The 288,358-nt window shown below is 41.4% G+C and overlaps 1 protein-coding gene across 2 annotated transcripts; it reads right to left on the reverse strand.

Moving 5' to 3' along the window:
* Positions 1–39,273: 39,273 nt before the first annotated feature.
* On the reverse strand, positions 39,274–163,762 carry MB21D2 (Mab-21 domain containing 2). 2 transcript variants are annotated; one of them, XM_063621976.1, is made up of 2 exons: positions 163,272–163,762; positions 39,274–42,103 (listed from the first exon to the last, which is right to left on the reverse strand). In XM_063621976.1, exons 1-2 carry the CDS (start codon positions 163,480–163,482, stop codon positions 40,839–40,841), a joined length of 1,476 nt encoding a protein of 491 aa, XP_063478046.1. In that variant the 5' UTR covers positions 163,483–163,762; the 3' UTR covers positions 39,274–40,838. The 2 variants fall into 2 exon arrangements, with proteins under 2 accessions (XP_063478046.1, XP_063478047.1); XM_063621977.1 differs by lacking the exon at positions 163,272–163,762 and adding an exon at positions 43,383–43,664.
* Positions 163,763–288,358: the final 124,596 nt, after the last annotated feature.

The following is a 288,358-nucleotide window of genomic DNA, read 5'->3' on the forward strand; positions in this document are numbered from 1 at the left end:
TTTAGTTTGCAACACACTTTCACATCCATTATCACATTAACTCCTCCCAACCCTGTGAAGGTATCATTACCTACTGGTTAAAAAAAAAATGGACTCAGAAAAGTGGCATGACTTGTTTAAGTCACACAGCTAGTAAGAAATAGAACAGTATCTCAAATTTTACTTTTCCCACACCAAAAAACAACAACAACAACAAAACCCAGGTAGCATTTTTTTCTACTACATGGCATCTACCTTTGAGTGGATGCATTTTTAAAGAAGGAGAATTCAGCCAAGATCATTTAGTTTTTGATTAGACAAGTCTCTATAACTTCGCAAAAAGTATCTTACTTCTAAATGAATTCTTATTAAACTTGCTTCAGGATGAGTATGATGTTACTCTAAAATCAGAGTTTGTGTTAGAAAGGACCTCAAATCTCATCCATTCTTTGTTTGTTCAGATATTTATTAAATTTGTACTTCATGAGGCCCACACTCCTGGAGAAGAGACAGGACACAGACATGTGTCTGTCATCAAGAATCCATTAGATAATGACACAGAACAGGTAACAAATGACTATAATATGAGGCAGAAATTGTTAAGTATCATCCACAAGTCAAACAGGTGACTGGCAGGTGAGGAAGAAACACTAGCTTCCAGTAGAGGAGTTCAAAGAATGCTTCATGGCGTTTGTGCTGGCCTAAAAAAAAAGGGAGAATTGGAATAGGGAAGATAAATAAGGGAAGAGAGAGTTACGGAAGCAAAAGCAGCATGAGGTTGCCTCATGAGTGATAGAGGAACTGGGTTCTTAGAGTCTAGAGAGGAGTGGTGTTGGGAAGGTCACAGCCAGAAGGCAGACAGCCTTGAATGCCAGGTTCATTTACAGACAGGGAAACTGGGGCCCAGGGAGGGAAGTGACTCCCTCTTTTGTCTTTCTTTCTTATACATTTTAAAAATTGCATCTGCCAGTATCTTCTCAGCTAATAAGGAAAACTAGTGTCTTGACTAACAGAAGCTAAAACATGATCTGACTATTTTCTGTCCAAGTACAATACTGTCAATGTAAAAAAAAAATGCTATTCACTTAGGTCCACACTAGGATCACAAGTGTGTTTTCTCGGGGAAGGCCATTAAGCAAGCCATCTCTGAAACTAGTGAAGTAGTGAGCCAGAGTAGAAATAACACGGAGGGGTAGGGGGGTGGGTAGTTAGGAAGTCAGGAGACACGGTCTGTCCCTTTTGTAATTGGACAATAGTTTGCTGTGTAATGTCGGTCGGGTAGTGTCCCTTTTCTCTTAACTTTTTTGGAAGAGAATAATACATCTCAGTATTATTCTTGCCCGGCATTTACTATATAATACTTCCAGGGTTATACTTGCTTAGCATATATTAACAGATTTGTTGTGACTTAATGGATGTGAAGTTGTTTATAAACTATAAATTGCTAAACAAACTAGAGGGTCCTAGTATAATCATTATCATCTTGTTATTCATAAATTCAGCATTAATCACAAAACAGACCTCACAGATCATTATTTCCAAGCCTCCTGATATCTAGATGAGGAAACAGGTCTAGAGAAGGGAAAATGACATGCTCAAGGTCACACTAGAAATTAATATTGAGGTTAAAACTAGAGCCATGACTCTTAACACCCAGCCCTGAAGTCACTCTACCAGAACCAGACGCTGTACTATCATGTAACCTTGCGAACAAGGGTGACTATAAGTCTTTTTAAAATGATATTTTATGTCTTGATTAGAATATGGTAAAGTAAGCACTTTGCACTATTCCCACTTAAATGAAAAAAAAAAAAAAAAGGAGTCATGCAGGTCAAATGATTTGGCTAATTTCTAACAAGGAAACATGCATAAGAAGGAAACATGCAGAAAGTCAGCTTCTCCCTAGAGGTCAGTCTGCTCAATGAGACAGCATTGCCAAATTCCTAAAAACGACTGCATATTATTTTCCAAATCCCCATGTCTCTCCTCCTCAGAACCCTACGTAACACAAATCCAAAGATTCTGACTTAAACATTTTATTTGAAGAATTCCGTGACTCCACTTGCAGTCGCTGAAGCCAGGCAGAAGTAGGATGGGCAATTCCACGCGGCTCAGTTGCCTTCTCACCTGCTCTATTCTGATGGCCTCGATATTGGCTCATTTCCTAGGGACTCTGACAGAACAATCACTTCTGCTTAGCCTTGCATTTTCCCCGCTACCATATCATATGTAATAACGCCTTGAAATAGAATATTTACTTTAGTACAAACTCAAACTTTCTTGTCTAAAACCTTTTGAGGCCATATGTGTTTCAAGAATTTTTACTTATTTGTATCTTAGAAAGATAGTTCACTGTCTGTCTTACTATATTAAAAACACCCCAGCAGGATCTGGGGCAGGAACCTATCATTGAAAGCTTTCGTGTTTCCTCAGAAAACATATGAATATTCTTAATAAGTGGGAGAAGCAAAGAGTATAAACAACTTCATATGAGGACAGGACAAGTTTTGTGACCAAGAGCGTTTGCTATACATTTACAGGAAAAACTATCAAATTTCAGAGCATTTTGGGCTTCAGAATTACAGGTAAGAGATTGTGCATCCATACAACTACTCAATTGGTATAACTGCTCAACCTAATCAACTACCATTGGTGACTCCATTTGTCCCTCTAAGAGAGTCATCAATGTTAGTTGACTTGTATTGAGTTGATTTTTCCTACGGCCCTTTATGTCTTCATAATGAAACACCACAGAAAATAAAAGAGACGAATGGTGTCATTAATTACAAAAAATTAGCCAGTCATCGCAGTGCATGCCTGTGGTCCCAGCTACTCAGGAGGCTGAGGTGGGAGGATCACTTGTGCCTGGGACGTGGAGGTTGCAGTGAGCCAAGATCATGCCACTGCGCTTCAACTTGGGTGACAGAGTGAGACCCCATTGCAAAAAAAAAAAAAAAGTGTCACTCGTTCTCACTCATAAGTGGGAGTTGAACAATGAGAACACATGGACACAGGGAGGGGAACATCACACGCCAGGACTTGCTGGAGGTGGGAGGCAGGGGGCGGGAGAACATTAGGACAAATATCTAATGCATGCAGGGCTTAAAACCTAGATGACAGGTTGACAGGTTCAGCAAACCACCATGGCACATGTATACCTATGTAACAAACCTGCACATTCTGCACATGTATCCCAGAACTTAGAGTGAAATTTTAAAAAAAAGTCATTATTGATAAGTATTTTTGCATCCTCTTCCTTTCAAAAGCAGTGTCTTTGTTGCTGGCAGTGAGAGCAAGTACCCGCCTCCATTTAAATCATGAATGTGACCAAGGACAGAGGATGCAGGCTAGTCTGAAGATGGTCATCGCTATGGACTGAATTGTGTATCCCACCCAAAGTCATATGTGAAGGCCCGAACCACTGATTTCACTGTGTTTGGACATAGGCCTATAAGGTGGCAATTTAGGTTTAGATAATGAGGTCACAAAGGTGGGTTCCTGATCTGATGATATTAGTGTCCTTATAAGAAGGAATACCAGAGTGCACTTGTGTGCATGCGTGCATGAGCTCTCCCTCCCCGTCTCCCTCCCACACACCATGTAAAGTCACATTTTACCATCTGCAAGTCAGGAAGAAAGCCTTCAGCAGGCACCAGCAAGCACATTGCTCCTGGACTTTGCATCCTCCAGAACTGCGGGAAATAAATTTCTGTTGTTTAAACCACCCACTCTGTGGTATTCTGTTATAGCAGCCTCAACTGACTAATACAATTGTTGTAAGAATTCTGTTTCTCAGACTGGCTATATTTGCATGCCCTATACACAGTCAAAAGTCTTACTTATGGTTACATTTATTGAACACTAAGCTTGATGTTGGGAGGCCTAAATTCTAAACTCGACTCTCTGCCACCAACTAAAAGTGTGAATCGGGACACGTCACTTCCTTTCTCTGAAACTCAGTTTCTCAATTGTAAAGAGAGTTATACCCTGGATAATCTCTAAGTTTCCCTCCTGCAATGACTTTCTAAGCTGCTGGGAATTTAATCACACCCGGTTTCCATTTCCCAGTAATGCTTTTTGGCAAGGCTAGGAAACAACTCAAGAATCATTTATGCCATCCCTTCTCACTCTACCGCCAAGACAATTTGTGTTGCTCTCACACTTACCTCTGGGGTGTTAGTGAAATCAATGGAGCTCTTTGTGTTTCTCAGATGGAAAAGCTTCTCATGAGTGTCCTTGTAACTTGATTGTGGTTAGAGCTGCTTCATGCATTGCTGATGGCCTGCACTTCTGTAAATGCAAATTACAGCAGGGTCAGTTTTGGGATAGGAAATAATTCGTCCCAAGATACCCATCTGGCAATATCCCATGAGGTCAGGAGGCAAAGATTAGGTAAATATCATCCACTACATCTATAAACTACCTTCGCAGCAGTGGCCAGGTCAAGAAAAGAGACACAGGCATGACAGTGGCTTCTTCCATCAAAAGAGCTTTTGTTCTGCTTTTGCTTTTCCCCTTGCTTCTGGCCAGGGATGCCTAACACGGTAATTGTTTCTGAGTCAAGTTGAGGAGTGACTCCATTCCCTCTGCCCACCCACAATGTATTACCAATTTCCTACATATCGTCTCCAGTTCTGATCTTCAGTTCTTCCTTGTTCTTCCACCCCCGCCCCCAATCCCCAAGTCTGACTACATTGCTTTCTCTCTTCTCCTCCTCCTAACACATCAAAGGGATAACAGCTCCACAAGAGGAAATGTTTAATTTTACCATCTAATCAGTACCCAAATTGAAATACAGCTGATGTATCATAATTGACATGGCCTGCACCATCTTGAAGTCACATTGCCATGTTCTCAAAATATTTACAGAAGTATTTCTGCCAGAGGTTTCCAATTCTTGCTGTGCATCAGACTCATTTGAAAAGCTTATTAAAAACACAGATGTCTAGGCTAAATTGCAGCCATCCTATACCAGAACCTGCAGGTGAAGAAGCCCTAGAATATACATTTCAACAAGCTCTATAATACTCCTTAGGCAATTAGCCTAATATTAGTCATTTGGGAAATATAATGTTGTTTCTTGCTCATAGAAGCAGAAATCTTATGTCTTTAATCTTGATTTTTTATTAATTATAAATCTTTGTTACATAGAATAAAAATATAATTCTACTACTTTAAAAACCAAAAAGCGTAAGAACATTAGAGTGGGTCATGAAACTCTAAGAAAGACTGCAGTTGGGCTCAAGGATAATGAAAAAGTCACTTTCCAGATGTTTTCTATTTCACATCTTGAGGGGCTTCTGAATATTGATTTGGCTTTCCCATCTCACTTCAGACAGGCTTTCTCCTCTCCTCAGTAGCAGAATGTAACTGCCGCAATTTCCCAAGTGTTACATATTTCAGTCCATATATACAGACAACTTTCTTTTCTAAGGCCAAATTCTCAGAGAAAGATTCAAATTGACTTCGAAGGTATCAAGTGTCCACTTTACCCAAAGTAAACACACACACACACACACACACACAAACACACACACACATTCATATTCTCTCTCTCTCTTCCATGAACCATGGTGCAGATTCTATTAAAGGATTTCTGAATCTCCCATATTTGCATCAAGTGGTTCCTTTGGCTGCTTATGATAGCTGGGGTGAGACTGATGTGGAAGCTCTCTCAGTCACCCTATCGTGTGAGTTTGGTGGGTAGCAGCAGCTCTCAGACAATTGTGGGAAGTTCCTACAAAGGGGCAGTTCTAGAAGAAAGTGCTACGTGAGCAAAAGAAAAAAAAACAGGTGTGCACTACAATATATTTGTCTTAGTGCCCATCATAGTGCTTTGCTCCTAATAAATGCTCAATAAACATTAATTAAATAGAGAACTGGGCCAGAACTAGTCAGAAGTCCTGATTTTAAAGGACAGTACCAACAGTGATTAGCCATGTAAACATCAAAACTCTCAAGAGTTTCTTTATCTAAAGAATGGAGTTAACAGTCATATGAAAAGGTACTCGACTTCATTGGTCATCAGAGAAATGCAAATAAAAACTATAATGAGGTATCATCTCACCCGAGTAAATTAACATGGGTTATATTCAAAAGAGAGGCAGTAACAAATGCTGGAGAAGATGTGGAAGAAAGGGTACCCTTGTACACTGTTTGTGGGAATGTAAATTAGTACAACCACTATGGAGAACAGTTTGGAGGTTCCTGCAAAAACTAAAAATAGAGCTACCATATAATCCAGCAATCCCACTACTGGGTATATACCCAAGAAAGGAAATCTGTATATCGAAGAGATAGCTGCACTCCCATATTTGCTGCAGCACTGTTTACAACAGCCAAGATTTTGAAGCAACCTAAATATCCATCAATAGATGAATAAAGAAAGAAAATATGGTACATATACACAATGGAGTACTATTCTGTCACAAAAAAAGATGAGCTCTTATAATCTGCAACAACTTGGATGGAACTGGAGATAGTTTTGTTACGTGAAATAAGCCAGGCACAGAAAGACAAGCGTCACATGTTCTCACTTATTTGTGGGATCTAAAAGATCAAAATAATTGGATTCATGAACATAGAGGGTAGAAGGATGGTTACCAGAAAATGGGAAGAAGGAGTGTGGTGGGGGGAGGGGAGGATGGTTAATAGGCACAAAAAAAAAGTTAGAAGAAAGAATAGGACCTATTATTTGATAGCAAAACAGGGTGACTATAATCGATAGTAACTTAATTAGTATACATTTTAAAAGAACTAAAAGAGTATAATTGGGCTGTTTATAACACAAAGGATAAATGTTTGGGGGATGGATACCCAATTCTCCATGATGCGATTATTATGTATTGCATGCCTGTATCAAAACATCTCACGTACCCAGTAAAATTCTGTACCCACAAAAATTATGTACTATGTACCCACAAAAATTTAAAATAAAAAAAATTTAAAAAGAATGGAGTTAGTAATATGGTTATTTGGTAGATGGAAAAAATTCAAAATTATACATATACCCACATACATACACACACTTTTATTTATACATAAAAGTATTGTAAACCACAAACAACTCTATAAATATTAAATACCACTCATTTTTTTTTTTTTTTGTTTTCGGAGACAAGGTCTGGTTCTGTTGCTCAGGCTCACTGCAATCTCTGTTTTCCAGGATCAAGCCATCTTCCCACCTCAGCCTCCCAAGTAGCTGGGACCATAAGCATGTGCCACCACACCCGGCTAATTTTTTGTATTTTTGGTAGAGACAAGGCTTCACCATGTTGCCCAGGCTGGTCTCAAACTACTGAGCTCAAGTGATCCACCCGCCTCAGCTTCCCAAAATGCTGGGATTACAGGTGTGAGTCACCATGTCCTGCCTTAAATACCACTTTGAATCATGTAAAAAATGTTTGGATTGAAATTTTCCAATTCATCATTAAAGTTTCATGTCTGTGATTTGATAAGATTATTGATTTATGGGAATGCCAACAGAAATCTGGAGTCTGCCTTGCTCGAAGGTGCTTTATCAGAGTTGTCTCCAGTATAAGTGCCATACTTCATTACGACCTACTAATAGGAGCAGTTACTGAACACTTACTACATGCAAAGCACCACGGTAAGCCCTTTACACACATTATCTCATTTAATACAAACAATAATTATTTGAATTAGGTATAAATAGTATCTTCATGTTACAAAAAAAAAAAGAGAAAGTTGAAGCTTAGAAAGGTTGGGTAACTTGCCAAGGATACACAGATAATAAGCAGTGGCACCTAGATTCAAGCCAAAATCTTTCCATAAAACAACAGTGTTGGAATTTGTCTATCTTAGCATGTCATGGAAATTTCTACATTACCCAGAAACAAGTTATTGTTAATATTCTCCCTGTAACTAGCTTTAAGATATAATAAATTTGATAGTATCATTACAGCTAAGCCTTTTAAAATGTAACACATTTTATCCTCCAGGCCAAAGTTGTAAGTGTTCTTCAGGGAATTATGTCCTGAATCTGATTCTGATGTATTCTTAATTGAAAAACATTCTGCTTAGACTAAAAGTAAAAAAGTAAATAGGAGGGGACAAGATGGCTGAATAGGAACAGCTCCATCTGCAGCTCCCAGCGAGACCGACGCAAAAGGCGGGTGATTTCTGCATTTCCACCTGAGGTTCCCAGTTTATCTCATTGGAACTGGTTAAGCCATGAGTCCAACCCAAGGAGGGTGAGCAGAAGCCGAGTGGGGTGTCCCTTCACCCAGGAAGTACAAGAAGCCGGAAACCTCCTTCTCCCAGCCAAGAGAAGCCATGAGGGACTGTGCTACCCTGCCAGGTTACTATGCTTTTCCAGTGGGTTTTGCCATCTGCAGATCAGGAGATTCCCTCGTGTGCCTACACCACCAGGGCCCTGGGTTTCAATCACAAAACTGGGCGGCTGTTTGGGCAGACACCAAGCTAGCTGCAGGAGTATTTTTTCATACCCCAGTGGCGCATGGAATTGCAGCAAGACAGAATGGTTCACTCCCCTGGAAAGGGGGCTGAAACCAGAAAGCCAAGTGATTGGGCTCAGCGGGTCCCGCTCCCACGGAGCCCAGCAAGCTAAGAACCACTGGCTTGAAATTCTTGCTGCCAGCACAGCAGTCTGAAGTCAACCTGGGACAATAGAGCTTGGTCGGGGGAGGGGCGTCCACCATTACTGAGGCTTTAGTAGGCGGTTATCACCTGACAGTGCTAAGCAGGCTGGGAGGTATGGGCTGGGCACGGAAAAGTAGCTGTGGCCAGACTGCTTCTCAAGATTCCTCCTCACTGGGCAGGGCATCTCTGAAGGAAAGGTAACAGCCCCCGGCAGGGCCTTACGGACAAAACCCCCATCTCCCCGGGACAGAGCACCTGGAGGAAGGGGTGGCTGTGGGCGCAGCTTCAGTGGATTTTATCTTTCCTGCCTGCTGGCTCTGAAGAGAGCAGCGGATCCTGACACTAGGAATTCTCCCAGCACAGCTCACCAGCTCTGCTAAGGGACAGAGTGCCTCCTCAAGTGGGTCCCTGACCCCTGTGCCTCCTGACAGGGAGAAACCTCCCAACAGGGGTCAACAGACACCTCATACAGGACAGCTCCGGCTGGCTGCAGGCCAGTGCCCCTCTGGGATGAAGCTTTCAGAGGAAGGAGCAGGCAGCAACCTTTGCTGTTCTGCAGCCTCCACCAGTGATACCCAGGCAAAGAGGGTCTGCAGTGGACCTCCAGTAAACTGCAACAGACCTGAAGAAGAGGAGGCCTGACTGTTAGAAGAAAAACTAACAAACAGAAAGCAACAACATCAATATAATGGACGCCCCCCTGCCCCCCAACAAAACCCCATCCAAAGGTCAACAGCCTCAAAGATCAAAGGTAGATAAATCCACGAAGATAAGGAAAAACCAGTGCAAAAATGTTGAAAATTCCAAAAACCAGAATGCCTCTTCTCCAAATGATTGCAACTCCTCTCCAGCAAGGGCACAAAACTGAACACAGAATGAGATTGATAAATTGACAGAAGTAGGCTTCAGAAGATGGATTAAAAACAAACTCCTCTGAGCTAAGGGAGCATGTTCTAACCCAATGCAAGGAAGCTAAGAACCTTAATAAAAGGTTACAAGAACTGCTAACTAGAATAACCAGTTTAGAGAGGAACATAAATGACCTGATGAAGCTGAAAAACACAGCACAAGAACTTCGTGAAGCATACACAAGTATCAAGAGCCAAACCGATCAAGCAGAAGAAAGGATATCGATATTGAAGATCAACTTACTGAAATAAGGCATGAAGACAAGATCAGAGAAAAAAAAAGAATGAAAAGGAAAGAACAAAGCCTCCAAGAAATATGGGTCTATGTGAAAAGACCAAACCTATGATAGATTGGTATACCTGAAAGTGATGGGGAGAATGGAATCAAGTTAGAAAACACACTTGAGGATATTATCCAGGAGAACTTCCCCAACCTAGCAAGGCAGGCCAACATTCAAATTCAGGAAATACAGAGACCACCACAAAGATACTCCTTGAGAAGAGCAACCCCAAGACACATAATTATCAGATTCACCAAGGTTGAAATGAAGGAAAAAATGTTAAGGGCAGCCAGAGAGAAAGGTCAGGTTACCCACAAAGGGAAGCCCATCAGACTAACAGCTGATCTCTCAGCAGAAACCCTACAAGTCAGAAGAGAGCGGGGGCCAATATTCAACATTTTTAAAGAAAAGAATTTTCAACCCAGAATTTCATATCCAGCCAAACTAAGTTTCATAAGCAAAGGAGAAATAAAATCCTTTCCAGTCTAGCAAATGCTGAGGGATTTTTTTCACCACCAGGCCTGCCTTGCAAGAGCTCCTGAAGGAAGCACTAAATATAGAAAGGAAAAACTGGTGCCAACCACTGCAAAAACACACCAAAATATAAAGACCAACGACACTATGAAGAAACTGCATCAACTAATGTGTGCAAAATAACCAGCTAGCATCATGATGACAGAATCACATTCACACACAAAAATATTAACCTTAAATGTAAATGGGATAAATGCCTCAATTAAAAAACACAAACTGGCAAAGTGGATAAAGAGTCAAGACCCATCAGTGTGCTGTATTCAGGAGATCCATCTCATAAGCAAGGACACATATAGGCTCAAAATAAAGGGATGGAGGAATATTTACCAAGAAAATGGAAAGCAAAAAAAGCAGGAGTTGCAATCCTAGTCTCTGATAAAACAGACTTTAAACCAACAAAGATCAAAAAAGACAAAGAAGGGCATTACATAATGGTAAAGGGATCAATGCAACAAGAAAAGCTAACCTAAATACATATGCACCCAATACAGGAGCACCCAGATTCATGAAACAAGTTCTTAGAGACCTACAAAGATACTTAGAATCCCACACAATAATAATGGGAGAATTTAATACCCTACTGTCAATATTAGACAGTTCAATGAGACAGAAAATTAACATGGGTGTCCAGACGTGAACTCAGCTCTGGACCAAGCAGACCTAATCGACATCTACAGAACTCTCCACCCCAAATCAACAGAATATACATTCTTCTTAGCACCACTTAGCATGTATTCTAAAATCGACCACCTAATTGGAAGTAAAGCACTTCTCGACAAATGCAAAAGAAAAATCATAACAGTCTCTCACACCACAGTGCAATCAAATTAGAACTCAGGATTAAGAAACTCACTCAAAACTGCACAACTACATGGAAATTGAACAGCCTGCTCCTGAATGGCTACTGGGTAAATAAGGAAATTAAGGCAGAAACAAATAAGTTATTTGAAACCAATGGGAACAAAGAGACAACGTACCAGAATCTCTGGTACAGAGCTAAAGCAATGTTAAGAGCGAAATTTATAGCACTAACTGTCCACAATAGAAAGTGGGAAAGATCTAAAATTGACATCCTAACATCACAATTAAAAGAACTAGAGAAGCAAGAGCAAACAAATTCAAAAGCTAGCAGACGACAAGAAGTAATGAAGATCAGAGCAGAACTGAAGGAGATAGAGACACATAAAACCCTTCAAAAAATCAATGAATCCAGGAGCTGGTTTTTTGAAAAGATTCACTAAATAGAAGGACCACTAGCTAGACTAATAAAGAAGAAAAAAAAGAATCAAATAGACACACTAAAAATGATAAAGGGGATATCACCACTGATCCCACAGAAATACAAACTACCATCAGAGAATACTATAAACACCTCCATGCAAATAAACTAGAAAATTTAGGAGAAATGGATAAATTCCTGGACACATGCAATTTTGCAAGACTAAACCAGGAAGAAGTCGAATCCCTGAATAGACAAATAGCAAGTTCTGAAATTGAGGCAATAATTAATAGCCTACCAAGCAAAAAAAGCCCAAGACCAGGTGGATTCACAGCCGAATTCTATCAGAGGCACAAAGAGGAGCTGATACCATTCCTTCTGAAACTACTCCAAACAATAGAAAAAGAAGGATTCCTCCCTAACTCATTCCATGAGGCCAGCATCATCCTGATACCAAAACCTGGCAGAGACACAATAAAAAAGAAAATTTCAGGCCAATATCCCTCATGATCATCAGTGCAAAAATCCTCAATAAAATACTGGCAAACCAAATCCAGCAGCACATGAAAAAGCTTATCCACCATGATCAAGAAAGCTTCATCCCTGGGATGCAAGGCTGGTTCAACATATGCAAATCAATAAACATAATCCATCACATAAACAGAACCAATGACAAAAAACACATGATTATCTCAAAAGATGCAGAAAAGGCCTTTAATATAATTCAACATCCCTTCATGCTAAAAACTCTCGGGCCAGCAAGGTAGCTCACATCTGTAATCCCAACACTTTGGGAGGCCAGGCAGGCAGATCACGAGGTCAGGAGACTGAGACCATCCTGGCCAACATGGTGAAACTCCGTCTCTACTAAAAAATACAAAAATTAGCTGGATGTGGTCGCATGCGCTTGTAGTCTTAGCTACTCAGGAGGCTGAGGCAGGAGAATCACTTGAACCTGGGAGGCAGAGGTTGCAGTGAGCCATGATCGCACCACTGCACTCCAGCCTGGTAACAGAACAAGACTCTGTGAAAAAAAACAAAAAACAAACAAACAAAAAAAAACAAAAAAATCTCAATAAACTAGGCATTGATGGAACATATCTCAAAATAATAAGAGCTATTTGTGACAAACCCATAGCCAATATCATACTGAATGGGCAAAAGTTGGAAGCATTCCCTTTAAAAACTGGCACAAGACAAGGATGCCCTCTCTCACCTCTCCTATGCAACATAGTATTGGAAGTTCTGGCCAGGGCAATCAGGCAAGAGAAAGAAATAAAGGTATTCAGATAGAAAGACAGGAAGTCAAATTGTCTCTGTTTGCAGATGACATGATTGTATATTTAGAAAACCCCATCGTTTCAGCCCAAAAACTTCTTAAGCTGATAAGCAACTTCAGCAAAGTCTCAGGATACAAGATCAATGTGCAAAAATCAAAAGCATTCCTAAACATCAATAATAGACAAACAGAGCCAAATCATGAGTGAACTCCCATTCACAATTGCTACAAAGGGAATAAAATACCTAGGAATAAAACTTACAAGGGATATGAAGGACCTCTTCAAGGAGAACTACAGACCACTGCTCAAGGAAATAAGAGAGGACACAAACAAATGGGAAAAAATTCCATGCTCACGGATAGGAAGAATCAATATCGTGAAAATGGCCATACTGCCCAAAGTATAGATTCGATGCTATTCCCATCGAGCTACCAGTGACTTTCTTCACAGAATTAGAAAAAACCTACTTTAAATTTCATATGAAACCAAAAAAGAGCCCACATAGCCAAGACAATCCTAAGGAAAAAGAACAAAGCTGGAGGCATCACGCTATCTGACTTCAAACTATACTACAAGGGTACAGTAATCAAAATGGCATGCGACTGGTACCAAAACAGATATATAGACCAAGGGAACAGAACAGAGACTTCAGCAATAACACCACACATCTACAACCACCTGATCTTCAACAAACCTGACAAAAACATGCAAAGGGGAAAGGATTCTCCATTTAATAAATGGTGTTGGGAAAACTGGCTAGCCATATTCAGAAAACAGAAACTGGACCCCTTCCTAACACCTTATACAAAAATTAACTCAAGATGGATTAAAAACTTAAGTGTAAAACCCAAAACCATAAAAACCCCAGAAGAAAACCTAGGCAATACCATGTAGGACACAGGCATGGGCAAAGACTTCATGACTAAAACACCAATAGCAATTGAAACAAAAGTCAAAATTGACAAATGGGATCTAATCGAACTAAAGAGCTTCAGCAAAGCAAAAGAAACTATCATCAGAGTGAACAGGCAACCTACAGAGTGGGAGAAAATTTCTGCAAGCACAAGCTACTCATCTGACAAAGGTCTAATATCCAGAATCTACAAAGAATTTAAATTTACAAGAAAAAAACAAACAACCCCATCAAAAAGTGGGTGAAGGATATGAACAGACACTTCTCAAAAGAAGACATTTATGCAGCCAACAAACATATGAAGAAAAGCTCATCATCACTGGTCATTAGAGAAATGCAAATCAAAACCACAATGAGATACCATCTTACGCAAGTTAGAAGGCGATTATTAAAACGTCAGGAAACAACAGATGCTGGTGAGGATGTGGAGAAATAGGAACGCTTTTGCACTGTTGGTGGGAGTGTAAATTAGTTCAACCATTGTGGAAGACAGTCTGGTGATTCCTCAAGGATCTAGAACCAGAAATATCATTTGACCCAGCAATCCAATTACTGGGTATATACCCAAAGTATTATAAATCATTCTACTATAAAGACACATGCACACGTATGTTTATTGAAGCACTATTTATAATGGCAAAGACTTGGAACCAACCCTGATGCCCATCGATGATAGACTGGATAAAGAAAATGCAGTACATATGCACCATAGGATACTATGCACCCATAAAAAAGAATGAGTTCATATCCTTTGCAGGGACATGGATGAAGCTGGAAGCCATCATTCTCAGCAAACTAACACAGGAACAGAAAACCAAACACCACATGTCCTCACTTATAAGTAGGAGTTGAACAATGAGAACACATGGACACAGGGAGGGGAATGTCACACACCGGGGCCTGTCGGGGGGTTGGGGGCAAGGGGAGGGAGAGCATTAGGGCAAATACCTAATACATTCAGGCTTAAAACCTAGATGATGGGTTGACAGGTGCAGCAAACCACCATGGCACATGTATACCTATGTAACAAACCTGCACGTTCTGCACATGTATCCCAGAACTTAAAGTAAAATTTTTTTAAAAGTTAAATAGTAAAATTTGTTTGTAAGCCAGATGTAAATGGCAAGATGGCACCTAAAAAGACTTTAATAATTCAATTTGTCAATTGCCAAGAAATAAATCAATTATATTTTCGTCTTAATTTGTGTCACTGCTGGGTTTTTTGTCCTTCAGGCCTAGCTTTTTCTCCTCTCAGTTTTTTCTTTCTCTTTGTTAAGAATTTCAATATAGATATATAAACATTGTATAATAATTTTATGCAGCAAAAAATTATTGAATCATAGAATATTCGAGCCAGAATGAATTTTATTTACCATCTGGTATGACTCAATCAGGTTATAGGGACAAATTGTGATCCACAGAGTAAAGATCACACAGCAAGTTAATGTTCTTCCATCCACAAAGAATTCCACAGAGAACACTGATCTCCAAGTCAAGAAAACATAGTAATATTGTTAATTACTATAAACCAATCTTCATTCTTGCCTAAGTTCATCCATCTGGAAAAGACATGAGAATGAATTGGATGATTTCAAAGATAACTTTTACCTCTAATATAACTTTTCTTAATTTTTTCACCCCTAAAGAGATATGCAACTATTTAACACACAGACTCACATTCATATCTTTATGTCTTCTTATGTTTGAATGTTCATATCTGCCATTCTGAGTTAACTGAACGGTCAAAATTACACATTTATTGACACATAGGGAATTATTGGTAGACTAGCTTTCATAACCCTCAACTGCAGACTGAAGCACATTCTGTAGAGACCATGGATATTATGTGGTATCACTTTCTGGTAACATAGAATTTCAGTCTAGCTCCATTAGACACTGTTAGTAACCAGACACAACATAATAAAAGAAAGCTGTGTTAGTTAGATTTTGTTTTATATAAATACAAAAATTCCAGCTAGCTTAAGCAAAATGGGAATACATTGGGATAATACGGAAATATTTTATAAAATATTTGAATAGCAAAGCCATAGCAAGCTTCCGGAACAGCTGGAATCGGGGACTTGAGAGTCTTCAGGATTCCTGCCCCCCTGGCCCCCACCTCTCTTCTCTGCTTCTCTCTAGGAATGGCTTCATTCTACTCTTACTATAACAGTCCTCTCTACACTTCGGGAGACATAGCTGCCAACACCAGTGATGTTTTACATGCTAACCTTACAGCCTACCAAGAGATTCCAGCACAGTTCTTAGCTCGAAGATCAGAAATCTCAGAGAGAAGTGACTCTAACCTAGCTTGAGTTAAGTGTGTCCATTCCTGAACCAAACAACTGGGGTCAATGGTTATGATCATGTGTCACTAATGTAATAATTCTCTTGATAAGTCAATTGATGAGGAAAGGAGCCCTCAGCAGACCATCTGTAGGTTTTCACTACATCAGTAAATTCTGGGTTCTGTGCATATAACACTGGTATTTGCAATCAAGGGGAAAGTTATTTTCCAGAGTGTTAGAATCATTGAAAGATTATAGTGAGCTTGGGATAACGCTGAAGTGGTCAAATTGACAGCCTGGTTGGAAGTTCGACTCCAAACACGTTTCTACTCATATTTCTTATGCCCATATGCTATGGAGACTATCATCAATTTAGCCTTTTCTACGATATATTCAGTGTATTGTAATCCCTGCATTGGAGCAATACATTTTTAATTTGTAATGATTGACAGTGGTGGAAAAATTCCTAACTACATATTTCATATACTCCTTCACAGTTTACCTAAGCTTTCTCTTACTTTTTTCAACTCATTTCCCCTACCCAACTGGAGGTAAACTAGCAACCCATGACAACAGGAGGGTATGTGCTTGTTACTGTTACCTAAACAGCCACACTCTCCAATAATACCTAACCCTTTTCCTGAGTTGTGTGGGTTAGAGTAGCCACCAACTAACAGTTGGAATAGCGTGCAGAGGAGATGAGAAGACTAACACTGGCACCAAGAATCACAACAATATTTTTTCCCTGGAGGTAGAGTCTTGAGACAGGTGGTTGATGTCATGAGTATTTATCAGTTGTTTTGAATTAACATAAACAAAACATGAAATTGGTTTTACATTCCTGGAAATACAATAAACTTATTAAAGATATTTTATGTGACTTTTTATCATAAAAAGAGAGAGCATTATGTTGCTGAATTTTCAATAATATGTTGAGATAACTTAGATTTCTTAATACAGTTGTAAAAAATTAATATTTGATCTTGTGTTTTAATTAGTTAGAGACATTTCTTTTACTTGTAAAATGACTGTTTACTGAGAAGAGCATTTTATATGTGTTCTCATTTTAAGAGAAACTATAGTGTTGATACTGGTTGAGTTAATTAAAGCAAAATTGGTGAGGTCATAGCAGGTTAATTATCACAGTTTCTAAGCATGTACAACCTCCCATAGTGAACAGTTTATAACTTTAGATAGTCTTCTATAAAAAACATTTTTCTCAAGTGCATGTAATTATAATAAATATAATTTCAAGGATATAAGCCAACAACTCTTGGAACTGCGATTAAAATAAAAATTTTAACATGATAGGAAAGTATATCTCCCCTTTTGGTTAACTAATTGAGATATAAACTCCATTTCCTTAATAATTAGATGCAAGTAAGTACAGATTTACTTACATTTTGTGGTAAATGAAGATATGCAAATATTTATTAACCTTTTCCTTTGTCAATTTAAAAATAAGCTGGTAATTACTCTACCTGCTATTCTCAAAAGCACTTGTGTCAACAGCTTATCAGGCTCTCAAGGTTCCTGCTTTAAAAAACAAAACAAAACATAACAAAACAATACAAAATACCTTATAGCCTCAGACTTCAATTTTCATTTTAATCAGGGCTAAATCAAAGATAGTTTAAGGTTTATAATAATTTATTTCTACAGAACTATACAATGACAGAAATTTTAGAGAAAATCTAGCCCACATCCCTTAATTTTATAGACAAGAAAAGCAATGCTGAAAAAAATCCACCAAAAATAACTGAGCAAATTAGCACGAGAGTTAGACTTGAAAACTCAGGACTTTCCTGATTTCCAGACCTCTGACTACTGATTTGCCCCAACTTCTTTTAAAGTCACGTTTCCAACTAGGCAAAAGAGAGCTGAGGGGAATAGGCACCTATTATTTTCATCAGAATATGTGGAACTCATTGGTTGCTAGATTTTTTAAAAGAACATATAAGTGCTGTTCTCAAAGAGAATGTAACCTAACAGTGGAATCCAGGTAAATACATATGAAAGATAAAATGCAGTAAAGTAAGAGCAGGAAACAGTGGTGCACTTATCTAAAATAAATATAATCCTAAGAATTACATTTATGTAAGCATCACCAATTTGTAACCCTTCTCAACAATGAAAGACTGTTTTTTCTTTTTCTTTTTTCTTTTTTTTGAGATGGAGTTTCACTCTTGTTGCCCAGGCTGGAGTGCAATGGCGCGATCTCGGCTCACTGCAACCTCTGCCTCCCGGGTTCAAGCGATTCTCCTGCCTCAGCCTCCCGAGTAGCTGGGATTACAGGCGCCGGCCACCATGCCCAGGTAATTTTTTGTATTTCTAGTAGAGATGGGGGTTTCACCATGTTGGCCAGGCTGGTCTTGAACTCTGACCTCAGGTGATCTACCTGCCTTGGCCTCCCAAAGTGCTGGGATCACAGGCGTGAGCCACCGCGCCCGGCTGAAAGAGTGTTTTAATAAATACAACACACAGAAAAGGACAGATATATCTGATGCAATATAGAAGGAAACGGATGTGAGATGTCAGTGGTTCTGAGGACAAGCTAGAGAAAACAGTCTGGCTCACCATCATTTGGGAAATATTGTTGTGGTCCTATAGTGAGGGACTGTGTTGAAGAAACAATGTGACAGTGTGACATGTTTAGCATGTCTTTGATATGTAATTTGAACTGCATTTATAAAAATCACTTAAAATTGTTTTATTTTAAGTGTAGCAGGAGGTAAAATTTTTGATGTTCTTACTTTTCAGGGCTTGGTCTCTTTTTTTCTATGGTAAGTAACAATACTAATATTTTCTGATATTTTCAACCCTTGTTGCTTTCATGTGTCATAATTAGCACCATGGTTTGTACAGATCTTAAATTGCCTGACTTTTACATGCATGGGGCTTAGGAGAGTGGTATATATTCCCATCAAGAGTTATATCAGGCCTGAGTGATGTCTGGATATCAGCAAAGACATTGTTATTAAAACTAGGAAGAAAAGCAAAAAGGAAAAATAAGAGGAAAATTCCATATATGTAGATGCATCTAGGCAATAAAGATTTTCATCTTCAGTTAACATCAAGTTCTTTGTAATGAATGGCGGATTATAACTCTTGACTGTTCGTCTGCATAATTTATCCCACTTTAATATCAAACTTTAATATTTCTAATATGTCTTAGCAATAATTGTTACCACAATTGACAATTAAACTACTGTCCTGGAAGCCAGTGCAAAAAGGAAATTCAATGGGTTGCTGCATTCACAGTGGGTGATAAAACAAATTCATGTCAGATCACACTAAGTCCATTAAGACAGTAAGATATTCAAAATGGTTCCTATCACATGCAATTTGGATATTTAAATAAACAATATCTATAACACTAAAAATGCAGCAGACTTATAATCTTTTACATAAGCCAAATGTTAAAGAATTAAATCATATGACCTGAAGGCAGCTCTATAGGAAGCCAAAAAAAAAAAAAGTGAAGGCAAGTGTCCTAACTTGTCTCAAAGACTTAGAATATGTTCTTTTTTTAGGCTGGGGTGCAGTGGTGAATGTGCACATCATGGTACTTTACAGTAAGCAATAATATTTGCATGACAGAAAACAGAAGGCTATTTTGGACACTCCGTAAGTCCTTTGGTGAAAAAAGTTTGCTTTTTAATGTATGATTATAAGTAAAATAAAACATTAGGGAAAATATTAAATATTAGAAGTGATAAAATTTATAAATAAAATATTTTCAAAAATTTGTGGCTGGGCATGGTGGCTCATGTCTGTAATCCTAGCACTTTTGGGAGGCACAGCTGGGAGGATCACTTGAGGCCAGGGGTTTGACACTAGCCTGGGCAACATCGTGAGATCTCATTTCTACAAAATAAAAAAATTACAAAAAAATTGATAAGAGAGTTAAAGTTTTGTCGATGATCACAAAATTTTTAATTCAGATTTTATGATTCACATAAAATTCCTGACAAGACTTTCTAACGATGAGCTCTCCAAATTCCTGATAGTCATCATTGATTAGAAACCATTCCCAAGAATAGGTGATAAAGCCACTGTTTTTTTATAACCATCTAAATATTTAAAACACAGATGCCCCTCGACTTATAATGGGGCTACATCCTGATAAATGCATCATAGGCCAAAAAATAACAAAAATGCACTTAGTACCCCTATACAGCTATCATGAAGTTGAAGAATCATGTTGAAACATTGTAAGTCAGGGACTATTTGTAGTTCAAATTACATGTAAACAATCTAACAACTTTATCCTAACTTTCATTAACAAATGAAACAGTACATTTTCCTATGATTTGTAAGTGGGTTTCAATGCAAAACACTTTTTTATATTAAGTATTTCAAAACGGTGATAATACCTTAACTTGTATTATCTGAACATATTCTGCAAATGTTACTTGCATTGTTATAGCAGTCACACTGGAGGCAGCTCAGACTCCCGTAAAAGGGTAAATCAGTCACAAAAAAGTATCAGATATTAGGGCTGATGGGTTTGAGAACTCTACCACAAGAGCCCCACAGTCAGCCTCCTACAAACCCTAACTGGCTGCACTTTGGATATTCTGCCATGCCTTTTGATCAACTGGAACATGAATGTCTTCACCATTGTGTACCTCTTGTCTAAAATGGGCAGCTGCACTCAGCAACTGGCAGCTGAGGTGGAAATCCAGGTGGAGAAGCATCTCCTTGAACAAGACCTCAGAGTTGCCAAAGCAGAGAATGTGAGTTTTCATTCTTCAAATTTGTGGGTACCATGGAGCATACCCTCAGATTCTTCTCTAATCATGCTGCTTTCTAAGGAGTCTCAGATGAGACTATTTATGACCTGAGGCAAGTGGCTTAGGAGCCTTATTTGTGGCAGAGCGTGCTTGCCACTCCAAGCACAGAATTGTTCAGTTTCTCAAAGTACAAGCATTAGACTGTACAATAGCACATTGGTTGGAAAACTTTGCTTTAGAGAATACAGTGACTTGTCAGCACATCTCTATAACTTTCTTTCACAAATATCAGTGGTCTCAAATTTGTTTAGGCAAGAGCCAGAGCAGCAAACTCAGGGATAATAATCCTCATAAATGCCTTTGGTTTCATATAGTCCAGTCAATTGATTAATGGGTTCATCTAATCATTATTGACTGTCTATTCTGTGCCAGACACTAATGTTAGTCTAAAAATGTTTCAAGTTGAATTGGGAAGAGCTTCTGGGGTCCTTTCCTTAGGCACTGGCAGTCTAGGGTCTTAACTTGAGAATAAAACAGTGTTATTACTCCTGCCCCACATCACATCAAATATTAGACAAGCTAATCAGTGATAAACTGCACTAATTTTTTCATAGGATGTGTGCTACCGCTCCCCTAATTGATTTGTAAGGTTTATGCTTGTCTGGATATTTTTTTATTCATTGATGCTGAGTGAAGGGGAAGGATAAAGGTGCCAAGATGTCTAAAAATTCTGGATCCTTTAGAATTTAACTCCAGAGAGTCTGGAGATGCCTAGAGCTCACGAAGAGGACCCAAGGGGAATGATGAGCAAAGGTTAAATGATACATTGACATATTTTATCTTTCCAGTAAATTCCTTTCTCCCTATCCCATGTCCTTACCTTGCAATGTTGTAGCAGAGAAAGGGCTCATATTTCATATCTCCCTTGGGGACTTCTGGTTTTAACCAGATGATAAAACTTCTCAATTTTCTGCAAAACAAATTATTCTTCATTCTCTTAAGGAAGAACCCAAAAGAGCCATGGAAATAAGGAGTATTGATGAAGAGGGCTCATGGACTTTGTCCTCCGAGTATATTAATAGAGATGTGTGCTTAGAGGGGAGACACACAGATGGCAAAGTTGACTGCCTTGTCTTCCCCACTTCCTCACAAGGACATTACATTACAGCTCAGCTGAACAGCTCACCATTGCCAAGCCGTGCAGCATATATCCTAATGTCTCCCTGTTCTTTCTCTGGCAACTCATTCTCTAAGACCTGCCATGAATATCATCCACATATGAAGTCCTCCCCATTGTTACCTCCACCATCTGTCACCTCCCCACTCCCACAGTCACTGTTTTGGAATTCCAACAGCACCTTTTGCTTATCTTCATTGCACTTAGTTCATGGTACTTGTTTACATGTCTCAATACTACACTGGGCAGAGACCTCATTACATCCCTCAAGGATCTGTCCCAAATTAAGGACTGAGGAAACATTTGATAAGAAAGTAAATATTACCTTCTCTCTGTATTTAACTTCCAGCTCACATCTGCCTCCAGAACATAGCTGTATACATTTTTATCTTTTCTTGATCCTGACACTTCCACTCTTGTCTTCTGGTCTTCCTCTCAGTCTGGAGCTTCCTTCAATTCCAGGACTTCTCTGACTCCTCAGTAACTGCCAAGTAGACAGCAACTGCTGCTCTGCTGCCCCCAAGAGGACCATGGCCAACACAGACATTGTGCGGTTGGTGATATCATAAACCTCACTGGAGAAGCATTCAGGCAGTAATACATGGACCTAGGAGAACAGAATGATGTTTGTCTCCGGGAACAGTTGTAGGCAATGGATATAATAGTAGGTTAAGCCTCAGGGTTGAAACCGTCTCTGCTCATGGAGTTAATGTCTAAGCCTCTCAGACTCTGTAGAAGGTATTGAAATACATTAATGTCCATTTGGGCTTCCTTACTATCTGGACATTTCCCTTCTGGTTAGTCTTCAACATTTTCAAATAATTTTTCCAAATGCTTGATCAAGAGGCATAAACGAGAAAACACTAGATTAGTCTTTCAGTCTTCCTAAGACATTTATTTCTTTTTCTTTTCCTGTTAGCCTAGAAAAGCACAATGAATTTATATAGAAGATTTTTAATTGTTTATCCTTTCTAAAAATGTTCTCCACCGGACAATGCCTATAAAGTGCTCTCAAAGTCTCTAACTAAAGACACTACTGTACATATCCATCAACAGCAAATAGTTAAATCGTGGTATGTTTATGTAATGGAGTATCAGACAGCATTGGAAGTTAACAAACTACAGCTTCCTGAAACGCCATAGTGAATCTCACAAACATAAAATTGAGTGAGAGAAACCAAACATGAAATACTGATTCCATTTATGCAAAATGTTAAAACACAGTCAAACTAAACTATATCATCTAAAAATGCAGAGGGCTGTGGAAAAAAACATAAAGAAAAGAAAAAGAAGAGATTATCATAAAATTTGACATAGTTGCATTTATTAGGGGAAAAGAAGGTTGGAATTGGGAAGAAGCACAGGTGGGTTCTGAGGGTGCTGGAAAGGTTCTGTTTCTTGACCTCGGTGGTGGTTAAATGGGTGTTCACATTTACAAAAATCTGTTAAAATGAAGCGGCATATTTATATTTGTATATATTTTACTTAATGGCATATTTCACAATAAAGACTGTCTGAAACCACTATATAGGAAGTGTATTTTCATTATCTACCCAAAACTATATGCTTATTCTTGGGAGTATTATCTCACTCACTTAAAGACTATAATCTCGAAGGTCTAAAATAATTCTATAGTTCCCCTTTCATTATGAAATACAAAATAGAAGAGAAAATTATATCTCAGTAATTTTCCTTACTATTCTCATTTCACAGTCTATACTTTCTCTCTCTTATTCAACATAAATTACAGTTGGTTCTGAATAACAAATTGGTATAAAACTGAGCAAAGGTGGAAAGTTAGCAAGATAAGATGAGATGTCTTCATAAAGGAGCAACTTCTATAATTTCTGTCAGTCCCCAAATACTGAGTTGGAAGGCTGTCACATAGCTCTTTCAAGCTCATCTTTATAAAGTAACACTAGGAACTATTGTCGGGCATAGAAGAAGAAAAGAATTATCTAGTTATAAGATAATTGAAAAGGAAATTTAGACACCAAGCAACCAGATCAGCACTATCTGTAGTAGCAGCTATGTAAACTAAAAGCTACCTTCTTCATAGCTCTTAAAAGAGGTTCAAAGTAACACTGCCTTTAGCTTAGTCCAGAGGAAAGACCTAGCATTTAAAGTGAGGAGGCTGGAATCCATGCCATTTTATTTAAGCCTCAGCCTTGTCAGCCAATTGTAAAATGGAAAATATAATCTTTGTCCTAATTATGGGATAGTTAGGACAAAGATTATGATAAGCAAGTGAAAAATTAATTGTTATTTGTGACTTCATCTTATACATAACAAAAGAGTAAGCATATGTGAGGGATTTGTTGAGTATTATAAGCTCTAGAAAGATAATTCACATGTGTAAGGTGGGTGGTGGGTAACCAACATGCAGTTTCTTTAAACTATTCTAACACTAACCCAGTGAATCACTGGCATTAATAGTATTGCATAATATCCCTTGGGAAGGCTGGGTTGGGATAGAGATACGATTGAAAAATGCTGCTTTAGAAGTTATGACGGGGACTCAAATAGAAAGCTAATCAATAATTCATCTGAAGATTATAGCACTCATCCTACCAGAATTAGTTTAAGTAGTGATAATATCAAACGAAAGATTTGTTGAAAGAACTTAAACTCAGGTTATTTTGCCAGTTTAACCATTATTTAACATTGAAATATTTGCCAGTTTAATCCATTAAAATAAATTCCTGAGAAGCTGAGAAGCAAAGAATATGTCTTACCTCAGTGTCCCCAGTACTGCGCAGTGTTGACACATGACGTTTATTAAACAACTGAATTAAGTAGATGGTTTTGTCTCTCTCATGACCTAAACAAACTATTAAAAACTCTTTTCAAAAATGCAAATGCAAGCCTCCCACAACATGGCATCAGTCCTAGTTGGTTTTAATAGAAATTCCTTTAAATAATCAAGACACAGATAATTGTTAACATTTAAATCTTTAAAATTAATATTTGATGGCCATCTTTTCAGTGAAGTTCACAAAGCCAGCCTTACCTTGATACTAATTTTTCTTCTTTGAGACCGGGCCTCGCTTTGTCACCCAGGCGAGGGTGCAGTGGCACAATCACAGATTGCTGCAGCCTCGACCTCCTGGGCTCAAGTGATCCTGCCACCTCAGCCTCCCCAGTAGGTGGGACTACAGGTGCACACCACCATGCCCAGCTAATTTTTGTATTTTTTTGTAGAGTCGGGGTTTCACCATGAAGCCCAGGCTGATCTCAGACGTCTGGGCTCAAGAGAGCTACACCCCTCAGCCTCCCAAAATGCTGGGATTACAGGCATGAGCCACCATTCCCAGCCTATACTAAATTTTTTCTATAGCTGTTTAACTATTGAGAAAATATATAATGGAATAAGAGTGGAAACCACATTTGCAGTAATGGGAATCATGAAGAAAACTAGAACATCTACTGATATACTGACACGAAATGAATTCATGTTTCTGAAAGGGACCTCAATGGTATAAAAATATCAAGTAATCAATTTAACAAAATAACTGAAAAATATCTGGAATAGCTAAAATAAATTTAGGAAAAATATAAAAGAGATGAGATAAACTTATTATTTCATACAATAAAACATATATTCAAGACACAATAATTAAACTACTATGGATTTGAAGCAGAAACAGAATGACAGATGATTACAGATGCTACAGAAAGTCTATATTAGAATTCAGTACATTCTGTAGCATTGCATACCAGTGGAGAGAGGACAGATATAAACAAATAGTTGGGAGAAAAACTGGCTAACCATTTATAAAAATAAGTAAATTAGACATCTAAGTTAAACCTTACACAAACTCCAGTAGGATTAAGGAATTAAATACTTTTAAGATGTACGAAATGAAACAAAAACATATGAATATTTATAAAATCAAAGGCATTTCTAAGAGTAGTTTTAAAATCAGTAATCACAAATGAAAACAATTTGGTAATTTTTATATTAAAAAAACTCAATACATTTCTACATGAAAAGACAAGATGTGAGAAAAGATGGAGAAGTAAAATGATCTTTGCTCACTTCTTTTAGTGATTAATTGAAAACAACAATTGAAGTGAAAATAAAACTTATTTCTTCAAGACAAAACTAGGAAACACCCCTGCCCCTAAGTCATATATATCTGAAGAAGAGCTGTCGAGGGTGGTGAAAATTGGACCAGGGGAAGGTGGGTGGGGAGGGACCACACCCACTACAGATCTCCAGTAGCAGCAGCTGGCTTCAGTTGCCTCCAAAATACTAGGCACACTAAGAAGGGCAAAAGCAATGACCTTGTGTTTGGAGATGAGGAAGCAGCACCTGGGAGCTTCAATGAGCTGCTTTTAACAGCAGAGAGAAGCCAAAGAATTGAGGACAAATGAGGAAAGGAGCAAGAGAAAGCAAGCTTCTGAGATGCCACATCTGCTACCAAGTGGAAGGATGGAGAAAATCTGTGACGGCCAGAAAGCTCTGCGGTTGCTAATTTTTCGTAGCCAACATGAATAGGACTTAACCCCTTACAATCACAAACCCTCCTTCGTGTGGGACTTCATTCTGAGGCAGAGAGAATTCCTGGCCCTTCCACACTCTCCTGTTGCTAATAATTAGCCCAGGAAGAATTCACTTCATTGAAAAACCAGGCGCACTTGCTGTGGGTCGGCACAGAATGATGTAGTTTTTAATTGTACCAAAACTTTCTGAAAAGAAAACACATCCATCAGTACAGGGGGGAAAAGACATGAACAACATCTTCAACAATATTCTCCTGAAAACCAGCTGTCATCAAGCCATCAGCAGAACCTGTATGAAATAACTGTTGAATAGTGGAAGTTCACTACTGTACCCTAAAAGCTATTGAAACTAAAAACTATCAATGAATGCTTGTCCACAAGAAGAGAAAACACCATTCTAATTGAAAACCAGTATGGGTTGTTCTGGAAAATATTCGTTAAACAAAGACCCTCGCAGAGTGAGAATTGTACATATGAATAGATTAAAAAGTGCTGCGGTAAGTCGGGGCCTTTGAAAATTATATAATCACCAAGTATTCTCTTCCAGAAGGATAAAGTCCCATTTTGAGGGAAAAAGAATACTGGAAACGAAGATCAAATTGAGCAGAGCAGAGGGCCACTGATGGTAAAGGAGAGACAGAAGGCTCCATAGTTAGGGGAGGAAAGTCTTTGAGGAGGCGGATTCAAGGAAGGAAGTACTCTCAGCAAAACAAAGTCTAAAGCAGAGAGCACTAACCAAGGCCCAAACGGGTTGAGGCTGGAGCACACAAAGCTGGAGGCAGGAAATGTTACTGGGTCTAACTTGGCCACATAGAGAGTTTTTCTCTGTTTTAAGTTTTTCATGGTGATAACAGAGAAGAGTTACTGAGCTCTGAAGCTGGGAAAGAAACCCTACTTCCTTTCTTCCACCCAATAAGAAACTCCTTTTTATAGCCCAGAAAAATTCACCTTATTTAAACATGAGAAACAAAAAGTGAATTCAACTGAACCCTTTAAACACAAGTTACAAGAAAAATATTAAAATAAGCCCTATCATATCTGACTGTAACACAGAAAAATGTGGTCATGAAGCAGATGAAAATGAACTCTAACACATGAAGAAAATGATTGAACCTTTGAAGAAATAGCACAGATCAGAGATAGAAAATCTCAGAAGTGAAAAGTTAGAAATTATATTTCGAGGAAGAAATGAAACAAGAACTCAGAGATCTCTGCAAATAATTAAGAAAGAAAAAATGTCCCTCTCCTCAAACAATTCGGTCCAAAAATTATTAGACAAGGCCAAGTGTAGTAGGCATTTATGTGAACGATGCATGTTTGTTGGGGGATTGGGGGAGTGGGCATTTACCCCAGAGAAGGCCGACCACCAGGTAAGGAGAGAGTCAAGGGGGAGGGCAGCAGCCCAGGGGCCATGTCAGAGATCATGTAGGATGACAGGGGATCCACACTGCGGGTTGGGTGGCAAAGAGGTGGCAGAAGGAATAGGAGATTAGTTATACACAGAGAGATTGATCAAATACATAAATATATCAAGGCCAGTTTTCTCAGAAAATAAACATACACCATGAAAAATAAAATGAAAATGAAGGAAACTAAAATGAACCCTTCAAAGGTAGATTACAGTTGGGATATTGGGGTGACCTCATTATTTTCAAATTATAAATGGATATAGAAATAAATACTGGTGTGTATGTGTGTGTGTGTGTGCGCGCACACACTGTAGTTGTCTCCACTGAGAGGACCTGAGAGAAGTAACACACTAATGGCAATTAGCATACCTAGCACTGGTTTTTAGTTTCTATATACCATTCGCTACCAAAAATAAAATAAAAATAAATGAATGATTGGAGGAATGAATGATTGCAGACCTGGGCCAAGGCAGGGAAAATACCAAAGAAGATAAGCCTAGAACATCTTGTTGTGCATGGAAATAAGGAAGTGCTCAAAGAGCGATGGGGATCAATTCAAGAGGACATAGAAGCCATCTTTAGGAAATTCCCACTGGACAAATCTGGGACAATTTGATCATCAAAATAAACTATAATAATAATGGATTATAAACTTTTAAATTAAAAAATGCATGTCTACCCTAATTTAAATAAGCAGATTAAGTAATAATATGATGAAGAGCAGGATATTTACAGTTTGAAAGTACCTCCTTACAAAACACTTTGCAAAAAAAAATAAAAGATAAGCTTCACAATGGAGAAACAGGCAGACAACTTCTTAACTGAGTAGAAAAAAAAAATCTAAATAATGTACCAGCAGATGGAATGCATTAAAAACTCAGCATCTAGTTGATGTTTTTACTGCCAATGATGTAAAACTAATCCTAAACATGGAGGAAAAACCAACAAGTCTAAATTGAGAGACATTCTAAAAAATAACTAGCTGGTAATCTTCAGAAGGGTCAAGGTCCTAAAGATAAGGCAAGGCTGAGAAAAGGTGCTAGATAGCAGACTGAAAAAATGTGACAACTAAATGCAATGTGAGAATCTGAACTGGATCTTTTTGCTATAAAAGACAGCATTAGAAAAACTGACCAAATTTGAATGGAGTCTGAGGATTAGATAATAGCAACATACCCACGTCAATTCTCTAATTTCGACAGTTGTACTGTGGTTATGCAGGAAATTTTCCTGTTAATGGGAAATAAGTATTTGATGGTGATGGGACATTGTATCTACAATATACTTGATATGTACTTGATATGGGCTGGCTCTGCGTCCCCATCCAAATCTCATCTTGAATTATAATCTGAATTGTGATCCCCACATGTTGGGAGAGGGACTTCATGGGAGGTGATGAGATCATAGAACATGGGGGCGGTTCTTGCTCTCCCGCCATGCTGTTCTTGTGATGATGAGTGAGTCTCAAGAGATCTGATGATTTTATAAGCATCAGACATTTCCCCTGATGGCACTTGTCTCTCCTGCCGCCCTGTGAAGAAGGACGTGTTTGCTTCCCCATCTGCCATGATTGTAAGTTCTCTGAGGCCTCCCCAACCATGCAGAACTGTGAGTCAATTAAACCTCTTTCCTTTATAATAATTATCCATCTTGGGTGGTTTTTTATAACAGCATGAGAACAGACTAATACAATACTCTTAAAATACTCAGAAAAATAAAAGCCTTTGCATTGTACTTGCAAATGTACTATGAGTTTGACATTTCTTTTTCTAAAAAAGAAAAGAGTAAATTAGAAGCAAGATAAAAAATAAAGAAATCTCAATAAGAAAATGATTTTAAATGGTAGTAAATAAAAATTAAAACACAAAATAGGAAAAAGAACGATTTTAAGACAATGACAGAAATAAAAGACAGGCAAAGGAAATAGGATATGAGTATTAATAGATTTCCAGAAGGAAAAAGTCAAACAATGCTGTAAAACAAATATTTAAAACTATAACTCAAGAAATATTTCTCAAGTTTAAAAAAAGTCTTATATAAACTGAAATGAAACTCCAGGTAACTAGTAAATACTTCCCAGAATGGTCAACCTGTAAACATATTTTAATATGAAATTTTAAGGCTAAGAAAGAGGGATCTTAACAGAAGACAAAATGAAGCCAGAAGCAAAATCAACAGTCACTTTAAAAACAAGACAAATAATTTTAAGTGTTTTCCCTTGGCTCTTGATGAGTTCACAGGTATTATTAATATTGCTCAGTTATGTTTATTTGAGGAATCATTGCAGAGTTTGATGTGACTAAAGAATTGGCCTCTAGTAGTGTATGTGGAACAATTACGGGTGAGAACATTTTCAAAGAAACTGAGAAAAACACTGATTCTGTAGAATCTGAAGTGGAATCTGCAAAACTGTGTGACAATTAATAATGATAAAAATATGGGTGGAGCAGAAGAAAATTTTAGTTGGATAAATTTACCAAAATTTATGAAGATGTACTGCTTAATCCTACTGTTATTCATTGTACTATTCAACAAGTACTTTGAGCACCATATTTGATTATGTGTTATGAACTAGTCACATCAACAGTCAACTTCATATGCTCTTGTATACTTAACTATTGGCAGTTCTGAATCTTTTTATTGAGAACTAGAAGTGGAATATTCTTAATTGCCCAACCACACAGAAGGTCAATAACATAACAATGGCAAACATTTTTTGTGTGTATGACATTTTGGGACACTGGCTGAGATTGAAATTTATCAGAATGAAAAGAATTTCCCTTAGTGACTACTAATAAACCTTGACTGGCTTTGGAAATTAGTGGTTGCTAACGACTTGATAATGTTTCTTAATGAATTCAACCAAAAATAACAAGGTAGAACAGTGTTCATATGTGAAACTTATTTAGCAGTGAAGTCATTTCAATGACAACTAACATTTGAATCTCAAATACTGTCAAGCTGCTTTATATATTTCCCAGGCTGACAAAAGTTAAAATTGGAAGTGAAGTTCCATCTCCACTCCAATCTGCTGTAGCTATGTTTCCTGAGTTCAAACTACAGTTCAAGAACCATTTTTAGACCTCAATGAATGAAATAGTATGATTACTTCTATTTCTTGTCCTTCTTTCCCATGCGTAGTCTTTCCATGTCTTATTCTCTATTTTTTTCCTTCATTCTATAACACTTTTCCAATTGTCTCCATGGTTTTAAGCTACTATCCTTCAAAGCCTTTCCTAAATATTCCAGCCCAAGATTTCACCCTACACTCAATGTGTATGACAACCATTATCTGGTCATTCATTTAACCCTTGCAGTATATTCATTTTGCTACTCATTATACTTCTACCTACACAATCATTCTCTTCCTGGATACACTGTCAGTTCCTTAAGAAAAAAGCTACATCTTGAAGCGTGTAACCAAAATCATTGGAAATGCTGGTGGATTAGCTGGTTGAGCAAGCACTTCAATAGTTACAAACATAAAAGTGATGAATGAAGAACTATGGAAAGCCTCATCGGCACTTCATCTCTTAAAAATGTAATACAACCAACATTAGATGGGCATTGTTACTTTTAGCTAGTCATAATTGTCTGTATCCCCAAGGATACAACAGGTAAGATAAAATTTATCTATACCCCTAAAAAATAATAGGTAAGGTATAATTATTTACTACAGTGGTTCTTAACCAGAGGCAGTTTTGCTCCCCAGGGAACATTTGGCAATGTCTGGAGATATTTTTGTTTGTCAAAACTGGAGGTGCAGGATTCTACTGGAATGTAGTGAGCGAGCAAGAGATGCTGCAAAGGAATCCTATAATACTCAGGGGAGCCTCCCATAACAAGGAACAATCTGGCCCCAAAATGTCAACAGTACCAAGCTTCAGAAACCCTAATTTACTGTGCCAACGTGGGCTGATACATGTGAAAATAGATTTCAATATTTGTTTTCGACTTTTAAGTTATGGAATTTTTATATAACTGCCAGTTTTTATATCTGAGCATCTAGGGTAGATCTTCTCCCCCATGTTCATCCGCACTTCACTAGACTAAAAACTCCAGGAAGCTGGAAAGTGGCTTTTTTTTTTTTTTTTTTTAGTTTTTCAAGGTTTGTTGAGCCTCAGTGCTCAATAAATATTGTTGAGTGAATAATTAAGAATTGAAGTGTTTTCCACTCATCCTTCACTCCCCAACACATTAGCATTTGCTTTCTAGAACTACTGACCCTTAGAAAGCTAGAAAGGCCTTTAGGGATAATCTCGTCTCACACTTTTTAATACTTAAAACAGTGACACTTTTTTTTTTTTTTTTTCAAATAACTTCCTAGAGGAAATTCTAGTTCATAAGGCAAATAATCCTAGAGCTGCCCCATTGAGTGAAAGATGAGGGATCTGGAGCCCAACCACCAGCACATCGTGGTATCCCCTAAGGTGGGCATTCAAAATCTAACACACTCACATAGCCCTTGGGAAAACTGAAGTAGAGAGAAAAAGAATCCGGAATAAAGTCACATGGCTAGTAGTGGTACATAGGTCACCAACTGAAGCTGCTCTAATCATACCCTGAAACACAGCTGCAGAACAGTTCTTATTTTTTTTAAAACTAACATAATACCACACTATGCTTTTATATAGATGTGTGTGTACGTGTATTTAGAACCCCTATTTTCTAGAGCTGATTTCTCCCTTCATGTTCACCCCCATTTCGCTAGAATAAAACTCCACAAGTGCCTACCCACCACAGGAGATTCAAGATTTGAGCAAAGTCTGTGTAGATCAACAAGCTATAGAGATATTTCTTTATAAATAATTCTTTCTAGTGAGGTAGGTTCTTCTATGAGGTCAAATTAGACAGAAGAAATTTAGAAAAGCCCTTCAACATCCACTTGGCCTTCCATGTAGGTAAATTATTCTTAATGGAGGTAGGGGGAGGGTTATTGCATCACGATGTTTTAGAATTAGGAGTATGTGTAGCTTGAAAAAGCATAGTCTCTAAATTTATCTTAAAATCCCCTAATACCTATAATTTTTACAGTACAAACCTCAGAAAGCTTGTCAAAATATTTTTGGCAGTCTAGTGGTAATACTTAGAAGATATTGATTCTCTAACAAGTAATAGGAAAGTGAAAAAGGAGTGTCCAAAAGAATTAAGGATAGGTTGAAGCATGAGGTTTTTGTATTGATCAAAAGATTGCAGGATACCTAAAAACAGAAATTTGAAAACAGAAATTAATGTAGGAACTTGGGTGGGATCTCTTCACCCACTTGATATTCGATATAATTGTTACTAACAATATAAGGAGACTGGGTCTGGGCATAGAACTATGTGAAACAAACAGGCAGGTGATGCCAAAATTCAGAAACCTTCTAGGCCAGGACCTTCACTGCTAAGGAAGCCATTCTTAGACTGTTACTTTGTTATTTACTCTTCTTATATTTTGTTAGTTTCTTCTCCACACCATTAGCATAGAAAAACACAAGATGACTGCAAGGTCAATATGACAGCAAGGAATGATTCGGCTGGCTGGAGTTGTGCCGTGATCTTGTCAGAGTCACAGGATTCTGATGGGAGACACTGTCCCCAAAGGTTTCTACCACACGAACACATGGTAGGTAGCGATCAAATTTAAGCAGGTTATATACCCAACCTAGACTTACCGTCTTGTCACGCAAACCCCCAAATAGCTTACTTTTAGGATTCTCATATAAAAAAGCTGAACAACACTGATGTGTGAATTAGTGAAGGTCAATGCTTGAGCTATATTTAAGGACCTGAGAGCCAAAAATAGTTTGTTTTCCAGTAAAATCCTTTTGTAAGCAACAGCTTTATAAAATGTCACAATCACAGCTGTGCAGAGGGTACAGAGAGATCTGTGCCTATGACCACGAGACTCGCCTTGGAGAGGTCTCAGAACAATACCACCCTGTTGTAAAGAATGAGACAAGCAGAAGCAACGTCCTCTCATTTATTCCAACCTATCTGAGCACTCCCTGCCACTTCTGTCCATCTCAGTTAATCTACAGCCCCAGCCAGGATCTGCAAATCCCATTTAACCATCATAGGTTATCATTGCTTAATATTTGTGTGTAGTTGTTGTCTTGGTGTTTGTTCTTTTACAGCTCACAGCTCTTCATGAAGGCTCTAAAGACAGGCCACACATCTCATCCTCAATTTACAAATGATGAGAGCAAACAAGTCCCAGAGAAGAGAAAGGTTTGCCTAAAGTGTCATAGCTAATGTCAGAACCGTCTGCATTCAGGTGGTCCAGCCCCTTGTCTACACACTCACTATTGGTCCACAGGTTGCCTCAGCCCCCCCTTTCCCCTTTCCTACCCACTACAGAACATGCTTCCTTCAACAGGTTCCTTTTCAGAGGACAGTCATTTGGTAAATTTCCACAATCATTATAGAAAGTACCTGCCCATCACCACAAAAGATCAGATGAGTTTGACTTTATTTTTAATCATTATCTTGTGAGATGGGACGCTTCTTTAGATGTATTAATTCTCACAAATGAGGAAGAGTTTGGCTCATGATAGCAGATATTTACTTTGGTCCTCCAAGCATAGGCTGTGTTGAGGCTGGAAGGGACAAGGAACAGAAACAAGCTTCTGTTTATCTCAGGGTAGCTTCAACTATCACAACCAAGGAATGCCGTCTCGCCTCTTGGGCCAATCACCTAGGGCATCATTCAAACCACACCTCACAGTCTTCAGTTTGATGATAGTCTATAAAGACTACTGTGAGATTCCAATTTCTATTAAAAAAGTATTAATGTAAGTGGTAAATTATAGATTTATAAAATGTAAGCAGTAAGATTTTGTAGTGGGTTTAGTCTACCAAAGTCTACAAATGCTCGGAATTTTTAAAAGATATCATATTCAAAAAATATTCAAAAACTCCCTCTAAATTACAAAAATGCCGTTTTAAAAATACAAGTGGTCTATTTACATGCATTTGATTTTTACATCAAGACCAGCTGAAAGAGCCATTAAAGTTGTTGTACCTTTCATTTGTAGCTAATTCGTAAATAGCTCTCTCCCTACATCTTTAAAAAGAGTAGTATTTTGCTAATAGTAACAGTTCTTCTGCCTACTCCTCTGAGCTCAGAAATTAAAATGATAGAGACATTTGGTCCATTTCCTTGCCCTAAACAGAAAATTTTCCATAAATGGTCATTTATCTTCTCTTAGCATTCTCGAAATGATCCATCTATTCTGCTGATGAAAAGCTCTGGAAATACTCAGGGTTCTGGTATCAGAACACAGTTCAAGGTTTACCTGTTATCTGAATGCAGGCCCCCCTATGCAGGCACATAATAGAATTTATCCTAAACAATAAAAACAGATTCTAATACCAGAGGCAGGATGACACAGAAGAAAGTTCTCAATTTTTGAAACAAACAAATGGGTTCAAACACTGACTCTGCCCTACCACTTAATTATCTATGTAATTTTGAACAAGTTACCTAATTCCTGAGTCTTGAAGTTTAGACTTACTGCGTTTAGAGTTGTTGTGATACTTAAATAGGCTCATGAACATAAAGCATCTAACAAGAACTGTACATGCAGGTGTTCAATAAATGTTTCCTGCGCTCCACTGTAGGTGTTGGTGCAACTTAGTAAGATTTTTAAAAATAATATTCTGTCAGAATGAATACTCCAAGCGTGTAGATAGATTTATAGATCTAAACTTGAGATTAATTTGGAAACTGAAGCAATTTTAGTGAAAGCTAGAACAGCTACCCCAATCCACATTTTACAGATACGGATATAAAATCAAAGAAACAAAATTTCAACTATATCCAAAGTTAGCCCCTTTTATCTTCTGTGATTAATTGGCAAGGCAGAAAATGGCAAGTGAAAAGTATATCAACGCACCCTCACCAAGGTCACATTAGGAGTCCATTCATCTTGGCAAGAGAGGGAGAGTGGTCCAGAGTGCAAACATTCTCATCTTAGCTGCCATACCAAATTAAGTCTACATATGTCTTTATACATGTTTGAACAAGTGTATTTACATGATGGTTAATATTAGACTTTTCTGAAATTTCTTGCTTATTCTTAACCACACAACCCAGTCATATGGTCTCTCTGATGATCGCTGAATGTCGAGATCCAACCGCGGAGAAAAACTGTCGATTCAAACTCAGAAAAATAGAGTCACATTAAATCAATATAAAATTTCAGCGTGATACAGGAAATGGTTTATAAAACATGCTGCTTTTGAACTTATTGCTAATAGAATAGCACTGGAAATGGGCATAGAGAAATACAATTATTGTAAATTATTACAGCTTCAGTCCCAAAAAATAAAAATATGTTTTTCCAGGTAATTAACATAAGGTAGAATTTTAGATATGCACGTAATTCTCCATTGGTGAATATGTATTCTAAAGTGTTTAGATTATACATTCTTTGTTTAACTGTTGAAGAAATTATAGCATAAGAGTTTTTTTTTTTTTTTTTTGAGATGGAGTCTCACTCTTGTTGCCCAGGCTGGAGTGCAGTGGCGTGATATCGGCTCACTACAACCTCCGCCTCCTGGGTTCAAGCAATTCTCCTGCCTCAGCCTCCTGAATAGATGGGATTACAGGCGCCCGCCACCATGCCTGGCTAATTTCTGTACTTTTTAGTAGAGACGGGGTTTCGCCATGTTGTTCAGGCTGGTCTCGAACTCCTGACCTCAGGTGATCCACCCGCCTTGGCCTCCCAAAGTGCTGGGATTATAGGCGTGAGCCACTGTGTCTGGCCAAGAGCTGATTTTTTTAAATTAACTGTTTTCCTCAAAGAGGGGCATTGATTACATCCCTGTTAATAATCTAAAAAATGCATTTGTATTTACCTGATGTTAATAAAGAAACAGCAACAGAGACTGATCCCTATTCTTCCTTTAATATAAGTAGTAGCTAGTGCTCCATTTAATGACAGAAAGGCTTATCCTCTAGGCAAGACTGTGGGAGAGTGAAAGAAGTCTTTCCCAGATTCCTACCTGAAACAGTCATACAAGCAGCCCCTTCAGTGACTCAGGGAAAGAGGTTCTGGAGAGAGCTTGCCGGGATGGAACTTGAGGCCCCTTCTCTAAAGACCACTGCTGAACTTTGAAGCCACAGGAGGCCCCCAGGCCCTGGGAGACCAACACCGCTGCTCAACACGCCTCCTCTTCCTTCCCAGCATTACCAGCAAAGGCTGAACTCCAACTCAGAAAATTCCTCTTGGTGAGGCAGTGATCTGATTCCAAACCACCAACGATTAGTTATGACCAGGGGGCTTAATTCTTCAAGGAAGTGCATTATAAAAGTCACCCCAAAGAAACCTACAGTTGGTGATATAAAAACGTGTATGTGCTCACACTCATGTATGTGCGTGTGTGCCTGTGGTACATAAGTCACTAGGGGCTCTTACCCTCCTTTCCACTTTTCCCACCTCTCCACCCAGAAGTAGGATTAGCCACATATGCCTGCCTCTTATTTTCTCTGAAATAATTCTATATAGTACTTTCAGAAATATTTTTGAAATGTCTGCTCCTGGCTCTATCTACTTCTAAACCAACCTTTACTGGCATCTCTGGATCTTCCATTTCAGAAGAGAAAGCCAAGGGACAGAGAATAACCTACTCTCAAAATAGATGAAACCAGGCCTCATTGGAGAATTGAAGGCCTGTTGAGTAATAGCTTATAAATCCCCCCCAATCAAAAAGTCAGCCAGGAATAAGGTTAAAATTATGACTCCAGCCTTAAGGCATTGTATTCTGTGCTTGAAACAGAAGTGATTTTAACCAATCTTCTGAACTTCAGAAGGACAGACTGGTTAGTAACTCAATGATTTGTTTAAATTTCAGATAAGAAAAGGTATTAGACTACATCCCATTTCTACCCCTCTCAACATCTGAGCCAAAAGTCTGAGGTTACAGTACCAATAGGAAATTCCAGGAATTTTTAAAATTACTAGAACCCAGAGGCCTCTGGACCTTTTTCGAGAAGTTTAACCAAGAATTTGTAGAGTGATCTTCACTGGGACTAGAAGTGGCAAAAACTAAACAAAACAAAACAAAACAAAACACAAAACAAAAACAAGGCCAAGAGGATCTTTCAAACTAGTTTCCTTTTATGCCCGTAATGGAATTTTGTCTGCAAACATGGCACTTAAAATATTGTAAATATTGCTAAGTGTATTTGAGACACCAGTTCAGAGAATAGTTATGGTAGTTTATAGTTTAAAGGAACAGCTGTTGTAATATGCTTGCTACTTTGATGGTTTATAACTATTTTAATCTACAAAGTGTAATGTAATGGTCAAAGTATGATACATTTTTAACAGTCTTTAGCAGAAGCATAGTTATTATACAGGCTATTTTTTAAATCAAATCAGATAGCATAAACCAGCTCTTAGATAAAATACATGGTAACTCCGATATCTGTCCCGAGAAAGAAAAGAGGCACACAACAACTGCAATAGTTTAAATATACTGAAGTAGTTTGGTATACCAGTTTAAATATTTTGATGAGTCAAATTAAACTGGCTAAAATAACCTAAGTGTTGACTCATTTAGCTAGAAAGTCTAGTGGAGGAGAGATCTCGGACTTGGAGGGTGTGGTGGATCATGTTTGAATTCCCAGCTCCCATAACACCATCCAACGTCAGCTTCATCCTGAAGCCAGCTCTAGTCAAGATTGTGTGATACAAGATGAGAAAACCAAACGCCGCATGTTCTCACTCTCAAGTGGGAGTTGAACAATGAGAACACAAGGACACACGGAGGGGAACATCACACACCAGGGCCTGTCAGGGAATAGGGGCCTGGGGGAGGGATAGCATTAGTGATGGGTTGATGGGTGCAGCAAACCACCCAGGGCACATATATACCTATGTAACAAAACTGCATGTTCTGCACATGTAACCCAGAACTTAAAGTATATTAAAAATAAATAAATACATAAATAAATATAGATTGTGTGATAGTTGTTAGTAGCCAAAGAATCCAAATGCTTTCTCCTCCATATCCAGGGAGAGTGTATGTTTCTGTCCCGGCATTCCAATTTGGAATGCTGAGCGTGTCCCTGACTGAAGCAGCTTACATTCTGTGTCCCTTGTTAACGGTGTGGCCAGGGAGATGGTTTGTGCAGATCGGCTTTTCCAGTTATGACGCGTTTTCAGTGCTAGGGATGACATCATTTCCTGATAAGGACAAGGATGATGTGGAGGACAGACACTAGTAGTAAAACTGGGGAAAGAGGAAGACTGAATGTTGGATGTTCACTATATGGACAACTGGTCTGAAAGACACTAGCAAGCCCATGGGTGTATTTATTGAAAATCGCTGTTAGGATAATACTAATAAGAAAATATACTAATATATAAATATACGAATATAATACTAATAAGAAAATAATTCCCAGATTACAAACTAACAACAACAAAATTTCAAGGCCAGTATGTTTCTTTTTTTATTATTATTTTTGTGTTTGACTTAGATGGTTGAATGTTTTCATTTTCATTCATAAGCATTACATTAATTTCCATGCAAAAACCCAAGACTGCATATGTCTGATTTCAATTGGCCAAAATCCAACCCATGAGTTTGGACATTCAAGACCAAAATGAACACGTTACTTGACCTTTCCATGAGTAGACATCATGGGTGTCCTTCGAAAGATCAGCAGGCCTCCTGACCTCTTAAACACCAGCTTGCCATGAGTCCACACCAAAACAGGGAGCCAATAAGTTCCAGCACCTAAATGAGGCAAGTAACTTCACTCATGAAGACAGGATACCTCCCTACCAAGGCTGCCACCCACAGATATTTCCTGGATCCTGCTCTATGGCAATACCTGCTTTTGAACAGACGTGGCATCTTCTATTTGGGGATTATAAGTTCTTCCTGCCAGTTTTCCTCAAAACTCTCAGGAAGAGTAGAGACTTTACAAAAAAGCTTACCTCTATGACCCCAAAAGAAATAAATACAAAGACATCTACTTTATCCAGTGTATATTTTCCCCAGCTTTAGATGGAGTCAACATGTATAAAGCTTTGACAACTTCTCTCAGTAAGACAGGAACCAGGAATATCAAAGAGGGCAAAACAGGACACTACAACTGAAGGAGAACTAAGCGAATGCAAAGAATCATTCCACTGATCGAGAGAAATGGGCAAAATGAAAAAATGATAGAATTTCAAGAGTGGTTGTTAATTTATATTGAAACACACTTTGCAATTCTGACAATGGCAAAGATTAGTGCAAATAATAATTATAATGGTATGTTCTTTAATAGGATTTAAATAAGGCTTCAAATAATTACATACGCTAAAACTAACATTTGGAAACCTTAATTCTGTTTGGAAAACTGTCAAACGCACCCTTCAAACCACCCAGTGTTCTCTGATTTGAGGACAATTACACTCAATGAAGTTGCTCCAGAACACAATTTGTAGTATCGTCACTTTCAAAGTTTACATTGTTTGCTGGAAACGGGGGAAACTCCTCCGGTCACTGGTCAAAATCAATAAATCCAGGTAGTTCCCAGGTTCATATGATTCTCAAACATCAGTAGTGGTGAAAGCTCACAAGAAAAAAGACAAAAACAAAATAATAAAAATCATACGATAGAACTGTTAAGTGTCAGAAAGAGATTTGTTTCCCCATACCCATGAACAAATTTGCACCAAGTATGAACAGAAAAAAGCAAGAGGACTCATGGGCATTTTCATCTATGGCTCAAGATCTCCTTAAAAAGAAAAAAAAAACTCCAACAAACTAAGGAGCATGACAATAATGACAAAAAGTAAACAACGAAATCAGAGGCAGAATATGAAATAGTAATATACTGTTTCAGAGCCTGCACCATCCTGCAGAACCAGGAAACTTAAAATTTGTTCTTAACAAATCCAATCTAGGCTGGATATGTAAAAAACAGAAAGATAGCATCACAAACCACACGACACATTATCAGAGTTTAAGAATCAGGAAAAAATAAAGTCAGCTAACACTCAGAAAAATTTGTCATCAATTCTGAAATGGGGCCTTGTGACATCGTCAGGATTGATAAAGACAGAGATTGACTTTCCCGGGTTCTCAGTCACTAGCTGCTGCAGTTTTTTTGCCAAACGGTCATCGGGCTGGTTGGGGTCCCCTCCGTCGGACTGTGGGGAGGGGATGCTGGTGGTGCTACCTCGCCTCTGGAGCTCCAGTGTCAGCCGGTTGGCTGCCTTGACGTGCTCGATGGCGGTGCGCAAGTGCTCTGTCGGGTCTGAGCGCACAGAGGACAGCTTCCGGGCGTGAAGCATGACTGTCTCCTCAGACAGGTGTTCCAGCATGTTGCACTGAGGGATGAAATAATTGGGGCACATCTTGTTGACCAGACAGTGTTGCAGGTCATCGATGAGGCCCAGCAAAAAGTGGGCGGCAAAGTCTTCTTGAGCCAAGTAGTTGGCAGGAAGTCTGTCGCAGGCCCAGAGCATCATGCTCCGCAGATGATAGGGGCTAATAGCCTTGGGCCGGGACAGCAGTTTAATGATGATGGCTTTGCAGGCCTGATAGGCCTGCATGAGGCTGCTGGAGATGCACTTCTTCAACTGCACCTCGCTCCTGGCAAAGGACAGCCGCCATTCATTGTCCTTTTTACCCTTGTAGGAGCAAGCAGGCACCAAGTAAAACCCACTGATGACCTCTTCCTCAGTAATCTTCCCATCCCAAAAGTGGTTCTCCATGAGCCAGCTCTGGGCCACTGCAGGCCAACCTTTGAAAGATACCACAGGGACAATATCGTACAACATGCGACTACTCCCTACACCCAGAATGATGGAGATGATGGTCCCATTTTTTTCCACCTTTTCCACCTTTGGCATCCCTCGCTGGGGTTTCTTCTGTATCTCTGATAGGACAATGCTGATAGAATCATAGAACCAGTCAGCCACTTTGGTAGGTGAGAAGAAGTAGTTGGTGGCACCGTTGATGTGATCTACAATGGTGCAGCAGTCTTTCCATTTACTGATTGTCCCCTCGTCAAAGAGCCGAAGGCTCAGCCAAGAGTGGCACAAGGCTGAGTGGCGCATGTCGAGTGTCACAGGCTGATTACGGTCATGCAGCTTGAGGGCTGGCACCAAGAGGGTAAAGTCCATATCATAGTCAGTCCCCCGGGCATAGACATTAAGCTCATCTAAGTCCAGGTCCACCACACCTTCCCGGACACCTCCAGAGAGCAACAGGTACTCATTAGCCACTGGAAGCTTTTGGTCCAGCTTTTGCACCATTCCTAGAAATAAAGAAGAAAAAAATAACACCATCATAGGAAGCACAGACATAAGAGTGTGATGCATGAACACAATGCTCCGACGTTCCAAGAACCAGAATTCATTATCAGTACTCAATCAGATCTCAGGCTGCTGCACAGACCTGGCCAACAGTACTTTCTCACTAGTGCTAGAATCTACCCTTTTCCAAATGGAAGAATTATGGTAGATTTTTCTCTCTCAGTGAAAAGCAGTATCACTTTCAGTAATAAACCAGGGCCCCTCTTTCCCGAGTCATCACCTTAATGGAATTGCCATCCACTCAGTGATGCAGACTGAAAACCTCGGTAAATTTCAACTCTTTGCTGCCCTTCTACTGCCAAATCTTTTCCATGGAACCTCTGCCGGGGTTTCTCACTTCCTTCCCTGTTCTCCACACCTCTCCTGTCATCATAGGAGGTTCGGCCTTTTTTATCTATTGCCAAAGCGGTTTTCTTTCCCCAGGCTCTTTGCATTTACACTCTTCGTTGTGCCAGCGGTTCTCAGTGTGGGCTGGAGACACTTTCTCTCTTTATAATAATACTAACACATTGTTTGACTTTTTTTTTTTTTTTTCAAGAGACAGGGTCTTGCTATGTTGGCCAGGCTGGTCTAAAATTCCTGGCCTCAAGCAATTCTCCTACCTTGGCTTCCCCAAGTGCTGGGATTACAGGCATGAGCCACCATGCCCAGTCTTGTTTGACTTTTTTACTGTGTTGCCATTGTACTAATGGCACAAAAACAAGGGAGGATAAAATTGCCAGTGCCTTAGCAGCAGCCAAGACACTGATGCCAAACTGTAATAGCAGTCAGTACGTTCTTTACCATTGACATGCATTAGCAATTTAAAAAAAAAAAACCCAGTTTTACTTAAGAAAATCCTTGATGGAGAAGACAAATAAGTTATTTTATGGAATCTCAACCTCTGAGCCATTAGAAAGACTATCTTCCTAATAGTCTGTGTGATGAAATGGAAATAACCATAAAATCTGTCTTCCTCATGCCGAAATAGGAAATCTGTTTTCAGGAAAAGCACTAGCGTAACTGAGTTGTGAGCTGAACTGGCTTCTTTGTTCATGGAACACCATTTTTACTTTAAAGAACGACAGAAAACTATGGGCTATTTAGATTTGGGTATTTGGCAGACATTTTCTTCTAAAATGAACAAAATGAGCCTGGCTTCAAGGAAACTACTGACAATATTTATTGCCAATGATAAAACTGAAACTTCTAAGAGAAAATTAAATTTAGAAAACTCCGCACCATGGGCGTGACATCTTCCCGAACTGTGTATGTTTCTGATTCAATTGGTGGTGATATTAACGAACGTGATTTCTGATGAGATTGTCAGTCCTTTTGAGAACCATGTCTCATGCATTAAGCAGGCATAGAAGACTCCGTGCATGCATTAGGAACATAATTGAAGCTATGACCAAATGATAAGGGGAAAAATGCATGAAATTAATAGGTAGATAGCATTAATAGATGGAATTACCATAAACACTTAAAGGCTAGACTGAAATGACTGTTCCATAAACAACATATACATTTTCCCTCCTTCATTATATACTTGCTTATGCTTGATTATCTGACAAACTACCAGCGTCATCCTGTGATTTATTTAACAGTGTCTCCCCAAAGATCATAAAGACCTACCACAAACTATTAGAATATTCCATTATTCATTATAATTCATAGTTTGCTCTTCATAGGACAACCCCAAATCAAATAAACCATATGCATGTGTTTTGTTAGTATTATTGTTATACTCTGAATGTCTGTGCCCCACTCACATGTTGAAATCCCAACTTTCGATGTGATAGTATTAGGAGCTGGGGCCTCTGGTAGGTCATCAGGCGTGAGAGTGGAGCCCTCATGAGTGGGACTGGCACCCTTATAAAACAAACCTCAGAGCGCTGCCTCACCCCTTCTGCCATGTGAGGACACAGCGAGAAGACAGCCATCTATGAACCAGGAAGCCGTCCCTCACCAGACAATGAATCTGCAGGCACCTTGATCTTGGCTTTCTTGACCTCCAGAATGGTGAGAAATAAATCCCTGCTGTTTATAAGCTACTCAGTCTAGGTACTTTGACATAACAGCCTGAATGAACTAAGACAATTATACTTTAAAATGTAACGCTCATTTATTAAAATGTGCTCTTTTTCACTCTTTAAAATCCTATTTTCCAAACCACATTAACCGTGAAAATGTCTTTTATTTAGTACCATTTCCTTACATACAGAAATATGGCAAGTTATCATTTTCTTTTTAAAACCATAAGTTAGCCAACAGTATAGTGTCAACAATTCATCAGAAAGAACATCCAGCAAACCTGACTTCTTGGCTGTTTCTCACACTATCTGCACTGTGATATGGCATCCAGGTCCTTCTTCAATAAAGGACTTATCCCAGCTGCTTAAATGCTATCCCTTAAGGATTGTCTCAGCTGCAAAAGGCCATCTTAGCCAGGGTCAGGTCCTGCAGCTGGGATGGGGGTTGCAGGTGCACATCCAATAACTGATCGGTGTGGGAGTGTCCCAGCTTAGGATACTCTGAAGGGCCACTCAAACTCTGAGTTCCCAGTGGGCTTGGCTGTGGCAAATGATGCGCCTGCAGGGAAGCTCAGTTTCTCCTACTTGAACCTGCTTCCTTCCCCACTTCGACAGGTGTAGATCCCAAGGGTGCAGCTTCATAAACATCCTAACTCCATTTCAGAGGCTGCTTCCTGAGAAACCCAACATACTACACTAAATACTATCCAAGCAAAACAGAAGATACTACCTACTACCCAAACAAAAACCGTCTTCAGCATGGAAGATATGTTTTTCCTTTTTTAAAGTGTTTTTTTTTTAAAGCCAAACTTAATCCGGATTGAAAGCTCTTATAAATGCCAAGACAAAGATCCATTTCTCAAATGTCATTATGTTTTAATATTAATCTCATCCTTGCCATGTAAAGAAATACTACCACCCCACCTTTTGGTTGTTGCCTTAAAGGATAAAATTGATTTCTCAGATTCCAGATTAGGTTGTGAAAATCATTTTCGTTATTTTATGAACTCACATGTCGGAACAGTCAGTTTCAGTGAGATATATTTGGTAATGAAATCGTTTATGCTTCATTATTTCAAACATCCTTTCATTCTAGCATTCAGAATACCATAAATATATGTGAGAAATACTGTGAAATGCTGTGTTGTGGTTAGTAAATAAGATCTGAATCTATTAAAGTGATATTGTTATTTGAGTACCACATTAGTTACACCTCTTAGGTGTAACTAATTCAAAATCCTATATATCCTTTTGTTCTGGACAGAAAAAAACTGGCTTTGAGCCCACCAGCTAAGACTTGTCTATATAATCAGGGTAACTTGTGCATTAATAACCTAGAGATAATTTGTCTACAAAAGTGCCACTGAATTTTGCCTTGGATTGTCACTATCTTGTTTGGAGAGTCTTGGGTAAGCTAAAACTCCCTTCTGCCCTCTGCTGGATTTAAGAAGTTTTAACCTGTTTTCACTTGTCAATATATACACTAGAAAATTCCTGCCAATGATAAAAGGTTCTCTTTCCTCCCAACTGATGCTCATGCATCTTGTTAAAATGTTGACCCTTTATTCAAAGGAGTCAACATCAAGTATTTGGCTAAATTTGAATATTCAGGAGATGGGGTAATTTTGAACACTTCTTATTCCTTTTAAAGTGAAGAAAGCCCTTTGGCAGCAGAAAGAATGTTGCAGACACACATTTACTAAGCCCCTATAAGAAACAAAGTCCCTAAGGCCACACTGTTCCAGAAGCTAATCCCTTCTTACATCCACATTTCCATTTAGCCTCCCTGAGCCCATTAGTCTGCAATTTTACAAACGATATGGTAACACAACTCGAACCTTCCCCAGCGTTATACAAGCCCAAATGTCTTCCTTGAAAACTTTCCTGGGCTAAGTTTAAGTGAAAATGAGCTGACATCAGCTATCATGGCAGATGGGTTGCCATGCAACCAAAGCACAGGGCTGGAAGGGAAAAAGACAGAGGAGGGAAAATTTTCAACTGTACGCTTTGGCTGTAGGCATCAGTTCCAACAAGTGCCATCTCTGCAATGATCTGAGGTTTTCTGTGTAATTACTGGAGGATAAGATCTAGTGACTCTGGCTGTTTAGCTGTTGGATTATCCAAAGCTACGAGTGGGAACAGAAGGAAGATGCACATACACCACTGAGCTTGTTAGCAGCAAAACAAAAAAGGAAGGATAGAGGATAGCTATTCCCTTGGGTGGGTCTCTTCTTTTCACGGAGGCACTGGCATATGCTTGCTCTTAAGTAAAACTGCCACTCAACCTCCTTTCCTGTAATTCTCCATTTCTTGGTTTTGATATATTTCAGAGTTTTTACTTAAGAATATCTTAATGGTACCCTTTTATATAGATACTCAGGTCCTAAGTTTAAGGAATGTGTTTCATGTCATGCTTTCAGTTATTTGCTGATTATCTTTAGAATATCAAGTGAAAAATGGAACTCTGTCCCTGACTTCTTTATGTTCTAGTGAATAAAATTATATCATATTCCACTAAATTGAAACTGCAAACCTTCATCATGCAAACATATAATGCCAGATTGCTAATACTAGAGCACAAAAACTAAGTATCATTTCTTGTTGTCTTTACGACCCCACCCCAGTAAGTCTGTGAAAACTCAAATAGAGAGTTCAAGAAATACTAAGTAGATAAGTCAAAATAATACTTGTATAGATTTCTTTAAAACAGATACACACACACACACTTACATATGTTGAAGGGAGAAAGGTTTATAAAAGAAGTAAAATTTTTGTCTTATAAGTTACAAAATTAGATAACTTTTATCTTTTTACATACCTTTGACTATATGCCTGAATATCTCAGTAATATTCATTGTTTCATATAAAAGAGTTTCCTTTTTTGGCTCCAACTCAAGTAGCACATACCAGCAACAAACAGTGCCTTATTCCGGCAGTGGGTTTTAATGGCAAGAAGGGTACACGGTGGGATGATGCTGACAAAGTCCATCTTTCATTCTGATGCCTCCCCTAGGGTAAGTCTCCTTGGTTGACAATAAACAATATAAAACCTTCCTATAAAAATATTATGGTTTATGTTTCCAGGGCGGAAATATTTTTGTCAAGCTTACTTGACATTCTGAGAAACGTCTGAGACGTGGGCATGGCCACCTTTTTCTAAGAAAGTCACTAATCCATGAAATTCTTAATGACCCCAGTTGGAAAAGATTTTAGGCCTTTCCTCGTTCACGCCCAGAAATCATCTATCTGAAGGAAAAACCGGTTCCAAGAGGAGAAATCACTCATTTGGGGTCATACGGCCTTAGCGACAGATTACCAGCATTGTTGCATTCCAACATTTGCACAAAGACCAGAATGGCACATACGTCCTGATCTCCCCATGACAATGCACAATGGCTTAAGAGGGAAGTAGCAGAGGTCTCAGGGCAATGTGCCAGTTTTGCATTTTTATTGGTCAAATCTTTAGTGGGACCTGGGACAACTGGCAGAACATGTCTGACCATCCACATTTATCATAAAGAAGAATGGGCCTGGTCTGCCTTGATAGAGCCATTAGTATTCCCAAATAGACTGGAAGACCCTGGAAATACAGAAGACAAAAACGGAGCTTTCCAGTTTTTCAATAATATTCTGAGTTATTAGTACTCACAATTATGATAATATGTTTTATATGTCAAAGAGTCTGCTTTATTTTGCATAATTTGAGACAACTGCATACAATTTTATTTTTTTAGAAAACTGATTAATTCACGTATGGTAATGGCAATGCCCTATTGACCAGAATATATATATATCGTAATAGGGCTGATTTAAAAGAGGTCTCTCCAAAGGAGTCTTTCTTAATATTTCCCCATTTTGATACTGATACGTATGCAAGAACACTGGACTCAAGATAGACTTGGGCTTGGAGCCTGGGCTTGTCATTTACTATGTAAGTGAGGCTGACCAATTATTTAACCTCTCTGAGCTTCCAATTCCTTATCTATTAAAAAACAAACAAATTGATGAAAAGTAAACGCATATAAAAACCCACCCTTACAGGACTGCTATGAAGTGTCTAAGCACATCGTAGATATTTAGCTCATTTTCCCCATATGTTCGCCCCTTTTCCTACCACACATAAAACTGGAAGAGCAAATAACACAGATTCCACGGAGTTATTTTAAAGATTTAATTAAACAAGATCATCTATTTAAAGCCTCTAGCACATGCAAGGCACACAAAACATGTTAGATGAAGGGAAATGAATGAAGTATCCTCTCCCCTGGCTGTACCAAGACTGCTGCTAGTCAAGGCTGCTTCCTCTGAGTGGATGCCATCGTGTGGCACGACACACAGGGTGGCAGGCAGAGGGCAGGCTGGATTCTGGCTCTCTCTTGTCCTCTCACTCAGGTACCCCATGGAATGAACAACCTGTACATCCTACTGGAGGGTCTTAACCTGAACTAAGTTAGCACTTTCCACACCTACTGTCATCGTGGGCTGTGTTCATGGTGTATCTTTCCTCCTCAACAAGACAACAATACACAATCGTCCCTTGGTCCCAGGAGCTCCTACATATGCTGAAATGTGTCCCTACTCAAGTCCCATCGCTGACCTTGTGGAATCCACTTATACAACAAGTTGGTCCTCTGTATAAGTGGGTTTCATATCCTGCAAATAGTGTATTTTCAATCTGCATTTGATTGAAAAATAGCCACCTATAAGTGGACCTGTGCAGCTCAAACCTGTGTTGTTCAAGGGTCAACCATGAAGCATCTGGCACAGTAACTCACGAAAAGGCAGCACAAATGAAAGATCCTATCTTAAGCGACATCTATAACCTCCTTGTGGTCAAGATTTTTTTGCTGCGTTGCTAGTATAGACTTTAGATTAGAAGGTACCTGCCTTTTGTGTATACCACTTCTTTCAATCAACTTGAATACCTCATTAACCACAACCTAAGATTATGGAATTTGCTGCACAATATAACATGAAAGCCTGTCAGCATATGTGTATAAAAGTGTTTTCTAATAATCTATGCCTCTCTGATCTTCCATTATTTTCCTTCTTAAAAATTAAAACTGAAGGTCTTAAAAATTGGTGGGCTTTATCAAAGTCTACTAAGCTATTTTAAACAGAATGAACATGAGTTAGACCTGGATTCGAGTCCAATTCATTCATGACCAACATCAACTACTGTGGGCCTTGGTTTCCTTAAACAAAATTGTAGAATAACAACTGGTACAAGTTTGTTGGGTGGCCACGGGAATAAAATCAGAAAATGCACAACAAATTTCTTAGTGTGTAGTTTTGTGCTTAGTTGGTAATCAGTAAACAGGGTTTGTTGGCACATGCATACACATATCGATATATTATCAATATATTTTTTCCCATCGAATAAGTCCTGACCTTTTTTTCTTTTCAGTACTTAGGATAGTTTAAGAACTCATGGTTTTTGCCATTCAGAACTTACTGGTAAGACTCAAAAGAGTCTTATTAGCCCTATCTAGCAGCTTCCCAAAGTCACAGTAGGGTACAAAAGTTACAGACTGACAATTTATAACAAGAGTGTTCACTTCAGAAGGCTCATTCTTGAAAGGCCAAAAAAAAAAAAAAAAAAAAAAAATTAAGTGAAAAGCAAGAGTAATGGTGTCAAACAGCTACATAAGGATACAGAAATGTATCAGGGATGACCACATTAATGCTCTCGTGATCTTCACAAAAACCCATAAGCTTGTGATGGAGATGCTCTGAATGAAGTCAACTGTACCCCATCACTGACCCTTTGCCCAGGACCCAGCTGGGTCCGGTTTCCATTCCTTTCTCATGCTGAGATGTGTATGTAAACTACTTAATTACTCCGAAACTGGAAAGCTGTGTTTAATTGGGGAGGAGAAGGGAGCAGTCTACATTTTAGAAGAAAAATAATGAATTAGGCCAAGTCTAAGAAATTGCAACAAGGATAAAGACAGGATTCAAAACTCAGATTTTACTTCTTCACACAGTAAGTATGAGCGTCTCCTATGAGCCAGTGCTGTGCTAGACACCGAAGAGACAAAGGTGAAGAGAAACAGACACCGCCCTCATCGCATAATACTGATGATTCAGTGAGAAAGCCAAATGCTAATTCTATCCATCAGGACAGGTGAAGTTATGCTGAGTAACAAAGCCAGTATCTCAGTGACTCAAAACAACCAAGTTTTATTTTTCATTCACTAGATGACCATCAAGGGTGAGTGGGGTGGGAGGGATTGGGGGCACATTTCTTTCCTTAATCGAGGACCCAGATGGGTAGAGCCAGTCATGTCTAGAAAGAACTTCACAGTCACTCTGCTGGAGGAAAAGAAGGCTCTGGGGGTTCTCTTTTTGGCAGTTAAATGCTCTGGCATGGAAATGACATGCATCATTTTCATACACAAACCACTGGTCAAAACTAGTCCCATGGTCCCATCCACACCCATGAAAGAAAGCACGATTCTATCACATGCTGGGAGAACTGGGAATCTGTGATATGCTGCATGAACAGCTCCCACACTAATCAGATACCATTAGAAATTGAGATAATAGCACTGAAGGAAATGAATAAGGTCCTAGCCAAAATGCAGAAGAGGAAGAGGAGGAGTGAAAATTATTTAGCCTGAAAAATGGAAAATTCAAAAAGGCTATGAGAGCCATCTTCAAATATCTGATAAGCTGTGCTGGTAAAGAAGAAATGGAATTTACCTGTGTGGTTTCACTAAGTAGAACATATAGAGAGAAGTTTTCAGTGTAATGTTGTAAACTCATCCACCCGGCAGAATGTTCTAGCAATGCTGCCTGTGGAGGCAGTCCCTTTCCTATCCCAAGAGAGGATCAATCAGAATCTTCAGCAGGGATGGAGTCTCAGTATAGATGTCTTCCGAGGTGGCTGCCCATCCCAAGAGCCTACTAATTAAGATAGGCAACTATAACGTAGACTTCTATAGCCACCTATGACCATCCAGTGTGGGCCCAGTCACAGTGGCTGTAAGAAGACCATAATCTGAGCATTACGCCCAAAGACTGGATGCTGCCCTTCCTTCTCATCTGGCCTACTCTATGTCATGTGTAACCTGCAGCCCTGCTGCTGTCACATCCTCCAGCCAACTTCACCAATTTTACAAAGAGATAACTAGCACCACCAATGACACACATAACAGAAAAAGAAGAGCTGAATTGATAGTACACGTTTGAAGTACATACATCTCACGACAAGGACCCTCTGAGAAGGGCACAAACATTCATGCCACTACCATGCACTACAGCACAGGCCGAATGCTTTACCTGTGTCATCTCGTTCAATCTTCTTGGCCCTTTCAGGCGGGCAATAGTGTCCCCCCTCCCTTTTTTTTTTTTTGAGACGGAATCTCACTCTGTCCCCAGGCTGGAGTGCAGTGGCGAAATCTCAGCTCACTGCAACCTCCATCTCCCTGGTTCAAGTGGTTCTCCTGTCCCAGCCTCCCGAGTAGCTGGGACTACAGGTGCACACCACCACGTCTGGCTAATTTTTATATTTTTAGTAGAGACGGGGCTTCACCATATTGGCCAGGATGGTCTCGATCTTTTGACCTCATGATCTGCCAACCTAGGCCTCCCAAAGTGCTGGGATTAGAGGCGTGAGCCACCATGCACAGCCTAGTGTCCCCATTTTGCAGATAAGGAAATTAAGAAAAACAGCAGCCAAATAAATATTTTACGGCCATGACAGCTGACCTGGGATCCAAATTCAAGTTGATCCTGTGCTGCTTTCCTGCATTAAATGGGCTTTCCTAGGAGAGAATAAACAATGTTATACCTTGGGCCTTTAGAACTGCCACATAAACAGTATAGGAAACAGTAAGTAGAAATTTATTTCTCCACCCAAAAATGGAAGAAATTCTGTTTTGGAGTAAACAGATTTCTAGAGCAGATTAAAAACTGACTTTAGTCATCTCTGGGGAATAAAGTATATGAGCAAATGGGTCAAGGATCATAGGAAAGAGATGATTATAAATGACATTATAAAAAGATACTTAGTGCTGAGACACACAGCTATGTGCGTGCACACATGTGCATGTGCGGATGTGTTGCACACTTAGCTCCTGGACAACTTTCAAAGAACATTCCACAAGTGTTTTAATCACAACAGCATCCTTGAAATTCTTTCAGGTTCCCAGAAGAAACTCTGAAAATATTCCCACATATTCAGATACGTAGTCTAATTTGTTATTTTAACCCAACATCAGAGCCTTAATTTGAAGGTCATACACCCTAAGTTTCTACTGCTAGGTTGAGGAGGCAGGTGGAGGTAGCCAGGAACATGACTGCCAAAAACATACTAACCACAAGTCCAGAAACTTTTACTGAACTCTGAAGCAAGAAAGTCTTTTCCCTTTACAGACACAGCAGTATCTATTACAGTCACATTTTGTCTCTGTACAAAACTCTTATCAGGCACACTGGGACATGGAGAAAGAAAGAATTCTGTGTCTTCTCTAAAAACAAAAACTGGTATCCATCAAACTGTGATAGGAGATAATGCTCCTGTGACCAGCACCCTAAAAAATGTGTCGCTATCCATGTAAAAGAGACCCTGAATCGGTGATCTACATTACACATTCGAATTTGCTAAATTAACTTAAAAATGATCCCAATTTATATGAAGAAGCCTCCTCTGAAGGACTTACAAACTATCACTGGCTAGTCAAAGAAGACCCTGTCTTACTTTAGACAAGTTTACTAACTTGTTTTACTGTTTACTTTAGAAATTTTCAAACATATACAATAGTATATATAATAGTATAATAAATTCCCATGTATCCATCACCTAACTTCAACAATTATGTTTGCCATTCTTATTTCACTTATCCCATTTTTTTTGGCATAATATATTAAGGTAAATCCCAGAAAACCTATCGTTTTACCCATAAACAACACTTTCTCACTCAGACAAAGACACTTGTCTAAAGACTTTTTAAGTATAACCACCATTCTCCTATCTAAACAAAATAATAGTTCCTTATTATTACAGACCTCACTTGAATTTACATTTTTCCTAATATGTGAGTATGCTTGTGTGTGTGTGTGCGTGCACACGTGCATGTGACTTTGTTGATATCCTGCCCTGTGTCCCCAGCCCATCCCTGGGTTCACTTGCAGCTGTGACAGGCAGTCCCCAGATGTTCCCAGCCCCTCTCCTCAAGTGCCAGTGACTCTCCCCCTTTGCCTAAGGGCATTCTCTCTCTAGCCACTGCCAGGAAGTGCAGGGGAGTTAATGCAAGAGAACTGACACCGTTGGGGCAACTGTCAACCACCGGGGCAGAATCAGTAGATAAATGTCCTAGCTTCCCCAGACTCTGTGGGTGATTCTACATTGGGTTCTACACAACCTCTCAGATGAACCCATTCAATAGCTTATTAATAGGCAGAATCTTTATTGGCTTTTCTCCCTTCTGTCTCAGTTGCTCTATTCCCTCACTCCTGTTTCTTTGTGTCACCTCCCAAGTCAACTACCACAGCAGAGTAATTCTTGTTTCTGGAACTGTAGTGGGTGGAGGGTGTAAGGCAGGGACAGACAGTCTCATGTCTGTTAATAATTCTTGATGAAATTACATTTCATATGGACAACTGGCCATGAGCCTGGAAGCGTAAGCTAATGGCAAGGGATTACTTGCTCTTTCCCACAATCAGTTACAGATCCATTATATGTCTTATAAAACTAGATCTGAGAACAATTCTCGAAAAGAGTTCATTAGCCTTCGCAGATCAGCAGGCTTGCTTTTCTGTGCATTTCCAGCTAGCATCTTCCCTATTATTTCTTGCTTTGCTGTTATCTCAATTCTCCTCACTTCCCAAGGTTCATTTTAAGACCTCTGGAAAGCTTTGGAGAGGTGAAAATCCATACATTCTTCAGATATAGGCATTTCTTCCTTAAATTCCATAGAGAACAATGGGGATTAAGGTTGGGGAGGGTGGATTAAAACAAAGAACTCAGTCCAGCAACCAACCTTCAGAGTGGAGCTTTGTTCAAACAGACTCACCTTACTTATATATAAAAGCCTCAAGCTAAATTTAAAGACCAAAACAAAGTTTCTCTTTCAGGCTCTGTTGAGGATTATTCTGTCTCTATTCCTCTAAATTGTACAGAAATAATTCTAAATGATATGTTTAGTTTCTTCATTCAATCACCTTTGTCCGCACTTTCTTTTGTGTGTGTACGTGTTTTGTTTTTTTTGCTTTTTTATTTTTTTGGAGATGGAGTCTCACTCTGTTGCCCAGGCTGGAGTGCAGTGGCACGATCTTGGCTCACTGCAATCTCTGCCTCCCAGGTTCAGGCAATTCTCCTGCCTCAGCCTCCCGAGTAGCTGGGACTACAGATGTGCGCCACCACGCCCAGCTAATTTTTGTTATTTTTAGTAGAGACAGGGTTTCACCATGTTGGTCAGGCTGGTCTCAAACTCCTGACCTCATATGAGCCGCCCACTTTGGCCCCCCAAGCTGCTGGGATTACAGGCGTGAGCCATCATGCCCGGCCTGTACTTTTTTTAGTGTAGTGTTTACACTAATTATCAATTACGTGTTTACCTGTCAGTGTCCCTCTGATGACTTGTGTATCTCCCACCCTAACACAAGAGAAGTTCAGCAGAGTAAACTGAATCATAAATAGATGGTGTAGCCTAATGACAGAGTTTACTGAAATAAACTCTATCTTTATAGTGGATGAAACTGTCAAGTGACAGACTGACAACACTGTCATTGTGAGACATGATGGAAGACTCCAGATCCTCTATTATCTGCAAGCAAGGGAATCATATCACATGCTCAGAAGAGATGAAGGAGAAGCTAGGGGCTTGTTAATGAACTATACGGTAACTACACACACACGTCTCCTCTTGTTCTTTGAGGATAATTTAGCTCTAGGACATTCTCCAAAGCACCAATTTTTAGTCAAGAACCTCATCAGGGAAGCAGGAGAAAAGTTACTATATAACTATAGTGTGATCTAAGATCAAAGTCTAATACCTGATTTCTAAAAAGATCAAAACCACGTACTTTTTCCCTTGATGCATAAGTGGAGAACCTATAAATAAATGGATTCCTTACTAAGCCATTCCCAAAAACTGCCAGGAGATGGCATCCACACTCTACTCATTTACTAAGAGTTTCTAGCTGGGCTTGGACGTCTTACAATCCTAGAATAAAATCTTTGGGGAAACAAGCTCATCAACGGGCTAAAATGTGATAAAACTACATTAAAAGCATCAGTCCCAGGCCTATTTACTTTGAGGTTCCACCCAGTGACTTATAACTTTTCTGTTTAGTTTCCCTGAGAAAATCCCCCTGATAATTTAGGAGCTGAAGGGATCATCTAGGTTGAGCCAAGACGGAAACATGCTTTGTCTTGGCAAGCAGCATGGCTGACAACGGGTTCCCAAGGCATATTCAAGAGCTCTTTGCAAGGCAGAGTTGTCCGCTTGCACTTATTGCAGCTCATTTTTTTTTTTAAATGAATAAAGCTTCAGGTTCCAGGAATAAAAGAAAAAGAAGTCAGAGGAAACAGTCTTTGATGTTATGAGGCCGAGACACTACTCTTCCTTCAAGACTATTTCATTCTGACTACAAGTCAATAAATACACTGAAGACTTTAGGAGCTCAGATGATTAATGAAAAGAGAATTTTTTAACCTGTCTTCAATCAAGTCAAAATAAACAATATATATATATTGTATGATGCTTTGCAGTTTCCAGAGAATGGCCACAATCATTTTCCCATTTGTTCCCTGTAATTACTTGATGAAGAGCTGTGGAGGCTGAGGCTCCTAGCCCTAAGTAACTAGTCAAGATGAGTATACCAAGTATCCACCTAGTTCTCCGGCCTAAACCAGACTAAAACTAATCTGACCACACACAATTATTTTGAAGGAAAGATAGAGGGATCACTTTTTTTCCCATCAAGTTGTCAGTTTGTTGCAAGGTGGGAGAAAGGGCTCAAAATGTAAGGTGTGCTCTGTCGGGAGGAATCTATGATGTGTTATAGCCAGACTGCCTGGGTTACTGATAAGATTCCCTTCTTTCCTGACCTATGCCAGGAAAATAAACACACATCCTTGCTGAAAAATAACTTGTCTTTAAGTGTCAATAACCAAGTGCTTAAAAGCTATTAATCAATTTTCCACATGGCTTATTAACAATGACCTCCTGCTTCTATTGCTTTTGCCTTAATTTAAATAAGTAAATGTTATTTCAAATACTAATTTCCTCGATCTAGTTTTCAAATAACAAATCAGTAACATCCTAAAAACATGCTATTTGGAAAAATAATGAGTACATTAGTAAGTCTCAGAAGTATTTCCATCGTAAAAGCTGGAATGTTCCATACATCCAGAAGTTCAGATTAGTACAGCTACACCCATCCCTGAAATTTAAGAAAGGACTAAGGGATCAAATGAGTTTTTCCAAGGACAACAGACACGAAAAAAAAAAAAAATACGGACAGGCTAACAGACTAATAAAGAGCTGAATCTACTGAGACAGAATTGCCTACCTGATAATTGCTTTCAGTATCTGGGTAAAAACGTACTTTATTGTTTGAGCTTGAAAATGTTCAGATCAAAAGAAATGAGACTTAAAATGACCAGCCAAAGCCCTCTGCAGAAGTAGAAATTTGCAGTTTAAAAGCACGGGTAGATCATTTAAAAGAGGGCAAAGCTGCAGTGTTTTTCAATCCATGCCTGCTCAATAAAAAAAAGTCTTGGCCGGGCGCGGTGGCTCATGCCTGTAATCCCAGCACTTTGGGAGGCCAAGGCGGGTGGATTACGAGGTCAGGAGATCGAGACCATCCTGGCTAACATGGTGAAACCCTGTCTCTACTAAAAAAAAAAAAATAAAAAATTACCCAGGCGTGGTGCGGGCACCTTTAGTTCCAGCTACTCGGGAGGCTGAGGCAGGAGAATGGTGTGAACCCAGGAGGTGGAGCTTGCAGTGAGCTGAGATTGTGCCGCTGCACTCCAGCCAGCCTGGGCGACAGAGCGAGACTCCATCTCAAAAAAAAAAAAAAAAAAAAAAAAAAAAATTCTGAGACAAAGTCAAAGATCAGTCTCAAAATGCTGACATGGGAAAGTCATATTTTGAGAGATGGCTTCTTTCATCTACTTTCCCCCAACCATCTAAAAATGGAGCAAGTCAGTGGATGAACAGTGTGGCATTCAAACATTCTAGCCAGAAATTATTAACCAAATGATGGCTACTAAGGGAGATATAAGAGTTTGTTTAATTGCATAGTATTAAAGGATGTTGTTTGAATAAGTTACAAATTCACTAAGTCTTGGTCTCCAGAGAATGAAGTTTAAGTTATATATGTGTTCCCCACACAAAGAATGAATAAATTGGAGGTAACTGGAGCCAGAACTGACTTTCAAGGTTATTTATTCCAACTGCCATGGTACGTATGAGGTTGCTAAGGCCCAAAAAGCAGAGGTGACATAGCACTGAACCTGGCACAGGTGCCAGAAATAGAACCCAAAGTCCTTGACTCTCAATCTAGAACTCTCTACTTCATATGAGGGTCTCAAACCGAGAGGTTTGTTAAAAATGCAGGTTCCCATGTCTCACCCCACAAGGATGGAAGCACAATCTCCAAGGAGACATGTGTTTAAAACTAGCAATGTTGAAATGCTTTTAAAGATCGAGTCTGCCTCTCTGTTTCAAAGCAGAAAGTTTAACTGCGTGAAATCAGGAAAGGCAAAGCTGTCAAGTTAGAGGAAGGATTTTACTGTCTCAGTAATTCTCTAAGATCTTGAAGAGCTGAGATTGGCTACTCTTCAAATCAGGAAAGAAAACTTTAGCGGGCTTTTGGAAACATGATAGTAATTGAGATTCAGGAGGGATGTGACAGGTCTCATTCTGTACAACTGGGGAATTCATTCATCTCTAACCACCCAGGTATGCATTTGGTTTGAAAGAAAATGATGTATTTGTGCTAGATTTCTGCTATTTTTTCAGGGCCTCTACCCATCAGATAGGGACTGATTTTTGTCCTCTATTCAATCTCAAGCATAAAGTGATTGCATCACCAGCCGAATCCTTAAGGACAACTGGCGCTCATACCACACTTTGCTTGCGAGCACATATATGGGTCAGTGAGTATCAAGTGTGGAGCTGACTCGGCAGCCAAGCAATAAACCTGCAGTGATGGGCACAATTACAGCTCAGTTCTCAAAACCAAAGATCACACAGTTTGAATAGAGGTGTACAATTTCCAAAGCTATCAACTGTCCCAGAGTTGAATTTAGAGACGATAGATCAAATGTAGACAGCTGTGTTTATATCGTGTCCCTTCCAAAAATCCAGTTTGGGTTTTATAGTGAAGTGGCAAAAAGACGAGAGGACATTTTTTTTTTTTTTAAAGATGGTTCCGACTTGAGAAAGGTTATTAAAGGACTCAGGTGTGCTACGATTGTGAGATGCAAAAATCCCATTTTTAAGATAGTGACAAAAATGACATTTTGTACACAGACCCAAGTCTTGTTACGAGAGTAACTTTCAGATGAAAAATTCCATAATTCCAGTCTAAAAACAGGTGGTTTGAGGAGAAACTCTCCAGTAAAATCATACGAAGTATTCAGTCTTTCCACTAGAGGTCATGCCTTCCTAGTTTTTCTTTAGTTGTTGGACTGGCTCCAACCCAAAAAGTAAGGCCTGAGGTTGAACATAAATTTTTAAAATTAATACCTGATTTTACTGGTATGCTTTCAAAGTGAGTCAGAACACAGTGCTTCTTGCTGGTGAATTTCAAATGCCCACATGCTGTTTGCAGCAATTCTACTGTCATGATGGGATGTCACATCGTTGTTAAGATTCACAGCTTTGAGGTGAACAAGGAAGACAGAAAAGAAGGATGCCAGAAGAGATGATGTGAATGACGTGATAGAAAGATTATTAATTTAGGATACAGGCAAGCTTGAATGTGGACCTTAGCTTCATGATTTATTAGCTGTGTGACATCTGGATAAGTTACTTGACTTTCTGAAACTTCAGTTTCCCCATTAAAAAAAAAATGGGGGTAATATCATCTTTCTCATAAGATTCTTGTGACACTTAATTGAAACAGTTACATAAAGCTCCAAGTAGAGTCTCTGGAACTTTGCAATACTGAGAAAATGTAATTGTATTTTTAAAATCACATTCTGTTCACACTTCTGTAGGTTAACGAATAACACTCGTCTTTATTCTGTTATTTGGGCATGTGACTTTTAAAAATAAATATTACAATACTTTTTCTATCTATTCTATCACCTCCCTCCCTGTTTTTCTTTTAATTTTTGTTTTTATTTAGTAATGTAGTCATGTGGTTCAACATTCAACAGCATAGACATGACTTTGGAGGGGAGGATCTGTGTTTGAGTCACCCCTTTATTACCAAGAGCTCCGCATGCAGTGCTTTGTAATGCAAGTTAACTGTGTGTCAAGTAATGTGGGTTGAGTGGGTGAAACCTCTTGACAACTCTGTCAGCTTTGTAAGGGACAGAAAACACTTTGAATGAAGTTACCGCAAAGCACCTGGTAGATAGGAGAGAGGGAAGGAGGGAAGGAAGAAGGGAAAGAAGTGAGAGAGAAAGGAGGGGAAAGAAACAGATACACTGATTTTTACAGTTAGTTTTAGCTTAATAGAATCTTTTACAGGACTCAATGATGACAGCTAGCATCACTGCAAACAGTAAATCTGTCATCATTAAACAGGTACCACCAGAGCCCTGCACCATCATTCAGTTGACAAATACTTCAGATTCTGTCCCTAAAATGTTTGTGGTGTAGTGTCCTCCCTGCACACGCCCATGCCACTGTGTGTCACTGTAACAGTCCAGCCAGGGTCCTCACATCTCTCAGAGGGACAACTGCAATACCTCCGAACTACACTCTGCTCCCACCACCGCATCCAGCACAGGCTGCCAGAAGGAGCTTCCTGAAAGACAGGCTCTAATCACATCACTCACCTGCTCAAAATCCTTCCACGGTGCCCCCATCTCCATAGCCAAGGCCTCCCCCGCTCTCAGGCCAATCTCCATTTTCGTCCCTGTCTTAACTGCTCCCTTATGCTCTGAATTGGCCCCAGCCCCCAAATGGATCCCCCACAATATGCTAGTCCCCCAAATATGTCCCAGTGCTTTCCAGTCCCCAAGCCTCTACTTGTTCTCTTCTGTGTGCCCTCCCTCCTTGCCTGCTGAAATCCTGCCAATTCTACCCACCTAAAAGCTTTTGCCTCCTAACCCTCCACAATCATACAAATCATTTCCTGTCCCCCTTCATACAGCATTTGTACTACAGCTATTTGAGCTCATTCTCACGTCTCACACGAGACCGTGAGTTTTTTGAAGACAGGAATGGAGCCTTATTCACCTGCATTCCCCTGTGTTCTGTGTCTGGGGTTGAGGCCATTGATATCTAGAAACGGTCTGACCTACTGCAGAATATGTCACTGTAACATGAACTGCTTGTACAGGACTGGCAGATAGGAAAATGACGTCAGCACAATTAAAAGTTGTATTGCTTTCACATGCAATTTTCCTAGAATGCTAACATTTTGTACAATCAAGAACTAACAGCTAAAAAAAAATGTACTCAAACACAGAACACGACAAGTCACAGAGTTCTCAGCTCAGATGGACATGTCGTTCTTGGTTCAAAAAGCATGTGGCTTTTCTTCTTGTATTGTTGCCTGTGATCTTACTTCACTGTATCCTTGTCTCCAAAATTCAACAACTTTTCCTAACAATCCATCAAGCCATCTTCAACCATTTTTAAAGGGAAAGTCCTTTTTAGAGTGGTATTTCTTTATCTTTTTGTGCTTCTTTTGCTTTTGTTAATGTCCTGGTTACAAAATCAAATAGGTTTTGGGTGATATGCTCACAATCCTGCTTTTCCTATAAGTCATGCTTGTTTTTTTTAATGCAATTATGCAGAATACAAGGATTTTAAGGAATAGATATCCTATATTGTTATGTAAGTGCCTAGACCAGTGCTCAACTTAACTGGAGATAGAAGGCCAACTGCTGGTCTTAATAAATGAATGACTACAAGGTCCCTCAATACAGTTCCCTTGAATGTCAATTGTTTGAGCCAGTTCTCAACTAACTGAATATCCGAGAGGCAGGAATGGAGCTTTTTTTGCTAGAATCTGAACTGCCAGTGGAAATGCTCTTGGGCAAGACAGGCTGACTTGACCTCGCACTGGAATATAAGTGACTCATAGTTTTCCTGGAGAGCTGAGCATGTCTGAAGAATGCTAGGTCCCAGGGCTCCTGAAGAGGGAGAGGCCATCTGGGGGAAAAGGGAAGGGAGAAGAAGAAAAGAGAGATAGGAATCAACGTTCACAGAGTATCTGCTAAGGCCCAGTTATATTATATATTAAGATTTACATGCAAAAATCTTTGAGACTTAATCCTCAATTGACAAGAAAAGAAAGTCAGGCTCAGTGATGAAGGGGTTTGCCCACGCTGACTAACACACGGTTGCCTGAATCCAAAACACCGGCTTTTCACGGCAATGGTGGTTTCCAAACCTAGCACAAGGGCTGGGCCTCCGGAGGAGCCCTGTAATAAGTGGAGGCGGGAGGTGGAAGATGAAGGAAAGAATCTGAGAGTCAAGTGAGCAGAACCTGGGCCTCCCACCCCCGCTTCAACCACTTGGATCGGTTTTACATATTGGGCTTCCTCTTATGCTTCTATTTGAAGGAAGAGTCCTCTAGTTTTAAAAGGGAGATGGGGAAAGGGTTAGAAAATCACTGCATCATATCAAGCTGCCTATTTCCCAGTTCTGCCTGAGGCTGGCCCCTCAGCAGACAGCAGAAAAGCGAATCAGTGCTTACAAAAGATCTTCTACGCAGACCACTGTTGGAGGGGTCCCCAAGTCCCTTCTCTAACCATTCCAAAGCTATCTAAAAAGACTTTACTTTTCGCCAACTGTACTCACTTGTTCAACTATTTTTACCCATTTCCAGGTGTTCCAGCTTGGGAGGCACCTGACATCCATCTGTGGAAGTGCAGCCAGCTTGGAGAGCAGGCCCCGCAGCTCCTGCTCTGGGGACAAGTTCTGCATCCCCAGCTCTGAACCTGAAGCAGGACACCCAGGGCCTAGTCCTGGTGCTCCCTACAAGGGGGTAGGGGTATCAGCTCCTCTCCCTAGGTTTCTGTTTCCTTGGCTATCAAGTAAGCTGGGTGGAATACATGGTTTTTAATGTCCTTTCTGACTTTCAGGACTCTATACATAAATAAGCGTGTTTGTGTTTCTGTGGGGAGAGAAAGGGGAGGGAGATGCGGTACTAAGAGTGAGTTTGCATAACAGCAAGTCAGAGCTAAGACGTATAAAAGTACACACCCCCCAGAAACACACAGAGGCGTATGCAGAAGCTTCCGACAGATTTCTCTAAAATTTATGAGTATCATGAAACAGATTGTAAAAAAGAAAACGATGACATTATGAACGCTGATTTAACTTAAGCACAACAGAGCAAAGTAGACCTTTAACTCCCCCGAGATAATAACTTCGGATAATACAAGAGGTAATTTCAGATCTTTCTAAAGGCCTTTCAAAGTCCAGGGATGAGGTTCTGTGTTGCAGGGAAAGGACTCGTACAGAAGTTTTTTGTTAAAATGATTAGAAAGAAAATAACAGGCACCGGATTTACAGCCAGTCTCCGGGCAATGCACGATTTGTCACCTTTTTCTTCTGTTATTGATTCTCGCCTATAGACAGACGAGGAATGACTGCTGATGAAAGTGTCTGTGTAGCGGCCACTAAGACTGTGTCAAATATTCCTCCGGCGTCCCGCCCCGGGCTCTCTCTGCAAAGGCCCAACTTCTGACTACCTAACTCGCAGCTCCACCCTGTTTTCCATCCCCACAAATCTTATTTTCTGACACAGGGGCTCGCTCTGTCACCCAGGCTGAAATGCAACAGTGTGATCACGGCTTGCTGCAGCCTCAAACTCTTGGGCTCAAGCAATCCTCTCACCTCAACCTTTTGAGTAATGAGGACTACAGGCAGTGCCACCACACCCAGCTTTTTTTAATTATTATTATTTTAGAGATGAGGTCTTGCTATGTTGCTCAGGCTAGTCCCAAACTCCTGGCCTCAAGCCATCCTTCACACCTGTCCCTCACAAATCCATTTTAAACAAACAAATAGAACATTATGTACCCTTCAAATAACAATGAACACATCATTTATTTGACTAATGCTGCTGCCTTCCAGATATTGCTAATGTCACTATCTACCAGCACCTGGGCTCTTCATAACATCACTCATTTACTGGGCACCTACTTTGGGCCAAAAGGTTTCTTATGAATTGTTATTAATCTTTATAATGCCCTCTTATGATGAAGACCTTGAGGTTAAATAAATGCTCAAAGTTACATAGTCAGTGGATCTGATAGCTGAACCAAGCTGTCTGACTCCAAAGGTAGAGCTGACTCACAAACATCTCATCCAGGTCAGTAGTGTGAACTGTCCACACCTGCTCCCACCTCATTCCTCAACCTCATCTCACAACTTTGCTATCGCCCTGGGAGACAGCAAAGCACCTGCAGCTTTCAAATACTACTGGATCCAGAAATGAAGGAAGCTGGGAAATCCAGGCACAAGCAAGGAGCACCAAACCCAGAGGCAAGTTCTCAGTCCAGAATTTTCTGCCCCTTCCCTCTCTTCTTGCCTAATTCTACCAATTAGGTTCACTGTCATGATTAAAAAAGAAACTGGAAATTGCTTTCTGGAAGTTAAGGCACTAATTAACATTTACTCTTTGGTTTAAATGTCTGGAATTGGAGAACATCATTTTTTTTTTTTTTTTTTTTTTTTGAGACGGAGTCTCGCTCTGTCGCCCAGGCTGGAGTGCAGTGGCGCAATCTCGGCTCACTGCAAGCTCCGCCTCCCGGGTTCCCGCCATTCTCCTGCCTCAGCCTCCCGAGTAGCTGGGACTACAGGTGCCCGCCACCACGCCCGGCTAATTTTTTGTATTTTTAGTAGAGACGGGGTTTCACCGTGGTCTGGATCTCCTGACCTCGTGATCCGCCCGCCTCGGCCTCCCAAAGTGCTGGGATTACAAGCGTGAGCCACCGCGCCCGGCGAGAACATCATTCTTAACACAGCAGAGAACACCTGCCCTGCCACAGTGGGAGTTGGATTCAGAGTTGACTGAGTGATTTGGAGGTTTACAAAGTGCCATGATGGGCCGTCAGGGTCCTGAGGACAGAAGTAGGAGACAGGGAGGCAGCAAGAGGCAGCACCCAGGAAACGCTTTGTCAATTTCAAAACTGTGCTCAATTTTTTTCTCTTCCTCTTCCTTTCTCTTCCCTCCTATACAGCCTCCTACTCCCCAAACCCAAGATAATAGGATGAGTACTGCATTCCGGTTGCAAACTGAGTTAAAATGGCACCTGTGAACCTAGGCATTATTTGAAATGTCTTTACATGGAAATACGTGATCTGATTCTAAACAAACAAGTGTATACCTATCGCATTTCTAAATGTGAGGGAGATATTATTCACAGCAAGTCCCTGAGAAGCTAATTAAATGTGCCACAAACAAGCATAACAGTCCAAAAGAAAAAAAGTGGGGTTTTCATTCCTAATAGGAGATGTTTCTAAACTGAGCTGAAGAGAGCTTGTGATAGATACATTGGAGAGTCACTTACACTGTTTCACTTCAGTTATTGGTTTCTCCCCAAAATAAGATTCAACAGAAAAGGTGACAGGAGTTCACCTCAGATATCTCAACAGGCATGGAGGTAGAGACTTCATTAACAGTATACGAACTCACCAAGTAACTTTATTCCTCCCATCCCTTTTGGATATCCACATAGAAGTTCTCCTAATAGATGCAAGAACAAATGCAAATGACTGGCATTGTAAGGAATAAGGTCCACCGCGGGGAAGTGCTACTGGGGACCATGAGGAAGCATGAAGGCCAAAACTTGGAGTCTGACCTATTCCCGATGAGCCAGTGATTCTTCCCCACGGCCATGGTCAGGTCACTGTATCCTTGTGGCTTTTGCTTTTCTGCGTGCAAGACAGAAACATTCCACTGATCACATTCATTCACCTTATAACTGCACAGGCCCTTAGAACATCTAATCTAACTGCTTCCTTGTATGGATGAGAACACTGACTGTCAAAGAGGTACTGCTAGTAGTTAGAGGCCACGCGGCTAGTCAGTGTCAGAATTAAGATTAGGGCAAGGTCTCCTGATTCTTAAATGGGCATTCTGATACCCTGGTATCAGTCAAGTATTACCACACAGAGGTGATGGGATGACCTGGAAATGTGTAAACCTATATCCTTACGGGACAGTCTGGCCATCACCCTAATGGCAACATTCAGTTGACATTCAATCTCCATAGTTTCTACTAAACAGACATGATAAAATATAATAAAATATGCCATATCCGATACATTTATAAGCCAGTATAATATTCATTTAAAGTTAAATCTACCTTTTAAATACATATCTGAATTATTTTCACACCAAAGATCCTATGTTCTAATTTACAGGTGGCGTTCACCAAACACATTTAAAATAAAATCAAAATTACCTGCAAAGAAATTGTTTAGGTTTAATTTTAATTAATGTCATATAAAAATGAATCCAATTTGTTTTAAAAACATTGAGTAAATGTCTGACAATCTCTATAATGACTTGCAGCTAGAGAATTCCTAACTGCGTCTACTCGCTGCTTCACAAAACACATTTCTCTGGCCAGGCACGGTGGCTCATGCCTGTAATCTCAGCACTTTGGGAGGCCGAGGTGGGTGGATCATCTGAGGTTGGGAGTTCAAGACCAGCCTGACCAACATGGAGAAACCCCATTTCTACTAAAAATACAAAAGATTAGCCGGGCTTGGTGGCGCATGCCTGTAATCCCAGCTACTAGGGAGGCTGAGGCAAGAGAATCGCTTGAACCAGGGAGGCAGAGGTTGCAGTGAGCCAAGATCACGCCATTGCACTCCAGTCTGGGAAACAAGAGTGGAACTCCATTTCAAAAAAAAAAAAAACCCTTCTCCAAAATAAGTGTACTCTCCTGGCTGAGAGCTTAACAGACAGGAAAAAGAATACTTATGGCTAGCCTGGACTGTAGGACATATATTCATGTGTGTAAAAGGTTAATTTGGAACTCCGGTACTCATGTTAACCTGTTTTATTCAAATAAACTTGTTTTTAATAAAACTGACAGATTAAAAGAGTAAAAACAAATTTCAAACTGTGGAAATAATAATTGTTTCCTATGCCAAAACACAGCAGAAATACTTCTATCTGAGGACATCCAGATGGTCTAACCTTTGAGGAAAAGACAGTGAAAATCACTGCATTTCAGGAATTTGTTTTTGAGAGACCTCAGTGAGTACAAGAGGCAATGTCTAGTTTTGTAATATATCCAGCTTCACCAAGAGAACACTGAACAGTAGGAATAGGGTCAGATCACTGAGGGATGTAAATTCCGAAGGAAGAATTTAAGACTTCACCCCTTAAAACCATGTTATCCATCTTCCCACTTGGACCGAAAGCTTTTTCTGAGGACAAGAACAATGTCACACCCCAGTGTCTAAGGCCCTCATAGTAAAAGTTCAATGTGTTGGATCAAAGAAAAAATAAATTGCTCAAGTAGGTTGGAAGATGTAATAAGACCTCAAATAATGTGGCAAAACATTCATGTATTTAAAAAATTTTTTTAATGATGGCAAGTTTAAAGTTGGAGTTTATAGAAAGTAAGGGGAGATGATGGATTATGGGAGAAAGCTTCTAGAAGAAGTAATATCTTGAGTTGACCCTTCGAAGAAGAAAGGGATTCAGAGAGATGGGGAGATGGCTTAGCCATTACATGGTCTGATTTCTGATAATAAACAAATAAATAAATAAACTTCCTGGACATCAATTGCCTTGTGTGAAATGATTAGTATAAGAAACCTTTAAAGTATTTTCAACTCTAAAAATTTGGTTAAAATAGCTGATGTTTATAAAGAGGCGCTTGAGTTCAGCTACGCAGCCCACAGCCTGTATTTAAGCAGGCAATTATAAAATATATGCATTTAAGGTTTTCATTTAAAATTATTAGCCTTTTTATAACATCGCCTCTTTGAGTGTTAACTCTTTGCCATTCATTCTTCAAAAATCACTCCAATTTATTTCCACTTTATGTTCCTACATCAAGCAAATCCTTTTTATGAAATTGTTGTTCCTCTTCTATGCCACATACAGAAAAGGTGCGCTGAAGTCCTGAGAGGTACACAAAACAACGTCTATCCAAACGCTTCTTCCTCTCAATCTTTACCTTCTTATATAAAAGATCTGCCTAAAACATTACCTACCCCGAGTAGCTGTCCTTGATTATGTCTAGCTTAGCGGTCCTCCTACATGCTCATGTTCTGCCATGTACTCTACCCTAGAATAGCCCCAATATATTCTACTTTCCTGTCTCCCATTTAGAAAGCCAGCTCTTGAGAATCGAGGTCTGCTGATATTCAGGCCACTTACCTACTTTATTTTTTGGAGACAGGGTCTCACTGTCGCCCAGGCTGGGGTGCAGTGGTGCTATCATGGCTCGCTGCAGCCTGCATGCTACTTTACTTCTAGTTCCTAACACAGTAATTGGCACATGGTAAGTTTGTTGAATGAATGAGTAAATTAGTGGCTTGGAAAACAGAGGCCTGGATAAATGTGTGCGTAGGGGAATGCAGTTCATTTCAGGCAAATTCTCATGCCAGAGCAAGTCAAACAATGGAGTATGGAAGAGGCCTCAGAGATCATCTAGTCCAATTCCCTCATTTTCCAGAAGCCAAGGAATGTTGGCACAGTGCCCACGAAATAAAAAGAAAACAAATCAGAAAACATAAAAGAATATTAGGAAAAGCAAACACTGTCTCCTATTAAATGAAGCTTCCAGCCCACACAATCTGCAAGTGGAATTTAGATAATTAAAATTTTCACAACACTAATTGCATTTGGCCCTTATTAGTGACTTCAAATGTGTCCACCTATTACCTAATGGTGTCAAGTCTACATCTTCCAGGCTCAATTACTTAGTATGTAGATGAGGCAAGATTCTCCCTTCTCTCCCTTCTGTGTTTCTCCAGCCTTTCAATGCTCATTAGCACCTCCAACAGAAGGCAGAGGAAATGAAACTCCAATTTATCAATGTCAACTGTTGAACCAGCAAATTGCCTCAGTCCCGCCCCCACATGGAAGTGTTTGGACAATTCTGAATAAACAAGATGTTGGCAGCTGTGTTCCAATGGTTCAGTAATTGCATTGTTTCCTACTGTGCTTTATGGGTTGTGAAATGAATTTATTAAATAAGCTACACAAGGGGAATGTGGTGTGGTCTAGCAGAAACAGCTCCAGGCTGGTGCTGGAAAACTGTCTATAGTTTCCCATTTTGACCACCAGTCTTGACTCCAATTTTTCTGGTCCTCAGGCTCCTAAACTGTTCACGAGGATAGTAATTCTGCCCTAGGAAGTAGAGAAATCTCTAGTACTTAAAACACTATGTGCTTTTTTCTCCCCATACAGAGGTTTCACATTTATCATATTCTCCATATACTAGAACCTCCATATACTAGACAAAATGGTACACAGGGCTTGTAGGAATGTAAGTTTAACTGACCACTTAATACTGGATGACTATAGTCAGGAAAAGAAAATTGAGTCAAGGCATGTGTAGCAAATGGTGGAGGGATTTAAACATACAGAACGGGAATCAATTCTATTGTCTTCAATATGTTTGCCAGTTGGTATTTTGCCAGTTGTCTTGGGCTATTAAAACTAGTTGGTGTCTTGTAAATTTAGCCTGGCTGTGTGACAGAATGAGAAATTATTTTCAAGTGAAGATGGAAAATCTACTTGTATATCATTGTGATTATAAAAGGGAAAAACAAATTAAGTTTTAATAAAAGTCAACCCTAAACCTAGTTGACGCCACGTCAGTTAGTGTTAAACTGGCCTCTTAATCTCAGAAGGCAGACGAGTTTGAGATTACAGAGAATGCCCTCAGAGAGAGTCTCCCTGCATCTCTGGTATTAGCTGGACCCTAAATAGCACAAGGTCTCCGGGTGGCTGGAGCATTTTTTCTAGACACAGAGGAGGCTGAGTGCAGATGAGACTGGGGAGGAGGACACCTTCCTTTCAGCTGAAGTTTGGCACTCACTCAGCATCCCAATTTTGGCTTCAATTGTTTTCCCATTCCTTTTTTTTTTTTTTTTGAGACAGAGTCTCGCTCTGTCACCCAGACTGGAGTGCAGTGGTGAAATCTCAGCTCACTGCAAGCTCCGCCTCCCAGGTTCATGCCATTCTCCTGCCTCAGCCTCCCAAGCAGCTGAGACTACAGTAGGTGCCCACCAACACGCCCGGCTAATTTTTTGTATTTCTTTAGTAGAGACGGGGTTTCACCATGTTAGCCAGGATGGTCTCGATCTCCTGACCTCGTGATCCACCCGCCTCAGCCTCCCAAAGTGCTGGGATTACAGGCGTGAGCCACCGTGCCCGGCCCCCTCTCTTTCTTAAAGAGCAAAAAGTATAAAAGAAAGCTTCCTTTCAAATTAAGAAGCAAAATTTCACACTTTCCAAGCTCCCCAACCTATTAACTTATAAATAGAACTTGATTCAGATCCACAGTCATTTATTGAAATTGACTCATGACCACTGGTCTGCCCAGCTGGTATAATCACTGGCAGATTGTGTTCCCCGGGCTGGCTCACCTCCACGACAGGAACAATGATTGTTAGGGTTTAAGATGATGTGTGTGGAACACAGAGCCCAGTGTTGACATTTAGAGAAGTCTATTGAAGCTGGAGAGGTACTCTATGTCCCAGCTTCTTATTTAAACCTCACAGAAGCCTGTGATGTAGGAATTACGGTCACTATCTCCCAGATAGAGAAGTTAAGTGGCTACTCAGGGGCATGAAGGTGGAAAGTAGAGTCAGAAACTAAAACCAGGTCTGGCTCATTCCAAATCTTACCTGCTTTCTGCAACAAGATGTTGGTGTTTATCTCTAGAATATTCTGTTCTTTTTACACTGACTTAGTGTCCTTCAAGGCACTCTTCTGAATAAACTGAAAGTTTTGTTTCCCCTTCCCCACCATGAAAGTTGAATGACCTATGTGCATAGAAGTTCACCGGTAGCTTTTTGTTTGATATGGGTTGGCTGTGTCCCCACCCAAATCTCATCTTGAATTTTCGCGCCCATCATTCCCACCTGTTGTGAGAGGGCTCAGGTGGGAGATCATTGAATCATGGGATTGGTTTCCCCCATAATGTTCTCGTGGTAGTGAATAAGTCTCATGAGATCTGATGGCTTTATTTGGGAAGACCCCTTTCGCTTGGCTCTCGTCTGCCGCCATATAAGACATATCTTTTGCCTTCTGCCATGTTTGTGAGGCCTCCCCAGCCATGTGGAACTGTGAGTCCACTAAACCTCTTTTTCTTTATAAATTACCCAGTTTTGGGTATGTCTTTATCAGCAGCGTGAAAATGGACTAATACAACGTTCTTTGGATTCTGACTGAATGCAAATTTGCTTTATTTTCTAATTAGGAGCCCTCCAGCCAAATTATAGGTCAACAGCCCAAACGGCAGCACAGTGAAGTGTGAGTTTTAAAAAGCCACACACAGTGACACATGGAGAAGTGAAGATCAGCACTTGAGTCCTACCTGGAGTGTGCTCTGGAATGGGACAGGAGGCCAAGGATCCAGCGCACCTGTTCAGCAGGAGTGGGGCCCAAGATGCCTGTGTCCCTGACTCACAAGATCTAGCAAGTCACTTCCTCATCTGAGGCCTGTTTTCTCATTTGGAAAATGGTAGATTTGGACAGGTTGATGTATTCTTTTAAGTCATACTTATTAAGGTATACTTTATATACGATAAAACTCACCCTCCGCTTTTTTTTTTTCTTTTTTTTTTTTGAGATGGAGTCTCGCTCTGTCACCCAGGCTGGAATGCAGTGGTGCGATCTCAGCTCACTGCAAGCTGCGCCTCCTGGGTTCATGCCATTCTCCTGCCTCAGCCTCCCGAGTAGCTGGGACTACAGGCGCCCACCACCACGCCCAGCTAATTTTTTATTTTTTGTATTTTTAGTAGAGACGGGGTTTCACCGTGTTAGCCAGGATGGTCTCGATCTCCTGACCTCATGATCCACCCGCCTCGGCCTTCCAAAGTTCTGGGATTACAGGTGTGAGCCAAGGCGCCCGGCCAAAACTCACCCCCTTTTAAAGATGCAGTTGGTTAAGTCTGGCAAAGGTATAAAGTTGTATAACCTCCACAATTAATACAGAATATTTCCATCACCCCAAAAAGTTTTCTCACATCCCTTTGCAGTTAATCCCCTTCCCAGCCCCCAGGCAATCTCTGTTCTGATTTATGCCTGTAGTTTTACTGTTTCCTGAATGACATATGAATGACACAGTCTGTAGCCTTTTATGACTAGCTTCTTTCACTTAGCATAATGCTTTTAAAGTTCATCCATTTTGTTGATTCATCAATAGCTTGCTTCTTTTTGTACAGATGTGACACAATTTATTTATCCATTCACCAGTTTCTGGGTTTTTGCTAATATGAATAAAACTTTTGTAAACATTTGTGTACAGGCCTTTGTGTAGAAATAAATTCCATTTCTCTCAGATGAATACTTGGAAGTGCGATCGCCGTTCCACTTTTTAAGTGTGGGTGTGTGACTTTCTTGTAAAGTGTCACATTATTTTAAAAAATGCTTGTACCATTTTGCATTCCCACCAGCCACGTATGGACTGGATGACATTTAATGGGCAACCTCAGATAATGACTGTTGTTCCTTTGACAAATCAATGCCTCATGTGTGCATTCTTCTAGAGCATTCTTCTGTGTATGTTTATGTTTGTATGTATGTATGGTGTATCTATAAATGTTGAGACAGGATCTCGCTCTGTTTCCCAGGCTGGAGTGCAGTGGCACAATCACAGCTCACTGCAGCTTCAACCTCCCAGGCTCAAGTGATACTCCCACCTCAGCCTCCTGTGTAGCTGGGACCACAGGCATGCACCACTATGCCCAGCTAATTCATTTGTTTATTGTAGAGACAGGGGTCTTGCTATGTTGCTCAGGCTAGTCTTGAACTCTTGGGTTCAAGGGGCCTTCCTGCTTTGGCCTCCCAAGTAGGTAGGACTACAGGTGCATGCCACGACACCCAGATAATTTTTTGTATTTTTTATTTTTGTAGAGACGGGGTCTTGCTATGTTGCCCAGGCTGGTCTCAAACTCCTGGCCTCAAGCCATCCTCCCACCTCGGCCTCCCAGAGAGCAAGGATTACAGTTGTGAGCCACCATACCAGGCTACATTCTTCATTTTATTCAAAAAATATATTATGAACATAGAGTTTTCCTGACAGTATGTTAATGCTTCAAAGATGTGTGTGTGTGTGTCTGCGTGTGTGTGTGTGTGTGTGTGCGTGTGTGTGTGTGTGAAAGGGAGAGAGGAGAAAAAAGATGAAGATCCACTGATGGACATCTGAGCTCTGAATAATGCATTGACACGTTTCATTTTAAGCACTGTTTAGGTTCCATTCCCCACCCCCACCCCCTGCAAGCTAATTACCTCACCTTTTGAGCACCCAGCTGTTGCTGTCTGAAACCTGACCTTCACCATGAACAGACTCACAGCTGCAGTAATCTGCCTACCTACTAATGCCTGGCTCCTATCTGCTTCATACACCCCCTTCTGTTAACCAACTTCATGAGGCAGGCTCCTCTGTTTCTCTGGTTACTTCTCCCCAAACCAGTTATCTCTCTGCAGAAGAAACGGAAGAGGAAAGTACATCTTGAGAAGGAGAAACGAGTTTTGGTTGCAGTGCAACCCTAGAGATAGTGCTATTGGAAGCCTGCCTGTCTGTTCATTTTGCCACTCAAATGGCCCAGGAGCAAAGGCATCATCTGCTTGCTAGCATGAAGAATCTCAGCCTGCATTTGGGAGCTAATGAATCAGAATCTGTGTTTTAACAGAAGACCCAGTGGATCTGTAGGCATGTTAAAGTTCTACAAGTGCTAGAAAGGAACATAAATCACAGGGAATTTCCATTTATTCAATTTAAGAACTGACCTATGGGTATGAGATGGCCAAGCTAATAAGGACAAAACTATGTCAAAAAGGCTGTGTGGTCTGAAGGAAACAGCCCACACCCAGTGATCCTCATCTCCTGATACCCATACCCTTGTGTAGTTCCCTCAAACACTGAATGAGGTTTGGTCTGTGTGGCAAATCAAATAGGTAAATGTGGTAGTATGAGACGTCTGAAGCTAGGTCATAAAGACACTGCAACCTTTTCTTGCCTTGGTTCCTTGGATCACATGCTTGGGTGGAAGACAGTCACTATGTTGCAGCACTTCAAAGGAACCTTGTGGAGAGGCCCACATGGGGATGAGCCGAGGCCTCCCAACAGCAGCACCAACTGCCCAGCCACGTGAGTCCGGTGGAAACTCCAGCCCCAGTCAAATTTGAGATGATTTCAGCCCTGCAACCTCATGAGAGACCACAAACCAGAACTACTCAACTACACCACTCCTAGATGCCTGACTCCAAGAAACCGTGTGAGATCATAAATGCTTAATGTTGTTTTAAGCCACTAAGTTTTGGAATAATTGATTACTCAGCAGCAGAAAACTAGTACAAGAACAGAAAGATGGATCTGAGACTGGGTTTTCTCAACTAGTGGCAATTTTCCATAGTCACATCACCTTCTTAGTATCTCAGATGACTCATCTGTAAAAGGAGCCATGGCAGTTCATCAAATCTTCAACGTTTTTGGATATAAGATGCACCGTTACTTTACAAATCACTAGAATAGCGAAAAATATTCAAATTCAGACAATCAATTCTAAGATGCATACTATTATTAGGGATGTACAAGTGTGAGAAAGGGGAGCATCTTAAAAAAATCAATGAAATACAATTATTATACTTGTTCTGCCCACCACACAGGGATGGTGTAAGGATCAATGGAATAACAGATGAAAAGACACCTGGAAGGAACTTGATGGGCAGCATCCTGAAGCACCACAGCTTGAGAAGGGGAAATGACATTACGGTTATCCAAACTAGCTAATTAAACTGGCTCTGCTGAGCTTTGCCAACTCACTTTTAATGCTATTGCCTCAGGCTCCTATCACAATTTATACTCAAAATGACTGCTACAAAGCCCAGCTGAGAGGAAAAAACAGTCAAGGAAAACCATCTACAGCACTGTTCCTTAAACATGTCTGAGCATAAGAAATCACTTGGTGCCTTTGTTAAATATACACCCAGGCCCCTTGCCTAGAGACTTTGATTCAGTAAATCTGCAGCTGGCATTGGAATCTGTATTTTAACAAGGGCCCCAGGCAGTTCTTATGAACATACAAGTTTTAAAACACTGATCTAAACAAGATAAGATTGACACACTTACTGCTATTTTTTCTTGGATCAAACTGTAATAGAAAATCACAAACCTAGATTGCCTTAGTTATGTCCCCTCCCCATATAAAAATGCTTTCAACTAAGTGAAAGATTTTACTGAAGGCCAATGCAAAAAATTTGTCTTACCAAGTAAAGTTTATCATCAGCTGGAAAACTTACTTAAGTGATGGCAAATTATACTATTCAATGTTTATAGTATTTAAAAATCTGCATAATAAGGATATGAAAGAGTATGTCTGGCCAGGTGCGGTGGCTCATGCCTGTAATCCCAGCACTTTGAGAGGCTGAGGCGGGCGGAGCATGAGGTCAAGAGATTGAGACCAGCCTGTCCAACACGGTGAAACCCTGTTTCTACTAAAAATACAAAAATTAGCTGGACGTGGTGGCATGTGCCTGTAGTCCCAGCTACTCGGGAGGCTGGGGCAGGAGAATCACTTGGACCCAGGAGGCGGAGGTTGCAGTGAGCCAAGAAATCGAGCCACTGCACTCAAGCCTGGGCAACAGAATGAAACTCGGGAAAAGAAAAAGAGGGGGGAAAAAAAAAGAAGAGTACGTCTACTGACAGACCTGTCTCTTTTAAATCAATCAATAAAAGTTGCTAGGCAACCATATTTTCCTTTTTTGCATAGACTGCCAAGAATCTTTAATCTAAAATTTATGCCCTCAAACAATAGCTATCTACCTATATCAAATAAAACATTTCCTGCTACATAAACCTTCCTGTGAGACGTTAGCTTTGCCCTGTATTTTAATGGACACATTACAGTAAAATCTTTTTCCTTTAGACCTTTTTTTTTTTTTTTTTGGAAGAAAGCAGAAAACAAATTTTAAAATCAATAATGTTATTTTTGTTGTTGTTTGTTCCTAATCACATTCAGACTAAACAACTGTAACACAATTTCTAGCAATTCTTCCTCCAGTTGCTCAGGTTGTCTCCCCTCATGGCAATCCCTTGGCCTGCTTTTCAAACACAAAACAAATGCTAAACCCTATCTTGGCAAGGAAAGTCAATGACTCATTCAAGCCAAAGAGTTAAGAGACTAAACAAAAAATAATTTTAGCGCAGCTCCTCAAAAGGCTCTTCTTTTTTCTCTCGGATGTACAACATAATTTTCTGACAATCTGACGCAACTATGGCAGCACATTCAAGCCATTAAAAATCTTTTTTCTGCAAAAACAAAACAAAAACAAAAAACTTCCACTTCATTTTTAAACATCTCATTTGTGTGCCTTCAGTTTTGCAACAGAAATTCATCCTTGACCTAAACTTCTAAATATTCCCCAAACAATAATTAAGTCACTAGAACCCTGCTGTGAAAAGGGCATTTTCTGACAGATGGGCAACGAAGTCAGAGCACAAAAATAGATTCTATGCTTTTCCAGCCTTACAGAGCAAGGAGACATGGGGCAAGGGTTTCCATAATCAACCTTCAGAACAACCCTAGAGCTCTGGGTGCACATAGTGTCTCAAAAGGACATGACTAAGTTGTCAATACTTTAGAGCGTGGGATAGTGTTACCCGCTGTTGTTTCAATGAAGTTTTTCAATCTCTATGATTCTTCTCATACCAGCCTGGCTGCCCAGGCTAACTTCACCCTCTTCTCCTTCTAGGGAAAGGTCTTTTCCTCTGTTGAGTCCTGCAGACTTCCCTCTCTTTCCATCAAGGCTAATCCCATCTTCACCTGTATTCCCATGACACTCACAACATGGCATCACAAATGGTTGTCTCATATGTCTGTCTCTGCTACTGAACCAAGCAGCTTGAGGTCAACGATCTCAGTTCATTCATCTTTGAATTGCAGGACCAATCACACTGCAGGTACATGGTAAATGGCAGGTACTCAGCCAATTTGTGTGTATGAATGAATCGAGTTCAGCAACACTGAGGACCCTCAGATTCTCTGACTCAAATCCAGTCATGAGGCCGGGCACGGTGGCTCACGCCTGTAGTCCCAGCTACTCGGGAGGCTGATGCAGGACAATCACTTGAACCCAGGAGGTGGAAGCTGCAGTGAGCCGAGATCACGCCATTGCACTCCAGCCCAGACGACAAAGCGAGACTCCATCTCAAAAACAAAAACAAAAACAAAAAACAAAAAAACAAAACAAAAAACAAAAAACACAAATCCAGTTATGATGCAAATAAGGACATGAGGACTGAGGAAGTAATTTTCCCCAGTTATATCCAAAAAGAAAGAAAGAAAGAAAAAAGACAAAAATCCAGATTTTCTCATCCCCATTCCATTGCTTTTCTATCATGCCTCCTCTTTGCACATGCTGTTTCTCCTGTGGGGCCACTACTTTTTGTGTCTACTGCCACTACTTTTCTGACCTTCCCAAGGTTTCTTAGCCCCTCTCAAGTCCTTCACATCTCAGCCAAGGAACAAAAACAAGGAAGCCAAACACGACAAGGAAGTGCCAGCTGTTCTACCGTGAGAGTAAGACAAACTGGGAACACCAATGCAATGCTGGCAGAATTTCTTTCTGGGATAGACTGAAATGTTCCTTGGATTGTGCAGACAATTACTTTCTACCACAGGTACAGATGTTTGGGAGGATTGTTCTTTTTTTTTTTTTTGAGACAGAGTCTTGCTCTGACGCCAGGCTGGAATGCAGTGGCACGATCTCAGCTCACTGCAACCTCTGCCTCCCTGGTTCAAGCGATTCTCCTGCCTCAGCCTCCCGAGTAGCTGGGACTACAGATGCCCGCCACCACGCCTGGCTAATTTTTGTATTTTTAGTAGAGACAAGGTTTCACCATGTTAGCCAGGATGGTCTCAATCTCTTGACCTCGTGATCAGCTCACATCAGCCTCCCAAAGTGCTGGGATGACAGGCTTGGGCCACCGCGCCTGGCTGATTGTTCACATTTTATTTGGCCAGGGATCTTTAGAAAGTGTCTTTAAAAAAAAAAAAAAAAAAGGCTGGGTGCGGTGGCTCACACCTGTAATCCCAGCACTTTGGGAGGCTGAGGTGGGCAGATCATGAGGTCAGGAGATCGAGACCATCCTGGCTAGCATGGTGAAACACCATCTCTACAAAAAAATACAAAAAAAATTAGCCAGGTATGGTGGCGGGCACCTGTAGTCCCGGCTACTCAGGAGGTTGAGGCAAGAGAATGGCGTGAACCTGGGAGGCGGAGCTTGCAGTGAGCCGAAATCGCGCCACTGCACTCCAGCCTGGGCGACAGAGCAAGACTCTGTCTCAAAAAAAAAAAAAAAAGTCTTAAAAACATACAAGCACATTTGCAAATTTTATTCCACTTAATCCAGAAAACTGCTAGGCCCTGATTCCCAAGTCACTTATAGATTCCAGAAAAAAATGATGACAATTTGATCTAATTTCTTAAAACATTTTAAACATCTGTTGGTCTAAAACTATTTATTAAGACATCAAGAATCATTTTCAGTCTTAACTCTGGAATTAAACTAAAAAAATTAGATGAATCACTTCTACTATTGTCTCTGTTCTACCTCTGTTTAAATATAACAAAACTCTGCCAACTTACAGATTTACTAGCCTTGATCCTAGAACTCATGGTGAAAAACCCGACCTCCTTTGGAAGATCAAGGAGAAGAAAGGATTGGGGGGAAAAAAAAAAAAAGGCCTTCCGTCAGACAAAAAGCTTTTGATTACAGGATGCCACTATTTTCAGAATGTTCTTAGCACATTCCCAGTGAAGCACCATTATATCCTCCCTCTCCGGAGTTGAAAAAAAAGTCCCACCACTTCTAAGCTGGGTGTCTCTGAGGTGTTGGAGTGAGGCAATAGTGAGGTCAGACAGTATGGTTATATGCTCTGGTTTGTTTCTGAGTGGATGGAACTGGGTTAGAAATCAAGAGATCTAATTATAGACATAGCTCTATTCCTCCCTGGACCTCAGCTTCCTTTAATATTAAATAGAGGGCATTCCTTGAAGGTAGCATTCTGTGACTCCCTAACACAGAGATAATCTCAGAGCATGTTTCTGAAAAAGCAGAAAATGGACCAAATGTCTTTAGGGAGTTCACTCTATTTTACTTCTGCTGCGGAAACCCAAGGGTGCCTGGCACCCACCCCAAGCCATTGCGTCACCCAGACCTCTAACACACAAAAGCAGCCTGGGTGCTTGTTATGGGCTAAGTTGTGGACTCACAAATTCTTATGTTGAAGCCCTAACTCCCAGTAACCTCAGAATATTACTGTATTTGGAAATACAGCCTTTAAAGAAGTGATGAAATTAATATGAGGCTGTTAGAGTGAGTCCTAATTCAATCTGACTGGTAGTCTTATAAGAAGAGATATGCGGATGCACAAGGGTGCACAGACACAGAAGAAGGCCATGTGAGGACACAGCAAGTAGGCGGCCATCTGCAAGCCACGGAGAGGGGCCGCAGGAGAAACCACACCTATTGACACCTTGAACTTAGACTTCCAGCCTCCAGAACTGTGAGAAAACAAATGTCTGCTGTTTAAGCTACCCTGTCTGTGGTATTTTGTTATGGCAGACTTAGCAAGCTAATACAACACTGAACAGATATAACTGTTTACATGGATCAATCATCCTGCCTAGGTTTCTCCCTTCTCTAAAGAAAAGACTTTCATCTTAATGCTAGTAACTAATTTTCCCAAGGTCACACAGTGTCAGAAGAGGTACTCCAACAGGGCTCATGGGAAGAAACATGTACCTCAGACATCTGTACTTTTTTCTTTTTAAAAAATGCAGATGATACAACAAAACACCACAACACTTGGCATAGACATCCAAACGGCATACATCAAAGACCATACCCAGGGTACGGCCATAATGCTTGAAGAACCCATTTTAAATTAGGATTATGACATTGAAGAACTAAAAAATACATGTTTAAAATATGCCCTGTTTGAGTCCAGAACTATGTCAGCATCTGTTGACCAGAGTAAGTATTAGCAGTCCTTCTTTCACCCTAGAAAGCCCACAAGTTTCCTCCTGGGAGAGCTCTCCCTTGCTACTTACTCTCCTTAAGTGGTTTTCTTTCCCAAAGGGGCCTTCTGAAGTTTGTAAACATGGAGAGACATTCCCACATAAACTTGCCTATTGTTAAGAGTAACACCACATATCAGTCTCAGCTGTAGCACTGGAACATGTCTCCTTCTCGGCTCCTGGTCACACTCAAGGCCTGAACAGGTCATTCTCCATCCCTGTCCGACCTGGGCTTCCCACCAAGCACAAGACACAGCTCAAGGGGAGAACAAGCTGCATATCTGTAACAGTTCATCATTCCGAGACATGCCCCTCGGCACGTAGGCATTAAGATGAGCTCCTGGGAGAGAGCTGAATGGAGGAATCCTGTAGCAAACCTTGATTGTCAGACCTGAATCAAGGAAAGGGCTCTCGCTCACTGGTTTCCAAATGACATTCCCTGGATGAGTCTGGGCTGCCTGCATCTGAATCATCTCAAAAGGTTTTGCAAAAAATAGATTCCAAAATGCCATCCTAGGACATTCCATGTCATGAGTCTGTGGCTTTAGATTCTGTATTTTTAAATGATCCCCAGGTGACTGTCTAATTTGAGAAACACACAAAACTGCCACACATATTTTAGTTGAAAGAAAACAAAACAACTGAGAAGTAGCCACTGCCAACAAATCACAGTTCATATCAAGTCAGTATCAGAAACTCAGAAACCCGGAGGTACCGCCCATCTATTTCTACATTAGTTTTCCATTATTACATGACAGAACACCCCCAAACTTAGGGATTTATAACAATAAACACTTCTTATCTTTTAGTTTCTGTAAGCTGAGAATCCAGGAGCAGCAGAGCTGCGTATCTCCTGCACAGGCTCTCTCATGAAGCTGCGGCAACATAGCTCATGGCTGCAGCTGCAGCCATTTGAAGGCTTGACTGGGGCTGAAAATCTGTTTCCAAGTCATTGACCAGAGGCCTCGGTTCTTCACTGGCTGCTGGCAGAAGGCCTTGGTTCTTTAACACATGGGCATCTATATAAGACATCTTAAGCAGGCTCATGATAGCAGCTAATTTCCCCTACAGGAAGTGATCCAAGACAGAGCAAGGAGGAAACCACAGTGCCTTTAATGACTAGTCTATAAAGTTGCACACTATCACTTCCACTTTTGTCCAGCATTAGACGCAAGTCACTAGGCCCAACCCACCTTCAAGAGAAAAATGGGCTCTTTGAAGTGAGTATCAAATAATCTGTGGATTTTTTTTTTTTTGAGATGGAGTCTCGCTCTGTCACCCAGGCTGGAGTGCAGTGGCACGATCTCGGCTCACTGCAAGCTCCACCTCCCGGGTTCACGCCATTCTCCTGCCTCAGCCTCCCGAGTAGCTGGGACTACAGGCGCCCGCCACCACGCCTGGCTACTTTTTTGTATTTTTAATAGAGATGGGGTTTCACCGTGCTAGTCAGGATGGTCTTCATCTCCTGACCTCGTGATCTGCCCGCCTCGGCCTCCCAAAGTGCTGGGATTACAGGTGTGAGCCACCATGCCCGGCCTTGTGGACATATTTTAAACCAGCATACTTTCTAATGTTTGTGTCATGCCAAGAATGAAGTAGAAATTAGAGATAAAAAAATACATACGTGATTTTTACTCTGCCCTCATGGAATCTTGGAGCAGGGATAGAAGAGAGAACCAAAGTATCCACTGTATTATCTTCCTTTTTTGAAGTCAAACTAGTGAATGCCCACTTAGGTCAGGAGCAGAGGCACATAGTGTACTGAGTTAGAAGTCAAAAAAGCCTGGGTTTGAGACCCTAGTTTCCCACTTTTAGCTATATACATCACTTAGCCACTAAGCTACAACCTTTTTCTTTCACAAAATAAAAATTACTTATGACTTCATGATGGTGAGGGGGTGGATTGGGAGGCAAGGATTTTGTGAGGGCTAAAGAAGATAAAGTGCATGACTGTGTTGGAAAAAATAGCTGAGTGCTACAAATATTAACAATTACAATTACTAGCATGCTTATTATAAGCACAAATATATACAATCAGAAGGTGAAGAGGTCAATACAAACAGGTCACCTTAATTCCTTGTGCATGTACCCACTCTGGATTTACATACCTTCCTTCTAGGAGCAAAACAGCCTTCTGTTTCTCTCTGGGGCACTCATCTTCCCGCTCCAAACTATGTTTTCTTTCTGTTAAACCTGTCCTACCTGTGGTTTCCTGGCAATTAGAACCAGATGGGCCCTGTAAAATGTACTTAAACAGGTGCCCAAAGCTACTTCATCAAGCAACTCATCTTGAAGACTTATAGTTAATTGCTCCCTAAATGTTTAAATGTCCATTTATATTGAAGGTGACAGTAAGAAGGAATAGCACATAAATATACAAGTTTCTAGAAATATTTTGTATTTGCAGATATGTCTACATATACATAGATGTGTCTGTGTGTGTGTATATCTATTATTTACCTAAGTCTAGATCTAGATATATGTAAAAACAAACTAGCAAGACAGAATTCTACTGTCATCAGAATGGGAGCTTTCCCAGAGCTCCAGAGGAAGGAATTTGACTGAGTATAGCTGCTAAAGAAAATGTCAATCTATATGTCAACCTATACAGAAAACAACCTTCTAACCACCTAGGAGCATAAAAGTATTTGAGAAAGCTCATTCTCAATTCTTTTTCAAATCCCTTTCTCATCTTTTCCCAGTATGTTCAGACTCTTTAAAGAGATTCAAAAGATTCCGTTTTAGGGAAACTCACTGTGGAGAAGCATGTAACATTAAACCACCCCACGGCCACTGCAGGCAAAAAATAAAAAGCATCTCTATGCACAGATAAGAAAGAGGTTGGAAAATAATATTCAAAATTCCTCCAACCATTGGTGGGTAGAAGACATACTTCAATAAAAATGTTTCAAAAAGAGATATCTTTAGCCAATAAGCCAAAAATCTAAAGATCATTACAAGAATAAGTCTAATGTCCCCTGCAGATATAAAAGACGATCATGAGAGGGAACACAAAAATTCGAGGCGTTCAAGTTTCCGAAAGCCACCTGCAGTGTTCCCCTTTCTGCAGAAAAGGGCGAATAACTGAAATTAGAAACATACACATTATACATTTTCAAAGTCAACCAAAGGGACCAGTATTTTGTTCAAAATGAAAAAGAAATTCAAAGCTCCTTTATTGAATTCAACCACCATAACTTTGTGCTTGGGAGTACGGCAAAGACTTTTTTCTTTTTTCTTTTCTTTCTTTTTTTTTTTCTTTTCCTAGAACCTCCCTCTGAAGCTAAGTCTCAGAATCCAGAGTGCGTTATTGGGAGAGTTTCCAATTTAGTTTCCAGCGCAATCCCTCTAAGCCTAGAAAACCCAGAGACTGTTCACAAGAGCATCACTTGTTAGAAACAGATGAGTGAGGCGCTGTGGTAGAAAGTTTGTGGTGGGAGGTGACCAGCTGAATCTCCCTGGATGACTTAATAAGAAAAAAACTGCTAAAACATGGTATTCGTATGGGTCTCGTAAGGTCCCTTGATCAGTAGAACAGTCAAATAAATCAGAGGCTTTGGATAGGCAACTGCTGAACAGATGAAGACCGGGAAGATGAGGTTTTAGTTGGTTAAGACAACTTCTCGGAAACTTTTCCCACCTTAAAATTGTTATATACAAATAAGTCCCTGCAATCATTGGGAGCTTCCAAGTTGTTCCAATTAACACCCAAGCTTATAGACAAGAGGCAGGTTGTAGAAAATATTTTATAGAAAGCAAAATCAGCATACCATTTGTATAGTGGACAGAACATGGGTTTTAGATTTAAAGACCTAGGAGTGAATTCACATGTTCTGTCACATAGAAGTTGACTGACTTAGATAACCAATCCTTCCGGGCCCCAGTTACCTCTATCTCTTAGAAATGGAGGAGAGGGCAACAGATTATTTTGAAAACACAGTAAGTATCTTCATGAAAAGCACTTTGGATGAAGTAAGGGAACCACCCAGTCAATGAGACCAGCCTGCAAACTTGAACAGTGCCAGGCTAGCTGGCAAAACAGAACACATGCATGCAAAAACGATATAAGGCAGGTGTAGCAGCCAGCCTCCCAGGTGGCCCCTAACAACCCCACCTTCGGGTATTCACACCCTTAAGTAGTCACCTCTCACCTTGTATCAAAGGTAGCAGTCAGTGTGACAAATAAGAGTGATGGTTTTTACATCCAAGATTGGGTTATAAAAAAAGGCATTGCAGCTTCAACCTTAGTCTTTTGTCTGTCTGTCTTTCGCTCATCACTCACTTTAGAAAAGCCACCTGACATGATGTTGAGTAGCCCTATGGGGAGGACGAAGTGAAAAAGTGAGATTTCCTGCCAAGGGCCTGACAGGCGAGCTTGGAAGTGGATACTCCAGCCCAGTTAAGTGCTCCAAAGGCTACGGCTCTGGCCGACAGCTTGAACACGACCTTATGAGCAACTCTGAGCCAGAGCCACCTGCTAAGCCACTCCCAGATTCCTGACCCTCGGAAACTACGGGAGATAATGTGTATTTGTTGTTTTACAGTGTGGAGTAATCTGTTACACAGCAATAGGTAACTAGTAACACATTAGGCTTCGCTAGGAGTTGCTAGGGTTTGGAACAGCAAGAAATGCCTGAAGGCTAGGGGTTCTCTGACAAAGGAACAGGTTTTGAAGGAAGGATGAGTTTGTAAGAAGAGGTAGAATGTAATGTGCTGTAGACACGAGTAGAAGTGAACCAGGCAGAGGGGTGAGAGGGTTTCAGAAAAGCTCCATGGGCAGTGGGTCAAAAGCCAGGGATGGCAGGCCAGAGTGTCTATGCTTTATACAGGCAATGGAGCACAAGTAGGGTCCTTGAGCAAGGAGATGACTGGGCGGTAGCTAGGAGTGCGAGTCGCCACTCGGGGGGCATATAAAAAATGAAATAGCTGTTGTAAAACCAGTCGCAGAGAGGTCAACCAGGAGCCTTCCGTAACGAGCCAGTGGGAGAAATAAAGAGCTGAACTGGGGCATAGCTGAAGTAGGAATGGATTGAAGAGATGAATGGGAAGTACGTCAGGAACATGGTCTACCACGCTGAACACTGGCCTCCCATGGTTACCTGTCAGAGCCAGAGGTTTCGAAACACTCACTTGGTCATTGAATATGTGTGCATATTTAGTTCCATGCCTGAGGACAAAGCTACCACAGGACACATTTTTCAGTCAAAGCAGCGCCATTCATGCATATAACATGCTGTTCTGGTACACAATGCATTGCACTACAAAATTAATGCCATAAATATTGTACACGTTATAGACACAAAATTATAGTAAATATGTAAGCTTCGTTTCCTCTTAAATCAACTCGGCCGCAAGAACTGACTCCAAATTACACTATCTTTAATAAAATGAAGTCGACTAATAATAATGATAATAAAACACACGGAAGTAATACAGAGAAAATTCAAAAAATAATCCTTTATAACACTGACAGGTCTGAGGAGGAAAGGCCTGAAGAACAATATTAGTATTATCAATCTCATCAAGTCATCCTATGTAACAAAAGAAAAATCATCAATGGAGATTCAAGGAACATTCAGATCCGGGGATTTTTTGGTTCTTTGGGAAGTGGACTCGGTCCAATTACTCCGAGGCTGTCATATCCACTGTGCATGTTAAGTGCAATTAGGGCCATTCTCGTGGAAATTATGGCAGGAAAACTGACAAAAGGGCCCTAGCCTTTGGCAGACTGTGTCTTTGACTAACAGAAGTCTTAAGAGACTGGAGGTAAAGAAGTAACATGCCCTTGGGGTGAAAAGAGCACATGTGGCATTTCCTTCCCAGATATACAAGGTTAGTGCCCAGCTAGCTTAGTATGCATGGGAGGTCTTTTAGCCTACACTCATTTTGTAGTTAGGAAAACTGAGGCTGAGAAAGTTAAAGCTACTAGCTCAGGTCACAGAGCCTGAAGATTACATCAGGACCAGCCAGATTTACTAAGGGAATAACATGATTCAACCCTGGACAGGGAGAGGCTCAATCACCCACATTGGTAGCTCGCTAAAGGATCCTCTGTCACTAAGTTAGTCCTGTCAGTGGAACTACAAAAGACAAGTGCTGAAAGCAAGCTCCTTCCTGTCTTTGACATGTCAGAGTGGAATGCTCATCAGCTTTCTTTTGAGGAACAAGTGCTAAGAACCCAGCTTGAGTAACCTATGCTTCTCTGCTTGCTATGATCAGACAAGGAGACTGTCGTCACAGCGTAGAGGCCAGTCCTGTTAACATCATACCATGCTGGGACCACAGAGATGCTCAGCAAGTGTCCTTTTAGATTAAAAAGCAATAGAGGTAGGGACATTTGCTCATAAAAGTTGGACATGATAAATTCACAGAAATATAAACATATCTCTACTTGGGAAACAGTGACGTCTGTATACAGTATGTACACATAAATAGCAAGACAGCTGGGTCAGGGAAGAGAGAGTCCCTCTCCGCCCCAAAAATTGTAACAGAAAACCTATATTCACATCCTGGCTTTACCACTTAGCCATGTAACCTGCAGGTTATTTCACTTCCTGGAGGCTTGTTTACCCAAATTATAAAATAGAAATAAATATCCTCTTCTTTGCCAACCTGTCAAAAAGACTGTGAGAGGGAAGTACCTACACAGCCCCCAGGCCAGGCTCATAAGCAGCCATGGCAACCCTCCATGCACAATCAGACAAGGAGCCTCTTGAAGCGTATGCTGCATTTGTGTATGAGTCCCACACTACCAGCCTTGGGCCAGAGCACCTGTCCTCCCAGCCCCGTAACTCCCACTCCTCCTCCCCGACCATGCTTACTTCATCTGCCGGTTATGAAATGTGCTATTTCTGTCCAGGTTTTGATTTCTGCTCAACTTTTTTCTCTCTAATTCTGCCTCTCTGAGCTAGAAACCTATCCTGATCCACCTGAATCCCCGGTGCCGCAGCCCCGCCAGCCCACGGGGCATCTAATGCAGCCAGGCGCTCTCACTTACGTTGTCCTTACCTCTGTGATGACGGAGCCTGGACATATAATGTCCCATTAACATTCGAGCTTATTTTTGTTTTACTTCCATACTTTTTGGAGGCAAGGAGCGTAGACAGCTTTGGCTGTCCTGAATGTTCGTTGGTGCTCATGTGAATTAAATGTCCCTATCTTCATCACCCTGTCATGAGATGGATGCTGCCACTCATGTGGTTGTTTCAGAGGCAGAAGTATCTCTTCCCAAAACCTCTGCCAATCTCTAGTTGCCTCTCCCCACTGCCGTGCTCTTTAGCTTCCCCTGTCCCTTCCTTTCACCAACTTCTAAGTAAATGAGCAGATGCAAAAGCTTAAAACGTAATCCAAAGACCACCCATCCACTTCTGTTTACAAGCACACGTCTCCTGATATCTCTCTCCTCTGGCAGATGGAGCCAGCACAAGCTCTTGAGGGACATTGCGTGGAGCCCTGAGACACCTCTCAAACAGAGCTCCCCAATTCTGATGGGCTGGAGACTCCAGGGCGAGAGGAAATGCTTCAATGCCCTTTCCCGTCAACCTGACCCCTTCTTCACATTAACTCTTAGGGCCTGATTCCAGCCTGTTCCTTCACAAGGACACCATTCACATACAACCGTATTTTGCCTGAAAAAGAGAAACCTGAATAAGCCAAGAGCCCTCCTTTGATGTGTAGGAGAAAATCTGTTTCCAAGCCTCCCATCTCTTGGCCAGGCGGTTGGCAGCCTCTTTCTCTTTTTTCCTCCAAAGGAAGGCCAACATGATTAAAGCTCTGCCCCTTTCGTTCCCACTTGGAACATTTACAACTGGTGATTAACAGCCTCTTCAACAAGAGTGATCCTCTACTCACTATAGATTTGGCTGCTAAGTAAATTGGATTCAAAAGTAAAAGAAACATGTATTCATTGTCTCATTTCCTTGGGAAACTCGGAAGTTGCAGACTAAATGATGAAGAAACCTACAGAATGGTAACAGAAGGATTATAGGGTGGCCGGCACATGTTCCTCAAATGACATAAATTACTGAGTAAGGTTTTCTTTCCCTTTATAATTAAGAGCCAGGGCAAAAGTAACTCCAGCCGCTTTCATCAGTTACATGTCACAGGAAGGATAATGTACCATTCCTAACTCAGGCAACTGCCTCTCGCATCCCCAAAGGTTCTCATTTCACTGTAGAGCCAAGGGTAAGCTTTGTGGTAGAGAACATTTTGCAGCTGTGAATCACAATTCCCATGAAGAAGTGTTTCCTCTCCACTCCCTGCCTTGCTGAGCATCCTAGCATCCTCATCTATGCTGCTATGCTCCAATTATAAATTCCCATCACAAGAACGAAGGGTCACAAAGGTGAGCAAATCCTCCAGCTCTGCTCCTTAGCCCATAATTCTCGCCTCAGCTCTGAATGTTCCACACCCTAATAGGTTGATAATCTCTGCCTTCCCCACCAGAGTGCTCAGAAGGGCCTTAAGGAAAGGACGACAGAGACTGAAATGTCAAATATCACTCTGATCTACTTCATTTCCCTCCACCAGAGGCTCAGAAAGAGTGGTACACAGGAGTCCACATTATTTTATGCTCTAAAATAATGCCAGAGGCCAGGGGCCAGTGGCTGGGGGCCAGGCACGATGGATCATGCCTATAGTCCCTGCACTTTGGGAGACTGAGGTAGGGGGATTGCTTGAGCCCAGGAGTTCAAGATCAGCCTGGGCAATATAGTGAGACCCTGTCTCTACAAAAAATAAAAAATAACTTAACCGGGCATTAGTGGCACACACCTGTAGTCCCAGCTGCTTGGGAGGCTGAGGTGGGAGAATCACTTGAGCCCCTGGAGGTTAAGGATGCAGCCAGCCACGATCGTGCCACTGCACTCCAGCCTGAGACCCTGTCTTAAAACTATATATGTGAAATAAAATAAAATAAAAATAATGCCTTTAGCCAAGTCATTGAAACATTCTGATTAAATGTCCAATCTTCTGTCTAGTTTAGACTCTAATCACAGTCATTATCTAATCTTTTAGTTAAATGTTACAAAACTTACATAGCGTATCTTATTAATCCATATAAGCCTTTCTTCCATGCACATCTGAGATACATAAAATAACAGTAATAAAAACAAGAGTAATAACATTAAAAACAGTATTTATAGAGTGCTTACTATAGGCCAGGCTTGGAGCAGTTCATATATATTATTTCAATGAATCTTCATCACAAAGTTTTCGTATTTTGTTTGTTTTATTTTGTTTTTATATATAATTACCTGCTCTACTGTTCTTCCTTTCTCCCCTGCCCCAGTGCCACAAACCACACGCTTGGCTCACTGTGTTCACAGGTACATAAACAAATCCACCCCACAGGGTCACTGGCAACACAGTTCCAACTCCTAACCCACTCACAGCATCACCTCTTATGGAACTTGGAGATTTGGGATCTCAGAAAAATCTCTTTCTAAAACATACCAAAAATACCCTGAACAAGAAAGCCACGCTGTTTCATTTAGAATCAGAGAAACAGCCATCATCTGACCAAGCCATATTCCAAACACGCACTACTGAAAAGCACTCCCTAGAATAAACAAAGCCAAGGACCACCTGTATCACTCTTGCTCCTCATACCATAAACTTTTGAGTCTGTGGTTTTCCTGGGGCTTCTCATTTTCACTTTTCTCTTATACCTGTCTCATATGTGAGGTATAAGCACAAACAATGGCAGTTGCATGCATGGGCACCTTCATCCCTGCAAACATTTTGATTAAATGCCAATTAATTTAAAATCTCCCAAGTGGTCTGATTTGAGGGTTCCCTGGACTCCTTTATTTACAGGTAGCAATTAGAGCCCGGTTGGGGGAAGACTCATCACCATAGGGAAGCAGAGACTCTGGAAATACCTTTGACAGAGTCATCCCTGAGTCTTCATGGTCTCGAGCTCAAGGGAGCTGTAAGGAATCTAAGCCTTCATTAATCCCCCAGATACTCACACGATTATTTGTCAAACAAGATTCAGATGATTGGGTCTCAGAGACCCAACATTACTTTGCTGATTAAATGTTGAAAATGAATTCATAAACATGTGAAAGCACAGTTTCTCCATTTAATTATCTAGAGATTAAGAAACACTAAATCTGTCAGACCCAATCACTTGGGACATGCTTGACAAATATCACCTTATTCCCTCCCTAAAAACAACCAGAGACAAGAGACAGTGAAAAGAGAATGGGCTCTTCAGTAGGTTGAAACGGGGTCCTTACCTGAGCTGTGCCACTAACTAGCAGTTAGGGATCTTGGAAATGGTGTCTCTCAAAAGGCGAATTTTCCTCATTGTAAAATATGATCAACTCACATGAAACATGGGGATTAAATGAGACGGCCTGTGACACACAGTAGATGCTTTAACTCCCTTTGTTCTACAGTCATAACAATGAAACACCATTCACCACAATGCTCCAAAATCAAAGTTCTTGCAGGACAAACAACAATTCCCAATTCAACACAGCAGCAGATCAGCTGTCCAGACTCTACGAACTCAGTAACTCCTTAGCCTACCTGACAACTTACTTTATTAACTGTCTAAAACATCCTAAAGCTGTTTGCATAACACTCTTCCCTGGGGAACTAGAGACAAAAATGATTATTTGGACATGATCTGAAAAACAAACAGTTGCATCCATTTTACATGGGGTAAAAATATCCTAGACAAGAAGGGCAGGTAAAAAATCAATATAAATATGAAGGACCATCAAAAAAACATTCAAACAGAATTCAATTTGGGCTTAACTTTGATGGACTGTACATGCTCAAAAATAAAATAAAACCAACCAAAATACATTTATGTCTACAGCAATAACATTAACATTGGTGGCAGCTTGTTTACATTTTCGGCCAAGAAGTGTTCTTCCATCTGGTCACATACCCGGCATTACACACATATTTTAAAGTTATTTAAATATTTCATGTGTGAAAACAGAGAGGTTACTTCATGTAGGCAAATCTGGAAGAAGTCAAGTGCTAAATATGCTGCAAAGATCCTGCTTAACCCACGGAAACTGACATTTTTCTTTCAGCCTGCCAGTTAAATGCCTACTCTGCTTTTTAATTCATTCACCCACTTCTACAAACATTTGCACTGACGTTTTGCCAAAAAGCTATCCCACAAATCTCTAATGGGGACGGAAGAAAGGAGTACAACAAATATAACATAAATTTTAAACTCTGGGGACATCTTCAAAAAACTCTGGCCCAGGTAAGGCTCCAAATCAAGCCAGATAAAATAAGTGACATCAGTACTTTTAAACTGTACTACTATATATGCATGCCACAAGAAGCTACCCATTCATATGGGAGATAATCTGACTATTGCATGACCTATTTCCTATTCCCAACAAAGATAAATTGGGATTGTGTAACAGATCCACTATTTTGCAGACTAACAGTATACTACTGAGGTCATATTTCTAACGTGAAGAAAACCTTGTGAAATGAAGTAAACCAACCCGTCAGAGTTTTATACACCAGCATCCAGAATCTACGTGTTATAAACATGTATCTCTATTTTTCAAAGTATATACACAAGGTAGGCAAATGATTAAGTACGAATTTCTGAATCTTCCTAGAACAAATAAGACCCCAGACCTGGTCATGTACAGCCAGCAGCAGAAAAACCCATCCAGCAAAACCAGGCATGGCTAAGCTTCCACTACAGAAAGTGCTTGCTTCCCCTTGGGGTTCTGATGGACCGAAGAGAAGAAAAGAAAACAAATGAATTCAGAGGGCCCCTGGGAACTTGACAGCGTAACCCTGGAATTCCCCAAGTCCTGGATCCACCACAGGAACTTTTTATTTCTTGGGCTAATCTGTCCATTCTGATTGTGCTTAACATATCACAAATTCAGTTTTGTAATGAGATTCTCAGTGGGGCAGCCTTCCGCTCCGTCCTGAAATGGCTGGCATTCCACCATGAGGACAAACCAAGATCCTCTGGCTAGCCAGAGGAGTGACAAGCTGGCTTCCCACCACTCCTTGCTCCCATGCTCACATTTGCCTCCCGGCCTGTTACTCGAACCTTCCGAATTCTGTACTATGAGACTCTTCCTCCAACGCTCTCATGGCTAATTCGTTAACCATCTTCAAGTGCAAGTTTTTCATGTTTTTTGTGGGGGGAGGGGGGAGGGGTGGAGTCTCGCTCTGTTGCCCAGGCTGGCGTGCAGTGGTGTGATCTCGGCTCACTGCAACCTCTGCCTCCCGGGTTCAAGCGATTCTCCTGCCTCAGCTTCCTGAGTAGCTGGGATTACAGGCATGTGCCATCACGCCCAGCGAATTTTTGTATTTTTAGTAGAGACAGGGTTTCACCACGTTGGTCAGGCTGGTCTTGAACTCCTGACCTCGTGATCTACCTGCCTCGGCCTCCCAGAGTGCTGGGATTACTGGCGTGAGCCACCGCACCCGGCTGTCACCGTCTTACTTTAATATTTCAACCACTTTACATCCCTTTTTACTTTGCTCTACGTCAACTTTTTTTATGACACTTATTCTATTAAATAAAAAAAAAACTATAACATATTTATTTATGTCTATTGCTTATTAGTCTGTCTGCCCTGGCAGAATAGTATAAAGACAGCAAAGTCCTTCTCTATATTATATATTGCTCACTCATATGTCCCAAGTGCCTAGAACAACTCCTGGCACAGAAGAGCCTCATAAATGTTTGCTGAGTGAATAAGCTGTCAGAGACAGAAACATTATGTCATAGAAAAATTTTCCTTTTTTTTTTTTTTTTGAGACAGTCTCACTCTGTCACCCAGGCTAGAGTGCAGTGGTGCGATCTCAGCTCACGGCAACCTTTGCCTGCTGGATTCAAGCAATTCTCCTGCCTCAGCCTCCTGAGTAGCTGGGACTACTGGCGCACGCCACCACGCCAGGCTAATTTTTTGTATTTTTAGTAGAGAGGGGGTTTCACCATGTTAGCCAGGCTGGTCTCCAACTCCTGACCTCGTGATCCACCCGCCTGGGCCTCCCAAAGTGCCGGGATTACAGGCGTGAGCCACCACGCCCGGCCCATAGAACAATTTTCTAGGGTTCCACTAAGAAGAGTAAGCTGGGAATTCTGATCTCCCAGGAGATAGACTCTACACTGAAGGAAAGAACCTGGGTGACAGCTCCCAGTACAATCTAGACAGCAAGCTCCAGCAGAGTAATGGAGATGTGGACAGACTGTATACCTCTCAAGGCAGGCCGTCTCTTCAATTTGAGGTTCAAGGCTCTCAACTCTAGTACCCGCCCACCACATCTCTCATTCGTTCCATCACTCATCGCATGTGTGGTGAGCTGGGCGGCATGGTTAGACTTGCTTGTACTTCTCCACATTCCACAGAAAAGAGGTGTCTGCTATCAAGTCCCTGCCTGCACAGGCCAGGCCCCACCCAGATACACATACATGTCTGAAAACCTTTGGCCTCAGGCTCAGCCCCGCATGCTGCCGAATCAGCCCTGAGCAAACCTGTCAGTGGACTGGGAGCCCTACCCCGTCTCCCTGTGGCCTAGATCACTTGTGCCGCCTTAAATCCACTGCGCACCATAATCCGAAGGGCAGTACAAATGACTCAAAGCACAGCACACTGTAACAGACACCCACACCACAGGCCACCCCCAACTCTGAGCTACTGAACTCCACAGTCGTTTAAGACCTTTGTAACTTCCTCCCACGTTTATACTCATTTTTAAATGTGTCTTCTATCCTGTGACTCAGTGTGTGGCGGGAATAGTATGGTTAAGAGCACAGACTCTGCAGTTAAACCAAGCTTGCTCTGCCACTTATTAGCTGTGTTACCTATCTATGCCTTCTTTACCGACAACACGGCAATAGTAATTGTACCTATGAAGTAATTGTGAAGATAAATGAAATTAAAAGGTAAACCTCATGGAACAATGAACATAGAACACACTCAAGATATGACTCCTATAAACAAAATGTGGTATAGCCACACCATAGAATAGAATTAAGCTATAAAAAGAAATGAAGTATTGTTACACGGATAACCTTAAAAACATTATGCTAAGTCAAAAAAGCCAGACACAAAAGGCCACCTATTATACAATTCCATTTATATGAAATGTCCAGAATAGGCAAATCCAGAAAGGAGATTTGTGTCTGCCAAGGGCTGTTGGGGAGCGGGGAGTAGAAAGTGACCACTAATGGGTATGGGGTTTCTTTTGGGGGCAATAAAAATATTCCAAAATTAGAGACTGATCAATGTGAATTTTGTATATATACTAAAACCACTAAATTGTACACTTTTTTCTTTGGTCTTTTTTTTTTTTTTTTGAGATGGAGTCTCACTCTGTTGCCCAGGCTGGAGTGCAGTGGCACGATCTCGGCTCACTGAAACCTCCGTCTCCCGGATTCAAGCGATTCTCCTGCCTCAGTCTCCAGAGTAGATGGGATTAAAGGCATGCACCACACATCCCGCTAATTTTTGTATTTTTTTTTTTAGTAAAGACAGGGTTTTGCCATGTTTGCCAGGCTGGTCTTGAACTCTGACCTCAAGTGATCCCCCTGACTCGGCCTCTCAAAGTGCTGGGATCACAGGCGTAAGCCAGCATGCCTGGCCGATTTTTAAAAGGTTATTATTATTTATCTTCCTCCTCTTTGAGCTACTCCAAGACAGTGCCCAAGTCTTACTGCTGTATCCTCTAAAGTATCCAACACAAAGCAAGACATGCTGTCAAATAAACTAAGTAACCATGACAAATGTGGAGCCAAAATTTTCTAGGAAACATCAACAAAGACTAGAACAACTGGGCAGCTTCGAGGAATGACTGGCAAACTTGGGCAAAGTTTTATTCCCCAGGCATCTGGAGTCGTGCCAGTGTACACTGATTCACTGTGGCTGAGGGTCAAGGGCAGGTTCTGCCAACAGGGGAAATGATCAGAAAGCAGAACTGGGACAGACCAGTCCAGGGAGAGAAAATATGGAGCGAGACGCCGCCTTCATCCTTTCACCGGGATTCACACTCAGAGACACCATTCAGCATGCACAGCACCCATTTCCAAAATGCAGACCTATTTGTATGGTCACTCTTTAATCAATTAATTGCTACAAAAGCGAATAAACTGGAAAAAAGGTTGTGAGGCAAAAGAACACCATAGGAAGCAAATAGCCCTTATTTCAAAGCAGCAGGTTTTGTTTTCTTTGTTTTTTGCTTGAACTAGCAGTCAGTAAAAAAGTCTTAAATATATTGTAGCACTCAGCTGAACCACCTTTGCAACCTGTTTCATATACAGGTTCTAGAGGTCATTTTGTAGCAGGACATTTTAAGGGAGGGAAAAACAGAAGAGGGAGAGATAAGCAATTGCCTCAAACAAGGAAAACAGTCTCTTTACCGCATAGTGAAAAGAAAAAATAGATTCAGTTTCTTGTAACCTTTTGAATCCAAAAGCAATAAATACAGGAAATGTTAAATAATGAGAGCAAAATAAAAACCAATGTCCATTTGTTAGTATGGCTAACATAATTGAGAGACGGACGACTGCCACAAGCAGGTGAAGGTCAGTTGACTGGCGAATCCTCCAATGTTACCCTAGGATTTTCATCCCCACCACTGACCCCTACTTCCAGTCACTTTAACCAAAATGCCCATCATCCTCTGTCTGTAGCATTCTCACTGCATTTCCAAATTACTCCAGGTTTTCCTGTTCTTACTTTCATGACCATCTGGAAATCCAGATTCTTAAAAGTGCTTTTTAAAATATCCCATCATCTTTCATTTCTGTTAGCTACTTTTCTTTCTCCTTATCACTGCCCTAAATCCAGTTTTCAAGTTATTCTCTCTCTCTCTCTCTCTCTCTGAGACCATTTTCATTGCTTTTGACCTGGTTTATATTCAGTATATTGACTTTCTGATCCATCTTCCATATAGTCCCAGCATTATAAATGGACAAATGAATGAATGAGGCCTAGACTCCTTAACCTGGTCTTTGAGACCAACCACACCCACCAACCACATCACCTCATCTAGGGTCTTCTCCCACTTCTGGACACTCACTCCACATCTCCACACCAACCAACAGTCATTCCACCCCATGTTGACCCTGTCAGAATTTAACACTCCTTTCTTTAGGAGGCACTTTAGTGACAAATGGTTTTTCACACTAAGGTAGCATTTAATATAAGGTAACTTTTATCACTGGACACCTATGGGGTTTCAGCTCCCCACAGATTTAACCATGTCTTATCCATAATGCCTTATTTGCCCCTAAGTACCCATAATGGGACAAAATAGGGGTTGCAACAACGGCGGTGGTGTTCCCACCTGAGTGTCACTCAATGAATGCACACTGAATATGTCAATGAATCAATGACCCAAACACAAAAATAGCTGAAAATATTTATTTAGCACTATGCTAAATGTTCCACATACATTTCTGGTGTTGTTTGTTTGTTTGTTGTTGTTGTTTTTTCTCAAAAGACTTACAGGTACAGGCGCACCTTCTTTGATGGTGCATTGCTTTATTGTGCCTCTCAGATAGTTGCATTTTTTACAAATTGAAGGTCTGTGGCAATCCTGCATCAAACAAGTGAGCACCACTTTTCCAACAGCAGGGTTCACATGCGTCTCTGTGTCACATTATGGTAATTCTCTTAATCTTTCAAAGATTTTCATTGTTATTATACGTTATGGTGATCTGTGATCTTTGATGTTACTACTGTAATTGTCTTGGGGCACCATGAATTACACCCATGATGTGTTCTGACTGCTCCACAGCCAGCTAGCTGTGACCCCAGCTCTCTCCCTCCCCAGGGGCTTCCCTATTCCTTGAGACATAACAACTTTGAAGTGAGGCCAGTGAATAATCCTACAGTGGCCTCTAAGTGTTCAAGTGAATGGAAGAGACACATGTCCTTCACCCTAAGTCAAAAGACAGAAATGGTTAAGCTTAGTGAGGACAGCATGTCAAAAGCTGAGGCGGGCTGAAAGGTAGGCCTCTTGTGCCTAACAGTTAGCCAAGCTGTGGATGCAAAGGAAAAGTTCTTGAAGGAAATTAAAAGTGCTACTCCAGTGAACACATGAATGATAGGAAAGTTAAACAGCGTTGTTGTTAATATGGGGAAAGATGTAGTGGTCTAGATAGAATACCAAAAGCCAATGTCCAATCCAGAGCATGGCCCTAACTCTCTTCAATTCTCTGAGAGCTGAGAGAGGTGATGAAGCTGCAGAAGAAAAGTTTGCAGCTAGCAGAAACTGGCTGATGAGATTTAAGGAAGTAAGTCATCTCTATAACATAAAAGTGCAAAGCGAAGCCACCAGTGCTGCCGTGGAAGCTGCAGCAAGTCATCCAGAGGCTCCAGCTAAAATAACTGATGAAGGTGGCTATAGTAAACAACAGCATTGCAATGGAGATGAAACGGTCTTGTATTCAGAGAAGATGTCAATGTAACTTTCACAGTTTGAGAGAAGTTAATGCCTGGCTTCAAAACTTTAAAGGGCAGGCTGACTCTCTTGTTAGGAGCTAATGCAGCTGGTGACTTTAAATGGAAGCCAATGTCCCTTTACCATTCCAAAAATCCTAAGGTCTTCAAGAACTACACTAAATCTACTCTGCCTGTGTTCTATAAATGGAACAGCAAAGGCTAGATAACATGAGGCTAGATTACAGCATGGCTTACTGAATATTTTAAGCCCACAGTTGAGACCCACGGCTCAGAAAAAAAGATTCTTTTCAAAATACTTCTGCTCATTGACAATGCACCCCAGAACTCTGACGGAGATGCGCAATAAAACTAATGTTGTTTTCATGTCTGCTGATACAACATCCATCGTGCAACTCATGTACCAATGAGTAATTCTGAAGTAAATTTGAAGGCTCAGATGATTATCAGCATTTTTTAGCAATAATTTTTTTTTTCCCCAAGACAGAGTCTTGCTCTGTTGCCCAGAGCTGGAGTGCAATGGCACAATCTCGACTCACTGCAACCTCTGCCTCCCAGGTCCCAGCAATTGTCCTGCCTCAGCCTCCCAAGTAGCTGGGATTACAGGCACCCACCACCACGCCCAGCTAATTTTTGTATTTTTTAGTAGAGACGGGGTTTCACCATGTTGGCCAGGCTGGTCTCTGACTCCTGGCCTCGTAATCTGCCTGCCTCGGGCTCCCAAAGTGCTGTGATTACAGGCGAGAGCCACTGTGCCCAAACAATAAAGTATTTTTAAATTAAGATATGTATATTTTTAGACAAAATGTTACTGTACACTTAAAACAGTATAAGGTAATGGGAAACAAAAAATTTCTGCGATTCACTTTATTGCAATATTCGCTTTCTAGTGATGGTGTAGGACTGAACCCACAATATCTTTGAGGTATACCTCTGTGCAATATCATCTCCATTTTACAAATAAGGAAACTTAAGTTCCAGTTTCTAAAACATAGAGTCAAAACATAGAAGTGCCAGGATTCAGTACTAGGTCCATGTACTCTAGAACCCATTCTCTTGATGACTAACCTCCTCTCCACTTTCTCCCTCCTTCTTTTGTACCTCCTCCATTTACAGGATAGAAAATGAAGCTTCAAAGAAGTTATAAAGCAAGACAGGCTGGGCATGGTGGCTCATGCCTGTAATCCCAGCACTTTGGGAGGCCAAGGCAGGAGGGTCACCTGAGGTCAGGAGTTCAAGACCAGCCTGGCCAACATGGCGAAACCCCATCTCTATTAAAAATACAAAAATTAGCCGAGAGGTAATCCCAGTTATTTGGGGGCTAAGGCAGGAGAATCACTTGAACCCATGAGGCAAAGGTTGCAGTGAGCCGAGATCGTACCACTGCACTCCAGCCTAGGTAACGAAGCAAGACTCTGTCTCGAAAAAACAAATAAAAAATTAATAAATAAGAAAATAATAATAATAAAGCAAGACAAAGGCAGAATCAGAGACCTACATGCTGTCATGTTTCCAATGTTCAGAATAAAATCAATCAGGAGGAGACTCTGATTCCATTCAGAGGGGACGCTCTGGACTTATTAGACGTCTGGTTTGAGGCAGTAAGATACAGTCCCTTGCACACAGACTCTAACACTAAACCTGGAGACTCCACACTTAGGTTTAAAATCCAGCTGCAATTCTTTTAACTATGCAACCTTGAGCAGATCACTTCACTACTCTAAATTTCAGTTTTCCCATGAGTTAAATGAGAATCACAATGCCTATCCTACCAGGTTGCTATAAGGAGAAATAAGGAAACGGGAAATTAGGCAATAAGTACCAGGAAGAAGAGACCCAGTTAATCTTTTTCATGGCTCTACCTCAGCACTTGGCATTGCCCTTGCATGTTTTCTGAAATCTGAATCACAGGGTTTTTGTTTTTGTTTTTATTTTTTTCTCTTAAGACAGTCTTGCTCTGTCACCCAGGCTGGAGTGCAGTGGTGCAATCTCAGCTCACTGCAACCTCGGCCTCCCAGGCTCAAGCGACCCTCCTACCTCAGCCTCCTAAGTAGCTGGACTACAGGTGCACTCCACCAAGCCCAGCTAATTTTTTTATGTTTTGTAGAGGTGGGGTTTCACCATGTTGCCAAGGCTGTGCTTGAACTTGTAGACTTAAGCAATCTGCACATCTGGGCCTCCCAAAGTGTTGGGATTACAGGTGTGAGCCACTGTGCCTGGCCAAATCACAGCATTTTTGGTTTTTCTCTTATCTACTAATTATCTTCTGTCTGTCTGAGATCTAAGCATAGTAACTGATTTAAAAAGAAAAATAATAACAATGATGATGACATTATTATCACCTAAAACATAAGCAAAGGAAAAATGATCATATACTACAGTCAGCAAACAAGGAAAAAGTACTTGCACTTCATTACAGCTGCTAGGACTGCATGCTTATTACAATAAAAGAGACTTAAAGGTAGAAAAAAGAAAGGCAAGCAGAAATATGAATAAATAGATTAAGAAACCCAGCTGATATTCTAACTGCCTAATCAAAAACAACAGGCCCTGCAAAATAAATTGAAAGATCTGCTCAGAGAGAAGCAATTGAAGGCTCGAATTGAACAGTCTCGGCAATTTGTGGGAGAAGAGATATTCTGAAATGGTGTAATGTAAGAACAAAGAACAAAGCATTTTTATCTGGCTCCCAAACAATTAAATGAACCTGCCAATTCCATGTGGAAGATGGGCTTTAAAGAACTGCAGTCGTGTCAAGGGAACATTCAAAGTCAGCCAGAATTCATGAGATGCCAGAGGAGAAACAGCTACAGATTTCTAAACAGGCATCTCCGACCCAGGCCGGAAGGAGCCCAGGGCAGCCTAGAGCCGCTGGAGACTCAAAGAGAAACCACTCTTTTATCCCTTTCAGAGGCGCATCTTACCCAACTTCTGCACCCAGTTCCTCCCATAGGCATGAGTAGTCCACATGTACATAATCCCTGTGGAATTACAGAAATTAGGCTAAAGAGAAAAAAAAAAACAAACCTGGTTGTGGGTTAGGAAGGCATATGATCAATCCTGACTCTGTCTTCCATGCAGATAGGGAGGAAGATTCCTCCTTCTGAGACCATCTCCTCTGTGACATAGGACAAAGGTGGAAACACGCTGCACGAGGAATTCAGTTCGTAAGTCAATGGATCTGGCAAAATCACGTATGATAAAAGCGGCCTTAGGTAGGGCACAGTGGCTCACACCTGTAATCCCAGCACTTTGGGAGGCTGAGGAGGGTGAATCACCTGAGGTTGGGAGTTCGAGACCAGCCTGGCCAACATGAAGAAACCCTGTCTCTACTAAAATTACAAAAATTAGCTGGGCATGGTGGCACGTGCCTGTAATCCCAGCTACTGGGGAGGCTGAGGGAGGAGAATCACTTGAACCCAGGAGGTGGAGGTTGCGGTGAGCCGAGATCGCACCATTGCACTCCAGCCTGGGCAACAAGAGCGAAACTCTGTCTCAAAAAACGAAACAAAACAAACAAACAAAAAAGTGGCCTTGGAAACCTGTAAATTCACTGAAAAAGTAAGGTTGACATGTTTTAATGCATATATCATAAGAGACACATGGGACCTGAGGCCAAAAAAGAGAAAAGAGAGAACAGACTTATGTCTCCCACCAGCCATCCCCTGCCCCTCAGGACACTCTCATGGTTGGGGATCCCAACCCCGTGTCACCAGCACCATTTCCACTGTTCTCACTCTCTCAATGTTTTCCAAGTCACACTCCTGGAATTTAAACGACATAAAATATAATGTCATATTATAATTCCTATCTGAATCCTAGAGATGTCTGAAGATCAGCACATCAAAACAAATGTGAATGGACCATGCAAACGACAAAGTAGTTTACAAATAATGTTATTCCTTTGACAAGTTGTGAACTTCTGCAGATCAGGATTCACATTTCCCCCTCGGCATTTCTAGTATTTAATATTGAATGCTTATCATACTTTCTAGGAACTCAATTAAAAAATGGACAGATAGACAGATGGAGCTACGAATCAGCCAGCCCTGAATACACAGTCTATCGCAGGTTACCGAGGGCACAAGGTATGTCCCCAGGCCTGTCATTTAACTGCTCACAATCTACTTGGAGAGGATACCCTCCCAGGAAGAAGACGGTGTCAAAGACAACACACTTCTATTTACAGGTATACAGGCATCACAACACAGGCTCTATTTACAGCATACAAACCATCAGCACAAACCATGGAACAATCTGTGAGCTGGAATCATCCACAAAGGATTCCTGCACACGGTGAGAATTTTATCAGACAAAATGGAAAAACCTTGGCGCCAGGAAAGCTCTTACGAATCAGTTAGTCAACTTCCTGATTTTCAGGTTGAGAAAACTAAGTCTTTGGAAGGGGTTCATGTGTGCTGGGTTCACAGAGCAACTTCCACAGCAAAGTCATGCTGGCCGACTCCAACACCGTCACCACAAAGCCCACGGACCCAGAGGCATCACGATCCATCCCCGAGCAGTACTGCACAACACAGAGCAAATCATGTTCACCCCAATGAGAAGGGCAGCAAAACAAGCCTGATAAAAATATTCACTCCAAAATAATGTATTAAGCACCAAGAGGAAAAATGCTAGACGGCACTGGAAGAGAGTACACACACAGAGACACGTATACTCTCTCATCTTCCACTGTCTCTCAATCTCTGCCTGCTGTCAAACTGCCCCCACCCCCCACATGGTTGCTGTCCACAATAGATGTGAGACAGTGCCAGATGAGGAGCGGGGGAAGAAGACAGCACTTTTGCTGTCAGATCCTAACTCAAATTTCACCTTCCCAGTAAGACCTCCCTCTTAGAACATCCTATTTAAAGTTATAACCCCATCCCTGCCCTACCATCTAACATCCTACATGCACACTTTTTCTCTCTCCCCTGAGTAAACTAAGGGCTCTGGGCAATGATCTGTGTGTTTTCTTCAGCACTTTATCCACAGCACCAAGCACAGAGCCTCAGACATATTAGGTACTCAATAAAATGTCTTTTGAAAAGAATGAATAAACAAATGAATAAAAACAGAAATCAGAGGAGGCTTTGTGAAGACACCATTTGAAACCACCTTTAAATGGACGGTGTTCAGAAAAAGTAGACATTGACAAGAACTGAGACCACAGTTAAACACCCCATGTGGAGGAGACAATTCAGAAAAGTATTTAGACTTTTCGAGCCTGACCAACATGGAGAAAGTGTGGGGAAGTGTGGGGCTGGAACAGCACCAATGACGGGTTCCTTTGTCTGAAACGTAAGATGCATAAATGAAACTAAAGCAGAAAGGATGCAGAATGAAGCCCAGAATGTGGAAAGTGTATAAACAAGGGTGGAGGGCCCCCCCCCCCACTGACTCTCAGGAGACCAACTTGGTGTCCCCAAAATTACACAGGCCCCGTTAGAAAGCAATTCAGCTGGGGTGATGTAGAGGATGATTCCTGAAGGCCAATGAATGTAGGATGGGCCTCCAAACTGTGCCCCACATGGCCCAGTAGTTTTCTGAGCCAAAAGCCTACCTCCCTCTTCACTCTTGGCTACGTGCTGACCGACCCAGAAAAGCCAACCAAGGTCTCCCCAGCACAGCAGAGCAGTGATTTTCTACATCCAGTTCAGATTCATGCCACAAACTGCTGGGCAGAAACTGACCCTGATGTAGAAGGCTGTTTTTAAAATGTGGGTGTTATTTTATTTTATTTATTTATCTGTTTATTTTAATGTTGCAAAGACTGATCTGGGAAACAAGTATATTTCAAAAGGAGAAAAGTCATTAGCATGCATAAAAAATAGAGGCAGTAGAATATTGATAGTGGCAATTTAAGAAAGCTGGCACAATGCACTTCTCCAATTCACAGAAATTGACAGAAAATATAGTCCACGTTGCAAATTAAACGGAGATAGTGTGGCTTCAGGATGCAAGCAGTTGCTGAATATGCAGAGATAGTCTGCACATGGTGCCAGCCCGCCCTGGGAGCCAGCTCTGCCAGCAGAAGTGGGAGACTTTATCAAGTCTCGAGAAAACGCAAGGACTGGGGCAACTTCCCTTCCTTATGTTCCTGTCTCAGAGGGCAACAATGTCTCCCAGCTAATCCAGACACATCTGAAATAAATCCACAGACACCACAGAGGAACCCAATCAGTATTTTAGTGAGAAAGGTTTTAAATACCAATTCTATGTATTTATCTTCCTTTATTCCGTAAACAAAAGCAGAATGAGAAAATAAATAACATAAGCTGATGATTTCTAAAGTGCTAGAGTAGTTTAAAAGAAAGAGCTTTCAACTAGAAACTAAAAGGCTGAACATCGTTCCTGGTTTAGGTGGACACACAAGCGGCCTCAGGCAAATCACTGGACTTCTTCGGGCCTTAGCTTACCTTGCCGACTGCAACTTGGCTAAAATTAACTGGGAATTATTCTAACAACCCTACGAGTTGATACTATTATTAACGCAATTTTACAAAGTACTTTCTCCAAAGTCACAAACGAGAAGTGGAACCAGGTATGCAAATCTGACTTCTGGGGCTCGGTTCTCAGTCCTTCAAGTTACCATCTCCAAGTCGCCTGTGGTTCTCGTTCTGACCATCTATGCATTCATTCAAATAGAAAGGGGCTGGGATAGCCAGCATCTACGCGCATCTACTTAGTACCCAAGTGTCAGAGGAGACCCAGCTAAATGGTACGAGAGAGCTGCATCCTCCTCAGTTGCCTAGAGTGACAGTACAAAATCCTAAAGCCTTTTCCATAGCTATCCCCAAATGACATCTGGGTCCTGTTCTTATAAGGTGTTTGGGAATGAAGCAGCAGCACGGTGACCTTTAACACAGACCCATTTCGGGCCAGGTGCGGTGGCTCACGCCTGTAATCCCAGCACTTTGGGAGGCCAAGACGGGCAAATCACCTGAGGTCGGGAGTTTGAGACCAGCCTGACCAACATGGAGAAACCCCGTTTCTACTAAAAATACAAAATTAGCCAAGCACGGTGGCGCATGCCTGTAATCCCAGCTATTCGGAAGGCTGAGGCAGGAGAATTGCTTGAACCCAGGAGGTGGAGGTTGCGGTGAGCCAAGATCGCACCATTGCACTCCAGCCTGGGCAACAAGAGCAAAACTCCGTCTCAAAAAACAAGAAAACAAAAATACAGACCCATTTCAATCATGAACCATGTCTCTACTCTCCTCCCACCACAATCCATTATCATGCAAGGTGCAATGATGACATTATGATAAAAGTGTTTCAACAAACTGGGGCAACAGGCCAGGTACAGCAAAGTAAAATATAATCATACAAGAGCCAAGCCCTGGTCTTGGGGCCAAAATGCTCAATAAGAGGAAGACGGTATAGCAACATTACATGAAACCAACAGTAAACTCAAGTGTTTCAAGAGTGTGCTTTGGCGGCCAAGATTGTGTGACTGAAGCTGCATGAACAGAAGCAGACTCCCTGGAAGGAAATGTATCTGCTTTCATCTGTGCTGCTCTTCCCACACCTGTTTCAACCAACACCCTGAAAGTTCTGCCAACGTGGAGGAAGTGAGGTAAGGAAACTATAGACTGGATACGATTTGAAGGAACTGGCAACATTCAGAAAGGGGGCCAGGAGCACCATCTTAAAACCTTGAAGCTCCCTCTCTCCTCTGAAACGTTAAGTAGGATTGTATTCCATATTCATTCGAATTGTAGAATAACGGAGACAGCAGGGAGATAAATTTGGATTCAACAGTAATAATAATAATTCTCAGAAAGCTGCTGCCCAAATATAGACATTTGCCTCTAGAAGAAGTAGCTTCCTCAGGGTGCTGAAACAGGCTGGGCGACCATCTAGAGGAGAGACTCAGGAGCTCAGGAGTCAAGATTCCATGATAAGACCAATGTACTGTTGTCAGTTGAATTGTGTCCTGCAAAACAGGTATGTTCAAGTCCTAACTCCCCCCGCTCCTTTAACTGTAATAGAGTCTTTGTAGGGTGCTCACACTGAATTAGGGTGTGCCCTGAATCCAATGACTCACATACTTAAGAGAAAAGGGAAAGTTGGACGCGGACATACAACAGATGGCTGTTGCGGTCCATTTGGGCTGCTATAACAAAATACCTTAAACTGGTAATTTATAAATGTAAATGTATTGTTCACAGTTCTTGAGGCTGGGAAGTCCAAGGTCAAGGCACTGGCAGATTCTGTGCCTGGGGCAGGCTTGCTCTCTGCCTCAAAAAAATGGTGCCCTGTTGCTGCACACTCCCATGGCTGAAGGGAGAAGCAGCTCCTTGAGGCCTCTTTTATAAGGGCACTAATCCCACTGACAAGGGCAGAGACCTCATGACCTAATCACCTGCTGAAGGTCCCATCTCTTAATACTATAGCACTGGGGATTAGGTTTTAATGTATGAATTTTGAGGGGACACAAACATTCCAGACCATAGCAATGATTATAGAAGCAGAAACTGAAGTGTTGCAGCTACAAGATAAGGAACATTAAGGGTTGCCAGCAGCCACCAGAGGCTAGGAAGAGGGAAGGAAAAATTCTCCCCTAAAGCCTTCAGAGGGAGCACTGGCCTGCCAGCTCCTTGAGTTCAGACTTCTAGACTCCAGAACTGTGAGGGAATACGTCTGTTTTGGGCCACCCAATTTGTGGTGATTTGTTACAGCAGCACTAGGAAACTAACGCATACACAAACACCCAACTCGGTGACGTTCTGTCTGTATCTACGGGACGAACAGTTGTTTTCCAAGTGGGAACTGTGATGGGGCACTAACATTAATTCCTGAATCAAAAGGAACGTTAGCACATGGTGTAAGTTTAGTTTTTTCTTTTTAACTCATTCATACACTTATTAAATATTTACTGAGTACTTAATACGTGACAAAACTTCTGCAGTGCCCTAAGAAGACAAGGACGAAGAAGATTCCTGTCCTCAAAGTGCTCACTGTCTACTACAGTCTGAGTGTTTGTGTCCCCCCAGAATTCACACTGAAATCCTAATCCCCAAGGTGATGATTATTGGGAGATGAAGCCTCCAGGAAGTGGCCAGGTCGTAAGAGCAGAGGCCTCGTGAATGGGATTTCTGCACTTGAGACTTCAGAGCTCCCTTTCTCCTTCCATCAGGTGAGGACACAGTGAAACGATAGCTGTCTGTGAACCAGGAAAGGGAGGCTCACCAGGCACCAAATCTGCCAGAGCCTTGATCTTAACCTTTCCAGATGCTAGAACTGTGAGAAATTAATTTCTGGGGTTTATAACCCACCCAGTCTATGATATTCTGTTACAGCAACCTGAAGGGACTAAGACACTCCCCATCAAGAAAATGTGAAAACATAATGTGACAGATGTCTTTACATCAGTAGTGGATGCTGCGACAGAGGCATTTACAAACACAGAGGTAAGAAAAAGTGAAGAATCCTCCTCTGTGGTAGTGGGTATCAGGGAAGGCTTTCTTTAAAGTTTACATTTGTGCTAGACCTTTAAAAAGTAGGTGTGCTCCCGGTGAGCAAGGTAGGGAAGTACTTTCTAGGCATGTCAAAAGGCCTTGAACTCTTCCAGATACAGATATATGTGGGGAATAAGGAGGGAAAGACAAGAAATACACCTCAAGAGCTGTGCTGAAGCACCTCAGTTTGTGTGTGTGAACTGGTCCAGGAAACCCCGCAGGTGCTCGGACAGTCCTCTTTTTAATGTTAGCATTATTATCATTATTGTTATTGTAGAAATGGGGTCTTGCTGTGTTGTCCAGGCTGCTCTTGAACTCCTGGCCCACTGGGATTACAAGTGTGAACCACCGTGTTTTTTTTTTTCTTTTTTAAGACAGAGTTTTGTTGTTGTCATCCTGGCTGAAGTGCAATGACACAATCTTGGCTTACTGCAACCTCAGCCTCCTGGGTTCAAGCAATTCTCCTGCCTCAGCTTCCCAAGTAGCTGGGATTACAGACACCCGCCACCACGCCTGGCCAGTTTTTGTACTTTTAGTAGAGATGAGGTTTCGCCACGTTGGCCAGGCTGGTTTCGGACTCCTAACCTCAGGTGATCCGCCCGCCTCAGCCTCCCAAAGTGCTGGGGTTACAGGTGTGAGCCACCATGCCTGATCCCAACTCCAATTTTCAAGAGTCATATTCAGTGACTGCCCTCTCACCCAGAGCACTGTTATTTCCACTATTTCATTTTTAGAGTGACTCCAGTTCCACATTCCTCCTCCTACACTGCTTACATACCCACCTTGCAGTTTCAATGGGAATATTAAAATACTCACAGATGAAAAACCAGACAGAAGACACCTCAGATGGTTTTCCCCCACCCCCAACAGATTTTTAATTCATTCATTTCTCTTCAACCTGGCCTAGGGAGAAGGGAGAGGCTGAAATGAAAGTAACAGCTGCTTCTCAACATTAGAGGAGCATGAGGATGTCAGTGTGTCGTACTTGACAGCTGTGAACAATCTTACAACATAATTACGTAAGTTCCTGGATGTGAAGCTTTCTACCCTTCCAGAACACTCTCATGTGTCCCTGGGCTTTATTCTTACAGCAACCCAGGGAGCTGATCAGCATGAATGAGGCTGGAAGGAGGCTCAGAGGTAGGTGAACCGCAAGGTAGAAGATGACCCCAGATAAGCCCTCAGTCTCCTGCTCCCAGGATGCTGTCACCTTTCATAGTTTTGCTTGATTTTCATATGAAGCATGTAGAAGGGCTTGTAGGATTGTATACTGGAGAAATGGTTCAGCAGGAGTATGTAGAAATTTCAAAGTGCATGCATTAACATTCCACTGGAAGGGCAAAAAGAGCAAGTACTGCTTTGCTTCATCTTACAAGAAAGAGACATTTCAGAAACATGATCAAAATAACCACACCTCTGCATTCTGAATTTGGGAGTCCTAAGAAAAGAGTTAAGGATAAAGTGAGAATTGAAGCTGTAAGATGCCTGTGGCTGTGATGAAGCTTAGAGAAGCAGATTTGATCTACCAGGCCCCTTCCCAATCCTCCCCGAACCCCACCCCATCCTCACCATTCTTCTGTGCTCAGCATATGATGGTGTTTATCAGCCACCTTTAAGAGGTTGCTGCTCCCTGCCTGTAATCTCAGCACTTTGGGAGGTGAAGGCGGGAGGATCGCTGGAGCCCAGGAGTTTGAGAACAGCCTAGGCAACATAGTAAGACTCTGTCTCTACAAAAAATAAAAAATTAGCTGGGTATGGCGGCTTATACCTGTAGTACCAGCCACTCTGGAAGCTGAGGCGAGAGGATTGCTGGGGCCCGGGAGGTTGTTAGGGCTGCAGTGAGCCATGATTGTACCACTGTACTCTAGCCTGGGCAACAGAGGAAGACCCTGTGTTAAAAAAAAAAAAAAAAAGTTTCTGATTCCAAGGGTAAGGATGAAATGAACTCATCAGAAACTGAGACTACGGCCACTGACCCTTGTGTACCAATAGATTTTTTCTTCTTAAATATCATTATTTGAAGCTAACTGTTCATCTCTAAGGCTTAGAATTTCCCCAAAATGCTCAGGTTAGGAAAACAACAGCAAACTTTAAATATATACTAAAATTACAATGTGCAAGTGTAAGCAGGAATCACATTCTTCCTGAAAGAACTAAAAACATCACTGGCAAAGTCTCTTTAATTTGCTAGGATGAAAAAAACAAAAGAACATCAATTAGATGGCATCTTCTGGTTAGAAGATCTCTCTTTCTCTGATTAACAAGGGACTGACGCAAGGAAATCAAAGAATGTTACATTTAATTAATTTCTTCACCTCAAACCTACTCCCCAGCCCAATATGTATGCTGTTGAGATTTCTGTTTACCTGATTTATAATGTTAAAGATAGAATGCATCTCAGCATGCATATGTGCACGTGTATGTAGACATGCATGTACACATACACATTTAATTCTGAATTAATTTATTCTTTCTCAGGTCCCTTAGGTCATAAATGAATTCTAAATTAACATAACTGTCTGGCTTATCCATGAAGACTGCCTGTTTTTGAGGCATGATTCATGAAATGTAAGAATATTAAAAAAATAAAAATTGTCCTCACACCAGGGAAAAGATAACTTAGCAGAGAAGAAAGTTCCCATCTTTAGATGAGGAGACTTAATTGGATTTCTGACCAATTGCTGAAATAGCCTCCATTACCATACGCTCTGACCATCTCTCCCCTCCTGCTTCACACACCTAGAAACTTACATCAAGTCCTACATGAGGAAAGAATGTAAATTTTCCTTCCTCCCAGAAGGGAGAAGGAATGGGGAAAGCTGTTTTCCTTCCTTCTCAGCTTTCTCCCTTGTGTGCATGCATGCACACCAGATGGTGTGAAGCCGGAGGTTGCAGGGAGACAATAAACCCAGAAAATATTGCAATATTAGGTTATGAAACGACTGACTTTCCAACAGGCATGCATCAGTGGCCCACTAATGAATGGGAGGAGTACTGGGTAGAGGGAGGAACAGGCTGCTCAAATAAGGAGCTGTAATCTTCAGTCCCTTGTACCCCGACCTCCACATCCCTCCCAGGAAGCAAAAATGCAACAAGCAAAGATGCCCTCTACAACACCATCAAAACAGGCTTGCTTGCTCTCTCTGGCTGAGAAAGATGTCCCAGCAGAGTCAAGGAGCCTGAGGCTGATGCAAAGCAGCTCCCTCAAAACTGACAAGCAGCATTTTGTCAGTATCTTATTTGCAAAGAAAAAACAATATACCCTGGCAGTCACCCCACTATGTACCTCCATGGTTCAGAGACACAGAGCAAAACGAGAAGGTACCAGAAAGTGGTGAGTACAGGTACTCTGGCTGGTTAGGGTATAGGCTTCTGGCCTGGTTGCTGTTTTTTATTTTATTTCTAAAAAGAGGGCTCAGAGAAATTGGACTAACTGCTGCTCCTCTCAGATCTCCAGTTTTTCATCTGAGAAAAGGTTACGTGACTAGATGGTCATGGCAGACGAAAGATGGCTGCATGCATATTCTTTCACACTCTGCCATCAAGAGGCTGGGGCTAGGTCCTGTGCCCTTGAATCTAAGAGGGCTCTGTGACTGCTTGTCAGAGTAAGAGGCAAGTGATGGTTTGCTAGTTTTCAGCGTCAGGCCTTAAGAAACTGGCAGCTTCCACTTCGTATCTCTTGGAATGTTCTCTCTGGGAGCCCGGATCTTCCACATAAGGAAGGTGACTTAGACTAAGGCTGTCATGCTATGAGAAAGGCCAAGCGAATCACACAAAAAGGCTGGGGGTAGGGGAGGAAGGAAGATTGGAATGAGGGAAGGGAAGAAATGTTTGGTCAGTGAGGTCCAGAAATCATAGAGCAATTGTAGGCCATCCCCTTTGTACCCTGTCTGAATTTCTGACTCAAAGAATCACCAGATATAATAACGTATTATTCTAAGCCACTAGGTTTGGGGGTAGTTTTATGCAGCTATCAGTAGCGGACACAGGGACCTATAAATGCCCTTTTAGCCCTAACAACTCTGATTGTGTGATCTTCATGTGTGCCACTGGTCCTCTACCTCTTAGCCCATCCTCACTATGGCAGTCATATCCAAAAGACAGAAGGGCTAGGTGCGTGCTTATATTGGACTCTCATTGTCTGACGCTTCAGAATCCATCTCCCCACTGAACTTGAAAGACAAGAAGCAACTGGAGCAGTAAGGGAGAGAATCTCTTTGAAAATGCAGTGGGAGACAGAGCCAAGTAACGGAAAGAAACAAGGACTAGTGACATCATTTGACTCCTTTGATCAAGCCAGCTCTACCCATGAACTTTTCACTGACAGTTAATAAATTAATATTTTGCTTAAGTGAGTTTGTATTAAGTTTTTTATTTTAATTTTGCTGCTGCTGACACTCCTGCTAGTTAATGGAAAGAGGAGTTTCACTTGCCCTTGATTTTTTCCGTTCCTAAATAATCAGTCATCAGTGGCAAAATAAGGAATCATCTTAAAGGGGGGAAAAGACATATAGGGAAATTTTTTAATATACCAAGGCTCCATTTTGTGGTCCATAAAATGAAAAGGTTGGTCTGTGCTATGCCCAGGGAAGGATGGTCTCTAATATCCCTAGGATTCTATAGGTGCAACTCTTTCATACAATTCACTGCCACATATAATCATGAAAAATAAGATAACCCAACAGACTGACATTAATGGCTAGCTAGGCAAACTATCATACAAAACACAGTGGGAAATGACATAGCCAATGAAATGGTAAGTTTGGGAACTATGCTACTAACCGGAACCATGTCCATGAAATAATACATCGAGTAATTAGGTAGGCCACAGACTAGTTGTTAAAAGAAATATACTGCATTTAGTAATGAAATAAGAGGAAGAGGGCGGATCACTTGAGGTCAGGAGTTTGAGACCAGCCTGGCCAACCTGGTAAAACCCCATCTCTACTAAAAATACAAAAATTAGCTGGGCGTGGTGGTGTGCCCCTGTAATCCCACTTACTCAGGAGGCTGAGGCAGAAGAATTGCTTGAGCCCGGGAAGCAGAGATTGCAGTGAGCTAAGATGGAGCCACTGCACTCCAGCCTCGGCGACAGAGTGAGACTCCATGTCAAAAAAAAAAGAAAGGAAGGAAGGAAGGACGGAAGGAGGGAAAGAGGGAAGGAGTGAAAAAGGGAAGGAGGGAAGGGAGGAAGGGAGGAAAGGAGGGAAGGAAGAAGGGAAGGAGAAGTGGAATAATGTGATAGGCTTGAGTAGTGGAGGAGACTGACACAGTGAATAAAACAATCCAAAACCTGAAAGCTGGCTCCAGCCGAGGTCTGATGCTGTAACCATCCTGTCACTGGAACAAACCCCAAGCACAGCTATCCAGAGTCATGTAGTATGTGTCTGACTCAACCCAGGCTCTAGTCACAGTTGGGTTTCCTGGCTTTGCCAAAGGAAAGTAAAAGCTGCCAATTACCCAGATTCTTCCTGGCCTCTTGGTTCTGAAAACCCCCCTTTCTCCTCCCCGTAAAAAGCCACTTGACCTCACCTTGCACTTGGGGCCGTGGCCAGTTCTGCAGGAAGGAAGCGTAGCTGCCATCAATGAGCCTATTCCAGCCTGCACATGACACAGCAACAAGCCTGCCACTGACATTATCGATAATGAAAAACATCACTGCTCTTTGTGCAGCCATCGGCACTGTCTATAACCTGCTGAACTGAGCTAGGAAAGGTACTCAAACAGCAGGAAATAAGGGAGCTTCAGCCTTCAAATTACATTACAGCCATGCAGAGCAATTCCAGAAAAAAATAAACTGCATATCAATAGTACTCGGATGGACGATGCTTAAGTGTGGAGCAAGATCCTGAGACTTACCAGAAAGTCTAGCTGAATGAATAAGGCTAATAATTATCATCATGAAATAAATTACACAACCAAATACTGATGCTCTTGGCCCACGACTGCTTAGATACACAATAACCTCAGGCCCACACAGTCAGGACTGCCCCTCTGTCTTTCCTAATCCACAGGGAGGACTTCTGTAACACGAATCCATAACACGGGTCAGGAAACCTAGTCAGGATTCCTGACTGTGTCTCTCTAGTAAATGGCATCCTCTGACCCTCAGCTTCTCATCTGTAAAAGGATTAAATAAGCCAGAAACATTTAAAGCCCAAGACTAGTGAGCACGACGAGTGAGCACACTGGATCTGATGGGCATTTCTGTCATGCTTACCCTCGTTCTTAGAAATGCAAAGGCTGGCCGGGCACACTGGCTCATGCCTGTAATTCCAGCACTTTGGGAGGCCGAGGTGGGTGGATCACTTGAGGTAAGGTGTTTGAGACCAGCCTGGAAACATGGTGAAACCCCACCTTCACTAAAAATACAAAATTAGCCAGGCATGGTGGCGCACGCCTGTAATCTCAGCTGGACGCGGCGACACTCTGTCGCCAAGGCTGGAGTGCAGCCTGTAATCCCAGGCTGAGACAGGAGAATCACTGGGACCCGGGAGGTGGAGGCTGTAGGGAGCTGAGATTGCACCACTGCACTCCAGCCTGGGTGTCTCCGTCAAAAAAAAAGGAAGGAGAGAGGAAGGAAGGAAGGAAGATTGCAAAGGCTAACAAGTTTGAGGAGTTAAAAAAAAAATGCAAAACCCAGGTAGAAGCAGGCAGACAGTTTCTCATCGTATCTCTTAAGGCCAAAATATATTATGACCCAACTGGGAATGGTTTCCTGTGGCTATTTTAATTCTATACCTCTCTCCTTCCAACCAATGTGAGGATAGTTGGTCATTACCACCCTCAGAGCAAATGTTGGATGCAACTTCTCAACCAGACATTGTTGTCATCACAAATGTTATCTTAATTGTAAGATAGGGATAAAGACGTCTGCTCTGCCAAGTTCAGAGGTTATTAAAAGGCCATCAATGGGGATTATGAACGTGAAAGTTTCCACCTGTGAAGCTTCAACTCACATGGAACATGCGCATATTCACGAAGGCAGGGACTGAGTCCATCTATTCTCATAGAATTCACTTTCCACCCATCCCGCCCTTGTTGACAATCACCTGACATGAAAAGTTACACATACTTGCAAACTGAATGTACCCAGGCTTATCAGAAAAGGAAGGATACTACCTTATGAAAAATGACGGTTATTTAGGGGTTGATGGGACCTACTAAATATAGATTTCTTATGCCAAAAATGTGGCCCTTATAAAGTATATACTTCAATTTTTCAGCAAATCTCTCTTGAGCATTTACTGTTTACCTGACACTGAGAGGGATACAAGGATACAGTAGAACACAGAATAACATAGAGTTTGTCCTCATGGGGATTATGCTCTATAAAGAAGAGCTGATATTTTACAACAACGAATAGATATTGGAGGTGCAGGCATGGGACTAAAACAAAAACCCAGCCTCATTTACAGAGTCAGGGAAGACGATCAAAGAATAAGGAAGGCAGAGCACGTTCCAAGGTCTGAAGCCAAGAGTGGTCAGGATAAAGGGCCTCAAAGGAACCCACAGCCAAGAGAATGAAGAGGGTGGAGGCCAAAGATGGGCTGCGGAGGTGGAGAGAAGTCAAGTGGCCCTTAAAACAGGTGAATAGGGAAGCTTTTTGAGTTAACTATAGAGGGAACCATGGAAGGTGTTACGCAGGGGAGTGACATGATGGGGACAACACTGTTTGCAGCAAGGGGGGTGAGGGGAAATTACTTGGACTCTCCCGGGTGGTTCAAAAGGCCCTCTAGTAACTAGAAATGCCCTTGGGTACTGGACAGAGACATCACGTGGTGCTGAACTAGGAAAACCACCAGTGCAGTCGATGGAGGTAGAGCTGAACTAATCTTATGACATATCCTAAACATTTCACCCATTTTCTTTTATATAATCATGATCCAAGTTTGTCTCTCATAAAACAGGTGTGGAAATAATCCTTACCTAGCTTTCTGGCTGTTTGGATTTGGATAAAGAAAAGTTTACTCGTTTATTACTCAAAACCCCACCTGTTTCTAAAAAGGATTTAAGGTCATTTACAATAAAAAAGGTAAACAGAGACCAACCAAATGTATCACAAGGTAAGGGAGCTCACTGTTTGCCTTCTGCACTAGCCCCCTAGGGTCTGAGGATCAAAAGTTGCAAAGCTGGCTGGGCGCGGTGGCTCACGCCTGTAATTCCAGCACTTTGGGAGGCCGAGGCGGGCGGATCACGAGGTCAGGAGATCGAGACCATCCTGGTGAACACGGTGAAACTCCATCTCTACTAAAAATACAAAAACTTAGCTGCACGTGGTGGTGGGCGCCTGTAGTCCCAGCTACTCGGGAGGCTGAGGCAGGAGAACGGCATAAACCCAGGGGGCGGAGCTTGCAGTGAGTGGAGATCGTGCCACTGCACTCCAGCCTGGGCGACAGAGCGAGACTTCATCTCAAAAAAAAAAAAAAAAAAAAAAGTTGCAAAGTTCTGACTCTATGGCTAAATATTTCAATACAGAGAAAAGAATCATGGATGAGGGTAATGCTCCCTACGGGGATGGCTAAAATTATGAAACAGAATCAGGTTCTAGGTTTTCTCTGGGCTCATCTTTGGACAAGCCCCTCTCCCAGTCAGGAAAGCAAAACATAACAAAACAATAGAATATTAATAACTCAAAAGCAGTGAGGTCCCCACCCTATGTCTTTAAAAACAGGGGCCCCAGCCAAGGTTTCATTCACACACACATTAGCGGTGCCATTAGATCTTGACCTCTGTTCCCTTAGGAAGCTCAGCATAAGTGATTCATTAGCTCCCCAGTAGCTTAACCCAACAGATCCCAAATTTAGTGATACTCAGCAAAACACTAAACATAAAATTCACAAGTTTACAAGACACACACCCCCCTCCCACGCAAGCAACTCAAAATGCTGTGTCCCCTGCCTATACACCCTTGTCCTCTACACCAATCGGCGTGGAGACTGCTCATGTGCTGCCCTCCACACTGTCTCCAAAATGAATCCCCTACCTACCCCTGGCTCTATCTGCCTCCCTCCACCTTGACAAGGGCTACAATAGAACAGTCGCTGTACACACAATTACTACTAATATGATTACATTAGAGTTAAGTGATGGTTAACAATACCCATGTGTGTCACTTCCTATATTCCAAGGAGCATTTCCAGAATGACAGTACATGACTGCGGTCCCCTGGAAACTTCCCAGCTTCATCATAGCACACAAAGACAGTGAAATTGTAATTTATAATATTTATGATACTAGGGTGAAGGAGAAGAGGCTTCTCAGGACCAGAAGTAACCAGTTGCGGGAGGTCTCCACACCCATTCCACCTCTCTACCTACATCCCATCCCTACCCCAAACTGAAAAGCTCTGCCTAAGGAACAAGTGAGTTCACCGCAGCCTCCCCTTCTTCCCACTCCTACCATTCAGCCCATTTCACCACTGGAGAAACCCTGCAGCCTCTGTTGGGCCCCTCTCTTGTTATCCCTCCTCTACCACTCTTTGACCTGCTGTCCTCGTCTGGAAGCTTCACTCCCTGGAAACAGAAGACTCCCTTAGTGCATTGCTTTTTTGGTTTTTGTTTTTGAGTCAGAATCTTGCTCTGTCATCAGGCTGGAGTACAGTGGGGAAGTCTCAGCTCACTGCAACCTCTGCCTCTCGGGTTCAAGCAATTCTCCTGCCTCAGCCTGCTGAGTAGCTGGAATTATAGGCGCACACCACACCTGGTAATTGTTGTATTTTTAGTAGAGACGGGGTTTCACTGTTCGCCAGGCGAGTCTCGAACTCCCGACCTCAGGTGATCCGCCTGCCTTGGCCTGCCAAAGTGCTAGGCCTTAGTCCATTTATTCTCTTCACTCTGGCATTGAGCACAATGCTTGCCTAGCACACTGAAAGTACTTTTAAAAATGTCTGTTGATTCCCGATGGAAATGAGTGGTCTACTCAAAGACCAAAGACAAGAGGAAGTGAATGGGAAAGGCATAAAGAAGCATCCGGGGGGGTCTAGCAATTTCTCTCCACAGACCTGGGTAGTACTAGTTACACAAGTCTATACTGTGTAAAAACTTACTGGGCTGTACATAAAAATTTTGCCGTTTCCCATGCAAAAGTTGTACCTCAGTAAAAAAGAAGAAAAAACATTTGTTGAATGAATGGCTGAACAGATGAATAAATGAGTCAGAACCACAGCTAGAATCAAGGTCCATTCCCCAAAGCTCTGTCACTAACAATGACTAGGATACATTATAAAACCTAAGCTGATACACTAATGAAACCTCATACTGTCTTATGTTTAAAAACAAATGCATCCACAAACATCAAAATTTACCTAAACAATGTCACTAACTCCCAGTTTCCCAATTCCAGCCCTATCCCCACCACTTACTTTATTATCCTGTATGTATAGTTGCTTATCCAATGCTTCCTGTCAAAACACTCTTAAAAATAACTTTATATGGACTGTCTGTGCTGGATATCCTGTGTGCCCCTTCATATTCACTTCCCCCCAGCTCCTTGCCCTGGAAAGCTGACCTCTGTGGACTGCATTGAGACTCTACTGCTTGCTGGTTTCTAGTAGGGTCCAGCCAGTGGGGAGCACTGCAGAAAAACAGAGAAAGATTCGAGGAAGACAGGAACATAAGCTTGGAGCATTTATTCTCCTAACTCCTCTGCAAGGTCAGTTGGGATGGCTGCTTTCCTCAACCAGTCTCTCAATGCATCCATTCTACCAAATGATCTTCAGGGTTTCAGAAATCTCCCCCTCCCCTGGCTGTTAGGCCTAGGGGTGCTTTACAGTCCACTGCACTGAAGACGCACCATCCTGGTGGTTTCCTTTCACCCTAACCACACCTTTGTAAATTGTCCCTATTAAAACAAAACAAAACAAAACAAAAAACTCTTCTATTTGTCCTAATTTGGGTGTGCCACCTGTCTTCTACTGAGACCCCGACTGATATAGTGTTTAACAAACGGAAAGCAGTTATGTTACATCTACAACATGGAAAGATCATGCTACACCATGTTTACTGCCTCCATTACAATTTTTATTAGACATCATTTATTACTTAATGTGTTATGCATGCAGCCATTCCCCTACTCTCCAAATGTCAGCTTCCTGAGGACTGACACTACTGTAAACCTTAATATCCTTCAGATTACCTGGCATCTAGAAGATACTCCAAATGTCGGCTTCCTGAGGACTGACACTACTGTAAACCTTAATATCCTTCAGATTACCTGGCATCTAGAAGATAACTCTGCTGTTTGCTGCACGAATGGATGAATGGATGAATCAACAGCAGGGTAAAATATATGGTGAAAGAAAACAGAAAAGAGAATGTAAATCAGGATTGCCATATGGATGCGTAGAGGAAAGGATTAAAAGAACATAAAGCTTGAATTTTTCTTGTTGTTGTTGTTTTAGAAAGACTGTAGGTGGATTTTTTAATTTTAATTTTTCATTAAATTTGCTATGTTTATACAGCAATAATACTTTAAAAAGAAAATATTTTGTGTCCCTGAAATCTGGAATGAAATGGAAATGTAGCAAATATGCATTCATGTATTTAATGGATGTACAAATGGAATACTAATTTTTTTTAGAGACAACCAAATGATTAAATATTAACACTTTCCCTCTGTACATAGCTATTAAAGAGTAATTAAGACTTTCCACAGTGTGAAGCAACCATTTGCCTAACAAAGTTGCCATAATCATGTTAAGACAGGGCAGGTGGAATCAAATGAGATTTACGGCCCCACATTTTTATTATCAGCAGTTCTTCCCAAGCAAGGGACAACATGGCTACATACACTCATTTCTACATGTTTTTCAGAGGTTACTAAACCAACAATAGAAGTGGAAGTACTCCTAGACAGATGCTGAAGACGTAGGTACTTGTCCCAGATTAACCAGGATGTACCTATGTGCCCCTAAGCCAGTTATTCCACCTCTCTAGAGTCCTTTCCTCATGTGTAAATTAAAGGTCCCTTGCCAAACCACAAATCCCCACAGTTCTGACACTTTTACGCTCACTACCTCTAGTGTTAAGACATCCAATGGCAATGGTAGAAAGTCAATAAAAGTCCTTGGATATTCCCCCAGGCACTGCCAACTCAGCAGCCCCAATGCCAAAACTCTATCTCATCCTGAAACTTGCTTCCTTTGGCTCTCTGTAGTCCTTTTCTGAGAATGACTCCACCACGCGTTCTTGCACCCAAGACAGAAACATGGCTGTCATCTTGAATTTATTTCTGCCTTTGTCCTTACAACCCACATCAAAACAACTCTGCTCACTTTGCCTTCTAATTATCTCTAGAATCTGTCTAGTTTTCTCCATAATTGCTGCTCTTACTCCAGTTCAGGCTTCCTGGATTACTGTAACAATCCTTTCTCCTGGACTATTGCAACACTTTCCTAACTGGTCTTCTTTGTTAGTCCATTCCACCCCTTCTCAACCTTGTAGCCGCAGTGGTTGGTCTTCCGAAAGGGCATTTCACTTCCCCACTTAAAACGCTGCAATAGACATTGCCCTCAGGATAGCGCCCTACATCCTGAGGCTGATGCTTTATGATCTAGCCCCTGCTCCCTCTCACTTCTTGCCACCTCCCTAGTTATACTAAGCTTCCTATGGCTCCCCTAGGAGCCATGTTTTCCCTGGGCTCATGGCCTTTGAACATAATATGTTCTCTGGCTACAATGCTCTTTCTTTCCCACTCCCTTCCTCCCTTTTGGCCTGGCTACCTCCTACTACTGGTCCTTCAGGCTCCGGCTTTCTCTAAAAACTCCTTAGGGCTCCAAAGTGGGTTGGATGCTCTTCCTATGTGCTCCCATGGCACCCGCTATTTAATACCCAGAATTCTAATAGTCTGCTGGTTGAGTGAAATGATGAGCCACCCTCTGCCCTCGAGTTGATTTCCAGATTCTAGAACAGCGTCTGCCCACAGTGAGTAATTAATATATGCTTATGGGTGGAATGTATGAAAGAGAAGGAGAAAAACAGGAAGAAAGGAACGGAAGAAAAACAATGGATTTCTAAGCAATCCCAAGACCCCGTACTACAACAGGATTTGTGTTAGTCAGGGCCTGAAGGATTCCACAGAAACCTTGGCTGAACACACACTTTCTTAGTTTATGTAACTTAAAAGATGGAAGAAATTCCTGGAGATTACCATCTCCTATGTTGTATTTAAACTGTATTACCCGCTCAAATCATTCAAGATGATTCTGAGCTCATTAAAGCAAACAAAAAAGTTCATATCTAGGTCACAATTTGAGAAAAATATGAAGTTAAACTTTCAAAATGATAAAATCTGACAATCATTTTGAGTGTTCAGAACCATTTCAAACAAGTTACCCTTCACCACACAGGTCATGCATATCCTTTAACGGTATCTGAATTTTTGTTCATGCCAGTCCCACTTCTCTACCCTGAGCTCTGCCCATCGCGTATATGAACATCCATCCACAATGGCCTCCTTGGCCACCAGTGTCAGTGACACTACAGTTATCTCACTGTCCTCCCACAAGACCTCACCTAGTGGTTTTCCCATGGTGTACTGTATATTCATAATTATATATTTGCCATACATACTGTACAACATGTATCTGTAGTTACTCAGCTCAAGGAATCTAGCTCAAACTCCTATCCAACGTGTCCTTATGAATAAGTAACAGCTTAGTGACACCAAATTACTCAGATTGGGGCTGAGGATCTAGCAAACTCACATGCAAGTACTGCAGACTGATATATGTGTTCTGCGCGTCTCTGTCTCCACAAGTTGCCACGTCTAAATTCCGATGGGCATTTCTGTTGTCAGAACTTGAAAGGGCCAAAGATACAAGTGGTTAAAGATTTGGGGTTCCCAAATAAATCATTACCCTCCTTTCACATGAACCTGTTATTGAAAAAGAAAAAAAAAAAAAAAAAGAAAGAAACACCGAGAGGCAACGACAGTGGGAGAAGCCATATACTAGGCAGGAACTGCCCGTACGAAACGTCTTCAAGCAATTCCTCCTCTTATCCTCACCTCAACACCCAAAAAAAGGAGAGAGCGACAAAATGACTTCAAAAGGCTTGACTCCATGGTGTATTATCTACTTATGAGTTCTCTTCCCCCAGGCAAATTCAGCGGCAGGACTAAGTCATTTAAAAAGTGGACACACATGAATGCCTTTACAGACCTCTTTCCCCTTAGAGAGAAAATTGGAGAAGAAATAAAGCTTAGCAATTTCTATGGTATTAGGTTTTTGCCTATTACTTTCAATAGAATAAAGACTTATTCAGCAACATCTTCTGGTCTAGTTTGCCCTTTCATGAAAAATTAACTTTTTTATAGCCTTAAAAAACATCCATTAAGCAAGTGAGGACTTTGAATGTGTCGGCATTTCTATAAGCTATGTCTTGCCGACCTGACTGTGAAGATCGCAATTCTACTTTTCAGTCCTTGGAAACATGCTAGCCATGGGATGGGCACTTTGTGCTGAAGAGCAGGCTGCAGTGGCTCATGGCTATAATCCCAGCACTTTGGGAGGCCAAGGCGAGCAGATTGCTTGAGGTCAGGATTTCGATATCAGCCTGGCCAACGTGGCAAAACCTGGTCTCCACTAAAAATACAAAAATTAGCTGGATGTGGTGGTGCACGCCTGTAATCCCAGCTACTGGGGAGGCTGAGGCAGGAGAATCGCTTGAACCCGGGATGCAGGGTTTGCAGTGAGTCAGGATCGTGCCACTGCACTCCAGCCTGGGCTATGGAGGGACGCTCTGTCTCAAAGAAGAAGAAAAAAGAATCACCATGTCAGCATAATTCTAAAGGAGCCCCCACCCTCCTCAAAAAGAAAAAGACAGAAAGAGGTGCTCAAGAAGCAATGGTCAAACTTCTGCAGGCCTTCCTTATCTCCCTAAAATTCACACTGATTCTAAAATCCACACAACAGGGGCTGGTTAAGGCTCCAGGTTAAAAGCTCCAAATTAAACCGAGCTTTGTGGGCTAGAAGCAAAGCTCAAAAATCTCTTTCTCTGCCTCCAGTGGTACTTTATAATAAAGACAAGAGATTCCAAGGGGCCAGACAGCACCTGTGGCTCTCTTTACACCGATGTCACCAGCACCAGAGCTGGGCAGCACACACAGCCTTGAAGTGAAGGGTGAAGGTCTCCAAGGGGACTCTGAGAAGATAGAGAGGCAGGGTCCACCAATACTCCCAGCATTAACCACGGGCACAAAGCATTCGAGCAAATGCAGTGACTAAAACAAACCCCCGCTGGGCCTCAAGGCCTGAACTGCGTCCTTCATACTCCCATCTCCACGTTCCTTTCTAGGTGATTAGTGAGATTGCAATTTCCCCTGGAAATTAAAAAGTGATTGGAGAGGCTGTACACACAGAGGGCTTCAGAGAAGACACCATTCATTAAGTGGCAGGTTGGAAGCAGGGAGGGGCAGAAGAGGGGGTATCTGTTGGAGGCCAAAAAAGAAAAATCTTTCTTAATCAACTTTCAGGCAGAAGCTTTCAACAGTTCTAGAGAAATTTCTCCCAAAGCAGATAAATCTTTCATTGATTAATGTCATAGACAATTAAAATGGATTTTTATTGCAGAGAATACCGGTAGCGAGGAAATCTTTTAAGCTTTCCCTTAAAACCACAAAGCAGTCAGCTTCAGCACCTTGCCCAAGGCCAAATTCCTCAAATGCCAAACCTCTGACAAGGAGTAGACACGGAGAGGATGAGCTCACTGAGAAGAGGAATGGACGGCAGATCCTCGGCTTCCCAGGATTCTACCAGCTCCCAGGACTACTCTAGCAAGAGAAATGGCAGGATTTCTTGCCTCACCAATGGCTACTAAACCACTTCAGAAACAAACAATAAGGCCGGGCGCGGTGGCTCACGTGTGTAATCCCAGCACTTTGGGAGGCCGATGCAGGCGGATCACAAGATCAGGAGTTCGAGACCACCCTGACCAACATAGTGAAACCCTGTCTCTACTAAAAAGCCAAAAAAGCAATTAGCCAGGCATGGTGGCGGGCACCTGTAATCCCAGCTACTCAGGAGGCTGAGGCAGGAGAAATCGCTTGAACCCAGGAGGCAGAGGTTGCAGTGAGCCAAGATTGCACCACTGCACTCCAGCCTGGGCGACAGTCCGAGACTCCATCTCAAAAAAAAAAAAAAAAAAAAACAATAAAATCCACTGTTTCAGGTTGGATTCTTCAGAAGCAGATGCTGAGACGACAAAGTGTGGGGTTCAAGATATTTATTAGAAGAACTACCCTTTTAAAGGAAGGAGGAGGAAGCAGGATGAGGCAGAGAAAGCAACCCACCAACGCCTCCACGGGGTGTCTGGCGTCCAGTGAGCCTTCGTACTCCAACCTTGCCTGTCAGCAGATGTCTCCAGATGTGAGTCCCCCAGGAAAAGCACGGCCTAGGGCGAGCAGCTCTCGGAGGTGACGGAGTCTCAAGGAGCTGACAGCTAGCAGGAGGCTGTCTGCAGAGTGCACCACCTGTAACTGTCAGCAAGCCCTCCCTCAAAGGCAGCCAGGGTGGCACATCTCTGCAGTTAGCACATCCACCTGTTCCAAAGACATAACCTGTCTTTAGATTTACAGTGAAGTTTAAGAAGATTAAAAGTTTAAGTTATGTTACTGGGAATTTACTAATATGAATAAAATATAAACCAATAGGAAATATTTTCATTGGTGCTTAAGATGACAATCTTTTTTCAGATTATAGAAAAATCAATTGCAAGAAAATTTTGCTCTTCCCACTTACTGAAAATTATAAAGAATGCACACACATATATATATTTATATACACATCTGTATATAAATAGATATAGATGTACGTATTTATATAGAAGATGGTCTGGATGTTTTGAAAATTGTTCACAGTAATTATCTCTAGGTGCTATGATTTCAGAAAGATTTTGCTTTCATCTTAATATCCTTCAGTATTAATTGCATTTTTTGGTAGCAAGTTATCTGTCTTTATAAACAGAAACAAAGATATAAACTTAAAACAAAAGCATCCTTTATCCCCTCTGGAGGACTTCTATATCCCACCCATGAATCCAGCTGAGAACCACCATTATGGAGGAAGGACCCCAAAACCAGATAAAAGTCTTGGATCCAACAGTGAATCACCAGGAGAACAAAGGCTAATGACTGGTTGCTCTGTAGCTCTGTTTCCGGGGCAGGGGAAACTAGAAGATCTCTGTGGCTCCTTCCAGCTTCATGTTTTACAGTTCTAAAACAAATGTCAGCCACCTTCCCTCCCCATTATTTTTGGTAATGAGAAGCTAAATTTAACTGACAAACACACAAAATACCCTAAACGTATAGCTTCGCTGTAAGAAAACTGTACTGACAGCTACGAAGTTTGAGCTGTCTACCAGTTGCCACAACCCTTCTGGGGAAACAGCACCCTCGCTGGCCAGTCTTTGTCTCAGAAGCTGCAGAAGCTTATGTCACAAACTGGCCAAACCAAGAGAAATAAGCTATTTGGTACCTGTGGAGGGCAAGTGAGGAAGGCTTCTGGAGAAACCTGGCAGCACTGGCCAAAGGGGGCCCATCACGTCAGATGGCCAACACAAAATTCCTGTGAAATTTTATCACTAGGGAGCTATAAATGCCACATGAACAAAATGAAGCAGCATCAATGTTTATCTGTTCTTGTCCCCAAAAGTATTGAGCTCTGGTTGTCATTCTCTGTGATATTTGCATTTTATCCCAGTCTTATAAACACTGGGATCCAAAGGAACTGTGAGCCAAAAAGGATGATTCCTCTTGCTTATCTCACAAAAGAACATTTCCTAAAGGGAACTCTTGCCTGGCTACTTCCTTTATACGATGGAATAGCCTCTGAACTCCTTGAGGGCAAGGATCGTCTGTCTCATTCAGTTATGTGTGTCTAATGCCTACCTTAAGACTTGGCACAAAATTGACATTCAGTAATTGTTTTTTCTTTTTTTAGACGGAGTTTCACTCTTGATGCCCAGGCTAGAGTGCAATGGCACAATCTCGGCTCACCGCAATCTCCACCTCCTGGGTTCAAGCGATTCTCCTGCTAATTTTGTATTTTTAGTAGAGACGGGGTTTCTCCATGTTGGTTAGGCTGGTCTCGAACTCCCGACCTCAGGTGATCTGCCTGACTTGGCCTCCCAAAATGCTGGGATTACAGGCGTGAGCCACTGCGCACCGCACATTCGGTAATTATTAAACAAAATGGCCAAATGAATGAATGTGTATGCTCCTTTGCTAAATGCAGTGACACTAAGAATAAGACAAAACACTATGCAACACTTGGAAATAAGGCAAAAGGAAGGCAGCATGTCCTTTCAATGCCATACTGGTGTACTGTCTCATAGGTGTACCCAAGGGTTATCTGATTCTCTAGGAGATGATGTACCTGTGTTTCACTGACTGTTTACCATTGGTTACCGTTCAGACTTTATGAAGTTAACATGTTAACTTGGAGATTTTTATCCATTTTAGATGTATATGATTTCTCTGCCTGGTAGAAATAAGATCCCCAGATGTTATTGGTTTACTGCCCTACAGGACATCAACCAGTTTCCTTTTTTTTTTTTTTGAGATGGAGTTTTACTTTTTTCACCCAGGATGGAGTGCAATGGCGCAATCCTGGTTCACTGCAACCTTCGCCTCCTAGGTTCAAGTGACTCTCCTGCCTCAGCCTCCCGAGTAGCTGGGACTACAGGTGCCTGCCACCACACCCAGCTAATTTGTATTTTTAGTAGAGATGGGGCTTCATCATGTTGGCCAGGCTGGTCTCGAACTCCTGACCCCAGGTATTCCACCCGCCTCGGCCTCCCAAAGTGCTGGGATTACAGGCGTGAGCCACCACGCCCAGCTAATTTTTGTATTTTTAGTAGAGATGGAGTTTCACCATGTTGGCCAGGCTGGTCTCAAACGCCTGACCTCAGGTAATCCACCCACCTCAGCCTCCAAAGTGCTGAGATTACAGGCATGAGCCACCACGCCCAGCTAATTTTTGTATTTTTAGTAGAGATGGGGTTCCACCATGTAGACCAGGCTGGTCTCGAACTCCTGATCTCAGGTGATCCACCCGTCTCGACCTCCCAAAGTGCTGGGACAACAGTCGTGAGCCACTGTGCCTGGCCCAACCAGTTTCATATCTAACCTAGCAATCTTGTTCCGGTATTCTTCAGGGCCTATTAACTACACAGCTCCTCAAATGCTCTGTGAACTAGCTTTAGCTTCCTACTGGTTCCCTCATTAATGAGTTAAATATATCTTTGCTATGTACTCATTTTATATTTGTATGAGTCATGTTTAAAACTTGTTAAAAATTATCTATTGACAAGAAAAACATAAGAAAAGAAGATCTAGTTTGTAGCATAGCAAGAGTAAAACATGTACATAAACATTTATATTTTAGGTTAAAAATGGTCGTGTCAGCCGGGCGCGGTGGCTCACGCTTGTAATCCCAGCACTTTGGGAGGCCGAGGCGGGCGGATCACGAGATCAGGAGATCAAGACCACGGTGAAACCCTGTCTCTACTAAAAAATACAAAAAATTAGCCGGGCGTGGTGGCGGGCGCCTGTAGTCCCAGCTACTCGGAGAGGCTGAGGCAGGAGAATGGCGTGAACCCGGGAGGCGGAGCTTGCAGTGAGCCGAGATTGCGCCACTGCACTCCAGCCTGGGCGACAGAGCGAGACTCCGTCTCAAAAAAAAAAAAATAAATAAAAATAAATAAATAAATAAAAATGGTCGTGTGGAAGACAGCTATTGACAGCTGCTGAAGTGTAGGGAATTTTAAACATGGCTTTTAGCTTAGTTTATAACCAGGTTTTGTATTTATTGTCAGGAATATAAATCCTTGACAATCATCTGAAAGAATGGGGAAAAGGAAACGATCCATTAGAAGGTATCTGGAAACACGATCCAGTAGTTGTAGTTGCATCTGTTACAACAGAGTTCAGTGGGATCAGTAGACCAAAAGATCAGAATTCCAGTCCCAGGAATGCCTTTGTAATACTAGGAGAGTCACCTCTCTCTGAAAGCTAGTTTCTAGCTCCAAAGATATATAACTATTAAACAGTTCCCTGATTTGAGGCTTAAATCACCTTCATTCTGGCTTCCTTGATTCCCCTTTAGAGACATCTCACTGCCAGAAACAGGGGAGTCTTTTATTCAATTTAAAATAAAAAAATAAGTTCTATTAATAGTGGTGTTGCTGCCTGAAGGCAACAATCAAATCTGGATCAAATCTCACAACCCTCTCAAGCTTGATCTGTTTCTATGGTTAACTCTTGGCATCTGAGATTCCTTGTCACAGCAAAGTAGGTGAACATGAGTCAAAACCACTTAGATTCACACACATGAAAAGCCATGTCCGAAGCCCTTGGCATGGGCATATATCAGATGAGACATTCCCCTACCTTTCAAAGTTAGGGTCCAGTGTTCATGTGGTGATGTAAAACTGCATTTTCCTGCATTTCCTTCATTACTATTGTTTACATTCTAAACCTATCATTCCTTAACTTCTCCACCATTCAAACAGTGTAAATCATTCTTTAATTCTGTACTAATCCTCTCTCCCTTTTAACTATATGGCAACTGAAATTGAGGTGAACTTCAATAGTGTTGGAGACTCAGGTAGGTGGAGGTGCATGTCTTTTTTGTTGTTGTTGTTGTTGAGACGGAGTCTTGCTCTGTCGCCCAGGCCGGAGTGCAGTAGTGCGATCTCGGCTCACTGCAAGCTCCGCCTCCCGGGTTCACGCCATTCTCCTGCCTCAGCCTCCCAAGTAGCTGGGACTACAGGCGCCCGCCACCACGCCCGGCTAATTTTTTGTATTTTTTAGTAGAGACGGGGTTTCACCGTGTTAGCCAGGATGGTCTTGATCTCCTGACCTCGTGATCTGCCCGCCTCGGCCTCCCAAAGTGCTGGGATTACAGGCGTGAGCCACCACGCCCGGCCAGAGGTGCATGTCTTGTTCCATCCTGATCAAAGTCAAACAGAAAATCTGAGGCTGAATGGAGCCTCTTTTTCTCTATTCACATGCACACATGTACATCTGTCCCCTTTCCACGCCTGCCTTCCTCATGACACCCACCACAGCACCCTACACATAAGAGGAGCCCAATAAATATCTGAATACATGGACAAATCCATGAATCACTCAGATAGAAAAGGATAGAGTGTCATTCCTATTCTACAGAGGTAAAATCTGATACAAAATGATTTAGTGTCATGCAAGAGCCAGGAAGCAATTCTTCTGCTACATCTGGCACGATTCAGACCCTTAAAAGATAATTATATATGTTTCTGGAAGATTAGAGATATTTGAGAGTTGAGGTAAGAGCAATAAATATGACTAAGAGGACAAAAATTGGTTCTGTGAGGGAAATAAAATCATAATAGCAAGGGTTAGACTAAAGACAGACTTCAAGCTGTCTTCAGATACCGGATGTGACTACATTGTAAGCCCAATTTAATTACTAACAATAAAACATCCACAACTAAGAGATCTTGATGTAGACAACCTGCATAAATTGCACATTATTTAAACTCTTGGCAAGATAAATTCTATCATTTTTGTCAACGTGGTTTAATTAACAATATTTCTGCTCTCCATTCCCACAACATGCACTTTGATTTAAAATCCCAAATCTTCTCCATTGCCAGAAAGAACATCTACGGTGATAGGTTTCAGTCCTCTACTCATGAATAAATATCAAGTTTGTGACCTTTATCACACCCTCTAGGCAAGGATTATTATAACGAGAACACTGATTAGTTGCCTCCACACGCACAGCAGGAAAATCCCGAAGTGGGGAAGGCCAGCCTACAGGGAAAGGTAATTAAACACACAACAGTCCTCTAAGAAGCTCCTTCTCAATCATCTTTAAAGCCACCATTCGTCTCAGATGGCTCTGAAGTAGTGCTGCCTAGAGAGGGACAGGCGCAAATGACAGGGCAATGTCCAGGCTCTCTGAGTAGAAGATACTTTCAGGACCACAAGGCCACAGCAAACTGGGACTCTACCACCTGAAATCTTCCTTGGAAGCAGCAGAACTATAAATTCCAATAGAAACAAAAATGACCATGGCCCACCATTATTAACTCTTTGGAACTTCTCCTGAGTCTAAAGTGATGAACAGAAAGCTTGTTCAAATTTTGGACAACCCCACACACATCACAAATGGCTCTTTTTAATTATTTTCCTTACGTCTTTAAACTCCACTAGTTCAATTATTTTTATAATTTTTTTTTCTTTGGAGATGAAGTCTCGCTCTGTTGCCCAGGCTGGAGTGCAGTGGCGCGATCTCGGCTGACTGCAAACTCTGCCTCCCGGGTTCAAGCAATTCTCTGCCTCAGCCTCCCAAGTAGCTGGGATTACAGGCACCCACCTCCATGCCCGGCTAATTTTTGTATTTTTAGTAGAGACAGGGTTTCAACCATCTTGGCCAGGCTGGTCTTGAACTCCTGACCTCGTGATCCACTCGCCTTGGTCTCCCAAAGTGCTGGGATTACAGGCGTGAGTCACTGTACCTGGTCTATTTTTATAATTTTTGACAAAGTCTCCATTGTTCTGTGATGAGATAGGAGTATAAATAAAAATCATACTTGCTAACATTCTTGAGTACTTGAGTTTACAAAATATTTTCACATACATTGACTAGTTTTCTTAAGGTATTTCTTTTGTAGTATTTCCAAACACACAACAGAATTAATACCACGAGTACTCATTTATCCATCAGCCACCTTTAGCAAATCTTGACACTTTGCTACATTTCCTTCAGGCTTTTGAATAATAATTTAAAAAAAAAAGCTACAGATACAGTTATTCCATTCCACTCTCCTGTCATTTAGAGAGATGACTACTATCCTGAAATACGAGTGTGTCACTCTAAAGCACATTTCATACTTTTACCATATGTGTGATTCATAAGCAATTTATAGTATTAACATTCAATAAATGGTGTCATCTACTAGTCATTCCACAACTTGCTTTTCTAAACCTTACGTTTTTGAATTTTACCTTTGCTGGAAATATAACTCTAGTTCATTAATTCCAGTTTAATTCAATTTTCATAGTAACTTTTTACCTAAAATAACGAAAGAGTAAATAGCTTGCCTGATTCTAAGAAGCAATGTCTAATTCAGATTTCGTTCTCAACCATAAGTCCGTGTTCTTCTACTGTAAAACTCTGTTTTCGAAATTAGAAGACTGGAAATTACAAAGTCTTCATTTAAAATCCTGTCAAGCTGTAAGTTAAGGAAAGGAAAAAAAAAATCTCCACTTTCGCCACTGTCCCTAGATTCTTCACTATACAAACAGGGCTACCAATTCATTTCGAGAAGATGCTGAACCAAATTCTTTGGTTTCTTTACCCACTCTGGGAAATGTGAACACTAACCAGACATTTGACGATGTCAATGAACTGCACTTTTTAAGAGACAAGGTTTCGTTCTGTTTCCCAGGGTGAAGTGCAGTGATGTGATCACAGCTCACTGCAGCCTCAAACTGCTGGGTTCAAGCAACCCTCCTACCTCAGCCTCCAGGACTACAGGAACACGCCACCACACCCAACTATTGTTAACTTTTCTTGACGAGTGATAATGGTATGTTCAAAAGGAAAAAAGACGTTGCTTAATATTTATATAGTTTCAATTTTACAAGATGAGAAGAGTTCTTGAGATTGATTGCAAAAAAATGTGAACGTACTTAACACTACTAAACTGTACACTTAGAAACTGTGAAGATCATAATTTTATGCTATGTCTATTTTACCACAATATTCAAAAAAAGGAAAAAGATATATTTAGGGATAAATTATATGTCTAGGTTTGATCTAAAATAATCCATGGTGGGGTAGAGGTTACAGAAAAAACAAAACTAACTATTAAAGCTCAGTGATAGGTATATGGGGGTTCATTATACCAGTCTCTATTTTTATACGTTTGAAGTTCCCAAATAAAGTTTTAAACAATGGCTTAGCCCAACCAAAAAAATTTTTTCACTTTACTAACAGGCTGCTTTGCTCTTATGTAAAAATAAAAAGCATCCTATTTTTTGAATGCTAGCAGCCCTAAGATCTGCTTTACCTTTTGCAGTTCTAGAAGGGACACTGCTTCTCAAACTTGAATGTGCATTTGAGTCACCTTGGGACCTTGTGGAGATGCAGTTTCTCTTCAGTAAGGCTTGGGTGGGGCCTGAAATGCTGCACTTCAAACAAGCTCCCAGGTGCTGGTGCTGGTTCACGGGTCCCATATTGAGGAACGAGGGAACAGGTGACTCGAAGGCTGCAACCATTTGCAAGGGGAGAATCTAGCGAGGCTTTATTTAAATTGTATATCTGGGGACTAGAGGGGAACCAACACTGCTCCTCCATTCTGGGAAAAAGTCTCCCGGATCCTTTGCACCCTAGCACCAGGCATCACTACTCACTTAGTGAGAACCTCTAAAATGGAGAGCATCATACAAAAACATCCCAGCAAGCAGCTCTATTCCAGCCTTACACTTAGATCTAAACTCCTTAAACAGCCATGAAAATCTAATGCCCTGAAAGATTCTCCTCCTCAATCTATTAAGTAATGACTAAGCCAAAGAAACACATCCAGAGGCCAAAGTGCAGAGGCCCAAGGCAAGAGCTGGGAATCATTAACAAACTACAAGAAGGTTAAACGCAGTATATCTTGGAAGCTCTAGGAAATTCCATTAAAGAAATAACATTCATTTAAGCATGCGCGCTCCTAAGCAACCATCAACATCTCTAAAGAATCAAAAGAAGAATTTCTACCCGTAGAAAATCTTATCCACAAAATACAGTTATTTCCTCTAATGTTTTATGGTTGTCAGGTTGACTTAACCGAAGTCTCCTGTCCTCAGAGAAATGCTCTATTATCTGCTAGACTATGAATGCCCAGAGGACAAGGATTATCACTGGCGATTCTCAAGCTCTTACCATGTGATCACACAGCTCCCATTTATTGTGCTTCCGAGGTGGGCACGAAGCAGTTTATATGACTTATTTCACCTAACACACTCTGTCACTGAGGTATTTTATTTATTCAGTCTTTACTCACTAAATCCCTCCCCTCTTTGCAAGTATTTTTCCTAAAATGTTAATTCTTAGCTTCTTTCAGCAGAATGATGTAAAGGAGAAGGTGCTGCCCTCTTTGACCTGTGAACTCCAGACCCGAGCTATCTAGAGTCCAGCTCTGTCACCCCGGCTGGAGTGCAGTGGCGCAATCGGGACTCTACCACCTCTGCCAGCTCAAATCATGCCCCTTATGGTTCACATACGCATGACAGGGAGCCAGCCACTGGGAGGAACATGGAAGAACCCAGCCAAGTCCCTGCCTTCAGCAAGCACACAATCCAGTGGAAATGTCACCAGGCAGAAGAATTAAAATCTATTTATGATTTATTCAACAAACAGATACACACACACATATACAGTTAGTTCAGGCAGGCAGAGGAAACCCTTCTGACAAAAGGGTTAAGGAGTTCTCTATTAAGATGGTTTCTGTATTAAGATGGTTTTGGGGCTGGACCTTCAAAGAGTACTTATAACACATAAAAAAGGGAAAAAATGAACTAAGACACTGAAGCATGTGAGAACAGACTAGTGAGTAGCTTGGAATGGTTGGAATGCACAGACCCAGAGAGCGGGAGCTCCTGGCAGAAAAGAATTCAATGGGCTGGTTATTACAGGAAGCTGATTTGCTCTGAGGCTCTAACTTTGCAATTAATACTTAATTTTTACTTGATAGTGTTATTCTTTTTAAAAAGTCTTATTGTACCTAGTTCCAGCAGCATTTCCTTGAGGCTGAAGCCTGTAGGGAAATTACAAGACATTTGCCCAGGCCAGGTCCTACCTCTGCTGGCCCTAGAGTTTATCACAGGAAGATTTTTTTTTGTTTTTAAATGTATAAATACAGTTTCCAGAGGCTTGTTCCAGGGTGACTCTCAAGCCCAAGCCAAAATACCTAACAAACAAGAAAAATCCATGTATGCAGAGTATAAAGATGTGAAAAGTGTTTTGTGAACTATTTGTAAAGCGTGCAACATAACAAGAAAACATTATAACTCTTATCATTGCTGGGACTGAACTCAGTCCAATGACCTCCAACAGAAAAGAATTAAGGTCCTGAACACCCACATCCAGAGTCTACACTTAGTTTAACAAAATAAAATAATAAAAATGTTGCTTAGTCAGTTAGGAAAAAAAAAATCCAAGGGTAGACACCAGAAATGACTTCACTGTGAAGGACAGATTTCCAGAAATAACAAATGTCTAATGCCAGTTCTGAAACTACAGCTAGGCAGAAAAAACAATTCGTTTTACTTTTAGTTATTCCCAGAATAAAAGAAACAAGAACCAAGAGCAACCTTTTCCTGACATCCTTCTGGTGTTTCTGGAAAAATATCTCCTTGAAAAAAATAGTGGAGCGTGTCCCTGCTTCCCTCACAGAACAGGTATGTAGGATCGTTTTTAGTATATAAAACTAGTTAATGGTAATATGCAAACAGAAATTCTCATCATTGTGTAGATGATCTATTTGCACTGATCACAGATGCTAGGAGAGATTCCCAACATAAATAAAAAGACTAAGAAGGTTTTTTTCCTGGTATTTTCAAGGCGATATACTTAGGGAAATCATAATTTGAGCAAATCTTGCTTGGTAACTCAAGACACCAAATAAACAACGAGCTTGTACTTGTCCTTTAAAGAAAGCCTGGGTTTTAGAAGGGGGCAGGCTTAGCTTGTAATGTCTGATGGGGCATCATGACAAAAGCGAAACCTGAACTTCCCACATGATAATTTTCTAGGTATAAAAAAGTCTGATGCAATCTGTTCTGTAAGCAATGATTACAGAAAAAAAAAAAAAAAAAATCCTACCTATAAAGTTAACAGTTGGCGTACCCTGCCACTCCTGACTGCGCAGGTACAAACTCATCAATTCTGAAAGCCATGAAGCCGAGTGATAATGCTATCTGGTTAAAAACCTTTGAAACAAGCAAATTTCAGCAAAAATGATATATGCTCTGAGGATATGGCATTATGTCATAATGGTCCTCCTCACATCCTCCATGGCAGGCGGTTATTGATATAAGATGTACGTGCTTCTCAGGAGTCCCTAAATAGTAGGTCCACGCAGAGAAATGGGGAGAGGAAGAAAGAATGATGATTTTAAACATTACTCATAAAAACTCAGTTTATCCTGAGTGGGGGAAAAATGATGGCAACATCTCCTATCCAAGTCTAAAGCCGTATTTTTAGAGGTCATTTTCATTATTTCTTAGCAGCTTATCTCAAAGAAAAGGAACACCACTCAGGGGAAGACTTACTTAAACTACAAAACACACACCATCTTCTGACTTGTACAAAGTTCTTATAGAAGTTTTCTGGTCAAATCAATTGGGTGAGTCATTTTATCTCAGACAGGTAAGTGTATTATGCAATTTTTCATGAGAAACCATAAATACAGATTTATATATGGTCACCTGAATTTTTAGACATTGCCATCTAATTCAACCATGCATTTGTAATACACTGAGGGCCAAAACAAGACAAGGACACAAGCCAAATTCAGACTGCAGGCAGCCGATTCATAACATCTGGGTTAGAATAATTAATGTAATAGAACGAGAGCAGGAAAATAATTAATAAATAGAACAAAATGCTTTCTTTCTTTCTTTCTTTCCCTCTCTGGCCCAGGCTACAATCTACTCGGCTTGCTGCTGCCCGCGTCGCGGACTGCCGCGGACTGCCTGGGACTGCCGGCGCGCGCGACCGCTGCCTGCCTTTTCTCCTTTGGCTGCAGTCACGCGTTCGCCATCTTGGCCACGCTGGTCGCCAGCTCCTGACGCTGAGTGCTCTGCCCGCCTCAGCCTCCCGAGGTACTGGGACTACAGACGGAGTCTCGCTCACCCAGTGCTCGGTGTTGCCCGGGCTGGAGTGCGGTGGCATGGTCTGGCCTCGCGGCAGCCTCTACCCCCCCGCCGCCTGCCTTGGCCTGCCAGGGTGCTGGGATTGCAGCCCCTGCCCGGCCGCCGCCCCATCTGGAAGGTGGGGAGCGCCTCTGCCCGGCCGCCCCGTCTGGGAGGTGAGGAGCACCTCTGCCTGGCCGCCCCGTCTGGGAAGTGAGGAGCGCCTCTGCCCGGCCGCCCCGTCTGGGAAGTGAGGAGCGCCTCTGCCCGGCCACCCACCGTCTGGGAAGTGAGGAGCGCCTCTGCCCGGCCACCCACCGTCTGGGAAGTGAGGAGCGCCTCTGCCCGGCCACCCACCGTCTGGGAAGTGAGGAGCGCCTCTGCCCGGCCACCCACCGTCTGGGAAGTGAGGAGCGCCTCTGCCCGGCCGCCCCATCTGGGAAGTGAGCAGCGCCTCTGCCCGGCCGCCCCGTCCGGGAAGAAGTGAGGAGCGCCTCTGCCCGGCCGCCCCGTCTGGGAAGTGAGGAGCGCCTCTGCCCGGCCGCCCCGTCCGGGAAGAAATGAGGAGCGCCTCTGCCCGGCCGCCCCATCCGGGAAGAAGTGAGGAGTGCCTCTGCCCGGCCACACATCGTCTGGGAAGTGAGGAGCGCCTCTGCCCGGCCACCCACCGTCTGGGAAGTGAGGAGCGCCTCTGCCCGGCCGCCCCATCTGGGAAGTGAGGAGCGCCTCTGCCCAGCCACCCACCGTCTGGGAAGTGAGGAGCGCCTCTGCCCGGCCGCCCCATCTGGGAAGTGAGGAGCGCCTCTGCCCGGCCACCCACCGTCTGGGAAGTGAGGAGCGCCTCTGCCCGGCCACCCACCTTCTGGGAAGTGAGGAGCGCCTCTGCCCGGCCGCCCACCTTCTGGGAAGTGAGGAGCGCCTCTGCCCGGCCACCCACCGTCTGGGAAGTGAGGAGCGCCTCTGCCCGGCCACCCATCGTCTGGGAAGTGAGGAGCGCCTCTGCCCGGCCACCCATCGTCTGGGAAGTGAGGAGCGCCTCTGCCCGGCCACCCTATCTGGGAAGTGAGGAGCGCCTCTGCCCGGCCGCCCCGTCTGGGAAGTGAGGAGCGCCTCTGCCCGGCCACCCATCATCTGGGAAGTGAGGAGCGCCTCTGCCCGGCCTCCCATCGTCTGGGAGGTGAGGAGCGCCTCTGCCCGGCCGCCCCGTCCGGGAGGAAGTGAGGAGCGCCTCTGCCCGGCCGCCCCGTCCGGGAAGAAGTGAGGAGCGCCTCTGCCCGGCCGCCCCGTCCGGGAAGAAGTGAGGAGCGCCTCTGCCCGGCCGCCCCGTCCGGGAAGAAGTGAGGAGCGCCTCTGCCCGGCTGCCCCGTCTGGGAAGTGAGGAGCGCCTCTGCCCGGCCGCCCCGTCCGGGAAGAAATGAGGAGCGCCTCTGCCCGGGCGCCCCATCCGGGAAGAAGTGAGGAGCGCCTCTGCCCGGCCGCCCCATCTGGGAAGAAGTGAGGAGCGCCTCTGCCCGGCCACCCATCGTCTGGAAAGTGAGGAGCGCCTCTGCCCGGCTGCCCCATCTGGGAAGTGAGAAGTGCCTCTGCCCGGACACCCATCGTCTGGGAGGTGAGGAGCGCCTCTGCCCGGCCGCCCATCGTCTGGGAAGTGAGGAGCGCTTCTGCCCGGCCACCCATCGTCTGGGAAGTGGGGAGCGCCTCTGCCCGACCACCCATCGTCTGGGAAGTGAGGAGCGCCTCTGCCCGGCCACCTATCGTCTGGGAAGAAGTGAGGAGCGTCTCTGCCTGGCCGCCCCGTCTGGGAAGTGAGGAGCCCCTCTGCCCGGCCGCCCCGTGTCTGGGTAGAAGTGAGGAGCTCCTCTGCCTGGCCGCTCCGTCTGGGAGGTCTACCACGGAGGCCAGAAGCAATGTGGGGGCTGGACGTGGTGGCTCACGCCTGTGGTCCTGGCACTCTGGGGGGCGAGGCGGGTTGATCACTTCGGGCTAGAAGTTCGAGACCAGTCTGGCCAACTTGGCGAAACATGAAGAATACAACAGACAAACCAACCAACCAACTCAATGACAACAAAACAGGTCTACCCTGGAGTCATACTCTAATTTTTTCTATTTTCCTCCCTTTCTGATCCTTTATCCCGCTTTCTTTTTCTTCCTCTTCCTTCTCCCTCTTCTTTGTCAAATAGAGGATTGAGTTATTATCACTGATCCATATAAAGTCCCTCTCTCATTTATTTTAACTCCCACCCCCATTTCTATTCCCCGACTTCCCATGTGCAACCTTCCTAATATGTTTGATACGCATCTTTTTGTTTGTATGTATTTTTAGAAAATGCTTATTGTTTTTGTATGCAAAAAAAATTAATAAAAATAAATAAATAAATAAATAAATAGAACAAAATAATTAAAGTAATCGAACAAGAGCAGGAAAAGCTGATATCATAAGAGGCACTGACATTTGCTGTTTCCAAGCTGGTAAAAGAAGGGCAAAAGAGAGGTATGTGCAAATCCATTGCAAGAGAAGAGAGAGGATAGGAGTCCTCCATCTGCATAACATTTTCAAGGGCTTCCCTTGCAGGTTTAGTGTGACGCCAAATGAGGTTCTAGATGACACTGTTTAACATGATGCCTGGCACCCAGCAAACTGCCAATACATGTTAATGCTTTTATTACTGTTACTAACATAGCAAAAGCTTAAATGGGTCTTCCACACCAGCTGCATGACCTCTGGTAAACTACTCAACATTTCTAGCTCAGTTTTCTCATCTGTAAAATGTGTTGGCACAGACCAAGCTTCAATAAATGTCAGCTGTTATTACTGGTACAGTGGTGACGGGAAGCCCTTCCCAAAAATGTGATCCATGAGAAAAGAAAAACTCTAAAAGCTGTGAACAAAAGGCAAAGTTTTAACAAATTACATTCCGATGGTTGATTCGATTTTAGGCCTATTATTTAACCCACCTGCGCTTTTACTGCTTGGTTTGTAGAATGGAGAAAAACAAACTCATTTACTTCATAGAGTAAAATCATCTTGTACTTTCTCTTGTGTCAAACAATTATTACAATTATTAGCCCAGATGTTAAATATTAACACTTCTATTCCATGACACACACCCATGACGACCACTCACAAATTCATATGGCATCGGCAGCTCCTTTGGCCCACACTTCAGGAATTGTGCTACATAACAACCCCCACTGCCCGTGACGCACGGTCCATCTTCAGCTCCCAAGGTGCTTTCACACCCAGCAGGCTCACTGGTCCCCACATCCAGCGACTGGGAGTTCAGATAATTTTGTCCCCATTTTACAGATGAGGATTTAGATACTGGGTCCTTGAATTAATAACCCAAAGCTCACCCCAGGTTAGGACCTTGCCTGCCTCTAGTAGCAAATAAATGCTACAGAGAAAGGCCCAGAAAAAAGTCTTAATTTAGGAGTTTGCTAAACTTCAGTCATTGCTTTTTTTTTGGGGGGGGGGGGTGGGTGGAGGTTCGCTGTTGATGCCTAGGCTGGTGTGATCTCAGCTCACTGCAACCTCTGCCTCCCAGGTTCAAGAGATTCTCCTGCCTCAGCCTCCCGAGTAGCTGGGATTACAGGCACCTGCCACCACACCTGGCTACTTTTTGTATTTTTTAGTAGAGACGGGGTTTCCCCATGTTGGCCAGGCTGGTCTCAAACTCCTGACCTCAGGTGATCTGCCCGCCTCGGCCTCCCAAAGTGCTGGGATTACAGACATGAGCCACCGCACCCAGCCATAGTCATTGCTTATTAATACAGCTGGTACGAGCAGACCCAGGCTAATATTATAGCAACTGAAAAGCGTAACGTAGCTCTATAATTACCCTAATGTTTCTAACAGAATTACACAAAAGGCACAGAATTATGTACAGAGGGGGGAAAATTGTATTAGACACCTCTGAACCTTTTGAAATTGTATTACTTAGAACCTTGGCAAATGAGCAGTAAGTATTTAAAGAAGATTAAGATGAATTTCCCTTTTGGTGTCCTACTTAATTTGCACGACAATATTTGGCTTCCACAGTCAATGTAAACTGCTCAGGGCCCCCTTGATGCCTTCCAAGACGCAGTTACATTCAGCCCTGCCAGCTGCCCAGAGCTTTTGCACCACCAAAAGCAGCAGGGGCCAAGTTACCAACCTCCCAACGCAGGTCAAAGCACCCCTGGAGTTTAATGAGTCACCCTTCTGAGAGCCACAGCCGGGGATGTGGGTTTCCCCATGTGTCAAGTGACATGACGTCTTTACTTCTTCGAATGAGAACCGAAACTGCTCTCCAAACATTTCCTTGAAATATAAATCACTGCCCTCAAACCGACCACCACTGCAAATCTCTACATCTAACCCATCATTTCAAAAGTATAGCTACCTGACACAGGTTTTGATATCAGTAAGAGGCGACTCTACTTATGGAGTCCTAAAATCACAGACTAGAAAGGGAAGCCTAATTTCCTCATTTTATAGTTGGGGAAAGTGAGGGCCAGAGAGAGGAAGTGATTAGCTGAAGATGACACAGTAAGTGACAGAAGAAGGCTGCCAACACCCCTTGACTGTATGGGAAAACATTGCATTTCCTCAAACATCTGGGAAACATCCCTAACAGTTCTCAGCACTTAGCACTTAGCCTCAGGTGGGCTTCACTGCCCATTTCTCAGGGTCCAGTCCAGGCATTCCGCCGTGTCCAAGCACTTTTCTCCCTTTTGAAACCAGTGCATGATTCCCACCCCCACATCTTTAAAGAGCCACCCCTGGCTGGGAGGTGGCTCATGTCTGTAATCTCAGCACTTTGGGAGGCCCACGGTGGGAGGATCGCTTGAGGCCAGGAGTTTGAAAACAGTCTGGGCAACATAGAGAGACCCTGTCTCTACTGCATATTTAAAAATTAGCTGGGTATAGTGGTCTGTGCCTATAGTCCCAGCTACCGTGGAGGCTGAGGCAAAAGGATTGTTTGAGCCCAGGAGTTAGAGGCTGCAGTGAGCTATGATTGTGCCACTGCACTCCAGCCTAGGGAACAGAGCAAGACCCTGTCTCTAAAAAAGAAATAATTTAAAGAGCCACCCTCGTTTTCCCATTCAGTTCCCTGTTCAAGCTCTTCTCTCCCCAGCAAATTTTTGTTGTTTTTGTTTTGTGTTGTTTTGTTTGTGAGACAGAGTCTCGCTTTGTCACCCAGGCTGTAGTGCAGTGGCGCAATCTGGACTCAACGACCTCTGCTTCCTAGGTTCAAGCGATTCTCCTGCCTCACCCCCACGAGTAGCTGGGATTACAGGCGCCCACCACCATGCCCGGCTGATTTTTTTGTATTTTTAATAGAGACGAGGTTTCACCATGTTGGACAGGCTGGTTTCAAACTCCTAACCTCAAGTGATCCACTTGCCTTGGCCTCCCAAAGTGCTAGGATCATGAGCCACCGCGCCTGGCCTCCAACGGATTTTTGAGTTGAAAGTGGTTTCTGCAGCTTTTGGCCCAATCCTGTACCTGGCTTCCCTTAAAGATGAGCACAGGGACTATTTTCACCTGAGAGGTCTTCACCTCTCATTTTAATAGGGAGGCAACAGGCAACTGGAGAAACAAACCTGAGAACATGTAAAAGCTGCCCGTCTCACAAACATTTTGCCCATGTCCATAACACAGTGTCACTTTTTTTCTGAGAAAGCGACTGGAGTTTCCACTTCATTGCTCAAACTAGAGATGAATCTCCACCCCTCCACCTTCTTCCATTCTTTAAGAATCCTTTTGCTGCTTCCCACCCCATTCTTCCAGCTCTCACCTGAGTAACAGGTGCACGCATTCTAACTAGGGTACACCAATTTCACCAGGCAGCTCTCCCTCAAGGGAAACCTCCCTTTAGGCTTTTTCTCATCTCATCACAACACAAAAAGATAAGACTGATAAGAAAGACAAACATTGATAAAGACATCTCTTCTTTGTCTGACATCTCAGAGCACATTCCCGAGCTCTTCTCAGTCTAAGAGGGTTCTTTGGGCATCCAACTCATTTTTCAACCAACTCTTTTTTCACCAACCCTCTCCACATAACCAGCCAGTCCTACACAGAAGCAGGAATCCGGTGGCCTGGGCTGCGGGGAGGGGGCCAAGGGGGCCTGCTAGGGAATCACTCAATGGCTCCCGCTTCTCAAGGGGACCTGAAGGAACAGGACGGTTTTCTGAATACCATTCCTTCTGGTCCAGTGCTCACCTTCTTCATTTCACCATCAGGTGCCCAACCCACATCACCACCTTCACCCTCAAGAAGATTAGTGGAATCTTAAATTTCACATGCAGACTTTCAAGAGGGAGTTTCATACTTGCACATCCAGACATAGTCCCCATCATCTCCACATCAGGTCTCTCTCAATTATCTCCCTTCTGTTCTAAGTAAAAATTACTAATTAAAATTACTAATAAAAATTACTAATATCCGTTTGAAACCTCAGCTTTATTTCAATCTATTTCAATCACTTTAATCCAGCCAGGCAAGAGGTCCGCAATCAATGAAGCCAACGACTCACTGCAGAGAGGCAGAGACTCTCTTCCGCTTCTGAAGGCCCCCTCGGGCTTGGTTTACAGAGTGGCTGGAATCAGCACCCTGTTTGGCCAATTATATACCTTTTTAAAACATCCAGAAAACTATTAAAGAAAAAGAAAATTTCGTTCAGTTTCCTGGAAAATCTAGCTTTTGTTTATTTGTAAGACATTTAGAAAAATCACTAGAAACTTCATTCTACCTACTCAAGTTGTTGGGTTTTTGAGGTTTTGTTTTGTTTTTTTGAGACCAGCTCTCACTGTGTTGTCCCGGCTGGAGTGCAGTGGCACGATCCTGGCTCATTGCAACCTCCGCCTCCCAGGCTCAAGCAATCCTCCCACCTCAGCCTCTCAAGTAGCTGGGACTACTGATGTGTGCCACCATGCCTGGCCTAAGAAACTGTTGAGTCAAATTCTTTGCACAAAGAATCACATTAGACCTTTATTCAGACAACTTTATGCTACTTCTCTTTTCATAGGCAACACACTAGTCCTACTTAAGGAGACAGAAAAAAAGGATTTTCCACAAAAACATGGAAGAGAAGAGCAGTTTTATGTACTCTGCTGCTCATTTGACATACAACACATGCATTAAGTTAATCCTTAAAACAACCCTATGAAGCTGGCATTCATCCTCTACGAAATCTTTTTAAAAAAAACATGGCTATAAAATTAAAAGATGAAACACATTCTTTACCCCTGTTACACTGACAAGGAAACTAATGCTCAGAAAGAATAGTTTGCCCAAGGTCACACAAGCTGTCCCACACAAGCTGTAACAGATAGGTCTGCCTGACTCCAAAGTCCACGTTCTTTCTTTCCACTACACCACACCACCCAGCATCCTTCACCTTTTTTTTTTTTTTTGCTTTAGAGATGGGGTCTTTCTATGTTGCCCCCTGTCATGCAGTGGCTATTCACAGGTGTGATCATAGTATACTGCAACTTCAACCTCTGAGCCACAAGTGATCCACCCACCTCAGCCTCAAAAAAGCTGGAACAACAGGTGCACGCCACCACACCCAGGTTTCCTTCATATTTATTTCTTCTTCTGTAGCACTGATGCCTATCCTCCCTTCCAGATCCACAAGGACAAAAGCACTGGCATTGTTCATCTCAAACAATCAAAACTTAACACAGAACCACAAATTTTGCCTACAAAGACATTGCCACTGGAAACTAAATCTTCCCCTACTGGCCCAGCATCCTGTTAGCAGTTCATGGATATTAGCAACACCAAAATAATTACCATCATTGGCTGGTTACTGAGTATCTCAACAGGCAATAATCCAGCTAGAACTCTGATATTCGGAGAAAAGTTCCAGCATTGGGGTGTCTTGGGTGTCACTGCAGGAGCTTGCTTATGGCTGTGGGACCCCCTAGGAGGAGCAAAGAGCATGGGATGAAAGGAGCAGAGCTGCCTCCAGACACGACCTGCGGAAGAAACTGCCTGGCAAGAAAGTGAGGGAAAACCAATGGTTCCCTTCTCGGATTTCTAAAATGAACCATCAAGGTGAAACAAGAAGTAAATTCCTCTATGGAAGGAGGAGAAGAGAGACAAGGAAAGAGAAAACAGGGAAATTAATAACAAACAAGTTCTGCAACTTGTAGCAACCAATTTTCCCTCAGTAGATCAAACAACCTCATGGGATCCAGGAGGTATTTATTAGAATGTGGTAACAGGTGACAAAGGTTGCATAGCTTGTTCAAAGTCTTCAAACTAGTCAGAGAGACTAGTTTGATGCAACAAACTATGCAACAAACAGAACGGTTGCATAGCTTGTTCAAGGTCATCGAACTAGTGAGCAACAGTGGAAGACAAAGACCCCGGTTTCCTGACTCCTGACCCCAGGGCTCCTGCTCAGAAGCCTCTGTGGAGACTGACAGGAGGCCCCACTAACCTAGGGTTTGGTCATTAGGTTTTGAGTTCCCATTTTACCAGTAACTTGCCATAAGATAGAGATTAGCGAGGACTGTGACAAACTGAAGAAAATGTGGCGCGTCTAGAGGAGGCAGCTGCTATTCAGTCCGGGTGATTATGGCCATACAGGAAATCAACGTCTAGTTCTTCTAATTTTTCAAGAAAATCTCCCAGCTTTTAAATATTTGCTCCAAAATTTTAAAAACAGCATGCTGGTCAGATCAAACACATATGGGGGGAGGGGTGGGATGAGCCCACAGGCAACCGGTTCCAAATCTGATGTATGTAAAATAAAAAACCAAAGGCCGGGCGTGGTGGCTCAGACCTGGAAACTCAGCACTTTGAGAGGCCGAGGCGGGAGGATCACTTGAGCCCAGGAGTTCGAGACCAGCCTGGCTAACATGGTGAAACCCCATCTCTACTAAAAATACAAAAATTAGCTGGGAGGGCATGTGGTCCCCAGCTACTGGGGAGGTGGAGGTGGGAGGAGCGCTTGAGCCTGGGAGCTGTGGTCACACACTCCAGCCTGAGTGACAGACCAAGACTCTGTCTCAGTAAAAAAAAAATTAACAAAATAAAGGACCAATACTAATAGCTGGTTCCTGACTGAGAGACGACACGGGCATGGAGTTATTGGTGCTACAGTATTATCTCTCATGAAAATATACTAGCACTTTTTAAGTACATGTAGATGCTATTAAGATAAAATTTAAAGTAATTTATATAATTAAATTCACAGTAGCATTTTATAACTATTTATTTTTCCAAAAAAAAATCTGATAGCAAAAATACAACCAAAAATACATGAACCTCATGTATTTTTTTTTTTTTTGGAAATGGGGTCTCACTATATTGCCCAAGCTGGTCTTAAACTCCTAAACTTAAGCATCCTCCTGCCTCAGCCTCCCAAGTAGCTGGGACTACAGGTATGCATCACTAGCTCATAGTTTTCTTAATTGAGAAAAAAGCAATTTTCATATTTAGAAAAGGTTAGGAATAACTGGACTAGAAAATTTCAAAAGATGACAGTCTTATAATTTCATGATTATATGCTACAAAGAGGTGGGAGACTAGGAAGGAAAGATAAGTTCCCAAAATACATCAAGGTATATACTTAAAGCTCAGAACACACATAGCCATCTTAGTGCCTCATCATGAATGGTGAACCACCCAATTGCCCAAGTTCAAGAACGAAGGTAAAATAGCCAACAATACCAGCCATAGTTGTTGATCTGCTTTTCAGGCAATTAAAAAAAAGACACAGATACACAAAAGGCCATCATTGAGTTTCTACGGCAGCGTAAAATACCAGACATTAAGCACAAATAATTGCAAATTCATAACTGATTGGTGCAACTAAGAAACCTGTGACGCTAGAAGGCCAGGGAAAAATTTGACCTATTCTAGGCTGGCCTGAAAGGCCTCCCCAAGAAGTGGAGATTTGACGGAGCTGAGATCTCACAGATCAGTAAGAGTTACGCGGGATGAGAGAGATGGGGCATTCCATCAAAGGCTTCTGTGGGCAGGAGGATGTGCTATTTTCAAAGAACTGAAAGGCCAATGTGGTTGAAATGAGAGTAAGAGCTTCTGAGATTTCAGTGTGTGGATGAAGAGGCAACAGGAAAAAGGGCATTGAGGCCCTCTAAACATGTTCAGAATGTTTGTGTCTTTAACATATAATACAAGGCCAGTACCTCACATGGTGCCTATCTCATAGCAGGCATACAAGAAATATATGGTAAAACTGAAGTGGTCATAGGAGAGGAAGCTAGAGATGTGGGCAGGAGCTGCGTTTCCAAGAGCCTTGTAGAACAGGCTAAGGAGTTTGAACAGCCGGGCGCGGTGGCTCATGCCTATAATCCCAGCACTTTGGGAAGTTGAGGTGGGTGGGTCACTTGAGGTCAGGAGTTCGAGACCAGCCTGACCAACATGGTGAAACCCCGTCTGTACTAAAAATATAATAATTAGCCAGGCATGTTGGCGGGCGCCTGTAACCCCAGCTACTTGGGAGGCTGAGGCAGGAGAATCACTTGAACCCAGGAAGTAGAGGTTGCAGGGAACCGAGATCGCGCCATTGCACTCCAGCCTGGGTGACAGAACAAGACTCTCAAAAAAAATAAATAAATAAAAGGGAATGCAATGCCCATAATGGGTTCAGGCATACTTAAAGGATGACTCAGCATGGAGAAGGGCTTGAAAGGATGCAAGACTGGAAGCAAAATCCCAGTGAGATTATTACAACAATCCATGAGACAGATGGTAGTGGCCTGGCCTATGGTGACGGAATGGAGAGAAGAAAACATAGTCCAAAAAAGGTAGCAGAATTGACAGGCCTCATTTCCTCTTCAGCTCCAGGGTAGGGAGAAGCCCAGGATGGCTGCCAAGTTCATGTCTTGGGCACCTCATGTGTGGTAGTGTGGCTGACTGAGAAGAAGCAGGTTTGGGGCACAGATAGATTCACTTTAAACACTGACCTTATGTCACCTTTGGGTCATCCAACAATTGTCAAAGAGGCAGTCAAGAGGTCTGAGTTGGAACACAGGCTTGGGAGACAGAGACTGGCACTTTAAGATAGATCACAGAGGCCAGGTGCGGTGGCTCACGCCTGTAATCCCAGCACTTTGGGAAGCCGAGGCGGGCAGATCACGAGGTCAGGAGATCAAGACCATCCTGACTAACACGGTGAAACCCCGTCTCTACTAAAAATACAAAAAATTAGCTGGGCGTGGTGTCGGGTGCCTGTAGTCCCAGTTACTCAGAAGGCTGAGGCAGGAGAATGGTGTGAACCTGGGAGGTGGAGCTTGCAGTGAGCCGAGATCGCGCCACTGCACTGTAGCCTGGGCGACAGAGCGAGACTCCATCTCAGAAAAAAAAAAAAAAAAAGATCACAGAAAGTGTTGAGGGAAGAAAAGAGAAAAGCAGTCACCAAGGGTTGGACAAATCCATCCTTTACACAGGGATGGAGAAAAAGGAGAAAACCAAAAAGAATATGTTCTCATGAAAGCCAAGGGAGGAAAGCATTTAGGGACAAGAATGGTCAACAGGGTCAAGCTGGAGAAGAATGCCAAGTCACAGCACCATGTTCTGGTTTGGTTGGTTTTTTCCTTTAGGGTATTGATCATAATCTGTAAAGCTTCTTTTTTTTTTCTTTGCCCATCTCCTCCTAAGACTGTATAAGTAACATGAAGATTTGTTCCCTATTGTACTCCTATGGCCCAGTAGAAGACTTGTTGCACAGGCCAGGTGCGGTGGCTCACGCCTGTAATCTCAGCACTTTAGGAGGCCGAGGCGGGCAGATCACGAGGTCAGGAGTTCGAAACAAGCCTGGCCAACATGGTGAAACCCTGTCTCTACTAAAAATACAAAAATTAGCCAGGTATGGTTGCGCCCGCCTGTAGTCCCAGCTACTCGGGAGGCTGAGGCAGGAGAATCACTTGAACCCAGGAGGCAGAGGTTATGGTGAGCTGAGATCGTGCCACTGCACTCCAACCTGGGCGACAAAGTGAGACTCTGTCTCAAAAAAAAAAAAAAAGACTTGTTGCACAAAGGTCTCCAAGGTCTCTGTTGAAGAAATTGATGAAGGATGGATGTATGAATGCTTCAGGAAGGAAACAATACTGAAAAAGAACTACAGATGGAAAAGGCAGCGATAATACCCAGGTGAAGGGCCCGAGATGGCAGAGAGGATGGAGCCAGGGTTGGTTGGTCTTGGATGACACAGAGACATCAGGTGGATCATTTCCCATCAATCCTCCTCCCCAAGAAACAGAGATTTTTAAATTGTTTCCTATGAGGTTCTACATTGTCCAGACAGTTCACTATTCCATGGAGAAATGAATGTTTCCATTCCTATTGAGACTTTATTGCGGCCGGGCGCAGTGGCTCACGCCTGTAATCCCAGCACTCCGGGAGGCCGAGGCAGACGGATTACGAGGTCAGGAGATCGAGACCATCGTGGCTAACAAGGTGAAACCCCGTCTCTACTAAAAATACAAAAAAAAAAAAAAAAAAAAAAAGACTTTATTGCCAGAAAACCATGAGTAAGTAGGTTGGGAATGGGGCTTCTCTGAGAATTTCAAATACAGTCCTCTGCGTCATGAGCACCAGGATCTCAAGAAGTTATTTCACCCCAACAACCAATTGTGTACCATCCTATGAATATGCTTCAATGCTTTAAGATAAGTCAATGTACAAACATATGCCCTCAGAAAGCAGGAAAGCTGGAAGGGTTATTCATATTAACAAATAATTAGTCACTTTTTAGTCACTGTAAGAGTCACTCACAGCACTAAAGAGGCCAATCCCTTAGTTCACATAAAACCCAACTCAATTTATAAATTGTGACCTCAAAGTCAACTTTCTAAAAATACATTTGGCATCTGCCTTTCCCTGAAAAATAGATCTGCTCCCCCATTATCCCCACAATGATAGACTACATTAACTATGTCCTAATTAAATGTTCTAAATCTGAAATTAAACCCAATGGGGGAGTGTGGGGGAAAGCCTGCATCTTCATAAGGCTGCCCTAATTTACTGAGTGTCAAGGGTCCAATTGACCTTTATACCTCTTTAAATCAATCAATTAGCTGGGACAAACCTTCTCACTTTCAAAAGGAGGCTGTAGATAGGATGAGATTTCATACCAAGGACTTTTCAATAAACAAAATCACAAGCATCAAAAGAATGTTTGTCCTGGGAGCTGCCAAGGAAGGTGAACTGGTAAGAGTAAAAAGGCTCTGGAGCAGGAACCAGAACCATATTAGCAACTGGCTTTCAGGAGATCAACACCATTATCTTTTCCACTCTGCCCACTACCCCCTCACTTCTGTTCTTTCGCTCAGTGTGTGGCACCACCCCACGTTCGTACACCAGCAACCACACAGAGCCCGGCGTAGTCAGTTTTGTGAAGGTGCAAAGAAGGAAGGAGCCGGACTGCCGATGTCTGAATCCAGCCTCTATCACTAGCTTGAGCAAGGTGATTTCCTGGCTTTAGGTTTCTTATCTATACAGTGCGGACGGGTAACAGTACTCTCCTTACGGGATTGTTCTGAGGATTAAATGGATTAATAATTCTAAGTACTTGGAACATCGCCTAGCAAACAGTGGGGAAGAGTTTCTCCATTTCATCATTCTCATCACCACCGTCACTGTTTGACCTTGAGCAAGTCACTGTTCACTAGGGGTTAAGTTTCTCCCTCAGTACAATGATGGGGTGGATGAGCTGATCTCAGAAAGATTCCCACTAGCTTAACTCCTCTCTAATTCTTTGAATCCTATTACAACACCCTAAATCCTCCTAAGCTCTAAGACCAGCCACAGGGAGTGAAGGTTATGCTGGTTCTTTCAGATCCCGAGGAGGTGTTTCAGCCCATGCAGCATCAACTCCTCCCAGCCACAGGCTGGTCCTATAGTCCAGACTCCAGCCTGTCCGCCTTGATTATAGATATTAATTGTTCAGAGATCAAAATATTCATCATGCTATTCAAAGCTGTGGAAACAGCACAGGCATAAGAAAAGGTCACACTTTTTAGAGGAAAGAAACCAGAGAGAAAGAGATGAGGAACAAATCAAAAGACCAAAGCAAACACGACAGACCAAAAATACACCTTGCCTATGAGGCTATTTATTTAGCATCCTTCCTCTAATAGCAATTAAGAGAACTTCAAACTACAAGGTGGCTTTGTAACAGGGGAAATTTTCCCTACCTTGAAGCACAGCCCTCTTGAAGTGAGTTCCCTTGTCTTCAAAGTCAGGAGAATCTTCCCTGGGGCACAAATGCTATGAAGCCAACTGTCTCAGGTAGAAGTATCTTTCTTAGAAAGCATTACTTACCCAACATTTACTTAACCCCCATTCCGCCCAAAAGTAAAGACAGCGTTCAGGATGAGCAAGTCCCCTTTTCTTTTTGGCCCTCAGTTTCCGTGTCTATAAAACGGAGGAAGGAGGAAGTCAAGCCACCTAATTTTCAAGTTTCCTGGCAGCACTAAAATTGTAAGAATCTGTCCATGATTTGTACACTTTGCATGATAAGGGGTTCTATTTTGCTTTTTAAATGAAGTCTTGAAAAAAAGTTCATAGTTATTTGCCAATTTCTGCCTAAAGCTAGACTTCTTGGGTTAAATCGTCACTTTATTAGTAGCTCTGTGACTCTGGGCAAATTACTTAACCTCTCTGTGTTTCAGATTTCTCATCAGTAAAATAAGGATAGTAGTACTAATAGAGTTTGGATATTTGCTATCCCAACAACTGGTATCTCATGTTGAAATGTAATCCCCAGCGTTAGAGGCGGGCCTGGCAGGAGGCATCTGGATCATCGGGGCAGATGCCCCATGAATGGCTTGGGCCATCCCCCTGGTGATAAGCAAGCTCTCACTCTGAGCTGTTGAGAGGTCTGGTCATTTAAAAGCATGGGGGCACCTTTTCCCCCACATTTACTTGCTCCTGCATTTGCCATGTGAAGTGCCTGCTGCCACTTTCCTTCCATCATGATTGGAAACTCTCTGAGGCCTCACCAGAAGCTGAGCAGATGCCAGCACTATGCTTCCTGTACCACCTGCAGAACTGTGAGCCAATTAAACCTCGTTTTAAATTACCAGTCTCGGGTATGTCTTTACAGCAATGTAAAAACAGCCGAATACAAGTACCTTCATCATAGTGTTGGTGTTAGGACTGATTTAGCTAATATATATAAAGTACTTAGAACCACACCTGGAACATAGTTCGCAATATTTTAGTGTGGTTATTATTATTTTCAAACGTTTTCCCATTCAAAGAGAAAATGTATTCAGAAGACAGTATGCAGGGACAAACACACACAGCAGGGAACCTGGGTTCTAGTCACGATTCTGCCCCAAACTAGCTGTATGCTGTGGATGAACCCCCACCCTTCTCTGGGTTCTCAGTTTTCAGAGCAGGCCGCAAAAGAAATTTCCTGAAAGTATTCAGATCAGAGGTGATAAGTTGACAGGCGGTGTTCTGTCTGACCTACAGTTTTAATCCCCATGGTGTTTCTTTAAAATTTGATTTATTCTCAGTACTTAAAATCTGGAGATTTTTCATAAAAATCCAAAACATCCAAAGTTCTATTGGCCCAGACCCTCAGCCCCGGGCCCTTGGCTGTCGTTTGTAAAGTGGGGTCCCTCAACCAGCAGCAGCTGCATTACCTGGAAACTCATCAGAAATGCAAATTCTCAGGCTCCATTCCAGCGTTACAGAATCAGAAACTGTGGAAGTGGGGCCTGACCATCTGTGTTTCAACAAGCAGGACACTGATACACACTGAAGTTCCAGAACCACTGCAGTGGAGGAACAACGGGCAGTGGCCCCATCAGACAACAGGGACAAGAGGTGATCTCCACTTCCCAACGTACCCTGCCTCCCTGGCACCCCTGACTCATACTGAGGAGTCGGCATTTACTGAGCCACCCACCACCCTCATCTTCCTTACCGTCCAGTCCCTGGGAGGTCTTGGGCTCGGCAGCTCTGGCCTAGGTGGACCATCTTTCTCACAACAGGGTAATGAGCCCGCAGGCACCATATGCCCGTAGGACTGTGTTGTTCCCAATCAAAACTGTATGAAAAGCAGGCTGTGCACACCAAGGGCACAGTTGAAAGAACAAACTGTTGAGTTGCCTTTATTAATCACAACACAATCCGCACAAGCAGCTGCTATTAAGAACAGCTGCAGTGCTAAAACGGTGATCTTGAAGCAGCCTAAAACCGTGCTTACAGCTGAATGCCCATCAGGCACAGGCACACTTGCAGTCAGCTGGCTTAGCCCTTCCTCCCGAGCCTCACTCAGTGCCTTCTCCAGACCAGAAATCATCCCCTTTCCATTCCTTGTGGCAGGGTGGGATGGTGTAGAAAAGGTTTTGTTTTGTTTTTAAATTATTGCCAGCTTGGGCAACACGGCAAGACCCTGTCTCTGCAAAATATTCAAAAATTAGCCAGGCGTGGCCGGGTGCCGTGGCTCACGCCTGTAATCCCAGCACTTTGGGAGGCCGAGGCAGGCGGATCAGGAGGTCAGGAGTTCGAGACCAGCCTGACCAACATGGTGAAACGCCGTCTATACTAAAAATACAATAATTAGCCAGGGGTGGTGGTGGGCGCCTGTAATCCCAGCTACTTGGGAGGCTAAGGCAGGAGAATCGCTTGAACCCGGGAGGCAGAGGTTCAAGTGAGCCAAGATCATGACATTGCACTCCAGCCTGAGTGACAGAGCACGCCCTGTGTCAAAAAAAAAAGAAAAAAAAAATTAGCCAGGCGTGGAGGTGTGTGCCTGTAGTGCCCGCTACTCAGGAGTCTGAGGTGGGAAAATTGCTTCAGCCCAGGAGGTTGAGGCTGCAGTGAGCCGAGATCGCGCCACTGCACTCCAGCCTGGGTGACAGAGCAAGCCCTGTCTCAAAAAGAAGAAAAAGAAAAGAAAAGGAAAGGAAAAGAAAAGAAAATTACTGTAAAATGAAGAATGAGGTGAGTTTCAAAGGATTTGAGTTTGATCCCACCTCAACCATTTAGTGATCCTGAGTGAGTTACTTAACTTCTCTTGATGATGGTTTCTTCCTGTGTTAAAATAGATAAAACAATAATACTTACTTCCTAGGGTTGCTGAGGAATAAATCCAATCAGATTATACATATGAAAGTATTTTGTAAATTGTGGAGGACTAGATAAAAATAGAGGCTTATCAGCATCATCGCATGAAAGCTGCAGTTTGAACCATAAATCATAAAATGTAGAAGTCACTGTTTCTGGCCTAGGACTATCAGGGGTAAAATCTGAGAATCACATGGCCACAGAGTGCCTTTCGAGGACTTGTAATCCAACTTTTCTACATTCCTCCTACTCCACCCCCGCCATCCCTGAATGCTATTAACAGGAGTCTAGCAAAAGTGTGGTCCCACCTGGAAAACCTTTACCCACAGGAAGCAGCTCACTAAATGCCAAGGCAGGCAGCCCCACCCCATCATAAGCCTTATCTGAACATACACCATTCCTCCTTACGGAGACCAAATTAAACTTGCTGAAATTTCAGCTGCCTTGAAAGCTCCTTTCAAGTTTACCCCTCACCTCAGGGCCTTTACACCTGCTGTCTGTCTACCTGGAATACACTTCCACCCAGTCTTCAGATGGCTGCTGCTGCTGCTGCTTCCATTTCAAACGTCTCTGCCTCAGGGAAGACTTTTTTTTTTTTTTTTTTTGAGACGGAGTCTCACTGTTGCCCAGGCTGGAGTGCAGTGGCGTGACCTCGGCTCACTGCAGGCTCCGCCCCCCGGGGTTCACGCCATTCTCCTGCCTCAGCCTCCCACGTAGCTGGGACTACAGGGGCCCGCCACCTCGGCCGGTTAATTTTTTGTATTTTTTGTAGAGACGGGGTTTCACTGTGTTAGCCAGGATGGTCTCGATCTCCTGACCTCGTGATCCGCCCGCCTCGGCCTCCCAAAGTGCTGGGATCACAGGCATGAGCCACCGCGCCTGGCCCAGGGAAGGCTTCTCAATCATTCTTCACTCTATCCTACCTAGCTGCCCACCATCATCGTATTCTTTGCTTCTTGTTCTTTTACAGCACACACCCCTGTTTACTTGCATGCTTAATTTTGTTAAATCCTCCAGAGAACAGCAGATCTATGGAAGTAGTGGTCTTGGTTCTTATTCACTACTCTGTGCACTTACATAGTAATTGCACCGGTAATTACACTAGCACATGGCAGGCATGCCAACATATGTTGAATGAAGTTATGAATGAATGAATGCTTAACACCATTCTACACACATTGTAGATATTCAAATACTAGTTGCAAGAGACAAAAGCCTAAACAAGACTTATACCAACTCCCACTACTGACTTAACTCACAAGTCTTCTTGCGTTAAGGAAAAAATATAAAATATAAACAAATTGAACAGTTCCCCATGCCAGCTTTATTCATAGCAGCACTGTCCCTAGTTATCTCTTTATCTTGTGTAGAGTGAATTCATGAAAAGGCACTTAAGTGGATGAAAAACAAATAGCTGTTTCCTGGAAACAGGGCCTCACAGAAGGGCATAATTATGAACAGTTCTTAAAAGAGATCACTCAGCTGGCAAGTACTTACTCAGGTCTATTGTAAACACTGTCACAAGCCCTAAGGACGAGTTGGGCAAGGCCTAAGAATCAGACCTAGGGAATGAATGTCTATAGGGCTTGTATTTACTCATTCCACTCTCAATCAGATTCACCCCCTACAGACCCTTGGCTCAGGTGGAGAGCAGAGAGGTCCAAAGAGGAATGAAACCTACTATCCTTCCCTTGTCTACGACTACAGAATCAACCCCCGCAACCCAAGAAAGATGGCTAAGGGTAAAAAAGCCTATAAGCTCTTTGCAGGTGATATACTGACTGTGGCAGAAGACACCCAATAGCTGGGAGTCTTGATCTACAACCGATTCTGTGACCTAGAACTCAGTCACATCACCTCCCAGAGACCCAGTACTCCCATCTAGAAATGGGGATTAATACTTCCTACACAATCTTTCTCAAACGCCTGACCTAAGGATAATACCATACCAGATGTGAATATTTATTGTCATCTATAAAGCAGTGTGCAAAGGTAAATTAGTACTGATGGCAAATAACAGTAGTTTCTAATAATAAAGAATTCCTACAACTTGCATTCCAGATTAACCATCCAAACACTTGGAGGCACTTGGAGGATGACTGATAAGCACACTAAATGCCATAATGAGAAAGATAACATGTGCCCACTGTGCATTCTGGAAAGCCCTGAGTATGGGCGTGCCAGAGGTCCAGAAGTACCCTCACATGCCTGTGAAGAAACACTGGGGTCCACAAGAAAGGGAACATTCCTATGAGTCGTGAGTTGCAGTTTGCTGTTCCCAGTCAACAAGCTACAGCAATCACTATGGACATTTCTTATATTGCCCTAGGATAGGTCTTAAGGAATGTAGAAAAACTTGCCCTACATCCGTCTGCCACATAAGGAGATAAGATCAAGATTTTGTGGACTCCAGAAAACGATACAGCAAAACTCAATGGATGTTTAAAAATCATAAAGAGACAAGGTTAGAAAGTGCTAATTTCTCAGAGACTGCAATAAAAAGCTTCACTGGGAAGAGCTCTTTTAAAGAGTGACTCAAGTCACATCACACTTAGTGAGCACCTACTATGTGCATGACCGCCTGGGTGCTGCAAAGATAAATAAGCCAGGGATTCTTTAAAGCATGGGAAAGAATAGGCTTAGGGCCACAAAAGGGACCAGGCATTAGGAGGAAACACTGGAAAGGTAAATTTTTTTTTTTTTTTTTGAGACAGTCTCCCTCTGTCGCCCATGCTGCAGTGCAGTGGCGCGATCTAGGCTCACTGCAAGCTCCGCCTCCCGGGTTCATGCCATTCTCCTGCCTCAGCCTCCCGACTAGCTGGGATGACAGACGCCCGCGACCACGCCCAGCTAATTTTTTGTATTTTTTTTTTAGTAGAGACAAGGTTTCACCGTGTTGGCCAGGATGGTCTCGATCTCCTGACCTTGTGATCTGCCCGCCTCGGCCTCCCAAAGTGCTGGGATTACAGGCATGAGCCACCGTGCCCGGCCAAATTTTCTTCTTCTCTAAGAGATATAGGAAGGCTTCATGAGTCAAGTGGCATTTGAGCTGGGAGAGAAAAATAAAGCGGACATAAGGTGTCAGAAGTCCATCTGTAGAACCTGGGACATTTAATTGTTTCTGTGACATGGATCCTCTCGACAGACTGTAGAAGCTTATAGATCCCTGCAGAGAACAGCATATTTAAGTGAATATGATAATATCACACAGGATTTCCAAGAAAATCAGTTATTAAAATACAAAATGCGGCCGGGCACGGTGGCTCACGCCTGTAATCCCAGCACTCTGGGAGGCCGAGGCGGGAGGATCACGAGGTCAGGAGATCGAGACCATCCTGGCTAACACGGTGAAACCCCCGTCTCCACTAAAAATACAAAAAAATTAGCCAAGCATGGTGGCAGGCACCTGTAGTCCCAGCTACTCAGGAGGCTGAGGCGAGAGAATGGTGTGAACCCGGGAGGCGGAGTTTGCAGTGAGCCAAGATCGCACCACTGCACTCCAGCCTGGGTGACACAGCGAGACTCTGTCTCAAAAAATAAAATAAAATAAAATAAAAATACAAAATGCATTTTTAAAGTAAATTTGTGATAGAGTACCCTATGTGATTATTAGTGCCTTAAATAGTAAAATCTAGCAGCAAGTCTAATATGTACCATAATTTCAAAGCAGCAGTAAGCATTTTTTGAGATATCTGCAACAACTGTAATGTGAAATAAAAATGCCTGGGATTTCTATTGGCAACAAAAACATACGTACCACTAATAACACTAGGGTTTCCCATCTATATTTATAATGAAAGAAAATGCTATATTTAAGTTAGAGGTTAGTACAAATAAAGATGTCCTTTTTTCCCCACTCAAGTTCACAGGTTCCATGCTGTTTCCATGGACCCAGGTTAGGGAAGGAACTCTGATAGAGAAAAGAGCCTTGGCCAGGCGCGGTGGCTCACGCCTGTAATCCCAACACTTTGAGAGGCTGAGGTGGGTGCATCACTCGAGGCCAGGAGTTCAAGACCAGCCTGGCCAACATGGCGAAACCCCACCTCTACTAAAAATACAAAAAATTAGCCAGGCATGGTGACACGCACCTGAAATCCCAGCTACTCCAGAGGCTAACGCAGGAGAATCACTGGAACCCGGGAAGCAGAGGTTGCAGTGAGCCGAGACTGCGATTGGCCACTGCTCTCCAGCCTGAGTGACAGAGCAAGACTCTGTCTCAAACAAACAAACAAAAAAAGACAGAGAGAGAAAGAAAAGAGCCTAAGAGCCTAAGCAAAGAAAGAAAGTGAGAAATATGGGGTGTGTGTTACATGACAATGCAGAACATGCAGAGACAGGAGACGGCATGGAAAGGTAGGTAAAATCCTCAGAAGATGGCGGATAAGGTAGGTACAATCCTCGGAGGTCACCAATGTGAGAATTCATTACTCCCAATTATTAAATAATAGAATAGAGGTGGGGCGTGGTAGCTCATGCCTGTAATCCCAACACTTTGGGAGGCCAAGGTGGGAGAATCACTTGAGCCCAAGAGTTCAAGACCAGCCTGGGCAACATAACGAGACCACCATCTCTACAAAAAAAAAAATTAAAAAAATTAACCAGGCATGGCTGTGCCCTCTGTGGCCCCAGGTACTTGGGATGCTGAGGTAGGAGGATCTTGAGCCCAAGAGGTCAAGGCTACAGTGAGCCGTGATGGCACCACTGCACTCCGGCCTGGGCAACAGAGTGAGACCTGTCATTCATACAAATATACATAAATAATAGAATGTGCTCTAAGTTCTAGAAATGTATCTTCTTTGGAATAAAAAGAGATGAATGAAAGAAGCTAGGAAAACATCATTCTACAAGTTTCAACTTAGAGCTCCTCTTTTAAAACGTAGAGGACAGCATGCTGATAAATTTACTCCTAATAAAAGAACACGGATCCCACACCATCTCTGTTATGTAAATGTATGCATATATCTGGGTGTAAGCATATGTATAACACAGATGTTTAGGAAAAATGTGCATCAAAATATTAATGGTGATCCAAGTTTAGGAGTGATTTTACTTTTTCCTTTGCATATCATTGGAAAATGGGCAAAATTAGGCCCAACATAGGTTAGAAGACTTAGGGTAAAACACATACCACATAGTACAAAACAAAGCTGGTACAAGAACTCAGAAATTCCCTTTTCTCTTACTATATGAAAGCTTTCAGATTCAGAATTGAATGCACCTGAACACATGAAGTAGATATAATTATTAAACCCAACTTATATATTTAGAAACTGAGTCTTAAAGTCTGAGTGACTTGCCCAACGTCACACAGCAAATATTAATAACCAGAGATTCAGAGGTAAAATCTGGGTCTCTTGGCCCTCCTGAGTGCAGAATATTGTCCTTGTTAAAAGCCAGGGCTTTGTATTCACCCTGACCCAGGTTAAGCCCCACCTATGCCACTCACTTGCTGGTAAACTTGGATGAATTTGTATATTTTTCTAATTCTAGGGTTCACCACAGTTTTTTTTTTTTTAACCTCAAAGTGTAATGGTGATGATTAAATGATATAGTAAAGTCCTATTACAACCTGTGACATAGCAAACACCCTTGTCTCACTCACTATGCCTCTCTGTCTCTGTCCCAGGTGGAAGAACTCCATTATTACTTTCCAGGAGCAGACAGACATTATCTGCTCACCAGGCTCAGCAGCTTGGTTCTAGTCTCAAAAGTCAACTAGGATCATGCTCATTGTGCCTAGAACAGAGAATGCAGAACATCAGGCCTAACACAGGACAGGATGTTGACGTGCTGAGCAGCTGGTGGGGGGATCTCTGGGGATTCGGATTCAATAGGTCTGAATGGGAGCAGAGATTTTGAATTATTAGAATCTAATATTTCTGTGAATTAAAAAGGGGCTCAGCCTAACTGTGAGCAATGCATTATCCAGTGGGTGGCATGACAAGGAATGACAGGCCTGTCAACAGTTCTAAGCCTCTTCTCTCAAGGACAAAGGGCAGCCACTGCCCAGAACCACGGAGGAGGAATTGAAACCATCCAAACTAGCACAAAAATGAATGTTTAGAGGGATCCCCTGCCCTGGATACATAATGTTCTCAGAGATAGAACAAACTTCCGAGATGATCCTGTCCACTCTGCAGACACGGCACATAGTGAATACAACTCTCGGGAACTTCCCAAGCACATAGAGGCCCACGAAACACCAGTGCACGATAAATTCCCACGGTGAATCCTGCTGGGGCAATTCATTAAGAGAAAAGCAGCAATCAAACGCTGGAAAGGTAGGGCTTCAAAATTCCCCGCTCTGGAGATGTAGAAAGTGCCTAAAAATATGGTAGGTTCAGGAGCACCACACTGCGCGTTTACATCTTCGAAATGGCCACATGGCACTTACTGGCCTGAGAGGAGAAACAGCCAGCAAAACATCCTGCTAGAATTGGTGGGCAAAGGAAGCAGGGGAGGGTCCCTGAGGGCCCTTATGAATTCTCAAAGGTTTTGCTCACCATCTTACCCTCAGAACCCTGCATGCTGATTGGCAAACACTATTACATTCATTCAGTATTTGTCAAATGCGTGAAAAAAACAGAGGGAGAGAAAGAGGGACACAGACAGGAAGACAAAAAGAAATTATCTCAGGCGGGGCATGGTGGCTCATGCCTGTAATCCCAGCACTTTGGGAGGCCGAGGTGGGTGGATCACCTGAGGTCAGGAGTTCTACACCAGCCTTGGCCAACAACATGGTGAAATCCCATCTCTACTAAAAATACAAAAATTGGCCAGGTGTGGTAGTGGGCGCCTGTAATCCCAGCTACTCAGGAGGCTGAGGCAGGAGAATCACTTGAACCCAGGAGGCAGAGGTTGCAGTGAGCCGAGATCATGCCACTGCACTCCAGCCTGGGCAACAAGGGTGAAACTCTATCTCAAAAAAAAAAAAGAAAAAAAGAAAAAAAGAAATTATCCTTGCTCCTCCAGTCTAGGCAGGCTACTGAGTGTAGTATGTCTCACCCAAAAGTGATGGAAACTGATTGCTACTACAGTAAAAGGAACATGAGCTTCTGAGTCAGGAATAACTGGATTCAATCTCCAACTCTGAATGATCTTAGCCTAAGTTCTTGACTTCTTTCTTTGAGCCTCACCATTTCATCTTTAAAAGGGGGTAACAGCACCTATTTCGCTTCCGAAATAGGCATGATACTTATGCTTACACAGTTGTGGAAAAAAGATTACATGAGCTAATGGACTTAGGCAAAGTAGCTAGAACCATGGTCAGCACATGGTATGAGCCAAAATCCTCCTGGGCTACCCTAATTGTACTGCATAGTTCTTTCAGATGTCAAGCTGCAGAAATAATTCCAATTTAAGTTCACTGGATTTTCTAAGAAAGTATATTTTTATCCCAGCACTCTGGGAGGTCGAAGCAGGAGGACTGTTTGAACTCGGGTGTGACACCAGCCTGGACAACATGGCGAAACCCTGTCTCTACCAAAATTACAAAAAACTAGCCAGGCGTGGTGTTACACGCCTGCACTCCTAGCTACTTGGGAGACTGGGGTGGGAGGATCACTTGAGCCTAGGAAGTAGAGGTTGCAGTGAGCTGAGATTGTACCACTGCACTCTAGCCTAGGTGACAGAGTGAGACCCTGTCTCAAATAATCAAATAAATAAGTAAATAAACATTTCTTTAAATAATAAACTCATGTATATATTCTTTTTTAGTTAGCAAAGTAATTTCACATTCTGACATAACAGTTCTGAAAAACAATGCTTACTGTTATCCATGTTTAATGAATGAAAAAACTGGCCAGGCATGGTGGTTCATGCCTGTAATCCCAGCACTTTGGGAGGCCAAGCCAGAAGCATCACTTGAGGCCAGGATTTTGAGACCAGCCTGGGCAACATAGTGAGACTCCATCTACACAAAAATTTTAAAAAATAAAAAATTAGCTGGGCATGGTGGTACACATCTCTAGTCCTAGCCACTAGGGAGGCTGAGACAGGAAGATAGCTTACACCTAGGAATCTGAGGCTGCAGTGAGCCATGATCATACTATTGCACTCCAGGCTGGACAACGGAGCAAGATCCTGTCTCAAAAAAAAAGAGAAAGAGAATACTAAGACCACACAGCCAACGAGAGGCAGACTGGGAATGAAACTATAGATTTTAACATTTTATTATAATTACTATGATTTTCTCAATCAAAAATTCAAATAGGAGATCTTATTATAGAATACTTGAACTCAGACTGTTCCAGAAATCTACTTATATTATGCTAAAACTTACAGCTAAAATCGAAACAAAATCCTGAAAGACGTGATTTTTTAAAACAAAGCCTTTCCTCTGGATTTTATGCATCTATTCTTAATAGTCTCAAGTAGGAGAAGAGGAACATGTTTTAGAGTAAGGCTGACCTGAGTTTTGTAGCATCTCTACCATCCATTAGCTACGTGACCCTGGATATCCACTTTCTTAACCCCACTAAATTTCAGTATCTTCATCTATGTAATGGGAAAGCAATACCTCCTCAAAAGTCTATGTGAAGTTCCTGGCCCTGAGAAGACATTAGTAAATGATTAACTACCTTAAAAATTATGCCATGGTACCGACCACTTGGTCTGTAGGTTAGGTGACGGCTTGTCTCTTTCCTGCCTTCCCCAGCATCTGCATACCCTCTGTTCTGCATCTGTTCAATGGGGACACAAACCAGTCTCTATCGAACCTCACCAGGGAATGAAGATAACAAAAGAGCTGGCAGAGACATTATGCAAATACCAAATATTATTAAAACATTAATGAACTCCGGCAAGTTCCCTGAATTTTGATAAATGGTGTTTATTACGCACTGCCAGCCTTTCGCACAGTCTGGGCTCTCAGATATTAACTAGATAATAACACCAATCATTCTCCTAAAAGACCAAGGTATAGAGGAATAAGAAGTGAATCTAGGCAATTGCAGCTAACACCTGCCTCCAAGAAAAATCAGAATCTCTGTACAAACAGAGAGCATCAGGACAGATCCCAGAGACCACAGTGGCCACCAGCAGGCTCAGATCAACCCCACAGCCTGTGCAGAACCCTGCTTTGCTAAGACAGTGGAGTGTCTTGGTGTTGACAGGTCATTGATTATGACAGCTGTCTACCACCTCCTTGCTCTTCAGTGTAAAATTCCTCCGAACTAGACAAAATGAAAAGGATCTGTGAAGCTGGAGGGGCTTCAGACTTGGCTAACAATCTTACACAAAGAGAGAGTAACATGCCTCACCACCCCCCACCCCCGCCCAACTGCCTAAAACCTGAGGCAGTATTTTTCTCAGCTCCACTGAAGAGGCTTGTACCCAATTCGTGGTTGGCCACTTCATTCTGTGTGAGGGGATAATATCTGTAAGCTGCTAACAATCCTCAGGTGCAGCTCGGATACAGCACAAAGCCAAGAGGACTTGCCCCACCCCACACCCCACAACTCCCTGAAATGAGGGCCTGGTGCCACCCAAGTGACACCTTAACAAGCTAGGGGTCATTAAGAGACCTTATTTGCATAGTCATTAAAGAACCAAAGCTGTGGCAAGTGAAACAAAGTCTACAAAAAAATGGTTTTGTTCTTTGAGCCAAGCCAAAATCTGCTTTAGAAAAAGTAAATCTACATAGGAACCCCTTGCTGTCGCCAAACCTCCACTTGTCTAGAGCAGCCAGCATCTCATTAAAGGAAAGCAAGGAACTCGCAAATGAATGCAGCACCACACACAGGCAAGCTCATTTCGCCATCTGCCTTCTAGTGTCCAGAGGGGCAAAAGGCTTACATGACACTCTCCTGAATCTTCTCTCCTGTAGGTGGAAATGCTAAATTCCCAGGGGGCAAGAAAGACTGCTTGCAAGGTCAGCTGGGTAAAAAACAACAGAGGCAAATCTAGTTTACCTGTCAACGCAGTGCCACCCATGACATTAAACACATGCAAAAATTAAGCACCCTAGAATAAGTTACTTTTTTATATTTGGATAAAAGCTTTGCTGATTCAGTGTATCAGCTTTGGAGTTACGCACAGAAGTTCCTAATGAGCCAGGCACTTAAATTTACCCTCCCTACATTATCCCATTTCCTGACCTATGACTACCGTAACTGGTGGTGACCCAGTACCTTCTTCTAGTAAATGACCTACGCAAGTGACATCAGAACTGATCTGGGGGCTGTATTAAGACGATGGCAGACTTCCACTATTTGTGCCACAGAGAAAGGCTATGATTAACTAAACAACTTAAGTAACTGCCCTCAGCCTTCTGTGTATGTCCCCACCTTCCTGAGAATCACTGTGTTGGCTTTTGGCTTTGTAAGCATTTTAGGCTTCCCTCTGGAAGCTCACTCCTAAAAGGTTATGAATTTAAATATATATATATATTTAATTCATCTATTCATCTAAATAGTTGAACGGTCGAATCTCTCAATAAAGAGTTTTTCAACCCCATACGCAACGTAAGATACACTTGGAGAGTGCGGCGCAAAAGGCAAAAACCAGCCTAGAGTTTTACCACGTTTCATCCCACTTCCCAACGCGTGAACAACTACCAGCGGACACACACGTTCAGACTGTATTACCCCCTCTTTGGGCAGTGAGGAAGAAGAAAACCTAGAAGGAAGAAGGTATCCCAGGATAGAAGCAGCAACAGCCGGCTGAAACCCAATTAGATTGCAGGAGAGAGAGAAAAGCCCTGTCTTCCTCTGTGGCCAAGAGACCTTTTCCAATCAAATTTTTCAACACCTGGAAAATTGGCTGATCTATTTGTAGAGAGCACACAGAGACGTGCGTTAGAGCAGCGCTATCCTGGAGTACCAGTTCTGCGGAATGTTGACCGCGGGCCACGCACCGCATGACAGCCACGGATCCACTGGCAGAGCCACAAGCTACAACCCAGGCGCCTGGCAAACTCACACTACACCTCAGTAGCAATAATCCCAACGGCAGGACACCTGGGGAGGGTGGGCTCGGTCTCCCGGGCCTGGCTCAAATTATGTTCCTTTACCCAGCATTCAATCATGTTTCAGGAGCCGTAGGTGAGGGGCTGGAGGTGGGAGTGGGGGGCACATTTTCTAGCCCCCGACGTCCCCGCGGTTGGAAACTCTGGGCACCTCTCTCGGCCAGCGCTAAGACAATACACAAAGAGCAGGGAACCGGCGCTCCTCTGCGGCCAGAGCTCCGCGCCTAGTCACGGAAGAGCTGGGAATTAAGAATTCCGAGCTCTGCGAGAGCCCTGAAGAAGCACCGGAAATGCTTCCGAGCGCTTCATAAGAGAAGTCAATTTGCAAATCAAAGTTGCAGGAACTCCGGACGCCCAGACTACTTCAGCGGGTTACTCGGGAACACCCAACAAGTTTGGCCACCGGGGGCTCGGCATGACAGCGCCGCGCCGCGAGACGAGAGAAGCAACTTGTCGCTCGGGCGCCAAGCCAGAGCCCTGAGCCGTCTCCGCTCCCAAGCTCGGGAGAACACCCAAAAGCCGGCGTCGGGAAAGCGGAGGTCCCTGCCTCCGGCAGCCAAATCCCTCAACTGAAGGCACCTCAGGGGCTCACCTGGACTGCACTCGCTTCCAGGGACTTCCCCCAACAGTGCAACGCTTCACCGCGAATGCCTCACCTGCCTGCCAGCCCCCGGTGGCGGAGAAATTAACAAAAGAGCAAGCGAACAGGGGGAAAGGGAGATCCGGCGTAAAGTATAGTAAGGAGGGGAGGGCAGGCAGCTCGGCTTTCGGCGGAGAAAGAAGAGAGAGGCGGAACAGAGATGGCTTATACCCAAGGCACCGGCTCGGGAAGGCAACGAGAAGGGAAGAGGTCGAGAAGGGGGAATGGGTTTTCTACTCCGCTTCCCATCACACACACGCGCACACACACCTCCCCCTTTTTCCTCCTTACCCAGCATGGAAAAGATGAAATCCTTGGCTGTGTGAATCTCCAGCGCTCTCTGGTCGTCGTATTCCCGCTGGTCGTGCTTCGTAAATTCTTGGATGAGTTTGTTCAATTCCTCCACCCGAGCTCCCGACCTGAAATCCAGCTCCGGGAACGCAGGCTTGTTGTTACAGCCCAGGGAGGCTGCCTTGCTGGCGGTGGGAGCCGCCATCTTCATGCAAAACGCGCCGAGTAGCAGCTCCGCGGCAGCGCAGCACCCACCCCCGCCCCCCACCCCGCCCCCCTGGGCCTCCTCCCCTCGCAGGCTCCCAGGCTTTGGCCCCGGCCCGTGGGCGGGTTGGCGGGCGGACGTCTGGGCTGGCAGTTCCCCGCTCCGTGCGCTCTGGGCGTGCGAGCTTCGGGAGGAGCTGGACTGCAGCGAGGGTGCGTGTGTGGCCCCGACACCCTTTTCTCCGGCCCCACGCCCGCCCCGATGCTGCGCGTCCCTGCCCTGCCCTGGCCCTCGCTGGCAGCGACAACGGCGGTCGGAGAGCCAACCGGAGCCTCCCCCGGGCGAGGAAAGTGAAGTGGAAACAATGTGAAATTCACCAGCTCTGAAATCAACAAGCTGCCGGCTCCGGTGTTACGGAGCCAGCACCAGCGTCTCCATTTAAAGGGACAGCGCACCCAGTGGAAAGGAAAATAAATAAATGACAGAGGTCTGCGCGCATATGCCACTTGCCAATCCGTACTTGGGAAGACGCGCGAGGTGTGGATGCATTCGTTCTCCACCTCCACGGCCGTCCCCCCATCCCCTTTCTGGGCAGGGTTTGCCAAGCGCATTCAAGGAGAAGAAAGTCTTCCTCCGTTTGATTTTAAGGGCGGTGTCCTGGGGGAGGACATCTCTGTGCGCCTTTACCTCTCTATCCCAAGAACTCCAGTACCTTTAAATAGTAAAGGAAACTGCCTTAAGGAATATGAAACCTGTCTTCTATCCTTTTCCTCTTGTATGGCCAAGATGATAGGATTGAGCGTATCAAAAAAGAGAGTCCACATCTAAACCAGTATTGGCACTCCCACTAACCCCTAGAATATCCCTACCTTTGTCCAAGGTAATTAATGACCTGAATAACAGCTCATTTATCTTAACATATAAGGAGTTAATGAGATTCAACCTACTCTAATATAAAGCTAGGGAAACTAAAGTGTGGGTGTGGGAGAGGGGAAACAATGAATTGCCCCAGGTTCCAAGAAATGTTGAATGACAAGAGGAAAATTTTCTCATTCAACAGATAAAATTTGAGTACGCACTATTTGCCAGATGGAGTGACAGAATGTGACAGTGATAGCCAAAAGACATGGCTTCTACCATGGAGTTAGGCTTACATGACAAGGCAGGTTCACTCTAAGTCATAGTCCTTTAGGCAGAATAGTCTCAGAGGTAGTTTTAGTGTTTATGGGGTATATCATTCAAACACTTAGGAGGCCCATTGGCTCTGAGAAACATAGGCTATCTTCCTCCCTAATTCTCCAAAATCTCTCTTCTCTATCCCACAGTCCCTGATTTAGATCAGGTCTGTTTCACTTTCTTACCCGAATTCTCATGGCCAAGAATACAAGTTGTTTTGTTAGACATGGAAGGAAGTACAGGCTCTTCCATGCCTTCCCCTATAAAATGGGAATAATAATTCCTGTCTCACAGGTTGTTTTAAGGATTACGTAAGATAAAACAGGTCAAGCACTTAGTACAAGGACTGATATAATAAGTACTTAGCTATTATCAGCTTCTACTATTATTGTTATTAATTCTTTCACTTTTCCTCAATCTAGTAACAACATGTTGCCAGAGTGATTTTAGAAAACACAGATCTGACCACTGACCTCCCCCTGGAATTCCTCTCTTCTTTACTCCGTTTACACCAAAACCAGTTCGCGTCTGCCTTTTTCTTATAGCTTTCCGGAGACCCTCCCCTCAAGCTGGTGGCAACTTTTCCTTCCTCAGAACCTACTCTCGGAAGCTTTCATATGATGCTAATGAATTTTGACCTTGCTTCGTCATTGTTTTTTGTTTTGGGTCGTGTGTGTGTGTATGTGTGTTTGTTTGTTTCTGAGACAGGGTCTTCCTCTGTAGCCCAGGCCAGAGTGCAGTGGCACAATCGTGGCTCACAGCAACCTCAACCTCCTGGCTTAAGCAGTCCTCGCATCTAGGTCTCTCAAAGGGATTACAGGCATGAGCCACCACAACTGACCACTTCATCATTGTTAATGCAAGTTTTAGACTAAAAGATTCTTGGGGATGAGGGCTACATCTCATTCATCTTTGTATTTCCTGCAGCATATGGTCCTACCTTCGGAAGGGTCCTCTATGTTTATTGAATCAAGTAATGAGTGAAGAATTGTGGCATAACCAGTTAATTTCTCTTACTTTTGGTTTCCTTCTCTTTGAAACACACTTCCTCACCCACTCAGTATGAAAGAGAGAGGATCCATGCCTAGATAAATGCTAGTGGACTGATGAGGAAGTGACTTAAAAACTCTGGTTTTTAGGCGGGGCATGGTGGTTCACGCCTCTAATCCCGGTACTTTGGAGGCTGAGTCGGGCAGATTGCCTGAGCTCAGGAGTTCGAGACCAGCCTGGGTAACACAATGAAATCCCATCTCTAGTAAAAATACAAAAAATTAGCCAGGTGTGGCAGCGTGTGCCTGTAGTCCCAGCTACTTGGGAGGCTGAGGCAGGAGAATTGCTTGAACCCGGGAGGAGGAAGTTGCAGTGAGCTGAGATCGCACCACTGTACTCCACCCTGGGTGACAGAGTGAGACTCCGTCTCCAAAAAAAAAAAAAAAAAAAAAAGCAAGCTCTGGCTTTTGCAGCTCTGCTGTGCTGCCCTGACTTCTCATCCTGAGAGGATATTAACATTACCTGGGCAGTACTAGAAGCCACATAAGTGTTTGGAACTCCAGCACAAATTGATCCACTCCCATCTGTCAGTGCTTCACTAGTGATCAATGGCAGGCACCTGTGCGACAGCTGGCTGAGGCAGTCATTCCATAGAGCAGGAGGGTTCTAGTTACCTCCAAACCACGTACAGTTAGAAATACTTCAGGTAATCTTTTTATTTGTTAATTTCCAAACATATGAATGAGGCATCACTAATCTTCCCTTATTTTTACCTTTTCTTGTGATATTTATATCCATAAAGAAACAACAGGTTGTTAGCAGAAAGTATTCCTGTTGTGCCATAGCGCTGGGCCCTGGGGGTTTGAATGAGTGAGTGGTCTCTCTGATGTTCTTCATTGTCTGTTCTCCTTCCCATCAGCCAGATCAGAATTCTATGAATCGTGGACCCTCAATGAGCCTGCATATCCAGATAATGCAATTGGATGGTAAACTAACACCTTCCTAGGCTCCAATAGAACGCTGATAAAATTGTGTCAATATCCCTTGTTGAATTAGAAGAATAGAGAAAAACGATCAAAAACCATAATTTCCTGAATTGATCTATTGGGAGACTTTTTAAGCTCTGAGCTTCTCAAGGGCAAGTACTGTGTTTCTTCACCTGTGTAAACGCTGCATTTAATTTAGTTATTGACCCATCTTATGACCTTAGTTTATATGTTCAAATGAATATATAAAAGAATGAATGAAGCCAGGCACGATGACTCACACCTGTAAACCCAGCACTTTAGGAGGCCAAGGTGGGCAGATCGCGAGGTCAGGAGTTCAAGACCAGCCTGGCCAACATAGTGAAACCCCGTCTCTACTAAAAATACAAAAATTAGCTAGGCATGGTGGCATGCACCTGTAGTCTCAGCTAGTTGGGAGGCTGAGGCAGGAGAATCGCTTGAACCCGGGAGGCGAAAGTTATGGTGAGCCAAGGTTGTACCACTGCACTCCAGCCTGGGCAACAGACGGAGACTCCGTCTCAGAAAAAATACTAATAAAAAAGAATGAATGAACTAATACCATCCCTCAAAGTCCAAGAAGTCAGAATTTAGGTGATTTTTGCTACAATTTAAATATCTCAATGTAAGCTATCTATGGTTTCCCAGTATTGTCGTTATAAATGTAAATATTTCTGCATGCATTTAATTAAATGCCCCAATTTTTATGCCTTTTTCTCCCTGTGTATGTTATATGACCTAAGAGAAGGAAGGGAGATAGAGAGGAAGGTGGAGAGAGACAAAATCATTATTAGATGTTAAAGAGTGTCTGAGCCTTGTAATAAAAATGCGCATCTCTGGAATTTTCACAGATGGACAAAGGTCAGTGGAGTCTACCATCTAAACAAGCACGAAGGTAGGCTTTTCCTTTGCTGGCTCTTACAGCCTCAAACAGAACAGAGTAACAGCCTGCATTTGCAAACTGCTGTCACACTTAGAGGTAGAACTTGCCCTTCTACTCCCAACTCCCGAATTTTATTAGCATGTGAAAGAAGTCTTCATCTTGCTTCTCTGGAGCTGTTTGTTGTTAAATACAGCTCTGAAGTTCTGTGGCAAACTCTCAGCCATGAATAACTGGGCTGTGCAGAGCCTGCATTAAAAATAGCAAGCTCCACATCCACATGATGGATTAACAAAATATAATTTTAAACAAAGATTCTCTGGTCTGACGGAGATTTAAATAGCAGCCTAGGCTACAAGATCTGGCCTTCTTGGGCAGCTGGATTTTCAATAAAAGTCTAACAAATGGAAGTGGCCTGGGTTTTTTATGATTTGAAATGCAGGCAGGAAAAAGAGAGGCAAACATCACAGACATGTGGAATGTTGACAGTAGAAGGAACTTAGATGATAAATTCCATCTACCACCCTTATTTACCAGATGGGAGAATGAGGGCACAGAAAGAGAAAGGAAACTTGACTAAATAGTAGAGACAATTCTGTTTCTATTTTTCATACTAACTTTAAATTTACTAAATATTTGTTATTGTGTTTCCAGACTGCCAGAAGGAACATGAAAAATGCCATGAAATTTGATCAAAATTATAATTTAAAAAATAAAAATAAAAACAGGAGAGTGGCCCTTGGGCAAAATGCACTCATTTCACTTGGTAGTTAAATCTCAGTAAACCAGAAACTGCTAACATTTGGAATTACTTGGCTACTGATTTTTCCTGGCAATAGGCAGACAATCAAGAGTAGAGCTAAATCTCTTTGGTAGTCATAAACAAAGGTGTGCATGTCCCTGCTTGGGGCAAATCGGGCAGTTTTACTTCTGATGAGATTTTGGGGCAAATCAGGCAGTTTTACTTCTAATGAGATTAGGCCATTGAATTTTTTTTTTTTTCTTTTTTGAGACGGAGTTTCGCTTTGTCGCCCAGGCTGGAGTGCAGTGACACCATCTCGGCTCACTGCAACCTCCGCCTTCTGGGTCCTGATTCAAGCAATTCTCCTGCCTCAGCCTCTGGAGTAGCTGGGATTACAGGCACGCACCACCACACCTGGCTAATTTTGGTATTTTTAGTAGAGACAGGGAATCACCATGTTGGCCAGACTGGCCTTGAACTCCTGACCTCGTGATCTGCCCACCTCAGCCTCCCAAAGTGCTGGAATTACGGACGTGAGCCACTGCGCCTGGCCTTAGGCCGTTGAAATATTAGTGAGGTCCCCAGAACAATATAAATAACCCTCTCTATTTAGACTATTCAGTCCTAATAAAGTGAGGCCCACGTGAAGCCCATCTGCTCTGATGTGTTCACATGGTTCAGAGGGCCTAGTCCCAGCTTCTCCCTCAACCCTATATCCTCATAACCTTGAGGGCGTGAGTGATCTAGCTATGGAGAAAAGTGCAACAATATAAATCTCCCCACTCAGTCTCTCATTTTATTCTCTGCTCTCTCTCTCCCCCAACCCTGTACTCTAATAACCTTGAGGGCGTGAATGATCTAGCTATGGAGAAAAGTGCAGCAATATCAATCTCGCCATCCAGTCTCTTGTTTTATTCTCTGCTCCTGCTATACTCAGGGAAGCAAAACCTGTGCATGTGAAAAGAAGGAAATGAACTCTAGGGATGGAAATAACAATATCTGATAGCAATTATTAACGATTCCTCATGATAATAGAGCACTTTACAGTTTAACAAAACGCTCATCACAAAATTCATTCATCAGTTCTTCACAGCCTCCTACTGAAGCAGGTTAGTGAGGACTATTATTATTTTTTGCATTTTGGAAATAAGAAACTAAAGCTCAGAGAGATGGTGAAGTTTGTGGCTAATTGTCATTCTTCAGCTCTCTATTTAGATGTCATTTCCTTGAAAAGAGCTTTCTCTGGATCTCCTCCACCCCCACAGACCCAGGTCTAGGTCAGGTAAATTCCTTTGTAGACTGTCCTTCCCTTTGGACTTACGTCACTGTTCGTTCTCACACTTCCTTGTATCTGCCTGATAACTTATCTGTTTCCCTCACAAAAAATGTATGCAACACTGTCTGTCTTGATCACAGATGTATCACCAGTACCTCTTACTGGATGTGTAGAACATAGTAGATATTCAACAAATGTTTGATTAAAAAGTAAATGCAGGCTCAGACCCCAAATTTGAGTCTTTTGATTTACAATCCAAGTTCTTTCCATGAAACCTCACTGAGTCTGTTGTTAGCAACCATTGAGTATACAGAAAAACACCAATAATCTCTCACATTTTAGAGAATAGGTACGCTTTATCAGCATTTCACATACGCAATCTGATTCCAAATTTTGATTCAAGTTACCTTATTGTAAACAAAGCCTTTTGTTCCTCTTCTCTCTACCTTAAAATCTAAGCTCAGGCCCTTTGCTCAATAAAATTTATGACAAAATAACTTTAAAAATTAAGTTCATATTTTCAATTCTTCTCTCTTTTGGGAAAACCCGTTTGACTTAAACTCTGTACATCAGGTAAGAAAGGGCATAGTAATAATTGCAGGTAATTTAAAATAACTCTAAAAATCCTCTTTGCATATTACGACTGCCTTAACCCCATCAGCTGTTCTGGTGAAACGGTGGGGCCCTCATAACCCATCAATCCCTTGATACTGTTACATTTTGTTCTGGCCCTTGAACTTGCCAAAGGCCCTGTGCTGGGCTGTCCACACCAATCCGTATCCTACTTTACATATACCCTGGGTACTGGATCCAATGCCAAGGACAGACCATAATCCTTTGTCATGGGAAAAGTGGCGCTGTTTGGCTTGCTTTGCTGTGGTCAATTAGTTAATTAAAAATAAATTAATTTGGTTTTTTTTTTTCCTATGTGGCTTCAGAGGGTGGAACCAGGAGGGATTGATGGCAGCTACAGACATAGAAATTTGACTGAGGGTGTGGAAGCATTTTCTCACAATGAGAGCCACTCTGCACCGGATAGGCTGCTTTATGAATTAGTAAACTCCCCGTCACAGAGGGTGTTCAGGGCTGTGTTATCCACCCATCAGGGTTATGCTAGAGGAGGTTCCTAAGTTAGTAAAGAGCTTAGACTATGGCCTCTGAAATGTCTTTCAACTCTGAGAAGCTCTGACTCTATGATCCATTTTCAGTTAACAGAAAAACTGAAAACTAGCTTCCTACAGGGATTCACTCCATGACAGAGCTATGTTCTACACTAAACACGGGGCGTTTGAGATCTATGTTCACGTAAAGCCCAACAAAGATCAAGGATTGTGTCTTTTTTCTAGGCTTAAAAATACATATTTCCTTGTTTCTGGCTTTTTTTTTCTTTTTTCTTTTTCTTTTTTTGAAACAGTCTCCCTCTGTCGCCCAGGCTGGAGTGCAGTGGCGCAATCTCGGCTCACTGCAACCTCCGCTCCTGGGTTCACACCATTCTCCTGCCTCAGTCTCCCGAGTAGCTGGGATTAGAGGCACCTGCCACCACGTCCGGCTAATTTTTTGTATTTTTAGTAGAGACAAGGTTTCACCGTGTTAGCCAGGATGGTCTTGATCTCCTGCCCTCGTGATCCGTCCGCCTCGGCCTCCCAAAGTGCTGGGATTACAGGCGTGAGGCACCGCGCCCAGCCGTTTCTGGCTTTCTTACTGTCCAATTCTAGCAGGTTATTTCATTCCACCTGATAGAAGTTCTGTGGTACAGAAACATGCCACAGACATCATATACATATTGTGTAACCCAAATTTATATTTGGAGAAGTTCTCAGTAAAAAGAAAGGGTCTTCCTTTAACATATTGATGTACATGCTCATTGTTTAATGATAGAAGCCAGTTCTCTGAGCACGTCTATACCGTTGGCAAAGGAATTGTTATAATGCCTGTTTTGTTTTCTAGATCTTGTAAAAAAAAAAAAAAAGCTGGGCACGGTGGCTCATGCCTGTAATCCCAGCATTTTGGGAGGCTGAGGCGGGCGGATCACAAAGTCAAGAGATTGAGACCATCCTGGCTAACACGGTGAAACCCTGTCTCTACTAAAAATACAAAAATTAGCCGGGTGTGGTGGCGGGCGCCTGTAGTCCCAGCTACTCAGGAGGCTGAGGCAGGAGAATGGCGTGAACCTGGGAGGTGGAGGTTGCAGTGAGCCGAGATCGCGCCACTGCACTCCAGCCTGGGGACAGAGGAAGACTCCTTCTCAGAAAAACAAAAACAAAAACAAAACCTCTCTAAACCCTACACTGTAAGAAGTTTATTGAAAAACTTGGCTTTCTTTTGTTTTTCGCCTCCAACCATACTCAGTGCAGTACAAGAATAGCAGGAGTTGTTTCCCCTGATCTGAGACCTGGTGTGTTGAGTTGTGGTCCAAAGCTAATTTTAAATTCCAAGTGTATAACCTGGAGAGAGAGAGAGGGAGAGAGAGAGGATATGAGGAAAATTCTGATGTTCCTTCAGCCCTGACAATATTATCACACACACAGCCATAAGTATACTTTCTGGACCCTGACTTCTAATTCTGCTTACTCTGTTAGTACTTTCTAAGCAGTAGAAAAAAATACTCTCACACCCCTTACGTTCTCCAATGTTTCTTTATAGTCTAATAGAAAAAAATGAGAGGAAAAAAAAAGGAAGAAAGATAGACTAAAAGAAAACATAGCTCCCTTATTCTATCTAATTTGTGATTATTCTTATCTATTTAAACTATCTTGGGGATATGAGTACATGCATTTTATTGAGATTTGCCTTAATTTTTTTTTTTTTTTTTGTGAGACAGTCTCACTTTGTCACCCAGGCCAGAGTGCAGTGGTGTGAACTCTGTTCACTGCAACCTCTGCCTCCCAGGTTCAAGCAATTCTTGTGCCTCAGCCTCCCGAGTAGCTGGGACTACAGACACATACCACCATGCCCAGCTAATTTTTGTATTTTTAGTAGAGACGGGGTTTCACCATGTTGGCCAGGTTGGTCTCGAACTCCTGACCTCAAGTGATCTGTCCACCTTGGCCTCCCAAAGTGCTGGAATTACAGGCGTGAGGCACCGCGCCCAGCCTGCCTTAAATTTTTTAAAGGGGGATAGATAGGAATATATCAGATATACATTGTAAATAAATAAATTCAGACAAAAGCTGAAAGTCAGGAGATTTCTGTTCTGGTTCAGCTGTGGCCATTAGTTTCATGATCAGAGAAAAATCCTCTCCTTTTCTGCAAATCTCCTCTTCCTCTTGTGTAAATGAATAAATAAGGTGTCATCCAGGCGTGACATTCTGAGGCTACAGCTCTAACATGAGAAGACAAATAAAGCAGTCTTGTGCTCCCTACAAATTCTTAACACAATGTGTTTTTTTTCCCCCAGTCTATCCTTGCACAGCTTGACATTCCATAGTTGAATGTTCTAATTTTTTTCTAAGGATCTTTCCTCTAAAAGAATTAGCCTAAAATCAAAAGAGAAGAGAATCTATAAGTGCATTAAGACCCCCTCCTTGACACATCTTGGCTAATGGCCTCTTATTCTCTGCTGGTGGGGGATGAAGCAAAGCCTGCTGATGAAATTCACTCAGCAGCTTGGCCCTAGGGCATGGCTACATGGCCTCTGGGTTCTTAGGGTCCAGCCAGGGCCCAGCAGGTTCGTCAGACTCCAGAAATCCCTCTCCTCACAGGGTGAGCAGAAACAAAAGGCACCCGAAGAAAGTACCCCAGGAAGTATTTACAAGAGGCTGCAAAACGGTTATAAAATGATTTTCTGGCCCTAAAATTAGAAGCCAAGGATGATGTTCTGAAGCCCAGGTGTGAGATGAACATAGGTACAGAACTTTATAACCAGGCTTATAAAGCAGTTGACACAAGAAACTGTGGTTTTGGCAAAAAAGCATTAAGGAGTCTGTATTTCTTCACAATCAAGATATGGAAGAAATCTGGTCCTAGGAATCTGGGCTGCAGTTTTCTTTACGTATTTTGGAGAAGAGCAACTTTATACATTTCAGATAGTAATTAGTGATAGTAATAAAAAGACATAACCATCTTCAGGCAATAAATAACATTCAAGTATGTCTGATGACAAAATTATATGCAAAATTAAGGATATAGCCATGCATAAAAATCACAGATCTTAAAGAAGGGTGGAAAGGAGTTTCCAATTCTATCATCACATCAAAATCTTAATAATACAGTTGAACAAGATCAGGTGAAGAGAACAGAAGTGACTTGCCTATGGGAACACACAGAGTGGCAGGACTGGAATTCTTTTCCCACATGTCAGCACAAAAACCAAAGAACGTGAGGGCCTGTGCATCAATTATCAATAAATGGCTACATGTTGCAGTCCATAGCTATATGTTTGCAGTCCATAGCTATATACTGCAAAACTATAAATAGCCAAATTTAGCAAAAACCTAGTAAATAGCCTAGTAAATGTTCATAACCTAGTTAATATGGCATTTTTCATAAAGTTGTCTTTTTATGTCTTCATTCACTGAAAACATATTTATTGAATCTCTATTATGTGTCAGGCACTGTTCTTGACAGTGAGGATACGGCGGTGAACAAAGCAAACATTTTCGTCCTACTGGAGCCCGAAAGATTTATTTTTTAAACTAATTTATGCAATTGTGAGGACTGATGAGTTCAAAATCTGTAGGGCAGGCAAGTCTGAAAACCACAGGGCAGGCTTGCAGGAGTTGATGTCACAGAATTTCTTCTACAAACTTCAGTTTTTGTTTTTAAGGAATTTCAACTGATTGGATAAGTCTCATCCGCAATATCTAGGGTAATCTCCTTTACTTAAAGTCAACTGGTTGTAGATATTAACAACATCTATAAAATACATTCACCGGAACACCTAGATTAGTGTTTGATTAAATGACTGTGTACTACAGCCTAGCCAAGTTGACACATAAAACTAACTGGCACGTCATCTACCCGATAAATATTTATTAAGTGCTTATCATATGCCAAGTTCTGAGATAAATCACACACAATCCCTGCCCTCTAAAGGAAGGGCATAAGTCATTTAATTAAAGACATTAAAAATGTTATTCGACAAATCTATAAGAGATAGAGAACAAGAGCTATCTTTGCAGGTTTGGAAGAAGGAATTGTACTTCCAGGTAAAGAAGGCGGAAAAGCTGAAAACACAAAAGACAGTTGACCTTGTCCTTGGAGAACAGGTAAAATAAGAACAAGACAGGACCATGGCATTCCTAGTGAGAGAAATGGCATAAGAAAAAGTGTGGAGTCAGGAAAATGTGTGATATTTATAGAAACATTGAGTGGTTCAGTTTGGCTGGAAATATAGAGCATTCATCAAAACCTCTTTTATTTAGCCAGTGATTACTCCATGCTTGTTCAAGTACTCATTCCAAAGCTGTTAGCACATTTGCAGATGAAACAGAGAGATCGAGAGTTTCCTCCAGAATCACACAGAAAACCTCGAGGGCATGACACACACAAGTCGATGCCACTTTCTTTTGGGAGCTAGATGCTGCTGACTCTTCAAAACACGTTTTGCCATCCTTGAGAAATAAGAATGCTTTATCTCTGTTTTTCAGTTTAACTGTCTTTGAAAAAGCCACTATTTCTTCAATAAATGGAAGAAATGTATTAGGCCCTAACTTTTAATGAACATACGTGTAGGTATAGATGCACCAAATAATATGTTCAGGGATTTATATATCACACAATTCAAACCTTACTGCTTTTACCACTCAGTCAAAGATATTTCTTGATTTTTGTTTTTGTTGTTTGATTTTTTTTGGGTGGGGGGGTACAACACTTAAATTGCTGTGGTCAGGGGTGCACAGAGAAAATATTTATAGGAGTCACAAGGTTCTCAAGAAAGTAAAATTAATCTACGACTTATTATTTCAGTTTTGTGCCTTATAAATTCCTTTTATTACAATTCCTCTCAGGCATCTTCTTTCCATGCTCCAAGCCCCTCCCACATTTCGAAGAATTGTTGTTGGTTTAGCACATTACTGTTAAGAAAACATGATGTGTGCCTTACTTATTCCGCCACCAGCCTCTCCCATCCCTGCATTAAACTCAGTCATCCTTTTGCCTACATAGCAATTCATGTTTTCTACTGATGAACTAACTAGCCATGGGTTTGTTCTGAAGATTAATGGTTTTATGGCATTCAGAAGAATGTGATTGGTTTTGAGGCTAATGTAACTTTTTTTAAAATAAGATAATTATAGGAATTATAGGATTCTAGACACTTTCTGGACCAGTCTTTATTCAGCTTCATGCCACTGTGAATGGAGCAGAAGCAAGTTGTACCCTTTCTTCCTCTCTCTCCCTCCTAATTTCTGCTTTATAAAAGGGAAGCTGAGGACCTGCACCAGGAAGTGACATAGTCAAGTGCCTGGTTTCATATCCCCATAAAGTGCATTACTTTAATTAAATCTACCAAAAAGGCTAGTAAAAGAGAGACTGGGGAGAAATGAGGTTATTGATCAGAGGTATTAAATAAATGGACATCATCGAGAAATGGATGTTAACAGATGTGTGGAACGCTCAAGGGGGTCAGAGTTCAACTTCCTCTGTGAACAGCTGAACATTTGTCTTGTGGTGACATTGTTCTATTATTTTCCAAAGATGGAAAATGTCTAGCGGCTTAGAATCATAACACTACCTTACATTTACATAATGCATTAGATTTATTGTATATGATCTCATTTTAATGTTCATCCCCACAATAATCCTGTGGGACAGGCAAACCGCAGATTCACAGACTGTTGAATCACATTCTGGAGGGCAGAGGTTACCCTCTACAGCACATCAGTAACACCTGGGTCGGAGGAGTATGTCTAGGAGGATGTCTTTGTGTGCCTCAGAAGGGCAGGTGTGGAGAGATAGATAAGGAGCGTGGATAAATGGTAATCATGCCAACTAGCTAATGGCCTTCACTAAGAAAAACTTCCCCTCCCAGGGTAGGTGTCAATCTGTTATAACAAGATTTAGTGTATCATGTTTCACTCTAGTCTGAGGACAAGGTCACATCCCTTTGGATAGAGAGCAGAGTCTCCCCCTAAAAAAGTAGCATCCGGCCAGGCACAGTGGCTCATGCCTCTAATCTCAGCACTTTGGGAGGCCGGGAAGGGCAGATCACCTGAGGTCAGGAGTTCCAGACCAGCCTAGCCAACATGATGAAACCCTGTCTTTACTAAAAATACAAAAAATTACCTGGGTGTGGTGGTAGGCGCCTGTAATCCCAGCTACTTAGGAGGCTGAGGCAGGACAATCGCTTGAACCCAGGAGGTGGAGGTTGCAGTGAGCTGAGATCACACCATTGCACTCCAGCCTAAGCTACAAGAGTGAGACTCTGTCTGGAAAAAAAAAAAAAAAAAAAAAAAGCAGCATCCTCAAAAACAATCAAGGCAGAGGTGGGGCCTTAGAAAAGTACCTGAGGCTAATCTGAGGCAGCAGAAAAGAAGAGGCTTTGTTAGCTCAGGATTAGATTTTGAAGAATGTGAAAAGTCAAAAGTCATTTCCAGATTGGCAAGGCTCCTGGGAGGCCAGCAGTGGAATGTGTGGGGTGTGGTCAGCAGGTTGAGCATCTGTGTCGTCCAGGGCTTGATCCTACCACAAACTGTACCAGAAAAAGCTCCAGGTGTCTCCTGACTGTTAAAGGAGAGCATGGTGTCATGTGGGAAGAGTGCGACAAGTACTTTAGCAAGAAGTTTCTTCAAGAATAGGGAATTTCAAGTGGCATGTGATTGGTGGAGATCCAGCCCCTCCACTCCAGAACCCTAATGCCGCAATTGCCCTCCTTGGGAGAGCTTAGTCTGAGTTTACTTAGACGGGTTACCTCATGTATTCATCCAAAGACAATGACTCAGTTCATTTCTTTTTTTTTTTTTTTTTTTTTTTTTTGAGACAGAGTCTCGCTCTGTCACCCGGGCTGGAGTGCAGTGGCGCAATCTCGGCTCACTGCAAGCTCCGCCTCCCGGGTTCACGCCATTCTCCTGCCTCAGCCTCCGAGTAGCTGGGACTACAGGCGCCCGCCACCGCGCCCGGCTAATTTTTTGTATTTTTTAGTAGAGACGGGGTTTCACCGTGGTCTCGATCTCCTGACCTCGTGATCCGCCCGCCTCGGCCTCCCAAAGTGCTGGGATTACAAGCGTGAGCCACCGCGCCCGGCGACTCAGTTCATTTCAATGATAAACTGGGAGGTTCCTATGGAGGTGAGGGCTGAATGCCAGTTCACTCTTCTTTATTTATTTTTTATTTTGTTTTGTTTTGTTTTTTGAGATGGAGTCTCTCTCTGTTGCTCAGGCTGGAGTGCCATGGCGCAATCTCAGCTCACTGCAACCTCCGCCTTTCTGGTTCAAGCAATTCTCCTGTCTCTGCCTCCCTAGTAGCTAGGATTACAGGCGTGTGCCATCACACCTGGCAAATTTGTCTATTTTTAGTAGAGATGGTGCTTCTCCATGTTGGCCAACCTGGTCTTGAACTCCTGACCTCGGGCCATCCACCTGCCTTGGCCTCCCAAAATGCTGGGATTACAGGTGTGAGCCACCACTCCCGGCCTCCAGCTCTTTCTTCTTGGTATGTTCAAAGAGTAAGTATTTCCCACAGTGGGTCTTTCATAGTATATCACATAGACAAGACTTATGTAATCTAAATGGAGATGTCAAGTCCAGTTTTTAGACCTGTGGTAACTTCCCCTTGTACCTGGGTGGATCCCCATTCCCTCAACAACTTCATCTTTAATAGCTAGTGTTTGTTGAGCACGCAAAACATCTCAGTCTCAGTGTCAATCAATCTTCACAATTTCCTTAGAAGTTGTAGCATCATTCCCATTTTCAGAGTAGGAAACTGAGACTTTAATGGATTATGTAATCTGTCCAAGGCTACATAGTAAGCAGCAAACCAGGACTTTCACCAATGTCTGCTTGAAATCCAAGTCTATGGTCTTGACCACTGCACTGCGTGTCCTGCTTTCTGGTCACTTCCCAGAGCACGTGGGTAGGGTAACACGGGAAAGGCATATAGCTGTGTTAGGAGGCCTAACACCTTGGGTTTGTCCTTTGTCAGCTGTATGATCTTTAGGTACCCTGGCTTCTCTGAATGTCAGTTTTCCTTCTCTGCAAAATGCACATTATTTTTTTCCTCCTAGCTACAAAGTTGTTGTGGAGGGCAAATGAAAAGATGGGATGTGAATAAAAACTGTAAAAATGCTGTAAAGGGCCAGGCATGGTGGCTCACGCCTGTAATCCCAGCACTTTGGGAGGCCGAGGCGGGCGGATCACGAGGTCAGGAGATCGAGACCATCTTGGCTAACATGGTGAAACCCTGTCTCTACTAAAAAATACAAAAAATTAGCCGGGCATGGTGGCGGGCGCCTGTAGTCCCAGCTACTCGGGAGGCTGAGGCAGGAGAATGGCGTGAATCCAGGAGGCGGAACTTGCAGTGAGTGGAGATAGTGCCACTGCACTCCAGCCTGGGTGACAGAGCAAGACACTGTCTTGAAAAAAAAAAAAAAAAAAGCTGTAAAGATGGCTGGGCATGGTGGCTCTGACCTGTAATCCAAGCACTTTGGGAGGCTGAGGCAAATCACTTGAGGCCAGGAGTTCAAGACCAGCCTGGTCAACATAGTGAAACCCTGTCTCTACTAAAAATATAAAAATTAGCCAGGCGCAGTGGTGGGAGCCTATAATCCCAATTACTCAGGAGGCTGAGGCAGGAGAATCCCTTGAACCTGGGAGGCAGGGGTTGCAGTGAGCTGAGATCATGCCAATGCACTCCAGCCTGGGCAACAGAAGGAAACTCTGTCAAAAAAAAAAAAAAAATGCTGTAAAGGTATGAGGAATTGTTACATCTCAATTTTATGTCTTCCTAATATTGCTGGAATTGATGAGGCCTGGAGGTGGAGGAAAAAGGACCAAAGGAAGGGGGAAATCATTTATTCTTTCAACAAGTGCCATACACCATAGTGCACCAGGAATAAGGAAGAACAGATATTCAACAGCTTCTGGGTAGCTGATCTGTGAAGCACTTGATTTCTTTTTCACATCTCAAAGAGATTACCACATTGGTCAATTAGTGAGAAACCCTCTCTGAGTTGGCACCTGAGCTATAACGGGGTTGAAAATGAAATAAAGGAAAAGGTGATCGTAATGCTGGCCTCCCAGAAGGCTATGGTCAACTCAGCACCTTTTGCAAAAAAAGCTGTAAATTTACTCCCCAAATTGTCTACTTAGATAGTTTTCCTCTCTCAGAAAAAAAGAAAAAGTAGCCTGTTCAAAATTAAAGTCTACTTCTCAAAGAAGTATCACGGTGGGAATGTAATTCAACAAGTGTTTCCAGAGCATTTTATGGTTTCTATACCATGCTAAGATTGAACTGCTACAAGGGGTAGAGAAGTGGATGGTAGCTGAACACCATTACGATTAACAATAAATTAAAAATAATTTATTCTGTGTGTATATATATTATATATGTGTGTGTATAAATGTATATATATATACATAAATAATACTTTTTTTTTTTTTTTTTGGATACAGGGATACAAGATCTAGCTATATTGCACAGGCTGGTCTCCAACTCCTGGGGCTCAAGCAGTCCTCCCACCTCAGCCTCCTGTCCTGATTGGCTAGGGCTACAGGCACATGGTCTGAAAGACATAGTCCCTACCCTCAAAGCAGTAATCATTTCCATGGGAACTGTCCTAACATATGTGGAATTTTATAAATTGAAACAGGTTAAGACATAAACCAGATGTCAATGTAAGAAATAAGGGTTTGGACATTCTAAGGTTTATGTTCTTGGATTAAGAAAAGTGAACCCTTATTGTGGAAGGCTTTGAAAGTGAAGGAAAGGAGCTTTAATTTGGCTTTGTAGGCAATTAATAAGCTAATTAAAGGTCTTATTTATTATTTATTTATTTATTTTAAGAAACAGTCTCACTCTGTTGCCCAGGCTGGAGTGCAGTGGCACACTCACAGCTCACTGTAGCCTCCACCTCCCTGGGCTCAGGTGATTCTCCTGCCTTAGCTGCATGAATAGCTAGGACTACTGGCACACACCACGATGCCCGGCTTTTTTTTTTTTTTTTTTTTTTTGAGACAGAGTCTCACTCTATGGCCTAGGCTGGAGCGTAGTGCCATGATCTTGGCTCACTGCAACCTCCACCTCAGTGTCCTAGGTTCAAGTGCTTCTCAGGCTTCAGCCTCCCTGTAGCTGGGACTACAGGCACGAGTCACTACGCCTGGCTAATTTTTGTATTTTTAGTAGAGACAGGGTTTTACCATGTTGGCCAGAGTGATCTTGAACTCCTGGCCTCAAGTGATCTGCCTGCTGAGGGCTCCCAAAGTCCTGGGATTACGGGCATGAGTCACTGCGCCCTGCCCACTTTTTTATTTTTTGTAGAGATGGGGTTTTGCCATGTTGCTCAGGCTGTTCTCGAACTTTTGGGCGCAAGCCATCTGCCGGCCTTGGCCTCCCAACATGCTGGAATTACAGGTGTGAGCCACCGCAGCCGGCCTCATTAAAGGTTTTAGAGCAGAATAGTAAACATGAGGAAAAGATGGAAAATCCAAACCCGGTGTCATAGTTAGGGCCCTTTAATTCGAAGCTTTTATTATCAGAAATAATTCAAATCAAATTAAGCAAAAAACCAACATGCAAGTGGAGAAATGAACAGACTCATGTAACTAGAAGGCTCCTGTAGTGGGCTCCACCCATGACTGTCAGGCATTCAAATAATGTCCGTCAGCTCTCTGGCTCCATTATTAGGCTGCCTCCATGCAGCAGTAAGACACCTCCAGACAGCTCCATTTACGTGGCGTTTAGAGGTTATGGGCTCAGAGAAAGAGTCTTTGGAAAAGGCACCATAAGGAGTTCTGATTGGCCCAGCTTAGGTTTCCATCCCTGAAAACCCACTGTGGCCAGTAAGGTGAAGCCATTTGATTGGCCAGGACCAGGTCATATGCAACTGCTGAGGTAATGAGGTGACCCTTGTCAGTCCTTCCTCCACCTTCTTTCACCATGTAAACCAAGATATTTACAGAAGGAGTATAGAGTAGTTTCTCAAAAGAAGAGATACTGGGCCAACAAACACACACACGCACACACACATAAGTGCATTACCTAAATTTGACATTAACGCATTTACAATCTAGGATAGAAAATCTCTTAAAAAAATAGCAGTATATTTCTTTAAAAATTGCATTTAGGCACTCATTGTGTAGACACGCAATGCTGTGAGTCATGGCTCCTAGTTTTGAGTATCTACCACAGAAGTTTCTCTATTTCTCTACAAGCAAACAGAATAGGTTCTGAGAAGTTAGTTATAAATCCTTCTGTTCATAACTAAAATGAGAAAGTTGGGTGGGGATGATAAAGTGAGAATGGTTAATGGTACGAAAATGCATTTAGAAAAAAATGAATAAATAAATAAAAAGACCTAGTATTCAGTAGCACAATTGGGTGACTACAGTTAGGACCCTTTAATTTTAAATTAACAATAATTCTGTGTGTGTATGTGTGTGTGTGTGTGTACACATATATATTTGAGACAGGGTCTAGCTACATCGCCCAGGCTGGTCTTGAACTCCCGGGCTCAAGCAATCCTGCCACCTCAGCCTCCCGACTAGCTAGGGGTACAGGCGCATGTCACCATTCCTGGCTATTGTTTTTATTTTATGTAGAGACAAAGTATCTCTATGTTGCCCAGGCTGGTTTTGAACCCCTGGCCTCAAGCAATTTTCCTGCCTCAGCCTCACAGCAGCTGGGATTATAATGCGCTGTATATTTTAAAATAACTGAAAGAGTGGAATTGGAATGTTTTTAACACAGAGAAATGATAAATGCTTGAGGCGATGGATACGCCAGTTACTCTGATTTTACCTGTATCAAAATATCACATGTACCCCATAAATGTATATAGCTATTGTGTACTCATAATAATTAAAAATAAAACATTTTCTAAAAAAGAAGGTGTAGCTGATATAGTTTGGATATTTGTCCCTGCCCAAATCTGATGTTGAATTCTAATTCCCATTGTTGGAGGCGAGCTCTGGTGAGAGGTGTTTGGGCCATGGGGGTGGATCCTTCGTGGCTTGGTGCTGTCCTCACAATAGTGAGAGTTCTCGTGAGATCTGGTTGTTGTAAAGTGTAGCACCTCTCCTCCACTCTTTCTCTTGCTCTTGCTTTGGCCTGTGATGCACCTGAGGCTTCCTGAGGCCTCATCAGAAGCTGAGCACATGCCAGGCACCATGCTTCTCATACATCCTGCAAAATGATGAGCCAATTAAACCTCTTTCCTTTATAAATTACCCTGTCTCAGGTATTCCTTTATAGCAACGCAACGCAGTGGAAGAACAGCTTAAAACAGTAGCAAGGATGGATAGCTGACCACCAAAGACTCCTGCGTAGTGTAGGTTGTTGCTAGAAAGTGATGCCCAACTAGGGCATATTTAATGCTCCTGCTCCCCTGCATCTGGGGTGGAAGTCACATGGCTAATTCTCGCCAATGGAAAGAGAGAGGAAATGACGTGAGTCGGTCACTTTGGGTGGAAGAGTGGAGTGGGTGTGTCTTCACCATAGCCCCTCTATATGTCTTTAAGTGAATAGGGAGGACTCCTTGGATCTTGCAGGAGGGGTAGGCCACAAGGTAGAGTTCTTGGTGCCCTGAATAACTACATGAAATATCACCCAACAAGTATCATCCTAACTGTATTCCCAGATGAGTCAGATGTAAATTTTCTTGTGTTAAGCCTATGGGAATTGGAGTCTTTTTTTTTTTTTTTGAGATAGAGTCTTGCTCTATCGCCCAGGCTGAAGTGCGGTAGTACGATCTCAGCTCACTACAACCTCCACCTCCTGGGTTCAAGCAATTCTCCCTGCCTCAACCTCCTGAGTAGCTGGGATTACAGCCACCTACCACCACACTTGGCTAATTTTTGTATTTTTTAGTAGAGACATGGTTTTCCCATGTCGGCCAGGCTTGTCTTGAATTCCTGACCTCAGGTGGTCTGCCTGCCTTGGCCTCCCAAAGTGCTGGGATTACAGGCGTGAGCCACCATGCCCGGAGAGGAACGAGAGTGTTACCTTAGCAAATAGAGAAGGATTTAATCTTATCATCCACACACTCATTTCTGTCACATAGAATTCTTATCAATGACCATCAAAGCTGTAAAACCAAGGATTCACACATCCTTACAGCTATGCCTTTCCTCCAACATCTTTTCCAAAAATAACCAATTTATTTTATATGGTGGAAATTCCACTGAGGCAAGTCACCTCCCTCTTTGATAATTCTCCTAAGTAGTATGGGAACACTTTATTTTTATTTTTTATTTTTCTGGAGACAGAGTCTGACTCTGTCGCCCAGGCTGGAGTGCAGTGGTGCCATCTCAGCTCACTGCAACCTCCACCTCCTGGGTTCAAGCGATTCTCCTGCCTCAGGCTCTGAGTAGCTGGGATTACAGGCGTGCACCACCATGCCTCGCTAACTTTTGTATTTTTAGTAGAGACAGGGTTTCACCATGTTGGCCAGACTGGTCTTGAACTCCTGGCCTCAAGTGATCCTCCCACCTTGGCCTCCCAAAGTGCTGGGATTACAGGCATGAGCCACTGTGCCCAGCCTTGGGGGACACTTTAGTAGTTACTGTACCTGCACTCACTCCCTCTTCACTGAGAGTCTTAAACCACAAACTATCCATGGCTTATGACAGGTTTCACCAACAAAGCTCCACGCCTTCACTTTAAATTTTTGACCAAACTCGTAGCCTTCTCCTGAATAAATATATTGATGCTAATGCTAGAATCACACACGCTAATTGTATTCTGGCTTATCAATCACTTTTTTTTTTTTTGCTCTTGATGATTATTGCTGATTGCAAAGGTATAGATAGATCCTTGCACCTGCTTCATGAATAGCTCTTTGTCTTCAGAAATTTCCTTGAAGGCTAGTGAATTATGCCACTTTAAAATTTTAAATATGCCCTACCTTGTTTACATAATTATCACAGGCCTCTTCTGACTAGCACTTTCAATACTCTCCTTGCTTTTGCATTTATTGGATATTATGGATTAATCATCATTGCAAAAAAACTTAAAACCTAGCATAAATAAGGAAAATATCCAGAAGAATATTTAAAAATAATGTTATCCTCACAACCAAAAATAACAGCTGAGGGCCCCTGTTGGTGGTGAGCTCAGTTTGTGTATTTTTACATTGTTCTTAGTTTTGTTAACACGTATGAATGTTTTTAAGTTGTAGAACCTTAGAGAGCCAGAGCTAGAAGGTCGTCTCATCCAGTTACATTTTTTTTTTTTTTTTTTTTTTGAGACGGAGTCTTGCTTTGTCACCTAGGCTGGAGTGCAGTGGCTCAATCTCGGCTCACTGCAACCTCCACCTCCCGGATTCTAGCAATTCTCTTGCCTCAGACTCTTGAGTAGCTGGGACTATAGGCGCGTGCCACCATGCCCGGCTGATTTTTTGTATTTTTAGTAGAGACGGGGTTTCACCATGTTAGCCAGGATGGTCTCGATCTCCTGACCTCATGATCCACCCGCCTCGGCCTCCAAATATCTATAGTTTACACATGAGAGAAATGAGATTGAGAGAGGCCCATAACAAGTTCCTGATCACATGGCTAAAAATGTAATCCAAATGTAAATGAAACAGAATTTAATAATATGTGAGAGTTTTTCACATTACTTTTAATCTGCCCTGTCAAGTTTTAACAGACATTTTATTTTCACCAGCTCAGCTTCTCCCCTCAGTCTTCTAAGAAAATACTGTCTTTGCCTTATTCATGGCAAAAAGAGTGGAGAGATTCACCTGCAGACATACAGGAAATGGTGTAGATTCTTGTATGTTTTTTCAACTCTTAGGGTCTGGGTAATTGGAAAACAAGCAAAGAAGCTGAATAGATCTATACGATCAAGAGCCGTGAAAGAGAAAACACAAAGTTTGATACGGCGTGAAAAATTGAAGGAGTCTGAAGGAACTGATACTTTTGAGAGAATTAAAAAAGTGAAACCAATCACTCTTCCCCTTGCACTCAGAATCCAATACGAATCAGTTTGAAACATACCCATTTCTGAGTTACAGCCAATTATTCCCAATATCACTGAATATTCCAAGTATCACTGAATAAATTATATTGTGGAAAGTGCTGCTTTTCAAACTTTTATTTGAGACATTCCTAATGTCAATGGAAACATTAGCTCTGGGCACTGGCTGTAGTTACTTTGTCAGATGCTAGAGACTTTCCATCTCTTCCATAAAATTTACCTTTGGTAATAATGTCTCTTCTTTATTCTGATGGGTGGTAAAACTCCTAAAATTTGAGCCCTAATACTTGTTCAAGGGATGGAGTAAGAAGTAGAGCTAATATTTAGAAGGGAAAAGACAGTCAGTTAAGTTCTTTGAGATCTAAGTAATGAAGATTCAAAGATTCTAGTGTGTCTGGAATTTATTTCTTCCAGTGGGTTCTTGGTCTCACTGACTTCAAGAATGAAGCCATGGACCCTCGTAGTGAGTGTTACGGCTCTTAAGGTTGGTGTGTCCAGAGTTTGTTCCTTCAGATGTTTAGATGTGTCTGGAGTTTCTTCCTTTCAGCAGGTTCATGGTCTCGCTGACTTCAGGAGTGAAGCTGCAGACCTTGGCAGTGAGTGTTAAGCTCCTAAAGGTAGCATGTCCGGAGTTGTTTGTTCCTCCCGGTGGGTTCATGGCCTCGCTGACTTCAGGAATGAAGCTGCACACCCTCACGTTGAGTGTTACAGCTCATAAAGGTAGTGCGGACCCAAACAGTGAGCAGCAGCAAGTTTTATTGTGAAGAGCGAAAGAACAAAGCTAACACAGCATGGAAAGAGACCCAAGCGGGTTGCCACTGCTGGCTTGGGTGGCCAGCTTTTATTGCCCTTTTTGGCCTCGCCCATGTCTTGCTGATTGGTCCATTTTACAGAGTGCTGATTGGTCCATTTTACAGAGTACTGTAAAAGCATTTACAATCTTTTAGCTAGACACAGCTGATTGGTGCGTTTTTACAGAGTGCTGATTGGTGCGCTTACAATCCTTTAGCTACACACAGAGCGCTGATTGGTGCATTTTTGCAGAGTGTTGATTGGTGCATTTACAATCCACTAGCTAGACAGAAAAGTTCTCCAAGTCCCTACTCGACCCAGGAAGTCCTGCTGGCTGCACCTCTCCCTAGGTCTGAGAAATGGCCCTGTAACGTAGTTTTAGAAAGATACATATAGGTGAGGGGAGCTCCTGATGAGCCCTATATGACCATGAATACCTGTCCTCGAAACTCTGGGTCACAAAAGTGAAAGTACATCCATAGGCATGTGGATATTGCCAGCTGTGTGGGTAAAATCCTTTAGATGGAATGAGTTAAACCTAGAACGAGCCCCTTGCAGGTAAGTGTGGCGTGTCCTCCTTACAGCACTCTTGACTCTTAAAACCAGTGCTCACCAGTGCCCAGGAAAGAACAGTCTCGTGAAAGAAGAAAAAGATGACTTGAAACCCAACTGGTAGGAGAAAAATTCTGTCACTGGCTTTCTCTTAAAAATCCAATTTGGGGCCCGGCATGGTGGCTCACGCCTGTAATCCCAGCACTTTTGGAGGTTGAGGCGGGTGGATCATGAGGTCAGGAGATTGAGAACATCCTGGCTAACACGGTGAAACCCCGTCTCTACTGAAAAATACAAAAAATTGGCTGGGCATGGTGGCGGGCGCCTGTAGTCCCAGCTACTTGGGAGGCTAAGGCAGGAAAATGGCATGAACCTGGGAGGCAGAGCTTGCAGTGAGCCGAGATCGTGCTGCCGCACTCCAGCCTGGGCGACAGAGCAAGACTCCATCTCAAAATAATAATAATAATAATAAATATATATAATATAAATAATAATAACAATAAAAAATAAAAAATCCAATTTAGTTCAGGAAGCGGATTTTTCTATTTCTTAGTCATCTCTCAGAAAAACAATTTTTAAGCCAAATCTTGGAGAAAAAGGACCACAGACAGGAAAATATTTTATTTATTCCAGACTCATATCAAGCAATATGTGTTCAGGCACTTATTTTAGTTCCAAATGTGTTTCCCTTAATTCTTGGGTAAAATCAGTTACCTTTCCTTCAATCTTGGTCCCTATCAAGACTTTAGAAAGAACTCTCCTTGGATTTCTAAAAGATAATTAGCAAACTGGATATCTATACGAAAGTAATTTTGTACCTGCGCAAAAGAGTGCATTCGGCAGATAATTCACTCTTGTGGCTTTTCATTAGCTAACTTTCCCTCGGGGCAATTGAGAGGTTAAGGCCCTACTCATCCACTTTCTCAGCTTCTGTTAGAATTACTGCTGTAATTCACCAAGGGGAGTCAAAGAAACGGCACCTCTCACCAGAACTAACCCTTGTAATTGAGGTAGATTCATTTAATAAGTGTCTCATATGTTAGTCATTTAAAGGATATTATGTAATCCTCTCAACAACCTTATAAATTAAAGCTAATCTCAAGAAAGAAACTGGTTTTGAGAAGTTCAGTGATTTCTCCCAAATCACACACTTAATAAATGGCAGGGTTGGCACAGTCTTTGTAACTCTGAAGTCCATTATCTTTCTGCTCTGCTTCTTGGCTTTACAGCATCTCTTTCCTTTAGTCTCACCCATAGGTTAAAAAAATCCCAAGCATCATATGTCTCCTGGGATTAGGAGAGTCTAAAAGGAAATGCAAATGCTTCATCTGCCAGGGGCAATATGTGACCTCACTGCTTTGGTGGCTTAATACTTTTTAAAATGCAATCAAATCTTACCCAGATTTCTCTAGGTAGAGATCTTACCATAGTAGAAATCTTATCTTTCTTTTCTTCTTCCTTTTTTTAATAATTTATTCATTTATTTTTCTTGAGACGGGGTCTTACTCTGTCACCTAGGCTGGAGTGCAGTGGCACAATCATGTCTCACTACAGCCTCAACCTGCTGGGCTCAGTTAATCCTCCCACCTCAGCCTCCTGAGTAGCTGGGACTACAGTTGTGGGCACCATGCCCAGCTAATTTTTATATTTTTTGTAGAGACAGAGTTTCACCATGTTACCCAGGATGGTCTCGAACTCCTGGGCTCAAGTGATCCACCCGTCTCAGCCTTCCAAAGTCCTAGGGTTACAGGTGTGAGCCACTGTGCCCGGCCAAAATCTTATCTTTCTACTTACAAGATAGAAATATACTTTATTAATGTACATTTACTTGGAAAATCTAATTATGATAGTTGCTTATTATAAAAAATCAGCTATTTTTGTAAATATCAAAATTTAAAATTAGGGGTAAAGATAACATTTTAATTTTTTAAATCAGCTTGACTATTAATAAAATACAAAATATTTGCATATCCCTTGAAGTACCTTCTGAAAATCTTTACTTTAGAATTATTTCTTTCCTCTTCCCCTCCCTCCCTCTCTTCCCTCTTTTCTCCCTCCGTCAGTCCCTCGCTCCCTTTGAAATATGTACCAAACATCTCCTAAGAACCAGAAACTGGGGAGTGAGAAAGGGTCCCTGCCCTTAAGAGCTCATGTTCTAATCAAAAGAGACATAGCATGATAACAATTTCCAGAAGAAAAATATCAGGTGAAGCACAGAATATGGGAGTCTGGAGTTGGAGGGACTATTCTGGCTGGGTGCGGGGTAGGGATCTTGGTAGACTTTGGAAAGGAGGCGGCTTTTCTGGAGAGGTGGGAATGATACATGCTGTGTTAGAAACAATGGCTTTTCAGATGGAGGGAAAAACCATGCTGAGAGGGAAAAGGACAGGCCATGGAGTTAAGGACAAGGTGAGGTGTGCGTGGAGGGGAGGCTTGAGAGTAAGACTGGAAAGGTGTGTTGGGATCACATGAAAAAGTCTGTGAAGGTCTCTCTGAGGAAGTGTAGCCCTTGGTCCAACAGGTAACGGGGACCATCAAAAAGTTTTTCAATAGAGCAGTAAAGATATCCAAGCTGTCCTTTTCTCATGAGATCGGCCTGACAGCAGGCTCTTGTGAAACATGGATTACAGGAGAGAGCCTATTGTCAAGGAGAACAAAGAGGATAATAATTTTGACTCCAGTGAAGGGAAGCCATCCAAGGGGAAGGATTATTCACGATGAAGGCAAGAGACAGCTCCAAGGTGATGTGATACGAGGAGTAAGGATATAGAGATATCCTGGTGTACTGGGTTGAATGGTGTCCCCCTAAATTCCTGCCCTCTTGGAACCTGGGAATGTGACCTTTTTTGGAAATAGGGTCTTTGTAAATTTAATTAAAATGAGGTCATGCTGGATTAGGTTGGGACCCAATTTAATAATTGGTGCTCTTATAAGGAGAGAGAGGTTTGGAGCCACAGAAAGATACACGCACAAAGGGAGGAATTGCCATGTCAGGATAAAGGAAGGGAGTGCAGCGATGCAGTTACAAACCAAGGAACACAAAAGATTGCCAGAAACCCTAAGTAGCTGGAAAGAGGCAAGGATGATTATTTCCTAGAACTTTCAGAGAGAGCATGGCTTCTTGGAAACCTTGGTTTTGAACTTACAGCCTCCAGAACTGTGAGGGAATACATTTCTGTTTTTTTTTTTTTTTTTTTTTGCTTTTTTGAGACGGAGTCTTTCTGTGTCCCCCAGGCTGGAGTGTAGTGGTGTGATCTGGGCTCACTGCAAGCTCCACCTCCCAGGTTCACACCATTCTCCTGCCTCAGCCTCCCGAGTAGCTGGGACTACAGGCGCCCGCCACCACGCCCGGCTAATTTTTTGTATTTTTAGTAGAGACGGGGTTTCACCGTGTTACCCAGGATGGTCTCGATCTCCTGACCTCGTGATCCGCCCGCCTCAGCCTCCCAAAGTGCTGGGATCACAGGCTTGAGCCTGTGGCCCGGCCACATTTCTGTTGTTTTAAGCCACCAACTTCGTAGTGATCTGCTACAGCAGCTCTGGAAAACTAATACACCTGAACAACCTTAGAAAGATCAAATGATAGTGGTCACGTTCAGGAACAAGGAGAGATTTATTAAAATTTATTCTGCTAAAGAGGAAAGAGCACGTTTATATGACAAATTATATAGTGGGCCTTTGTGCAGGGCACAAAGTTAAACAAGGCATTCCTACTAATTCCAGAACCTTACAGACTCATTAGTGAGGACTACGAACAATCAGTGGAAGGGACTGTAATCATGGAAACAGATGAGGAAACAGACTCAATGACGTGAAGTTACTTATGAAAATTCGCAGAGCTACAAAGTGGCAGAACTGGGCTTGCACTTATCTCTCCCGCCTCCTAGTCCAGTTCTGAACACAGATTTTCACAGGAGAGTAAAAATAAAGAGGAACACCGTGGAATAAAGAAAGAGGCTTAGAAAAAGGAGGCTGGCGCTCTCCAAGGATTAGTCCCTGCTTTAAAAAAATCTCTGTCCCAGAACGGAAACAGCCCCCTAACTCCACCCTAGTGTTTGAGAGCGCTGTCCTATTTCTCTTAAACCTCCAAAGACTGACAATAATGACATCATTGCTTTGGCCATTTTTAATTTCATCTGCTAAAAGATTGAAACTTAGAATAAGTAGGTCACCATAAGTTGGAACAAACGCGTCAAATGTTTCAGAAGCTCCAGTCTTAGAGCAAAACTAGAAGTGTTAGTCAACCAAGATAAGCACCACCTTGGGAGAGGCATTTGATAATGTGTTTCTCATCATGTAATTATATTACAAACTGGCAAGATCAGGGGAAAAACATGCAGGTCATTTAAGTTCATCTCTCCGTCTTTTAGGAATGATTAAAATATGAACCATCTAAGAAGGACAGAATCTGGTTGACTAGACATTTTTTTTTATTTTTTTGAGACAGAGTCTTGCTCTGTTGCCCAGGCTGCAGTACAGTTACACAATCTCGGCTCACTGCAACCTCTGCCTCCCAGGTTCAAGCGATTCTCCTGCCTCACCCTCCCAAGTAGCTGGGACCGCGGGTATTCACCACCACACCCAGCTAATTTTTTTGTATTTTTAGTGGAGACAGGGTTTTACCATGTTGGCCAGGCTGGTCTTGAACTCCTGACCTCAGGTGATCTACCCGCCTTGGCCTCCCAAAGTGCTGTGATTACAGGTGTGAGCCACCCTGCCTGGCCCAGACATTTCTCGAAAGTCTCTGGTCAGGGGACATGCTGGCCGGTTCTTAAACTCATAGAAATGCTAAAAATGGAACAGCCCTTACTTAACTAGTTACTGAATTGAAGTAGTGCTGCTGTTGGGCCTGCTTCTAGGTTGTCTCACTTAACCCTCAAAACAGCTGTAGAGATCTCAGTCTACCTTTTCATTTTAGGGATAACAAAGCTGATCCCCTAGAGAGGAGAAGTGACTTGCTAAAAGTAAATTTACACAAGAGGAAATCATGTGAAAAACACTTAGATGTTTGGCTTGCTCAGCTACTAAGGAAATAGAACAAAAGACCATGCTGAGATGCCTATCAAATCATCAAATATTAATATTTTATATCAAATTTTATTTAATCCCAGTGGTGATCAGACTGCAAAGAAAGAGGCACTCACATTTGTGGAAGGTATTGTAAATGCATTAAATTGGTATGATTGTTTTCAAAGGCAATCTGCTCATTTAAACCATGATTTATACAAAGGGTCCTACCCTATGACTGAGTGATCTAGTTTCTGGATTTACATCCTAAAGTTTTATACATTAAGAAAAATTATTTGCTCAGATTTTTAGAACAGCCTTATTCAATATTTGAGAACTCTAAGATCGCGTAGTCTGAACTCTTCCAAAAACAGATAAACAGATTGAGACACATGAAGAAATGATTTTCCAAGAGTCTGAGCCAGGTCAGAATCCCTTATTCTTGTCCAGTGATATTATGCTGTGGAGCATTTTGGTGAAAAATGGAAAACAATTCACATCTCCCCCAATGAAAAGGATGGTTTAACAAAATTGTGAAGAGCCTGGCTTACTTCACTCAAATTGTGACTCCATCAGTCACTAGCTGAGCGGTTTAAGGGAGGCACTTACTCTGTTTGTGTTTCAGCCCCAAACCAGTGCAATATAGAATATCTTGTATGTCCCAGCCATTGCTGCCACAAGCACGTTTTATGTAGGCTCTGATTGGCTTCGTGAAGTTGTGCAGGCGAACTACAGATACCTAGCTTCAAGCCCTCATGCCTGCCTTTGTTGCCTAGCCTGAGGCTTCGCTGTTGATAACTGAGGTGTGACATGCACCAGCTCAGAAGTGTGTGTGTGTGTGCTGTGTGTATGTCTCAGGGTAGTGGTGGGTGGATAAAACAGTTCATGGGGCAGATGGAAACAGGTGGATAAACTTCCTCCTCCCTCCCCCTATAGGACTGTCTAAAATGCAGCTTATGTAGCCTTTTGAATTGTCTCCTGGGAAGACAGTCTTAGAAGTCTTAGATAGATGGATCTATCACATTTGCTGGTAACTAGATTAATCACATAGCCTCAAACGGATTCTTCCCCATTCCCTGCCTCACAATACTTTTCCTTCATTCTTGCCTCCCTGGAATTGCACCTTAAATAAAGTAGTGTAGGGAATCCTTTGCTTCAGGTTTTGCTTTATTTTGAAGCCAGACTAGAGAGATGGGACCCACCTCAGAGGGCTTTAGTGAGAAAACATTTAATAAGTAAAAATGGGTAAAGTGGTTAGAACAGTGCCTGACAAATACTAATTACTATGTAAGTGTGAGCTATTCTTATTATATTGTATCACTGTGTAGCTCTGTAAAATAGCAAATATTTAGACTGTGCTGCTACGTAGAAAAATATATGCAAAATGTTAAGCAAAAACAGAACTCTAGAAAGCAAGCATCCAGGGATAATATCCCCGTAAAAATTATAGATACACAGTGAAGATAGAAGAGATGACATAGAGTTAGAAACCACGATTCTGTAATGGGGACGAGGTGCTATGTTTACATTTCCAGAGAGGTCATTATTTATCCAAAGTGGAGTTTAAATAAACAGAATAAATACACTCTCTTTTCCCTCTGCTCAGAGACACAGTCCAGTGCTTATAACTCCTCAGAGCTGGAAAGTCCTTCCATGCAAGATTTTCTTTATACTGTAATTTTAATCCAATTTCCTTTAATTCATTGTTTATGAAGATTGGGAACCGTGGAGCAGCAGCTGTGATGAAGCGACTCACTGTCTGTGCAAACAGAGGTCTCTGCTTCTACTTCTTATGGGGCAGCGAGATGATGGGCTCCTCTTTTGGGGGCTGCTTTGTCCCACACTCAGGGCTCAACCTCCTCTGTAGTGGGCCCTCAGCAGCACCCGACATGCAGCAAGAGTCTGAAAATGACTTTTCTTCCTCTCTCTCCTCTTCCCTTTCCTCTCCTCAGGCTCTTGGAGTCCAGACTAGGAAGAAATGATATGCAAGCTATGAGAGATGGAGTCCTGAACTTGACTTCATTAGAATTTCTTGCACATCATTGTGTGTGTGTGTGTGTGTGTGTGCAGAGAACATTTTTCTATGGGGATGGGGATTGGGAAGACTCATGATATGCCCTATTCTCATTTGTTTATCTGGGAGCCCAGTTCTGTGTTTGGTCATGTGACCGATCTTGGTTTAAACTCTCTAATGACCTCCCCTAGCACTTAGAGTTAAGCCCAACTTCTTGTCCGGGTGGCAGAGCCCTCCTGCAAGCTGCCCCTGCTCACCTCTCAGAACTTGCCTCACACCTTTCTCCTTGGCTCACCGCTTTCTAGCTAACTCAGTCATTTTTGTTTGTTTGTTTCTTAAACATGCCAAACTCGTTTTCATCTATGGCTTTTTAGACTAACAGTCCAGAATACTCTTCCTCTCCATGTTCACCCATTTGGTTTCTTCTTGTCTTTCAAACCTCAGTGTAAATGTCTTCTCTTCAGAGAAGCATTCTCTGGCCATGCAAGCTAAGATACATGAGTCATCCTTTTACTTTACCCAATTCTGGTTCTCTGAAGAATGGCCATGTGGTTTTGTGTGCTTTGTTTAGATATTATTTGTTTGCTGTTTGACACAATCTTTGAAGAAGGGGGAATCTTATGTGCCCTGTTCTTCTGTTCTTCCCTAAATTCTGTAATAGTGCCCAATACAGAGACACACTCGATAAGTATGTTGCATAAATACATATGAATGCACAGTGAATGTTAGGTTAACGGGGGCTTCCAGCTGGTTCAGGAAGAGCAAAAGCTGCAAATGACAGCCAGACTTTTCTCTCTTGAGCTGAAAAGTAGGGCAGACCCATTGCTTCTCCACCCCTTTGTACATCAAAAACCATATTATTAACACCCTCCAGGTAGTAAAAGAAAAGAGGACACTGAGCTGATCTATCTGTGCCATACAGTTTGTTGGTTCAGAATATTAACTACTTGGAGAATCACACACACACACACACACACTGTCAGATTTAAAGACTTACTATAAAGCTACAGTAATCAGGACAGTATTGGTGGTAGAAATCACCAGTACCGTATTGACCAATGGAACGGAATGGAGAGCACAGAGACATCCGTAGAAATATGGCCAGTTGATGTTTGGCAAGCTTCCAAAGGCAATTAATGGAAGAGAGGATTTGTCTGTTCAACAAAGGATGATGAAACAATTGGTCGTCCATATGCAAAGCCAAGAACTTTGACCAAAACTTCAAACTTTATACAAAAATAATTCAAAATGAATCATAGAGCTAAATGTAAAACATGAAACTACAAATCTATTTTGCTAGTTTTTTTTTCTTGTTATTTTTCTTTTTGTGTTTGAGGCAGGGTCACCCAGGCTGGAATGCAGTGGCAAGCACATGGCTCATTGCAGCCTGGGGCTACTGGACTCAAGGGATCCTTCTGCCTCAACCTCCTGAGTAGCTGGGACTACAGGTGGGTTTCATCAAGCCCAGCTAATTTTTTATTTTTATTTTTTGTAGAGCCAGGGTTTCACCATGTTGCCCAGGTTGGTCTCGAATTGCTGGGCTCAAGTAATCTGCTGTCTCTGCCTCCCAAGTGTTGGGATTACAGGCATGAGCCACCAGGCTCGGCCCTGTAAAACCTTTCGAAGAATTGATAGGACCAAAATGTTTTTGACCTGAAGTTAGGCAGACAGGCTTTTTGTTTTATTTATTTTTTTAAGTGACTTAAAAATATTTACTTATTACAAATTTATTATCTTACACTTCTGGAGGTAAGTCTTAAATGGGTTTCATTAAGCTAAAAGCAAGATGTCAGCAGGGCTGATATCATTCTGGAAATTCTAGGGGAGAAACTGTTTCTCTGTCTTTTCCAGCTTCTGGGGAGGCCTGCATTCCTTGGCTCGTGGCTCCTTTCTCCATCACCAAAGCCAGTACCGTAGTGTCTTCCCATCACTTTCTCCTTCTCTCTGACCCGGACCCTCCTGTCAGAGAGTTCTTAAACAGGACACCAGGAACTAATAATTATCAAGACCTTGAATCCAGATTCCATTACTTTCTAGCTATGCTATATTGAACCCGGTACTATTTTCCTTAAGCCTCAGTTTTCTCATCACCTAAAATGCGTATAAGAGTATCTACATCTTGGCCAGGCACAGTGGCTCACGCTTGTAAGCCCAGCACTTTGGGAGGCCGAGGAGGGTGGATCATGAGGTCAGGAGATCGAGAACATCCTGGCCAACATGGTGAAACCCTGTCTCTACTAAAATACAAAAAATTAGCCGGGTGTGGTGGCGTGAGCCTGTAGTCCCTGCTACTCGGGAGGCTGAGGCAGGGGAATTGCTTCAACCCAGGAGGCGGAGATTGCAGTGAGCCGATATCGCACCACTGCGCTCCAGCCTGGAGACAGAGCAAGACTCCATTTCAAATAAATAAATAAATACATAAAAAAAAATAAATAAGAGTATCCACATCTCATAGCGATGTTTGGTGAATTATAGGAGGCCATGTGTATATAGTTGTATGTACAGTGGCATATTAGTTAATACACAATAAATTTACCTGTTAATATGGGGTCATTATTTTCAGAAGAAAAATCTTTAGAGGAGGCTGAATGTTATGGTGATAAGGAACAAAAGCTTTAATAAAATTATACTTGGCTTTCAATTGCTTATCATCTTGGACATGTTAATCACTCTCTCTGACCTTTAGCTTCCTAATCCAAGAACAGTGATAGTAATATTCACTTTATTATATTGTGATGAGCATACCATTAATATACATATAATGTGTGGTACTCAGTGAGTGTTCAATAAATGATAGCTGTAGTTATGATTTAGAGTGGTTCAATAAGTAAAATATGATTTCTTCTGACATTTAAAAATTATGTTTACAAATATGTAATTCTAAATGATTAATTATGCAACAAAAGAAAGAGCTGACGTTATGCAAATGTTTTCATTTGTACTGGGCTGGCCATTCACACATATTTTCCTATTCATAGCCAAAATGGTAATTGGTTGAAATGAGCACTGTTGCATTTTAATGCGCCCTTAAAAAGGCAAAAAAATTCTAGTGCAATACAGAATGGATTTTCCATGACAGTGTGTATTTTTCTATTTTGTTATTTTAATTTGCAAATGGAGTCCACAGGTCTACAAATGGCCTTCTTCATTTCATAATGCTTTCCATCTCTCATCTCAAGGATGTGTTTTAAGGAAATTAAAGTTAGAACCAATGCAACCCAGGGCTGGCTAGAAAGGCCTGGTGGCCTCTATGGGCTAGATGTGTAGAGACAAGCTGAATTTCTCTTGGGTTTATGTTTTTTTTCAGTTTGCTTATGATCATTGTCATCATCCTCATCATCATTATCATCAACGGGCTCTCATTATCCAAGAAAGGCTTTTTAGTTCTATAGCACTCCGATCATATTGAACATTATTTAAGCTGTTTTTTGCTGTTTCTTTTCATTCATAGATCCATGAAAATGGAAACTGTTGCTTTAAGATGATAAAGGATGCACATTTTAACAAAGGACACCACTCTGTCAGCCAGATGTGTAAAAACACACCTTCAGCAAAAGACATTTCTCATAAGTTAGATTATCTTTCATTGTGAATTTAAAATGTTCTGAAATGGCTGATATGGTTTTATTGCTGCTTATGAATGGCATTATAGAGGTTATTGATGGGAATGGAAGAACAGAATACTTGAAGCACAAAGGTGGAAAAGATCTTAGAAATTTAGCCTAATATTGTTATCATATCAAAGACGAAAATGGAAATCTAGAGAAGAAAGTACCAGGCACATGTTATCCAACAGGCAAGAGGCAGGGTCAAGATGAAAACCCAGTTCTCCTGCCTGCAGGACAGGTTAATTTTCTCCATATCACATCATCTCTCCAATATCTCTCTGTTTTTTCTGCTCTACTTTTTAACTCCAGGTTCGCAAAGTTTAATTACTTTAGTTCATCGAATACTATCACCATTAATGCATACTGAGACTCTTTCATGTTTTATTATAGTACATTTTTTCTCCACTCATAATTGTCATTCCCAGCCCTTTCTCCCCCTTAGACACCTATTCTACTGTATATGTCCTTAAGTACGAAAATGCTGCTGTATCTATGGCTTTTTATTCACTTAAATGTATTGTGCTAGACATTTTTATTCAATACCGTGCTTTTATGTCTATCCATGTGGCTACATGTTAATTTACTCTGACCATGGCTTAGAATTCCAGACTATTAACTTATCACATTTTACTTATCTATTCCTCTCTAGTGGATACTAGGTAACTTCTATATTTAATACCACAAACAATGCTGCCACAATTAAGTTCTTTTGTTTAAATATGGAGTCTCCTTATGTGGCCTAGGTTGGACTCAAACTCCTGGGCACAAGAGATCCTCCTTCCTCAGCCTCCTGAGTAGCTGGGACTGCAGGTGTGTGTCACTGTGCTTAGCTTTATCTTGTATTTGTCTCTTAGTGAACTCATGGGAGAAATGTTCTGGGTATACCCATTGTTGGGATTGTTGGGTCATAAGGTACAACCATTCCTTTGCTTTTCTTTTCTTTTTTTTTTTTTTGAGATGGAGTCTTGCTCTGTCACCCAGGCTGGAGTGCATTGGTGCGATCTCGTCTCACTGCAACCTCTGCGTACCTGGTTCAAGCGATTCCCCTGCCTCAGCCTCCCGAATAGCTGGGATTACAGGCACCTGCCACCACTCCTGGCTAATTTTTCGTATTTTTAGTAGAGACTGGGTTTCACTGTATTAGCCAGGATGGTCTCAAACTCCTGACCTCATGATCCGCCTGCCTCGGCCTCCCAAAGTGCTGGGATTACAGGCATGAGCCACCATGCCTGGCCCAGCCAACTGTTCTTAATGTTGCTAAATATTGCCAGATTTCTTTCTACAAAGGCTGTATGTTTTACACTCAAAACCAGCAGCAGGCTGGGCGCGGTGGCTCACTCGTGTAATCCCAGCCCTTTGGGAGGCCGAGGCAGGTGGATCACGAGGTTGGGAGATCGAGACCATCCTGGCTAACACGGTGAAACCTTGTCTCTACTAAAAATACGAAAGATTAGCCGGGCGTGGTGGCGGGTGCCTGTAGTCCCAGCTACTCGGGAGGCTGAGGCAGGAGAATGGCGTGAACCTGGGAGGCGGAGCTTGCAGTGAGCCGAGATCGTGCCACTGCACTCCAGCCTGGGTGACAGAGCGAGACTCCGTCTCAAACAAAACAAAACAAAACAAAACAAAACAAAACAAAACAAAACAAAATAAAACAAAACAAAACAAAACATAAAACCCAGCAGCACCCAATTGTTCCCATCTTCTCATACCCTTGTCAATAATCAGTCTTATCTTCCTTTCTTTTCTTCCCCTCTTTCACAAAACTATCCTACATTTTCTTCTGACGACTTTGTAGTTTAAGATTTAGGTCCTTAATCCACCTAAAGTCTATGTTTAGATATGGTACAAGGCAGGGCAACACTTTTACATTTCTTCATGTAATATTAATATTTCAGTTTTCTCAATGCTTTCTGAGTAGGCACTTCATTCATGCACCTCTACTCCCCTCCAGTCACATTTCTTTATTTTTATTTTATAATTTAAACCTTTATTTTAGATTCAGGGGCTACATGTGCAGGTTTGTTACATGGATATATTGTGTGATGCCGAGGTTTGGGGTATGATTGATCCCATCACCCGGGTAATGAGCATAGTACTCAATAGCTTTTCAAGCCTTGCTCCCTCCTCTCCCTCCCTTCTATAGTGGTCTCCAGTGTTTGTTATTGCCTTCTTTGTGTCCATGAGTATTCAATGTTTAGCTCCCACTTATAGGTAAGAACATGAGGTATTTGGTTTTCAGTTCCTGCACTAATTCTCTTAGGATAATGGTGGCCAGCTGCATCCACATTGATGCAAAGAACATGATTTCATTCTTTTTTTATGATTGCATAGTATTCCATGGTGTATATGTACCACATTTTATTTATCCAGTCCACTGTTGATCGGCATGTAGGTTGATTCCATGTCTTTGCTATAGTGAAGAGTGCTGTGATGCCCACATGAGTCCATGTGTCTTTTGGGTAGAACGATTTCTGATGGATATATAACCAGTAAAAAGATTGCTGGGTCAAATGGTAGTTCTGCTTTTAAGTTTTTTGAGAATCTCCAATCTGTTTTCCATAGTGGTTGAACTAATTTACATTCCCGCCAACAATGTGTAAGCATTCCCTTTTCTCTGCAGGCTTGCCAGCATCTGTTGCTTTTTTATTTTTTAGTAATAGCCACTTTGACTGGTGTGAGATGGTACTTCATTGTGGTTTTGATTTGCATTTTTCTGATGATTAGTGACACTGAACATTTTTCCATATGTTTTGTGGGCCACTTGTATGTCTTCTTTTAATAAGTGTCTTTTCATGTCTTTGCCCATTTTTTAATGGGGTTACTGGTTTTTGCTTGTTGAATTGTTTAATTTTCTTATAGATTCTGGACATTAGACCTTTGTCAGATGCATAGTTTGCAACTATTTTCTCCCACTCTGTAAGTTGTCTATTTACTCTAGTGATAGTTTCTTTTGCTGTGCAGAAACTCCTTAGTTTCATATGGTTCCATTTGTCAATTTTTGCTTTTGTTGCCATTGCTTTTGAGGACTTAGTCACAAATTATTTCCCAAGATCAATGTCCAAAATGGTGTTTCCTGGGTTTTCTTCTAGTATCCTTATAGTTTGAGGTCTTACATTTAAGTCTTTAATCCATCTTGAGTTATTTTTCATATATAGTGAAAGGTAGGGGTCCAGTTTCATTTTTCCACATATGGCTAGCCAGCTATTTCAGTTGCATATATTGAACTGCTTATTTTTGTCATCCAGTCCCATTTAAAGTGTTTCACAGTCTAGACATTTTCTACTAGGTTCAAGAAGATATCTTGATTCGCAGACACATGCTCTAATTTTTTTTTTTTTTTTTTTTTTTTTAGGCAGGCTCTCACTCTGTCACCCAGGCTGGAGTGCAGTGGTGCAATCACAGCTCACTGCAACCTCTGCCTCCTGGGCTCAAGTGATCCTCCTGCCTGGGCCTCCCAAGTAGCTGGGACTATAGGCACCTGCCACCGTGCCTAGATAATTCTTGTATCTTTTGTAGAGATGGGGTTTCACCATGTTGCCTAGGCTGGTCTCAAACTCTTGAGCTCAAGTGATCTGCTGACCTTGTGCCCCTCAAAGTGTTGGGTTTATAGGCGTGAGCCACCATGCCTGGACCCACAAACTTTAAATTCTGAGAAGAATAGTGGTTGTCCTAATTAGACATTTTGTTGGCAACTGGGGCCAAGGACAAGGAGTCAGGATTCCAGGGTTTAAAGTCGGTAGACTATTCATGGCATTAAAGACAGCTTATTACAATAAGGGAACCTGCAATTCAGCAGGTGAGCACAACTTCTCATGGGTATGGATAAGAGGATTAGACCCGACTGCACTCCATGAAGTGGTCTGAAGATGCTGGCCAATCTTGACTCCTCTCTCAAGTTCAGCCCCCTCAATTAGAATATGACCTTCATTTGATGTAGTGAGCTCCCAATTAAAATTTCATGTGAAGAGTTTTTGAAGCTAAAGAAATTTTTAGAAAACTCCTGGTATAGATAATCCCATGAGTTTTTCTAAATTTTCCTGTTAGGGTACAACCTCTCCCTTGTATATTAGTTTTAATTCATTATTAATATGAATTCACTTTTACTTCTATCTCCAAGTTGGCTATTCAGAATAATAGGTAAGAAGTATTACAGTATCTGCGCTCTGCACATTGAGGGTCAATAAATATTTGATGAGCAAAAGAAGGTTGATGATACCAGGAGAAAGGAATGGGTCAGGTCGTTTTCATTTTTTTACTCTCAGTAAGCCATAGAGGAGTAGGGCAATCTTTTTAAACAGAGAAGTGAATTGCTATTTTCTTTCTTTCATAAATTAAGTAACACTGACATACTTTCTTAATGTTGCATTAAAACAACTCAACTTTATGAAGGGGTTCTCACTCTAGTGAAGAGTGATGAGCAGATGATAGAAATGGCTTATATAGTGACCCAAAGAATGCACACATTACTAAATTGTGCAGATTTCTTTGCTTTATGTTCAAGTATATGGAAATTACTTGAGTGAGCCCTAAGAACTAGCTGCTTTTCGAACAGATGACAGTCTGTGTGTGCGTGTCTGTGTGTAAGTGTGCATGTCTATGTATGTGTCTATGCGTGTGTGTATCTGTTTGTGTAAGTGTGTATGTGTATGTTGTTTGGAGGGAATTCTGTGTCACAGTTGTGTGGTCATAGGAATTTGGAAAGAAAGAAAACCTTAACCTGAGCAGGGATGGCTCCGATGATTTCTCAGATGAAGTGACAGAGATTGTTGAGAAAATGTAATTTGAGCCCACAGAAAACCCATTGTAAGCACTCCAATTCCTGGCTACAAACTGCACTTCATTCTTCAGGAAAATATCCTGGAATCAATCTTTAATCCTTTTTCAAATTTTTTTCTTTTTTCTTTTTTTTTTTAAGATAGGGTCTCACTCTGTCACCCAGGCTGGTGTGCAGTGATGCAATCTTGGCTCACTACAACCTCCGCCTCCTGGGCTTAAGTGATTCTCCCATCTCAGCCTCCAGAATAGCTTGGACAACAGGGATGCACCACCAAACCTGGCTAATTTTTTTGTATTTTTTGTAGATAACAGCATTTTGCCATGTTGTACAGGCTGGTCTCAAACTCCTGGGCTCAAGTGATCCACCCGCATCGGCCTCCCAAATTGCTGGGATTACAGGCATGTGCTGCTGTGCCTGGTCCATTATTCAATTCTTAATGATATCTTTAGGCAACAGTGTAGCTCAGTAAAGAGTCCAATTCTGCCCTCAGATGTGTGGAGAGAAGCCACCCAAGGCAGAAAAGCACCTCAATCCCTGGGGTAAATGTGCTGTGAAGACTTGTGCATGGAAAGCTTCTTTTGGTAGATGTTCACAAACTCAATGCTTAGACATGATATATCTCCATCCGTGGAGGACTGTTTCTTTGGGGAGAGTTCTGCAGATGTATGGGGCCTCAGTTACCATGGCAGGTAAAGTTTGGGGAAATTAAACCATGCCAGGAGGGAACAAATGGGCGAAGGGGCTGTTTAGAGCCTGAAGTGAACGCCCTTATGGAAGTCTGAAACTAATGTGGGAAAAGGCAAGCTAAATGATTCCTATTTGGTGATTTGTTTGAAGTGTTTTGATGAAGGTTATGGAGAGGAAGACTCCAGTTTCATCATCCCAGAGCCATTGGATCTAAAAGAGGTGAGGCGTCTTCTACTGGGAGCTCAACCAATTAGAGGAAACCGATGCAGACGTGATTTCTCTGCTTTCCGTCTCTTCACATAAATCCAACAAAATATCTTCTGCCTAGAGCTCTGCTTTCAATGTGTGCAATCATTCATCCATTTCCTCAATGTGTGTTAAGTACACGCTGTGTGCCAGGCACCATGACAGGAGCTGGGGAATCAGGGGGTATATGGGCCATACCATCAAGAGTCCCACAGTTTGGTTGGAGAGGAAGATAAGAAAACCTGCCATGACAGGATTTCCACACAACAGGGAAACAGTGACAGAAAGGTAATCGGGGAGGCAGTCTTGGGTGCTGTTCACAAGCACAGACTCTGGGAACAACTCTGTTCTCCCAGCCCTGCCATTTAGTAGCTGTGTGATCTGGAGCCAGTTACGTCAACTCTCTGTGTTGCAATCTCCTCAATTGTGAAATGAAACTCATAACACCAACCTCAAGGATTTGTTGTATGGATTAAATGAGTTAATACATGTGAAGTGTTTAGTAAAGCACCAGCATATACAATGTGCTCACAGCCTGCAGAGAACTGCAAGGGCAGGGACCCTTTCAGCTTCACCTCGACTGTCACTCCCTGTCTTCGGTTCTCAGCTGAGTCCAGCAGTTTCTGGGCAAGATGAGGAAGAAACAGTTACCATCGTTTCCCGCACAAACCAAAGGGAAATAAGTGACTCACTCCAGCATCACGGAATGTCTGAAAGGGGATTTCTCTCTTTATCTAAAGGAAATTTTGGCAGGAAAAGTAGATTAAAACTATTCCCCAACGTAGGCAGCTCTTGTAAAATGATTTGTTAACTTAATATTTCTATGAACTTGTATTAAATACTTACCATATGCTAGGAACTGTGGGCTATAGGATAACAGCCTGCATTTATTGATCCCTCACGTGTGCTAAGCACTGTAGAAAGTACCGCATTTATCTAATATTCACAATACATCCTCATGAAATAGGTTTATTATCATTCAAAGGAAGAAACTGAAACAGAGAGAGGTTAACAAATAACTTGCCAAGGTTCTACAGCAAGATAGGAAATAGTGGAGCAGGGATTTGAACTTGGGAAGAATGAATGGAGAGTCCAATGCCTGACCACTATGTTTTCCTATCTCAAGAAAATATAATCACTTTCTGCAAGGAGTTCTTATTCTAGTGAAGGAGCCAGAAAAGAACAGATAATTAATATACAGTATAATCTGTGCTCTGTAAAGGTGTGAACAGAGTTCTGTGGAAGCACAAAGGAGGGAGGAAATTACTTTGGCTGGGAGAACCAGTTTTAGCTGTAATAAGCAAAGTATTCAAGATTACACAAAATTTCCAAAATATGTGCAAACCTGGAATGATGAAAATCTGTCACAGTGAAAGAAAAGCTTACATTCAAAGATGACTAAAAGTTATAAATCTGTCTAGGTAATCAGCCTCTAAATGAGCAAGAGTCAAAGTTACATTTTTGAATCTATTACATCAGGTGTAATATGCATAGTACTGCTTTGGTGTGACTGACCACACTGCACTTTGCTAACTGTCAAAACCATATATTTCAAGTCCCAGCTCAAGTTCTATCTTGGAAGGGAGTGGCCGCAACTTATTAGTCTTTATTCTTTTTGGTATCCTCTGTCTCATCTATATTAGGTGACTATCTCACTGCCTGGCTCAAGGTAGTAGCTCAAACATGTTCATTCTGCATCTTTTAGAAGTTAATTAATCTGTTTTTGTCTAGTGCAAGGCCTAATTTTTTCTCTCTCACCTTTCACTGTTTTCATTTCACATCTCGTTTATATTTCTCACAGATGTTACTAGGAGTCAAACTCTAAAATTCACCCATTTCAACATTTGGGAAAGAATGCATCAAAATGCGATCTCAAGATGGATTCTGGTGGTAACTTTTGGGTTTTCTTTATCAGTGTCCCTCTTTGTCAGTCATAGGAAAAAATTACCTTAAACTTAGTGGGAAAAAAATTTCGTTCCATATTGCTTAAGATATGCCCTGACTACCTGTTCAGGTCTGATTTTTGAGTAGTGGGTAACAACCAGTACACATCTTTCTCCAGCTCTTGGCATCAAAACCATCTGTTCAGAACAAGAGGGAAGAGAAAGAGAAAGGGGAGAATGAGCATGCGAAGAAAGATAGAGAAAAAGATTCTGTCAGTCTAGGATCAAAAATAAATGGAGGAGGCAAGAATGTCCTGCAAAATGCTTTGAATAATGTTATAATAAATTACCAACGCTTACGAGGTTAAATGAATTGTGTCCCCACTGACATTAAGCAAGGATTTGAGGTAGAATATCAATCTTCAGTAAGTGTCATCCTTTTGAGCTCAAATCAGTGGGCATCATTTTGTCTGATCAAGCACCAGTCCAGTTGTAGCTGAGAACTAGCTGTTACCTACAGTAATAGCTGAGAACTAGCTGTTACCTACAGTAATAGCTGATTTGTCAGTTACCCTGCTCAGGTGCCCAATCATTGCAGAACTGCTCCTGAAAGTACAGTGTTTGACTTTGATATCTTTCAAACACACTTCCAGGACACCTAAAATTCCTCCGTTACTTCAAGTCTCTCATTGTGTTTGCAGTAGACTTCTGCTGCCCTAACCTGGCCCTACCCCATCTGTATTAGTCTATTCCTGTGCTACTAATAAAAACATACCTGAGACTGGGTAATTTATAAAGGAAAGAGGTTTAATGGGCTCACAGTTCCACATGGCTGGGGAGGCCTCACAGTCATGGTTGGAAGGCAAAGGAGAAGCAAAACATGTCTTACATGGTGGTAGGCAAGAGAGGTTGTGCAGGGGAACTCCCATTTATAAAACCATCAGATCTCACGAGACTTACCCACAATCACAAGAACAGTATGGGGGAAACCGCCCCCATGAATCAATTATCTCCACCTGGTGCCACCCTTGATATGTGGGGATTATTACAATTCAAGATGAGATTTGAGTGGGGACACAGAGTCTAACCATATAACCATCTGTTGTTATAGATTTTTCTTATTCATAGTTTTCTAGTAATTAATGTCAAAATGATAAGATAGGATCTCAGTATATCTAAGTATCTCATGAGGATGCAAGTTTATTCTTAAATACTTCATATAGAATTTACTAAGATGAAAGGAGATTTTTAACCTGTGATTTAAAATCCAAATTTAGTAATGTAGTTTATTTTGGTTTGAAAATATTTGTTAATATCTCTTTAGTGCCAAAATCTGTATTTAGAACACCGAAGATCACAAAACCAGCTAAAATGATGTGGGTTTTCGATTTTGTCTTGCTGTTTCTTTTAAAAATCAAGGATTAATTAGGGAATCTTTTTTATTATTATTATACTTTAAGTTCTAGGGTACATGTGCACAACATGCAGGTTTGTTACATATGTATACATGTGCTGTGTTGGTTTGCTGCACCCATTAACTCGTCATTTACATTAGGTATTTCTCCTAATGTTATCCCTCCCCCATCCACCCACCCCACAACAGGCCTTGGTGTGTGATATTCCCTGCTCTGTGTCCAAGTGCTCTCATTGTTCAGTTCCCACCTATGAGTGAGAACATGCAGTGTTTGGTTTTCTGGCCTTGCAATAGTTTGCTCAGAATGATGGCTTCTAGCTTCATCCATGTCCCTACAAAGGACATGAACTCATTCTTTTTATAGCTGCATAGTATTCCACGGTGTATATGTGCCACATTTTCTTAATCCAGTCTATCATTGATGGACATTTGAGTGGGTTCCAAGTCTTTGCTATTGTGAATACTGCCACAATAAACATATGTGTGCATGTGTCTTAATAGTAGCATGATTTATAATCCTTTGGGTACATACCCAGTAATGGGATCACAGGGTCAAATGGTATTTCTAGTTCTAGATCCTTGAGGAATTGCCATACTGTCTCCCACCAATGGTTGAACTAGTTTACACTCCCACCAACAGTGTAAAAGCATTCCTATTTCTCCACATCCTCTCCAGCGTCTGTTGTTTCCTGAGTTTTTAATGATTGCCATTCTAACTGGTGTGAGATGGTATCTCACTGTGGTTTTGATTTGCATTTCTCTGATGGCCAGTGATGACGAGCATTTTTTCATGTGTCTGTTGGCTGCATAAATGTCTTCTTTTGAGAAGTGTCTGTTCGTATCCTTTGCCCACTTTTCAATGGTGGTGTTTGATTTTTTTCTTGTAAATTTGTTTAAGTTCTTTGTAGATTCTGGTGATTAGCCCTTTGTTAGATGGGTAGACTGCAAAAATTTTCTCCTATTCTGTAGGTTGCCTGTTCACTCTGATGGTAGTTTCTTTTGCTGTGCAGAAACTCTTTAGTTTAATTAGATCCCGTTTGTCTATTTTGGCTTTTGCTGCCATTGCTTTTTGTGTTTTAGTGATGAAGTCCTTGCCCATGCCTATGTCTTGAATGGTTTTGCCTAGGTTTTCTTCGAGGGTTTTTATGGTTTTAGGTGTAACGTTTAAGTCTTTAATCCATCTTGAATTAATTTTTGTATAAGGTGTAAGGAAGGGATCTAGTTTCAGCTTTCTACATATGGCTAGCCAGTTTTCCCAGCACCATTTATTAAATAGGGAATCCTTTCGCCATTTCTTGTTTTTGTCAGGTTTATCAGAGATCAGATAGTTGTAGATGTGTGGTATTATTTCTGAGGGCTCTGTTCTGTTCCATTGGTCTATATCTCTGTTTTGGTACCAGTACCATGCTGTTTTGGTTACTGTAGCCTTGTAGTATAGTTTGAAGTCAGGTAGTGTGATGCCTTCAGCTTTGTTCTGTTTGCTTAGGATTGTCTTGGCAATGTGGGCTCTTTTTTGTTCCGTATGAACTTTAAAGTAGTTTTCTCCAATTCTGTGAAGAAAGTCATTGGTAGCTTGATGGGGATGGCATTGAATCTATAAATTACCTTGGGCAGTATGGCCATTTTCACAATATTGATTCTTCCTATCCATGAGCATGGAATGTTCTTCCACTTGTTTGTGTCCTCTTTTATTTCGTTGAGCAGTGGTTTGTAGTTCTCCTTGAAGAGATCCTTCACATCCCTTGTAAGTTGGATTCCTAGATATTTTATTCTCTTTGTAGCAATTGTGAATGGGAGTTCACTCATGATTTGGCTCTCTGTCTGTCTGTTATTGTTGTATAAGAATGCTTGTGATTTTTGTACATTGATTTTGTATCCTGAGACTTCGCTGAAGTTGCTTATCAGCTTGAGGAGATTTTGGGCTGAGACAATGGGGTTTTCTAAATATAATCATGTCATCTGCAAACAGGGACGATTTGAGTTCCTCTTTTCCTAATTGAATACGCTTTATTTCTTTCTCTTGCCTGATTGCCCTGGCCAGAACTTCCAACACTATGTTGAATAGGAGTGGTGAGAGAGGGCATCCCTGTCTTGTGCCAGTTTTCAAAGGGAATGCTTCCAGTTTTTGCCCATTCAGTATGATACTGGCTGTGGGTTTGTCATAAATAGCTCTTATTATTTTGAGATACGTTCCATCAATATTTCTCTTTGGTTCTGTTTATGTGATGGATCACATTTATTGATTTGCCTATGTTGAACCAGACTTGCCTTCCAGGGATGAAGCCCACTTGATCTTGGTGGATAAGCTTTTTGATGTGCTGCTGGATTTGGTTTGCTAGTATTTTACTGAGGATTTTTGCATCGATGTTCATCGGGGATATTGGTCTAAAATTATCTTTTTTGTTGTTGTGTCTCTGCCAGGCTTTGGTATCAGGATGATGCTGGCCTCATGAAATGTGTTAGGGAGGATTCCCTCTTTTTCTATTGATTGGACTAGTTTCAGAAGGAATGGTACCAGCTCCTCTTTGTACCTCTGGTAGAATTTGGCTCTGAATCCATCTCGTCCTGGACTTTTTTTGGTTGGTAGGCTATTAATTATTACCTCAATTTCAGAGCCTGTTATTTGTTTATTTAGCAATTCAACTTCTTCCTGGTTTAGTCTTGGGAGGTTGTATGTGTCCAGGAATTTATCCATTTCTTCTAGATTTTCTAGTTTATTTGTGTAGAGGTGTTTATAGTATGCTCTGATGGTCGTTTGTATTTCTGTGTGATTGGTGTTGATATCCCCTTAATCATTTTTTATTGCATCTATTTGATTCTTCTCTCTTTTCTTCTTTATTAGTCTTGCTAGTGGTCTATCAATTTTGTTGATCTTTTCAAAAAATCCAGCTCCTGAATTCACTGATTTTTTTGAAGGGTTTTTTGTGTCTCTATCTCCTTCAGTTCTGCTCTGATCTTAGTTATTTCTTGCCTTCTGCTAGCTTTTGAATTTGTTTGCTCTTGCTTTTCTAGTTCTTTTAATTATGATGTTACAGTGTCGATTTTAGATCTTTCCTGCTTTCTCTTGTGGGCATTTAGTGCTATAAATTTCCCTCTACACACTACTTTAAATGTGTCCCAGAGATTCTGGTACATTGTGTTTTTGTTCTCATTGGTTTAAAAGAACATCTTTATTTCTGCCTTCATTTTGTTATATACCTAGTAGTCATTCAGGAGCAGGTTTTTCAGTTTCCATGTAGTTGTGTGGTTTTGAGTGAGTTTCTTAATCCTGAGTTCTAATTTGATTGCATGTGGTCTGAGAGACAGTTTGTTGTGATTTCTGTTCTTTTACATTTGCTGAGGAGTGCTTTACTTCCAACTACGTGGTCAATTTTGGAATAAGTGTGATGTGGTGCTGAGAAGAACGTACATTCTGTTGATTTGGGATGGAAAGTTCTGTAGATGTCTATTAGGTCTGCTTGGTGCAGAGCTGAGTTCAAGTCCTTGATATCCTTGTTAATCTTCTGTCTCATTGAACTGTCTAATGTTGACAGTGGGGAGTTAAAGTCTCCCATTATTATTGTGTGGGAATCTAAGTCTCTTTGTAGGTCTCTCAGGACTTGCTTTATGAATCTGGGTGCTCCTATATTGGGTGCATATATATTTAGGATAGTTAGCTCTTCTTGCTGAATTGATCCCTTTACCATTATGTAATGGCCTTCTTTGTCTCTTTGAATCTTTGTTGGTTTAAAGTCTGTTTTATCAGAGACTAGGATTGCAACCCCTTCTTTTTTTTGCTTTCCATTTGCTTGGTAGATCTTCCTCCATCCCTTTATTTTGAGCCTATGTGTGTCTCTGCATGTGAGATGGGTCTCCTGAATACAGCACACCCATGGGTCTTGACTCTTTATCCAATTTGCCAGGCTGTGTCTTTTAATTGGGGCATTTAGCCCATTTACATTTAAGGTTAATATTGTTATGTGTGAATATGATCCTGCCATTATGATGTTAGCTGGTTATTTTAACCATTAGTTGATGCAGTTTCTTCCTATCATCGATGGTCTTTACAATTTGGCATGTTTTTGCAGTGGCTGGTATCAGTTGTTCTTTCCATGTTTAGTGCTTCCTTCAGGAGTTCTTGTAAGGCAGGCCTGGTGGTGACAAAATCTCTCAGCATTTGCTTGTCTGTAAAGTATTTTATTTCTCCTTCACTTGTGAAGCTTATTTTGGCTGGATATGAAATTCTGGATTGAAAATTCTTTTCTTTAAGAATGTTGAATATTGATCCTCACTCTCTTCTGGCTTGTAAGGTTTCTGTCAAGAGATCTGCTGTTAGTCTGATGGGCTTCCCTTCATGGGTAACCTGACCTTTCTCTCTGGCTGCCCTTAGCATTTTTTCCTACATTTCAACCTTGGTGACTCTGACAATTATGTGTATTGGGGTTGCTCTTCTCAAGGAGTATCTTTGTGGTGTTCTCTGTATTTCCTGAATTTGAATGTTGGCCTGCCTTACTATGTTGGGGAAGTTCTCATGGGTAATATCCTGAAGAGTGTTTTCCAGCTTGGTTCCATTCTCCCTGTCACTTTCAGCTACACCAATCAAACGTAGATTTGGTCTTTTCACATAGTCCCATATTTCTTGGAGTCTTTGTTCATTTCTTTTTACTCTTTCTTCTCTAAATTTCTCTTCTCACTTCATTTCATTAATTTGATCTTCAATCACTGATATCCTTTCTTCCACTTGATCGAATCATCAACTCAAGCTTGTGCATGCATCACGTAGTTCTCGTGCCATGGTTTTCAGCTCCATCAGTGTTTTGTTTTTTTTTTTAGATGGAGTTTCACTCTTGTTACCCAGGCTGGAGTGCAGTGGCGTGATCTTGGCTCACTGCAACCTCCACCTCCTGGGTTCAAGCAATTCTCCTGCCTCAGCCTACCAAGTAGCTGGGATTGCAGGCACCCACCACCACACCTGGCTAATTTTTTGTATTTTTAGTAGAGATTGGGTTTCACCATATTGGCCAGGCTGGTCTCGAACCCCTGACCTCAGGTGATATCCCAGCCTCAGTCTCCCAAAGTGCTGGGATTACAGGCCACCATGCCCAGTTTAATTAGGGACTCTTAAAAATGTAGTTGGGATTTTAAAGTGAGGGCTTAAGTTGTTAATTTTCTTTAAAATTTGAGATGGAATTTACATAATGTAAAATTAATCATTTTAAAATGAATAGTTCAGTGACATTTGATACCCTCACATTTTTATGCAACCACCACCAAAACATTTTCATTACCCCCAAAGGAAACCCTGTCCCCATTAAGCAGTTACTCTCCATTCTTTCATCTACCTTGCTGTTGGTAAACACCAATGTACTTTCTGTCTGCATGGATTTACCTACTCTGGATATTTTATATAAACGGATAGTAGGATATATAACATTTTATGTCTTGTTTGTTTCACTTAGCTAAATGTTTTTAGGTTCATTCATGTCGTAGAATGTATCAGTGTGCCCCATTCTTTTTTATGCTAAATAATATTCCATTGTATGTATATGTTATAATTTGTTTATACATTTATCTGTGGATGAATATTTGGGTCATTTCCACCTTTTGGCTATTGCAAATAATGCTGTTATGAACATGCCTATACACGTATTTGTTTCAACACATGTTTTTAGTTCTTTTGGATATATATCTTCTATGTTTAACATTTTCAGGAACCGCCAAAGTGTTTTCCATAGGAACTGCACCATTTTACATTCTCACCAGCAGTGTATGAGGGTTCCAGTTTCTTTGTATCCTCACCAACACTTATTATTATTATTTTTAATTATAACCATCATCCTGAGTGTGAAGTGGTATCTCATTGTAGACTTTGATTTGAAATTTCCATGACTAATGATGTTGAACATCTTTTCAAGGACATGTGGACTATTTGTGCACCTTCTTTTGAGAACTGTCAGTTCAAGTGTTTTGCCCATTTTTTGTTGGGTTTTTGCCTTTTGTTGTTGAATTATGAGTTATTTACATATTCTGGATACTAGACCCTTACTAGACCCTTACAGATATATGATTTGCAAATATTTTCTCCCATTCTGTAAGTGTCTGTTCACTTTCTTGATAATGTTCTTCGATGTAAAAAAGTTTTTAATTTTGTTCTTTTGTTGCTAATGCTTTTGGTGTTGTAGCTTCCCAAATTCAAGGTCATGAAGGTTTATCCTATGTTTTCTTCTAAGAATATTATGGTTTTACCCCTTATATTTAGACTGTTAATCCATTTTGAATTAATTTTTGTATATGGTATGAGGTAGGGTCCAAATTTATTCTTTTGCATGTGGATCTACAGTTGTCCCAGCACAGGGCTTTAGTTGCATGTACACACAAGTGCTATGGGTAACTTTAAATGAGAGATTAAGAAGACTTTCAGGGTGAACAAAGAGGGATTAAGGAGTTTTTTTAGGTAAAGAAGGACTAAGCAGGCCAGAGCCAAAGTCAAACCCTCACCAAAGATTAACAGGCCTCTGCCTGCATTCCTTGTCCTCTCCCACTAGCTGTTGACAGAACACTAGTTGTTGAGGAACAAGCCTGCCTGGAAAGGAGGGAAGAAAGGTACACTAGCTTGATGTGAGAAAAATGGTTAAAAGTATAAAAGACAGGTCATTGAGATTATCTTTCAACCTAGTGCCTAGGGCATATATGTCAGAACTTAAGTAATTACTAAACGAAACCATAAACAAATAAAAATTCAAGATGATAAACCTAACCACCGAAGACACTTCTGCATGTTGGAATGTTATCAATAGATGAGGAGGGTGAAGGGGCAGGAGATATGTGTCCTGTTTGCTCCCCCATCCTGACCAGCATGGGCCATTTTCTTCCTCCCCAGGGGCAAAGGAACCAGCAGAGTCTTGGAGGGCCCCACTCTGTCAGCCAGGATGAAGTCTATGAGAATGCAATGGCAGAATGGCTGTGACAAACTCAGGTTGCCTGATGGCATGAGGTACATTAGAAACTGAAGCTGTTGTCAGGACAAAATGTAAACTGGAACAAATTCTATCAAATGGGTAAAGGATATGACATGGACTCTTTTTTGCCCACGTGAGTCACACCATGGGAATCAGAATGAGAGATTTAGAGCCTGCCTTCCAGAGACTTTTGCTGAGACAGGGAGTTACTGATGTGCCCTTAAAAAATTCTAGTTATATAAAGGTAAGTATCAAAAGTGGCATTTTCCATGATGTAACTATGGCAGAGACAGCCAGCTGCACATCAGAAATTTGTATTCTCCTCCATGGTACACAATTGTTGCTGAGAAGTGGCTGTCCAATGAGGACTACATTTCTCAGCCTTCTTCCATCTAAATGGGGTCATATGGGGGTGAGGCAGGAGACAGAGCAAGATGGCTGAGTAGACCACTGCAACAATCATCCTCCTGCAGAAACAGCAAAGGTAGAGAGAGAGAGATTAGGGTAGAAAGTTTATTCAAAGGGATAATAAGAGAGAACTCTCCAAACCTAGAAAAAGATATCAATATTCAACTACAAGAAGGTTGTAGAACATCAAGCAGATTTAACCCAAACAAGACTATCTCAAGACATTTAACAATCAAACTCCCAGCCAGGCGCAGTGGCTCATGCCTGTAATCTCAGCACTTTGGGAGGGCAAGGTGGGTAGATTGCTTGAGCTCAGGAGTTTGAGATCAGCCTAGGCAACATGGTATAACTCCGTCTCTACTAAAAATACAAAAATTAGCTTGGTGTGCTGGCAAATGCCTGTAGTTCCAGCTACTCTGGAGGCTGAGGCAGGAGAATTGCTTGAGCCCAGGAGGCAGAGGTTGTGGTGAGCAGTAATCACGCCACTGCATTCCAGCTTGGGTGACAGAGAGAGACTCCATCTCAAAGAAAGTAATAATCAAACTCCCAAAGGTCAAGGACAAAGAAAGAATGCTGAGAGCAGTGAGAGGGAAGAAACAAATGACATACAAAGGAGCTCCGATATGTCTGGCAGCAGACTTCTCAATGGAAACCTTATGGGCCAGGAGAGAGTGGCATGACATATTTGAAGTGTTGAAGGAAAAAACTTATATCTTAGACTAGTGTAACAATTGAAAATATCCTTCAAACATGAAGGAGAAATAAAGACTTTCCCAGACAAACAAAAGCTGAGGGATTTCATTAACACCAGACTCATCCTCCAATAAATGCTAAAGGTAATTCTTTAATGTGAAAGAAAACGACATTAATGAGCAATAAGAAATCCTTTGAAGGTACAAAACTCTCTGGTAATAGTAAGTATACAGACAAACACAGTTACATATCATAATATGTAATTGTGTAAGTATGTAAATATGTAAATATTATAACACTGTGATTGTGGTATATAAACTACTCATACCTTGAGTAGAAACATTGAAAGATAAACCTATCAAAAATAATAACTACAACAGCTTTTCAAGACGTAGATAGCATAGTAAGATATAAATAGAAAACACAAAAAGTTAAAAAGTAGGAGGATGAAGTTAAAGTGTAGAGTTTTCATTAGTTTTCTCTTTGCTTGCTTGTTTTTCTTTTTTTCAATCAGTGCTAAGTTGTCATCAGTTTACTTATTTTTTTTATTTATTTATTTATTTATTTATTTATTTATTTATTGAGCTGGAGTCATGCTCTGTTGCCCAGGCTGGAGTGCAGTGATGCAATCTCGGCTCACCTTAGCCTTTGCCTCTTGGGTTCAAGCAATTCTCCTTCCTCAGCTCCCAAGTAGCTGGGATTACAGGTGTACAGCACCACACCCAGTTAATTTTTGTATTTTTAGTAGAGACAAAGTTTCACCATGTTGGCCAGCCTGGTCTTGACCTCAACTGATCCTCCCACCTCAGCCAACCAAAGCACTGGGATTAAAGGCGTCAGCCACCACACCTGGCCAAGTTGAAATCAGTTTAAAACAATGAGTTATAAGATGTTATTTGCAAGCCTCATGAGAATCTCAAATAAAAAAACCTACAACAGATACACAAAAAATAAAAGAAATTAAAATGTACTGTATTATCAGAAAATGTTACCTTCACAAAAAGGAAGGAAAGAATGAAGGAAGGAAGGCCACAAAACAACAAGAAATCAAATAACAAAATGGCAGGATTAAGTCCTCCCTCATAAATAATGACATTGAATGTAAATAGATTAAACTATCCAATCAAAACACAGAGTGGCTGAATGGATAAAAAACAAAACCCAACAACCTGTTGCCTACAAGAAACATACTTCACCTATAAAGACACATATGGACTCAACATAAAGGGATGGAAAAAGATATTGCCTGCAAATGGAAACCAAAGAAGAACAGAAGTAGCTATATTAATATCAGACAAAATAGATTTCAAGATGAAAGCTATAAAAAGAGACAAGGTAATTATATAATGATAAAGGGGTCGATTCAGTAAGAGATAAAACAATTATAAATATACATGCACCCAACACTGAAGCACCCAAATATATAAACTAAATATTATCAGACCTAGGGAGAGATTCGAATACAATACTAGCTGGAGACTTCAATATCCTACTTTCAGCATTGGACAGAGCATCCAGACAGAAAATTAACAGAGAAACATTGGACTGAATCTGCACTATAGACCAAATGAACCTAATAGATATTTATGGAACTTTTTATTCAATGGCTACAGAATACACAAACTTCTCCTCAGTACATGGATCATTCTCAAGGATAGACCATCTGTTAGGCCACAAAACAAGTTGTAAAATATTCAAAAATTGAAATTATATAAAATATCTTCTCTGACCACAATGGAATAAAACTAAAAATCAATAAAAAGAGGAATTTTTGAAACTATATAAACACATGGAAATTAAACAATATGCTTCTGAATGCCCAGTGTGTCAATGAAGAAATTAAGAAGGAAATTTAAAATTTTCTTGGAACAAAGGAAAATGGACTCAGAACATCCCAAAACCTATGGGGGTACAGCAAAAGCAGCAATAAGAGGAAAGTTTATAGCAATAAGTACCTACAACAAAAAAGTAGAAAAATTTCAAATAGGGCCAGTTGCAGTGGCTCACGCCTGTAATCCCAGCACTTTGAAAGGCTGAGGTGGGCGGACCATGAAGTCAGGAGATCGAGATCATCCTGGCTAACACGGTGAAACCCCATCTCTACTAAAAATACAAAAAATTAGGCGTGCTGGTGGGTTCCTGTAGTCCCAGTTACTCAGGAGGCTGAGGTAGGAGAATCACTTGGATCTGGGAGGCAGAGGTTGCAGTAAGCTGAGATTGCACCACTGCACTCCAGCCTAGGAGACAGAGCAAGACTCTGTCTCAAAAAAAAAAAAAAGAAAGAGAAAAGAAAAGAAAAATTTCAAACAATAACCCCATGATGCATCTTAAGGAACTAAAAAAGCAAGAGCAAACCCAACTCAAAATTAGTAGAAGAAAAGAAATAATAAAGATCAGCCCAGATATAAATAAGTTGAAATTAAAAAAATACAAAAGATAAAATGAAAAGTCAAGTTTTCAAAAAAGATAAAATGGACAAATCCTTAGCCAGACTAAGAAAAAAAAAAAAGAAAAAACCCAAGCAAATAAAATCAGAGATGAAAAAAGAGACATTACAACTGCTACCACAGAAATCCAAAGGATTATTACAGGATACTATGAGCAACTATATGCCAATAAATTGGAAAACCTAGAAGAAATGGATACATTTCTACACACATACAGTCTACCAAGATTGAACTATGAATAAATCCAAAACCTGAATAGACCAATAAGAAGTAGTGAGATTGAAGCCATAATAAATTCTCCCAGCAAAGAAAAGCCCAGAACCTGATGGCTTCACTGCTGAATTCACCCAAACATTTACAGAATATCTTACTCAACCTGTGCTGAAAATTGAAGGAGGAGGGAATACTTCCAAAACATTCAAACAACAGCAACGACAACAAAAACAACCAACCAGAGGCCAATATCCCTAATAAACATTGATGCAAAAATCCTCAACCAAATGCTAGTAAACCAAATTTGACAACACATTAATAAGATCAGTCATCAAGACCAAGTGGGATTTATCTCAAGGATGCAAGGATTGTACAACATACACAAATCAATCAATGTGATATATTATATTAACAGAATGAAGGACGAAAACCATGTGATCATTTCAATTGATTGCTGAAAATGTATTTGATAAAATTCAACATGCTTTTATGATAAAAACCCTAAAACAACTGGACATAGGAGGAACATACCTCATCACAATAAAAGCTGTGGGCAGCACACCCACAGCCAGTATTCTACTGAATGGAGAAAAACTGAAAGTCTTTCATCTAAGGTCTGGAAAAGGACAAGAATACCCACTGTCACCACTGTTATTCAACATAGTAGTGAAGTTCTAGCTATGAGCAATCAGACAAGAGAAAGAAATAAAGGACATCCAAATTGGAAAGGGCAAAGTCAAATTATCTTTGTTTGCAAATAATATGATCTTATATTTGGAAAAACCTAAAAACTCCACCAAAAAACTATTAGAATTGATAAACAAATTCAGTGAAGTTGTAAGATACAAAATCAACATGCAAATATTTGTAGCATTTCTATATGCCAACAGCAAACAATCTGAAAAAAGAAATCAAGAAAATAATCCGATTTACAATAGCTACAAATAAAATGAAATAACTATGAATTAACTTAACCAAAGTAGTGAAAAATCTGTAAAATAAAACTATATATCATTGCTGAAATAAATTAAAGAGGACACCAAAAAGAAATGACCAATATTCATGTTCATGGATTGAAGAATTAATATTGTTAAACTGTCCATACTATTCAAAGTAATTTATAGATTCAATGCCATCCCTATCAAAACACCTATAACATTCTTCACAGAAATAGAAAAAACAATCCTAAAATTTATATGAAACCACAAAAGGTCTAGAATAGGCAAAGCTATCATGAGCAAAAAAAAAAAAAAAAAAATGGAGCAATCATATTATCTGAATTCAAATTATACTACAGAGTTATAATAACCAAACAGCATAGAACTGGCATAAAAACAGACACATAGATCAATGGATTAGAATAGAGAACCAGAAATATCCATAAATCTATAATAAACTCATTTTTGAGAAAGTTGCCAAGAACATACATTGGGGAAAGAAGAGTTTCTTCAGTAAATTGTGCTGGGAAAACTGGATATCCATATGCAGAAGAATGAAACTAGATCCCTATGTCTTGCCATATAGAAAAATCAAATCAAAATGGATTAAAGACTTAAATCTAAGATCTCAAACTATTAAACTATTGACAGAAAACATAGGGAAAACCCTCCAGGACTTCGGTTTGGGCAAAAATTTCTTGGGTAGTACCCCACAAGCACCAGCAATCAAAGCAAAAATGGACAAATAGGATCACATCAAGTTAAAAAACTTCTGCACAGCAAAGGAAGCAATCAACAAATGAAAGGGCAAACCCATAGAATGGGAGAGAATATTTGCAAACTATCCACCTGACTTGGGATTAATAACCAGAAAATATAAGGAGCTTAAACAACTCCATGAGAAAAAAATGAATACTCAATTAAAATATGGGCCAAAGATATGAATAGATGAATAGATACTTCTCAAAACAAGACATACAGATGGCAAACAGGTATATGAAAAGGTGCTCAACATCATTGACTATCACAGAAATGCAAATCAAAATTGCGATGAGTTATCATGTCTTCCCAGTTAAAATGGCTTTTATCCAAAAGTCAAGCTATTATTAATAACAAATGCTGGTGAGGATGTGGAGAAAAAAGGAGCCCTCAGACACTGTTGATGGGAATGTAAATTTGTATAACTACTATGGAGAACAGTATGAAGGTGCCTCAAAACCTAAAAACAGAAGTACTGTATGATCCAACAATTCCACTACTAGGTATATACCCAAAAGAAAGGAAAACAGTATATCAAAGAGATATTTGCATTCCCATGTTTATTACAGCACTATTGACAATAACCAAGATTTGGAAGCAACCTAAGTGTCTGTCAGTAGACAAATGGATAAAGAAAATGTGGTACATATACACAACGGAGTATTAGCTATGAAAAGATGAAATCCTGTCATTTACAACAACATGGCTGGAACTACAGAACATTATGTTAAAGGAATAAGCCTGGTGCAGAAAGACAATTTTGCATGATCTCACTTATCTGTGGGAGCTCAAAATTAAAACAATTGAACTCATGGAGATAGAGAGTAGAATAATGCTTACCAGACTCTGGGAAGGGTAGGAGGTAGGTAAATGGATATTGTTAAAAGATAAAAGTATATACTTAGATAGAATCAATAAGATCTAGTATTTGATAGCATAATGGGGTGATTATTCTCAACAATAATTTTTGTATATTTAAAAACATCTCAAAGAGTATGATTGGAATGTTTGTAACACAAAGAAATGATAAATGCTTGAGGTGATGGATACACCACTTACTCATATTACTCATCATATGCCTGTATCAAAATATCTCATGTAACCCCTAAATGTATATATCTACTATGTAGCCATTAAAATTAAAAATTTTTAAAAAATGGGGTCATATGACTGGTTGCGCCCAGTGGGATGTGAGTGGAGGGGTTACGTGTCACTTCTGAATCGTGGTGCTTAATAAGCTGGTATACTATCCCCATTCTCTCTACTCTATTCCTCCACTAGATATTAAAGTCCAGGGCAACCTTGGGAGCCACATGTTACAGTTGGCATAGCCTCTGTCAGCTGAGGTCCCTGGCTGAGGTCCCTAAATAACCTTGTGGAGCACCCATATTGGACTGTTACATGAGTGAGAAATAAACTACAGTGATTAAGCCATGTGACATTTGAGTTTGTAGGTTACTAATGCTAGTAATATCCTATAGCAGTGGTTCTCACACTTTGGTGTACATCAAAATCACCTGATAACTTGTTAAAACACAGATTATTGGCCAGGCATGGTGGCTCACACCTGTAATCCCAACACTTTTGGAGGCTGAGGTGGGCGGATTACAAGGTCAAGAGATCAAGACCATCCTGGCCAACATGGTGAAACCCCTCCTCTACTAAAAATACAAAAATTAGCTGGGCATGGTGGTGTGCACCTGTTTTCCCAGCTACTCGGGAGGCTGAGGCAGGAGAATCACTTGAACCCTGGAGGGGGAGGTTGCAGTGAGCCGAGATCATGCCACTGCACTCCAGCCTGGTGACAAAGCAAGACTCCATCTCAAAAACAAACAAACAACAACAACAAAAAAACAGAAACAGATTGTTGGGCCCTATATCCAGAGTTTCTGATTCAGGAGGTTTGGGTTGGGGCTCAGGAATCTGCTTTTCTAACAAGTTACGAGATGATGGTGATGCTGCTGATCCAAGGACTGTACTTTGACATCCAGTGTTAGATAATGCAATAGTATAGAAAGAAGTTAAGTGAACAATGCTTACCAGTGTGATCTGAGGAGTAAGAAAATTTAAAACAAGCTTGAATTTAGAAAACACTTCTTTAACTGTCTTTTGTGCCAGGCAATATACTAAGTCCTGGAGGTAGAGTGATCTGCTTCTTGGTGAATTTACCATCTAGTGTAGAAGAAATAAGTGGATCAACACATATATGTCTATAGTAAACTGTAAAGTATAATGAAGGGAAAAAGTAGGGGACGATGAGACCAAATAACAGGGAACTTCATTTACTATAGGGTAGGGGGTTGCAATGCTCAAGAAAGACTTCTCTGTGAAAGCGTCATTTGAGGTAAGATTTGAATGTCTGTAAAAGATAAGGGTTTTATTTTTACTTTTTAGGGAGGCGTGTTTCAAGGGGAGAGAATGCATGAAGAAATCAAGAAACTGGAAGAAGTTCAGTTTATCTGGAATAGGGAAGTGAGGGGAATAATGGCAAGCAATGAAATTAGAGAGGTGGAGGAGAGCCAGATAATGCATAGGATGATAAGCCACATAAGGATTTGGATTACGATTCCAAGAACGGTGTGAAATTATAGTGTAAAGGAGGGAAAACAGAGTTTGTACTTAGAAACACTTTACTTCATTTTCCCCCCATTTTAAAATTTAGTCTTTCTTATTAATGTATAAAACCTTTTAAAATAAATTAATATAATTTATAATTATAAATTTATAAAAGCTAAATTTGGCTGGGCACGGTGGCTCACACCTGCAATCCCAGCACTTTGGGAAGCTGAAGTGGCAGATCACCTGAGGTTGGGAGTTTGAGACCAGCTTGACCAACATGGAGAAACCCCGTCTCTACTAAAAATACAAAATTAGCTGGGTGTGGTGGCACATGCCTGTAATCCCAGCTACTCGGGAGGCTGAGGCAGGAAAATCGCTTGAACCTGGGAGGCAGACGTTGTGGTGAGCCGAGATTGTGCCATTACACTACAGCCTGGGCAAAAAGAGCGAGACTCTGTCTCAAAAAAAAAAAAAAAGCTACATTTATTTTAATTTATAAAACCTTTACAATTATAAAATTATAAAACCTTTGTATATTTAAAAACAACTAAAAGAATTTAATTGGAATATTTGTAACATGAAGAAATGATAAATGCTTGAGGTGATGAATACCCTATTTATGCTGATGTGATTATTCCTCATGGTATGCCTGTAACAAAATATTTCATGTACATCATAAATGGATATACCTACTATGTACCCATAAAAACTAATATTTTGATTAAATTTATAATTATAAAGGTTTTATGAGTTAATAAAAATAGGCTTTTGTATTTTATGTGTTTTGCTAATATTTTTTCCTAGTCATTTATTTTGAGTTTGTTTGTATTATTTTTTAACACCTTGAAATTTCAATTTTTATATACTTAAATTTCTCACTTTTTTACAATTCTGAGTTTTGTGTCACTCTTAAAAAGGTCTTGCCTATCTCAAAGTTGTTTTTTTTTTTTGAGACAGAATCTCACCCTGTTCCCCAGGCTGGACTACAGTGGCACGATCTCGGCTCACCTCTGCCTCCTGGGTTCAAGTGATTCTCGTGCCTCAGCCTCCCAAGTAGCTGAGACTACAGGTGTCCGCCACCATGCCTGGCTGATTTTTGTATTTTTAGTAGAGATGGGGTTTCACCATGTTGGCCAGGCTGTCAAAATTATCTTTTATATGAAGTTCACCTTGGTTTTTCCTAGTACTTTTATAAAGAACAGGCAATTTGAAAATATAATAAAATACAAATTTTAAACTATGAAACAGACAAAGATCAGAAATTTTGAAAATGCCCTGTGTTAGTTGGGGTGGACAGGAGTTTCTGGTAGGTACATAAATTGAAGCATTAGAATTTGGTAAATTGACTGTTGGGGTGAAGGCAGTGCACAAGGCAGCTTTAATGTGCCCTCATCAGCCTCCCATTGGCCTGCATCTGATCCTCAGCTACACCCACGGATAATTTCTTTTTCAATACATTTGTGCAACAATGATTTGGTTCAGGGGATTGACTTGTGTTGATTATACACAGAAGAAACCCCATTTATATCCTTCTTTTGTTAATGATTTCAGATGATATTTTAATTTAGTAATGAAGTCATATATTCCATCCATTATTTTGGATACCCAAAGTGCAGTGACAAGGAGTTAAAAGAAGAAAGTTTCTCATTCCTATCTCATTTTTTCCTAATTGAGGAGTAGAGTCCACTCCCCCGAGCCAAGGGCAGCTCCCATCTTGTTGTCCCGCACACCTCAGTTTCTTTTTTTGTTTTTTTGTTTTTTTTGAGGCGGAGTCTCGCTCTGTAGCCCAGGCTGGAGTGTAGTGGCGCGATCTCGGCTTACTGCAAGCTCTGCCTCCGGGGTTCATGCCATTCTCCTGCCTCAGCCTCCTGAGTAGCTGGGACTACAGGCACCCGCCACCTCGCCCGGCTAATTTTTTGTATTTTTAGTAGAGTTGGGGTTTCACCGTGTTAGCCAGGATGGTCTCGATCTCTTGACCTCGTGATCCACCCGCCTCGGCCTCCCAAAGTGCTGGGATTACAGGCGTGAGCCACCACGCCTGGTCCACACCTCAGTTTCAATGGAGTGTTCGAAAAGTATACATTGACTATATCTGGGATTTTATAAATCAAGACAACAGAAAATCCAATAAAAATAAAACAAGTATCACATGATGATAATCAAAGCTTGAAGTGAAATAAGATTGAAAAGAATAAATAAACAAAAAAGATGGGGAAATCCCATTATTGCATTGCATTAGTCCCACTTTCCACCCTGACACAAAGCAGGACAGGTTTTGCAGGACTAGAGACCTCTCCAAGGAGCCAGGCTATCCACGCTCTGTAGTCCTTTTGAAGCGGTTAGCTCTGCTCTATATTTTCCCTCACACACTGCTGAGATGCTCTTTTAAAGACCTCCAAGTGTATGTGGGAGCAAAAGCCTTACAAGCATAGTAAAATATTGATACTGCTTGTGCCCATTCCCCAGGGTTTTTCTGTTGATTATCTTGCTTCTTTTAAGAACTGCAAGTTCCTATCCCTGTCATTTCTCTCTGTGTTTTTTTTTTTCTTTTTTCGTACACCAAACCTGTCTCTGGTTCAGCCCTTGAATATTGGAAAAGGAAATAAGACAGCGGGTAACTCTCTTAGAGTTGGGTGATAATCATGTTGCCCATTATGGACATTCCAATGATACCTATTTTTTTTTTTTTTTCTGAGACAGAGTTTCACTCTTGTTGGCCAGGCTGGAGTGCAGTGGTGCGATCTTGGCTCACTGCAACCTCCGCCTCCCGGGTTCAAGCAATTCTCCTGCCTCAGCCTCCCGAGTAGCTGGGATTACAGGCACCCGCTACAACGCCCAGCTAATTTTTATTTTTAGTAGAGACGGGATTTCACCATCTTGGCCAGGCTGGCCTTGAACTCCTGACCTCATGATACACCCGCCACGGCCTCTCAAAGTACTGGGATTACAGGCGTGACCCACCGCACCCGGCCCCCAATGATATCTATTTGTATTCCATTCCTCACGGGAATGATATAATAAGGACATAAGAATCAGATCGTAGCTCTGGAACTTAAAGGTCTCTTCCAGTCCTAAGATTGAATTACTCCAAGCGTTTGAGAAATGTTCTCTTCTAGAAGTATTACATGAGGATTTTAATTAGTGTGAAATGGAAAGATGTGTTTTCTCAATTTCAATTCCAGTAACATTTTTCTGAGGACCCATGGTATGAAAGTGACAATAGGCCGGGCGCAGTGGCTCATGCCTGTAATCCCAGCACTTTGGGAGGTGGAGGTGGGCGGATCACTTGAGGTCGGGAGTTTGAGACCAGCCTGACCAACATGGAGAAACCCTGTCTCTACTAAAAATACAAAATTAGCTGGATGTGGTGGTGCTTGCCTGTAATTCCAGCTACTCCGGAAGCTGAGGCAGGAGAATCGCTTGAACCCGGGAGGCAGAGGTTATGGTGAGCTGAGATCACACCATTGCACTCTAGGCTGGGCAACAAGAGTGAAACTCTGTTTCAAAAAGAAAAGAAAAGAAAAGAAAGAAAGTGACAATAGTGGAACTGAAGAGGATACAGACCTTGGTTAGGAACTTACAGTTCAATGGGAGAGGCAGAAGCACGTCTGAACATTTTTTTTTTAATCTAAAGTAGAAATGTGAGGAATGGGATAGAGTGACCAAGAAAGAACTCTGGAAATATTAGAGAGAATGTAACCATTCAGTTTTCTTAATTGCTTACATCAGAAACTTTCATCAATAAAATGAATAATTTATTGAGGGAAACCCAACAGTTCTCAGAATTGAAGGAAGGGTTGATAAGAAGATTTTGAAGCCAGGTCCAGAAGGGTAACCCTTATGAGCTCCGTGGCCTGACGTCATGGATCCTGCTGCTGAAGTCACCCAAGACTCCAGAGCTAACAACAGGATGGCCCTCTGTCTGTGAATCAACTCCATATTCTTAATAGAGAGGCTTTTTGCTTGGTTTAGGTCACATGTCCAATTTTGTGCTTGTGTATAGCGGTGATCGTGAATTTAGGACACATTAGGGGGAAAACTGTGCACTATATTTGATAGTCCCAATAAGACAATTTGAAAAGAGGGTCTGTTGATAGCATAATAAGAAAGAAAGGATACTAGCGAGGCAAAAACTATAGATGTCCTCTTCAGACATCTGCCAAAGGGACCTGGGGAGGATTTGGAAAAGAAAAGATAAAGTTAGGCCTTGATCAATGAATAGGACTTTTTAAAAAGTAGATATAGGGGACTAGGAGAAAGAAGCCATTCCAATCAGAGAGAACAACTTCAGCAGAGACATGGAAAAAGGAACAGTGTGAGTACAACTTAATGATCTGAGAGTTGGGAGAAGTCTAATAGGATTAGAGTGTGAGAACACAAAGTGAGAAAAATGGGAAGAATGACTGAAAAGACATAGAATCAGAGTTCTAACTCACTGTAGAGGGTTACAACATGATTGGATGAAATAGTGAATGTGAAAGTGTTTCGTAAATTACAAAGTGTTTTGAAAACTATAACATTTTCATATCCATAAATTTTTTTTAATAAAAGTGTTTATTAGTAAATTGAGTTTTTTACATTAGCATTCTCTGTAACCATTCATCATATGCAAAATTAAGAATGTAAGTAGAAAATCTGGCCATAAAATTCTGTAATTTCTATGTATATAAGCCTTGATATAATATACAAAATCATGAAGTTTTATATATATATATATATATATATATACATATATATATATATATACATATGTAATTTTTTTTTTGAGACGGAGTCTCCCTCTGTTGCCCAGGCTGGAGTGCAGTGGCACAATCTTGGCTCACTGTAACCTCTGCCTCCCAGGTTCAAGCAATTCTCCTGCCTCAGCCTCCCAAGTAGCTGGGATTATAGGCACCTGCCACCACTCCAGGCTAATTTTTGCATTTTTGGTAGAGATGGGGGTTTAACCATTTTGGCCAGGCTGGTCTCGAACTCCTGACCTCAGGCGATCCACCTGCCTCAGCCTCCCAAAATGCTGGGATTACAAGCATGAGCCACCACCCCCGGTCTTAAAAGATAATTTTTAATAAATCAAACCATTTCTAGGAATAATAGCTGCTTTTATTATGTTTTTTAAACATCTACTAGTGTGGAGGAAATTTGCAAACATATGGCCTCAGTAACCTTCACTGACTGTTAAGTAGGAACCATTATCCCCATTTTTCATAGGAGGAAACTAGGGCTTAGGAAACAGAGATCCCTTTTCCAGGTCATATGGCTAGAAAATGTCAGAGCCAGGATTCATCACAGGATCTACCTGTTTCTAAATCCAGTGCTTCTTTTCTAGAGAGCAGATTTTGCTCTGTTGCCCAGGCTGGTCTTGAACTCCTGAGCTAAAGGGATCTGCCCACCTCAGCCTCCCAAAGTACTGTCATTACAAGTGTGAGTCACTGTGCCCGGCCTGAAACCAGTGCTTCTTATCGGGTCCCAAACTACCACTACTTCCTCTACTCAATATGCCGCTAAGTCCCATCTTTACTCTCTAAAGCCATAGGAAGAATGTCAAGGCATTTACAAGGCAGGAACATGTAGTGTCTCTGGTGTGGACTGAGTTGATCAGAAGTGAGATGGCTGAGGGATTCTGAACATTTAGAAGAAGAGAGTCAGTAGTTATTGAGTGCCAACCTGGGGCCCAGTACCATGCAAAAAATATTTCTATATTATTAGAGAAATTATTCTGCCCACACTGCAGATGAGAAACCCTAGCTTAAAAGTATGTTTTAATTGTTCACAGTAAGTGACAGATCCAGTTGGTATTCTGTTACTCATTCAACATATTGGCTGAGCACTCTGGGATCTTGGGATATGCATGTGAACCAAGCAGACAAAGATACACCACAGAGCTTGCATTACAGTGTGGAGAGTAGGGTCGTATGCAAAAAACTTAATTAGAACTCATACGGGGCTGGATGTAGTGGCTCACACGTGTAATCCCAGCACCGTGGGAGGGCGAGGCAGGATGATTGCTTGAGCTCAGGAGTTTGAGATCAGCCTGGGCACATGGAGAAAATTAGCCGGGCCTGGAGGCATGCACTGTAGCCTCAGCTACTCGGGAGGCTGAGGCAGGAGAATTGCTTGAACCTGGGAAGGAGGTGGAGGTTACGATGAGGCGAGATGGTGCTACTGTACTCCAGCCTGTGCAATGGAGCAAGACTGTTTAAAAAAAAAAAAAATTACATGGTAAGTTAGAAAGTCATAAGTGTTACTGAGAAAAAGAAATTAGAACAGGATAAAAGGAGGAGAGGGAGTGGGAGCAAGAAGGGATAGCTTGAAATTGCATTTTATATAATTTTTAATTTAAATTTAATTTTTATTTTTTGGGATAGAGTTTCACTCGTTGCCCAAGCTGGAGTGCAATGGCATGATCTTGGCTCACTGCAACCTCTGCCTCCCAGGTTCGAGCAATTCTCCTGCCTCAGCCTCCCAAGTAGCTGAGATTACAGGCATGCAGCACCATGTCTGGCTAATTTTGTATTTTTAGTAGAGATGGGGTTTCACCATGTTGGCCAGGCTGGTCACAAACTCCTGACCTCAGGTGATCCACCTGCCTCGGCCTCCCAAAGTGTTAGGATTACAGGTGTGAGCCACTGCACCCTGCCTGAAATTGCATTTAAAATAGGGTGACTTTATCACAATATCCAGAGGTCTAGAAGTCGATTTGTCAAGATATAATCTAGACTTTGCTTATCACCAGATTTAAGGTCTTTCTTAGTTTTTAGTTGCATCCAGTAAACTGATGGAATTGGAGAGTCTTTTCCGTAGATGGTACCCTACATGCTTGGGAATTTTAAGGAACTAAAGACCCCACCCCCACCCCACTTTCAGCATTGCTCTCCACCACACTGATCTTGAAGATTGCCTGGAATTCCTCCTTTAATTCAACAAGCAACATTGTGACAGGCCATTTGATGAACTGGAAAAAGCACTTGCCTAGGGGTTCAGAAAACCTGGGGTCTAATGCCAGGTTTGTCGTTAATTAAAATCTGACCTTGAATATATCTACTCTGGGCTTATTTCCCCAATTGGCAAAAGGACAATTCCAAGTTTAACACCTTGTGGCTACGAAGTTCTGCTGAAAAAATTTTAGGATGCCCCTGTTAAAATTGTTTTGGCAGAGATTGGAGCCCAATGGGAGAAATTTATCTTTTCAGATTTTCTGACAAAATTTCAGCATCAAACTTCTCTTTCAAAATCACCTAGAAATGTCAGCTGGCCCAGATCACTGCCTTGCCTTCTTTTGGGCGGACGTTAGAAGCAGGTGCTTGGCCACGGACTGAGCAGCTTAACAGGACTGCCTGTTCATTTCCAAGGGTAGCTCAAGGTGTTGGAATGACTCTGCAAAGCCCCATATGGCTTGGGACCCGGTTACCTTAGCAATTGGTTCCCTCCCCATGCAGTGTCAATTAAAAGGCAATTAAAACTGTCCACTGCTCCATCTAATAGTCCCCAGATTGTAGTACCAGGAAATGAGAGGCAGGAGGTTTTCATTCTTTTTTTCTTATTTTAAAACTATTTTATTTTTATAAATTATAACATGCCCTTGGATCTGAAACCTGCCATATTTAAGACTTTTATTTCCCTTAACTTGTCATTTGGTTTGTACACTTATTGTATTACTTGTTGGCTCAAAAATCCTTTAGTGCTTCTAATTATTCATGGACACAAATCTGAAATGTTCTGCTTACCTCTCTCTAAACTTTTGATAATGTAGTTCTACTCCTACTATCCAATTATACTCCGCACACATCCTTTCAAACACTCATTATTTGCTTCCTTTCTACGTAAAGGTCTTTTCCTTTGTCCACCATCAAAATTTGCCCATTCTGCAAAGCCTAGCTTAGAGTCGATATCATGATCACACTAGTTCTCTATTTTGAATTTTCTTCTGAGTTTCAGGTGTAACTAGAATTAGAATAATTTTATTTCCTCCTTCTTCATGCTAATTAGCCTTATCAAATTTTCTCTCCACAAATAGATTAAGACTTAGTGAGGGTAAGAACCATGCTTTATATTTTTCTTTGCATCCTCAAACCTTACCTAGCACAGTGCTACCCATTACTGAAGGCCACCTAATAGTGAGTTTAGAAATTGGTGCTGTTATATGCAATTTGACAAAATTGGACATTTGAACAACTTGGACAGTAAGCTTAGAATCTCGCAATATTAGAACTTTAAAGCATTAGGGACCTCAGGGATTAATATACTAAATTCTCCCTTTTATAGACAAAAACAGCCAAGAGCTAAATGGAAGCAGTAAATTGGCCAAAGTTAAACTGTAAGTAAATGAAAAGCTTGGATCTAATCTCATGTCTTTTGACTCGAAATCCAGTAGTTTGGAACTTTTCCCTCATTATGACACATTTGATAGATGATGTTCCCCTGAATGAGGCTCCCCCATGGGTGTAGGTGGGGCTTGCCCATTGCTGGAGAGAACAGTGCGGTGTCTTCTCTATATCTACCACTCAGGATGACATCATGATGTATGAAGGTCACACTAATATAAGTATCACCTTACTTCTTTAATTTTTTAAAAGTTGCAAATGTCAATACCTTAAATATTACTAATATCAATATGATCCAGCAATCCCACTACTGTGTATATGTCCAAAGGAAATGAAATCAGTATGTTGAAGGGATATCTACCCTCCCATGTTCATTGCACCATTATTCACAATAGCCAAGATATGGAATCAACCTAAATGTCTGTCAATGGATGGATGGATAAAGAAAATCAGTGTAAAATACTTTCATTCTTTCCTCCTTTTTTTGTTCAAGCAACATTTTTTTTTTTTTTCTTTTTGAGAGGGAGTCTTGCTCTGGGCCTCAGGATGGAGTGCAGTGGTGCTATCTCTGCTCACTGCAACCTCTGCCTCCTGGGTTCAAACGATTCTCCTGCCTCAGCCTCTGTCGCTGCCTCAGTCCCTCAGCTGGGACTACAGGCATGCACCATGATGACATAGGGCTAATTGTATTTTTTGTAGAGATGGCGTTTCACCATTTTGCCCAGGCTGGTCTTAAGCTCCTGGGCTCAAGTGATCCTCCTGCCTCGGCCTCCCAAAGTGCTGGGATTACAGGCGTGAGACACCATGCCTGGCCCAGGCAACGTTCTTAAGCATTTGCATGTGATAGACACTGGCAGAACAGAAGTGGAGATACAGGGATAAAATAACACAGCCTTCTCCCTGGAGCTCACGGTCTAGTCTAGCAAGAGAGACAGTCAGATGAGCAGCAGTGTGGTGTGAGGGTATATACACACAATGGCATATTTTTCAGCCATAAGAAAAGAAGGGAATCCTGTCATTTGCAACAAAATGGATGAACCTAAAGAACATTATGTTAAGTGAAATAAGCCAAATACAGAAAGACAAATCTTGCATAATCTCACATGTGGAATCTAAAGAAGTTAAACTCACAGAAATTGAGAGTAGAATTGTGGTTACCAGGGGTCGGTGGGGGAAGATGGGACAAGTCTGGGAAGATGTGGTCAAAGGGTGAAAAATTTCAGTTGATAGGAGGAATAAATTCAAGAGATCTATTGTACAACACGGTGAATATAGTTAATAACCATTATGGTGGTCTTGAAAATTGCTAAGAGAGTAGATTTTAAGTGTTCTCACCACAAAAAATTGGTAAGTATGTGAGATAATGCACGTTAATTAGCTTGATTTCACCAATCCACAATGTATACATATTTCAAAACATCGTGCTGTACATGATAAACATATATAACTTTTTATTTGTCAATTAAAAATGAATTAAAAATAAAAGTTAAAAATATATTATTAGTGCCAAGTGAATTATAAAAATCTGTTGTTCTGTATATGCTGCTATATCTAAAACTGGTGTCCTTTGACCACCATTTGGTAATATAATCAATGAGTACACATTGTTAAAAGTTCACTTTGTGTTGTCAAATAGGTGGATTGTCAAGGTGGCTAAGGTCAGGCCAAGCCTGGTGCTTTCAGAGAATTTTTAAGGCACAGAGCAACACAGAAAGTTGGAATTGTAGGGACATGTAAGACATGGGAGCAAAGGGAAGTGCAGGGGATGACACTGCAGGGCTGTGGGGGAGGATCCAGCTGCAGGATGGTCACAGTAGCAGTAGACAAATTAACTCTGAAGTATATGGAAGGGGAAGCCAAAGGGAATTCAGCATCATGTTGCAGAGATACATAGACACTTTTGGGATGGAAATTAGTAATCACATTTGGTTAGGAAATCGCTAGAAAGGCAGAAAACATCACTATGAAAGTAGTAAGATTGAAAGGCTGAGTGTGGAGGAAGGAAAGATGGCTGGAGGGAAAAAGAGCAAGAGAAGGGGGGAAGGCAATTTTTTTAGAGTGTAAGATGAGCTAGTTGGGGCTGGGTGAGTTGGCTCACGCCTATAATCCCAGCACTTTGGGAAGCTGAGGCAGGAGGATTGCTTGAGCCCAGGAGTTCGAGAATAGCCTGGGCAACGTGGCAAGAACCTGTCCCTATAAAAATTTTAAAAATTAGCTGGCCATGGTGGTAGTTCCAGCTCCTCAGGAGGCTGAGGTGGGAGGATCACTTGAGCCTGAGAGTTCGAGGCTGCAGTGAGCCTTGATCACACTGCTGCACTCCAGACTGGGTGACAGAGTGAGACCCTGTCTCAACCAGCCAACCAATCAACCAATGAATCAATAAAATGATCCAGTTTCTGTGCTGGGCACTTTCACATACCTTCTCTCATTAATGAGGGGGAAGGAGACAATATAGGAATAGGGGAACAGAAAAAACAAAAAGGGTTCCCCAAGAATTCCCATTGGTCGCCCAAGGGTGGGTGTTGTGGCTGTTGTGTGTATGTTTGTGACTGTGACACAGACTTCTTGTTATTTCACCATCTCGGATGGATGACTGCAGCTTTTTCTGAGATTTTTGTTCTACCTACCCTAGTAAAAACCAGATTCTACAGACTAATGACCTAACTCTACCTATCATGAAATTTCAAAGACTGCTTATATATCACTCAGCAAAGCAAAATAAGTATCTCGAGTAAAATATATCTTAAGTGTTGCAAATGATTTTGTGCCTCAGTTTCATCATCTGTAAAGGGAATAATAATAGTTTTGATATAAATGTATTATTAGGGATAATGATAGTGCTTACACAGTAGGATTGTAACGAGTAGTAAGTAGGTTAATATTTGTAAAGTGCCTAGAATAGTGTTTGACACACAGTGCTATATAGATGAAATCAATAAAAATAAAATAGCAGTAGATTCATAGATTGGCAGCCCTGGAAGAGAATGTAGGGACCATGACCCAAAGCATTTCTGTTAAGAGATGCAAAGGGTTCCAAAGAAGGACAATTATTTACCTGCAGTCTTCACAATTGATTAAGTTGGTGGCAGAGGGAGTAGGAAAACTCTCCCGATTTCTAATCAAGTGTCCTTTTTAACCAAGAAACACGACAGGCAGAAACATAATACAGATTTGACAAATCCTGACTTTAATATTTAACTAGATTATTAGCTCGTGAAAAGCTGTGTCTTGTCTATCTCTTTATTCACAGTGATCATCTGAATGTCCATGAGACAAGAGTTTGGCAGGACTGGTTTCAAAAGGTACAGGTCACAGAGACCCAGCTGGTAAAATAGGATGTGGTAAAGAAGCAAGGCAAAACCCACCAAACCCCAGATGACAATGAAAGTGACCTCTGATCATCCTCACCACTCGTTATATGCTAATTATAATTCATTAGCATGCTAAAAGACATTCCTACAGCGCCATGACGGGTTACAGATACCATGGCAATTGCTGGAAGTTACCCTATATAGTCTAAAAAGGGAGGGACTCTTGGTTTTGAGAATTCTCTGCCCTTTTCCTGGAAAATTCATGAATAATCCATCCCTTGTTTAGCATATAATCAAGAAATAATCATAAAAATAGCCAACCAGCAGTCCTTGGTGCTGCTCTGCCTGTGAAGTAGCCACCATTTTATTCCTTTACTTTCTTAATAAACTTGCTTTCACTTTACTCTGTTGGCTTGATTTGCAAAGCCAAAAAGCCAAGAACCCAAGGGGCCTCCTGGGCTGAACTCCAGTTCTGGAATTTGCCCTGCGACACCCATATACAATGGTGTTCTATAAACGTTCACTTAACAAACTCTGGGTAATTTGATAAATTAATTCACATTCAAAGCACTAAAAGCTAATTGAGGCCTAGAATTGATGAAGGATAAACCTTTTAAGTATAGCGATGTTTTCTAGCTTCTTTTAAAATCTTGCATGTAAAATCCACAGCCCAGTGTCTAATACATAATGACAGTAAATGCTAGCTATTATTTTTAGGTAGTTGCCCCTTAGGCCAATATATGATGGTATATAACTTGGCCACCAGCACGGAGGTACTGCCAGGTCTGATTCCCATTCTTTACAGGGCGTTGGCAGGTAGCAGTTTTGGGAAATGTCTGACATGGCAGAAAGGGATTGTCAGTAGGCAGTAAGCTGTTGCCCAAATGTTGGTCTCTGTTCTATTTAACAGTAATTGATTATTTTCAATATCCATTAAAAGTCATCAGTCCTGCAGGATTTTCTCAATTCATCAGGTCCTCTGTTCCTTCTTTAAAGTTTTAAGATGTTTGTTTCCTGTCAGTGCTATTTTTATTCAATTAGATCCTGTTGGGGATTTTCCTGTTTATTTTTCTTCCTGTTTCTCAAAATAGGAATTAAAAGATAAAGATGACCAATCATAAGAACTTTGTAATGACCTTTATAACATCGTTATTAAATCTTTAAAAGCTCCCCTTTCTCCAATCCCTTATCACGTAACATTTAGGAAGCAAATGAGTCAAAACTGAAAATGACTCTGACGCTTCAGGGCTGCCATGAAAACTCGCTCTTTCTTGGTCTGAATCCTTTATCCCTGTTATTTCCTTCACAGGAAGCACTTTTTGCTTGTTTCGGTCATTCAACTGTTTGCCACACATCTTATCCTCCCTCCTGGGTAGCAAATGAATCCATTTTCTAGCTGTTTAATTTTAGGCATTTTTTTTACCCTCTCTGAGCCTTGGTTGTCTGTTGTGCATGCAGGAAGTGTTCGATGGTGAGGAAATTAGGAGAAAAGGGGAGAATTGAAGGAACAAGGAAGGCCAGAAGTCAGAGAAGTTATCAGCACTGGTGGCTACATTGGGGAATATACAGTAGAATATTGATGATGGCCAAGGCATTGCAGCCATGTAGACCTTAACTGGAAACTCACTTTTCCACTCACCACCTCTCAGGCAAACAACTTAACTTATAACTATTCCCAATCATAACTCTTAATTTCAACATCTCATAGGTAATTCCTCCTCCATTCTTGTTATATTTTTGCTCCCCTCACCACCATATCTGAATCACTCTTTCATCATATTTTGGTCATTACCAATAACTGCAATCTCTCTGTCTTCTCGATTTCAAGCATTTCACTCTCTAATTCAATTTTACGGATTTACAGGCCACTCTTTCTTTTTTTTTTTTTTTTTGTTAATAGACAGAGTCTCACTCTGTTGCCCAGGCTGGAGTGCAATGGTGCAATCTCAGCTCACTGCAACCTCCATCTCCCGGGTCCAAGCAGTTCTCCTGCCTCAGCCTCCTGAATAGACGCCCACCACTGCGCCCTGGCTAATTTTTCTATTTTTAGTAGAAACAGGGTTTCGCCTTGATGGCCAGGCTGGTCTCGAACTCCTGACCTGAAGATCCGCCCACCTCGGCCTCCCAAAGTGCTGGGATTACAGGCGTGAGCCTCTGCGCCTGGCCCGGCCACTCTTTCTTATACCTCCTCTGTAACAATTTTTCAGCCACATTAAGATCAACAATCATTGAGCCTCCACCTTTCTGCTCTTTTCGTGCCCTCTCATGTTCTCTCCTCCCACCTTACTCAGCTTAGCTTCCAGAGTAGTCCATTATTACAATCATCACCTTGCCAATACCTTCAATTCTGTTTCCCTCTATCTTTTGATCAAACTTGCCTGGCAATACCTTAAATCTGGTTAAATCCAATACTCCATGTACTTTGTGACTGCACACATGCAGCTAAATGTAGCTGGAAAATAGCAACTAAGCATGCTGCCTGGTATCACTTTATTATTATTTTTAATAATTTCAACTTTTAGATTCAGGGAGTACACATGCAGGTTTGTTACAGGGGTATATTGCATGATGCTGAGCTTTGGGGTACGACTGATCCCGCCACCCAGATACTGAGCATAATATCCAGTAGTTAATTTTTCAATCCTTGCTCCCATCCCTCTGTTCCTCTCCATTCTAATAGTCTCCAGTGTCTATTGTTGCCATTTTTATGTCCATAAGTATCCAATGTTTAGCTCCCACTTATAAACGGGGACATGCAGTATTTGGTTTTCTGTTTCTGGGTTAATTTACTTAGGATAATGGCCTGCCTCCAGCTGCATCCGTGCTGTTGGAAGGGACATAATTTTGTTCTTTTTAAGGCTGCATAGTATTCCATGGTGTATATGTACCACATTTTATTTATTCAATCCACTGTCAACGGGCACCTAAGTTGATTCCATGTCTTTGCTATTGTGAGTAGTGCTGTGATGAACATGTGAGTGCGTGTGTCTTTTTGGCAGAATGATTTCTTTTTCTTTTTCCAAGTAATGGGATTGCTAGGTCAGATGATAATACTGTTTTAAGTGCTCTGAAAATTTCCAATCTGCTTTTCATAGTGGCTGAACTAATTTACATTCTTACCAACAATGTAGAAGCATTCCCTTTGCTCTGTGGCCTTACCTGGCATATGTAGTTTTTTTACTTTTTGATAATAGCCATTCTGACTGGTGTGAGATGATATTTCACTGTGGTTTTTGTCAGGCTTCTGAGCCCAAGCTAAGTCATCATATCCCCTATGACCTGCATGTACACATCCAGATGGTCAGTTCCTGCCTTAACTGATGACATTCCACCACAAAAGAAGTGAAAATGGTCTGTTCCTGCCTTAACTGATGACATTGTCCTGTGAAATTCCTTATCCTGGCTCAAAAGTTCTCCTACTGAGCACCTTGTGACCCCCACTCTGCCCGCCAGAGAACAACACCCCCAACTTTGACTGTAATTTTCCTTTATCTACCCAAAGCCTATAAAAACGGCCCCACCCTTATCTCCCTTCACTGACTCTCTTTTCAGACTCAGCCCGACTGCACCCAGGTGATTAAAAGCTTTATTGCTCACACAAAGCCTGTTTGGTGGTCTCTTCACACGGATGCGCATGAAATTTGGTGCCGTGACTCAGATCGGGTGACCTCCCTTGGGAGATCAATCCCCTGTCCTCCTATTCTTTGTTCTGTGAGAAAGATCCACCTACAACCTCAAGTCCTCAGACTGAGCAGCCCAAGAAACATCTCACCAATTTCAAATACAGTATGCGGCCTCTTTTTACTCTCTTCTCCAACCTCCCTCACTATCCCTCAACCTCTTTCTCCTTTCAATCTTGGTGCCACACTTCAATCTCTCCCTTCTCTTAATTTCAATTCCTTTCATTTTCTGGTAGAGACAAAGGAGACATGTTTTATCTGTGGACCCAAAACTCCAGCGCCAGTCATGGACTGGGAAGGCAGCCTTCCCTTGGTGTTTAATCATTGCAGGGATGCCTCTCTGATTATTCACCCACATTTCAGAGGCGTCAGACCATGCAGGGACACCTGCCTTGGTCCTTCACCCTTAGTGGCATGTCCCGCTTTTCTGGGGGAGGGGCAAGGACCCCTCAACCCCTTCTCCCTCACCCTTAGTGGCAATCCTGCTTTTCTAGGGTCAAGAATCCCCAATCCCTTATTTCCGCACCCCGACCTCTTATCTCTGCGCCCCGATCCCTTATTTCCACACCCCGACCTCTTATCTCTGTGCCTCAACCCCTTGTTTCCACACCCTGACCCCTTTCCCGCTTTCCTGGAGGATAAGAACCCCCAAAGCCCTTCCCTCTGTGTCTCTACTCTCTCTTCTCTGGGCTTGCTTCCTTCACTATAGGCAACCTTCCACCCTCCATTCCTCCGTCTCCCTTAGCCTGTGCTCTCAAGAACTTAAAACCTCTTCAACTCACACCAGACCTAAAACCTAAATGCCTTATTTTCTTCTGCAATACCGCTTGACCCCAATACAAACTTGACAGTGGTTCCAAATAGCCAGAAAACAGCACTGTCAATTTTTCCATCCTGCAAGATCTAAATAATTCTTGTAAAATGGGCAAACGGTCTGAGGTGCCTGACGTCCAGGCAATTCTTTTACACATCAGTCCCTCTCTAGTCTCTGTGTCCAGTGCAACTTGTCCCGAATCTTCCTTCTTTCCCTCCTGCCCGTCCCCTCAGTTCCAACCCTAAGCGTCGCTGAGTCTTTCTAATCTTCCTTTTCTACAGACTAATCTGACCTCTCCCCTCCTCCCCAGGCTGCTCCTTGCCAGGCCGAGCTAGGTCCCAGTTCTTCCTCAGCCTCTGCTCCTCCACCCTATAATCTTTTTATCACCTCCCCTCCTCACACCTGGTCTGGTTTATAGTTTCATTCTGTGAGTAGCCCTCCCCCACCCACCCAGCAATTTCCTCTTAAAAAGGTGGCTGGAGCTAAAGGCATAGTCAAGGTTAATGCTCCTTTTTCTTTATCAGACCTCTCCCAAATCAGTGAGCATTTAGGCTCTTTCATCAAATATGAAAAACCCAGCCCAGTTCATGGCTCGTTCAGCAGCAACTCTGAGACACTTTACAGCCCTAGACCCTAAAAGTTCAAAAGGCCGTCTTATTCTCAATATACATTTTATTACCCAATCTGCTCCTGACATTAAATAAAACTCCAAAAATTAAATTCCGGCCCTCAAACCCCACAACAGGACTTAATCAACCTCGCCTTCAAGGTATACAATAATAGAGGCAGCCAAGTAGCAATGTATTTCTGAGTTGCAATTGCTTGCCTCCACTGTGAGACAAACCCCAGCCACATCTCCAGCACACAAGAACTCCAAACACCTGAACTGCAGCTGCCAGGCATTCCAACAGAACCTCCTCCCCCAGGAGCTTGCTACAAGTGCTGGAAATCTGGCCACCGGGCCAAGGAATGCCCACAGCCCAGGATTCCTCCTAAGCCATATCCCATCTGTGTGGGACCCTACTGAAAATCAGACTTCAACTCACCTGGCAGCCACTCCCAGAGCCCCTGGAACTCTGGCCTAAGGCTCTCTGACTGACTCCTTCCCAGATCTTCTCGGCTTAGCAGCTGAATGAAGAATGACACTGCCCCATCCCCTCGGAAGCCTCCTAGACCATCACGGATGCCGAGCTTCGAGTAACTCTCACAGTGGAAAGTAAGTCCGTCCCCTTCTTAACCAATACGGAGGCTGCCCACTCCACATTACCTTCTTTTCAAAGGCCTGTTTCCCTTGCCTCTGTGAGTGTTGTGGGTATTGACGGCCAGGCTTCTAAACCTCTTAAAACTCCCCAACTCTGGTGCCAACTTAGACAATACTCCCGTAAGCACTCCTTTTTAGTTATCCCCACCTGCCCAGTTCCCTTATTAGGCTGATACACTTTAACTAAATTATTTGTTTCCCTGACTATTCCTGGGCTATAGCCGCACCTCATTGCCACCTTTTCCCCCACTTGAAAGCCTCCTTCACATCCTCCCCTTGTATCTCCCCACCTTAACCCACAAGTATAAGACACCTCTACTCCCTCCTTAGGGACCGATCATGCACCCCTTACCATCCCATTAAAACCTAATCACTCTTACTCCGCTCAATGCCGATATCCCATCCCACATGCTTTGAAAAAATTAAAGCCTGTTATCACTCACCTGTTACAGCATGGTCTTTTAAAGCCTATAAACTCTTCTTACCATTCCCCCATTTTACCTGTCCTAAAACCAGACAAGGCTTACAGGTTAGTTCAGAATCTGCACCTTATCAACCAAATTGTTTTGCCTATCCACCCCATAGTGCCAAACCCATATACTCTCCTATCGTCAATACCTCCCTCTACAACCCATTATTCTGTTCTGGATCTCAAACATACTTTCTTTACTATTCCATTGCACCCTTAATCCCAGCCTCTCTTTGTTTTCACTTAGACTGACTCTGACACCCATTAGGCTCAGCAAATTACCTGGGCTGTACTGCTGCAAGGCTTCACAGACAACCCCCATTACTTCAGTCAAGCCCAAATTTCATCCTCGTCTGTTACCTATCTCAGCATAATTCTCATAAAAACACACGTGCTCTCCCTGCTGATCGTGTCTGATTAATCTCCCAAACCTCAATCCCTTACAAAACAACAACTCCTTTCCTTTCTAGGCATGGTTAGTGCGGTCAGAATTCTTATACAAGAGCCAGGACTGCACCCTGTAGCCTTTCTGTCCAAACAACTTGACCTTACTGTTTTAGCCTAGCCCTCATGTCTGCGTGCAGCAGCTGCCGCTGATTTAGTACTTTTAGAGGCCCTTAAAATCACAAACTATGCTCAACTCACTCTCTACATTTCTCATAATTTCCAAAACCTATTTTCTTCTTCATACCTGATGCATATACTTTCTGCTCCCCAGCTCCTTCAGCTGTACTCACTTTGTTAAGTCCCACAATTACCATTGTTCCTGGCCCAGACTTCAATCTGGCCTCCCACATTATTCTTGATACCACACCTGACCCCCATGACTGTATCTCTCTGATCCACCTGACATTCACCCCATTTCCCCATATTTCCTTCTTTCCTGTTCCTCACCCTGATCACGCTTGATTTATTGATGGCAGTTCCACCAGGCCTAATTGCCACACACCAGCAAAGGCAGGCTATGCTATAGTACAAGCATATAGTACTAGCCCGCCTCTTAGAACCTCTCATTTCCTTTCCATCGTGGAAATCTATCCTCAAGGAAAAACTTCTCAGTGTTCCATCTGCTATTCTACTACTCCTCAGGGATTATTCAGGCCCCCTCCCTTCCCTACACATCAAGCTCAAAGATTTGCCCCCACCCAGGACTGGCAAATTAGCTTTACTCAACATGCCCTGAGTCAGATAACTAAAATACCTCTTAGTCTAAGTAGACACTTTCACTGGATGGGTAGAGGCCTTTCCTACAGGGTCTGAGAAGGCCACCGCAGTCATTTCTTCCCTTCTGTCAGACATAATTCCTCAGTTTAGCCTTCCCACCTCTATACAGTCTGATAACAGACCAGCCTTTATTAGTCAAATCAGCCAAGCAGTTTTTCAGGCTCTTAGTGTTCAGTGAAACCTTTATATCCCCTACAGTCCTCTGTCTTCAAGAAAAGTAGAACGGACTAAACGTCTTTTAAAAACACACCTCACCAAGCTCAGCCACTAACTTAAAAAGGACTGGACAATACTTTTACCATTTTCCCTTCTCAGAAGTCAGACCTGTCCTCAGAATGCTACAAGGTACAGCCCATTTGAGCTCATGTATAGACGCTCCTTTTTATTAGGCCCCAGTCTCATTCCAGACACCAGACCAACTCAGACTGTGCCCCAAAAAACTTGTCATCCCTACTATCTTCTGTCTAGCCATACTCCTATTCACTGTTCTCAACTACTCATACATGCCCTGCTCTTGTTTACACTGCTGGTTTACACTGTTTCTCCAAGCCATCGCAGCTGATATCTCCTGGTGCTATCCCCAAACTGCCACTCTAAACTCTTGAAGTAAATAAATAATCTTTGCTGGCAGGACTATGCTGATCCTCCTTAGGCACTCTCTAATTAGATATCCTGGGTCCTCCCAATTCTTAGACCTTTAATACCTGTTTTTCTCCTTCTCTTATTCCATTTAGTTTTTCAATTCATACAAAACTGTATCCAGGCCATCAACAATAATTCTATATGACAAATGTTTCTTCTAACAGTCCCACAATATCACCCCTTACCACAAAATCTTCCTTCAGCTTAATCTCTCACACTCTAGGTTCCCATGCTGCCCCTAATCCTGCTTGAAGCAGCCCTGAGAAACATTGCCCATTATCTCTCCATACCACCCCCCAAAATTTTCACCGTCCCAACACTTTACCACTATTTCATTTTATTTTTCTTATTAATATAAGAAGACAGGAATGTCAGGCCTCTGAGCCCAAGCTAAGTCATCATATCCCCTGTGACCTGCAGGTACACATCCAGATGGCCGGTTCCCGCCTTAACTGATGACATTGTCTTGTTCCTTCTCCTGGCTCATCCTGGCTCAAAAGCTCCCCTACTGAGCACCTTGTCACCCCCACTTTGCCCGCCAGAGAAAAACCCCCCTTTGACTGTAATTTTCCTTTATCTACCCAAATCCTATAAAAATGGCCCCACCCTTATCTCCCTTCACTGACTCCTTTTGGACTCAGCCCGCCTGCACCCAGGTGATAAAAGCTTTATTGCTCACACAAAGCCTGTTTGGTGGTCTCTTCACATGGATGCGCATGAAAGTTTTGATTTGCATTTCTCTGATAATTAATGATGTTGAGCATTTTTTCACACATTTGTTGGCCTCTTACATATCTTCTTTTGATAAATGCCTGTTAATGTATTTTTCCCATTTTTTAATGGGGTTACTTGCTTTTTTGTTTGTTCAATTGTTTAAATTCCTTATGGATTTTGGATCTTAGACCTTTGTCAGATGCATAGTTTGCAAACACTTTCTCCCATTATGTAGGTTGTCTGTTCACTCTTTTGATAATTTCTTTTACTGTGCAAAAGTTTGTTAGTTTCATTAAGTCCCATTTATCCATTTTTGTTTTTATTGCCATTGCTTTTGAGGACTTAGTCACAAATTCTTTCCCAAGGCCGATGTCCAGAATGGTGTTTCCTAGGCTTTCTTCTAGGATTCTTATAGCTTGAGATCTTATATTTAAATTAATCCTTCTTGAGTTAATTTTTGTTTGTGGTGAAAGGTAGGGGTCCATTTTTGTTTTTCTGTATATGGGTAGCCAGCTACCCCACCACCATTTATTGAACAGGGAATCCTTTCCCCATTGCTTGTTTTTGTCAGGCTTGTTGATGATCAGGTGGTTGTAGGTATATGCCTTTATTTCTCAGTTCTCTAGTCTGTTGCATTGGTTTATGTGTCTGTATTGGTACTAGTACCATGCTGTTTTGGTTACTGTAGCCTTATAATATAGTTTGAAGTTGGGTAGTGTGATGCCTCCCACTTTGATCTTTTTGCTTAGGATTGACTTGGCTATTTGGGCTCTTTTTAAGTTTCATATGAATTTTAGGATAGTTTTTTCTAGTTCTGTGAAAAACGATGTCGGCAGCTTAATGGGAATAGCACTGAATCTGTAGATTTCTTTTTAATGGTATTGATTCTTCCTAACCATGAGCATGGAATATTTTTTCTATTTATTTGTGTTATCCATTATTTCTTTCAGCAGTGTTCCATAGTTTCCTTATAGAGATCTTTCATCTCCTTGGTTAGAAGTATTCCTAGGTATTTTATTTTTGTGTCTGTGGCTATTGTAAATAAAATTGTGTCTGTGTGTGTGTTTTAAGGTTTCTGGAGTAGTACCAGAATATTTATTTCTTTTATTTATTTTTTAAACATTTTTCTGTAAGTTATTGGGGTACAGGTGGTATTTGGTTATATGAGTAAGTTCTTTTTTCTTTTTTTTTGAGGTGGAGTTTCATTCTGTTCCCAGGCTGGAGTGCAGTGGCACAATCTCAGCTCACTGCAACCTCTGCCACCTGGGTTCAAGCAATTATCCTGCCTCAGCCTCCAAAGTAGCTGTGACTACAGGCACGCACCACCACGCCAGCTGATTTTTATATTTTTAGTAGAGATAGGGTTTCACCATGTTGGCCAGGATGGTCTCAATCTCTTGACTTCGTGATCTGTCTACTTTGGCCTCCCAAAGTGTTGGGATTACAGGTGTGAGCCACTGTGCCTGGCCATGTGAGCAAGTTCTTTAGTGGTGATTTGTGAAATTTTGGTGCACCCATCACCCAAGCAGTATACACCACACCATATTTGTAGTCTTTTGTCCCTTACCCCCATCCTGGTCTTCTCCACAAGTCCCCAAAGTCCAATGTGTTATTCTTATGCCTTTGCATCCTCATAGCTTAGCTCCCACATATCAGTGAGAAGATATGATGTTTGGTTTTCCATTCATGAGTTACTTCACTTAGAAAAATAGTCTCCAGTCTCATCCAGGTCTGTGCAAATGCTGTTAATTCATTCCTTTTTATGGCAAGTAGTATTTCATCATATAAATATACCACAGTTTCTTTATCCACTTATTGATTGGTGGGCATTTGGGCTGGTTCCACGATTTTGCAATTGTGAATTGTGCTGCTATAAACATGAGTGTGCAAGTGTCTTTTTCGTATAATGACTTCTTTTCCTCTGGGTAGATACCCAGTAGAGGGATTGCTGGATCAATTGGTAGTTCTACCTTTAGTTCCCTTTAAGGAACCTCCACACTGTTTTACATAGTGGCTGTACTAGTTTACATTCCCACCAGCAGTGCAGAAGTGTTCCCTGATTACTGCATCCATGCCAACATCTGTTTTTTGATTTTTTGATGATCGTCATTCTTGCAAAAGTAAGTGCTGTCACACTGTGGTTTTAATTTGCATTTCCCTGATCATTAGTGATGTCGAGCATTTTTTCACGTTTGTTGGCTATTTGTATATCTTCTTTTGAGAATTGTCTATTCATGTCCTTAGCCCACTTTTTTATGGGATTTTTTTTCTTACTGATTTGTTTGAGTTTATTGTAGATTCTGAATATTAGTCCTTTGTCAGATGTATACATTGTGAAGATTTTCTCCCACTCTGTAGGTTTTCTGTTTACTCTGCTGACTGTTCCTTTTGCCATGCAAAAGCTCTTTAGTTTAATTAAGTCTCAACTACTTATCTTTGTTTTTATTGCATTTGCTTTTAGATTCTTGGTCATGAAATCCTTGCCTAAGCCAAAGTCTTGAAACATTTTTCCAATGTTATCTTCTAGAATTTTTATAGTTTCAGGTGTTAGATTTCAGTCCTTAATCCATCTTGAGTTGATTTTGTATAAGGTGAGAGATGAGGATCCAGTTTCATTCTCCTACACATGACTTCCCAATTTTTCCAGCACCATTTGTTGAAAAGGATGTCCTTTTCCCACTTTATGTTTTTGTTTGCTTTGTTGAATATCAGTTGGCTGTTAGTATTTGAGTTTATTTCTGGGTTCTCTATTCTGTTTCATTTGTCTATATGCCTATTTTTATACCAGGACCATGCTGTTTTGGTGACTATGGCCTTATAGTATAGTTTGAAATCAGGTAGTGTGATGCCTCCAGATTTGTTCTTTCTGCTTGGTCTTGCTTTGGCTATGTGGGCTCCTTTTTGGTTCCATATGGATTTTAGAATTGTTTTTCTAATCCTGTGAAGAATGATGTTGGTATTTTGATGGGGATTGTATTGAATTTGTAGATTGCTTTTGGCAGTATGGTCATTTTCCCAATATTGATTTTACCCATCCATGAGCATGGGATGTGTTTCCATTTGTTTGTGTTGTCTATGATTTCTTTCAGCAGTGCTTTGTAGTTTTCTTTGTAGAGGTCTTTTAACTCCTTGGTTAGCTATATTCCTAAATATTTTTTTTTCAGCTATTGTAAAAGGGGTTGAGTTCTTGATTTGATTCTCCACTTGGTTGCTGTTGGTTGGTGTATAGAAGAGCTACTGATTTGTGTACATTGTTTCCAGATACATCTTGTATCTGGAAACTTTGCTGAATTCTTTTAGCAGTTCTAGGAACTTTCTGGAGGAGTCTTTAGGGTTTTCAAGGTAAATGATCATATAATCAGCAAACAGTGACAGTTTGACTTCCTCTTTATCGATTTGGATGCCCTTTATTTCTTTCTCTTGTCTGATTGCTCTGGCTAGGACTTCCAGTACTCTATTGAAGAGGAGTGGTGACAGTGGGCATCCTTGTCTTGTTCCAGTTCTCAGAGGGAATGCTTTCAACTTTTCCCCATTCAGTATTATGTTGGCTGTGGGTCTGTCATAGATGGCTTTTATTACATTAAGTTTTGTCCCTTGCATGCTGATTTTGTTGAGAGTTTTAATCATAAAGGGCTGCTGGATTTTGTCAAATACTTTTTCTGCATCTATGGAAATGTTCAAGTGATTTTTGTTTTTAATTCTGTTTGTGTGGTGTATCACATTTATTACCTTGCATATGTTAAACCATCCCTGCATTCCTGGTATGAAATGCACTTGATCATGGTGAATTACTTTTTGATTTGTTGTTGGGTTTGGTTAGCTGGCATTTTGCTAAAGATTTTAGCATCTATGTTCATCAAGGATATTGGTCTGTACTTTTCTTTTTTGGTTATGTCCTTTCCTGGTTTTGGTATCAGGGTGATGCTGGCTTCATAGAATGAATTAGGGAGGGTTCCTTCTTTCTCTATCTTGTGGAATAGTGTCAAAAGGATTGGCACCAATTCTTCTTTGAATGTCTAGTAGAATTCTGCTGTGAATCCATCTGGTCCTGGACTTTACTTTTTTTGTTGGTAATTTTTAAATTACCATTTCAATTTCACTGCTTGTTATTGATATGTTCAGGGTATCTAATTCTTCCTGATTTAAGCTAGGAGGGTTGTATTTTTCCAAGAATTTATCCATCTCTTCTAGATTTTCTAATTTATATGCTTAAAAGTGTTCACAGTGGCCTTGAATGATCTTTGTATTTGTGTGGTGTCAGTTGTAACATCTCCTGTTTTGTTTCTTAATGAGGTTATTTGGATTTTCCCTCTTCTTTTCTTGGTTAATCTTGCTAATGGTCTATCAATTTAATTTATGTTTTCAAAGAACCAGCTTTTTGTTTTATTTATCTTTTGTATTTTTTTTGTTTCAATTTCATTTAGTTCTGCTCTGATCTTGGTTATTTCCTTTCTTCTGCTGCATTTGAGTTTGGTTTGTTCTTGTTTCTCTACTTCCTTGAGGTATGACTTTAGAATGTTAGTTTTTGTACTTTCAGTCTTTCTGATGGAGTCATTTAGGGCTATGAACTTTCCTCTTAGCACTGCCTCTGCTGTATCCCAGAGGTTTTGATAGGTTGTGTTATTCTGTCGTTCAGTTGGAAGAATTTTTTAGTTTCTATCTTGATTTCATTTTTGACCCAATGCTCATTCAGGAGCAGGTTATTTAATTTACATGTATTTGCATGGTTTTGAAGGTTCCTTTTGGAGTTGATATCCAGTTTTATTCCACTGTGATCTGAGAGAGTGCTTAATATAATTTCAGTTTTCTTAAGTTTATTGAGGCTTGTTTTCTGGCTATCATATGGTCTATCTCAGAGAAAATTCCATGTGCTGTTGAATAGAATGTGTATTCTGCAGTTGTTGGATGAAATGTTTTGTATGTATCTGTTAAGTCCATTTGTTCCAAGGGATAGTTTAAATCCATTATTTCTTTGTTGACTTTCTGTCTTGATGACTTGTCTGGTGCTGTCAGTGGAGTAATGAAGTTTCCCCACTATTATTGTGTTGCTGTCTATCTCATTTCTTAGGTCTATTAGTGATTGTTTTATAAATTTGGGAGCTCCAGTGTTAGGTGTATATATGTTTAGGGTTGTGATATTTTCCTGTTGGACAAGGCCTTTTACCATTATATAATGGCCCTGTTTGTCTCTTTTAACCACTGTTGCTTTAAAGTTTGTTTTGTCTGATATAAGAATAGCTATTCCTGCTTGCTTTTGGTGTCCATTTGCATGAAATGCCTTTTTCCTCTCCTTTAAGTTTATGTGAGCCTTATGTGTTAGATGAGTATCTTGAAAGGAGCAGATAGTTGGTTGGTGAGTTCTTACCAATTCTGCAGTTCTGTAACTTTTAAGTGGAGCATTTAGACCATTTACATTCAATGTTAGTATTGAGATGTGAGGTACTATTTCATTCATTGTACTATTTGTCGCCAGTGTATTTTTTTTCTTTTTAACTTGTATTTTTGTTTTATAGGTCCTGTGTGATTTATGCTTTAAAGAGGTATGTTTTAATGTGTTTCTAGGATTTGCTTCAAGATTTAGAGCTCCTTTTAGCAGTTCTTGTAGTGGTGGCTTTGGTAGTGACAAATTCTCTCAGCATTTGTTTGTCTGAAAAAGACTGTATCTTTCCTTCATATATGATGCTTAGTTTCACTGGATACAAAATTCTTGGCTGATAATTGTTTTGTTTAAGGAGGCTGAAGATAGGGCCCCAATCCCTTCTAGCTTGTAGGGTTTCTGCTGTTAATCTGATAGGTTTCCCTTTATAGGTTACCTGGTGCTTCTGTCTCACAGCTCTTAAGATTCTTTCCTTCATCTTAACTTTGGATAATCTGATGACAATGTGCCTAGGCAAAGATCTTTTTGCAATAAATTTCCCAGGTGTTCTTCCTGCTTCTTGTATTTGGATGTCTAATATTGAGATGTGAGGTACCATTGCATTCATTGTACTATTCATATGTACTAGCAAGGCCGGGAAAGTTTTCCTTGATTGTTCCCCCAAATATGTTTTCCAAGCTTTTAGAATTCTCTTCTTCCTTAGGAATACCAATTATTCTTAGGTTTGGTCATTTAACATAATCCCAGACTTCTTGGAGGATTTGTTCCTATAAGATTTTGTTCTTGATTTGGTTCTCAGCTTGAACGTTATTGGTGTATAGAAATGCTACTGATCTTTCACATTGATTTTGTATCCTGATACTTTACTGAAATTGTTTATCAGTTCCAGGAGCCCTTTGGCAGAACTTTTAGGGTTTTCTAGGTATAGAATCATACCATCAGCAGATAGATAGTTTTACTTCTTCTTTTCCATGAATTCCTTTTATTTCTTCCTCTTGCCTGATTGCACTAGCTAGGACTACTTGATCTCACCTTACATTCATGATTACTAATCTCAACATGGCCTTTAGTGCTGCCTGGAAATACGATTACATTCCCCATCCTCTATCCAATCTCCCATTGGCTTATGTTTCACACTCTTTCCTATCTCCTCAAATTTTAAAGATCTCTTTCTCCATTCTCACTCTCAGTTGATGACTTTACTTTTTACTTCACTTTGATAAGAGAAATAAACTTGGGAAAAGAAAGCACTTCCCTACTTTTCTCCTACTAAGCCTCACACCTCATCTGCTTTTGTACTCATGTGCTCTACTTTTCTCCAGTTACAAACGTTGAATTTTGTCTTTTCTTATCTAAGGCAAATTGTCAGCGTGGTGTCCTACATTCTATCATTTCTCACCTATCCAGGGACATCTCTTTAGTGTTTCTCTCCCCTCCCCCATGCCATCAATTTTTCCCTCTTTACTGGATCATTCACATAAGCATACCGAGATGCTTCAACACTCTCATCTTAAAAATGAATAAACATTTCCTCACCTCCACCTACCATCCCATTTCTCTGTTCACTTTTATAGCAAAAATTTCCGAACAGCTTTCTATACTAGCTATTTCTGATTTCTCTCTCCTCACTTTCTCTTTTGTACTCACTGTGCTTGACTTTTGTTCCCACCATCTCACTGAAAACAAAACAAAACAAAACAAACCCCAATGACTTTGAAAGACATCAATGACTTCTATCTTTCCAGTTGCTCAGGTCAAAACTCATCACTGGTTCTCCTCTTTCTCTTGTTTCTCACATCCAATCAGTTGAACTACTCCAGTCAGTTTCACCTTCAAATAAATCCAAAATTTGACCATCTTTTCACTATCACTTTGTTTTAAAACACCATCATCTCTTGGTTAAATGGTCATAATAGTCTCTCAGCTGATCTCCCTGCTTGCACCCTTACACACTTGCAGCCTGCTCTCAAGACAATACACAGGTGTGAAATGTTATTTTTCTTAAAATCTTTGAATGGCTTCCTATTTCACTCGGAGTAAAAAACAAAGTCCTTACGGTGGTTTATACAGCCCAAAACCCTATATGACCTGGCTCCTCTCACCTCTCAGATGTCATCTCCTGACATTCTTCCTTTCATTCTGTTAGGTGCATTTCAACTTCTTTGCTATTTCTTGAACACACAAAGCACTTTCCAGCCTCAGGGTCTTTGCACTTTCTGTTTTTCTTCTTGGAATGCTTTTACCTCATAGCCTCATGGCTAATTCCCTCAATTCTTTTAGATTTCAACTAAAACATCCTCTTCTCAATGAGGCCTTCTTTGTCTTCTCTACATAGAGTGGTGCATGTGTGCACATATACCCACTCCTCACCCTCACTCTTAACCCTGCTTTATTTTTTTTCCATAGCACTTACCACTATCAGACACAAAACATATTTGCTTGTTTATCTTTTTTCTATCTTCTGTGTTTATTGTGTTCACTGCTATATTTCTATTATCTAAAACAGGGCCTAAAATACAGTAGCATTAAATAAGTATTTGATGAATAAATGGGGCTAATGTATTAAATTAATTCATATCTGTGTAATGGAACCGATGTTTCCTCTGAGCATTTCCAAGCTTTTCTTGAACTACACTCTGCCTCCTATAGTTACTCTGGGAGGAACTCTGGAAGCAGCCATGCACTGTGTAATTCTGACCCTCTAGCTACAGTTGCTGGAGCAGCTTCTTCCTTGAGATTTTGGTGCTGGGACTAAAAGAGCCGAGCCATCTGTTGACACTCTAATACATCTTCCCATAGCTGCTGCAACTGTTCCACAGGTGTCTTCCTTTCAGTCAAGAGGACCAGATGCAGAGGTATCTATCAAAAAGGGAGAATAAAACAATGATCAGAGAAAAGCAGAAATAATAGATGGTGAGAGAAGCTCCACAATGCTCTAGTCCCCATTACCCATTGTTCCTCAGATGCAAACAGATCCCTGCACCTCCTGCTGCATTAAGGAGAACACCAGTGCACTGTCTGCCATTATAGCAGGTGGTTAATACATACTAATTGAATCAGAATCTGGAGGGGAGCAGATCTCATGTGTTTAATACCAAAACCTTCACAATAAATCAAAACAAGCTAAATTGCAAAAGCAAATATGTTTTATGAACATTTGGCATCTCACTTCATTTGATAAAGAAGGGATTCTGTTCTTTGTCTTAGAAGGCAGCACAATGTAGTGGGATAATTGGCCCAAAGGCAGGAAACTTAAGTTCCAGTCCAGCCGACAAGCTGGTTATCATCCCTTTTTAAGTTCAATTTCCCATCTGTACAATGAAAGGGCTAGATTAGGTGGACTGCAGTCTATTTTCCATGTCCAGCTTTTAGAACCTAGAGTCCTTTATGATATAGGGCAACAAATGAAAGCATGTTCTTTTCCTTCTGATGTTAGTCAGATGTTTAAAACATTTGTCTTTTCTTGTGGCTGTGGCATAACTGAACCCCTTCATCTGTGGAAGAATTTTTCACTACATAAGTTTTAGTGGGAGATAGAACTTGTCTTCACTATGGATGCTGAAAACCTCAAATATTCACTCTCCTATTTATCTTGTGCCTGGAACTAGGTTGACAGGATCTAGGCCCATCAGACCCAGCTGCCAAGACTGAATTAGAAGCTTGTGACTCAAAAAGCAGGGGCAGCCAAGAGCCCATTCCAGAGGCAGGTGTTGGCAGCAGCTGCTACAGCACACAGTGCTGCCAGTTGTGATCTCCCGTGTCTGTCAAGGCTGAAGGGGACAGGGTACCAGCATGGCATCCTGTGTTCCTGGAGGGAATGTGGGGTCTTCCAGGCACCAAATTGAGAACATGATGGCTGTGATCCTGGCTGGCCCTAGGCCCCACTTTCTCTCCTTCCTCTCCAGTCTTCTTGTGATTCTATGAGCTGCCCACAATCCCTTCAGTAAGCTCCCTTTTTTAACTTAAATCTGTTGCAGATTTCCCCCATTCCCCTTCTGCAAATAAGCTCCTTGTTTGAAAAACTAGATTAAAGGAGGGCAGGAGAGTCCTAAAACCAGTTCCTCACAGAAGTCAACCTGGAGATTAAGCAATGTGGTCAAAGGCTCCCTAACACTGACTTTGTCACTTTCACAGGAAGAATGTAGGAGTTTCACAGGAATAACAGAACCAGAGAGCTCCTGAGAGATCATTTAGTCCATTTCTCATTTTTTTCCCAAAGAGGCACATTCAGTTAGAAAGGAGAAATAACCTGTAAAGCAACGCACAGTCAGGTTCAGAGATAGAGCTAGCATTCATGTCCCTGTGATGCCATTTTCAGGATTTGTTTGTCCAAACTGCTGCTATTGGTTTGCACATTTTTTCGTTTACATTTTATTTTTCGGTCTGCATCTCTTTTTTTTTGTATTTAATGAATCCAGGCTTCTTACTTACCTCTTACCCCAACTTCAATATTCTTATCCCTGTAAGTGGCATTGGCCCAGGTGAGGCATTTCACCTTCAGGTTTTAAGAGAAAGCCAGATTCCTCTGGCAAGAGTCAAAGATTCAAGGAGGGTTAGTAAAGTCCCATATTCACAGCAACACCGAGGATTTTTCCTTCCCCAGGGTTCTGCTAGCTTTGTCTCAGTACTATATATAGAGTATACTATATGTGCTACATATACTATATATATGTAGTATATAGTATATACGTATATATAAGTATATATATAGTATATGTAGTATATAGTATATACGTACTACATATACATATATAGTATATATGTACTACATATATAGTATGTGTAGTATATAGTACATACACTACATATATGCAGTATATGTATATACTGCATATATGTAGTGTATATATATACTACATATAGTATATTGTACATATAGTATACACTATATATAGTATATAGAATATATAGTATACACTATATATACTACATATACTATATGTATACACTATATATACTATATATACCATGTAGTATATATATACTATACACTACATATACCATGTAGTATATATATACTATACACTACATATACCATGTAGTATATATATATACTATACACTACATATACCATGTAGTATATATATATACTATACACTACATATACCATGTAGTATATATATATACTATACACTACATATACCATGTAGTATATATATACTATACACTACATATACCATGTAGTATATATATACTATACACTACATATACCATGTAGTATATATATATATACTATACACTACATATACCATGTAGTATATATATATATACTATACGCTACATATACCATGTAGTATATATATACTATACGCTACATATACCATGTAGTATATATATATACTATACACTACATATACCATGTAGTATATATATATACTATACACTACATATACCATGTAGTATATATATATACTATACACTACATATACCATGTAGTATATATATATACTATACACTACATATACCATGTAGTGTATATATATACTATACACTACATATACCATGTAGTATATACATATACTATACACTACATATACCATGTAGTATATATATATATACTATACACTACATATACCATGTAGTATATATATATATACTATACACTACATATACCATGTAGTATATATATATATACTATACACTACATATACCATGTAGTATATATATATACTATACACTACATATACCATGTAGTATATATATATACTATACACTACATATACCATGTAGTATATATATATACTATACACTACATATACCATGTAGTATATATATATACTATACACTACATATACCATGTAGTATATATATATACATACACTACATATACCATGTAGTATATATATATACTATACACTACATATACCATGTAGTATATATATATACTATACACTACATATACTATGTAGTATATATATACTATACACTACATATACTATGTAGTATATATATACTATATACTACATACTACATACTACATATACTATATATAGTATATATATACTATATACTACATATACTATATATATAGTGTGTATATATATAGTGTGTGTGCATGTATATATATATATATATATATTTTTTTTTTTTTTTTTTTTGAGATGGAATCTCACTCTGTCACCCAGGCTGGAGTGCAGTGGCACATGATCTCAACTCACTGCAACCTCTGCCTCCTGGGTTCAAGTGATTCTCCTGCTTCAGCCTCCAGAGTAGCTGGGCTACAGATGCCCATCACCACGCCCAGTTAATTTTTGTATTTTTAGTAGAGATGGGGTTTCGCCATGTTGGCCAGGTTGGTCTCAAACTCCTGACCCTGTGATCCACCTGCCTTGGCCTCCCCCAGTGCTGGGATTACAGGCGTGTACCACCACGCCCAGCCTCAGTATTGTAAGTTTTTAGATGGCAGAGATCTGCAAACTGTGGAAAAACACAAAGCTATCAGAAAATGCAAAATCATCAGAATTCTTTAAATATGCCTGAAGTTATGCTTGTTGGCATCTCCCTCAGAAATGCCAACCCTGACTACTCATTGACTCCTGGGAAAGAACATCCTTAACAAAAGACAGCAAGTGAATGATTGCCTGTGAAGCTGAGGGGAGAGACATCAATGTGAGACCTAGGCATATTCAGGCAGGCAAGGTATGGTTTCCTGCAGCTAGTGAGGATCTACCCTTAATCCAGGAGCTCTTTGTGATCCTTCTAGCCCCTTCAGGCTAGAGATGTAGCCATTAACCTTTTAAAAGAACCAGCTTTTGACTTCCTTGAATTTCTTTATTGTGTTTCTGTTTTCTATTCTATTGATTTCTGCTCTAATCTTTGTTTTCTTTATTCTGCTTTCTTTGGGTTTTATTTGCTTTTGTTTTTCTAGTTTCCTAAGATGGAAGCTGAGGTCACTGAATTGAGACTCTTCTTGTTTTTCTGTTATTTATGTTCACTGCTATAAATTTTCCTCTTATTATTGCTTTACCTGTATCTTACCCATTTTGATAGTTGAGTTTTCCTTTTCTTAGTTCAAATCATTTTCTGACTTCTAGTACAATTTTTTCTTGACTCATGGGCTGTTTGGAAATGTCTTATTTATTTTCAAATATTTGGAGATTTTCCAGTTTTCTGTTATTAATTTCTAACTTAATTGCTAGGCAGGCAGAAAACATACTTTCTATGACTTGAGTCCTTTAAAATTTATTGACACTTTCTTCATGACCAAGACTATGGTCTGTTTTGGTAAATGTTCCTTTTGTACTTGAGAAGAATGTGTGTTCTGCTGTTTTGGGTGTAGTATCCTAAAAATGTAAATTAAGTCTAGGTAGTCAATGTTTTTTTAAAGTCTTCCATATCCTTACTGATTTTCTGTTTACTTGTTCCAGTAATTATTGAGAGAGGGTTGTTGAAATCTTAATCTATATGTGTGGACAAAGGATAAATGCATGAGGTAAATGATACCCCATGTTTCATGATGTGATTATTATGCATTGCATGCATGTATCAGAACATCTCATGCACCCCATGAATATACATACCTACTATGCACCTACAAAAATAAAAAATGAAAAATTATGTTAAAAATTATAAGTGTGGCTTTATCTATTTTCTCTTGTGGTTCTATTAGGCTTTCATCTCTACTCTTAAGTTCATAAGCATTTAGGATTGTTATCTCTGCTTGATGAATTGGCCCATTTATCACTGTTAAATAATCCTCTTTATCTTTGGTAATATTCTATTCTTTGCTCTAAAATTTTCCTGGACTGCTATTAATCAAGATACTTTAGCCTTTATTTTTTAAATTTAATGTTGGCATAATATATCTTTTTCACAGTTTGACTTTTAACTGGTTTATATTTTTATATTTAAACTGATTTCTTTTAAGTAGCATATGGTTGAGACTTGCTTTTTAATACAATCCGAACATGTCTGTCTTTTAATTGGAATATTTAGATTATTTTCATTAAATGTGATTATTGGTATGATTGGGTTTAAACGTACTATTTTGCTATTTCATTTCTATTTGTCCCATCTGTCCTTCATTCCATCCCCATTTTTTTCCTGCCTTTTTTGGATTACATTTTTTTAAAAGAATTTTTTTATTATTCTTTTTGATGGCAAATTAGCTGTTACTCTTTTATGTTTTATTTTAATGGCTGCTTTAGAGTTGTTGTATTCACCTTAACTTTATTCCAGTTTTTCTTTACATGATATCCCGTGTCACATCAAGTATTTAAACCTTGCAAGAGTATGCCTACATTTCTCCCCTCTTGGCCTTTGTGCTGTTATTGCACATTTAACTTCTACATATGTTATAAATCCCACAGTACATTGTTAGTGTTTTTGTTTTAAAAAGTCAATTATCTTTACAGAGACTTAAACAACGATACAAATGTTTTTGTATTTTCTCTTTTTGTTGCCATTTTCCCCGTTCAGGACCCTTCCTGCTCACTACCTCCTTCAAAGCAGTCTTAGGAGTACTATTTATTCATTTATTTATTTGCTGTTTTTTGAGACAGAGCCTTGCTCTGTCACCCAGGCTGGAGTGCAGTGGCGTGATCTCGGCTCACTGAATCTTCGCCTCCCCGGTTCAAGCAATTCTCATGCCTTAGCCTCCAGAGTAGCTGGGATTACAGGGGTGCGCCACCACACCCGGCTGATTTTTTGCATTTTTAGTAGAGATGAGGTTTCACCATGTTGGCCAGGCTGGTCTCGAACTCCTGACCTCAGGTGATCCACCCACCACAGCCTCCCAAAGTGCTGGGATTACAGGCATGAGCCACCACACCCAGCAGGAGTACAATTGAAAAACAACGGTTACAAATTTCTCTTCTTGCTGTAGCCAGAGTTGGTTTATCTTGCTTTCCTGTCAGTGAAACCGGGGATCAGCTGGTTATTAAAAGCACATTGAGGGTTGTTTATCACTCAGTATTGTGGGAGCCATAAAAGGACATCATCCTTCCTGAAAATCACCAAGCTCCTCACAATTTTCTGAACATTTTGCATCTCCTCTATTTGCTGAAATAGATGATGTTTCTAAAATACAATGCACCTGGAATAACTTTCATATATCCTTCAGCATTTGGGTGTTGGAACTTCCAAGAGGAGGTAATGAGACAATTTGGACACTTGTCACCCCCTCAGTTCTTGGCATTGCCATTATACCCTGGGAGTGCCAAGGTCTTGGCGACTTCCAGACTTAGTTGTTTGAGCTGCAGGTGCTATGGACAGACAGCCCAACAGATGACCATTATGAACTTGGCACCTACAGACCAGCTTTTGGAGAGGAGAGAAGGTGTAGTCATCTCTACTCTCACCATAGGCCTTGATGCAAAATGTAAGGCTGGCAGAGAAAGCTGATCTAAGCGGGCCAGGTGCCTGGTAACATCCTTTGCACATTAGCCAGCTGTTTTTTCTTGGCTGGCATCACCAGGAAAGCTTGTCCTGATCCCATCAGACACATGGTGGCATGCAGACATGGTGAAGCTCTGGCATAAGTAACTCACCAAGTTAGCAGAGGAACACAGGACTAGGTCAGGGTGCCCTTTCCCACTGCTGCCTGCACAATGAAAGCTGGATGTCTCCCAGAGGGGGCTGCCAGGCTTCTGGTCGACAATTCTAATCCCATAGTTTCCAAAAAAGAGCACATATAACCATATAGACACTAATAAGGAGTATAGTTTAGGCTAGAGCTTAGGAAGACGCTACACTAAACCCAATTAACATTTACTGATTGGCACAAAGACATTGTGCCAGGGACTAAGTGTAGTTCAAAGAAGTGTGATCCATGTCCTGGTCTTTCATGTATTCAAATCTGGCTGGAAAGATGGGACATAATGGTCAAGAGAAAACTGATCATAATAAAAGGGATGACTTAATGAGGCAACACGTGCATTGGCAAATGAGGATCGTAGATGGTGGGTTTTAGAAGGCAGAAATGTGCTGGTTTTTAAAAGGAATCTTTTAACGACCTCATCGGTTAGTACAGAAATAGTGAACCAATTTGAAGGAGATAATATCATGTACTTAAGACCAGAAACCAAGTGTTTGAGGCAGAGGGAGGCCAAGGAGGAAGCTTAGCCTCCCTCTGCCTCAAACTGAGTCCAATAACTGAGATGTTATTGGACTACTACTGCAGAGATGAAAAACATGGGTTGTGAAGCTCTATAATTTACTGGCTGTTATCACCTTGAGCAAGTTATTTCACTCTCTAAATCTCAGTTTCTTCATCTGCAAAACGGGAAAAATAATATTACTAGGTTCCTTCAAAAAGTTGTTTTAAGGATTAAATAAACGAATACATAATAAGCACAAAACAGTGTCTGACACAGAATAAATTTGATAAATATTAGCTAATAGTGGTGGTTGTATCAGTGGTAGTAAAGTATTGGGACATACCTTAAAATAAAGTATGTGACCTGCAAGATCTTAATAGTATCCTCTTTTCACATGAGGTACCTGAGGCTGAAAGATTATACAACTAGCTAGTGGCAGGGCCTGTGAGTAGACTCAGGTGTTCTGACTTCCCATCTCAAGCTCTTCCCACCCCACAGCATCATAGCCTATACTTGATTTTAGTATATGTGCTGCCGAAGTGAACACATAGCCTATACTTGAAAAGCCAGGAATGGGTAAGTGAGACCAATTAGGGGCAGAATGGGGACAGATTTGACTTTGTTTTCACCTTAATTTGTTATTATCCTTTTGATTCTGGGTAAACTGTGATATTTTGTTCAGGGTTCTTTATGCAGTTGCCTGCCAGCTCCGATAACCAGCTGGAAGGCAGCAGCAGAATCTGGTATTTGACAGTGAAACTGCCTAGAACATCTCAAAAGGGCCTGGCAGTCAGCCCACACCTGGCCTGGGCAGGCACTCCCTGGCCAGGTTTCAGGTCAGCGTAAAGTGATTCATTTTGGTTGTGCATTTGAAGGAAGCAGGAGAATCACAGGGCTTTAATGGGCATATTTAATTGGAGCTTTTTCTCAGGAGAAGAGAATATGTTCTCTCGATGTCTGTCATATGAAGAGGAAAGACAAGAATCCTAATGACCTGAGCACAGCAGGGCTCTATTTGAAACACTGAAGACTTAGCTGTGGGGAAGCTCCAGGATGTCAGGAAGAGACACTTCCAGTAGAGAGACTGCCCGGGAAAGAGGAACTGTCTCTACAGGAAACTGGGGAGGGAAGCGTGGTTAGGTATTTTTCACTGGAGTGAGGATGTACTGGCTTGGGTTTGAGGTTTTCCAAATAACCAAAAGCAATGCAAAGCCCTCTTTCTTATTAGTTGTGTACTGTAGCTCTCTTAGCCTAGTTCAGTAGGCCTCGATAAAAAGAAACAGTAGATCTAATACGATTCAAATCCACAAATGTGCATTAGGTGTTTATTACACAGAAGGCAAGAAAAATGTTTGAAAATACTGTATAAAGATGAAGTTGACGTGGTCCTTGCCTTCTGGAAACTCCCGATCTACTTGGGGAGATATGTAGTGAAATGTTATCCATACCTTTTGGGGCTGCTGCTCTGTTCACAATGATTCCTTTTTCTTTAGGGACAGCCTCTGATGCTCAGATAAGGGAGGTCTCTAGTGGAGCTGTACTATGTGGGTAACCTTCCAACTCTCACAATAGCAAATTGGACACTGGACATTAGTGAGCTGATCTATTCTCTCTCTTTCTCGTTTAAAACTAAAAACAAAAGAGACAGAGACTGGGTGTCATTGATAATGGCAGTACAGAGAAGATTCATGAATCCCAAACAGTTCTTTCTTTAGAAAGTCCTTCACGATTTCACTTCCTTTACCACTAGAAGACATGTCACAGTCTTTCCCAATAATTGTTCTTTGCATAAATTAGTTTGAGTTGGCGTCCTGTCACCCACATCCAAATAAGCCTGATTCATAGAAAAGATATGATTTTAAAAAGTGATCAGTTGAAAATCTGTGGAAATAGCCAGAGAGAGGGAGGTGAAGGAGAAAGAATAGCCAATATCTCCAAATGCCTCTAACAAATGTAATGGGAGGCTATACATCTAATTACCCTCACAGAACAGAGCTCAGAATGCCAAAGATGTCACATACTGATGAATTTCTTGGTATGGTAGAGCAAAGGGAATTCTAACTTGGGAGTCAGAAGTAACTTTCTGGTGCTAGTTGTTTTTTTGTTGTTGTTTTGGTTTTTTTTGAGATGGAGTCTCACTCTGTCACCAGGCTAGAGTGTAGTGACATGATCTCAGCTTATTGCAACTTCTGCCTCCTGGGTTCAAGTGATTCTCCTGCCTCAGCCTCCCGAGTAGCTGGGACTATAGGCATGCACCACCATGCCCAGCTAATTTTTGTATTTTTTTTTTTTTTTTGAGGTGGAGTCTCGCTCTGTCTCCCAGGCTGGAGTGCAGTGGCGCGATCTCTGCTCACAGCAAGCTCCGCCTCCCAGGTTCGCGCCATTCTCCTGCCTCAGCCTCCTGAGTAGCTGGGACTACAGGTGCCCGCCACCATGCCCGGCTAATTTAATTTTTGTATTTTTAATAGAGACAGAGTTTCATCATGTTGGCCAGGATGGTTTCGATCTCTTGATCTCTTGATCTGCCCGCCTTGGCCTCCCAAAGTGCTGGGATTACAGGTGTGGGCCACCATGCCCGGCCTTCTGGTGCTAGTTCTACCATTAAAAACCTGGGTGACTTTGGACATGTTGTTCCTTCTTACTAGGTCTTAGTTTCAATATAGGTAAAAAATACAGGATGAACTTAATCTCTGAGGCCTCTTGCAAGTCTATGATTATTGGCTGATATAAATAATAGACTGTGACATCCATCTACATAAGCAATAGCAAAAGTAGATCCAATAACCCAAATGACATAGAAAAGATAAAGGAAGGTGTGATGCTTAAAATTGAGTGTCAACTTGATTGAATTGAAGGATGCGAAATACTATTCCTGGATGTGTCTGGGAGGGTGTTGACAAAGGAGATCAACATTTGAGTCAGTGGACTGGGAGAAGCAGACCCACCCTCAATCTGGGTGGGAACCATCTAATCAGCTGCCAGCATGGCTAGGATAAAAGCAGGCAGAGGAACGTGGAAGGACTAGACTTGCTGAGTCTTCCAGTCTTCATTTTTCTCCCATGCTGGGTCCTTCCTGCCCTCGAACATTGAACTCCAAGTTCTTCAGCTTTTGGATTGGTGAACTTACATCAGTGGTTTGCCAGGGGCTCTCAGGCCTTTGGCCACAGACTGAAGGCTGCAATGTTGGCTTCCCTACTTTTGAGGTTTTGGGATTTGGACTGGCTTCCTTGCTCCTCAGCTTGCAGATGGCCTGTTGTGGGACTTCACTTTGTGATCGTGTGAGTCAGTACTCCTTAATAAACTCCCTTTCATATATGCATCTATCCTACTAGTCCTGTCCCTCTAGAGAACCCTGATTAACACAGAAGGGTAAACATGGATTTATGCAAAGAGGATTTAACAGTCAATAGATTCATTTGCCATAGATATTTTCTAAACTAAGCTTAATGGGAGAATGTGAATGTCTATGAAAACATAGTTTGATGTTACGCTTGGTACGTCCTCATTAATAGAAAGTTTAGTTCAGTTCAACTCAATAAATATTTATGTAGCTACACCAAGTACTGTGTTATGCACAAGAGATTGAGAGATGGACTAAGAAAGAGTTTCTGCCATCAGGCAGAGGTTTTCTATTGCTAACTCTTTCAACAAGTTATTTCATCCTTCTCCTTCCAGTGTATGTGCCTGATAATTTTTCAATTGAAGAGAGCATTGCCAGAAATAATTATTGATGATAATAATAGCTAAGTATTTTGAATGCTTACTGTGAGTCACTGTACTAAGTATGTGACTTGCGTTATCTCATTTAATAGGTAATACATGTAAGGTTGGAGCTATTACTATACATTTTATGAATAAGGAAATTAAGGCCTAAGGATACTTTACCCAAAGTTACACTTCACTTTAGGCATACCTGCCTTCAACATCCATGGTCTTAATATACTATAGGGAATTGTTTCAGTATAATACCTGTGTTATAATAATGTGTATCAAGTACTATGTGTGAGGAGCTGGGCCAAGAGTTTATAAATCAAGGTAACCTAGGTAGGAAGACATTTTGGACTCATAATTCTTTGGAATTTTCTAACCATTGAAGCTGGCCGAAAATGGGCTGAAGAATCATGAGTTTCTTGCCAGTTAGATACGTTCCTCTAAGCTGGATGATACTTAGAGACGTTTTAAGAATATGTGAATCGTTGTACTGGACAAAGAGAGTTAACACAGGAAACTCCTTAGATCTCTTGCATCCCTGGCTCCTATGAAAATGCTGAAGTTGGTTCTTTAAGATGTGGCCTGGGGGGAAAAAAACTCTTAGACCTATCAGGAAACCTGTCAAGGAGCATAGAGTATTACCAGGGTTAGCCATGCAATCATAGGACTTTTATCTTGCACAGACTGTAGATCGATAAAATTAATGCAATCAATTTGAGCCCAGCTTCTCGTGGAAAGAAGGGGTGCAATTTCTCATGTGTGGACTGCACAATGGATAGGCTTCCTGCAGCTCAAGTCAATGAATGATTTTTGCTACTTTGCAACGCAAACTCCAGTTCTTGTGATATGGCTTTCCTTGAGTGTCAGATAAAACCCAGTGCTTTGGTATATTTCCTCAGCCAAGGCAAAAAGCATAGCTTAAACCAGAAACAGTTCCTTGGCTACTGAATTTTCACCACTGGATTTGTTGTTCTACCAGGAATAGTAAGTATTTCTCCCACTTAGTTCATTGTCAGCCTCTGGCTTTGTTACTGTACAGCACGTGAGCATGCAACGAGCTATTTTCTCATCTTAAAAAACATATGAATAGGACTTCTTATACTAGCATTTCTTGGATTTTGTAATCTTAAATGGACTCAAGCTTTAAATGCATGAATGAGCACGGGATAATATAGGAACTGTGTGAATGATCAAATGAGATGTAACCAGGGCCCAAAACTTAATATTTAGTATTTCTATTATATAAACTGTCATTTATTCTTAGCATGTCAAAGGGATTACCAGGTCTAACCACCTTATGTATAAATGGGAAAAACTGAGGAACAAGTGGAGAAAGTGACTCACTTTTCCAAGGTCACGTGGACATAGCAGCAGAACTGGAACTGGAGTGAGAGACTGTGGAGTTCACATTCACCCCAGGGCTCTTGTCTCTACCCTCACGCTTACTCATCCAGTTCCACTCCACTGTGGTGGAATCTGAGCTGTGGAGCTGGGCAGTGACGTGCTTACAGGAGCACTGATGGGACAGGAAGTGGCAAATGTCTCAGCCCCAGGCTCAGAGCTGGACTGTGTGGCTAATTATGGATGATTTCTCCGGAACTTTTGAGGCTCCATGCTGCTGCTCCTTCTTTTTTTTTTTTCTGAGATGGAGTCTCGCGCTTGTTTTCCAGGCTGCAGTGCAGCGACACGATCTCGGCTCACCTCAATCTCCACCTCCTGGGTTCAAGCGATTCTCCTGCCTCAGCCTCTCAAGTAGCTGGGATTACAGGCACCTGCCACCACGCCTGGCTAATTTGTATTTTTAGTAGAGACGGGGTTTCTGCATGTTGTGAGCATGCTGCTTCTTAAGCCAATCAATGTAGGATGAGGCAGGGCCTGAAGCAATGAACAGCTGGCATGGCAAGAGTTCTTGTTGAAAGGCTTTGGGGACACAGGTGAGGTGTGAGTGAGATCCTCACGCACAGATTTTCATGTTTTCTTCTGAATGTGGAAGAGGTTTGCAGTGTATCTAGTGGAAGAAAGGATAAGGAGAAAGGATGAGACCCCAGGCAGAAGGTGAAGAAACTGTTTTCTTAAAGTTCTCTAGGAGACAATAAACATAAACATATTATTTCTTTGAAGTGATGTGATGCAGTTTCCTCAGTCTCTGTGAGGATCCAGTGTCCCGAGGCCATCTGCCAGCTTGAGAATGCAGCTTTGGGAGCCTGTGAGAAAGGGATTAGAAGCCTCAGTCAAGGATCAAGGCAGCTAGAGTGGTGGAGTCAGGCACCTCAAGGGGCTTTCTGGCAGGAGACTACATTGATAGGAATGTACAGGGTCACCTAAGACAACTATTTGTAGATGGTGGCGGGGAGGAGAGGGTTTTGTTGCAGGGTGGGTTCCTGCATTATGCTAATAGATTCTGAGAGCCTGAGAAATAGAAGTTATCAAGGTTAAGAGGCCGGGCGCGGTGGCTCACGCCTGTAATCCCAGCACTTTGGGAGGCCGAGGGGGGCGGATCACGAGGTCAGGAGATCGAGACCATCCTGGCCAACATGGTGAAACCCCGTCTCTACTAAAAATACCAAAAAAATTAGCCGGGCGAGGTGGCGGACGCTTGTAATCCCAGCTACGCAGGAGGCCGAGGCAGGAGAATGGCGTGAACCCCAGGGGGCGGAGCCTGCAGTGAGCTGAGATCGCGCCACTGCACTCCAGCCTGGGCGACAGTGAGACTCCGTTTCAAAAAAAAAAAAAAAAAAAGGTTGAGAAATAATGAAAAACATGAGATAACATGGGATAAAAGTCACCGTTCCTCCACATGAGATAACGCAGGATAAAAGTCACTGTTCCTCCCTCTTTCTACCTTTCTCAACTTCCCAAGGATGCTCCTTAGGAACTTCTTTTCAAGGCTGCCCTTCATGTCCTTTTGTCTTTAAATATGTAATTAAATGGCTATGCAGAGGAAAAGTACCTGATATTATTTGCCATCAACTCCAAGCCCTTTGGTTTATGATGGGCTTGCTTTTAAACATTTAAAAATTGCATTTCCTTGCTATCTACACATTGCATGCCTCTATAATAGATACTGCAAAGCACACAGCCATGAATAAGATAAGGTTCCTGGGCTTCAGGAGCTAACAACACTAGAAATGGGAGAGAAGATGTATTCATAGCTGCCATAGACTGCGGTTGTAGTGAGTAGCTTGAGTGATACGAAAGAAGCACTTTAGGAATTGAGGCAGAAGGAAGCATATCTTGCAGGTGCCAGCAAGGCTGACTCGATGGAAAAGCTGACATTTTTCTTAGACTTAAACCCATCCAAGTGGGATAATTTGTTTTCATTGCAATAAAAATATTTAATTATATTAAGTGCACACAAGTTTTTAATAATAGCAGTATATTTATTTCTATAACATTTGTTCAAGAAATGCGAAAATAAAATGCTGATTGTCTTCTGACTTGAATATTTCTTGGTAGACTGGTGTCAAGCAGTATGCAACTACAAGGTCCCAAGTCATCAACCCCAAACTCAGTTTGACGAGAGGGCTGTTTCTCTGCCATTCCATGTATAGTTGTTGAGATTGGACTGGGTCCAATAAACAGCACCCTTCTTGTTCACTTGAGTTCTGAACCAAAGGGAAAATAAGGCTGAAGAGTAAGGTAGGTTGGGAGCCAATACATTATTTTTCTTCCCAGTGAAGTTGATGTTGGAAAATGTAGTTTCTATTTATAGGCTGGCAGGCTTACTAATACTGAATCCCAGGAGTAGCAAGACTTAACCACAGCACCCCTGCTCTGTGCCTGCCCTCGTAAGACTCAAGGGATCGAGATGCAGAGCAGGTGCACGCTTCCTGCAGAAAGATCAGAACTCAAAGTGAAAAAGAAAAGTTGAAGGGCCAAGATTATGCTGATTCATTTCTTAGTCCCAACCAATCAGACACAGCCCTTTTCCCCATAGGGAGGAGTAAGTAAAGAGTGGAGAGGGGACAGGGTTTCTCTGGTCATGAAGACTTCTCACGGAAGGGCAGCATAGAGAGAGCCTTTCTCACTCCCAGCCCCCCACAATAATTGCCCTGAGAAACTAGGAATCAGAGCAGCAGATACAATATTTATCTTATTTTCACTTCAAAGAACGTGTCACACACTAAATGAAAGGCAATGAAGAAAACCTGCAAAACAAAACAAAGATCCTCAAACCAAAGAGACACACTCTTTTGTCCTCCCTCTACTTCCTGGAGGACACTTCTTCATTTCCATGTTTATTAAATCATGGCCACAGAAAATCCTGACTCAGTTTACTTTTCACTTCATTATACTTTAAGACTGTCATTTAATGAGTGGTGTCATGCAGAGGCATTATCTCTCAGGATGTGATGGTGAGGGACATGGGTCTTTGAAGTCAGCTATTTTTTTAGGACATGTGTCTATCTATCCATTCATCATTTTACCCCACATTGTTACGTCCTCTTTTTACCTGGGTTGTGAGGTATGTGTGTTCGTGTGTGTGCAGACCTGTGTGAAAGAGAGAACGAGAGAGATCCTAGCTTCCCATCAGTCCTTCCTGTTCTTAGTGATGTTCCTGCTTATTCAAGAACTCTCTGGCCCACTCTGAATTCCCCAGATCCATCCCTTTGTACTCCCACAGCTACAGAAAAATACACATGTATTCTTTATATAGAGAATGGCTCCATACATCTTATCCTTAACATCCACACCTTGCAACCAGATACAGATTTAATAAATGAGAGTTCACACAGGCAGCAAAGGAGCCCAGCATGCTGACCTCTCTAGGAGCCAGTATTCTTGCTCCTCAGGAAACCTGGGTTCGTTCTCAACCAGCCATGCAATTTTGATAACGTGTCCTTCAACCTCTGTGGCCCTTGTTTCCTTCTTCTGTAATAAGGGAGTAGAATTTCATTTTTTATTATAGGTTAATGGGTAGGACTTACTGGTTTAAATATGTAAAACATTACAATTATGCATTTTGTATTTGTCTTGTAAACATTCAAACAACACTCAAGTAAAATGAAGAAAAAAGAAGAGGCCACTTATTTATGCTTACAAATATGTATTCAATGAGTCTCTCTGCCCATCTACTCTCTATCACATTGCTTATTGATTTTCTTCTTAGCTCTTAGAATCCAAAATTGTATCTTGTTTAATTATTTGTTTGCTCTCCCACTTACAGTTAAGTTCTATCAAGACAGGGATTCGATCTTTTCCTCTGTCCCTCACATATAGTAGATGCTCAACAAATAGATGCTGACTGAGTGAAGGATGCAATGGGCATAATACCTATTGCAGGGAAGGTCCAGAGACAGAAGAGCACTGGGTGAGGACCAGGGAGAATAGAGGGTAACTGAGTAAGGAAAGCTGGGAAGCAGATGACAGGAGAAAGACTGAAGTCACTGTCAGGATTCAGAGTTCTACAATGAGTTTATCTTCTGGGTCCTCCAAGCTCTCTAGTTTGGTTCCACATCAAATCATATTGTATTGCCACCAGCAAGAAGCTCACGCATGAGGGACTGCTCTATACATCCTAGGATTTGAAACTTGGTCTAGGGTTTTATTTTTTGAAAGTAGCTCTTAGCACATCTATTTTATATTTCACTTTCAAGAAGGCTCAACTTCTCTTTAAATTCACAACTTATTTTTCTAGATTTGTTGTGATTTGACTTTATTTGGTCACTTGGAGTTGGAAGAACTTAATAGAGTAGCTTTTCAAAAACCCATTATGGTGCATTATCCACTTTCTGTAAGTGAATGAAAGTATAGATTTCTCTAACAGTTAAAAAAGAAAGGCCGTGGTGTCTCCAGAACCATTAAGGTATGTGATAATCTCATTAAATTTCTTGGTACAATTAGCTACTTCATTTTCCTTAAGGGATATTCATATTCTCTCCAATTAAGGTATTTTTAGCTTTTCTGAAGTATGTAATTTTCTTTATGAAAGAAAAAAGCTCCATTTATTTTTGTTGCTTGAAAAATTCCATTTATCCCTTCCAATAATTTTAGGGGTATGTTTCTTACTTGGAAATATAAATGGCATTTAAAGGTCAAGGAATGATTTATTTACAGCACTGGCATCTCATTGAGAAAGTGCTGAGGCCTCTGAATTCCAGCATCTGTCTATTGTGAAGAACATCAGTCACTGAGTGGGAAGAGCAGGGAATCTTTAATCAGGCCCCGAGTTCAGACTGCAGCCTGAGCCTGGCTGCCTATCCTTGGAGAACCTTCTAATCAACCCACTTCTCACTATGGATTGGAGTTGCAAGAACTGCTGAAACAAACTTATTTTTGCTATTAAAATGGAAATCAAAAGAAAAATGTGATTTTTAAAAATAGATAATTTCTCAAGAGCATTTAGCTGCAACAGAAGTACCTAAATTCATTAGATATATTAGTGAGGTTAACACACAAATTCTCACCATAAAGGACCATCTTATTATTGTTATAGGAACAAATATTAAGCAAAACATAATTTAAAACATCAGTCTGTAATCAATGTCTGTAAACATAGAAACTTTCTAATCTCTAAAATCTAAGCTGCATTTTTCGTCCTCATTCCAAAACTTTGTTCTTTGTTGCCAATATATCACCATTAGACTAAAGAAACTCAAAGTGGTTATAATTGAGATGTTATTTGACTCTTATTTTAGCCTTAATTTAGCATATTAATAAAACAGCATATGAGTGTCCTGCTGTTTAAATTGTAAGCTAAATTTTCAGAATGGGCTTGTAGCCTAGTAACAACAGAGACTTATTGGAACATCACTAACTTTTCTTCATGACTTAGGCCCTTTATTATTATTTATAAATAAATAATAAATGTATTCTTCAAGCTGTAATTTTGGAGAAGAGATTAATATTAGAAGAGAAAAAAGAAAAAGCAAGAGAATAGAAGGAAAAGAAAGGATACAGAGAAGTTCAGAGAAGTAAGGAGAGAATAAAGAAATTTTTAAAAAAGAAAAGAAACACGGAGAAATGTTTTTCCTTTTCTAGGTCCTAAACTGCCTTTTGAGTCATACAGTAATAATAGAATTGTCGGGGTTTTTTTTGGTAACAATCCATTTCATTTTATTTTAGTAGGTCTCTTTTAAAGACAAACTGTATTTTGAAATAATTATAGAATTACACAAAGTTGCAAACATAGTACAGAGAGGTCAAGTGTGCCCTTCCCTCAGTTTTCTCCATTGGTGCCGTCCTATTTAACTAGAACACAATATTGAAACCAGGAAATTGCCATTGGCACAGTGTGATTGTGTACAGCTGTATACCCCTTTTCACATGTAGATTGATATGTCTACTGCAATTAAGATACAGAAGTAATCCATCACTACAATTATCCCCCTCCTTCTACTTCTTCATACTCACAACTCTCCCCTTTTCCTTTCTCTCATCCCCCACCTTTTTTTTTTTGAGACAGAGTCTCCCTCTGTAGCCCAGGCTGGAGTGCAATGGCGTGATCTTGGCTCACTGCAACCTCTGCCTCCCGGGTTCAAGCAATTCGCCTGCCTCAACCTCCCAAGTAGCTGGGATTACAGGTGCCTGCCACCACACCCACCTAATTTTTCTGTATTTTTAGTAGAGACGGGGTTTTGCCATGTTGGCTAGGCTGGTCTCGAACTCCTGACCTCAGGTGATCCTCCCACCTCGGCCTCCCAAAGTGCTGAGATTACAGGTGAGCCACTGCACCCAGTCTCTTCCCTCATCCTTAAATCCTAGAAACCTTTGATCTGTTCTATCACTGGAATTCTGTTATTCCAACAATGTTACATACATGATTTCATACGATATATAGTTTTGAGATTGGCCTTTCCTACTCAGCATGATTTCCTTGAGATTTATCTTTCTTACTGTTTGTGCGTATTGATAGTTTGACCCTTTATATTGCTGAGTAGTATTTCAAGAATTGTGTTTAAATGAGCTGATGATGCTAAAATGCTCTTTATGCAATAAGGCAGTTTAAATAACCCTATTCTAACTCAGAAAATCAGTAATCCTATGTGACATAGTCAATGTGTTTCATATAGGCCTCTGTGCTTTGCACATGCTAGGTGATCTCCTACAAGTGCCTGTCTCGCAGCAACCCAGTTCACATCTCGGCTTCTCAGAATCCCTCGCTGATCCTTGTAGTTGTCTGGTTCATTCTTCTCTCCCGTGCCTTGTCCAAGGAGTTGTTGCAAGCTTGTCCTCCTCTGCGCTCCCACTGCATCCTGCTCTTACCTTTATCAACTGTGTGTCCCCATGTTCTCCGTTGTTAGACTCAGTGCCTTTCGGGGTAGGGAGCATCTTCTTGCAATCCCTGACAATGGCCTGCTCTCAATAAGTGTTGGTTGTATTGATTTTGAGTTTAAGTTAATTAGGCTATGGGTTCTGACTTTGCTGGCACATGGAAGTCACCTGGGCAGGCTTAAAAAAAATTCGGATGCTGGGTCTCACCTGCAGAGATTTCGACTCGATCGATCTTAGGTGCAGCTAGGATACTGGAATTTTCAAAGCTCCGCAGATGGTTCTAATGTTCAGTCAAGATCTGGAACCACTGCCTTGGTCCATATAAAGAACAAAGCCACTGTATTAGATAGGATTTAATCTATGTAGGAAACACTGTATTTGGTTGTTCTTTTTTTTTTTTTTACTTGCCCACAGTACTTTCTTGTTGTTAAAAACAAGCATTTACTTGCATTTTGACGTTTTGATGTCTCCTATTGTTAACAGAAAGGTTTTACGTTTGAATCAGAATACAATCTTGAGAATTTTGCCTGTCACTTTGATTGTATGGAATACATTCTGCAGGCAGGAAATGTGTGTGCTATACCCTCCATAAAATTTAAATCAATTCAAAATACATTTCTGAGGCTTCTAAAAGTAGTCATTAACCAGTGGTTCTCAACCTTGGCTGCACATTAGAGTCAGCTGGGGAGTTTTAAACATTCCAGCGCTCAGGCTGTACCCCACACCAATTAAATGACATTCTCTGGAGATAAGACCCATGCATCAGCACTTTGTAAAGCTCCCCAGGTGATGACAGTGTATCGCCAAGACTGATAAACCATTGTCCCGAATGAACACAGTTTCTAGATGAATACATTCCTAATTCATCTTTATAAACATATTCATTAACACTTTTTTGTTTACATAAATTAACTGTTACATTAATTGGGTGAAAAATAGAAAGTATCCCTTATTCTATCCTCACGCTTTTAAAAAAAACCTTAGTTGTTACTAATGTATGCATGACATTGTGCTATTAAAATGCTTTCATGTCCACTAGTTCATTTATTTCTTACAAAATAAAACAAAAAAGCAAGATAAAAAGGAGCAATGATTATTAACTTTGTACCTTAATTTTACAGATGAGAAAACCAAGCCATAGACAGATAAAGGGATGCAGGGCATAGGATGAGGCATGAAAGGTTCCTAGAGCTTGAAATTTAAGGAGGTACTCTGAGATTCAGGTTTGTGCAAGTACAGGTTGGCACCTGAGTGGGGGTGCTACCTTAAGTCATGTGCCTTAGTTAACTCATCTCACTTTAGTCCCAGCCCTGAAAATGGCTTATCCCAAATCATACGGCAGTGGGAGGATAAGTGCTAAGATCAGACTGTGGGGCAAATATGCCTTTCTCTCCCTACCATGCCTTATAGATTAGGAAATCCACACTTATATTAGAAAATGCAGAATTCCACCTGCTTTAGCTTAGTGTGGAGGCCTGAATAATACCCCCCACCGAACAAGCCCACATTCAAATCCCAAAACCTGCGAACAGGTTATCTCGTAGTGCAAAATGGACTTTATGGGCATAATCAAATTAAGGATCATGAAATGGTGGGATCATCCTGAATTATCTGGTGGGACTGGTGTAATCATAAGGGTCTTTATAAGAGTGAGGCAGGAGAGTCAGAGAGGGAGATGTGGAGACAGAAGCCGAGGGGGATGCAGTGCTATTCTTGAAAGGAGGTCATCAATCAGGATAAGTCAGGGAACGTAGACAACCTTTAGAAGCTGGAAAATGCAACATCCTAAAGCTTTCTGAGGGAACACGGCTCAGCTGATACCTTGACTTTAGTCTCTAATACCTGTTTTGGACTCCTGACATTCCTGAACTATGAAATAATATATTTATGTTGTTTTAAGTCAATAAGTTTGGGTAATTTATTATAGCAGCAATAGAAAACTACATACTTAGTTTAAAGTACTCGCTTAGTCTAATAAAACCATATTCAACTATAGTCACTAATAAGACTCCTGGATGTAAAAAACTAATTTAATGATTGTCATTTGCTACAGAAATACAAGTAGGCACTTAATTTTTGTATGACTAACAGGTAAGCTCATAGAAAACACCTGGATCTCTTCTTTACTAAAGGTCTGTATTTACTCTGACTATGTAATGAGGCTTTGATTTGCTTCTCTCTTCCCAAAATCTGACTAATTGCTGCCCTTCTTAAGAAACTGGAGGAGCCAGTATTGCTCTTCTTGTGTCACATTCTAAGGTCAAACAGCCTTTGATTGTATGTGCTTTCCTGCCAAGCCATACAAATTATAAAAAACACAAAAGTGTCAGTTTGAAGTGAGGGAGACGTGAGTATTTCCTCTTAAAAAGAGAACTTGAGAGGTTAGCCATAAAGTACACCCTGGAATAACTTCCATGCATGTGGAAAAAGGGTAGATTCTAAATTCAGTGTGGCACAATACACCACTCACATGTAGCCAACATTTTCTTTGATTATTTTCTAGAAAGAGTCCATGTTGAAGACTAATATACCACCTCTCAGTAGGTTTAATACAGTGAGTTTTTCTCCAAAGATGGAAATGATTGCTATTTCTTAGTGGATAGTCAAATAAAGTAGTTGGCTCATGTTTAGGTGCCATGTTTTATACAAAAAATCATCTAAAATACTTAAATCACGTTCAGTGTGGTAAGCTGTGTATACTGTGGGAGACACCTGGGAACGGAGCCAAAGAGGAAATAGATTCTCCTCTTCTGCTGGTGTGTACACTCACTGGAGAAAATGGTAGACAGAATCATCAACACTACTTAGGATGTTATTGCATTTTCTCTTGCTTGCTGTTCTTGTTTGCTGTTCTCTTTCTCTCTCTGATAAGCACATGCAATCGAATTTGAAAAAAATTAAAAATTAAATGTGAACATAATGCTACTCCTTCATAAAATTATTTTTTTCCACTGTACCCTGGGAAATCTCATTCACCATATAGCATTAGAGATATTGTTGGTGGCGGTAGAATTCAGAGAGGTGGAAGGCTAGGAAGATGATGAAATAGACTTAGTCTGTGAGCCCCTAAGAGTTGGAACTAGCATTAGTAGGGAAATGGAGACACAGACTCAATATCTATAAGAACTTTCTTACAGTCCAAATCTTTCATAAGTAAAAATATTTTTTTCTGAAGATGATGATATTCCCAATACCCCAGATATTCAAGCAGAGATTAGTCAACCACAATTTAAGGAACTGACTAAAGCATTGAATGAAAGATATGAGGGTCTTTTAGATCCTTTTTAAATGAATCTTTTTCATTATGATATTTATACCGTTCCATTTCTCCAGAATATTTGGTTCTCTCTTTTTAAGACTATAAACTGGCCATAAGTAAAAATACGTGTTATTATCTTATATCTTATTCCCTAGGTAAGATTATTTGCTCACCATAGAAATTCCAAAATTAGGCTGGGTGCAGTGGCTCACCCCTGTAATCCCAGCACGTTGGGAGGCCGAGGTGGGCGGATCACTTTAGGTCAGGAGTTTGAGACCAGCCTGGCCAACATGGGGAAACCCCATCTCTACTAAAAATACAAAAATTAGCTGGGTAGGGCTGGGCGCGGTGGCTCATGCCTATAATCCCAGCACTTTGGGAGGCTGAGGCAGGTGGATCACTTGAGGTCGGGAGCTCGAGACCAGCCTGGCCAACATGGTGAAACCCCATCTCTACCAAAAATACAAAACAATTAGCCAAGAATGGTGGTAGGCAGGCACTTGTAATCCCAGCTACTTGGGAGGCTGAGGCAGGAGAATCGCTTGGACCCATGAGGCAGAGGTTGCAGTGAGCCAAGATTGTGCCATTGCACTCCAGCCTGGGCGACAGAGTGAGATTCCATCTCAAAAAAAGAAAAAAATTCCAAAATACTATAGCAAGGTGCTTCTTCTTGTGCAAGATACGATGCCTGTTAAATGACAGTTTTTTTGTAGAATGGAATTTAATAGCAGATATTTTACTGTGGGCACATCCCATGAGGTTGAGTGTGAATTTCAACAGTTTCCTTGTTGTGAGGTCTAAATTCTAATACACAAGAAGGAAAGGAAGTGTGACAGGGAGGTGATCGGGGCTGTCCCTATTTCTTTCCCTTAAAGTAGGTGCCACAGCATTTTCCAAACACTGGGTTTTGTGTTTAAGAGACCATGAAGGAGAAACCTTCTTCAGAGCCCTTGTGGGGCTGGCTGCAGTCCCCGTCTGTCAGGGGCCTGCCATGTGTAAATCACACACCCAAATACATCCAGATAGAGCCCATCCATCACATGCCGGCTGTGATGTGGGCTGCAATGTCTGTAAATCTGGTGAAAATAATGTATTTGTGCTGTGAGATGACATCCCGTAATGAGATTGTGATATTCCATAGCATGCGATTTGCTATTTGTGACAAAGATGAATTTCACAGTGAGCACAGCTTCTGAGAAGCTGCTGGGGCTGGTGGACATGTGTAAGGTAAGGCCCCCTCTCAGGCCATCCTGTCATAACTCTTCTCTCCTGGAAATAATTTCTCAGGACTGCCAAGCCCGAGTTGCCAAATTGAATTGTCTCTAAAGGGTAGCTGAGTATTTAGGCGGGGTGAAATCTCTGAAGGGAAAGAAATGTATAGAAGACATTCATCAATATTCCTTGATTGCATTTATTGTTTGTGGTAGCAGAATCCAACAGTCTACAACTGACATTATCTAACAGACTCCTGTGCCCTCTGCACATGCAGTTGATGCAAAGTAAAAACTGCCTTTATGTTCAAAATAAAATAAATAACCTAAGATGTTCAGATTCTTACTCTCAGAGTCATATATGGAGCCATTTTATACAGTTATCATTTTTAAGGGTCCTAAGTTGTACTGAGTCCTTGCTACATAGATCGGCGTCTCCACACTGGCAGTACTGTTATCACCTGGGAGCTTATTAGAAATGCAGACTCTTGGGGCCCTTGCCAGATCTACTAAATCAGAATCTGCATTTTAACAGAATCACCAGGTGGTTCTCATGCACATATATTTTAGGAGCACTGTACTAAATGATGTTTAAGATGTTCTAGTATGCTCATTAGCGTGGAAAATACTACGACTACTAATAAAACAGGAGTCATTCCAAATATATATGTGTGTATTTTTTTGCATATTACAAAACATTTTCACAGTTATTACCAAATTTGAGCTTTCCCATAACCTTGTAAGGTAGGTAGGTGCCATTATCTTCATTTTACAGCTGAAGTAGTTGAAGTTCATGGTGATTAATAGTTTTGCCCAAGATATATGCAGGTGAATAAGGAGCCTAAATTCAAACTCTGATCTTTTCTCCCTAAGTGCATATTTCTTTCTCATTATTGTTAGAGCATGTTCTGTGAATTTGTCTGCTTTTGTCCCCAGGAGTAACAAGATTCTATAAAGCCACTCGTACACTCTCAAGGTATACCCGTCACAAACAAGAGAAGGCATCCAAAACGATCATCTAGACCTGTGGTTATCGTGTGTGGCTGAGTTTGTGCAGGACTTTTCTGATTCCAGTGGGATCACATTTGATCCTCAATCATGTCAGATCTAGATTCTGAAAAGTCAGGCACCAGCTACTTCACGATATGGCTTGATTTAGGATTGATCACACAGGTCACCTTGGTGATATCCAGACCTAGTCAAACTATGAACTTATGATTCTTTTAGGACTCTACTGCTCCAGAAAAATTTCCCAGGCCAGCCACTGAAACACAGACCAATAGAGCAAACACTCTGTATTATACACCTCCTCTGGCAAGAGATGTTCAAAAATGCTTTTGATGGTGACAGCAGGACCTATTAGTCACTAAGTTTCATGTATAATGTAACCATTGCTCTAGGAGCTTTTATGCTTTGGCCCTGCAATGCAGAGGGCCTTGTGACAGCTAAAGCCAGAAGGCAAGGATGCTAGGGAGACACAGGCTAAAAGAGTTCTCCAGCCTCTCTTGGAATCTAATAACGCTGAGAAACCTGAGAGTCTTTTTTGTGAGACAGAGTCTTGCTCTGTTGCCCAGGCTGGAGGGAAGTGGCACGATCTTGGTTCACTGAACCCCACCACCTCCCGGGTTCAAGTGATTCTCCTGCCTTAGCCTCGAGTAGCTGGGACTACAGGTGCGCACCGCTATGCCTGGCTAATTTTTGTATTCTGAGTAGAGATGAGGTTTCACCATGTTGCCCAGGCTGGTCTCGACCTCCTGGGCACCTCGGCCTCCCAGAGTGCTGGGATCACAGGTGTGAGCCACCATGCCAGCTAGACACTTGAGACTCTTGAAGAAACTCTTGGGTTTGTAAATACAGGGATAATAGAACTGGGAAAGAATGTCTCAGAGCAGGGGTGCAAGGACAGGCTAAGTGTATCAGACATGTCTTTTGTTGCTATAGTGCATACACAAATTTATAATACAAATATTTTTATAAGAGCTTGATATACAATTTTTAGCAAAGTAGTTTTGTGTCAGTGTGTACATATTTGAGAGATTTTAAGCAGAGGAATAAACTCACTGAGCCTGTCATTTAATATTTTTAATTAACATCTTTGAAAATTAATCAATTTATTTGTAATGGGCTACACAGGCCCTAAAGAGATTTTTAAATAAAAAGGAGTTGCTGATAACACAGAACTTTTGCCCGAACTGAGGAGTGGATGTCGCAGAATATACAAGAACAGTAATGGCAAAAATAAACCGATGCTAACTCAAAACTTAAACCCTAGTCTTAGGGATCAGTCAATCTCCCATTTAGATTTTGGAAGATTCAGTTCCCATATGCATAATTCATATAAGGTACTTCCTTAATTGTATACAATCTATATGGTTTTTTCTAAACATAAAGCATTCCCTTGGGGTATTGAAATACTAATTCTTTTTTTTTTTTTTTTTTGAGACGGAGTCTCGCTGTGTTGCCCAGGCTGGAGCGCAGTGGCGCGATCTCGGCTCACTGCAGGCTCCGCCCCCCGGGGTTCACGCCATTCTCCTGCCTCAGCCTCCCGAGTAGCTGGGACTACAGGCGCCCGCCACCTCGCCCGGCTAATTTTTTGTATTTTTAGTAGAGATGGGGTTTCACCGTGTTAGCCAGGATGGTCTCGATCTCGTAACCTCGTGATCCGCCTGCCTCGGCCTCCCAAAGTGCTGGGATTATAGGCGTGAGCCACCGCGCCCGGCCTGAAATACTAATTCTTATGCTCTACTGACTCACCATTTCTTTCCTGTAATTCTGAGATGATAAAAATCAAATTCTGACTACGTTTCTATCCCTTTCTTTCTTCGTTCTCCAAAAGCCTAATCATGCAAAAACTCACAGGCACAACCTCTCTGGTTTATGGAATCACATTTTATAATGACGTTATTTATGCCCACATTCTTGTTAAAGTATGAAACACCGTGGCTGACCAGTCTCACCTGCAGACACACTGGGAGAAAGTCTATCTTCTCTCCTGGGCATGCTTTTCTCTTTAGAAGCTGACTTGCCTTATGAATTTTCATCTATCATTTTCCCCATTTCCTTCTCTTAGGAGAGGAAAAGCACAGTCTATGGCAAACCAAAAAGAAAAAGAAAATGCTGTGTGTTAAAAGCTTCTTTATAACGATGTTCCTTGAGCAGTCCCCTGTGCGTTAGAGAAATGTCCCTGCTTGATATGATGTATGTGCTTGTCTAGTGCAGACTTCGAAACATGCTTGGTTCCTTACCACTTTATCACATGGTATCTCGGGGAAAGAGTATGGCAAAGACATTATTTAGATAAAAATAATGATGATTTTTATGATAGAAAATGGAAGAATATGGTGTTTTCATGTGGAAAAGAATTATCCAGAATTTCAGAGTAGATTAGTACAGGTAAGAAGGCCCTATGTGAGCACCCATGCTTCAGGTTTTTCTCTGCTTTTTGGTTTATAGTTAAGACGTTACTATAAATTAGGTTCCAATATTTGCTCAGCTTTAGAGATGAGAAAATGGAAGTTCTGCGAGTTTGGGTTACTTGTCCAAAGTCACTCTCCTAGTTAGCTACTAGTAGAGCTGGGATTCAAATCCAGAACGAATGATTTAAACCATTTACACTACAGCACTACTTACATGAAATGCTATAGTGCTTTGTAAATTATAAAGCACAAGGCAAACCTGTTGTCTCCTTCAGGTTTATGCTGCCATTTTTTTCCTCCTGGCTTTTCCTCCATTCTGGAATACATGCCACTGTCTAAACCTGTTGAAAACCCCCTCCTCGTCTTGCAAAACCTGCCTACAAAATTCCTCTTCCCCCACTCTTCCCTCATTTTCCTCATTGGTGGTAATACCTCTCAGAAAAGATGCACTAATGTATTGTTGCTAAAAGAAATCTGAAGACTACAAAAAAGGCTAAATTCCTCCTTCCTGTGCCCTATCCCAATCCCTTTCCTTGCAGTAACCACGTTACTTTTTGCTAAGCATTTACTTGAACACATATACATAGAAATACAGTTGACTCTCGAGCAAGTGGGTTTGAATTGTTATAGTCCACTTGCACACAGAAGGTTTTCAATAAACATATAGTACACTTTTTTGGAGACTTTGGACAATTTGAAAAATCTCACAGATGAATCTCTTAGCCTAGAAATATTGAAACATTAAGAAAAAGGCATGTCAGGAGTTCGAGACCAGCCTGACCAACATGGAGAAACCCTGTCTGTACTAAAAATACAAAATTAGCCAGGCGTGGTGGTGCGTGCCTGTAATCCCAGCTACTTGGGAGGCTGAGGCAGGAGAATCGCTTGAACCCGGAAGGCAGAGGTTGCAGTGAGCCGAGATCGCACCACTGCACTCCAACAAGAGCGAAACTCTGTCTCAAAATAAATAAATAAATAAATAAATAAATAAATAAATAAATGAAGGTATGTTATGAACGCATAAAATATATGTAGGTATGAGTCTATTTTATCATGTACTACTATGGCATAGGTATAAATCTATTATAAAAAGTCAAAATTTGTCAAAACTTACTCACATAAACATTTACTTACCATGCATCGCACCATCTGCAGTCAAGAGAAACGTAAACAAAAGTAAAGATGCAGTATTAAATCATAACTGCGTAAGGTTAACTGTAGTACATACTGTACTACTGTAATAATTTTGCAGACCCCTCGTGTTACGATGTAGTGACGAGCAGAGCAAATATCCGATGAAAACACCCAGTGACATGGGTCTCCACGTGAGTGGTTCCTCTCTCCAGCAAATTGCATGTTGCAGTAAAAGGCGATCTCTCGCTGTGGATCTCCTGTATTTCCCGTGTGATATAGTAAACTTTGAATAACACCAAGGGACCCATATGAAATGCCACTAGTGATGTCAGTAGTGCTTCCAAGAAGCAGAGAAAAGTCAATAGAAGAAAAAGTCGAATTGCTTGGTAAGATTGAGGTCTGCATCTATGTTTGCCCACCATTTCAGACAGATGATTTGGTTTGTAAACAGATATATGTATCTATAATACCAGTACACTACTGTAAAACTATTTCCCCTTCCTTATAATTTCGTTAAGAACATTTTCTTTTCTCTGGCTTACTTTATTGTAAGAATGAAGTATATAATTCATATAACATACAAGATATGTGTTAATCAACTGTTGATGTTATCAGTAAGGCTTCCATTAACCAATAGACTATTAGTCTCAACTGTGCAGGGGAAAGCACCCCTAACTCCTGCATTATTCAAAAATCAACTGTATGTGATTTTGTTGTTTTTTAAAAAAATGAATAATTTCTTTTTATATTATTCTGTTATATTTTTTCCCCACTTAATAGAACGTCCAGAAAATCTTTGCATCTCAGCATGCCTGAAGCTGCCTTGTTCTTGTTTATTTTTTATTTTTAATTTTTGTATTATACTTTAAGTTCTGGGGTACATGTGCAAAACATGCAGGTTTGTTACATAGATATACACGTGCCATGGTGGTTTGCTGCACCCGTCAACCCATCATCTACATTAGGTATTTCTCCTAATGCTATCCCTCCCCTAACCCCTCACCCCTGGACAGGCCCCATCATGTGATGTTCCCCTCTCTGTGTCCATGTGTTCTCACTGTCCAACTCCCACTTATGAGTTAGAACATGCGGTGTTTGGTTTTCTGTTCCTGTGTTAGTTTGCTGAGAATGATGGTTTCCAGCTTCATCCATGTCCCTGCAAAATACATGAATCCATCCTTTTTTATGGCTGCATAGTATTCCATGGTGTATATGTGCCACATTTTCTTAATCCAGTCTGTCGTTGTTGGACATTTGGGTTGGTTCCAAGTCTTTGCTATTGAGAACAGTGCCACAGTAAACATACGTGTGCATGTGTCTTTATAGTAGAGTGATTTATAATCCTATGGGTATATACCCAGTAATGGGATTGCCTTGTTGTTTTAATTGTTCACCTGGCACTGCTTATTTACACTGAGTCTTCCCTTCCTTAAATACTGCTTGTCTTTCCATTTATTCAGGTCTTTGTTTATGCATTTTCATAAGTAATATAGTTCTTGCATTTCTAGAAATTTTATAGTTTTGGTTGCTGTTGTGATTGTGATTTTTATTTTGTATTTTCTAATTGGCTTTGCTAATGTGTAGGAAAGCTATTGATCTTCAATCTAACTACATTGCTGAACTCCTAATCTTTATACTTAAAAAAAATTGATTCTTGTGGATTTTCTAGATAGGTGATCATATTAACTGAAAAAATATCTCAGCTTTTTCCCCATAATAATAGATTTGTTTGCCCCTTTATTTTGTCTTGTTATTGTATAAGACCCCTAGGATGATGTCAAATAAGAGTGGTGATTGTAGAGGACATCTTTAACTCATTTTGTATCTAACTGGAAATGTTTTTGTTTTTTTTTTTATTATACTTTAAGTTTTAGGGTACATGTGCACAATGTGCAGGTTTGTTACATATGTATCCATGTGCCATGTTGGTGTGCTGCACCCATTAACTCGTCATTTAGCATTAGGTATATCTCCTAATGCTGTCCCTCCCCGCTCCCCCCACCCCACAGCAGTCCCCGGAGTGTGATGTTCCCCTTCCTGTGTCCATGAGTTCTCATTGTTCAATTCCCACCTATGAGTGAGAACATGTGGTGTTTGGTTTTTTGTCCTTGCGATAGTTTACTGAGAATGACGGTTTCCAGTTTCATCCATGTCCCTACAAAGGACATGAACTCATCATTTTTTATGGCTGCATAGTATTCTATGGTGTATATGTACCACATTTTCTTAATCCAGTCTATCGTTGTTGGACATTTGGGTTGGTTCCAACTCTTTGCTATTGTGAATAGTGCCGCAATAAACATACATGTGCAAGTGTCTTTATAGCAGCATGATTTATAGTCCTTTGGGTATATACCCAGTAATAGGATGGCTGGGTCAAATGGTATTTCTAGTTCTAGATCTCTGAGGAATCGCCACACTGACTTCCACAATGGTTGAACTAGTTTACAGTCCCACCAACAGTGTAAAAGTGTTCCTCTTTCTCCACATCCTCTCCAGCACCTGTTGTTTCCTGACTTTTTAATGATCGCCATTCTAACTGGGGTGAGATGGTATCTCATTGTGGTTTTGATTTGCATTTCTCTGATGGCCAGTGATGATGAGCATTTTTTCATGTGTTTTTTGGCTGCATAAATGTCTTCTTTTGAGAAGTGTCTGTTCATGTCCTTCCCCCACTTTTTGATGGGGTTGTTTGTTTTTTTCTCGTACATTTGTTTGAGTTCATCGTAGATTCTGGATATTAGCCCTTTGTCAGATGAATAGGTTGTGAAAATTTTCTCCCAATTTGTAGGTTGCCTGTTCACTCTGATGGTAGTTTCTTTTGCTGTGCAGAAGCTCTTTAGTTTAATTAGATCCCATTTGTCAATTTTGGCTTTTGTTGCCATTGTTTTTGGTGTTTTAGACATGAAGTCCTTGCCCTTGCCTATGTCCTGAATGGTATTGCCTAGGTTTTCTTCTAGGGTTTTTATGGTTTTAGGTCTAACATGTAAGTCTTTAATCCATCTTGAATTAATTTTTGTATAAGGTGTAAGGAAGGGATCCCTAACTGGAAATGTTTTTAATGTTATTATGAAATTTACTTTAGGTTCTTGGTACATGGCCTCTTTCTAGTATGGGAATTTTCTGTTGGCTTTTAATCAATCAGGAATAGCTGTTCAACTTTATCAAAAATTTTTTTTCTGTACTAATTTTGGTACCTATTGAGATTACCTTAGTTTAACTTATTTTTTTTCGGTTAATGTAGTGAATTACATGAATGAAGTTTCTGCTCATGCCATTTTGTACTCCTCTTACTGGCTTACCAGTTTTAATCTTTTAAAATGATACTTGTTTGCATGCCTGCCACTCTCCTCATCCCCACAAAAAAACCTTGAAAGTTCCTTGAAAATCATGTAACTTTCATGTTGTGGATTCTCAATTAATGTTGATTGATACATCTTTATAAAAATTTACATTTATTATGTGAGCTGAGTAACACTGCAGCCATGCAGTTAGATATTATTCTTAAGTTTTAAATATTATAAACTGAAGTTTGGCTTTGAGGACTCAAACCAGGTTAGAGCGAGGGCTAGGTCCAGAGCTAGGTCTCAAATTTAAATTCTGTTACTTAAGGGCAAATGTTCTTTTTGCTGATTCATGGATAATAATTTTCTTAGATTTGTGGCATTCATCATCAGAGGCGGTGTTCACATTTTCCACATTTCTTGGAGACCGTGGGCAGCTCCGAAATGGTGTTCTCACTACCTGAATGGTAGTGAATGATGCTTCCTAACTGAAGGTGGAAAGGATAGATCTGGTGATCGTTTTCATATTAGGCCCCATTATTGACCAATACTCAACCAGCCCAATTCAAGTGCTGTTATAAATACATACAGCAAAATGAGTTTCATTAAAAGACTCTTGATGCTTCTTACAGGGGCCTGATACTGAATCCCAGGCAATTACCAGCCTGATACTGAATCCCAAGCAATTATCAAAACTTGACTTCTTTTAGAATCACAGAAGGTCAAAGTTGGCAGGGTCCTTAGAGCTAATCCATGCCGCCATCCTTGAGCCCTCCTCACCCCCCACTTTTAATAGATGGGTAAAATGAGATTCAGGGGAAAAAATGACTTTCACAAGTCATGTTGTGCATTACCAAATATCTCAGGAGGTCTAGAACTACCTTATTTTAATATGGTTTAATTATTTGTTTGCTCTCACAGACAAAAGAAAGGGTTAGCTATATAAATCTTTGCTCCTTACTCTGAGATAGCAGGGCACTTAAGTGGACGTTGGGCAAAAATCAGATCCATTTTAAAACAAATTTGGAAATGAAAATGGTGGCAGTGGTAACTGTCAATTGCATGGGCTTCAGGGCAAGTTTTGTAGACCTAGATGCTTTCCCAGCTCCTACCAGGGAGGCGATGACCATAGAGCTTGAATCCCAAGTAGAGTCCTGGTCTTTTTCTTGGTGAAACCAAATCTGATATGCTGTCGATTTTGGATTCACAGCCTTTTGTCACCATGTAAATAATAATTCCTTAAATTAAAAAATCTTCTTTTATTGTCCCAACGTGTGATAAAACAATAAGTATCAATTGGACTGTACTTCATAGCTGACACGTTTCATCACAGCACCAGCATGATTGTATTATCCTCACTGTCAAGATGGAAAGCAAAACCAAGTCTAGGGAACACTTTGGCTCCCCAGGTAGAGTACTGGAAAGCAATTTTTTTTAAAAGGTGGTTAAAATAACTTGCCACAAGCCTATTTAGTTTCACTAGACACACTGCAAAGATATTTAGAGAGATGTAGTCTCTGTTCTCTGAAACCTTAGTTTTGCAATATATCCAGAAGATTGTCATGTCGCCATAAGAAGTAACAGGAAATAATATATTTTAACAAACTCAAACATTATTTTAATAAATATACATATAAATAAATAAGGCATTTAAAAATGGTGAGGTATAGGGTGTTTTGGGTGTGCGTGTGGTGGAATAGGTTATGAAACATCACAAATTTTGATGTGAAGTAGTAAGTAGAATATATTCCCTCCAGAAAGCCTCACCACCCTCCTTTCACTCTGATAGTTTTTTTTTTGTTTTGTTTTGTTTTGTTTTCTGCATTTTCAGGACCCCCAATTCAGTTGATGGTATTGTTGCTTATTCATGTTGATATGTTATTTTGTAACCATTTTCAAGTTCTTTCATACTACGACTTCTCAACAAGACTTACTGTAAGATTCTGAAAAATATGACCGTGTTTGTAATTTTATCCAGAATCTCTGCAGCCAGAAAGTGTTCAGTTAATGCACATGTTTGAATATGGTAATGTGGATTAACTTGTAGGAGACACAGAGACAATCCAACAAAAACATTAATCAGATCCAAAATGTACATCTCTGCTTCAAACACCAGACAACAATAAAAGCATTTTAAAAGGCTCCAGCAAATGGGAGGCTCAGGGAAGGGCTTATGTTGCAGCAGTGGGGCAGGAGAGCAAATGATTTTCCCATAATTGAGCTTCTAAGACTTTGTTCCCTGTAACTTTTCTATATATTAATCTCCCTGTAGTTTAAAACAACATAAGACAAACAAGAATAAGGGTCTTCAACTCATATACCTCCCCATGAGATTTCCTTGGTTGCCTGAAGAAGTCTCCAGAAAATACCTAGTAGAGGTAACACAGACAGGAAATGCCTAGCAAACAAAATGCTGCCACCTTCTGGTAAAATAATACAGAATATTTTCTCCCCCTGTCATTTTTACACACACACACACACACACACACACACACGAATTATCCTAGCAACAATAACATTTATATCATGCTTTATAGCTAGCAAACACTTTCATGTGCATGATCTCATTTAATGCTCACAAAATCCTTATGAGGTAGCTTTTATTACCCACATTTGACAGAAAAAGAAACTGAGATTCTCAGAGAGTATGTCACTTCCAGAAGTTCACACAGTGATTGGCAGATGCATACTTAAACCTTAGCACAAGTGAACCTGCATTATGCTTTAACACAAATGAAGAGTGAACCATTATTTCATGCATTGACAAATACCAAACGTGTCAGCCATGCACTCAGCAGCAATGTGTGGAGTCTTTTGTCTGATCACACCATATCACACCTTTGTATTATAGTATGTGACTAACACATCTTTCTTTCTGGCTCTGCAGAGTGCAACAGTGTCCCTGTGAACTGAATTTTGGGAGATGGGGATAGAGTGGGGATAGAGCAAACCCTTCTCTGTCACCCTTGAACCAGGCAAGATACACATTCTACTCTTTTACCCTTAACATTTTCTCAGTAATCTTAAAATGCAAATTGGTGTCCTTTTAATAATTCAAAATCCATAGTACTGGCTCCCATGCCCAGCTTCATCTCCCATGACATGCCCCATGCACCCTATCTCACGCATGAACCCTGGTCATTCTTTTTCAGATGTTAGGTACTTTTAGCAGCTTTTCCATTTGACTCTGCTTAGCAATATCCTATTCACCCTTCAGTGCTACCTCCTCTATTAATGCTTCCCTGATCTCTTTAATGCATATTCAGTGCCTTCCCAGCCACCAGTGAGGCTTAGTTCCTTCAGTTTTTATGACAGCTTATTGTTTTCCTTTCTATGAGTCTGTCTCACTAGTGTGCCCACCTAGAAGGTAGAGAACGATCCTCATTAATTTCCATAACACCCAACAAGACTGTGCATAAGTGTTCAGTAAATATTTGACTGTTATTGAATTGTCATAGAAAAGCCTGTGAAGCACCACCTGATTATAAGAGCTAGGGTAAATTTTACTAGAAGCATAAGGGAGCTGTGTGACCATAGTCATTGCTTATAAAATCAAGGAGAGACTAGCAAAGGTAGGAATCCCACCTCCATTCTCACATTTGTTCTTCTCTGTGCAGGACCAATAATTTTTAGAAAGATGTTTCTAAATTTCCTTCCTTCCCCATCCTTAGCTGTGCACCAAATTGTCAAATTCCTGCCAAGAGAAAGCATTCCTGTTAGGGTCCCCTGTTGGATTGACAGTATTTGCAATCAGAATATTGATCTCCAAGAAGGCTTTTCTGGTCCTGTGCCTATACAATATTGGCTGCAGGATAATAGTCACATAAATATTCTAGTGGTATTCTAGCCTTGTTACGAGATTTCTCTTCACTTTTTTTTTTTTTTTTTAGACGGAGTTTTGCTCTTATTGCCCAGGCTGGAGTGCAATGGCATGGTCTCAGCTCACTGCAACTTCCGCCTCCCGGATTCAAATGATTCTCCTACCTCAGCCTCCCAGGTAGCTGGAATTACAGGCTTCCGCCACCATGCCCGGCTAATTTTTGTATTTTTAGTAGAGATGGGATTTCACCATGTTGGCCAGACTGGTCTTGAACTCCTGACCTCAGGTGACCCACCCACTTTAGCCTCCCAAAGTGCTGGGACTACAGGCGTGAGGCACCACATCTGGCCTTCTCTCTCATTTTTATTTTGAAGTAATTTTTAACTCAGAAAAGTTGCAGAAATAGTATGAAGAATTCCCATAATTTATTCCCATTAATTTATTCTATGGTCTTTTTGGAGGGCGTTTTGCATCTAAAAAATGATTTACCAACATACAAGGATATTAAAAGCATTATTCATGATAGCAAAAATTGGAAATGACCTAAATATTTCAAAAAAAGAGGATTAGCTACATAATTATATCAAAATGATGAATTTTCAGTCATTAAAAATAAAATTATTTAAAAATATTTACAGGGAAATGCTCAATATATTATTTTCCTGGTGCTGCCATAACAAAATACCGCAGACCTTGTAACATAAAAAACAAATTGATTTATCACAGTTCTGGAGAACAAAAGTCCAAGATCAGGGTGCCAGCAGGGTTGCCGTCTCCTGAGTCCTCTGTCCTTGGCTTGCAGCTGCCCTCCTTCTTGCTGTGTTTTCACATGGTCTTTCTCTGTGTTTGTACATTCTTGGTGTCTCTCACTTTTCTTTTTTCTTTTTTTTTAAGATGGAGTCTTACTCTGTCGCCCAGGTTGGAGTGCAGTGGCATGATCTTGGCTCACTGCATCCTCTATCTCCCGGGTTCAAATGATTCTCCTGCCTCAGCCTCCTGAGTAGCTGGGACTACAGGTGCACGCCACCATGCCCAGCCAATTTTTGTATTTTTAGTAGAGACGTGGTTTTACCATGTTGATCAGGCTGGTCTCGAACTCCTGACCTCGTGATCTACACACCTCGGCCTCCCAAAGTGCTGGGATTACAGGCATGAGCCACTGCTCCCTTTCTCTCCCCTTTCTTATAAGGACACCAGTCATATTGGAGCAGGGCTTCACCCTTACGACCTCATTGAACTGCAATTACCTCTTTAAAGGCCTTTTCTCCAAATGCAGTCATTTTTTTTTTTTTTTTTTTTTTTTTTTTTTTTTTTTTTGAGACGGAGTCTCGCTCTGTCGCCCAGGCTGGTGTGCAGTGGCGCGATCTCGGCTCACTGCAAGCTCCGCCTCTCGGGTTCACGCCATTCTCCTGCCTCAGCCTCTCCGAGTAGCTGGGACTACAGGCGCCCGCCACCACGCCCGGCTAATTTTTTGTATTTTTAGTAGAGACGGGGTTTCACCATGGTCTCGATCTCCTGACCTCGTGATCCGCCCACCTCGGCCTCCCAAAGTGCTGGGATTACAAGCGTGAGCCACCGCGCCCGGCCTCCAAATGCAGTCATATTGGGAGTGAGGACTTCCGCATAGGAATTTGGAGGAAACACAGTTCAGTCTATAACACTCAAGATACTTAAGTGAAGAAATGTATGTCATAAGCCATGTTTATGATGTGACTTTGATTTTTCAAACACATACACACATATACAGAAGACAAATAGTGTGGAAGTTTACATGTCAAAATTTTAACAGTTGATATTTCTAAATTGTGAGATTATGAGTCATATTAATTTACTTTCTACTTTATTGCATTTTCCAATTTTCCATAATAAACTACCATTACTCCTTTAGTTAGAAAAGAATAGATTATAAGTAGCACAAAATACTTTTTAAAAAGCTTAAAGTTTTTTCAAATATATTAACATATTTGATCTCTGTAACAATGCTAAGAGGCAGGAACGGGAATAATGTTTTTGAATTCATACATAGCAAAATTGAGGCTTAGAAGAGTTAAGTCATAGGGCCAAATAGCCTGATAATCAGAATAGGTCTTCTGAGTATTAATCCAATCTCTCCATTATACCACAATTCTTTTTTTTTTTTTTTTTTTTTTTTTTGAGGCGGAGTCTCGCTCTGTCACCCAGGCTGGAGTGCAGTGGCGCAATCTTGGCTCACTGCAAGCTCCGCCTCCCGGGTTCACGCCATTCTCCTGCCTCAGCCTCTCCGAGTAGCTGGGACTACAGGCGCCCGCCACCACGCCCGGCTAATTTTTTTGTATTTTTAGTAGAGACGGGGTTTCACTGTGGTCTCGATCTCCTGACCTCGTGATCTGCCCGCCTCGGCCTCCCAAAGTGCTGGGATTACAAGCGTGAGCCACCGCACCCGGCCTATACCACAATTCTTTAAAATACCTTCCTTCAGCCTGGGTGTGGTATCTCACACCTGTAATCCCAGCACTTTGGGAAGCCAAGGTTGGATGATCACTTGAGTGCAGAAGTTTGAGACCAACCTGGGTAACATGGCAAAACCCTGTCTGTACAAAAAATAAAAAAATTAGCTAGGCATGGTGGTGTAAACCTGTAGTCCCAGTTACTTAGGAGGCTAAGGTGAGAGGATCACTTGAGCCTGGGTGGTTGAGGCTGCAGTAAGCCATGATCTTACCACTGCACTCCAGCCTGGACAACAGAGTGAGACCCTGTCTCAAAAATACATAAAACAGTAAATAGTAAAATATCTTCCTTTAATAAAGAGAAATCTAACAATGCTCTTTATCCCCAACAATTTATTAATGATACATATGAAAGTAGAAGAAATAATAACAATAACAGCAGTGATATGTTTCATGGAGATCATTTAAGCTTAGTCTTAAATTGAA

Source organism: Symphalangus syndactylus, chromosome 17, assembly GCF_028878055.3.
Source record: "Symphalangus syndactylus isolate Jambi chromosome 17, NHGRI_mSymSyn1-v2.1_pri, whole genome shotgun sequence".
Taxonomy (NCBI): domain Eukaryota; kingdom Metazoa; phylum Chordata; class Mammalia; order Primates; family Hylobatidae; genus Symphalangus; species Symphalangus syndactylus.

What these genes read in the sequence shown, in the direction of transcription:
- MB21D2 (XM_063621976.1), bottom strand. Translation starts at nt 163,482, where the DNA reads ATGAAGATGGCGGCTCCCACCGCCAGCAAGGCAGCCTCCCTGGGCTGT. An exon ending in TTTCATCTTTTCCATGCTGG is followed by an intron (nt 42,104 to 163,271) that starts GTAAGGAGGAAA and finishes CTTTATTTCTAG; the next exon opens with GAATGGTGCAAAAGCTGGAC.